Source organism: Enoplosus armatus, chromosome 24 (genome assembly GCF_043641665.1).
Source record: "Enoplosus armatus isolate fEnoArm2 chromosome 24, fEnoArm2.hap1, whole genome shotgun sequence".
NCBI lineage: Eukaryota > Metazoa > Chordata > Actinopteri > Centrarchiformes > Enoplosidae > Enoplosus > Enoplosus armatus.
In genome coordinates this window covers 7,820,614-8,090,225 of record NC_092203.1, presented here as the reverse complement: position 1 = coordinate 8,090,225, position 269,612 = coordinate 7,820,614, and the positions used below count along the sequence as shown (strand labels likewise).

Below are 269,612 nucleotides of genomic sequence, written 5' to 3'. Positions count from 1 at the left end.
GCTTGCTATTGGATCTGACGTATCTGCAAATCGGTCCCTTATTGTCGTGGTGGGAGTCAGATGAATTAGTTTTGAGATCAGTGTTATATCTCTGGCGAGTGATGGTCCTGGTTTTTGTGAACTGTGTTATTGGTTATTGGAAACTTGGAGCAAAGTGGTCAAACTTTTCAAAAGAGTCCAATAAAAGCTGGCCAGAGCTGTGCTGATTTGTGTTGTGTGAAAATAATTTGTTGAACTGAAGTTACACTGCTCAAAACATCTTTCTTTCATTATCCAATTACAGAGTCCTTTCTTATAGGATTTGTTCTTTGAAGATTTGAGATCAACCAAAAGCCCAAATTATACTTAACAATGTATTAAATCATTAGATCAACATAATGAGCTAATATCACGTTTAGCTGTGAGAAAGTGTTCATTTTGATCAAGTCGACTTCAGTTGATTGACCTGCAGTAGATAAGATAAAGATAGCTTCAAAATCCCATCACTGGCTATCACAGTCTTCATCTAAATGAACACAGGGTGTAAACAGACTCAACAGCGGTGCCAAATTAAATCACTGAATAAAAAAGATGCAGTTTGGATATTTTCTTTTGGGCCTGCCTCTGCCGGAGGAGGCAAACACTCCGCCTCTTAAAACGCTTGTGTACACTGTGTGCACATATTTCCTCCATGACTGTGTTGTGATGTCCGTGTAGTCAGCTTGGGGAAGGTGTGAACACAAAACTGCCAAAACACAAGGCTAATTAGCCACCATCTGTGGCAGGAGACCTCGGATAACCCTGTCAGAGCCTCACAGTGTAGGCACTGACATTTTTAGCAGATTAAATCAGAAATAATCACAGTGGTGAGAACATGTATTCCTCTGAATCTCTGACTAACGAATGAATGAATATTTGGGGGAAGATTTCACTTGAAAGATTTCTTTAGTTGGAAACCTGATCACATCAGTATTTCTCATGAAGTCACAATGTTACCCAAGTGTCAACCTACAGTTATCATGTTTGTACCTGCGCTGCTAACGCAATAATAATGCATCATGATTTCCATCTGTTGAAGTACTCACTGACAATAACAGCATGAATGAACGGGTGTGTGACATGTGTAAAACTGCCCAGAGATGACTTAACCGTGCTTTGTCCTCTCACTAATCCCATCCAGGCAGTGTCAGGCGTTTAAGTCGGAGCAGCTTGAATAAACTCCAATCATTTTTCATTTTGTGAGCGGGGATCAGTGCCAGAAGGTGATGTTATGATTAACAGGTGCTCAGATCTTATGCAAGGGACTTGGCTGCTTAACTTGGTTTTGGCAATAAAGGCGACGCATTGAAAAGAACCATTCAAGCACAAGCACGATAATGTACTGAGGGAGGATTAATGAATGTGTTTTTTTGGTTTAACAGTCTCTGTGACTTTTCATTTCGGGTATGCATACATTTATATGTGGATGTATAACGTGTGCGCACAGTAGCTTTTCTAGCGACACTTGTTTTTTTATACAGCCACGCTAGCCGCTCTGTGAGGCTGTACTTTGGCACAGCTGGCCAATGTTAAGCAGGTGTAATGTTCCCCATGTTATTTTAGCGTAATAGCATGCTAACATTTGATAACACAAAATGCAGCAGAGGCTCATAGGAATCTCATCAGTTTTGCAGGTTTATTTGGTCATAAACTTAAGTATTGGATACATTTGACTTAATGATGGTGCTAATTGAAAAGTCAGGGGATCACCAAAGTTGCTGGGAGTCATCCTCTGGCCACCATGAATGCCTGTACAAACTTTCATGGCAATCCATCCAATAGTTGTTGAAATATTTCAGTCTGGAGCAAAGTGGTGGACTGGCCAGCCATCATTGCCATCCCTGGAGCCACACTGCTAGCATGACTCAAATTAGCTATATTAATAAAAACAGCTTGCTTATTCATTCATAAGTTCTATTTTTTTTTTCTCCTTTCCGGAGGCCCTTCCATTACCTTGTGCTCTCATTAAGCAGCAAGGACAATGTCCGAAGCCAAAAGCAAAGCTGTTACTGGAAACAGTTGGCAGTTCGGGCTTGTCTAGCCCGGACCACCAAGGTTTCTCTGACTAGCTACCAGGTCAAAAGGCTTATTCATTCAAAGAGTTTTTACGCAATGAACTCACCAAGCCGGCCAGCCAGCCCGTCACTAACTCATAAACCCTCATAAATTCTGTCTATAATGGCCATCAAGTAATTTTATCACACATCTGAACACCTCAATAACCAATTAAGCTTATTATTTGGGGCTTTATGATTTTGGATCTTTCCTATGACTGTTGGGTCTCAAAATCTAAACCCGCACCACACCCCTGCCACACACACACACATTAAAAAAAAAAAAAAAAGCCTTTCCCAGATGTTACCCAAACTTTGTCAATATACCTTTTAAGTACACTCTCACTAGGAATTCAGGGTCTTTTACAACGAGCACTTGCTGTCTCTGAAAGCTTTTTAGTGATGACTTCACTTTTAATGTGAGCTGGAAGTGAAGCAGAGGGAGGGCCGTTAAAGTCAAGAAGGTGAAAGGTGAGGAAGCAGGTGTGCTACAAAAAAAAAAAATATATATATATACCTCTTTACTCTTTTCTCCCACACACACCGCAACCTGTGTAGACAGTTGACATGTGAGCAGAACATATGGATGCATGCACACACCCACCGCTGCACAGGCACGCACACACACACACACAAATTACAGAGTAAATTCCTGCATCCTGACATCATGCTGCTGTCAATATGATTGAGGGGAAGAGAAACGCAGATCAAAAGAGAGCAGAGAAAGGGAAGAGAGGGGAGGGAAAAGGTGGAGGATCTGCTGGTAGTATGCAAGCTTACTGTACACAAAGTGGACACTAAATCACCACGTTTCCAGAGGGGACTTTGGTGTTTGAATCCACATGTGTATTAAATGCATTCAGGTGGCTTGAGTAGAGTTTGTTATATATCTGAATGTCCTTTGCAGCAAATGTACCACACATGCTTGCACATTGCATTAGTTATTCATGAAATCAATCATTCATCCATTATTTTTTACACATTCCTGCTGAATAATGTCATTACATCTTCATTTTCACCCATGCACATCGTTATTATTCATAATTATATTTATGTGCTTGCATGTATGCGAGGCCACACACTGAAAGAGCTAAGAAAACCCTGTAAAAGTCAATGTCAGTGATCATTAAACTACAAACTTACAGAGCCGGGGGAGGTCAGAAAGCCCTGAGATCCAAAATCACCACTTTTCCTTTTGGCTCAGAGGAAGGTTCACATTTATTTGGCAGGGTGGAGTGAAAACATCTTGAAATAAGCTTGATAAGAATATAAAAGAGAGTTCATAAAAAACATTTTGTTTTTATGGCGCAGGAGTCCACTGTTTTGCATTTAGCTGCTACGTACTGTAGTAACTTCTGTGTAGCTTTGAGAAGCCATTAATACAACAGATAAGTCATAATACAACAGCTCATTGTCTTCATGACAGTCAGACAGTCAGTCAGACAGACAGACTGTGTGTGAATGGCTTAAGTAATACAATTAAGTGGTAATAAATATGTTTTTGACGAATACTTTGGAGGAGGGTATGGGGCTTCCTCAGATTAGTTTTTCCATTGTAAAATATAAATACAGTTCTAGTGTTTCTACTTGTATTGCTCCACTTAAAGTGTTATTAAACAGTGTTAAATGCATCAGTAATTCTAACAGCACCCAAAAAATGAGAGAGCAGCGTGCTGTGCCGGAGGGGTTTCCATCATCTAGCCAGAAAAAAAACGAGTGAGATGTTTACAAACAGTGCAGGGTTGCCGCAGCAACAGGTAACGATCAGCATTCAGGCCTCGAGGTTGGATGAGGTGCCATAAAACCGTCGGAGATGTTTCCTGCGAGCATTAGCGCTGCTGGACCGTAAAGCAACAAGAGAAGTGGTTTGGGAATTCCTCTGCACTGAAGTCGTCCACGGCTCGGTGCTCGGGCCGCAGCTCGGCTGTGGAGGACGTTCAGGCAGACAAACAGAGATGCTGCAGCTCAGATGTAGACACACTGTTATTTAAAGCTGTGGCATACATGACAGTGACTCCCTGCTACGGGACTTATAACTTGTCAGGGTTGAAAAAGAACGCCGCTGCACATTTCTCTCACCGAGGCCTCCTCTCTGCTAGATGATGCAATCCCTGGAAATCTTTGGACAGGCCAGAAACTGTAACAGTGTCAGCTTAGCACATTTCTCCCTGCCAGCATGTCTCAGAGACGGGGATCATATTCAGTAACAGTGTGGCTCCATTGTGCATTTCTCAATCTGATTATATGGACTTTGGTAGGGACGTCAAGAGATGTCTTCCAGCTGCAAATGAAGCAGTGATGATAAATCTCACTCACTGAATTTACATATCCATGCAAACAGTTGCCCTAAGGTACTGCACTGTGCCTGTCATGGGGAGTATCTGTTACTCAGCTCTCTCTAGCCATCAGTTCTAGTAGGACTAATGGAAATATACTGCTGCACAATGAACAGGAGAAGAGCATCTGTTTTTCACCAGGGGGCGCCATGTTGCCATTAAAGTTTGATCCTTCAAAACATTTTTAAGTCAGTAACGGTTTCTCTGTCCCAATCTCGATAAAAACCACGGAAATGTAGCCGTTACATGTGAAAAAGACGCTCACACTTTGCCTGAAACCGTTAATGTGTTAGGTACTTTATTTAATTAAAGACATGCTTGGACTTGAATTCTTCAAATTACATCTCCCTCATGAACAAATGTGAATACGCAAATATTTCTCATTTCAAAAGTTTCACTTCTGGTCACCAGATTTGGATTCTCTGTATTGTAATTCTACTACTGCTGCTTCTTTCTACTTTGTATAGACATCTATTGCATGTTTATCTGCGCTGGAAGTCAGTTGCCTCCTGTTTTTGTCCTTTTTAATGTTTTTTTTTTCCTATCTGAAATAAGGACTGACAGACAAAGCAAGCTATTTGAGGTAACCTCGGACTCTGAGACTGTTCTCTGACATTTTATAGACTAATCGAAGAAAAGATTGACAGATTAATTGATTATAGTTGCAGCCCAAATGTCTTATGTGGTACATATTGCAAACCTCTCCTAGATAAATCTGTGATTTTGAGCCAATGAAAGACACACTGACACTCTGTGAGCCAAAGCAAACTAAGGAATCTGTTCTCGTCCAGGTAACGCGACATGAAGCTGTTGACTGAGAGGACAGAGGAGGTGATTAGTCCTCTAGGAACATGGGAGGAAAGACAGATCATGGACGGGGACTTGTGCTTCCTCTGCCAGGTTTATGTTTGAAGGAGTTTTCGGTCTGGGAGGAGGGCCAAGTCTGATGTTAAACCATGAACCGTGGCCAAGCATACATGCACTTAGTCTTACTTGCTGTACTGAATGTGTAAAGGCACACACACACACACACACACACACACACACACACACACACATATACATATGCTGTCTGGTTGTTTGTCTGCTTTTGAGCAACAGTGTTGCCATGAGAATGTCTTTCTTATGATCTCATGGCTGGCTTGTGTTTTACAGTGTGTGTGTGTGTGTGTGTGTGTGTGTGTGTGTGTGTGTGTGTGTGTGTGTGTGTGTGTTCTTCACTGTATAGTAGTGATTTACTTCGTGCCAAGGTCTTCACATTTAACAAGGTCAAGCTGGTGAAAACAAACAGACAGCAGCACAGAAGTTCAGCGACCTCTCAACCAGAACTGAGACCAAATGACTTTTTAATAGGGCCACTAAAGCTGTTTTGATTCAAACATGACCATGACGCACATGAAGTGAACCTCGTTCTCTTACTGGAGCTCTTTACAACGTGACTCTACGTGTAGCCCTGCTGGACTCCCATGTCAGCCTCAGAACATGTTCTAAACACGCCCAATATATTTAATATCCTGTATCGACTTTCGTCCCTTGGCAGGTGCGCCATGCTCAGTGTCATCAGACTGTAACCTTGTCGGTTTCGGAGCAGGTGATTATAAGAAAGAGAGGCTTGAAGATTGATGGGCGGTAGTAATATCATACATATAACACCAGAAGAGAAGGGTCATGCAGTTCAGTGGCAGGCTGGCTGGTGTGTCTCAGGCGGTGGCATGACGTTGCAGCGTTGGGAAGGTTTCTTTAAAGCTGCACTCATCATTATTTTTATATTGAAAACGGACTACATGTAATGTGAAGAGGCGGACTAAAAGATAGTCACCTGTTTCCTGCAGCTCTATGGAGTTTTACAACCGTTTGGGTTGGGTTATCAGTGGATAGCACTGATAAACCCACTACACTCCACTACCTTGAATTATAGACAAACATAGTTATTAACAAGCTGAACATAGTGGAGCATTTAGCAGCTAAAGCTAACCCCAGCTGTTACCCCATGACTCTATACTCTCTCTACGTAAACCTCGGGGGGGGGGAGGTCAAAACGTAAATCTGTGTTACCTGTTATTTTTGCCTAAATCTGTGACATGGCAGACAGGGGACAAGAAGAGTAACATAAATACATTTTACTTCCTACACTGGTGACAAGAAAAGCTCTGCAGTTACCTGAACAGATAAAACGAAGCAACACATGAAACAAATTTGCATCCTGTTTACATCATCTCCGGTACTAATGCTGCCACAGCTGCTAAATATGTTCCCTGTGAAATTGAATTTGTTAGCGCATGCTGCTGTCTGGGTGTTCAGAGTGATAGAAAGTGATTTGATTTATGTTTGGACCATTTTAATTGTATTTAACATCTATCCTTCTGAATTTTCCCTCATTACGCAACATTTTAAAAACACACAGATCTCTTTCCACATTTCAAAATCTGATCGTCTGTTCCTGCTCCCGCTCGGCCCCCCTCTAAGGGGTCCTGTGTGCCCAGCATGACGGAGCAGCTCCAGACGGATCCGATGGTAGGAAGGTGTGAATAGCTGGAATGATCTGTCACCACACGGGCCACCAGGGAAGAAGACGAATCACCTACAAGCCCACAACATCCTGACAACGTGATCGTCTCTGCTTCATCCCAAACGTATACACACAGATAAACACGTGCACCGAAAAACAGCAAAATCACCGTCAGATCAAAGTAACGTTTGATTATAAGTGAGAGGCAGCAACAAGTGATGTCATCAAAACCCACATATGGAGACTTTCTCGTCACTTATTCAACTGTTTGTGCTGCTGTACGACTTCAGTCACTCTTATGGGAGTTGATTTAAATGTACAAAAACATTACCAATAGACCTACAACTATTCATAGGCTGTAAATGACACTTTCAGAACTATTACAAGCTTCTTAAATCACATATGTTGGATTTTGAGGCATTTTGGCTCACACTGTGCACCATATAGGTGCTTTTCTGCAGGAACATTGAGCAGATTAATCCGGTGTTGATACCAGGAGGTTTACTTAGTACAGTACAGTACACTCTGCTTGCAGCCTGTAGAGAACCATCAGGAAATAGATTGTTGTAGCCAAGACAGGTTTTATTTTATAGTATGTAATCATATTTTACCTTCACCAAAAGGCAATAAAGCCTTCAAGCATAGGCTCACTATTTTGTTAACCCTCGATGTAAACAAAAAGATTAAAAACATTTGACAGATATTTCAATTGTATTTCTTTTTACAAGATAGTTTTCTTTGCTCTGTTCAGCCAGCAGAGGGCAGCACTTTTTAATTTTTGGGAGTGGCCTTTTGGTAGCCTTTGGACTCTGCTGCAGTGTCTCCATTGCATATTTATTTAGTTATTTTTGACTGCTCATGTGTATATATTATATTTGGGGCTAGTTGTGATGCGTGACCATATTGTCGTCCTTTAGTTAAAACTGCCTGAATTGCAGGTGGGCCACCTACACCTGTGTCCTATTTTGTTCATTTTATTTTGTAATTGGGCATTTTATTTTGTTGTGCTTTTGTTTTTTTCATATTTTCTTATTTACCATAGCATATTTGGGAACATATTTTCTAAAATATGAGTATGTTTTGCAATTCCAATGTGCCATTGTGTAGTTTACTGTATGTTAAATGGATTAGTGTATATTATTGTTGCCTGAGATGACGCTCAGACAGATTAGCTACTAGATTGTTATGTTGTGTTTTTGCAAATGAGAGCGTGCAATGGACTTTAACTTAGTAGCATACTGCAGCTTTTACCAGACAACATCTACTGTACCTGAATAATCACCTGGCGTAGCGTTTGGTTTGGATAAAAACATGCATGTCCCTCACATGTCATGGACCCCAGTGTTTTAAAGTGACGTGGGTCAAGATTTTGTAAATGAGTCCCCTGACTGAGGACTGACAGCAGATTAGAGAGTCAAAGGGCTCATTAGCTGGTCAGCAGGCTTTTACTTTGTCTGCAAGTTCCCAAACGACATATAAAGGAAAAGAGAATCCAGCTGAAAGAACAGCGAGACAGATCGGGAAAGAAAAAAATGAAGACAAGGAGAAACAAATAAAAGAGACAGACAACAAACTCCTGAAAGAAAAGGAAAAAGTCAGCATCAGCATGCACTCATTCATTCACTGGTGCATTCCCGGTCTGTCCATCCATCTGTGTAGTGACAGAGGATTGACAGTAGAGGATTACAGGGTCACAGTGTCCATCAGCTGGTCCACATGCTGTCACTTTGCCATCAAACTCTGACTGAAGTGTGTAATTCTCTACATGAAATCAAGAGTATCATCTGATTACTGTCATAGTCTCCTTTATCTTGTAACCAAATTGTATAGAAACTTCTACAATTAAATTACAGTCGAATATACATCATTAAATGGAAGATAAATAATATTCATGTTTTTAATGTTTTACAGCTCTGTCAATCCACCACTTTGGTCCAGACTGAAATGTCTCAACAACTGTTAGATGGATTGTTATGAACTTCTTTACAGATATTCATGAAGCCAACTTACTTTGGTGAACGTGGCGCCACCAGCAGGCTGACATTTGAGGTTTTGACAGAAATATCTCAACAACTACTGAATAATCATTGTCAGTGGCTGCATGGAGAAGCAGAAATATTATGATGTTCCTCGTTATCTCCCCAACAAGTGACTGTCGCGTCCCCTCCCTTTTGCCTGTAATCCAATCTGTCCAGTGGCCGACAAACAGCGGGCTAAAATTAGGGGTCATCCAATCCTCTGCACAGTAGAAGGTGAGAGAGACGTTGCCTAGTGGTGTTGGACCACGTCCTGCCGAGGAACTGTACTGTAGTCTGCTGCGTTTATCCTTCAGCGGCCAAGATGTCAGTTATCAAGTGTTAAAGGTGCTTTCCACCTATCAGCACAGTCGGCTTGTAATTGAGATGCTGCATATTTGTCCTATATTCCTGTGGTGGAAATTCTGTATTTACTGCTTATATTGTTCCTATTTTTTATATTTTATACATTCGCTCTACAAGGTTGTGTCTCTCTTTCTCCTCTACGTGTGGAAGTCAGTTTGACCTTCATTGTGTAAGGCCTTAAATCAAGCAGTCCTCCCTTCTTCCTGTGTGAAGCTCCTATCTTTTCTCTCTTACAGAGATAAATGAGTCTGTCACTGGAAGAAGCAGGAGGGATAAGACAGCCAGGATTGTTTGATGAAAAAGGATCTAAGCAAAGAAGACTTTTTTTCTATCATTGATCTGTCTATAAAACTTGACTTGTACTGCATGAGCCCGGTATGCATGTGAGAAACTGTAGGCCTCTTAAAACTCCACAAAATGAAATGTTTAAATGAACTTAAGTGGGAAATTCAAAGCGGTCACTTTAACAGCCGTGTGTGAGCACAGCGTTCAGAGAAAGCCTGAGTCAGCAAGGATGGCTGAGTCTCGTCACCACCTCCAGCCACTAATACATTTCTGTCCTACATAACCTGCAGGGGAGACAGCCGAATCACCGACTGTGGCAATACAAAGGCACAGGAGTTTAAAGGAGAGTTGTGTGTGTCAGCATGAATTTGTACATGTGTGTATGTATTGTGGTAGTCTAAGTTGGATGCTTGCAAATCGTTCGTGTTAAGTGCTAAAAGGGATGAAAATCAGTTGTGTCCCACTTCCATACTGCGTATTCATTGAATACAGTATATACTATAATCTCTAGTATACAAGTAATACACATTTTATACTAACCAACTTTGAACTGTCACTGCCAATTTAACACTAAAATATCCCTTTAAACGACTTCATCCAGGGAACAACTCTCTGTGGATGCTGTAGCTTTCGTATTATAAAAAAAAATATTAAAAATTATAATTAAATGTAGGCTTAGCTTCACTTCCGTCCACCTTTTTGTCCCTGCAGGCTTGCCCCCGGTCCAGTTGCCCAGCAACTTCTTCAATTAGCCGTCCAATGAGTCACACCCTGAGCTATTTACAAGTCAAATGTCTTAGCTGTAATTAGAGCGTCGACTTTATGACAGCGATATTGAATGCAATAGTCTCCAGGATAATACAAAACAGCAAATCAATTATGTGGACTGCATCTGATTTACAAACAAACAGGTAGATGTGATTTATTTATAATGAGCAATTATTGGAGTTTGTGCATCTATAATGTCCTGAAGCATTTTGTTGGCATACTCTTACGGTGGATCGAGATCTCATTATCCGGCAGCAAATACGGCTTCAGCGTCATTTCTCCACGGGCAGTGTTGTGATTTCAATATTACCTGCGCTGGTCTGTGATTTCTCATCCTCCACCCCATTAATAATTACATCTCCAATTTCCTGCTTCATCAGCTGAGCGCACAGTGTGAAAACAGAAGAAGTAGAAAAGGATTTTGATACTGATACATCACTCATTAGCAACAGTCCAGAGACCAAGTCCCCTCAAGCTCATCATTGTCATGTTGCAGGTGTTTCTGTACATTTAACTGAAACAATGAGCTAAAATCAGGTAATAATTATCTGTGGGTTCATCACCACGAGGAACCCCTTTCACAAACCCCAAACTGACCAACGACAAGACTGCTATTAACAAAACATTGGTTTGGTGCATCGCATTATACCACATAGATAGAGTTTGTCCCAAGGTAACCCCAGCATGTGAAAATAGAGGATAATAATGCAGTTCACTGGCTCTTTCTCCAGCGTTGTTAATATTCAGTGGTTGCGCTGCTTCCAAGCAGCAAAACAACATTTCTCCATGAGCTGACTCGTGTTTTCTTTTTCAAAAAAAAACATCAGCGTGCTTAAATTGCACAAGCAGTGCTGCAATTCTGTTTTTTTGGCCGAGTATCGGTGCATTGTCTTCAGTGCAGAGTGTACATCAGGTGAACAAATTACATTTCCTTCTTTCCTTTCCTTCTTTTTTGTATCTAGATCATGTGGCATATTGTGTATAAAGGTCTCTGCAAACCCCAGAGAAAGATGAAAACAGCTGAAGAGAGGATGCAAGGCTGTTAGGAAATAAAAACACTTCACTTTCAGTATGAGCTGCCGGCAGCCGCAGTTCATCCTTCACACCAAACTCTGAAGCACGATTGTGGCTTTGGACCCCTGCACTGCTTATGAGTCATCTTGGCAAATGGGTGTAATGCACCCTCCTTCACCCTCACAGACACTATGTGTGTGTCAGGTCCTGGGCCTCATCCCATCCTGACACTGCAGCACTCCTGCCAAACACAATCCCACTCCCATGGCCATTTAAGACATTTCCCAAATCTGTCCAGTGTTGTCCAGGCCAAAGTGAGTAAATGAGGTGTCACAGGGTGCGACACCGACATTTCTCACCGTCCTTTCCTCCTCTATTTGCTCTCAACATGCCTCTCAACATGGGGGCAGGGGAAATGTTAGTGGGTCATCAGAAAATAGACCGATAATTGACCCTGCATTTAGCGAATGCAAAAGACACGCAAAGTCACAGAGCCATGCTAAGCCCTCTCATCTCAGCTGGGTCCATTCCCATAGCAACGGCAAACACAGAGAGGGGCAAACAATGGAGGCTTAAGCTCAAAGAGGCGTGTTCGCAGCAGGGCCTCCTCAGTGTGTTTTTATTTTTTTTTCTCCGGTGCATATTTAGCGTCAGGCTGCCACCTGTGTCGCTTTATCCAATCATGTTACATATGCCAAGAATTTCACAACCAAAGCCGAGTCCCTGGTGGGGATACAATGCAGAAATAGCAGCGGGATGTGAGCTGGTTCACATTGAGGTTGGCATGACAAAGAGCTCTGTAAAGATTTGGTTTACATAATGTATGGCTACAAAGCAAGCTAAGCTAAGCTAGAACCATGGAGAACAAGCTACTCTTTGTTTGGGTGCGACTTTAGCAAACTTGTAGTGTTCGATCAGTAGTTATTAGAAATTTCTTGCAGAGTTGGGAGTGAAGAATGATACCACTCTCACATCTCTCTGGCAGTCGGTTTGCTTAGCTTAGCATAAAGAGTGGAAACGGGGAAACAGCTAGCATAGTTCTTTCCAAGGGTAACAAATCCGCCTACCAGCACCTCTAAAGCTCACTAATTAACATGTTGTCACTCATTTGTTTAATCAGTAAAAAAGAAACGAGGTGTAAATACAGTTGGGCTTTTAGGGGAATCTGGAGTCTCCGCTGGTTGCCTGGCAACCTCATGGTGACGATTTCAGGAAGTTACTGCTCCCAGCCAAGAAATAGTCTGGCACAAAGCGCCCAATAAACAACAACGTGTTAATTAGTGAGCTTTAGAGGTGCTCGGAGGCGGATTTGGTTTCTTTAAGACAGAACTAGGCTAGCTGTTTCCCCCAGTTTCCAGTCTTTGTGCTAAGCTAATTTAAGCTAACTTTAATTGGTTGCTTAAATGCAACATTTGATTTACCTTCCGGACCTGCAAAGATGACAAAATTGTGACCTCTGACCCCAGACCAGTACACTATTACTTATTGACCCAACTGAATATTCTTATGTGATGGGTGGTGATTTTACAAATAAACAGGTAACTTACATAACTCAATAAACGATGAACTCTACAGTGATGCATATTAATCTGTGTGACCTGCAGACCAGCTAACAGCGGCTGTGGACTTCATTGTGCACATGGCCCTGACAGTTTCTGCCGCATCATGGAAAGCACTAGCCGTGTCAAACAGCTTGCAGAGGAATCTGAGTTCAGTGGGCCCTTGTTGTATATTTAACATAGAACATAGGCACTAAATAAAGTGAAGGTGATGACGCACTGGCAAATCCGATGACTAACATGAATAGCCTCAGGAAATGAAAAGACAGCCAGGGTTACAAAATCTGTTCTGGTGATTAACTCGTCGTAGTGTTTGTTGTGTTCTGGATCATTAAGTGGCAGTATCACCAATCTACAATGAGCGTGATCTCTGTGTTGTTGCACATAAAGTTTGATTGCAATACCAAGCCGTTACCACATGCATTATAATTTCCAAATTGCCAAAAACGTATGCACTATATTGCATGGAAATGTGGATGGATCAGACAGTAAAATAAGCTGTTTTTAAGAGGTATTCTTAATACAATACTTAAAAAGGAACAGGGTCTTTCAATGACACGTGTAATGGGTTACATCTTATAGGCACATATATGTCATCCATTTTTCCTGCATTTTACATATGGCTCATATCGTAGTCTAAAGATACGTGTCAGTTTCTTCCTATAGTTTATTTTATTGACAACTGCAGTCCAGTCGTCGTTTGTCCCTGAGAAGTTTTGGAGGCGCAAAATATTGTGTTCTGTTCTGTCAAGAGAACTTGTTTACTCTACCATCTCCTTTCTAGATGTGATGCAGTCTCATGAGAGGAGGCACAAACCCCTTTTATTTGTCCGGCTTCTGAGCGTCTCTTGCTGGCTCTCTTTCTTTTCTTGTCACAGCATGTGACGTGTTGCGCGGGGAGCGAGAATATTAAATGCAGACATATTGTCATTTCAGGACGTCTATGAATGTGTTTAAAATTTGATCTAAGAAGAACAGATTCTCTAAATTTACAAAAAAAATTGTCTTGAGCTGTCTGACTGAGCAGGTTATTGGATTTTAAAGTGTGTAAAGGACTCATGTAAACTTCAAAGCCAGTTCAAAGAAAAACACTGAGTTATGTGGATTTTACAGCTATTCTCCTTTTGGATTTCACCATGTTGCATTTTCACACATAAAATTTGAGCCTCCAGCTATCATCCCCTGCTGATAGTTTTTAATGTAGCGCAGGCAGCCATCCATCACTAATGCTCCGTGGTGTACTCATGCAGCTACAAGCATTACTCACTTTTACACTTCCACAGATATGGGCTGTGTCTGCTGCAGCAAATCACACTGTAACCGCTCGGTCCAGCACAGGCTTAAAGATACATAGGTGAATTATTTATGCACCTGGAGTCAAGCTGTTTCTGTAGTGATGCACCTTGGGAAAATGGCTCTCCTGAAGTGTCAGCAATAAAATGCAACATAAAGATAATGGAACTGCTATCTACTGTGTGTTTTATCCAATGATACATTACAGTATAACATCGTGGCTGAACCGTTTGAGCTGACGGTGAGTTTTTGGTTTGACAGCTGCTTTAAAGATTTAAGGACTTCTCACAAATATTCAGGAAATGGCATCCCTTTCTGCACTTCAAAATAAAGTAACTAAATGACTGAGTCACATGCTTCCTGATACAGACTTTTCCCTTTTTATACTCATCTGTCCCTGAGCCTCCTGTGCTTGTCTTCACTTGCTCTCATGGGAACAGGTTCTGCGAAAGCACCTTCCAGCTGATCTTTCAGTGCACGACCTGCCGCACGAACTGATCTCAGCTGACTTATTTTGACTTCGCTTGACAAGCAGAAGGCTGCTGGTCAAGCTGTGAGACATAGAGAGAGACTAATGTTGGACAACACTGGCGTTTCTCTCATGATATATATAGTGCTCTTTTCCCAGAGCTGCGAGCGGTTGGTATTCTGTGAGAGAAACAGGATCCCGAGGACTGAAACAAGTCACTGTTCATGCAGCCAAACGCCATGTGTCCCTCAATCCACGCTCTTCTTGTACTGGTCGACCCCACTGCAGCCACTCAACGCTTCAATGCTACAATACTTCTACCATTATACTAAACTTATACTAAATCTGCAAGAACCACAATTTTGTATGCTGTCCTTGAGATTTTTAAAAAAGCTATGTTTTAACTGTCAGACTAGACTAATGGACACTGGCAAGCAAAGGCTGGGGTGTGCTTGAAATATGTACCCCTTAAAGGTGCCCTGTGGAGATTTTTGTGCCATGGAGCAATGTTCTTACAAGTAGGTCCCTGTTTTGTTTTTATCGTGTACGCGCACAAGGACGCATGTGCAATTCACTTCCTGGTTTCATGGTATTCCTCTGATCAACAGTTTGTGACTGTCGCAGGCCAAGAAACGTAGCAATGTACCAACAAATACAGTGAATAAGAAGACTGCAGGGAACCAGACATAGATGTAAAGAATGCACAATTCAAAATATTTAAAAAATCAGCTTTCAAATGTTTTTTATGAGGAAAGAAATGCATTCAACAAGATTTTTTAGACCTCAAGGATACACACAATGCCTTTTGGTGAGAAACCCTGAATGTAAAGGTAACTTTTGTTTGTTTACCAGAACACGTCACTGCCTCTTTGTGTCAACTAATTATGCAAGTTAAGTGTATATCTTTTTAACTATGTATCATCATGTATGCACAGTATTTGTTATAATTTCACAAATGATTGATCAGTTCAAGTGCAGTCTCTGCTGCATACCCTTGAAAGTCTTCCTCCATCTTTTTCTGCCTCTTCTGTTTTACAAATTAATTACAAAGTCCAGCAGCTTCTAATCATAAAATAACATTAGCTTTAAATAATTTGATGACAGCTAAATGGAAATGAGACCATCCATTTTAAATGTAGAAAATATTTAAAATACGATGCAATATATTACTCTGGTCACCTCATCAACTCGGGGAAAGACGGCTCAGGAATTCTGATTACCCTGAACCGAGTTTCATTGCACCCTGATCCAAAAGTGTAACGTGACACTTTATTGATTCCTCTTGGCAGCTTCAGTGGTCCTGCTCAAGGACACTGAATGACAGTTACGACCCATGACCGTCTCCTCGTATTATGTGACTGTTATCTGTTTTGTGACGCATGTGTCTGGGTGCTCCGTCAGGATGTGATGGGAATAACATTAAATAAGAAGAAATAAACATTCAAGTGTGGGAAAGCTCTGCTAAGCTGCACTTGAAGCATCAAAAAACTTTCAGCAACTTTCCCCTCAAACTTCAGCCCTGTTGTGCTTGATTTACTAACTAGAAAAACTTCCAGGAGGATGAAAAAGCATTTAAGGCCAAACCGCAATCTTGTTTGATCTGTTTTTAAGGTCTAATCAAGCAGAGATTTGGTCTCATCGTAGCGTGGTGTGCACCACCAAGCTCTCCCCATTGATGAATCAAACACCTTCAGTAAAGCCTCAGAGCCAGGCCTCCTAATCCAACCTGCAGCTGGTGAAGCTCAAGGTGCCAGGAGGTTTGCCTTAATGCGTGTCTTGTTTAATGATCTCTGCCCCACTACCCTCAAACTGTCAATCACCCTGAAAGGAAAGGAGTTTGCAGCAACGTGCTCTGCTGCAGAAACGTCAAACTATTATCAAGATATATAAATAAATAGATATATAATAAATAAATAAAAATACAGGAATGTCTAACTAACTGTGACGCCTGTGTGAGTTGTCAACCAAAAAGTGATATCACATTCGTTTCATTTGAATGATATTTAGAGGCCCAATGAGATAAAACTGTCCAGTGTTTCACAAGAAAAGAGCAATAGCAAATTTTGTGTAGCAGAAATACTGTTTATCTTAATTATCTCCCATTTAAATCCCATTTATCATCCCACAGCCCCTCCCAAAGATGCGGCTGGTCCGTGAATTAATCCACAGCCAATGACACGGTTGCACTCCACCTCAGCTCTCGTGACCCTACAAACACCATTCTTCCTAAACTTGCTGATCAATCTGTTGGTCGACTGCCTTCTTGCCGGCTTACGGGCAGATTACCAGCACCAGAAGGCCATGGCTCTCCGTCCCGCTATTGTAGGTACTTAAACAGATTAACCTGTCACTTCTAGTCACATGCCAAACCAAGCCTTTTAAAGCTGCATCTGGAGCGTGCTGGGGTGTCCTTCTGTCAGCCCAAATATTTACTCACCAGAGGGAGGTTTGTGGCAGTCTCGGAGGAATGCTTCAACACCTGTTGATTCAGTTTATGTGTATTGTACTCAGAAAAAAGGGACAAATGGCCAAATATTTGCCTCGATGACAAAAGATGGCAAATTGCTTATTTTGTCCAACAAACAACCCAAAATCGAAATATTGGATTAATAGTAGAGAGAAAAGCTGCAAAAGTTCATCTAAACATGTGCCATCAGTCCTTCATGTAACTATAAATGCAACAATAAGCTTTCTTTATTCATAACCTGTGAGTAACCATAAATCTTAATGCATGGTGATGATCTCCGAGAGCTATGCTAATCCTTAACATCTCTCTTTTCCTCTGCTGACCACCACATACCAGCACATCATCCAACTACGGATGCCAGCGCAGGACATCCCTGTCTGAGCATGTAATAACAGCTTTGGCATTCTTCTTTAAGCCGAAGTGTTAAATAATAACGTCTGAGTTTTACAATTAAAAATGTTTTTTCGGTGTGACATTTTACTGACGTCTCTCCCCTCTCTCCCAATCCCTTTCGTATGTGTCCAAACTGAGACACGAAGGCAGGCCTGGTAACTTGAACCCCTCCATCCCTCACCCGTCCTCCCTGCACTTAGATACTGTATGACACTGCTGTGGGGTCTCATGGACACGCTGCCCTTTGGAAATTCCCTGGCTGCAACCAATACGACCCGTCGTGCAACACCAGCGTCCACTCAAGACAGTATCACCGCACAGGAGCGAGTGAATTATCACCACAGCTTTGATGTGGTGGGCAAATTGGCCGCGGGGTGCGTTACCACCACGAGGGCAATATCATGTTTTGCCCTCATCAGCAAATTCAGTTGAAAAGCATGCGCAATTTACTGTAAATCTGCAAACTGTAAAAAAAAAAAAATGTGACTTTGAGCTCAAATCAGCAAAAACACACAAAGCCACGTGCAAAAACAGACAAATAAACTTCATAGTTTAGATTTTTTTTGTCTCTTCGCCAAATAAATTCAACCCAATTAGAGCAAATTCAATCCAGTTAGATTAAATCAAGATGAGCAGGCATTCCCTGTGACCCCCAGAGCCTCTATATCTGTCTAATTAGCAGCAACCTTGCAGAAAAGCTGCCACAATGCGGATTACATCCCGTTCACTAAGTGTTCTGTAAATCCACTAAAGTTGGACATTTCGGTGCATCTGTACTTTAAGCTATTGTTCCCAGCAAACTGCAGAGAGGGGTTGTATCTTTGCAGAAATACAGAATAACAATAAAATCCAGAAAAGTTTTAATGAAGCGTATTGTTAATGAATAGCATGTGCAATATTTAAAACATTTGTAATGCCAGAATAAACAGCAGTGATTTTATTAAAGAAATGGATCGCACATATCACTTTGCATTTGCCAAGGATTTCTATATTCTTTGATTTCTACATTTACTCGACTGCTCACACACACACACACACACACACACAGATGCAACCTTTAGCATTTGCAAAATGAAGGAGATGAATATTGTATCTGTCACATTTTGAGCATGTACACACACATCCCCTGACACACACGCACAACACACAGCCTCTTACCTCTTGCAGCGAAGCTTTAGCCCACTGTGCTGTTGTGCCTCTGCAGTGCCACTGGCTGTGCCTTCAGCCTGCCAGCTCAGATGAAGCGTTATCCTCACTGTGAATGTTTGCCTTTCCCCGACGGTGAGCGTCCCTTTTCTCTCCTCTGTCGCGTCCTCAGCTGGCCTCTCGTACAATCCAGGTGGTCTGATAGGTGGGAGAGAAGAAGAGGAGGAAGAGGAGCGTCTCCTGACAGACTGAGGGAGCTGCTGTGTGTGTGTGTGTATGTGTGTGTGTGTGTGTGTGATGAGGCTGGGGACTGTGAAGACAGACTGTGTTTATGTGTGTGTGTGTGTTTATGTGTGAGAAAGAGAGAGCAGAGGGGGAGAGACACGACCTGCCATGCAGATATCAGCCCTGTTGCAGTTAAATTTAAACCACCCTCCCTTCTGACACCTTGAGCCACGGCTGCCCTCCCTCCCCAGAACGCACACACACACACTCGGACGCAAGCACACACGAGCTCTGACGGTACCATATGGCCCTTGACAGAAGACTGAGCCCTTGGGAGTCTGTGACTGTCCCTGAGGAGAGAAAGAGTGATGGGGGTGGGGGGTGCAGGGGCAATATTTAGACAGGAATTTAGATATTTTTTTCAGTCGTTTGTGGGAAAATAAAAGAAAAAATGGCACCTAAACTTCTGCGTTATGTGTTCCTTTTACCTGTCGAGCGCTTTAAAGGAGCTTTGAATATACTATATCTGAAAAAACGAATGTATCTGATGCATGTGGTTGTCTAAGTGATGCGTCATGAAGATGTTCTTTGTATTAAAAGAGTACTAAAAACGCTAAACTTTGATGCAGCAGAACCAGAGATATCATCTTTTTTTATTCCACGCGTTCTTCTTCATTGTGAAAACCTGGCGCCTACAATACCCACAATGCAACTCGACCGCTGACAGTTTGGTTGGAGATTTGTGTGTGTTATGCTAGCGGCAGCTAATGTAGCCTCGAGCAGGGCGACAGAGGTCCTGTAAGCTCACTTCTTTCTAACTCCACACCCCCAGATTTCTTTCATTTTCAAACTTGTAGTCTTCAGCCCCAACCGACGCTGCCTCACGTGACATCACTTGAGGCAATTTGTCAGACACATGAGGCTTTACACAACTCACACATGCAGTAGTTCTCCCTAACCTGACCTGTGAACAGTCTTTGATGTGTAAAATCGGTGGAGTTCCCCTTTAACAAAGCCCCTTCAAGTGATTTTTGTTTCACCTTGGAGTGGGGTGGGGTTGCACCAAAAATAGGGACCCGACACTTTAAGTGCCGACCGCTGCCCTGGTTTAAAAAGCTTGTTTGCTTTCTGATGCAGTCCGAGGCGGGGGGGGGGGGGGGGGGGGGGTCACAGACTGTTGAGTCACCAGCAGACGTCAGAGCTGTAATAGAATTATGTAGCATTGTTCAGCTTCAGATGGCGTGCAGAGCTAAAATAAACTGCTTTTAAATGAATTAGCTTTCTATTCAAAGTTTTGTCTGGATGAGACAAATATCAGAGCGAGGTAACCAAATAAGGATTGACCTGTGGATACGTGTGAATGTGCTTTTCTTTGAAATGTGTGTGTGTGTGTGTGTGTGTGTGTGTGTGACCTGAATTGCGTCAAGACTCGGCCAGAGTCCTCCAGCTGTCAGTGGTTCCTCTCCTTGACACGCTGCCATTAATCTCCCAGACTCCCAACTCTCTTTTCTTTCACCTTCATTTACCCAGGTGCACATGTGTGTCCAGCACGCAAAGAGTTTCAGTTTACTCTCATACATGACAAAGAAAATACTCAAATCTTCACATTTGAGGTGCTGGAACCAGCAAATGTTTGGAGAAACGCTAATGAAAATATTTGCAGATTAATTTTGATCCACTAATTGTTGTAGCTCTCCTACACACTGATGTGAGGTTGTCAGCTGTTTTTTTCTCTTTTCTAACTGTGCAGTGAGTGCAGCACAGCACAGCAGAGAAAAACACCGTGAGATACTTCTTAAAAAACAGTCAGCCTTCAGTGGAACATGGGAAGTGACTCAGCTGTTCTGACTGCAGCTTTAATGAAATGGGGCGCACACCTACGCAAAACATTTGCCTCAATGTTAAAACAACACATTGGATACGATTGTCATGAGCTCAAACAGGCGGCTGGCTCTTCTCGCTTGAAACCGCAGCTATGTAACTGGAAGACATTATATCAGCAAATGAAAGCCTGTAAAGAAAATGTAACAGCAACAAAGGGTGTATAAGAGCTCGCAAAGAAAATAATGTATAAGATAATATGCCACAGAGGGCCAGGAGTATGCAGGGGTTTATTCTGACACCTTCACTCTTGGCACTCAGTGGCACATAGCTGTCAATCCTTGTTATATATGCTGTCATTCTATAGTGATTATGCTGTACTTTGCTTTTTCCCACAATATTAAGAGCAGATTCCAGCAAAGATAAAAGCCATTCACACAGTATTTTCACTCTCAGTTGAGCTGCTAAGATGAAAAACTGCTGAAATCATGGAGGAGGACTTTTATGGAGTTAAGGAGTTCCTTTATCAGATGAGAAAATGGCTGCAGGAGGCAGAAAAAAGGAGAAGAAATGCTCTCTAAACCCTGAATAACAAGGATTTGTGTTTACATAAAGATTACATTGGGCATGGATGGTATTTATGGCGCTTCTTAACCTCAGTAGAACCATGATTTTTATTTCCCACTCAATGAATCAATGCAATACACAACAGTACCTCAACTAATTATTTCCCTGCAGACAAAACAGCAATTAAGGATATTCGAAGAGGACTTTATGAGTGTTGTCTTGATCATAGATATTTCTTTATATATTTCAAAGGAGAGTCCACTGATGGATAAGGTTTACAGCTTGGGGATAAATGTGCTGATACATTTCATCGGCAGCTGTGTCAAGCATCTTAAAAGCTATGTGCTGTGAAGTAAGCATTGACTTATGTATGTTATGAATCTGCATGCATGTGTGGTGAAATTTCATATCTCATGTAGTCAAAGATACAAGTAAGAGCGCTACCTGAAAGCACATAAACAAACCTGAGCTCCGAGAGGAACATTTGTGTGGGAGAAGGGAAATTGAATTTGTAGCTTTAAGTGCTAAAATCGATCTTTCGTGAGGTGCTAGCATGGCAGATGCTAATGAAAAATGACTGAGGGCACATTACTGTGAGCACAAAACACACATTATTGTCGAGTCCAGACATTTTACAGTGCAAGTCCGAGGCTGGTCTGAGGCATGTGGTAACTTTACACTGGTCACTAATCACAAACATCTCAAAATTAACCTCACTGACAGCTCTGAGAGCGCCACAACAGAAAGTGCAGGCCGAGAAGTTTCCAACTAGCCATCTCTCATCACTCGCAGATGGTTGTGAGTGGGTGTGTTTAGTATTTGGACATGTATATTGCACGTGCATGTGCACATGTGTGTGTATCATGTTTCTTTACTCTCATTCTGTTCATTCATTACCATATTCAGTCATCTAGTTTGTTTACTTTTTTGTGTGGTAAAATTTGAAGCCAAAAAATGGAGCCTGTGGTGTGGATTGTGTCTCTGTAATTAGCCTGTTTCCTATTTTTGATCTGGAAAATCACAGCAGCTGTTTTAATTTTCTTCTAAACTGCCCACCAAAATTGGTTTCTGTATAAGAGAGTACAGGAGATAGAGAAACTGTCCTCGCATCTTTGCTATTTTCTAGTCAATTACTGGATGGTTTTACCTCACCAAGGTTCTAAAGGTAAATTAAAGAAAAAGATTACTGTTTTGTTGAACTGATCACAACCAGCAGACATATGCGACCAGTGATGAGGGATCATTGGTAGCCATTGCTTTGTTTTAACGGGTTACAAGCCAAAAAGGTTGGGGACCATCTTTCTAAACACTCCTCATATTTCAGTAAGTATTTGATCTCACTCAATCAACTGTCAATGCCTGTTAATCCTGCAGTAAAAACAGTAAAAAGCGAATGTAATCTGGTTTTGTGCGTCAAATCATCAACATTATTATAAAGATAATGAAGTTTATTTTCATACCCACCACATGCCACACTTCGGACTTACTGAACTGCAGTAAATTACATAATGTCTTCTGTTTCTTTAGGGTAAAAGGCTAAAAACTCTCCATCTTCCTCACAGTAATGGCACCAACTCCATTTTCCATTAGTCTCTCAGTAAGTCAGAACTGTCTCTGTCCAATCCTCACGCTGTCTTACATCCATAGCCACCAGGGTGCTGTTTTATCAGTCCCTTTACGACCTGTCTGCTCAGCTTGTTCAATACACTACATGTCGGAGCAGCTGTAAATGGCCTTTTAGGGATTCTTCTCTCGGCACTGGAGAGCTTTTACAGAACACAATGGCTGTTGTGGATTTGTGGTGTGTCGGTGGATGTGTGCACGGGCTTTCAGAAAGAGTTTCTGATGGGTGGAGTGACGTCTGGGAGGCTTTTGATGTCAATGAAAGTGGGGTTGTGTTTATATATGTGCCTGTACTCCCGCACTACTGTGTTTTGGGGGGTTTATTTTAAAGGCACGAAAAGGTCCTTTGATTTAAGTAATTTTAATAAACCTGAGCGACATGTGTGAGCTAGTTACCATTACTACGCCTGTCGAGCTTTCTATTCTGGCACGGTACATAACCAGTTCTCAAATACATCATCAGTTTTCAACGACAGTGGCAGATTTACCACCCATAATTCTTGGTAATTTTTGAAACAATGGGTCCTCGATTTTCAACAGAAGTAGACAAAAGCAGACTTCAAAGCTTCTAACGTGAGCCAAAGTGCTTCTTTTTTATATAAAATGTTGACGTGTGTTCACGAAGTCAAGAACAAGAGTGATTATAAGATAAACACACATTTTACTTCATCTACAAGGACATTTCTGTTAAAACAAGCAACAGTAAACAGTGTACCACCTGCTTAACATTTCCTTCCAGTGAAAAAACATATACATGGTAGAAAGAGATACTTACAGCAGGGAGGAATTGTCGGTATGAAGAAGATGAGAAAAGTCATTTTGAATTTGATTTTTATTGAGGAATGATTTGTTAGCTGCAATGTAAAACCATGCAAATGTTTTCCACTCGGCTATGCCAAGTCACTGTCATAAAGCACCAATTTATCACACACACACACAGATACCCACACTCTCTGACCTCTTCCTCTTTCCTCTCTCCCTCGGCATTATGGGAGCGGGCAGTTTAAAAACAGAGGTATTTACGACTCAGCACTCTCCTCTAGAGTTCCTGGAGCTCCATAGACATGTGGGACGGGCAGTGTGACACCACCAGCTCAGTTTAAAGATAGACAGGGGTTTGGTTGGCTATCTGGCTATTTTGTATCAGGGTCCATCTGTCTGTCTGCACACCTGCCTGTCTGTCTGTCTTGTGCAGTTAAAGCAGGACTGCATATTTTCCAAGAGAAGTGGGAAACTTACTCAGCATATGTGAAACCGTGTAACTTAACTTTGACTGTAAGAAAGAAAATCAAACACCCAACAGCTTTTTATCTACAACTGGATGGTGATCACACTGCTGTTACTTCAAATCTGTGCACCATATCTGACAGTGTTAATATGACTCTTTCTGCAGTGGTGGAATAAGTATTTAGATCCTTTAATTAAGTAAAAGCGACAGTAAAACAATGTGAAAATACTCAGTTATCAAGTAAAAGTCCTGAATTCAGAATTACCATCAAAATATATATTCTGTTGTTTAAAATACTAATGTTTTATGAGAGGGTCATGTTTTGTAATGTAAATCTAATCTGCAGAGTAACTGTAAACTATAACTGTCAAATCTGTCAAATAGTGGTAGTGGTGTACAGTATAAAGTATATTTACTTCTAACATGTAGTAAAGTAGAAGTATGAAATAACACACAATTTTAATACTCAAGTAACTTGAGTAAATGTACTTTTCACTACTGTCCTCTTGTGTTTTATTCAATTTTTAATCTAATGATACTGTAATCAAATCACAGTTTGGTCACATTTAGCAGTACTAGCAGTCTAGTAGTAGCAATAGAAGTACTGATAGTGATGCAGTATTATACATATACATATTTTCAATTGTTTAAACCATAAAAAAGTGCAACATTTGAATAATTGTACTGCCTTTGTTGGCCTCAAGTTAAAACTTTCAACAACTTCAAAACTAAAATAATCTGTCGCCATCTACTGGTCAAAGGGAGTGATCATCCATCTTTGAGCCACAGGTGAAAACGATGCAGTCATGATTAAAACACAGCAACTCCACCTGCTCAAACAAAGGGGAGTGTGGAGGAAAGAAACAGCAGAACTCTACAGGATTTGTGTGCATGACCTGCAGCTTCTTCCTTCTTTGATCAGTTTTTAGGGGCAAAGTCAAGCAGACATGACAGACAGATATTTAGAAATTCTGAGAGACGGCAGTCATACAGGGAATTGCATCCCATCAGGTCGACAGCTCCCCAGGACCCCTCCTTTGACGGACGTGAAGAGACACCTGGATTTCTGTAATGAGGATTGTGAAGAACCACTTCAGAATATGCAGGTACATGCAGAGATTATTTTACTGCCCCCTCTTTATCAAACTGTGTCTCAGTGTAATCAAATCGGTTATCCTCTCACTTTATCAACAGGCAGGTACTAGAGATCAAGATGACATGGACCAAAACAGCACGTTTGATTTCAGCACTCCTGAGACAAAAACAGGTACGCAGTGATCTGTACAGTGCAGTATAGTCTGTGCGATGCTGCTTATAAAGCTCCTTTGCACATTAAAGCGGGAATGAAAGCTTATCTTTATGCTTTACGTCTTACTTGGTTGTACTACTGACTTTTTCCTGCACTAAATATTTTCCTTGTTGTCGCTTCAGAACACGTTTCCGAATCCGATGACCCCAACTCCATGCTGAAAGGGATGACGGGTTATCAACTGACGCCAAGTGACTTGGAGTTCATTAAGAAGATCAAAGAAGAGAAACTTTCAAAAAAACTACAGGTAATTTGGGCTTTCTCACTCACTGCTGCTGCTTGATGACAATCCTTTCCCTTTGTTGCACCTTTATCACATTGGGATGTTCTGCCTGCTCCCAGGGAGACCTTGAAGAGGTGCAGAGGTTGTTAAAGAGGGAAATGATGGCCGCAGAGCTGGCGTGTGCCTCCAGGGAGAAAGCACAGGCTGAACTCAAAAAGGTGGGTCTCTTTTTGAATTACAATAAATAAGGAAGGTGTCGGGAAGATGACAAAACACATGCAAAAAAGTGAAAACTTTATCTCCAAAATGTTGGTTTTCATCCAACAGCAACCACTTCATGACTCCTTTTAGCTCTATAGCAGATAGAAGGGCACATCTGACCTTTTTACCAACATAATAACTCCCTCTGAGTGTTCAAGCTTGTGTCTGGTACAGGCATTTTCACGAGCATTTTATATTGCCCCTGAAATGGCATTATTTTCCAAAAAATGTCTTCCCCCTTCAAGGTCAACGATGGTATAAATGTGAAGTTAGAGATGATGGATCCTTTGAGATCATTCCTCTGGCATTTACAGTCTGTTAGATAACAGTGGAAATTCACCAACTACGTAGGAGCTGATGACATCCAACAAAGGTTAAGAGGCAGATTGGATCCACAACTTCAAACCCAAGCCCAGTGAGCCTGCAGAATTTGTTCTTAATAACATAAAAAGATAACACAGACCAATATATTCACTAATCACAAAGTGTGCAGGTGCCTTGCACTTGAAATCCTGCTGAAACTGTTGTTTTTCTGTCAGTTCCCGTCGTGTGAGGAGCTCACTGAGTGGGTGAAGGTGGTCCTCAGAATGACATCGCCATCGACCGAGTTAACACACCTAGACACAAAGTCTCTCCTGGCCATGGTGACGAAAGAAAACCTCCGGAGAGTCATGGATGAGAAGAGGATTGAGCTCGCTCGGATGGAGACGACGGTGGCCAACAAGTAAGCTGTGCCCACATCTTGAGGCACTGAAGGCTGAAGTCAATGTCACTTTTTAAAGGATCATGTTTACTTATGTACTAGACTATTTATTTTGTTTATTTTGCGTGACGACCAACCATTTTCCAAAGCATAATATGTTGTTTTTTTTAAGGTCTTTGCTCTATTCAGTACACTGAGGAAAATGAACACAAGTAGACATCAAAGATTAAATATGTAGCTACTGCCAGCAGCCGGTTAGCTTAGCATGAGGAGTGGACAACAGGGGAACCAGCTCGCCTGTCTCTGTACAAAAGTTAAAAGAAAATCCGCCTGTCAGCGCTTCTAAAGCTCACTAATAAATCCATGTAAAAAACACATTGTGGTTTTATGGATGGTGTTACGTGCCTATTTTTGTGCTAAGCTAACTGGCTGCTGTCAGTCGCTGTATATTTCAGTGGTATCGATATTCTCATCGAACTCTCAGCGAATAAACATTTCACAATGTCAAATTATTCCTTAAATATACTGAAGATACTCCTGTGGAGCTCAGTTTTTCTTCTTGGTAATCTTAGTACATCTGAGTACAGAAATACCTTGAACAGATAAGTGTGTAGTCTTGCATTGCGGTGCTCAAACACAAGAAACTTGACAGCGAACAGCAACAGCTGCAGAACTTCATATTGTCCTTTTCACAACGCTGATTGCTTATTGATTCTTTTCTGGGTTCAATTTGTCCGTCAGTGTGTCTGAGAAAACGCGTGTCCCTCTGCACTGTACGTGTTGTGACATTTAATGTCCAAGGGAAAAAACAGGGTGAAATACTCACATGGATTCCTCAAAAACACAGGAGGAAGAAAGAGGCTGAAGAGAGAGGGCAGCTTGAGAAACAAATTGCCAGTGAACAGGTAAGAGAGGTTCCAACTTGTGTAACATTTTATTGTTGAAGTGATTTTTGACTCTTTTTAAACTGCTTTCAGATGAAGATACAGGGGCTGATGAGCCAGTTATCTGACCTGAAATCTGAATTTGTGCAACAAGAGGTGAGAGTCTGATTTGATCTTATGTTATACTCATTCATTTGGTGTTTGGCTGAGTGGACAAATGTTCCAGTAAACGAAGGCTTTTAAGGATTTACTGTCCTCTAAAGAAAAATACCATGCTTTCACAGGAAGCCTATAAAGCTCTTGAGAGGCAGATCAACTCCAGAGAATCTCCAGACGTCCAAGTGGAGGCAGGAGAAGCAGATACCTCAGAGGAACTACAAGCCACTAAAAGCCAAGTGAAACATGGAGGAAAGCAAAGAAAAATGGCTGTTAAATCTACCGAGAAGTTGCAAGACACAACAAACCAAAGTAAATCAACAAGGAGTAAACACAGAGACGGTAAAACAGACAATCAGACCAGCGTGAAAGATGACCGTGCAAATAAGAACACAGATGAAACTTTGAAGACAAAACAGAAGACTGGAGCTGCGGCAGAGAGGCCGACAAAGTCCGTTAAAGCAGTCAGAGGGCCACAGAGGAAAGTCGAGGAGAAAGAATCAAATCCACAAGAGTCTGAACCTGCTGTGAGAGGGAATAGAAAGCCTCCTGGGACCACACAGACCGCAGCTTCACGACCGAAGAATCAAAGTAAAGTGAAAACTGTGGAAGGTCGGTCCTCGCGCAGCAGACAGAAAGCTGCTGCAGATGATGCTGGAGAGGAGGCTCAAAATGCTGGTCTGAGGAGATCCAAGAGGATAGCCAGCAGGAGGTGACGTGTTGAGCAGGTTTTAGGTGCTACTAGACTGCCTTAGGGATGGAAGTAATGGTCGATCCACCACTTTGGGTCAGTGCTGAAATATTTCAACAGCTAGTCGATGGATCGGCATAAAATCTCACACAGACATTGATGAATCCTAGAGGACAAATCCTTACAACCTTGCAGATCTCCTTGCTTTTTATTTTGAGCCGTCGTCGGGTCGGGTTTATGACCAAAGACCTGCTGAACTAATGACATTCCCATCAATCTCAGCTGTACTTTGTGTTTAGCCACTAATTAGCATATGTTAGCATGCTAAAACACTAAACTAAATTATATCTACTAAATGTTAGCATGTTAGCATTGTCATTGTGAGCATTTTAGCATGCTAGGTAGTTGCATTAATTCCAACAATAGGATTTATTTTATTTTATCTTTTTAAATGTACGTTGTATATAATTTTAAGAAACTATGTTGGCAGTTTTATTTTTAATATGAAAATAAATTGGAACTTTCACAAGACTAGATTCACATCTGAGTGTTGATTGATGCGTGAAATTATTGCTGTGCTGTTTTTCAAAGAATTATGCTCAAATAATAAGGAAGGTCAAAGGCAGCAGCAGCATATTGGAGCTGACTCGGGGTTTAAAGTTTTCTCAAGGACACCTCTAAAGAGTGAGTGCAGGAGCCTGAAGCCCAAACCCTCATGACAAACTGAATGAAGTGTCATGTGTTTGATTTGTGGTTAAAAAGGAAGTCTTTCATGCAACCTTAACAAATTGACCTCTGGAGCGCGTCACAAGTGGCTCTCTTAGACATGTTTGTTTTCCGTAGATTAGTAATCATAGATTGTTAACTGTGAATACTCTGATTTCTGTGAGATTATTAAATGCTTCCGAAGCTAAACCCAATTTCTGTTGGAGCCAGCGGACATTTTATCTCACCTCATCTCTCTCCTTTGCTGTCACAGTTGGAAATGAGTCGCAAGCACTGCTGAATCACTGCAGTAATTCTTGGACGGCCGAGCAGCAATTTGGGAGAAACATTGTTAATCTTGCATTAACTCCCAATCAATCGCCCCACATTCGCTGTCCGTGAGTCTGGAGCGGGAAAAGATTGTGCTGACAGTTGGAATATTTCGAGGCACCTTCTTCAATTACAAATTAAGTTTGAACTGACGGTCAGATTTGTCCGACATCTGCCAGGACTTGCTGCAGTCTTGACAACTGGAGTAACATCTATCTTAGCAGCTGAAGGTCTGTTATGTTTTTCCACCTTGGGTCTTGATCCTTGACTTTTCCTGCAATCTGCGAGGCTCATTTTCAGTCTGACTCTAATCCCCAGAACCAGAAGAGGGATTTCCCTTTTTCCCCTCACAGCTATGCACACACTCACGCAGATATTTGTCTGATGGTCAATCACAAAGACCCGGCCAAGACCAAAGTAATACAAGCGCAGGGCGGGAATCATGGATCCATATCCTGCCATTAAGTTTAATAGTCTAATATCAATAAAGTGAACCTCTCCAGCAAACTTACCATGAGCAATGAGTTTATTCTAGTTTTGGCTGCAGAGAGTTCATCACCTTTTTTTTCCCTGTTATTTCTGCATTATTTCGGTTTTCTTCTCTGTGGCTCAGCGTTCCTCCGAGTTTCTCTGCTTGTGTTTGCCAAACCTGGAGCCCTGATCTGCTTTTCGGAATCGAGGCATGGGAACGTTACCTCAAATGCGTCAATTTCAGAAATCAGATCTTGTTTACGGAAGGAGTCCAAGCAGACAGCCAGGATCCTGGCCCAAGGAATTGTGGGTCATGGATTATATACAAATTGCTCATGTCTTTCGCCTTGTGGCAGAATAAACTTCCCTCTTTATTTGGGCGTTTATGTAATGACCTCTCAATTTACGAAATGGGCATAAACAGCAGCTATTGTATCAGTGGCCATATTATATTATTGTGTAATTATATTAAAGGCATCAAATAGAAAAATTAAGTATTCTTAATTAAGTGTGTAATAGCTTATAGTCTTGAAACTTTAGTGCCATAATGTACAAAAACTGACGATAATGGTACTTTTACATCATGCTACATGATGAATTGTAGCCATTATGCTTTAAGGCTTAGGTGCATGTAATGTAAGCCACCACTAGGGGGCAGTGCTATGGACCTGAACCCTCTACTGCACCTCATTGCCCTGAAGCAACAAAGTCTTTTTGGCCTTCTTAGGTAAATCAAAATTTAATGTTTTACATGTTGTATTATCTGTAAACATGTTTCAGATTTTGGGGTCGGAGCACCCTTTCAGAAAGCAGAGCTGCATGTGGCAATTTGTTATAGATGCTCATATAAATTTGACTTTTTCCAACACCTTGAACTGTACTCAAGTAGAAATTTGTTGTACTTGTACTTCACTTATTTTCTTTTCATGCTACTTTACACTTCAACTCATTTCAAAGTGAAATATTGTAAAAAGTACAAAAGTGATTAAATAATTAAGTAAATAATTAATTTTTCATGCAAAATGCCAAACATTTCATGGTCAAGAATAACTGCTTTTCCTTTTAATTAATTTATTAGACTGTTGGTTGGACAAAACGATCATTGTGAAGGTGTCACCTTGTATACAAAGATGTTGCTTTATATTTCCAAGGTTCATAAAATATATTTTTAAAAGAAAAACTAAATTGTTACATACAGAAACAGTATTTGCTCTACAGAAATCTTCTGGGTGGGCTGGGTTTATCAGAAGACACATATAGGGTGAAGTATAATTAATGTTATAGAGGGCTAACATCTGTTAAAACACTAGTGTCAAGGTTAGAGAGCGCCGTCCAGCAGAAGAATGTCTTGAGTGACAAAGTTATTTAGTTTCAGACTCTTTGCTTGCCATCCTGAACCATCTGTCTCCCCTGTAACGATTCTCTGTTTAGCTTGGACACCGAGGCACGACAGTCCCCTGTCCCCTGCCAAGGAAAACCCTGTAAAAGTATATTAGTGAGAGCGAGGGCTGAGACCAGAGGACGTGAGGCCTGCGACACATGTACGGGCAGCCGTGCCAAGTCTAGCAAAGCAGGAACACATTGGCGCTCACTGAATGCATCCAAATCTCAGAGTGGAGGCAAAGTGTGAATCCTGCTGCTCACTTCTTGGGCCAGTTGCACTAAAATCCTAAACCGAGAGAGAGCACTTCACGAGAGGACGCGTCTCTTTCATGTGGTTTGGAAACACCAAAGATAACCGCAGACACGAAAGTGCTTTAGAGTGAAGGGTCTAAGCCACATGGTCTCTAAATGATGTGATTGCCATTGAAGAACAAGAGTAGAGAGCTATGACTACATCTAAACGCTTGTTTAAATTCTGTGGTGTTGCAAAAAGATCCACAACTCACAGCAGATTATTAGATACATGATGAATCTGTTCAACATACAGAATCAGCAAAAGCAAAGCAGAAAGAGCAAAGCACTTGTTACTCAAGTCATTTGTTTTGCTCCGTTGCGTGGAATCCACCAGGAAAGGAGAAGACAGGAAGGAAGGGTGTCTTGCACGTGTTCGGAAAGCAAAATGAAAAATAAAATGCAATAGACTAAACATTTGGACAATGCCTGCATATGCACCGGCAATTTGTGGATGGTGAACATGTGAGCTTTGTTCAAGCATCCACCTCAAGGCAGCTTACTGTATTATTATCACATTAAAGGAACCCTTCACCCCCAAATCACCATCAGTTTGTAGGATCTATATCAGGAAGCAGACATGAACAAGGTGAAAAGATAGTCATTTTGGAAAATGTGCATATTTGCTTTCTTAAATGAACACATTGACACCACTCATGTCTGTACAGTAAATTTGATGCTACAGACAGTTAGCTTAGCATAAAGACTGGCAAAATAGCTAGCATGGCTCTGTCCAAAGGTAACGAAATCCACCTCTAAAGGTCACTAATCCCAAAATGCCAGAACTATTCATTTAGGAGTGAATGTGTCCTTCGAAAGACAAACTGTAAGATGATGGAGACCTTTCACTGACCCTCTGTGTGAATCCATCATATCAGCTTTATTGGTCACAGACGTCTGCACTTAAATGCCAACCTCTTTGGTGGTCTAAATGAGGCTCATACTGTTCCCCAACAGACATTAAGAAGTCCACAATAGGCCAGCACAGCTCATGTGAAAAATGCTATAAATACCAGTAGCCCTAAAAAGGAGGCAAACTGCCTCCACACACACCTGTAGTCAATTAGTCCCTCCGCCTGCTGAGTCTCATGTAACAGACTCAAGTTCACTTCAGTCAGCTGAGTGTGGATTCTCACTCGCAGGATATTTATGGACTATCAAACATAATTTCAGTGTTTCACCAATATCAGACAGGAACTCCATAACGGCCATGTTACTGCAGCAGGCGGACAAGCTTGTGGCTCTTTGGATTTAGCGTCCGTAAACTTCGACAAACCTCCATCGTGGGTTCTCAGGCAGCGACTTCTGTCTCAGTCAACACAGTCTGTGTGTAATCTCTCTGCATGCGACTAGATCGAGCCAATAAAAACTTGTTCTCCTGGCAAATGAAGAGAGAGAGTCCGTCAAAGCTGGACAAACAGGGTCCAGAGCCGAGCTGCCGAGGAGACACAGACCCACTGCGAAGACCTGCAGTAGTCGTCTGCCTTTCCTTTTCTGGTCTGGCTACGTTCTTGTTATGATTCTGTCTCTGTTTTGATTCTGTCTTTCTCTCATACTCTTTTCTTCAGTCTCGTCTCTGTTCCTGGTCTTTGAAACGAGGCTGCCCGAATCATCTCGACATCAATATGATGTACGGCAGGATGAGATTAATACGTCAACACTGTAGCACTGCATTGTGAGACCTGATGGAGTTGATAAAGTCTCCCGGAGATGGCTGACTTCAGCTGTTTCCATCTCTGGAAGTCATTTTGCTGGACAATAAAGAACAGTGAAATGTCAGTGTAACCTTTAGGGATATTCCTTTGTATTTAAGGGACATTAGGTGTCCAGTGGGGATTTAATGCTTCTTAAATATCAACATCTCATCCTAATACACCATGCTGCTTCCATAACCAGGTTTTTTTGTGCGTAAACCTAAACAAACCTTCAGAAAATAGTATTTTTGCCGATTGTGCCATCAGATCAGAAAACGCTTCTATGTGTTGTTCTAGAGGGCAGATATTAAGAACCATTTTGACATTTTATTGGGATGTGTCCGATATCCTGGTGCCAGCGTTTTTACTACAAGGAGGGAATGTCTTACTTGTTAAGGAATAAAATCAGGACAAAAAACAATATTTTAATGACGAACGTAGTTTCATAAGTTGTACCAAAAAATATAAAACAAACTAGAACTTACTGTTGTGAAGCATTAACACTAGAAGAAAGGTGTTAGATTCGACAATAAGTAATAACATGTAGAGGTAGCAGGAGCTTCCAAGAGCTCAGGGCCCCCAGAAAGTAGTTTATCAAGTAAAAATACAAGCAATATATGTATTTATACAAAATATTCAATGAGCCCCAAACTTCAATGCTTTCAGCCCTGCCAATACAGTCTGGGGTTGATTTCCCCTTCTTCTAGAAGTAGGCTGGGCAAAAGAAACTCACAGGGTCAACAGGAAAGATTACATCATGTTATGGGCTAAATTTCAACTTAAAAGCAATTTTAAGGTTGTAATAGAAACAAAAACAGACCAAAACTAATTTAGACACGTCTCCATGCTTGTTACTAATGGGCTTCTTAGCTGGAGGCCATCTTAGCACTAATCCACACTCTGGCATCAGTGTCTCTGTGCCTGTGTGGCAGAAGAAGAAGAATGCCAGGGTCAGTTTACTCTGCTCCTCAGAGGAATGCTGGGAATTGTTTGCACTGTCTGCTTCAACTTCTGCTGCTTCTGGCCAGCTCAGTTTTGCTGTTTCTGGATGCACAAACACACACATGCATAAACGTCTGTGTTTCATGTTGCACTCTTTCGTGGCTTTGGTGTTATGGCTGCAGCCTGTTGGTCTTAATGGTGTCTGAGAAGCTCTGGATGGAAGTAGAATTGGTGTGTGTCTGTGTATCACATCTGAGTGTGTGCTTTTTCGCTGGTTGGCGAGGCGTAAAAGTGAGCCTGTTTTGAAGATATTAATGTAAATATTTTGCCAAGTGCAGATATAAAACAGGGCTTTGTGGTTTCATCTGACGCTCAAGCAGGGAGGAATTCTTTTTTTGCCTCAGTCACATGAACAAGAAAGTATTTCTGTTCAACATCACACTCCCACACTTGACAAATATTCCTAAAAACACACGACAAGACGATCTAATAATACTTTCAACTGTTTCACAACAAGGGGCCGAAATACCTGTGGTTTGGTGCTCTTCATACTTCAAAGCCTGTAATGTGCGCTGCAAATTACTCATAAAGGAAGTGGCTGTGAATTCTAACCCACCCACTACAGCATGACCTACAGAATATGTGGGAGAAAAGGAATCCATCATTTATTTGAAAATGATCCCTTAATTAGTCTGGACAGCTCTGACAGTCATGTTTTGTGGAAAAAGAGTATTTTGGCTCATTGTCCAGTTTCTCAGTTTCTCAGTTACCTCCAGGGGTGTGAATGTCAGACGGCTGCCATACTTCTAATTACTTTACTGGAACTATAAGGCTAATGAGTTAGCCACTGGGTGTGCCTGGTACTGGACGTTTGGTGATGTATTAAGTACGTGCAGAACGTACTTGTGGCTTCTGTTGATTGTGGCTAGTTCTGTTTGTGGCAAATTGTGACCAAAGAGAAGGTACAGCATTTTAGATGCAGGTAACAACAGGTTTGTTTGAGCTAAGCGAGTTGATTAAAGTCAAACTACAGTTTGTTGTGTTGTATCGTGCTTCAGAAACAGGGCCAGAAACATACACTCTTACCCAGAATGTATGGTCAGTGAGGCAAAGCCTCTGTGAGACTAATATGCTTGTTAACATGTTATTAATGTGTCTTATTTTAAGCCATATTAAGTTTATTTGAGTGTGGGAATGCAGAGTTTAACACTTGTAAGGTGTTCAAAGCAAACATTTATTCCATCCCCTGGACATGACTCCTCGTTGCAGGCTAATTCCTGAATCCACACTACACTGCTCTGCTAATAGTCCCAGAGGAACCATTATTAAAGTCATGTTTGCGTTCTCTTTCATGCCGTCTGGATCTTTTTATAATTGCATTGCAAAAGAAATACTGGTATGACGGTGAAAGAATCACATCTTTGTGTTGAAACTTTAACACTTTCTGGTAGATTAGTATATTTTAAATATTAACCCAAGCCATTACATACAATAACTAACTTATAACTTTTAAATTCAAATAAATGTGAAGAACATTTACAATATTTAATAAATATTTCCACCAGGGTTCCCTGTCGACATTTAGCTTAAACACTAATATTGTTTCAACCACCAGAGCACCGTTAGCGTTGCTGAGCCTTCAATCTGCTGAGTGAGGAGGTTGCAGCTCACCTCCAGCCACTCAGTGGACAGACTCGGGGTTGGATTTGCAGTGTGGGCTGCTGGGTGGGTGTGGGGGAATCCTGAGTATTTATCAAGACACCTGTCTGGTCTTGGTCAAACAGCATTCCCGTGAGGAAATCCACATGGGCCCCCAACATGCCTGTCTGAAAAACCGTATGCAAAGACGACCCCAGACTGACACTGATGTATCCAGTATGACATTTGTGTCCTCACTACATAACCTAAAATCTAATGAACAAGCAACTTTAATTTCCTATTTTAAAAAACTGAACTATGTTCTCATAAATCACTAAAAATGTAACTTTTAAAATAACTTCTGAAACTGAAAAATGATTATTTCATTATTTGAATGTAAATGATGCCCCTTTCAAAGACGAAGGGGGAAAGATGCTGCTTATAGCTTAACTTTGAGCTCTAAGGGCAAACTCAAACCCAGCGGGCCCAGACTTTGGCCCGACTGCGGACCAGATGAACAGACAATGACTCAGCGACTTTTCAAGCTGTGAGCTAGCTCTTTTCTTTTTGGTTCCACCTAAAATGTATTAATTTACTTCTCACCATCAAACACTGGGGGTTTCCAGTCCACACATATCTGGCCCCTGTTCCAAGGGCAGCAGAGGAATGAAATGCAAACCAAAGCGTTTGGCTCAAACTTGCAGCCAAATAAATAAAACATTTGGGAGGGAGTCTCTCCCAGAGCTGCGGTATTCTCTCATATACATGCAGTAATCTTGACGGACAGAGATTACCTTCGTGTCCAAGGCCGATGAAGCGTGCTCAGAGTCAGATGACAACACGGTTGACATAATGTGGATGAAAGTGGGGAAAGCACTATAATTCTGTGCATATGCTGTGGAAAACATACCATTTTATGTTCAGTATAGATGTTATTAGAGACCATGAATGTCTCTTTTATTCCAAAAAGTTAGACAGGAAATCATTAAGTCCAAACTGATTTGAAGGCTCTGTCTAAATTAGATATTTACTCTTTAATCCGTTATAAATATATATATTGGAATTCTGGCCAAAAGTACACACGACTAAATGTCCTCATCTTTGATTATATTAATTTCATACAGGTACAGTAAATATTAATTAGCCTCCAGAATATTTAAAATATGCAGCAATAAGAACCATTAATGTCATAAGTAATGTCATCCTCTCATACATTTTTGACAAATGGATGAAATTATATAATTTCAAATGTTTACAAAATTATGTGTCTTAGTTTTCCTTAAATATGTATATAAGTGATACTGAGAGTGACATATTTTTCCAGTACTTTTAATCTAATTACCGCCTGGTCCAGTCACATTTATTTATAAAGGGTTTTTGGCAGGCAGGTGAGTGTGTGTGTGTGTGTGTAGGACATAAGAGCTTCAGGCAGCAGTTTGTAGGAGTTGGTGACTGACAGACTGCAGAGACGTAGAAAAAGTAAACATTTATGGATCATATTCACCATTTTCATAATGTAATTACTATAATTGTGTTGTAGGTAACCTGTTACACTCCTGCCCAGAAACGCAGACTTTACACAATAGCTCTATTGATGGAGACTTTTTGAGATACCTGAATGAACTGTGTGGGTGCTTTTTCTTTATAATGTCACCACAACACAGGAAGGTTGGAGTTGGGCCTGATAATATAGCACTACATATAGCTATAAACTTTGGGTTTTATTATTATTCTGTATGATCAAGTACGGAAATGTCTTTATACAAGGCTATCGATTTCCATTATAGGAAGTGTAGGATGCTTGATTTTTGGAGCTTGGCCCATACTAGGATCTAAAAATCAAGATATCTCATCCTCTGCAGAAAAAACACATCCAAAAACATTTTAACATTTCATTCACAAAAATCTATTTTGCTGGTCTACTTAGCATTTCTGCACCTGTTGTGTTTTTATTTGTATTTCCACTCTTACTATTTTTACGTGTATTTATGGAAGATATAAAATAGAAATATCTGTTTTCTTCCACTAGTAGCGTCAATAATCCAGAATGTAATGCAGCTATAGGACAATGTTGGGTGTTGAGGTCGCCCTCTCAGGCATTCTTTACCTGTCTTTGGGGTTGCATTATGGGAAATGTAGGAAATCAATAATGCCATTGTTAGAAAAGAATGTCGGGGGAAAGTGGACGTGCAAATAAAAGTTAATAACATTGCTTTTGGAAACATTTTATATCTCAAACTGATCATATCTAATAGTGTAACAGTATTAAGTATTTATTCAAATTACACTGCAATTCTCCCAGAACCAAAGTTAATTTACTTCAGCCAGCAAATTTGTGTAAAATCACTAATTATTCCTGGTCTGCTGAAAACATCCACAATGGGATCTATACACTGTGGCTCAGACAAAGTCAGAAAAGGGGGCTTTACAACACAGCGTGGAGGTGATTTGGCCCCGTTCAACCCTTTTGCTTTTTCTGTCTTCACTACAGACGTAATGACCACAGGAAATGTTGGTAAAGGCAGTTAGCGGCTAATGATTCCTTTCCTGTGATATCACGTGGAACTGGCGCGCTTTGGTTTGCTCTGTAATTGGCCTGACTTCACCGAAGCAAAACACGCGGTGACAACATGAATAAACAGTTCTGTTGCCTTTCCACCCCTGAGTGGCACGACCACTCTTATGGATTATGTTTTCACAAGCTGTCCCGCGTACCTGCTGCAGTGAATGGCTTACTCACTGTGAGTAATGATAGTTAATGATAATATTTTACCGTCTGAGCTATTAACATTTTTTAAAGCACAGGTTTAGTGTTTATGAGGGTTCTTTATTTTCTCAAAAAGCTTACCTTACACTACTGTAAATTAAAGTTCAAGACATCTATCACCAGACATCTTAGGTTTGGAGCTTGAAGCCGTTTCTCAGTCAGCCATGTTTTTGTAGTCACACTAATGGCTGTAGGGATGGCAACGTCCTGCCGGTCTCTTTGGTCCAGATTGAAATATCTTAAGCATTATCCAAGAGGATGAATTCTAGTGATCCCCTTAGTTTTTCCTCTAATGCCACCAGCAGTATGTTTTTACTTATCCAGTGAAATATCTCAACATCTACCAAATGCACTGGCAACACATTTGGTACAGATATTGATAGTCCCCAGATGATGTATCCTCATGACTTTGGTGATCCCCTGACTTTTCCGCTAGCGCCACCATGAGGTGGACCTTATTGGTTTTTAATGAAGTGTTGCCATGAAATTTGGCACATAATTTGTCCAGTACTGGTGCATGACCAAATACCTAACCCCAACCCAAAACTAATGCTAAAATGCTAAACTGAGGTGGTGAAAACAATAAACATTGTCCCTGCTAAACATCAGCATGTTAACATTATAACTGTGAGCATGTTAGCATATTTACATGAGCGTTTAGCTCAAAGCACAGCTCCTAAGTCCAGCCTCACAGAGCCGCTGGCATGGCTGTAGATTTTTCAGCCAATTAGGATGATTTCACTCCACTGCTATCTGTCACTCACTGGAGGCAGTTACAGTAAGACACAGTCATGAGAGCTCAAAGGAAAAGTGAGAAGGCTAAATGATTTTCTTTGCGAGAGTCTGTGCCAGAGCTTGTGCCTTTCACACAGCCCTGCTGGCTTTAATGGAGGGATGAAGACAATCTGTCGTCTCCAGAACCTTTTTGTATCCGGCTGCTCGGCGCTCGCTGTCCCGCTGCCAAGCTCTCAAACCGTCCACCAAAGATGGAGAGGAACATACGAGTTGCAGCCCCGACTCAAAGCAGACTCTGAGACGACCGGATTAACAGCCAGACAGAAAAATTCAGAGGTGGTCATGAGAGAGCAAACAGCTCGTCACCGCATTAAGTAACTGGTTCCAGCAGGAATCAGCGGGTTTGCTGGTTTCACTGCGAGGAAGTACTGCAGACAGTGTTGACTAATGTATAACCTTTAACTTTGTTCACCATATGTATGTAGTGACTGGGAACGTATACACAGTTCTGCCTCATCACATTAGGACCATTAGCCTTCTTGCCCCACAGCTGTAACTGGTCGTTTCATGTAATGACATCATGTAATTACAGTCAGGACCCGCATCTGTTGACGACTAAAGTCTTCTTGAGCCAAAATCTTAAAAGTGCGCTCCACTAATGACAAAAAACAGATCCAGAATGTGAGACTGTGCTTGTACACGTGCACACAGACTTTTTTACGTGTTAAAGCTAAAACCTAAAAAATGGTTTGTAGGAAAGTTTAAAGATGTCATATTTCCACTTTCAGGCTGCCAAAAGGAGGTGACAAAAGGAAATCCCACCATATGAGCTTGATGTATGAACATTTTAAGAAAATCTTGCTGGCAAGACAGAAAATCCAGTGAGAGCTCATAAATCTCTCCACAAGACTTTAAGGTTAATTGTAGTCCAGGGCCTGTATGATGGAGACTCGGGGGTACGTATAGATATGTTTTTGCTGTTGAGTTTCTCAGATCAGAAAAGAAAGATTACATTATTTGTCAAGAGTAAAAATGAGACCCTTGAAGTAACTAGGACGAGTCAACTCACGAAACTGCAGAATTTTCCTTTAGAGACACATTTGCCAAGTCAGTGGTCACATTTTACAGAACCCAACTGATGTGAAGATTGTAATGGCCGTGCTTGTGAAATAGGTCATTGGCTCCAGTCTGAATTCTCACACTTTTCCAGTCATCTATTATGAAATGCCTGCACCCAAAGTTTAGCCACAGTTATCAGCACAAAACCTAAGTTGACAAGCTTTAACATTTTTCACAGCTGATCCTTTTTTCCCTTCCTCGCTCCTAAATGCTCAGTTATTTCCTTCCTAAGTCCTTTCTCTACCAAATAACCAAGAGGTGCACTGGAGGAAGTGTCTGCATTTTTGTGACTCGTTAGGTGACTTTATGGGATGTTCGGGTCCTAGCGACTGCCAAAGTCGACAGCTGTGGGTCTGCTAAATAGAAAAAAGTCAGGCAAGCAGAACAGAAGCTAAGAGTGGTACTCAAATCTGTGGTGGCAGAGCTGGAGCCAGGGTACACTGTCATTCATTTTCTTCCCGTCTCCTCATCTGTCTTTCTTTGAGAAATATTTAATCTGGTGTTTGGGTCTTAGTCTGGACAGCTTTACTCCACAACATAGTCTGTGTCAAATACATGAATATATTGCAATGAAAACCTTGTAGATCGATTTTTAGGATCATTGGCGGTGCGCCTCTGTGGATGACAACATCGGTTGGTCAGTTCAGTCCAGACTGAAATATCTCGAGATCGATTGGATGGATTGCCGTTATTTTTTATACAGACATTTATGTCCTCCTCAGGATTGAATTGTAATAATAGAACCATCATCAGGTCAAAATGTTAATTTTGATTTAAAGATATATTTGGGTTTTTGACCAAATAATCCTTCAAAACTGACATTCCCATCAGCCTCAGCTGTAAATGCTAACATGCTAACAAACTAAACTAAGATGGTAAACATGTTAACATTATACCTGATAAACATCAGCATGTTAGCATTGTCACTGTGAGCATTAGCATGCTGATGTTAGCATTTAGCAGAAAGCAACCTTACACAGCTGCTAGCATGGCTGCACAGTGGCTGTAAGATACAACTACAGCTTTTTGCTCTGTGAGTTGACCTGTTGGGCTAATGATCACGCTGTTTTCAAGATAAAATCACATTTATATGTTCAAAAAGTAAAATCAGTAGAGGATTTGATTTCTGGTCTTAGATTTCATGTTATTATACCTTAGTTTTGCATTTTATAGTGAAGAATTTGGCATCACTTCATTTCAGTGTGGTTTTGGAAGCACAAAATATTTCAAAATCCATGCCCACCAACAAATGATATTTACGATGACTGGATTAATCACATCTCAGTCGGTCACATGGAAGCCATTTCATAGCTTCTGCAACATGAGCCAAAGGTTAGGCCTGTTTGACAGGACATGCTTTTAGTTTTGAGAGTGATGCCTGTGGATATTTTAAGACCAAACCTTCAGAAAATAATGTAAAGGTCCTATGGGACTCATATCTAGTGAAACATCACAAGGAGTCAGGACACACATGAAACACAAACTCATATTGTAACACTGCATCCACCTGTTAGCATTACTCATGACTACGAGCTGCCAGTCCCAAGATGAAAGACGGTTGATTGGGGAACAGGAAACAGGGAGTAATAAGAGTCATTACCAAGGTTTTCTGCGCTTTTCACGTTGCTGCGGCAACTTGGCCTTGAGATCTAAGTCGCAGGTTAATAACTACATGAACAGGAAATCTGCATGCAGACAGGTATGAGGTCAGTCTTTCCACGCGGCTGACTGCTTGTTGTTCTTTCTGGTGTGTGTTTGGCTGGGCGACTGCAAGATGTACAATGATAAATGAAGAATAGGTTCCTTTATTAGAATTTGATTTAAAAAGTGGTCAAGTTTGGAGGTGAGTAAAGGGAAATACTGTTTGCAGTATTTTCTTTCCACGATAACCGACCAGTAAGTGAAGTCCTGACTATTTGATTTGCAAATTACTTTAACGAGCACAAATAGGTGCAGTGAATTTCAGCACGAAGAATCAGTCGGGGGAGAAACCAAAATGTTTTCTTTATAAACAAGTCCTGCATGCAGAGATAACGTTGAAGAACTAAAATAGCAACACAAACAAAAACACACAGAATAATTCCTCAAATGTGAACCAGCTGTGTAGATGTTCTCCCCTCTGCTTGTTATGGCCACACAGTGAAGAATTTGGACAAAATCTTTCAACATTTTACACCCAAAGCTCTGAGTACTGGAGAGCTGAAATATCTCAGTGTAGTACAGTATAAGTGTTGGATGTAGTTTGGTACAGACATTCATAGTCTCCAGAGGATGAATCCTAATGACTTTGGTGGTCCTCTGAATATTCCTCTGGCGCTGACCAGGAGGTCATCAGGTCAAACTTTTAATTTGTCCGACACTTTGGTCGTTTACCAAATATCTGCAATATTTCCACATTTCCATCAGACTTAGCTGTGTTTGTGTCTTTGTGTTGGGCGGTGATTTGCAAATGTTGGCATGCTAACATGCTAAACTAAGACGGTTAACATGGTAAACATTATACTTGCATGCTGCTGCTTAAGTGCAGCTTCACAGAGCCGCTAACATGGCTGTAGACTCTTGGTTTTGATTATACTAGCAGAGGGATTTGTCTCATTCTTGCCTTTTAATGCTCAAAGAAAGGGAGAAAGAGCAAGAGAAAGGTAAAACTGAGTGTATGTGAGAAATAAAAAGTTCCATTCTCTCATCCATATTGGCTGAAAAGTCCTTTAAGATTACAATCGGAAGTTCTCTGTGTGCGCTGTGGTAGTCAGAGAAACCTCTCCTCTCAGCTAGATCTTGACCTCAGCCAAAACCAAAGTGAGACCCTGCCCTTAAATCTGTCTGCATGCAAAGAATGCACCGAGAGGTCCAAGTCAAACGAGAATCTTCCTCCTTGTGATATATAGTTGCGCAGCTGATTGGACTCCCTCTTCTGCCTCGCTTTGTTTCTGTCGATAATAACATCTAATGCTGCAAGCATGACGTTCCAGTAGTGGTTTCTCTCTCGCACAGATCCTGTTTTCTGTTTTCCTCCCTCCTCCTTTCACATACATGCACAGATCCAGTGCTTCTCCTCTCTCGGCTCGTGCAGCTCCACCCACCTGCAGATAAAAGCCAAACCCTCAGCAGGGCTGCTGTTCAGCGTCTGTCCCAAACTCCTCAAAGCTTTGTGATACTTCCACCCTGCAGAAGCAGCAGCACACACACAAAGGTAAGTGATGCACAGCAGGATTTGATTGATTTGGTTGGCATGGCCGCCATGTTTGCAGCAGTAACACTCAGTGAGCTCTCATTAGCTCTAAAGGCATGATCAAGCTTAAGGTTTGATTTTTAATGTGTTTTTCTTGCATGGCTGTCCGCTTGCAATGCCTTGACTGGACCATCTTCCTTTTTCTCTTGGAAAAAAAACTGAAAAATCATGTCCTGTTTGAATTCTTGGAGTAACACACAAGCAACTTTTGGGCCGGCACGTGATTCACAGAAGTAGGTTTGACAAAAAGCACATGAAGATAGAGAGGAAAAGCCACAAAAAAGATAAATTTTCTTGACTTCCAAAATGTTTCATAAGACATCCCACTTCACAGAGTTAACTGCTGCGAAAGCCTCTGCTGACAGAACTCTCCGCAGATAATGTCTGACAGTTTTCCAAATGCAAAGAAAATCCAAAAGAGACACCTGGGAAGAATAACTCAGGCTTAAGCTTGTTAAAATAAATGCATGGTGCAGCATCTTGACAGGATTTAGCACCAGTTAATGGAATGTCTTGACATATTAGAAATTTTTAGTCGCATGTCTTTCAACAGAGGAGGAAAAATGTAGGCACTTTTTCATCCAACGTTTGAGGAAGAAAAGGATTCCGTGTCGAGGTTATTGTAGTCTTAACTTTCCCACATAAATAAGAGAAAACAGGAATAAAGTCACTTTTAGAAAGAGGCTTTCTGGCAGCACATTGGCTCTGCAAAATGAGTCAGAGATGGAAAGTTTGGGCTTCAGGAAATCTTTTAGGTAACTTTTTTTTTCTACCTATCTTCGACCTAAACATGCAGGAGTGAATGTTTTAAATCTTTAGTGTTCTTCTTTTCTTCTAAGTCAGGCTTTAAAATGGCTTTGATAGTTAAAAATGACAAACGTCTGTCCATGCAAACTGCCTCTATCCTCTCAGCGTAACTCGATCACATCACATCAGAGTGTGCACCTGCCAGGAAACAGTTGGGAATCCCTGCTTCACACCTGACGTGGATTTATCGCAATGTTAAACATGTCCACGGTGAAGCTGTTGGACTGTTGTTTCTGTCTTCTTCTGGTGGAAATGTGTTATAATAGCTGTTGTGAATTGCATGCAGACGTAGCGTGCAACAGCATGAAACCAGCCATGTTTTGCTGCAAGCAGAAGTGGAAATGTGCTTCCAGCTAATGAGCTTCCCAGGCCTGTCTGATGAGCTGAGGTGATAAGTGTCTTAATGAAATCCTGGTTACCAGAAAGGTTGTTTTTTATGGAACTGAGAGAAACTTGGTTAGATTTTTTGCAGCTGTTTCTAACTTTCAGCTCTTGACTGCCATTTAAAGTGATCATGTTTTTCCTTTCTAAGAGAGAAAACTCTTAATTAGGGGAAAATGTGGTCATCTCACATAGTTGAGGTTGAACAATTAACTTCCCGAACGTTTTTGATTACCGTAACACTCATAGTGTAATCCTCTGTGCACTGAAAAGACTGTTGGCATCAGCAAAATGTTGTTATAGACTTTTGTCGTTCAGCAGCACCGTGGAAACGCACACAACACCGTTCTGCAGATGTGAGGAGGGTCAAATCAAGAAAATCTAGAGTTTCGAGATTTTGGATTATGCAGCAGTGCATTTTGGTGTGCGTCTGATTGTTTTGGAAGAGGTTATGGATCGTTTATCTGTAGTGATATCATGCCTGGACCGGCCAGACTACCCAAGGTGCATGCATGCATTTTTTTTTTTTGCAGTTTGTTTTTCTAGGACTGCATGTTTTTTCCATATTAGAAAGAGGAGGCGGATTCCCCACTTCAGCAGTTAGTTTAGGGTTTAAGATCTGAGTTTACTTGGATCTACAGGTTACACTGGTTACTTTGTTACACTGAAGATGATACTGGACATTTACATTTTATGAATCTCAGTTTGTACCCTGTGGGAAGCCGGTCCTCACAAATATGGTCATTGCAGAACAATTGTGTTGTTTCTTGAGTGCATGTGCGGTTTTTGTGCATGTGTCCAAGGGCCCTGAGGGTAGCTGGATCTTGAGTTTTGGCCACAGATGGGCTTCACCACTCCAAGAACTTGGGGTGGTGAAGCTGTCCAGTAAAAGAAGAATGTTTCATCAGAACCAGTCAGCTCGTCAGGAATTGACTGCATGTGCCATCTCTTTAATGAATCAGCATATTGATACTGTGAACCCTTCCCTTCAAGGCAAACAGCAGGGCATCACTGCTCTCTGTAATGTCAGTCAGTACAAGCTAAGCTAACTGTCTCCTGGCTGTAGCTTCATATTTAGCGTGCGAATATGAGAGTGGTATCAATCCTCTCATCTACCTCTCAGTAAAAAAAAGTGAATAAGTGTAGTGTGTTAGTTGATTTATTTGGATACGGTTGCATTTGTTCCTTTGTTTCAGATAAAGAACTTCCTTTTATCATGGAGGCAGCTGGAAGTTATAATAGAGGATGTAAATGTCTCTTCTAAAGATTGTTGTGGAGGTTGCAAAAGCAAACCTGACTTTGAATCCCCAGACTGTAGGAAAATTTGTGCAGGACTGAATCAGATGCTTCTGCCAGCAGGCTGGGACTTTTTTTTATATTTGTGACTCTGTTAATGTCTCTTGACAGTATTTTCTCTCTCGGTCTCGCTCTCAGACTCACTGCACAGTTCTCACCTACTGAACAGGAAGTGTTTATGTAGCTCAGAGGGAATGTGTCTCTTGATCCCGCAGCTGCAGCCTCTGTGATTCGAGGCCATATGTCCAAACGCTCTCCTGCTACCGTGCAGAGCGCTGCAGCCTCAGAAATGCCTCAAAATATGAAATATAAATCACTATATAGTATATATAGTATCGCAATTGTGGCAATTTTGACAAAAACATGTCTCTGCAAGCGATTAATCTCTCACATTAGCTGCCATAGTGATCCTATTTACTCTCTTTGTGTGCAGCAAGTGACAGCTTAGTTTAAAAACTCTGGAATTACAGCTTTAAACTTTGCAGATTTATTGCAAAGTATCTCTTATCTAAACTCCTAAGTGGACGGAGTCGTCGTTGTTATTATCCCTCGTAAATACTCCACTGCAAAAACATCTGGACAGTAGGGAAAGGGGGGATCATATTTTTCTCTGAGTGGCATATTTTACGGTGTGACTGTATAACGCATTAAGCTCCCCGGGACTGTCGTCATATCCCATTACTGTCACCGGGCAGACGATGTATGCATGTTGCAGCGAGCCCTAAATGATCCCGGGAAATTTTATGATCTCAATAAATTGATATGTAAAAAAAAAGTTTGCAAATGCAGACAACCTGAAAACCCAACTGTGAGTGATCACTTGTAGAAGTCTGTGCACTGCGTAGAGTTACTGGGGAAACCATCATCAGAGAGAAATTGTCAGCAGTAAACTGCAAGAAACTTTCTCTCAAAGCAACATATAATCACCACCTAGTCCTTTTTTAATATTTAGCAGCTCTCACCCTCCAAATTTCTCCAGTTACTCCACTGGGAGGTTTCATTTGCCAACTTGTACTATATTTTTTAAGTACTTTTAGTGTGTTGAAATTGCAAAAGCATTCCTCATAGGGTGTTGGAAATCACACGAGGTATTTGTGGTCAATTTGTGATGGAGAGCTTTTTTGTGCCTTCATCAGATTCATTGGCAGCGGTGGAAGAAGCATTGAGATCCTTTAGTCAAGTAGAATCAGTATCAACAGTAAAAGTACTCCCTCTGCAGAAAAATGTTGCAGATATATTATCATATCTGACATTATTAGATTGTTAATACTGCTGCATCAATGTTAGAGCAGCATTTTACTGTTGTAGCTGGTCAAGGTGGAGCTGATTTAACTGCTTTATTTATAGTTAGGGATGTTAGTCCAGTGGTTCCCAACTAAAGGGTCATGAGATGGATCTGAGGGGTCGTGAGATGATCAATGAGAGAGGAAAGAAGAAAAAACTAAGTCCTGCAACACAAATGTGTATTCATTTCTTAGGCTTTTCTCTGATCTTTGCTTTTATTGTGAAATATTGAATATTTTTACATTTTTGTGCCTAAAACAGTTATTTAAATGAAACCATGTGAGAAGTGTAGAGGGGAAAACACTATAACTGCTAACAACTCATAAACTGAGGAGACAGAAAACTGCGGCGGATGAAAACATCAGATCATAAACATAAATGTCATATTTCCATCACGTTTTCCACATGGTGTTCTATTGTTTGAGGTTTGACTGGTGCTCTTTTAATTACGTCATTTCATTGCGCCCTCTTCTCTTGCAATGCTTTAATGGAACCCCGGTGGAGAATTGGCGGCTACTGTTGATGATCCAACTCCTAATATTCACAGAACAGTTGTGGATGGAAACCACAGGGTTAATGTTTAACGATGCAGTATACTTTAGAAGTTTATATAAGTTTTTTTATGCAAAATCTTAATCTGATAAATGATGAATGTAGTGGAGTAAAAAGTACAAGATTTCCACTGAAACGTAGTATGAAATAGCATGAAATGGGAAAAGTACTTGAGTAAATGTACTTAGTTACTTTCCACCAGTGTTCATTGGAAAGAAGACGGGAGACAACATGTGGCCTCTTGCACACAAAATATATTTATGCAGCTGCAAACTGCAGAATTCCCCACTGGAGTCTGTGGTTTAAGCATAGCATAAGTGATCAGATCTGATTATTGGCCAAACGTTGTTATTGCCTATAAAAATAATCATTCACTAGTGGAGTGTCCCTTTGAGAGCCAGTGCAAATATGAGCGAGAGCAAGAAGAAATGTGGCAAAAACCACATGAAGTTCAGGCGAGAACTTGGATTAAGTTTGGAAAAGGACTCACAAGTGTTTCCTTCCTGCTGTGAAAGACGGTGGAACATGTCATGTAAAATAAGCTCTCTTCAGAGTAAATATTTTCAGATTCCTCCCATTTGAACAACTTCGGTAAAAGTACATAAAAACCCGAAGTGCTTCTTAGTTCTGCATTGCTATTAATGCTGTCCACTGACACCAGATACTCTGTTTTGACAGAACTCAAAGCTAATAGGAAAATAATTCTCCTCCCGCTGCCGATCTTCGCCTGTAATGAAAATTGTGGGCAGACATTCGGTGACTTGTGGTTCCCAGAGCTGTAAGAGAGGGAAAATCTGTCAATGAGATGGGTGAAGAGGTTGCACAGATTGTGAGCAGGAGGGAGGTATAGGTGCAATCATGTGTATGTATGTATGTGTGTGTCAAAGGTCAGAGGAGCTGTAAGCAAACACTGCGGATGCCAATTTGAAACTCATGCGGATGCTACTTCCTGTTGTGATCACTTGGTTATTTGGACTATCAGTTTGAAATGTGTTACCACCTTAAAATGAGGCTTTTCAATCCCCCTTAAGGTCAGCTGACCTCTCGTCTGCCGTGTCCAGCTTGAGGCCGTAGATGTCTCCGAAGGCGACTCCGGCCTTCGCTCTGCAAAGAGATCGAGTAGGTGTGAAGGAATGCTGAAAATAGGTTGGAGAGGAACTAGAGCAGACGTGCATTTTTTGCTTCATTTTCCAACTTACGATGAGAAAACTCAGCGATATTCTCTTCCCATCAAGATAAGCCTGGCTGCAGGGAAAAAACGAAAATGTTACTTGATGATTGAGGCGAGATAAATCACCTGCTCGGAGACAGACAGGGCAGCGAATGCAGAAAAGAAAAACAGCTTCAGGTCCAGAATGTGCTCAGAATATGAGTTGTGGTTTGTGAGAATAAAGCAGCGAGAGTCTGTTGTTGCTCTGCGGGTTGCACTGTCGATGGAAAATGGCAGGCATGATGCAAAAAAAACAATGTCCAGTATTAATTACACTCAAAACAAAAATGAATCAAAATAATCCACTGGAAGTACATTTAGTTCTCCACCCAGTCTGTGGAAAACACCAGTAAACAAGACAGACTGATACAAGTATTGATCTAATTAAAAAATGGAGTTTGGCGCCCTCTATTGAACCACCAGCCTCACTGCTTTCTTTCTCTGAAATTTGCTGTCAAATTGTTATTGTTTATAATAGTGGATCTCAAAGTGATTGCTTTACATATACTGTCGTACAGTTAACCATTTCATACTGTACAATTTGGATACAGCAGGGCTGCAACTAGTCTTTTGGTCTATGAAATATCAAAAAACTAGGGAAAATGGCCCTTCATCGTCCCCCAATGTGATGTCAAAAATGACTTTTTTTTTGTCTGACCAACAGCTCAAACCCCAAAGATATTTAATGCTCCCATAAAATACAAAGAAAAGCAGCAAATTCTCACATTTTTGGCATTTTTGCTCGAAAATTTGACTTTGAATTCAACTGACTAATCATTTTCCCAGTGTGAGTGCAGATGGTCGCCCAGGAGAATGTGTGTTTTTCTTATAAAGGTTAGATAATAACAGCAACAACTCACACACACACGCATGCAAATAGTCACACACACACACACACACACACACAGGTGCATTCCCCAGATGTTGTCTTGGCGCTTATGCTACTTCTGTCAGCTGATCGTTGCATTCCTGTGTGTGTGTGTGTTCACACTGCGCTGACTCTGTAGTTGCATGTATTTTGCATTATTTTGAAAGAACTGCTGTTAAAAATGTTAAGAAGGCTTTTTCAAAAGGTCAACATCCAAATATGAAGAAATACTGGATGGTCATTTATTTTTTTATCATTTTTTACTTCGATTGGTGCAGCAGTTGATAAAAAAAAGTAATATACAGCCAGTAGAAGAGAACAACATCTGTATTGTTCTTGGGTTTGCTGTAGCTCAGCTGAAATCGCAGGTCTGCCAATATTTGTAGGGCTGGTGGTTCATGGCTGTTCGGCCCAAATTGCAACGTGTATGGGAAGTCAATTTGAACAAAAGCGCATGCCAAATTAATTTAACGTAATATTTGCATAATACAAAGCAGATGCTGCATTAACGTTTTCTTTTATACCAAAAACAGAATTTTTGTACTGCACCAATTGTATTTAGACATTTTGAATGGGGAGATTTTTGTTGAATACTTGTTGAAAAATGGAAATGTGGCAAGAAAACATTTTTGACCCACTTATGCATCTAAGGGTTCATGTGGAATCATAAACAAAATACAATTTGTAAGCATATGACCCCAAATCATTCCAGCATGGTTCTAGGTGTCTTCATTTAGGTTTGATGACAGTTTGTCTTTAGCTGCCGGCTCTCATTTGGAAAGAAAGACCCTGTTTAAAACACAAGCCAGGCCCGACCACAAGCAATTAAGACTGGCACCCGTATCTGTAAGCAATGACATGCCTCCGCTCCTCAGCGCTTGTTTGTCGAGCGGTCGAGTCCCCCCATCTGGAATCGGTCAGGAGAGGAACACAGAGGAGAAATGGAAATGTGATTATTTTCAAAGCCAAGCTGGAGGTGATAAAAGGCTTGTGGCTCATCACCAAGCGGAGCCGGGTGTGGTTGTAAGTGTTGGCAAGGAGGTTCAGAAGAACCAGCATCCATTCTGGGGCAGGCAGTCTTTGTCATCAGGCGAGGGGGTGTGGAGGTGTCTGAAGAGTTTTCATCAAAGTTGAGTTCATGTGCGAGTTGAAGGACTAAAAGAAATATGCAAGAAAGTTGTTTGAAAATCATCCGAATACACATAAACAGTGGGATTTTGTTCCTTCAGTAACAACAGAAATGTACGTTTTTAGCTGCCAATAATGCAGCATGTAGTACTTTATGTGTACTTTTGTTTGGATCGTTCAGTGTAGATGTACTTCCCTAATAGGCTCAAGGATAGGAAGGCATTGGGTATGTACTAGTTCTACATGTTGTATGATTTTTCTATAATAAAGACATCAAAAAGAATCAGTCCCTTCATCTTGTCTCTCAGAAATCATGTGTTTGGAGTCTTAAAACCTTCTGCTCGAGCTAAATGAAAATAAATCTTTTTAGAGAAAGAGTTATGGCTCCCTGTCTGCAAGGGTCAAACCCGTGGCCAGAAACTTCTCATTTGATATACGAGACAACATAAGATGATGACAAGATAAAATAAGGTCTTTCATTTCGTGCGTTGATCTCAAAAAGGCCATACGTGCTTTTTTTTGTATCATGTCTCAGTCTGGTCGCCAAGAAAGACACCAGGAAGTGCCTGCAAGTTGCTAAGAAACGCCCCTAAAACACACACACACTTAGGTTTTTGTACAGATTAAACAAACAAGATATGAAGTGTTAATTAGTGAGCCTTAGAGGTGCTGGTAGGCCGATTTTGTTATCTTTGGACAGAGCCAGGCTTGCTGTTTCCATCTTCTCATCTAACTCGACTAGACCAGGACTAACTTGGCAATAAAGTGAAGTAGAGTGATTGTCTTACATGTTGCTGAACAGCACTCTCGCACACAGTAATTGTCTCTCTCGTTCATGTCGGTCAGAGAGAGGCAGTGGATGTGGTGTCAAACTGTAAGATGGAAGTACTTCTGAGAAAAAGAATGTTAATAATTTGCTCGTATAAAACTGTTTACTGTGAAAAGCGTGCAGCTTCTGATACGTTCACATGTGTTTGGGCTACATTCATAGACATAAGTCTGTGATTCGTGTGCAACTTTTGTCTGATGAATCACAGCGATCTGAAAGTTCAGGTCATCGTGATACACACTCTGGTCTTTCTCCAACACCATGGGAATGCATAAACCTCCGTCCCTTGATGATATCCAAGACTAAACTCTCCAGTGCAAACTCTGGTAAGAGTTATTTTGTCAGAAACATTGGCTGCACCGTATCGCATGGAATTTCAGCTCCACAGGGCTTTTACTTTAAATAGCTCAATCAATCTTGCCCATCACTGCATGTTTGCTGATCAATAAGCTATAATTGAAAGCGCATGGTTGTGCTGGGAAAAGTAGTTCCTGGAAATGACCTGTTAAATCTTCAAAAAGATTAGGAGGAAAGCATGCCTGTTGTTCTTTAGCTCAGCAATGTGATTTAACCACCTGATCCCAAAGCAACAAGAAACATACAGGGAACTCAAAGCTAAACATACAGACAGTGTAATGTCCTTATAATTCAATACTTTTCCCCATTTCAGTCTGTGGTCCAGACACGGTTTCTCCAATTGCTTTCCCATTACACTGTCTGGAAACCAAAAGATGACTGATGATATGGACCTTCTGTAATCAAAGCCTCTCTCTTCACTGTAATTGGTAGCTACAGTGGAGTAAATAGCACATTTGCTTTCACATGTGAGAAGCTCTCAGGCATAACGCTCCAAAGCACAAATACCATGAGATTGTTCCAGTTGTTTTAACCACTATTATTTAAAAACAAACACCACGTTTGTGTAAGCTGAGGTTCTTCACTGGCAGAAGGACCAATAACACAACATGTTTTTAAAGGACGAGTGTTGAGACAGTTTGTGGTCTTTGTGTGCTTATTATTGTATTATTATTGTGATTGCTTTGACTCAATTTTCACAAGATTCACTCAAAATTGTGAACTGAATTCATAAAGTTGATATAATCGGCTACATATCGACTTTATCAAAGAATCAGAACATCTGGAAATCTATCAAGCATTGCAGTGTCAACAGCATTTACACAATAGAGGCGGAGGAAATAGAAAAAGTAATAATGATTATAATAATAAGAATACAGGCTTAATACAGACAATATTACATAAGGCTTGTGAAAACAGTGAAAGACGGGGGATGAGATTTAGTTACTCCCTGGATTTTGCCTCTCAGGCTGCATACAAGAGTCAACAATCATATATTCTGTATATGGTCAAGTATTAATAGCAAGAAAACACATGAAAGTGCTATTTTTATTCAATATGGTAGATAACAGCAAAACATTTCCCGTGTGTCTGGTGAAGAAAAGTAGACCTGCTTCTAGCACAGACCCAGAGGTGAATAGTGTCCTTAACCCTGACCCATGTGTCTCTAAGACATCAGGTCAGCACAAATGAAACTCTGCCAAAAGCTGCATCCAGCTACCTAAATGAGCTCAGTTTCTCATGCAGCTCGTCCAGTAAATGGAGCAGGATGTGTTTTTGTCTGCTGCGTCTCTGTAACCAGTGAAGACTGACGTATCCTTGGAGGTTGGAGGGAACATGTGTTTCAAAGCAACTGGTCTGTCCTCTTTGTTTTGCTGACTTATTGTTTTATGGAGGTCGTCTCGTCTCCTCGCCAAGCATGTGTTCCTTTTTTTTTTGCTTGCAGAGAATAGGTTGCTTTGTGGGGAGTGCGAGGGGGTTTTGACTACAGTTGAACATCCCCATGTGTGAAATCATGTTCAATTTAGAAGATCAATGCTGGAGGATCAATCCCTTGCTGGTTTTATATCTGAAAAAGATGTTGAACAAATTATTTGCTCCAGCACTGAGGTTTGGGGAAACATACAAAAAAAACGATTTAGTCTGGCCGTAATCGCTGTATGTGGCATTGAAACACTAAAAATGACAGTTTTAATCAGCTGACAAGCTGTTTTCAATTGAAACTTTTGAATTGTAACTTTTCATCGTTCCATTTTCTCTGCAAATCATTCGTTACCAATTTAAAAGCATACATTTAGACGTTGTATTTGACAACTTTCTGTCCTTTTGCTAACATGTTAACAATGTTAACATACTAACTCGTTATTTTGCTGCTGTGGTTATGAAAGTGATGAACAGTAAAACAGATCAGAGGTCAGTGACAGCGCAGACTTTACTCGTAAGGGAATTCAGTCTGCAGGCTCTGTCCATGGTGCTGGATCTATACATTGTACATAGCGTCTTTTACTTTGAGTGTCCTCTATATTCAGTCAATTTTGGTCTCTCACTTACAAAGCCCAGTATGAAAGCAGAGGATGGTTCATATTGATATCTAGCCCCTTCGACGGGCTGCAAAGATACAGTTTTATGAGTTTTACATTTATTTTTAATACCCCCGTCCCTACATTCCTCAAGGAAAGAGGTGTGTCTCAGCATAACTGTATCAAGGCCAAAATATGTCTACCAGGTGGAGATGGCAGCTTAGTGTTACAAACCCCAGGCCTCTGCGAAAGGTCACCACCTGACATTCATCGAAGCTGACATTCATATATTCACAGGGCCCGGCAGGACTGCAGCTAACACCTGGCTGGATTACCGTGCATGGCCACCGTCCCACTCATGCCTTGGAAAACACCCAGAAAAGCAACCTGAAGTGAGGGGAAGCAGAGGAGAAACCAGACGAAGGAGGCGAAGGGGGTGACGACCTTGAGTTTGAGAAAAATCTGAAAGTAAGAGAATTTGTCGTGTTGTATGGTGTTACCTGTGGCAGTAAACTGATGAACTGCACACTGCAAGTCAAATATATTGCATGTCAAGCTCAGTTTTGTACACTTCTATTAATATCTACTATACGAACATTATTATATATAATGTTATGAGCAGCAACATACTGTACAGTACTGACTTCAGTGAAAAATTGGGATGTTTTATATTCTATAGTTAACATATTCAGCCTGACACTACTTAGCTTGCTTTTTTAGATAATTGCCCAGAAAAATGTAAGCAAGTCTTATTTCCTTTAATTCAGCTCTCCAAAGACTTTGATCTCTTTGGTACCGTTTCAGGACACACAAATACCACAGCAGAGGAAAACATACATTCACCCGTCAACGTTTATTTTCACATCGTGCTTTTGGCAGCACTTAGCCAATCTCTTTAGCACAGACATGTTTAAAGGATTAAGGATTATGTTCAAAAGTGACCACGTCCCCTGTGGAGCCTCTTAATTACGATATATGTTTTAGCAGCATGTGTTTTGTGTAATTCACCTCAAGGGCTCCGAGGCTTTTACGCAGCATGTTTGAATAGATGTGTAAACAAGGGGAAGGAAGGACGAGAGGGAGTCAGGCAGTGGAGGGTTTGTGTTTCTTTTTTGGTTTGACCACAGTGGGTTTCATAAGACTCGTGTGTGTGTTGGCTTTTGAAATAATTTCTTTCTGCAAAAGAAGAACAGCACAGCCTGCTGGTTGCGGACTAACATGAAGGTCAAGTGTGTACAGTATATATCCTAGTGGTGTGAGCAGCATATGACAAACTGCAGGACTTCTGGATAGTAAATGATTAACTAGAGCGACTTCAAGTGGTGAGAGAAGGAACGTCAGTAACCATTTAAAGGGGCACTCTACTTATTTTACACATTAAGGTCAGTCAACTACTGGCCATTTATTCTGTATATAACGTTTACTATCAGCAGGGCTGTAATAGCCGTAACGGCTAAACGGACCATTTTAAACCATTTTGAAGCAAATATCCCAGATAATTTAAGTAATGTCACACGAGAGGTTAAGCTGTTATGATCATAGACTTAAAATGATGAATGTTTAATGCACTTCTTCTTGCTGTCAACACAACTATGATCACAGCTAACGATGGTAGTGACAGCTACACACCCCAAAGTACTTGTTCCCCCCGAGAGTGTATTGTGATTACGTCCCAGACTGCATATATCTTAGTGTATTAATTTCTCACTGTTCATACTGTATATATCTTATTCAAGATCATATTCATATCTACCCTTCACTGTATTTATATATTACCTCTATATGTTTACATATGTTTTTTTTTTTTACTTATTTTCTTCTCCACTGTAGAAAATGGTGGCTGTACCCCTCCGTTCTCTCTATCTACTCATCGCACTGTTCCAGCTGTGTTTAATACACCTGGTCCATGGTGGGGTGTATTATGGACATAAACAGCCGCCTCAACAGCACCAGCCCTTGCCGCAGTACAATGATGGGTATCCTCAGCAACAATTTATGGGGAACGAGATGCTACTGCCTCAGCTGCCTTTGCAACTAGGCAAAGAGAGGCCACTGACTGAAGGCAAAGGTGAGGTCAACTAGTGAGTGGTCAGTTCTTGATGTTTGATTTAATAAAAACACAATCCTAATAGCCCAGTCGAAGAAAGAGACTTTTGATCGACTTTTTGACAAACGGGCTCCCAATAAACACTTTTGCCAAGAGATGACCGCCATTAATGAACTGTAGGAGCCACCATAATCATCTATTTTTTGAGTGGTAGCTTTAAAGCTCAAACTGTAAACTCAAATTATTAACCAGTATCACCATTATTGCAACATTTTCTTAAATATTAATTTGAACTCGTCAGTGGCGCCATCACAAAGTTTGATGTCACAGAGAAATGGATATCAGATCATATCAGGATCATTTGTGATGAATATATTTTCTTGATCAGTGTTGATTGATTGAGTGAATATTCACCCATCTGCCAAATGTTCCCTCTTGTTTACAGGACAAACATTTCCCAGGGGGGCTAAAGGTCCTCCCCCGCCTGGTCCTGGTGGAGAAGGTCTCAGAGAAGGACCCCAAGGGGTACAGGGCCCCCCAGGACCAACAGGACCGCCAGGACCACAAGGCCCCCCTGGGCAACCAGGCCAGGGATTGCCAGGGTTACCAGGAAAGCCAGGGCCTCCTGGTCCTCAAGGCTACCCAGGAATCGGAAAACCTGGAATGCCAGGAATGCCAGGAAAACCTGGAGGACCTGGATTACAAGGACCAAAAGGAGACCTTGGTCCTAGTGGTGGTGAAGGACCAACTGGACTTCAAGGGCCTCCAGGGCTCCCAGGTCCCCCTGGACTCCCTGGGATTTCAAAACCAGGAGGTCAGGGGCTGCCTGGGCAGACAGGTCATCTCGGGGAGCCTGGCCAAAAAGGTCTACCTGGGCTTCCTGGTCCTCCAGGACCCAAGGGAGAAAAAGGAAATGGTATGCCTGGTTTGCCAGGTTTGAAAGGACCTAGTGGACCACCAGGTCCACCTGGACATGTGGGCATCCCTGGGGTTGGTAAACCTGGGCTGAATGGTTTCCCTGGACAGCCAGGGGTACCAGGAAAGCCTGGTCCTTCAGGAGAGCCAGGACTGGCAGGGTCACCTGGTGAAAGAGGCCCACCAGGACCACCAGGCTTGCCAGGAATTGGGAAACCAGGAAAAGATGGTTTCAGAGGGCAACCAGGGCTCTCTGGAGGGAAAGGGGAACCAGGCCCTCATGGTTTACCAGGGGGTCCAGGCTTGCCAGGCTATGGTAAACCAGGGTTTCCAGGACCTAAGGGTCACAAGGGACATGCTGGTCTACCTGGACCTCCAGGCATAAAAGGTGATAAAGGTCACGGAGGTCTTCCAGGGGTCATCGGTCCCACTGGTCCGAGTGGTATGCCTGGCCCACCAGGTCCAATAGGGCATCCTGGTAGTCTGGGCTTCCCAGGGCAAAAGGGAGAGGATGGTGTTGGGGGACCAAAAGGATATCCAGGAATGAAGGGTGACTTAGGGCCTCCAGGTATTCCAGGACAGCCAGGTTTGTCAGGAGAGGGTGGACAACCAGGACCAAGAGGTTTTCAAGGGCCCACTGGCCCCAAAGGAGAACCTGGTATTAGGGGTTCACCTGGTGCCCCTGGTGCTGTAGGCTTACCTGGGCCAAGAGCAGAGGGGGGGCAACCTGGAGAGAAAGGCCACCAGGGACCACAGGGTATTCCAGGACTTACAGGACCAGGGGGACCAATTGGACCTCCTGGGCTGCCAGGGCAAAAAGGCGAAACAGGTCCGCCTGGTAAACCAGGCTATCCTGGTGAGGGAAAGCGAGGACTCCCTGGTCATATTGGCCCTCAAGGTAACCCTGGCCTAAGTGGCCCTGCTGGACTTCCAGGGCAACCAGGACAGCCTGGACCCCCGGGTCCTCCAGGATTACCTGCTGCATCTCCTGACCTCGGACAGATCCTCCCTGTGACCGGCCCATACAATGGCCAAAAACAAGGTTACAATAAGCCAAAGAATGGAGGCGACATTGGTGGAAATGTCCTGGAGATGCCTGCGTTCACAGCTAAACTCACAACTCCATTCCCTCCTGTTGGCTCTCCGGTCATCTTTGACAAACTCCTGCACAATGGCAATCAGGACTACAATCTCCAAACTGGTATTTTCACCTGTAGCGTACCAGGGGTCTATTACTTTGCTTACCACGTCCACTGCAAAGGAGGTAACGTGTGGGTGGCACTGATGAAGAACAATGAGCCAGTAATGTACACATATGATGAATACAAAAAGGGCTTGCTGGATCAGGCATCAGGGAGTGCTGTACTCCCATTACGACAAGGAGACACTGTGCATATACAGCTGCCATCTGACCAGGCTGCAGGACTTTATGCTGGTCAATATGTCCACTCCACATTTTCTGGATACTTATTGTATCCAATGTAAGACGTGTATAAACAAAGGCAATAGTAATGACATATTGATGGTAAATTTTACCGTATTTATGGTAAAACTACTGCAGAGGTCTCAACGGTACAATGTAGGTCAAGTTAAATGGTTTACAATGAGTGGGGGAAGAATAACCTTTTTTATATAATAGCAACATACTGCATCACATCTATATGTACATACATCAATGGAGTCTCAGACAGTTGATGATATGAAATAATGGGAAGAGTGTGTTCATTGTATAAATATTATAAGAAACTATCTGGTCATTGGCTATGATAGGTAAGAAGTTTCTTGTGAGGGTTCTGGAGAGCAGTACAAAAATAGTACCAAATATCTGTTTCATGTTTACATTGTGCATTTATTCTTATATACATCCACACACAATATATATCAGTGTTCATGACATGGCTGGAATAATTCCTGGAACAACGAGGCTTTATGTTGCAGAATTGTATTCACTTTTCACTCATTTTTTTGCTTTACAGTTATATACTGTATACTGGGCACATAAGAACATATTGGTTTCTTTTTACAATACATTTACTCACAGCTATCAGTACATGATATTGGGTTATGTATTTGGGGTCATCATACAGTTATTAAGTTATTGTTAATCTTTATGTTATTTCTAAAAATGCAGCTTTTTATTACAACAAAATCCTAATACACATTTTACATAATCAGGCAATAAACAAACAGACAAATTTCATACCACATCTCAGAACAAAAAAAAATACAATGCAGGTTTGCCCATAATTTGGCAGTTGAACCATCTTTTGATTCTTTGCTTTGGACCATTTGATGTCACGATTTGTCTTGTTTTGTTTGTAATAAATATGAATTCTTTGAAAGGTTTTTGTCAGTTTGTCAGTATTCTCTGTAATTTATTTGTTTGACTACTGATTACTTGGGATTGTGTTCATTTCTGCGTGTTGACGGTAAATGATGGAATTCATTCCAAAATGCAGAACAAAAAAAAAACACAAATATTCGAAAATATGTTCATGCTCATACCCATTCATACCACCATGTGTCATTTATTTTCCTTTTGTACTTTATTTTTTTCTTCAAACTGTGGATGTGCAATTTTGTGGGGGGGGGGTTTCTCTTTTTTCCTTTACTCTGGACAATGGTGCACAGCATTAAATGGGAAACTGTGCCAAAAGTATGTGAATTTTGTTGCTTTTGATTGGATAGATATTGGTTTAATAAAGAAATAAAAACATTCGTCTTGGCTTGATTTTCATTATCATCATTATCACATGAAATTACTTGAAAAGTGAATTATGTGTTCATCAATTACTTTATATACTGCTGGGCAGCTTAACATATAATAATACATAATTTATTAGCTGAATACATTTTGTATTAATTATCTAAATAAAAGTAACTAGTAACTAAAGGTGTCAAATAAATGTAGGGGAGTAAAAAGTGCAGTATTTGCCTCCAAAATATAGTGGATAGATGTATATAAAAAACCACATTGTACTGTGCGTGAGAGAGAGAGTGTCTGACCAATCAGAGTTTGCGATGTCATACTTCCGGTTTGTCCCTCACTCCTCCCTCGCATGGATCTAGCTAGCAGGTCTCCCTGTGTCAAGCAGCATATTTATGGTTTATGCTGTTTATGAACAAGAGCAAATAACAAGTAAGTGCTATTGTTAATCTCTCATATGTTTGTATGACGCTACGTGACAGTTTGCTCCCCATTCACGTCAAGCTACAGTAACCTAGCCAACCTGAGCAGTCTCATCTGTATGACTTACAGTAGCTAACAGTTGGCTAGCATTAGCTTGTTAGCTCTCAGCCGTGCACAAACCGTTAAAGTTAACTTGCCAACATGAATGATGGCACCTGAAGTGAAATAAAGGTCTTGTGGATGCATTTGGACTGACATGCTGTTTGAGTGGATTTGGCAAGTATGATTAAAACCCGGGAATCTGCTCAACGTTACCCATGTTAACTTAGCAACGCTAGCAAATGAGAAGTGAAAGGAGGAGGTTGATACACTGCATTTCACTAACAGTGAAAGTGGGGGAATTTAACCAAGTACATTTACTCAAGTATTTGTACTTTACTTGAGTCTTTTCATGTCGCTGTATACTTCTACTCAACTACATGTCAGAGGGAAATATTGTACTTTTTACTCACCTACATTTAATTGACATCTGAAGTTACTAGTTACAGATTAAGGTGTTTGCTGATAGAATATATGAAGATCTTGTAGTATATGTTGTATTGTTATACATTAAACTACCCAACTGTACATGCAAGCACAGGGTAATTAAAACAAATGATCAGAAGATGAATCCATAATTAAAATAATCATTAGTTGCACTCCTATATAAAATACTTACAAATTAGCTCCAACACAGCAGTAAACCCTGCTTTTAAATGAATCCATGAGTAATAATAATCTACGTTAATGTTAAATATTTATTGAGACGGTTGATTCATCTCTTTGGGCTTTTAGTTTGTGGTGGTGTTATAATAAATTATTAGAACAAAAAATACAAAACATACCTGCTATGCAATCTTCATTGGTCTGATTAAGCTGCTCTGTATGATTGAACCACCAGCATCAATAGTTTTGTCACTGTTTTATAATTTGAAATAATTATGTTAAACTTGTTATGCTTTGCTTTCAGATATCCACCATGGCTTCTCGAGCAGGTCCGAGAGCGACAGGCACAGATGGCAGTGACTTTCAGCACCGGGAGCGGGTTGCCTCACACTACCAGATGAGGTAGGTTCTTTTATCACTAAAGTAATTGAGTATTAGCCTGTCAGAGGAAAATCAAGTGGTGAGAACAGTTAGATCCATGGATCCCAACTCCCTCTTAAGAACTACCTCTGTTTAAAACAGAGCTGCAAATATTGTGATATTTAAATCATGTGTTCAGTTTAATTTCTATTGAGAGCAAAAATGCTGAAAACATTTTCATTTGGTTGGTCCCTTTGCCTGTTTGATCCAGAGAATGTTGTAGCGAGTCGAGAGTTCAAGTAATCTACTTGTTTTGTGTGTGACTGTACCCATCCGTCTCATTTGGTGCAGTGTTGCCTTGAAGTCTGAAGTCCGTAAACTCAACATTGTCCATCTGCTGATCTGGGTGCTGGTGGCAGCTCAGGTAATGGCACACCTATAGAACTTAAGAAACTGGCACAAATGTTTTAAAGAAAGTGTTTGTTGACAATGTGCTGAGCTCGTTGTGACTCTATGTTGTCTCTTCTTTCTCAGGTGACGGTGAGCCAGCTGAGCCTGGTGTCCCACAAGGTAGTAGCCTCTCCGTACCAGTGGGAGTACCCCTACCTCCTGAGCATAGTTCCCACAGTCTTCAGCTTCCTGGCATTGCCCCGCAACAACATCAGCTACCTTGTCATCTCCATGATCAGTGCCGGGCTCTTCTGTGTGGCCCCGCTGATCTACGGCTGCATGGAGATGTTCCCCGTGGCGCAACAGCTGTATCGGCACGGCAAGGCCTACCGCTTCATCTTCGGCTTCTCCGCCGTGTCGGTCATGTACTTGGTGATTGTCATCGCTGTGCAGGTGCACGGCTGGCAGATCTACTACAGCAAGAAGCTGCTGGACCAGTGGTTCACCAGCACGCAGGAGAAGAAGAAGAAATAAGTTCACCTAAAGCATGCTTAGCACCGAGATCTTCTGTGTTAGTTTGTGTGGACAAAGAGGATCTTAGAGCTGAGGTGTTTCTTTTGGAAACCAGCCACTGGCGGATTGAGCCAGCCAAGACCAAGAGAAGAGACTCCCAAAAGTATTTCGGTCCTTCGTCATCTTTTTCTATATTTATATTTGACAGTGATAATATCAGTGTTCAATTGTTCGAGGAAAATCAGTTCCTGGACAGCTTGTGACTGCTGCCATCACTTTTCATAATTCAACATAATTAACTGTAAATGTTTTCTGTTTTTCTGTCTGTACCTCGTTATTCAGGTACTGACAGTGTAAACAGACCAGGGGTAACTGGAAGAAGACTGTAATAACATGTAAGTGGATGTTTTGGAAACAAATCCAAAAATAAATTTGAATATAAGACTGGATTGTCGGTCTGTGATAAATCTGGCTACTCAGAACAGGTTTCACTTTCTAAACCTCTACATTCAGTCATTTTCCCTCCTCACCTCTCAGCAGATTAAGGCACTCTTTGGTAAAATGTTTTGGATCACTGTGTATATCACCCTGTTGTGTGTGTGTGTGTGTGTGGGTGGTAAAAACACTCCCTGTAGGCACATATGGGAAAGACTAGTGGAGAAGTAAAGGTCACAGCTGACAAAGCACATAGGGTCAAAGAAACAGTTTTGAAAGATGATTATGGATCTCGACTGTTTTCCCAGTGATATCTGGGTGGGAATAAACTTACACTGATAATTTGAGACATTAAGATCAGTTCAAACAAACTTTTACACATGTAGGAAACGTATATTGTGAAGAGACTTTATTTTATGAGTTAAAAGTCACCATTGATGCTCAGTTAACTTCTTAAAATTGTCAACAAATACATTTCAAAATACAATGTTGTTAAATGGTTTTGTGTCATCTACATTATTTTGATTTCATAGATGCCAAAAAGTACTTCAGAATCGGACATATTGCTTAACATTTCCATTCCCTTAAACTAAACAAAATTAACATGTAAAAATACACAGAAAATGTGAAATATCAAAATTTCTTAAAACAATTTCAATAAGACATTTCATGATATATATAGTTCAATGGTGTGCTCAGAATATGTCACACGTTTTCTACATGAACTATTAAACATTTGAGAAAATGCATGTACATTTTGTTTTTACAAATATAGACTTGATTTTAAAATTACCGACAATGTGTTATCCGTTAATGTACTTCCAATACAGTGATATGCAGCATAGCCTTCACACTTTCAAATAAACCAAATAATCATCACCCAAAACACATGCGTACAGATTTGCAGAGCATGTTCACTCACTGTATGGCAATCTTGAAGTATCAGCTTAATTCCTAAAACAATAATGGTTAATAAACAAAAAGAAATAAAACACTCACTTTCTCTTTGGCCATTACATGGTAATGAACAGTTCAGAATGTTTCACTGAAACAACCATAATCTGCCTTCTTTTGGCAAATAATACTTTGATAGACTGGACTGTCTGACTGACAGTGTTTTCGAGCTTCTTAAGCATGAACATATTTCCCTTTCAGGATCTGCCGCACCTGGAAAAAAAGTTATAATTGAGTCATGGAAAAATAATAATGTCATGTTTGTTGATAATGTGACGTATTTGTTTGCTTGATGGTCCAAACATTGTTGTATATTCCTGTTGTGCAACAAGAATCCCATTGCATAACAAACAAACGTAGTTCCTCATTACAATGTGTTCTCAAATGCCTCACATTTTAGCATGGCATAAGATAATGTCGTCATCAATTCACCCTACCTTTTCGCCGATGGGTCCTTCAGGCACCAGCTGAGACGGCAGTTCGTTTTCAAAGTTCCTGGTCCCGGGGTCCCCTCCTTTTCTCATCAGCAGCTTCACCGCCTCCACTTGAGTGGTATGGTTTTGCAAAGAGCTGACGACGTGCAGGGCAGTGTTTCCACTGAACGTCTGAAACATACAGACGCAGAATCACACGTTACAGTACACACAGTTTGTGTAATATATTCACTTCACTCAGATTTCATCCACTTACCTTAATGTTTACAACTGACAGTGAAGATGGCTGGTCAAGGAAAATGTTTAACAGCTCCACATTTGCCTCCTCAGAAGCCATGTGAAGACATGTCCGCCCACTTTTTAGATCCTGCAGTAATGAAAATTAAACACTGCATGAAAACAAGGTCAAGCCTCTGTAGCTGTTAATAATTTAAGGAGAAAGGAGGTGGGACTCGTAACATCTTGTGTAGGACAAACTGTCGCTGCTAATGTTTCTGTTACACGACCCTTAAGCAAGGACACAAAACAAAGGAAGCTGTTAAGTGTTCATTTGAACCAGTCAAATGCTCTCCAGTAGTTTTAATAGTTGCCTTTGTCCCACAGGAGGCGCCCATGAGCAGCAGAGTCTTCACACATTCACTATGCGCCTGTCTCCTCTGCAACAGCTCCATTGCAATATATGAAGAAGGATTTCCCAGACTCCTCAGCTCTTTAACAGCAGCGTTGTGAGACAAGACTGCTGCATGCAACGGAGTTAAACCTGCAGACAGAGAACAGGAGTTTTCATCATCACAAAGACATTTTACACAAGCATCAGAAATATGAAGTTTTCAGTTCAATAAAACATACTCACCATCATAATTGAACATTTCAATATCAATCAGTTGCCCGCTCCCTATTAGGGTCCTCCAGATGCTCTGTGGGAATAAGTGTGTGAAAAATAAATCAAGATGGTGTAGAAAACATAGAATATGTCATACATGGGTATGAAATATAACTTTTTATCTTAAGTGGATCAGTGCACAGAAATGTGAGCAAACTGTGGGTTAAGTCTGGGTTTATTTCTAATTTTCCTCATCACATGGTGAGTCAAAGGGCTGGCAAAGAAACATCTGATAAACTAGCATAACAGGCTTGGTGTTTCACATTAACAGCGCTAACATACAGTTACACATTAACGAGTCAGATAAGCTACACATCACTGAGCAGTCTGAAAAAGGTTTTCAGTTTGACCCACAGGCCACTCCTGTGGAAACTTGATGTCCTATCTACACCCATGTGATGTCTAAACCTTGTAAACTCTTGCTCAGTGTTTTCACGTGTCAGAGGACTCCAAAAAGCTTAAAAGCTTTAAAAATGAAAACTTCAGTGTCTTTGGCCCAGTGGCTCAAAGTGTTAGATGCCTCTCCAGGTGATCTAAAGACGTGTTCAATCCCAGATTAATTAACTTGGTCCAACACCCAACATGTAGTCTCAAAAGTGGCCACATGGTAGCTCATTTTAGACTCAGAAGTAATTTGGAGGATGTGGGTTTGATCCCTCGGTAAGCTTACAAAATGACTCCTACAGTGTTACTGCTGTAGTGAGTCAAGGTGAGGCTATAGGTCTGAGAATTTTAAAGTTGGATGTGCAAAGGAAAAAGTGAAAGTAAGGTGGTGTCAGATGAAATAGCACAGTGTGTTAGAAATCTGATTGCAATGTATGAGGAAGTGGGTTCAATTCCTGCTTTATTTTGTGAATTTTTAAGTTGAACGTCCAAAGGAAAAAGTGAAAAGACAGTAAGAAAGGAAGAGCCTTCATCAAATAAAGTGGCTCAGTGCATTAGAAATCTGATTGCACTGTATAAGGAAGTGGGCTCAATTCCTGCTATATTTTGTGAATTTTTAAGTTGAACGTCCAAAGGAAAAAGTGAAAAGACAGTAAGAAAGGAAGAGTTTTCATCAAATAAAGTGGCTCAGTGCATTAGAAATCTGATTGCAATGTATGAGGAAGTGGGTTCAATTCCTGTTTTAGTTTGTGAATTTTTAAGTAGGATGTCCAAAGGAAAAAGTGAAAAGAAAGAAAATTGTCTTCTCAGGACAAATAGTTCAGGGTGTTAGAAAACTAACATGAGGCTGACTATAAATGCAATTGCAAAAAATAAAGTTCACAGAATTCCTTTATACCCACAGCAATCAATGTATATTGTCACTGTTTATTTTACCAGCTGTTCATAATAATTTTAATTGTTTGTGTTGATCATAATTATTTTGAATTGTCTGGTTTTATTTGCCTCATTGCCTCCTGCAATGTTTTAATCCTGCAGAGGTCTTTTTCACTTTTTCAGGACATTTTGACTTGTCAAAGCAGGAAAAGCACAGGTGAAACCAATTTCGTTAACGATGGCTCAGTTTCATGAGGTGCTCCAGTAAGCAAAGCCAGTGAGCCAGCCTGCATAAAATGTTTTATGTGCAGTATACATAAAGTAAATTATTATTTTTATCTTTATTATTAAATTAGTTGGGTTTTCACTTGTGTTTACGCAGTAAATAGGAGTAATGCTAATGATGACTTATGTCTCTCTGGCTCAGTGGCTCAAGGTGTCAGATGCCTCTTCAGATGCTTTGAAGACATGAGTTCCATCCTTGAAGGACTTGAGCAACGCAGAAGACCAACAGCCAAAGTGTGATGTTAAAACCATTCAGACTAATATGCAAATGAGGCCACACATGGTGGTTCAGTGGTTTACAACGCCCAGGGTTAATTTTGGGGGTTGTGGGTTCGATCCCCAGGTGACTCAGTGATTTTTAATAAAGTCCAAAACTCAGAGAAAGGACTAAACCATTACAATATTATGCTGTTATTGTCATAGTGATAGAACACTTAGAAAAGTTTGAGGTTGTGCATCCAATCCTTGGATAAACATATAAATATTGAGATCTAACACCCGGAAAATAAAGTAAAGATAACAAAATGGTGAAATTGCTTTGTCTGTGCCAGTAGCTCAGGGTGTTAAGTAACGTCTCAGGTACCTTGAGGACCTAGGTTCGATCCCTGCTTAAAACTTTTTAAAAAAAAAAAATTTTTAAGTTGGATGTCCACAGGATAAAACGAAAAATGTAAGTGTCTGAGATCAAATAGCTCAGGTTGTTAAGAGACTGACCATAAACCTGAAGTTATAGGTTCAATCCTTATGAGGTTCAGTACATTTTAAAGCCCAGCGGCGAAAGTGAAGAAATAAAACTGCGCAGAGAACATGCACCAAAAGTCCTTGGTGGCGTTGTGGATTGGTTACCGACTTTAAGACACAAAGATACGTGGTGTATGGTTCGAATCCCCCCTGTGAAGTGTGATGTGTCATGTGTACTGTGTAACATATGTGATTGTGTATCAAATGTAATGTAAATGTATGCAATGTATAATGTATGTATGTATGTAATGAAAAATAAAAACTGAAAAACACTGGGTAATACAAATTGGGGTGGAAGATGTGTCACAAAGATAAAAGATGGGTAAATAGGGGGAGATGAGAGAGATGAGATGAGGGGGAGGGGGTAAGAGAAAACAAGTGAATTTTTTTTTTTTTTTTATTTAGCAGTAATACGCCACAGGGTCATCCCATCCCCTCCCCTCCCCGACAGTCGGCCATGTTACCTGGCAATGACATCAAGGATGGGAGCACATGCTACAAACATTTGGGTCAGTGCGATTGCATATCAATCAATTTGAATGTATTAAGAAATAAGATTGAATGTTTAGTTCTTTCATTAACTTGTAAATTATGTCAGTATGAACAAACCAGAAATTAGCTTAGTTAGCATCCCACATGTTCGGCTAAAGCTAACATGCTAAGCTTCTGGCTTGCTGAATGCTGTTTTTCAAACTTTTGACATGTTGAAATTGAAAGAAATTGATTTAGCGTTACTAGATTTGTTGACTGACGATTGTCAAATTTAAGAAGTGTAACATGCGCCTGCAGCCAGTTTCCCGACAACAAGAACATTTACACAACAAATCAAGTAATGCTACATCAGTTTCTTTCAATTCTTTACTTTCCATTCCGACAAGTCAATAAGTTTGAAAAACAGCAGAAGAGTTCATCAGCAAGCCTCTGAAGCTTAGGATGTTAGCTTTAGCCAAACAATACAACATGTGGGATGAAAGCATACTAATTCAGCTAATTTCTGGTTAGTTCAATATGCATACTGACATAATTTACAAGATAATGAATGAACTACACCTACACATTCAATCTTATTTCTTAATACATTAAAATTGATTGAAATGCAATCGCACTTACCCAAATGTTTGTAGCATGTGCTCCCATCCTCCATGTAACAGGTAACATGGCCGACTGTCAAACAGGATGTGACAGAGTCCAATTCTATTTATACCCGGGGAACCTGGACTGTACTAAGTGGGGTAGAATACAGAGGGGGGTGTTTGGTTGTTGTCAGACTTAGTACAACTGATAACCTTCATGTTTAATTGAAGTATTGCTTAAAATAATTAACTTAATTTTAAAGATTCTCAACTAAAAAGGGTAAAAATAAAAAAACGTGACTTATGTTGATGCATTAACACTTCATATTGTGAAGTCTTACCTGAAGACTGAGAAAGTGGCCTTTCTCAGCACACACATGCAAAGGAGAGCGCCCCCAGAGGTCTCGAGTGTTAATTTGTGCTCCATGTACCAGCAGGTCGTGGACAATCAAGTGCTGATTGGTGGCAGTTGCTATCTGAAGAGCTGTCTGTGTACAGAAAGTAGGAGCTTACAACATCTTACGAGTCGGTAAGTCATTAAATAATGTGTTTGCATCATAGACTGTATATAAAGACATGACAGCTCCCAAACAGCGAAGCCAAAACATCTCGATCGCCCCCTGGTGGCTGGCTGCAGTATCGGTCATAAACCCCGCCCCCTCCATGTTAGTGGATGGGACAAACTAAAAAGTCAAAGTACACATCAAATACATTTTTCCCAAAGATGGTTTCTGTCATTTTAGTTAGTTCTTATCACGCTGATGTTTGTTAAAGTGTTAATATGTCTGATAAGTTTGTTTTTAATTAGTTATTTTACGCTATAAACACGGGGTGAAACGTCATGATTGACAGCTGACACTGACGGTGGCGTGCTCGCGATTGGGTCGAGCGGGAACACGCGCCGCGGCTCAACTCGCCGATCACCACTGCGCAGACTCTAGCGCCAAATGACGTCACCAGAGCAAAAATGGCAGCGCCCATCCGGGGTATTTTAGCGTCACTTTTGTACAGTGGGAGGAGGCGGAGACGCGTCGTCCATCTTTACACACAGTCTATGGTTTGCACGATTAATTGAGATGAACACATAAAACCATTAAAGTGTTTTTTACCTGCCCGTTGTGTTCTGTCATGTCCAGAGAGCCGCATCCAGCCATTTTTGTAGCAAGCACGTAAGCGAGCGCCCGTCTGCTCTGCGCCACTGCTATGTGAAGAAATCTGGCGGTTGGAAAAAAAAATGGCCAATTACAGTATGTCCATGGGTCAATGTTAGTAGTTTACTTTAGTCCGGTTTCAGTTTGTTTACTACACTAACTATGTCAACAGTGTATCCGTTACTTTTAGCTATGTCAAATACATTACTTTTAGCCATTTCAACTTTTCAAGTGGTCTAATGAAAGAATGAAGAAAGTCATCAATACATACGTGTCACCATCCGCATCTTGCATGTTCAGCTGCTCAGGAGAAACTCCCCCAACTCGCTGTGCCTCTTGCTGTATTTGCCAGTGAAATAAAGTCATTTTGACTTGAGCAGTTGGATGATGAATTTGTTGTGGGGCGATGGAAGCACTTTCAGGATAAGTAGGGAGGAAGTTATTCGTAGTATTGGAGTTTACTGGTGCTGGAGGGCCCAACAGACGAGGACTCATGTCACTGACAAAACCTTCAGATTTTGCGGATTTAATTCTATGCTCCAAGTTGTTGTCGTCCTGCGAGCAGTTCCATCTCTAAAAGAAAATCATTTTCATCAACACACATTTGCATACTAAGAACCGACTTTGCTGTCTGATAAATCAGTGGAGGAATGCTCAACTTCTTCCTCATACTGGAGGAACTCAAAGTTTGTCTATCCTCATAAACAAAACAAAACAGGTGAACACATTTTGAAGAAATAAAGCTTTAACTCCCACAAACAGATAAAATATGAATGAGGGAGTTGATTGCAACATTCTCTGAGAAATCCAAAACCCTACAATAAAACGTATATTGAACTTATCTTAAACTTGTCTTATCATGTTCATGTGCTTGTACAAATACCTGTTCTACCTGTGACTCACCCGTCGTCTCATTATTAGCAGTTCTTTCACAGTCTTCTTGTGCACTGCTTGGACGTACTCTGGTGGCCTGGGATCAGTTATAGGAAAGCCTGAGAAGAAAAAAAGCACAAGACATCACACATGACATTGGAGGTATTTTTCTGAATTTCGTTGGCAAGTATTTGTACACATAAGTACCAGTATGTGACCAGAATTTGACTCCGGTTGTTGTTTATCATGCTGTGACGTGTGTGTCGGCTACCCCTCTGTTCTCCAATGTCAATAGTGTGAAAAATTAAATACAAGTTAGTAGGCGGACTTCCTCGTTCCACTTGAAAACAATACAAGTGGGATCAAATGTTCAGGAACAAGAAGATTCGAGAAGGTGTGTGTGGTGAATGTGCATATCCAATTACCATCATTAGAGAAACTGACCTTTATCATTCTGGCTGAAGTTGGTCCCCACTGACAGAATATGGTTTCCTCTGGTTTCATTCCCTCTTGGATCCAACATGTTCAAGGAGTCATTTATTGACACTCAACTCCACTTGAAGTTTTTCTTCTCCCACACCTGGACTGTAAAGTGTCTGTCAACACAGTGACAAGGTGTAACAATAAAAGAAAAATGTACGACACACTCACTACTTGTCACCGCAAGACCAGAAATGAGGAACAGTTGCTATGCAAATTTTCCCACACCTGGCTCAACTTCCTGGTTGTCAGGTTACCGAGGTGAGTCTGATGTTTCAAAATAAAGGAATGAAATATTCTGTCAATGCTGGAGCTAATCCTAGAGGGTAAGTCTGGCTAAATTTAGTTACATCACTTTTTATTTGCAGATCTCCATTCAATTTTAAGCGTAATCAAAGACTAAATAGTAAATGATCTAACTTATTTAAGGAAAAACAAGTAATCCTTATCTGCAAAGAGTTTGGGCATTTTAAAAACAATATGAAATGATTAAAAATTACAATGTAACCCGTCAGTTTGAAGTCCACTCCTCAAGTAGAAGAACAAGGTACTGAGGGTCAGTTGATCTGCAGTTGAGTTACTGATTCACTCATGAAGGCTGTATTGTTCAGTAGTTTTGGTAATTTGCATAACTTGAAATGTGAAAATATAGTTTTCTGTTATTAAACAAATATTTGCTGTGACTTAACCATATAGCAGAATTTGTACTAAAGCATTTTTGAGTGACATTTTGTTTGAAATACACATTAAGGTTGAAAAAGCAAAAAAATGAAATCATAATTTTTAGTTTTACACACCTGTTAGAGACGTAGGTTACTGGTAAAACCCACTACTGGAACATCTGCAGGAGGATGAAGCCAATGTCTCAGAACTGAAAGACACAACGTACACTAACTGTAAGTGAAAGCATTGAATGACTTCAGCATTTGTTGCTGGCACAAACCACTCCCTTGGTAACAGCTCCTACCCCCCCCCCCCCCCCCCCACACACACACACATACACAAACACACACACACAATAGGCAGGTTGTGCTTGGCTTTGGTCCAAATACAGTGTGTGACACTGGTCATGATGGCAAAGGAAATAAATTCTTAATTTTTAAAAACACTGACTTATTGATTTGCAAAGTTCTGTTTATGGTTGAAAATTAAATGTTTTCAGCCCTCAGACAGCAAAACAAGTGAACAAGAAATAATTAGCTAGCTAGTTAGCTTTGTCACATTTTGTCAGGTGATGTGCGGTGATCTATGAGCTAGCTTTATATGTGATTACGTGGGTATAAATTAGACTTTTTGCTCAATTTTTAAGTCTTTACAGATAATCAGTTTGCACCATATAAAACAATAAAATCCAGAACTAAATGAGTTTATTTTTTATCACATTTATTCTCCCATAAAACCTGTTTCCATACATAAGAGGTGACACATTACAACTGAGCAGTGCCTGCAGTATCTTCACAAATCAGGCCCAAACGTGACATTTAGTGTTAAAATGTCCCTTTAATGCATTGAGGACTTGAACAGGATTGGACACTGTGAATGAGTTGAAGGGAATGACATGCAGGGTGAGCAGGAAAAGGGTGGAGACATATTTCCATTGTTCAACAGGAAACAATTTATCATTCATTTCACAGTTAAAGGTCTTACATGAGAACTGGAAGCACACTTTGCTTTCATGCTTGTGATCTGTTTCTCTAATTTGACTCGTTTTAATATGAAGCATAGCTCAGTTAAAGCCTCGCTGCTCACAATGACTTTTCCCTTAAATTGTTTTTATCCCAAAAGAGCACTTTTAAGTGCAGTAATTTTATACCTTCAGTTGAACAAATAACTGCATGACCACCCAGAGCAAACACTAAACCATTTCTTAAACAAAATACTCGCTCTCGAATGGAAGCACTGGCTTTCGTTTTGTTTCGAATCCAAACAGATGACAAACGTTGGGCAATAGAACAAATACTGACATTTGTTTACTGGCTTCTACTTCCTCAAAGTTCATTCTTCAAAGCTTGACTACAACGCAAAGGGAACTCCTTTAAGAATTCATGTTTCTATGGTTTTATGTTTCATGGCTCCCTTTGAATGAAGTGTTCATTTAATTGTTGTTTAATTTAATCAGAGAAATGACCAAACTAACATTTTAGCGCTATAAAGCTTCTCCATTGAGAGTTATCTTTAACAAAAGATTCAGACAGATGTTTTTCATGGAAGTTGATTTAACTTTTTTGAAGAATTTCAGGCAGATGAAAGAGTAACTAAGCAGATAGAATTACAGACATCTGTAGTTTCTCCTAATAAATAATGAAAAATGATCATATCAACCTACGAACAATATTATGAGTTGCCATTTTCATAACCGTAGAAATATATAATTTTGTCCCTTTAGGAGAATTGTTATTTTAGTGTCAAATTCACAGAAATATACAAATATATGTGCAGGTTTATTCTTATGTCACACAGAAATTGCCAATTCATCACTGCCATTCATCGCCCATTACATAACATATATTTTTACAAAATGTACAAGAGCATCACTTCATTACCTCTTCAGTTCATTAACTCTCATCTTCACTTCACTACAAACCAACTCAAACCTGCTCTGTCTTCATCCCAAATGTTAGAAAAAATATATATTAGACTCTGTTAGTACACAGCTCCCACAAAACAAAACAAAAATATAAAGTGCTCTTGAAATACCTCTGTAGCTCATAGTGGAGGGTCTCCAACAACAAAACATCACAGGATGACTGTTCAAGGGTAACAGTGAAGTGACCAACAACAAGTAATGCCAATTAGACAGTGAACTTCATTTAACACAGCTGTGGTACATTTACAACAATCTGAACTACCATTGGTAGAGTTTCTACACAGAAACTCAAATTCATACCGTTTTAACAGTAAAAAAAAAAGAAATACTGCATGCACTCTCCTGCTAAAATGTCTAATGTACCAATGTGTTCTTTTTTGCTGCACAGAAAAAAAAGCATACAAGTAAAATAATAAAGAAAAAGCCCCATTAGTCAGTTCACACTTTCATTTTCAAGATTCAGCAGGAGCGTCTTTCTCCTGCAGTGCAACCAGCAGCAGAGGTGGTGGTCCAGCATTTGTTTCCACTTTCATCTTTGCTTTAATGCCCTCAGGAGTCAGAGCCTAGTCCTAGCCTAATGTCCACAGAGAAATAACAAAGAAGGTTGATGTTACATTACACCATCACTGGCATGAATCGTATACGGTTTGTAAGAATATTAAGCTCCATGCTGACGTAGACACTGACCTGCAAGGTATTTTGCACCAATTAACATCAACATGCTGCCCATGATGTAGAAGCCCAGAGGGGCGCTGCTGAAGATACTCGGTTCACCTGTTGGTCATCCGAACACATAAGTGCAACACAGAGAGGAGAGACAGAAGAAGAGCAGTTGAAACAACAAACTGTGAAAAAGTCAGAATTCAAAGAAAATAAATTCTACACTGCATGTCTAATTTATTTTATTCATTTCTTCTTTTTTTTAAATTATATTTTAATTCAAAATCCCTAAACAGGAGAAAGCTTTTGTGTCAATACTGAAAGAATTTTAGTTTAGAAAGTTTTGGAAAATGTACATGAAAATCACTTTAGGAAAGGGAGTTTTAATGGCCAGTGTGAACAGGAGGAACAATTACAGCTACCAACAATGCTGCCAATGCGCACATGGGACACCAGCACTGTTTTAAGATAAACTTCTGAACCTATCCTTCAATATTTGGGCCCACAGTGGAGGTGAGCATTTAAGTTTTTATGGTTTCATGGTTCTATTTTGGAGGCATTGTGGTCTCAAATGTGAGTGTGCTCACCGTTTCCATTACAAACAGGCTCTGTCGTCTCCCAGTTCATGGATTTCTGCACCGCCTTCTTCCATCGAGCGTACCGAAACTCGCTCTCTGCAAAGCACAGAAACACCTTTACTTTCTCAGCAGCAGATACTGGAGACACAGAACATGCAGAGACATCAGCAGCAGCGGCGGCTCACCGTACCTTCAGGGTTGATCTGAGGCTCGAACTTCTCGGAGGTGACTTCACTCAGGTCCTCTGGGTTCAGACTCCACACGCTGACGCCCTCTGCTGCTCCTGCTGCCATCGCTGCACCGAGAGCTGTGGTCTCAGGCATGGACGGCTTCACTGAGAATAAAAATCAATACAGTCTTTACTGGTAATAACAACAACAGCATGAGCAAAGCTTACATTTTTCAGCATCTGACATTAATTTTCTGGTGCATTATCATTTATTCCACATGATACCAGCAGAGGGCAGTAATGCTTCCAGAAAACAGGCTATAAAATGACTGCGATGCTGTTGACATGCTCGATGTTTTATGACATTATTTATTAGAAATTGCACTTCTACTGTGCTGTAAACACATTTTGTCATATGCTTCTAAAACATCCAGTATCTTTGGGCTGGTAGCACTACGCAAATGCAGGGCTGGCATGTAAAATCATGTGAGTGTTTTTTTCTAAACAATGGCATCACTTTGCACTGGGCATCAGGGTGATCTGGTGGTCAAAGAACCAGTTTGGTCACTGCCAGAGTTTGTTTGTTTATTATGGATGTCAACAGTTTCCCTGAGGCACGAATCGGATCCCTTTTGATTGACTGAATATAAAAATTTGATAAGAAATGAATCTTACCAACAGGGATACAGAGAATGTCTGCCTGCAGCTGCATCAGCAGCCTGTTGGACGTCATTCCTCCGTCCACCTGGAGCTGAGTTAACGGGATGCCGCTGTCCTGATTCATAGCGTCAAGTATCTGCATCCAAACAAATATTATTACACAAATCAAATAACAGCAATTAAACTGGTCTTGGACGGGAATATTAACTCCACTTTAATATGAAATTAGTTTTTCTGCTAATACTGAGCATTATATAAAGCGGCAGGGACAGTTTTTGTGCCACACCCCAGTACTTTTCTCTGATGACCAATAAGAGAACGGGCTTACCTCACGTGTCTGGAAACAGACGGCTTCCAGAGCAGCAAATGCGAGGTGACTCTTGTTCGTATACTGAGTTAACCCACAAATGATCCTGTGACACACAGAGAGATTGAGATTGAGCAGGCTGTGTGAATAATTGTAGATGTTTTTTACTACACTACAGAGAAGTTCTTGGTCTTACCCTCTTGCACTAGGCTCCCAATAAGGTGCGTAAAGACCCGAAAATGCCGGGACAAAATAACAGCCGTAAGACGTGCCGACTGACGCAGCCAACTTCTCTGCACAGGGAAAGAAACAGAAAAGGAAGTGGAATGAAGGGAAAAGGGTGTAAATTACAATACATTACAGACAAGCAATACATACACCCATACAACTTTTACTATCCCTTTACAGATAATCTAGAGGTAGCACATACCAAGCTCTTCAGATGATCCGATGATCCCCAGATTGTCCTGCAGCCAACGAACCACAGCTCCTGCAATGGCCACAGAGCCCTGACGAGAAGTACCAGAAAAAACAAATCACCGTCACCTGCTGTGAGGTAGACGAAAGGATATTGGTGCAGCTAAAGATATAAGAGGAAGAAAATCGTTTACATGATGCCAATATGTGAACATTTGTGATGATACAGTATATTATGAAAGGAGTGAGGTGTGGTCATGTTGAGAAAGGGAGTATTAGTGTCACAATGGCCAGAGTATTTAAGATACTGCACCTCTAGTGCATAACAGGCAGGTTGGTCCCGACCGAGTTTGTACGCCACAGTGGTCAGAAGGCCGTGGTCAGACATCACAGGCTGAAAAACAACAGAAACAAGAAAAATGCCATTGTATATAATGTGTGCAGGGATGTCACCAGAGAGTCTGAAACACAAATCTTCAGTAATGTACCTTGGCTCCAGTGCTTCGCAGGAGAAAGCAGCCAGTTCCATACCTGAAACACACCAGAATCTAACTTTTAGTTGAATTTCTAACAAAGGAGAACACATACATTTGAAGGGAAGTACATACGTGTTTTTAGCTTGTCCGTCCTGAAAACACATCTGTCCCACGAGTGCCGCTGACTGATCCCCGAGACACTGTTTTTAAAGAACACACACAAGTCTATCAGGTGGCACCACTTCAAAATACTCAAAGCATATGAAGTTCATGGAGACAATGTTGGAAAGTAAAAATAGAGATGAACCTACCCCTGAAATGGGGATACCTGAAAGAGCTCCAGATTTCTGTCAAAAGAACAGACGAACTTGTTTAATAAGAGAGCTTTGTATTTTACTGTTGAAGTCACATTAAAAGAGCATTCTGTGTGTTTTATTTCTTCTGCAATTTGTCAAGTAGGGAGATTAAAACTATTCCACTTTATAGGATGGACTCTTACAAAGTAAAATGTGCATGTATTGTCTATGGACTGGTGTTTTTGTCAGAAATAAGTTGAAAATAACAAGAAAGGATTTGAAATTATAAATACAGATTTGTACGTTTGTTGCTAAAATATCAAATCAAGCAATAAATCAACAGAAATACAATCAGTCATCAATGGAAAAACATTTTCTATCACTATGAGCAACAACCTTGCTCTGACAACAACACTGAAATCAAAAGGATTACGCATTATTTAACTAAATGAAGCCAAATAACAAAAAAAAGATACCGATTTGAATTCTACCACAACAGTTAGCAGTGAAAACACAGTGAGGGAAGAGGAGGGCAAGTGTGAACCTGTATACATTCAAATGTCTTCACTCCTCCGCGAGGCTGTCGTTTTGGTTAGATGTTTAAAGACAGAAGTTAGAGTCGGTTAAATGAGCCAAAGAGTGAAGAGATTTAGGACACACGATAGGACTCTGCAGGAAGACGGTCCGTCAGGAGAGCATTAATGAGAACCAGCCGAGTCACATGCCACAACAGAAGCAATGAGGGACAGGGACCATCCAGTACATTTCCAATAGAGCGTACATGTATACCCTCATGTTTGTGTGTGTCTGCTGGTACATTTTCTCTTTTGTACGACAGTGCCTGTGATAAAGCTACACAAAACAAATATACAAACATATTTTAACTGTCTCTCTGCTGTTAAACCTGCAATTAGCCACATGGGGGCAGCAAAGCAAGCTGAGATCACAACACTGACTTATAATAACCTTTTAATTTGATCTGGTTCATCATGTTAGCATACAGTTCCTCTCTAAACATTCAGCAGATACGGAGTTACACGGCAAATGTAAGATGACTCTCTGCTTTGGTCTGCACCAACTCCTGAGGGAAATAAATATTGATAATATCTGCTGTCAATAGCCTAATTGAAATAGTCAATAATCAAGACAAAGACAACAGAAAGATCTGCTGCGTAAGTCTGTGGACAAATATTACATAAGAAACTAGAAATCTCATATTATTCTATACCAAAAGCAGGTAACAGGTAATAATTATTCTATTGTTCCATTGTTTTACCAACTACAGCTACGTGAGTTAATTTTGGACACTTTATTTTTACCTAATTTCACATTATGTGGCACAAATTGACAGCTGGCTGAAAATAGGCCAGAATCTGACCTGTTTACTACATCAGCAGCTCAGCGACTGAAATATGATCCTTCATATGAATCTTGGAAATGCACTGTGTGATGGCGTATTCGCTTTGGCCACGGAGAAGCAGGAACGGGTTAACTTTGCATGACGAGGAAAAATAGTGATGGCGAGTATTACTTACCAGGCTAGAACATATTTTCTACCAGTGAGAGAAGAGAGACAATGGCACACAAAAAAAAATGCCTAAAGGAATTTCTCAGTCAATCTTCATGCACTTAGAACAGTCTGAAAGCACACTAACTGAAAAAACAAACAGAAAACACACCTCTATTATCTTAGTAGTGGCCTGTTGCACGAGACAATCCACTCTTTCAACACAACACTAGAGTCACACTCGACACAGCAATGAAATCATCAGGATAACATGTTCATATAAACACATACAGTGGAATTGAAGGTGGACTAGACTTGATACTGACAGATGTGTGCATGCTTACCATGAGACCATATATTTCGGAAGAACTCCTCACTCTGGGCAAGATCTCCATGGGAATACCAAAATATCTGATGGGAATTAGAGGAAAGAGTAACAGCCTGTGAATAAGAAAAAGTTTTCTCCCACTTTTCTGCGGTATATTAAAAAACCTGTATAAATGACTGTGGCATGAATTTCAAAGTAAAAAAAACATAATTTCTTTCAGTGATAGTTATGAAAGGCGTCATACTTGCATAGTTCTGGGTCCCAGTCCATCGTGTGAATGTTAAACAGCATGGTTCTGCTGGCGTTAGTCACATCTGTGCAGTGGACTCCGCCTGACTTGCCCCCTGTCAAACACTGTTGGACACAAACAAAAGTCAAGTTTTTCAACATGTGAGTCGGCTCCACAATTGTCACTTTCCCTACATAAAACATTTCAATCCAACTGTCGAGGAAGGAAGTCTCTACTGACCCAGATGAGCCAGGAGTCCACGGTGCCGAACATGGCGCGGTGAGACACGACGGCTTCATGGACCTCGTCCACGTTGTCCATCAGCCAGCGAAGTTTCACTGCGCTGAAGTAAGTGCTGATCGGGAGCCCGGTTTTATGCTGCAGGATGACAACGACATACACGGCTCTATCAGTGCTGATACTAGCAATGTCATCAAAAAATGACATATATATCTGTATGTTCACATACATATAAATAGGAATTAAAAAGGAGCTCACCTTCAAGTGGTTCTTATTCCTTCCTGGAGTTTTGTTAATAAGACGTTCAACTGTTGATTGAGTCCGCAGGTCCAGCCACACTGAGCAAAAACACCAAAATCAATCAAAAATCTGCTGTTTGATTGTCAGTGAGGCAGTTTGGGGTTGCTTACACTCGTAAAGAGAGTCAGATCTGTGCCAGGATACATTGAAATTATGTATAAATAAAAACTGTAAACTCTACCGATTGCATTGTAGAGGGGCTCCCCCGTCTCTTTGTCCCAAACAAGCGTGGTCTCTCTCTGGTTGGTCACCCCAATAGCTGGACAAATTCAAGCAACACATTTCCAAAGATTTTAGATAGTAAACACCACTTGGAAATACAAGAAAATTATGTTCAAGTGCTGCTTCAAGAGAGCAGATGTGCGAACCTTTAATGTTTGAGATGTCTATGTTGAGCTGGGTGAGTTTTTCACACGTCCGCTCCATGCACTCGTACACCGACTGCAGGATTTCTTTGGGGTCCTCCTCCACCCATCTGAAAATAAGGACAAAAAATCATAACTGATAAGACCTACACATTTCTAATCTATATATTCTATCACATTGTATTGTTTCTATCTAATAGGATCTATCTAATAATTGTTGTGAATAATTTTCACTTACCCTTCTTTGGGGAAGCTCTGTTTGATTTCCACCTGATGGTGGCTGAGGAGCTCTGCTGTTTTTGAATTAAACACCTTCAAAGACAAGAAATAGCACAAGATTAAGAATGTAGCTTCAGAAATCAACACGTCACTTTATTCCTCATTCCTCAGGGAGCGCTGACTGAGTGCAGTAACTCTGACGCTGCTCAAGGCCTCCTTTCTGGATGGACGCTGGAAGGGATTTCTGACTCCCCTTTGTTGTTTAGATTTTCCCAGCAGTTAAGGGATCCAAACTGGCATCCTCTGAATCCCAACCCTGCTTCTCTAGACTTCTGCCTTTCAATTACAGATTGACCGGTGGTTAGTTTATTTTTATGCCATATTATGAATCTTCAATAATTACAGACGCTGAGGGGAGAAATTAACAATATTGCAACTGGAGAAGAGACTGAACAGTTTCTACTGCAATGCAGCAGTGTTTTCACTCTGCAGTTTTGTCAGACAACAACAGTGTTGTAACGTGTGCATAGCCAGTATCACCTTTTCACGGTGCAATTATCACAGCTAAAAATGCCTCTGCACAGCATGTGGCTTTTAACAAACATAAATGAGAAGTCACAGTTAGTGCTAAAATATTAGGATTACAAAATCAAAGCAATGTTCACTGAGAAACCAGATTAAAATATTTCTTTCTATATAATTTCACCCACATTTTAATCTATAGTTTAGAGACTATAGAGCAAAGAATCTGTGTCTGATTTGGGTCTCTGACAGATGACAGATTGAACTCTTGGCTCTGGATTATCAGCCACACCCAGGAAATAAATCAAAACATCTGGTCTCTCTACTCCACCTCGCCTTCAAATACCACTGGAGCAAATGTGTTGATTTTAGGTGATATAGCAGCATATAGTTTTATGACGCTTGTGTTTTGCTATGCATGTCAAGGAGTGACAACTAAATTCAATTGGCGGAATACAGATGCTATAACACTGTCATATAGCAGTATCGGTCCGGCGACATTAAACCATTGTGTCTCTAATGTAAAGCTACAACCAGAGGGCGACTCCATCATATTTCCCAAGGAGCTTACAGCACTGAAGGCTGCATCATTTGGAGCTATTCATTCATAGCTTTTACAGAACAACGCAGCTCATTTGGAAACATTACACGACACCCAACGCTGGTTACAAATCGTAGTTGCGGTTGCAGGGTGACACGCTCAATAATAAAAACACAAGTTGGAAAGTACACCCAAGGACACCGCCAGCTTTAACACGTTTATGACCCAGACATTAACTATAACACAGCTAGCTCGGACTGAGGGGAGCTCCTCCTGTCATGCTCGGGATTGTCTTACCAAAAACCGGGTGGAGCTCGTGCCCTGGTCGATGGCAGCAACCAGCGGCCCCAGCATTATCCGGTGTGAGGACGCGGCCATGGTGCTGTTCATGGGCAGCCCGGGGCTTTGGCACGGAACTGGATAGGAAACCGATTACCAACACCGGCAAAGCGGATCAAGATCAACTAAAGACGGGCGGTGTTTCAGTCGCGGATTTCCAACGTAACATTGGCACTCAGTGATGACGCAACCAGTTGAGTCCTTGCAGCAACTCGTACTACAATTTTCTCACAAGCCTTTCCAGTAATATACTAAGACTTCAGAGCTGTAGCGGTACCTATCTTTGGGAGTTTAGAAATTCACCATCTTGTATTTTCTGTTTTCTTTTATTCGTTACATTCAGATAAATATGTTTAATATAAAATTTTCATGAAACACATTGCTAACACATTGGACTTTAACATTGTTAGTGTATCTTTCTCTTTATCTTTGCCTCATACATGTATATAGTTGTATATGTTAGTCATACGTTGAAAGTTGTCGTTGTTGATAAGATTTAAATCAGATCTGTGTAAATGAAGGACAAAATAGTAGTTCCCATACCGGGAGTCGAACCCGGGCCGCCTGGGTGAAAACCAGGAATCCTAACCGCTAGACCATATGGGAAGACGACATGTGAATGTCCTATAAATATACATTTTGTGTGTATACCTGCTACAATGTTCATCAAGTGTGGGTCATGCTGGTTTAAAACAAATTATTTTGGGGAAATCAACATAGTTTGCATGTAGCAGACAATACACTTTTTTTGCCATTGAGACTGGTCTGAATCAGAAGGGCATTACTGGATTACCAACTGAGCAGGAGGCCCCAGACCCTCAGGGGCCCAAACACCCTTGGCTCATCATGGGACAATTTGCTTGTGGTAATTTGGTTGATGTAGGTATATACACCAGTTACGCACAATATAACACGGTAAGGGTAGGTCCTGCATTTCACCTCATCTAATTTGATTGTTTTGTACAAGGGCCCCGTGTCATAATATAGTTTTAATACCTAAATGACATTTGGAGATTTTAATTAAAATTTTGTTAGATCCCAGGTGACAGCAGGCCATTTTTCTGCCACCTGTCATTTCTCTAGTACTCCACTAGAGGGCAATAAAATATCACAACAAACCGGTGGCGCTTTTGCCTGACGCACCAAGAAACCAGGCCCAATTCTTAGCGACCCTGCAGCTCTACATCAGATTGAAAATCTTTAATTTTTATTTTTATATCTCCTCTAATTTTTGACTGCCTTTTTTAAACACCTTTTAGGAGGGTTCGTCACCACGGCGTCGGGTGATGACGTCATTACAAGTGGACAGTGTTGTCATTCTTGAAATGTGGGAAGCGGTTGTCTTTTCATTTGGTTCCTTTTAAATTCTTCATCGTATTTCAACCACCAATATTTAAAATGTAAGTAATGAAATACACTCGGAGACTTGTTATGTAAGTTACGATATGCAGCCCATCCAGTTAAATAATCAACCTGGGGCAGGAATTCAGTCTGTTAGCCGCGTTAGCTGTCCAGGCTAAAGCTAATCTAATTCATTTATATTTAGTTAGCTAATGATAGTTTTGTGCATTTTCAGGGCTGACTACTGGAAGTCACAACCACGGAAATTCTGTCAGTACTGCAAGTGCTGGATTGCAGACAACAAGCCTGTGAGTAGGCCAAAAGACACAGTTCATGTTGCTGAGGACAGTATCCACACATGTTATGCTAATGTTTCTCCTCATGCTTGTTTTGCTCTGCAGAGCGTTGAGTTCCACGAAAGAGGGAAGAATCACAAAGAAAATGTGGCCGCAAAAATCACTGAGGTATTAACCTTTATATGTTTCTTTTTCTGTGTTTAAGCAAGGATAGAATCACTCCATCTATCAGGGGTGAAATGCTGCCAGCTTCTAAGTCAGTACATGATATGATCTCCAGAAATAAATGAAGCTAAAGAAAAAGTGTTTAACGAAAGTGTGAAAGTTGAATTGGTTAGTTTTTGTAATGGTGGGGCAATTATTATAGTGTAATTTTATTCCCCATGAGTCAAAAGTTCATTGTGCATGCATGCATGCATAATCTGAGCGAACCCTGCCTTACATGGCTATAAAACATGGATTGTACATAATCTATATTCATCAATGAGGGTTCTCAGTGACACACACAGGCATGAACACTAACAACCAAGAAAAACTTGCCCGTCTTGGCACCGTTCTCGGGACTGGCAGGAGAGATAAGGTCCAGACATAACACTCTGACTCGAAAGCTCTCTTCTTATTGGCTGATAGCCGCTGCCACTCATCTCATCCTATCTTTCTATCTGCAGATTAAAAAGAAGAGCATGGACAAGGCGAAGCAGGAGGAACGTATGTCTAAAGAGTTTGCGGCGATGGAGGAGGCTGCGCTGAAGGCATATCAGGAAGATCTGAAGAGGATGGAAAGGGAGTCAGCAGGTAATTATTTGACTTTTTACTGAAATCATGTGTAACATTTGGACTACTCAGGAGGGGCTTTTGCTCTTTGCTAACATTTTAAACTAAGTGTTTTTGTGTTAGGATCAAGTTCACCAGCTCAAACAACACAGCCACAACCCCAGGCAAAGCCTCAGCCACAACCCCAGGCAAGACCTCAGCCACAACCACAGGCAAGACCTCAGCCGAAAAAACAGAAAAAGAAAGAGAAAGCAGGCAACAAGTCCAGAAACCAACCACAAGCGCCGGTTTGGGTTAAAGGACAGACAGATGATGGACACACGTACTATTACAACACAATAACTGGAGGTGGGGATAACTTGAAAACACAACTCTTTGACATGACAGTTGAAACGTCCTGTACAAACTGACTCTTGCCTACGTGGTTCATGTTGTCTTTGTATTTTATCGACAGAATCTCGATGGGAAAATCCAGAGGGCTTCAAGGGAGAAAGTTCGGCCTCTGCACAGCCTGCACAGACGGAGGTTAATATTTTTTTAGTTTCACAGTTGTTTTTATTTTGAACTAGGTATTATGCGCTGTTGTTTGCTGATAAAATGCATTTATACGTTCGTATGGTGTTTCTCTTTAGAGCTCTTCAGGCTGTCCGTGGATGGAAGCCGTCAGTCCTGATGGTTATACATATTACTACAACTCAGAAACTGGAGGTATCATTTTTATGCATCTAAAATTAATTTGAATTGTAACAAACTGAAATGATTATTCCTGGATTCCATTTCTTAGTCTTTATGGACTATACTGTCTGATAATGATAATGCCCTATCTTCCTCACCTCTCAGAGTCCAACTGGGAGAAGCCAGCAGACTTTCCCTCCAATGAGGCATCTGGATCTCCAACAGAGTCCAGCAGAGAGGGAGAGAGTCAGGAGGAGCCTTCAACCCCTCAGCCGGAGCCGCTATCAGGAGGAGAAGAGAGCTCCAGTGGGACCCCGGCATCTCAGGAGGCTGAAGGCCCTGAACAGGCCAGCCAGCAGCCCAAAGTCCTGAAGATCAGCTTCAGGGTGAGAGGAGTCGTCGCAGTGAATGAGAATTAGTAAAGAAGAACTGTAACTTCTGCTTGTCAAGATTCTGTAAAAGAAAATTCAAGACCTTACAGTTTTTCTCCCCATTTTTTTTGTTTTCAGAAAAGGAAAGCAGAAGCCGAGCCCTCAGAAAACGAGGGAGAAGATAAAGTAAGTGATGATGCTCCTAAAGAGGATGCTGAAGAGACGAAAAAAGAGGAAGAGGTCCCGAGCACGACAGCTGAACCTGTGGAGAAGAAACAGGAAGCGGCAACACAAGTGAGGACACAAGCCAAAAGGCCGAAAGCTACCAATCCATATGGGGTCTGGGAACAGATCCTGGAAGAGGAGGATCCATAGTAAGTGCTGTTTGATTGATATGCAGCCTACAGACCATGATAAAGACTAGATACATGTGCCAGTGTCTAACTGTTCCTTTTTCTTTCCTCTCCAGCGCCAGTGTGGACTTGCAGTTGCCCCAGTTGGAGGGAAGCACGGCCAGCACTCCAGCCGACGTGCCGCCGGAGCCAAAACCGAAGTTCAAGGAACGTGTCATCACCTCCCTCGGAGAGGAAGGCGGATCTGCTTCCTTCAGGAAAAACAAGACTCAGAACGGCAAATCTAGGAGCCTCCGACAGAGAGACAACGACGACTGATACAAACACATAAAAACTTCAAGCCAGAATGCAGCAGAATAAAACTCTTGACATTTTGATGCACCATTTTGATTTTTGAAGCGTATTAAATGTAGTAGGAGTGTATTCTCTTTTTCCTAAGATACACAAATATCATTTCTTTTTGTATTAACATTTTTAGGACAAATTGGCTTGAGAAACTTGAAGACAAAGTAAAAAATCTCTAATGCTACTATTTCTTTTCTCCGAGGTCTGTCAAAGGTGTGCAACACTTCTATAGTCTTATCTCATGTAAACAATATTGTCAGCATGCTAGTGTGATCATTTCATGAATATGAAGACAGGCAGAGCAATTCAAATAACTTTTTGTATTTTCCATATTTGTATTTTTTTACCAGTGTAAGATGTGAAAATCTAGTAAGACATCTTTGTGGAAACGTCATCGGAATATTTGTCACCAAAATGTCATACTTTCATAAAGCAGTATAGATTGATTAAAGATGAGAAAATGTGATCTCAATATTTTATGACTGTCCGGGTACTGAAAACAACTTAATTACGAGAGAGAAAATACTGGAGTCTGGTCAGCTGGCACACATACGAAGGGTGTGACATGCTGTTGGTGAGAGTGTGTGTATAAAGCTGATAGGTGGTTTCACCGCACCCTGGTTGGCAAAGAACCATGACGGACTGTTACCGACAATAAACAGTACGGATGTCTGTTTACATTCAATGTAAAAAGTTTTTACCCGTTGAGCAGATACTCTAGTTTATCGTAATACTGCGACTCATCTTAAAGGTAGTCCTAAAGGATTTAAAATTCTAAGTATTAATCATTTATAAATAAATATTTATTTATAAAGCTGTAGTGTTATTTAGGGAATAACCATGACACAAAATGCGTAATTCAATATTTTATTATAAAAAATAAAAACCTCAAATGAATTATGAGTAAGCTGCAGTTGGACTCTTGCACAAGCATACATTACAATATTAATATTAAAATAATATACGTTTCAGCCCTGGTATATAGTCGCAGTACTGTAAGACATGTTGGAGAAATGCATCCCCCAGATTACATACTGTATGTTCAGTACACTTGACAGTTAGTTGAGGTGGATGTCAGACTGCAGATGGTCCAGACTCTGGTGGTTTCAGACCTCTGCTGCTGCTCTCCACCACCTCCAGAAGAGCCTCCCTCTCTGCGTGTTCAAGTACGTCAGAGATCAGATCATGGAGTGCCTCCCCTCCTCTCATGAACTCCTGAACACGGACCAGAACACACTGACTTCAACTCATGAGAAACAAAAACCAGACTAAAAAGGCAATAAAATAAAGATCTAACTGTTTGGCAAATACAAAGAGAAGTTTGCTGGTTGAAAAGTACAAGAATGACAAACAGAAAAAGTACAACTTTAACAGTTTCTTTTGATTTATGCAGAATTTGGAGACACACCAACACTCCCTTAATATCTAACCTTAATGTCTCTCGTAACATATCCAGTCCTGTGGTCTGTGACACGATCCTGGCTGAAGTTGTAGGTACGAATCCTCTCTGACTGAGAGCGTGTGCCCACCTGTAGACATAATGAAGACATAGTTAAAAAGGACACATCTGTGAATGTTACATACATTTTCCTGGTAAAAAATGAGTGAAATCCTGTGCGAGGAGTTCACTCGCCTGCTGCTTTCGTGCTGTATGCCTCTGCTCGGTCTCTTTACCCATCATGCTCTGGTAGAGCCTGGCCCTCAGCACTCGCATGGCAGTGTCTCTGTTTTGCAGCTGAGAGCGAGTCTGCTGACACTCAGCTGTTACACCTGTTGGGAAGGTACGCAACAAGATGTTTATAAGACGTGACAGCAGTACTGTCTCTGGTCTGGAGTAGCATGAGAACTGTTTCTGGCATGTGTTACCGGTGGGGAGATGAACGATGCGCACTGCACTGTCTGTAGTGTTGACACTTTGGCCTCCAGCACCTCGAGACCTGAATGTGTCGATGCGAAGATCCTTTGGATCGATGTGGACGTCAAACTGTGAACACAAAACACGTAGGACATAAACAGAGAGGCCTACTTTTAAATCACGCTGATAAACAGGCTGATGAGTGTACCTCCACTGGCTGAGGCAGGATGATGACAGTCATGGTTCCTGTGTGGATACGCTGCATCCTGGAGGAGAGGCCCACCTCAGGGATCCTTTGCACCCGGTGTGTTCCTCCTTCATGCTTCACATGTCTGTACACATTCTCCCCTGCTATTCTTACTGCTGCATGGTGCAAACCACCTGAGGCAGACACAGTAAATGAATGTAGTTGTTCCCAAACCTCAGACATTTTGACTTGATAATGTTATTACATCTGTGTTTGAGAAGTCAAAATATCCCCTGGTCGTGTGCATACCCCTCTGCAATGAACCACTGAATTAATGAAGCTCTATCTGAAGTTAATATGTTGATCCGGCATGATGGAATGACACAGAAACACAGACAAAAATATGACTTACCATACTCAGCAGGTGTGTAGTTGAAAACCTCAAAGTCCCAGTTCTTGTAAGAGGCGAAACCCTGATACATGTCAAACATTTCTCTGGTGAACTGCTGACAGATGTCACCTGAAAACACATAAACAGATATTAAGAAAACATACATGTTTATGCAGGCACGTGTTAAGAATTATTTACCAGCATCTACCTGTAAAAATAATGGTGGACTGTGACTGTCAAGGCTGTCAGCACTATTACTAATTCCAACAGCTAGCCGGTCTGTTTCTAATCATTCAACTACATTTTACTGCTGGGTACATTTTGGGTGGAAGAAACAGAACATTAATTCATGTACGAAAATAAAAAATACCTCCTGTGGTTCGTCCTGATACAACCTCCAGCAGAACATTACTGGAGTCGAGAGGGTCAGTGGGCACAAGAGCTTTGATCAGCTGGAGAGAAAGAATATATTATAATAGTCATTAACAAGGCACTCTATTACTGCCCATATGTGATCATGCGTTTGTGTTCTTACATCTTTTCTTAGGGCCAAAATCTTGCGGGAGATTTGCGCTTCCTCCTCTTTCAACAGCTGGGTCAGTTGCTCATCTTCATCTTTGGCACCAGCTGAACCTGCAGAACGTGGTGTTTACATATTTTGATGGTATCCACAATTTAAGAGTGATTTTAATACATATTGTTACAGAAAAGTCAGCTCATTTACAGATAGATAAAAAAATTGTTGATTAAGACTTAAGTGTTACTGACAGAAATACAGTAAAAAACAAAAAGAAAACTCACTATGCAGAAGTGAAAGGACTTCCTCGAGGTCTTTCAGGGCTTCTTCAATACTCTCAAACACATTTGCCAGAGGCAGCAGCTCTGTGTGTTTCTCTATAAGCACTTTTCTGTCTGTCTCGCTGAGGTATGCGTGCTGTAACTTCTTGCTGAGCTCTCTGTACTCCTCCACGAGCTGCCGAAGATACCTCTGAACAGACTCAGTGTTGTACAAGTCCCCCACATCACCATGACAGAAGCGTCTGGGTGCTGCTGTGCCCCAGTGTTTCACCTCTGCGATGTTAGCACATTTCAGACTGGTGCGTCCTGTTAACGTCCTCCATCCTCCTCCTCTTCTACCTCCTCTGCTGGTGCAACCTACGCGGCTACGCAGAGAGCACAGCCGAAACCAGCGACCGAGGAGCATTTGACTACATTTAAAGAGCAACGAGTGAAGTGAAACAACATTCACACGTGTTGTTTACAACAACTGTCAAGGACCATTGCTGCTGTTGCTAGCCGTAAAGGACCGGATGTAGTTTGGGGAACGACGTCGAGAAGTATCACGGAGTGAACTCTGGGAAATGTAGTTTCATAGTATAGGCCGTTTAACAAGCGTTATTATTTTAATTAAACCGCATTTCACAGGTTCAGCTGCTTAAACACTAATTTTATTTATTTATTTTTTGCCAATAAGCATGTTAAACTAGTTAATATCATTTTCGTTACCACATTCAATGACTCTAAAGTTCGACATTTTGACATCAGGTAGCCAGCTAGCTAGCTAGCTAACTAGCATTACGTTAGCCAAAACTGCAATAAGCCAACGTTTAAAGCTAAGTTAGCCAACTGATGCCAAAATGTCAAACTTCAGAGATAGTGAAAATGGTAAGATATTAATTATCCAAAGAGCTTATTGACAAGAAAATAAATAAAATTGTGTTTGAGTGTTTAAGCAACTTAACTGACATCTTGACTAACAATTTTATTGTTACAATTATTAGTTAATGTTAGCTCATTTGGCCTGTTTTGATTAACTTTTTTGTGATAGTTTCTATAACACAGTCAGCCATAGGTTAGATAACTACAAAGCCATGACATTTTGTTATGTATTCAGGGGTGTCTAATGCATGTCAGCCTGCCAAAATCAAAAAAATGAGGAAATACTGCTAGCAAGACCGAACTTCTTGAACTTCTTCGTGGAAATGTGACTGATAACTAACAGTCAGGTGGTTAAACGGAAACTTTAATACACTTTCATGAACTGTCCCCCAGGAACACAGGAGAATCCTGGGTTTTCATTAACCAAGGCAGTGGAGGATGTCAGTCAACACAGCTTCGCTCAGACTGAGGGTCTGAAAGAGAAACACAAGACACTGAGCTCCCTGCAGGTTCACCTTTACTCCAAGTTTAATTCACCACAGACTTACACTGCTGACTTACACATTACAGTACTGTCTCCATTATGCACTCACAACACTTTCCAGCATTTTAAAGAAGTGTTAAATCGTTTTAAACACATGCATTTCCCACTAAATTTGTAGTTTATGCACATAAAAATAGTTTAGTTTAAGGAATATGTTATGCTCATAGCTAAAACAAATGGACTAATCATTAATATCTGCAATGTAGTGACAGGAAGTATGAGGGGTTTATTGTAAGTGTGTGAATCTGGCGTGCTCAGTTATTTCATTACTGCTTTATCAAAGGAAGTGTTCAAAGGAACGTGTTATTCCTCCTCTTCCAGGCAACTCTGTCAGATGTTGAGAATAAAGGTGAGATGGCAGAACAGGAGCTGAGATCTAAAGTGAGGGAAGTCCTAATGCTGGAGGGCGAGATGGAGCACCTGGAGTGGCAGACAAAAGTCCTGCGTGAACGCTGTGCAGCCATCAGAAAGGAAAACGCAGAACTCCAGATTGGTATAAGTGAGGAGGAGGAGAACGCTCGCATGGCTCTGGCAGGGTTAAACACGTACCGAAACAAGATGGAGGGTCACAGAGCAGCTGTTTTGCATGCGGCGAGCCAGACGGAGGCCCATAAAGAGCTGGAGGAGAAGAGAGCGCTGGTCAGGATGCTGACACAGAAGAAAGAGGAGCTGAAGAAAGATTTGGAGAATCCAAATGGAAACACGGTGCACATGGCAAAGGTGGAGAAAATTAACTGGATGATTCTGAATTATGTTAAACTTTACAAATCAAATTATTTGTTTACCTCAAAATAACAAATCTGATATCCTTTCCTGTCCTGTGATAACATTTCATTCAAGCATTTCATTTTTCTGCAGAGAGAGATTGATGCTCTGAAGGGGGAGATCTCTGTGATGAGGAAGACTGTAGCTGAGAAGAGAGAGCAATTAAGAAAAGAGTTTTTGACTCATACTCAGAAAAAGAAAGACATTGAGGTATGGCAAATAGAAGTATTTATTTAGTCATATCAAAAGAGCGTACAGCAACTGGTTCCTCATACTAATGAAGAAATCCCTTTTCGCCAATATTTGCAGTTTACATAAATGCAACACCAGATGGCAGACTGTTGCACATCTGATAGCCCATAGATTATAATCTGAGTTCCTGTTTTATCCCCAATGAAAACTCATTTTATTTATGTGTTTCCAGATCCAGAACAGGCGCTATGAAGCCATCGTCAAGCGCCTCCACTGCCAGCTGAGCAGGGCCCAGGCTGTCCACAGGTGCAAATAAATGCAAATACAGCAACAGTGATGATACCGTCTGTATTTATACAATTAAGAAGTGTCTGTGTACACCTATATTGGCAAACTGCTCCAAGTGCAATAACGTTCCACATATTAAACGCTACTAAAATGTGTCTGCTTTACTCAGGCAAATGTCCGAAGATATCTACCACATGGAGAGACAACTAGCAGAGCTCAAGATGCAGTTTGAGTCATCGCAGGACTCAGTGGTCAGGGGGCTTTAGAGTTGTTGCTATTACTACAACTGAACAACAGAGGGCAGCAGTGTCAAATAAATGTCTAACTTCATCTGTTACACTTCATCACAAAACCCTCACCTACATTGTTACACAGTAGTTTGATAAAAGATATTAACACAACAGTTCCTCCTAAATGTTTTGTCAGAGAGAAAACAGTAAAAGTATTAAAATGTGAGTCTGTTGTCACATTTTTTGATTTCCTGTAATAACAGGACAGCATGCAAGAGTGTTTCACCAAATCAGGGGCAACATCAGGAGGGGATTTTAGGTCGGGTGGTGACAGTGAGTCGGTTTGTCCAGTCAGTGTCCGCAACAGTGACCCGTGCTGAACAAAAGCCAAGTGTCTGCTCTAACTGTCGATGTGATGGTGTTGTTTTGGTACATGCTGTTCCAGCTTCCGCTTCACCGGGTGGCTTGATGGTCTGCGAGGTGACAGTCCCACTGCCGGTTAACAAGGGCGTGACTGTGCTACTTCAACCATAACTCCAAACTAATTAAACAATGAAACTGCCTCTACACAAAATGATTCCACATCAGAATGTGTTGCGTCAGAGAAAAACTTTGACTTGTGATATCAAGTACGTTTCTACATTTTGTCATATTTGATTTGTTTTCTTGTAGACTGTATGTCATGTAAGCCCGTGAAAAGCACATCCAAGCCCTGGGAAAGCTACGGAAATATACAGAAATGTTGTAGAAATGTGGATTTTGATGAACTGAAGATCAAACTATAGCAAATTCAATTTCTTTCTTCAGTTTTACAAAGCTTTAAAAGACAAAGCAGAACCTCTCATACTACCATCTTGTTCACAATTTGTATTTTATTCTACATGAACGTGACAAAGTTTCAACCACACATGGTCTTCCTCACATGTTTGTGGTAAAAATATACTATATATATATGTAGCCTTACAGCCTTAAAGTTCTGTTAGGGAGCCTGGTCGCGTGTGGGGGGTAAAGGACAATGTGTGATGAATTACCCAAAAGTTAGGAGTGTTTTCGTTACCCGCTCAACCACAAATTGTAGTTTAGTGGGCCATTTCCTTAAAGGTGCGCTGGGGGAGTCTATCCAGCCCGTCTTGGTGCCTGCTCCACCGCAGTAGTGCTCTGCCTGACTGACCTTATTAGCATGTTCTCAGCATGACAGCCCTCTGCTCCCCTCCACTCAAACTGTCAAAACACCCTCTCACAATATTACACAGTTTCAAGAGTTTCATACATCTGAATCAGAATTGAGTTTATAGGTTTTCACATACAAGGATTTTGCTATATTGGTGCCTAAATAATCATAGTAGAGAAAAATGAAATATATATAAAATAAAAGTAAATGAAAAGCAAAGATCTGTACAATATATCTTGATCTTGAAAATTGGCAAATGTGCTGCAAACTGCCCAAAACGTCCTCACAGAAAGGACATTACAGTATATATAGACACATACTGCAACGTCACTGGCAGAGTGCATTTATATTTCCCCTTTTCACACTCACATCGTACACGACAAGCACGTGCCCGTACACTCACACCCACGCTGCCACTCCTAACAGCGTGACCTTTTAAAATACACGAGACATGGCTACTTCTTTTTTAGCCGTGATTCGCTGTCGTCCGTTAATTTTTGTCACATTAAAATACACTTTATTCTTATAATGTAGACAAACGTGATGCTCCAGTGTGTCGTGGAGCTGGAGCTGTTCAAATTGTTTCAACCACCAGTAATGCAGGTTATGCATTGTCAAGCGCACTGTGTTGCACTTGCATAACAAGGGGTTTCCACTCTGAGGAGCAGTTTCTTGTTGTGAGTTCCTTTGTGAGAAACCCTTTAAATAAATTCCCATCATACCCTCCCAGTCCAAACTAATAAGCCGAGCTAATTAGGGAATGAATTTAACACCAGCCTTCTACCACATGCTGGTTTTATTTATTTGGCTGTGACACGTTTGTCTACTCCGCGCTGGCATCAACCGTCACTTATAACTAATAACATAGAGAACAACAAAATAAACTGAGGGACATATGACAGTTTAGTGTCAACTTTATGCAGGTATATCACACTTGAAGGCCATTTTTACAGCTCTAAGAAGAACTTCAGCATTTTCATCCTGTAAAGAGATGATCTGTGTTCCTTCACCCATGACATAATAACAATCTACTGTTAAACATGTTAGTTTATTCATGTAAAACTGCCCTGCCTCCGTCCAAGAAATATCTTTCACCTTGTGTTCACCTTGTGTTGGCCTTTTGATAAATGAGTGTGCCAATAAAACATGCTTGGCAAGCTTTCGCATCGGCTGAAAGCCCTCAGCAGAACGGCTGAGCTCATTTATTTCTCTGTGCAACATTGTCATCTTGAGTAGAGGCAGTGCACTGTTCATTAACTGTAACGACGTGATAACCAGAAATGTGTGATGTTAAATAAAACATATAAAGGTGTAAACTATTGTGTAAGTGTGGCATCCATCCTCCAGTCAGTCCTGAATGCTGTGTCCTTTTGCATTTCGTCAAATCAAAACATCCACTAGATATTTGATGTTTGTTTCACTATCAAGGATCACAACAATGTGACTTTAAGGAACACGACTTGCTACAGAAGCCAATCAGAACTTGACAACCTGTAATTTCATATTCCGGTCTGTGCTGCATTTTGTTTTACACAGTCGCAGCTCTGCGTACCTCCCATTAAGGTTGTGCTCCATCTCATGCATGATTAAGTGCATCTGACTGGCACCTTTATGGCTGCTCACGCCTCCTCTGGCTTGCTGCCCATGTATGTAGCGTGGAGGCAAACGCAGCTGACCTGGAGTGTATGAGAAATCGTTATGTGTGCCTGCCTCGAGTGTCGGGTAGTGTGTAATAAATTCCTGAACGCTTACTACTGTAGGTTGAGGTGTTTTTACTGCAGTGTTTGGGAGAGCAGCCAATATAGCGGTATAGGTGGAAAAACAAAACTAGCTGATGATGCACCGTGGGAGTGTGTTTATTTTGCTGGTTGTGTGGGTGTGTTATCTAAACCCAAATCCAATTTTAGTGATTTTATCTCCCCTGCTAGATACTGGGACGTTATCTCTGGTTTCTCGGACAACCATTTTGAAAACAAGTCAGTCTGAACATGAGCCCCCTTTTAGGAAAATATTAGTGTTGTCACTCTTCGGCTTAGACGGATCATATTCCTTCCAGATGCGTATCTGCTACTGCAGCTACACTGCCTGCCATTTACAATAAGCTCGCTGTGACTGTTTGTCACAGCATATTATATCTGGGGACTGTTCCAAGAAGCAGGTGATTTAAACCGAGTTATCCAGAAAACCTTTCCGAGAAGAACACTGGTCTTTTCACATGAGCCCAGGATCCAGATTTGAGATGCTTCAAGGTTGTAAGTCATGCAGATGACTCCTCAAATCTGCTTCTAGAAACAGGATAGAGTCCTCGTCCCATCGGAATATCCCACTATTTTGCAAGAATTACTGCAATATAGGTCCTTTTTTCATAATTATCTGATGTTTCCATATTCAGTGTCATGTGTCATATCACTATTGCTCTGGTATTGAGACAACATGTTGATTAGTGAGCTTTGGAGGCGCAGGTAGGTAGATGTTTTAATCTTCGTGCAGAGCCAGACTGGCTGTTTAAAGTGTTTATGCTAAGCTAAGCTAACTGGCTGCTGGTTGTACATGAAGCTCCATATTTAGGGCACAGACATGAGAGTGAGTGACATCAATCTTCTCATGTAACAAGAAGCAAGAAAGCAAACAAGCTTATTTCCCAAAATGTGAAACTATTTGATAGAAGTCTGGTACAGGCTGCGCCAGATTGTAATTTAAATAAAAAGACAAATAGCAGTTGCAAAGTGCTCACACAATGATACAGTTTAAAGATTCAATTTGCTATTATAAAAGAAAGCAGGATATCTTTTAATTTTCGGTTTCTCTAATAATCGTTTCAGCTCTGCTTCCAGCCCTCATCAAACCAGACACCTTGCGAATATCTGGTGGTCATTGTCGACTGACTCCCACCCAGCAGCTGGTGAGTGGGAGTGAGCAGGCACTTCACCTCAACCGGCTGCATGTGTGTGTTGACACAATGGGCTGAGTTGTTGCGTGCATAAACACACTGAGTATAGTTTTCCTCTGTGACATCAGCAGTTTAATCACACCCGAGAAAAAGGTGGGATGAGCTTTCCGAGATCAAGAACACTTGAAGTACGACGACGACGACCGGCTCCTGTCGTAGCAGTCAGGAGAGAATACAGGATTTGTTTGATTTTGATCTCAGAGAGATGAACTCAGTTTCAGAGGTTGAACAAGTATCAATTCCCAGAGAAACAACGCTACCCGTAATTGTTTTGCTGTGGCTTTAAGAAGCCTAGCGCTTCATAGACCCCCCCAGGGCACAGCTCAGTCAACTTCAGTATGGATTTAAGCTCCAGACACCTGAAGGAGTTTATTTACCTTCTTTTGTTTGTACAAGTAATTGCTGTCTCTGTAAAGTTATCCAGACAACTCAGAGAGAAGGTCCTGTCTCACAAAGCAGTAATCCTGATTTATGAGCCAGGACCCTGGTCTGTGTTGGTGCAGGGAAAATAAGTGTGTAGTCTGTGTGTGGATAACCAAATTAAAAAGAAGTGAGGAGAGGATATCCCTCAGAAGATTGGGTTGAACACACAGGGGAAAGCACTGTGACTCTGCTGGCCTCTAATTGCTCCCGTTGGTCGTTGTTAGACTAAACAGCAAATCACCAGCTCGCCAGTTTACCAACAGAACCTGCTGACTTTTACACCAACTTTAAACATCCTGCCTTATTTTCCTGCTGCTTTAATCTGCTCAGATATACAATAATAACTGTCAGCGTGTGATTCATTGATGACTAAAATCTTCTCCTTTATTCTTTTTCTTCTTTTACCGTTAAACAAGTCCACTGGGTGGGTCACGAGGGCGTCTATTGAGGGATTCTAGTTTCTAGAGAGAGCTGTGCCCTTTTTCCTGGCATCAAGCTGTACACAGAAACCAGGTAAAGGTGTTCAGAGCTATTTCAGGGTGTGGCTGAGCATTACTCAAAATGTTCCGCAGCTGAGTTTGACTTTGCCTCAAGAATGTGGGATGAGAGAAGTTAAGAGCATGACATGACTAAAAGGTCTCACTTAACTCCAGGAAATAGCCCGGGCCAAAAATAGATAATATGAATATGAAACATTTAAACCGCACACACACACCTGTAAGGGAATCCCACCCAGCAACATACCTGAGCAACGCAAACAAACACACTTTGATGTCCTGGTATTCTTGGCAGATGACAGCACATCAAAAAAAGAAATGCATGTTAAGACACATTCAGTAACTCTTTGTCTTAAAAGCAGCTTACATCGTATCATACATGTGGGCGGCATGAATGCGTTACAGAAGCATGACCACTTGCCTCCACATAGTGACAGCAATTGTGACATAAAGTGAATTATTTAGACTCAAATGAATCATGAATCCACAACAACATACAGTATATTGTTTATGAGATATCTGGTCCCCCTGCCAAATGTACATCTGGAGGCGTGCAGAGTCAGTGCTTCACACCCACCCACCCAGCACTGAGTCATTTTTGTAGATGCTGCTCAGTATTTTGCCATCTGAAATCCTCCAGCACTAATTGTGGTGATGGAGGAAGGATTCAGAACTTTTACTTAACTTTGTTATAAGTCTTAAAATCATGTAAGTAATATCTTCAAACTGCCCTATAAAAGTAAAAGTACTCACCATGGAAGCAAAATGGACTCTTGTCAGTTACATTGTTATTTATTATACTATTAGATCATTATTACTGATGCATGTAAGCAGCCTTTTAATGATGTAGCTGGCTGCGACTATTTGGATGATTAACGGTTAAAATAATTTTTTAAGCAAAAGTAGCACATTTTCACTGGTACGTATGTGTGATAAGCAAGTAAACACAGACTCTCTGCATTAAATATGTATTACACATGTCCTCGCCATAGTGAAGTGAACATCTTTGTCTCTGCTAAAGGGAGCAGTTTGGATATGTGTATGATTATTACGCAGCTAATCTTCCTTGTTTGTAATCTGACGAGTACATGATTATCCAGATTGTAAAAAACAGCCTGATATAAATGTCTGCCTTGAAAGTCAGACAGCCCTTATCATTTTACAGCAGCACACCGTTGGCACGCTACTTATAAATAGCGTGGTAAATAAACAGAGCAGTCTGGGACGCGACATGCTTTACATGCCACAAGCAGGCAGGACTGTAAGAGCTCCGGCCTCCCTTGAAACTGCGGCACAAGAGATGAGGAGGCCGATTTAGTTCATCCGCAGCTAGAAAGTAGGGCAGGTAGGGGGAGCAGCAGGGAGTCCCAGTTCGTCCATTACGTCATAAGAACAAGTGCGTGCTGGCAGGAGGAGGGGGGCTTGCCTCAGCTGGTTTCCTCTCTGGATCATAATTGCAGACAGAACAGTGGGGCAGTGAATTATGAATGAAATTCAGAAGGAAGCGACGGTGTGAAGGAGCTGAAACTCTCTGTGTGTCTGTCTCACATATAGATAATGAAAGCTCGTTTGTCCTGTACACACTGTTCCCTATTTATTCCCCCTCTCACAGACACACAGAAACCACAGCTGCAGTTTTATCACTCGGCAGGGATTTTTTTCACAGGGCATTGAACATCGCCCATGAAAAACATGAACCGCATCCTCCACTTTACCCACCCTGTGCTGCTCCTCAAATGTTCCTATATGACAGAGAACAAAAAAAACTCATGTATCCTGGATTTCTTATACAGTTTGTTCATTCTTAGATTCATCCAGCCACTGTGTGTGGACAGACGTTATAAAACAACCCAAAGAACCCTAAATGTGTTCTGGCGGTTTTGGTGTCATCTTACAGCAGCATTAAAAATAGGGGATGGATTCCCATTTTTACAACCTGCAAGCGATTATGTCATCTGGCAACTCAAGACAGGTGTAGGATTGTAGATTGTAGAGACGGCCATGTGAGGATTAGAAATACTGTGAACTGACAATATCGTACTATATTCAGTAAAGTTTAAGCTTTAATTATCTTGAACGACTGACTTTGGTCGACGTGAGGCATCCATGTTTGACATGAAGCTGGTAATTACGATAACTCAGGCATAACATGAACGTAGCATTAGCTTCTATCTAAACACATACCAGACAACATTTTCAATTTCAAGTCTCTCAGCTGAGGAAAAGTTGCTTCTGTTAGAAGGAAGAATGAAGAAGAATGAGGCGCTTTATTCTTCAGAGTATAATGTGAAAACAGCAGTACATATTGATAAAAGTGTTGTTTTTAGTCTCACTGTTGACATTCCCATCAGCCTCAGCTGTACACTATGGAAAACATATTAAACAATATTCCTGCTAAATAACAGCATGTTAGCATTGTCTGTGTTAGCATGCTGGTGTTAGCATTTAGCTCAATGCACCGCTGTGCCTAAGTACAGCCTCACAGAGCTGCTAGCACGGCTGTCGACATTAGCACTAAGTTTTGTTCTTCGGTATTTAGATATGAAAATCACCTGTGCATGATGTTAAAAGGCTTTATCTCCCACAAAGCCCCCTTTGAAACACTAGAAATGAAGGTTAAATATGGGACATTTACAGCATCCCTCCTGCTCCAGGCTGCAAAAACACTGACAAAGAAGAGGCCGCTCTTTATGGCCGTACTTCTGCTCTGGCGCTTTGAAAAGTGTTCCAGACAGAGATAAACACATCATGCAAACAAACCCAGCAACCTTTTTCACCTGCTGCTTGTGAAGAGGCTGCTTGTTTACCACTTAGCACAGCACACCAGGTGTGTGTGGGTGTTTAGATGCCAATATTTGCCTTTTTCCCTGCTGGTGTGTTTTTTAAAGAGAGCGTCAGTGGTCTGGGTGGCTGCAGGCCTCTAGAAAGCATTTGATTTACATGAACGTGTAGTAGAAAATCCATTATTTGGCTGAAGTTTGTCATTCTTTCGTGATGCTGAGAATGTTTCATAGCAGCATGTGAATTACATCAGGCTTTGCTTCATGTCAGTCACCTGCAGAGAGACTCCCTCAGGTAATAATCCTTCAAAACATGTCACATTACAAGCTTTACTGTCACCTCATTGTCTCATTATTCAGCGCATTTTTTGTAAGCAGCTAATGTCATGTTAGCTTTGACACTTTGTGTTGTAAAAATGACAAATTACACACAGCTACAAAACAGCCCAACAATGAACGGGTAAAACCTGAAGAGGCAGTGGTTTCACACCCTGTGCCCACGCTCTGCTGTATCGTGACTGCAGCTGAAACACTGACCCCGTCCTCTGCTCTGTCTCTCAAAGCTTCTACTATAGTTCCTGTGCACGGGTGTGTGTGTTTCTTTGTGTACATTTTTCAGTCTGAGCTGGTGTGAGTTGTACTAAGCTTCATTTCCCACATTTCTAAAGTTACAAATACAGCATTGGATGAAGGAGAGAAATGAGATCTTGTTTGAGAACATTTCGAGGAGGAGATGTGAAGCTCAGGGTGTTTCAGAGGTTGTACTGTGTTTTTTAGAGGCATTAAATCGATAGTGACAAATGACAAATGACAGTTCAAGAATGTGCTAATGATGGGAAACTATTCGAGCACTGATATAAGTCAGGGCAGACATATTAGTTCATGGTGGTAAAGTTCTGGAGGTATAATTAAGTATAATTAAATGGTAATAAAGTGTTCCATTTGTTTTTATGAAATGATTACATGCGGCAGAGCATTTGCTATCACTATCACCATTTTGCCAAGAAAGACAAGAAACGTTATGTAACACTTCATTTTACGGGTTCGTGAATCATTTCCTGGGAAGTTTCATTGAAACTAATTATACTAATTATATGGAAAGAATTGATTTCAGATACAGAAGAAACACTGTCTATTTTCCTTGAATTAGTACCAAGTAAGTTAAGTTTTATGTATTTCTTAGTATTTCACACTGTTTTATGGAGGAAACAAAACATGGGATTAACTATATGAGGACGCCCAGAGGGTGAAAACATTATGTTCTCTTATACAAATTTCCCTCCTAGACTGGAGAACGTCCGTAATGAAGAACAGAAGAGATTCATATGTATGTCCCTACTTAACACACCCCAAACTACAGTATATTCATGCCATATCCTGTCTGCTGCAGGCTTCATGAGCTCTGCACCTGTTCTGCCAGAGGAGTCTGATGAGGACACTGTGAACTGTCTGACCACGCTGATGGAAATATTAAAAACAATGCAAAGAATGGAAATGTCTGTCTTTAAGTGAGTGTGTGCACCAGAAATTGGGCGGACCCATTCTGATGCATGCATATGTGTGCGAGTATGTACAGACTGTGCTGGAACACCCTGTACTGTATCAAACCTAAAACCCCTCAGCTAAAGAGAGGGGGGGGGGGGGGGGGGTCACTACAGCGGGGATGACCTAAATATCGACTCTTTGTATGAATGTATGTGGTGTAATTCTGACTGTTTCACAAAAGAGGCCATGAATGTCTCCCTCCGTTTTGTTTTATTCTTCTTGATGTAAAGCATCGTTCGTCACCGGGACGAGCTCTACCACTTCCTCTAAAAAGGGTCTTGATGCAGTTGTTTCAGTCCGCATCGGAGTACAATTTCTTCCTAAAGGGGAAAACTTGACATGATTTTAGAGCGTTGTTTAATAGATGTCAGGGACCGAGCCAGTAGACTAGGGAGACACAGGTGGTTATACTTCTGACAATAATTCTAATAAAAGCCATCAACATAACAAAACCAAAGTCAAATCAAGCACTAACCAAAGAAAACTGAGCTGCATAAACAGACCTTAGAAAGTCAGCTGAGGGGGGAACATATATAGAGGCTGAGCAGGCCATTTTGACACAAAGGGGGAGAGACTGAGACATTACCATTAAACAAACTACAATAATCACAAAAAAAGCCAGTAAAGCATCACCTAATATTAACTAAAGAGAAATAATGAAGCCAATATATCAACTATCACAAATGTCAGAGATACAGTAAGAAAAATCAAACTAGAAAACTCTGCCTCTCCCCATGGTATAGGAGGAACATGGTGCGGTCCAATTTGCATTCAACACTATTTAAGCAGGTCTCAGGCAGCAGGGCTGTCTTTAGATGGCCAGCCAGACAACTGAAGGAGCAAGCCCCAGGACCTGGTAACTAAAGAAAACGGTATTCACTTTATGAACAATTAAATAACTTCAGTTAAGAAAACTAGCAGCAAAATTGACGACAAATGCTAAGTGTGCACTCCAAATACACAACAGTGCTGTCAGGAATTACTAATAAAATGTTATATGAAACCATATCTTTGTATATGTGCATTTTCATTGTTGTGCTAAAGAAGAAACTTAAACTGAAGAAACAGAGTACCACCATGTTGTTCAGTGTGTTCCTGCTGGAGCGGCCATCACAACAGTGCTGCAGGAATAAGTCCTAAAACCTGGAAACTAACATTTTTACACTTCCGGTTCCCTCCTCTCGAAGCCAATGGGTTTTTTGAATAGGTTTTTGGTAAGATGCTTAAAATAAAGTCTTTTATCACAAGCTTAAGAGATTTTTACATTTTATTCTACACTGTTTTGAGTGATTTCTTTCTGAATTCACTGTCACAACAAACTTGAGTTTGATTTTGTATTTAGTTCTTTCTTTCAGTGAAGCAGAGCGCCGTATTGTGGGAGGCTCGGCACTCACGGTGAGGTCCCTGCACTTTATGCATGTGAGTAAAAGCATCTCACGTACATTTCACCCAAGGTGAATTAGTGGTAGCACCCTTGGGCACTCCTCAGTGTGGTCTGCCTCTCTACAAGTGGCTTCAGCCCACTTTCCCCAGTTTGTTGGACTGACTGTTTTAGAGTACTTAGTTTTAGATTTTGTATTGAGGCCTTTTAGCTACACTTATAATAAAAGTACTCATTGTATCCCCCTTATTGGTGTCACTAACTTTTCTTCTTTTTTCCCCAGCAGCTCCAGTCCCAGCCAGTTTGACTATTTCAATAAAACATTTGGTTTATTTTGACAAACACGCCTCTGCCTGCTCAGTAATGAACCTGTGTGCCTTATTAACTTTCCAATAAGCGGCTAAATGAGACTACAGAGGTTGTCGCGGACATTGAACGTCTTCATGCCGAAAGTCATCTACTCACTAGTCCACCTTTACAGCCTCGTGTTTATACTATCAGTCTGTATATCTATTTTCTCTTAAAGGTTAAGCTTAGCAGTGGTGACGAAGTAATGCGACCATGGTGTAGTTCGTTTATAGCCTAACATTAGCTTTATACTTCTGATTCATTTATCTGTCAAATCATGAGTGGTCCTCTGTGAAGATTATCTTGCTGAACAAAACGTAAGTAAACTTGTTTGCCACAGAGCTTATTTTCCTAAATAAATGGAAAAATCCCATTGCTTTTTGTCACGGGAACCAGGGTAACGCTAACTTCCAGGTTGGCCTACAAAAATAAATCATCCTGACACAAATTAGGATGTTGTAAGTACTTGTCAGATTGTCATAGTAGCTGTACTTAAGTATGCTCACAAAGTAATCATTCCGATAGCAAGTGTTGTAGTTGATTTGTCTGAATATGGAGCATGAAGATGTTTCATTTTATCAGAAAGATGCTAAATGAGTATTGTGACATTATGACTTTATATATAATGTTAATCCACACACCTGGAAAATGCTCCATCACTGATCTCAGTCAGTTTGGTGTTAATCAGCTGATGGTAGATTAGCTTCAGCTGGTGGTAGTTGTATCAAGTCTTTTGATTTCAAATGAATGGGTCCAAGTTATATACAACATGCCAACTGCAGAAGTACATTAACTACATTCAGTCACATGCAATCATGTTGCACGTAGAGAATCTGACATGTAATGATGGCGTCTCATGTAATTTCTCTCTCCACTCTGCTGTGTTTGTGCTCCCCTCTTTTTCTCGCCTCTGCCTGCATTTTCCTTCTGCTGATGTTGCTCCACGTGTCACTGCACTGAAAACGTGCCACAGATTTAAGGAGGGAAGAATTTAAAGGAACATTTAAAGGGGGTTTGTCATTAATACATGAAACAATGCCATATTTCCATGTTTTATATAATGTGTAACTGACTTTCTATGTCAAAAATTCAACCTCATGAGTCTGAGTGTGAGCATTGGTTTGACAATGAAGGAAAAAGTGGAGGTAGATCTTAATGGAGAAAAATAAAGATAATGCCATTTGTTCAGAGTAATAAGTAACGAATTGACAGCTTGAGAAAAACATGAGAGCTGACTGCCATTAAAAAAAGAAGAAATAACAGTATTCCCGCTGCCCTTTTAAAAAAAATAATGGAAGTGGAAATGAGAGTGAGGTGAGAAGTGAAGGACGGCATGAAGGAGGAAAGAGACGGCTGCTGATTTCTCTTCCTGTCTCAGAAATAGGAAGCAAACAGGAAACACTGCAGTGATAGAAGCTGACCTCAGACTGTGTGTGTTTATATTCGCGTGTGTGTGTGGTTGAACTCTATGTACCAGACGCAGGCTGAATGAGGGTTCGAGGACATGGAGGATGCACAGAAATAGCAGTGAAAACGAATCTATCTGGTTTAACTTGCTGTTTGTGGTCGAGCTGCAGGAGAGCAAAATACAAAATGACTCCCAGAGTAGCTCTGCTGTAAGAAAACAAGACACTGAAAGCATTCGAGGGTCCAGCTAAAATGGATGAACAATGACCTCAGAACAAATACGCTTTTGGGAAAGTTCGGGGTTTGTTTAACTCTGCTGTGTCTAATGATCTGCACTCTGAGCACACCCGCTCTCCGTCCCTGCAAACAGAAAGCAGGATTTGTGAGTTTCTGTTAAGGGCTTTGCACGTTCTTGCAGATGTGTCAGCGCAGACGGGCAGATGTTAACCAGATGATGCCTTCAACTGCTTGTTTACACAAAGCTTCCAGTATCTGGGCTGATCTAGGGTCAGGGCTAGCACGGCTTCTACCAGATCTGCGGCTCCTGCTTTGCTGTGAGGCCTCAGGCTTTGTCTACCATTTGGTGCACACCTGCTCAAACACACCCGCTGCGGTGAATTAACATGAAAGGAAAAAGTCTAGCACACACAATATCAGTAATGTAAAAACACAACAGTGGATCATCAGTGCCGACGAGGAGCTGAGCTATTTTTGAGACTGCTGTGGCTTTAGGTCCCAAAAGGTCGAGACTTCTCCTACCTCCGGTCTGAACTCTCTGAGTGGATGTGGTCCATGAGGAGGCAGAGGAAGGATGCATTTAATGCTCACGCTGGCATTGTGACAGCTGCGCGTACCCTCTGATTGTTGGCTGATCAGCACATTGTCTGCGCAGAACAGACCAGTCTCCACTTGACTCTATGAAACAGTTGATGTCAGGATGGAAATCAATTACTATTGATGCCGCAGTGTGAAGCAATTAAAGCTCTGCGTTCCAGCACAGCACATATACAGTTTACAAACATGACAGTGGCAGATTGAAAGGTTTCAAACAGTGGGTCCTTGACTTGACATAGTGCTGACAGGAATGGGATGTGGTCAAACTAGTGTTGAAATATTGGAGTCTCTTTTAAGTCTCTTTGTGGTGTGATCTCTGTCCATCCTGTAGAACCGTGGATTCTTTTATACACTCGTTTTGACACAAACTAAAAGAAAACAGACATGTTGTTCTCCATATTTTACTGTATGGCCCATAAACTTAAAGTCCTTCAAGCGTCCTTCTAATAAACAGGAACAGTCTGCGCCATAAACAACCTGATTAAGAGGGAAAGCTGTTGTTGGGCCTGTTGTTGTCTCTCCTGCTGTGTCAGTTCAACAATGGTGTAATGACTGTCTGGCTGCACGGAAAGGACACACACACACACACACACACACACACACACACACACACACACACACACACACACACACAGACAAAAATTCACTGCATGTCAGCCAAAACAAAGGATTAAAGTGAAGTGCGCTTAAGGAGAATCCAAGTTACTGCTGCCTGTGTAGTTTAGCTTCCTCCTGATCGCTTTGTAACGCACGCCACAACTAATCTTGTTTTTAAAACTAGTTTTAGTGTGAAACTGCTTGAAAATGAATTACATCCAGGCTAAAAAGGATTAGAAATTAGAAATAGGACACATGCTCATTCATTACAAATCGTCCAGCAGATACCAAACAAACACCGGGAACTGCTTCTTCACACTGACACCACTAAAAAAATAATGACACAGGTGTATAGAAAACCAGTCAAACCAGATTGACATAATAAAGAAACACCTCAGACTGAGCTGAGTGAAGAAAAAATCATTACATACAGTTCAACTGTGCACTTAAATGATGCTGCTGTGAGTCTAAAATCACATTTTTAAAAAGGAAATGAAGTGAGAGATTTTCAGGAGGAAAACTTTTCCTGTTCTGACAACTCATAGGGAGCGAGAGAAGGTGCTGAGGGGAGGAAAAGTGGAGGATGAGAGAGGCTCGTAATCCCCCATAATCCCCCTCTCTCCCCAGTGGGGCGCCAGCTACGTGCCTCTCTCTCTCTTTCTCTCTCCGTGCTTCTGTATGTGGTCTGTTTTTGAAATTTCAGAGGGCTCTCGCTCGGCGGCGGGGGCACGTGCCTCCGAGAAATGTGACTTTGGACGGAGGACAAACGAGGACAGGAAGAACGGACCTGCTGCAGGGCTTCTCACAAAATCCCCCAAATCTCCATGAATAATCGCAGACTGTGTGGGTGTGTGTTTGGCAAAGTGTGGTGAAATTTAAAGAGCTTGTTTCAACATGCTGCATTAGTAATATCAACATCTTCACAGTGGTATTTTTATGGACATTTTCCTCCCTCGATTTGATAAATAATACATGTTACAGACACAAACAGAGAGGAGAGGGTCAACATGAGTCACATATTTTCCTACACTATCTACAATATGCGCTTGTCATAAGAGGACACAGAGGATAAAATGGGAGTGTTGACACTCACTGTATGCTGGTGTGTTTATGTTGAGTTCTTTGTCTTTTAAAGCATCAAGGTCATTGTTTGTGCAGACACTGTGAGTAACAAAAAATAGAGCAAAAATCTCTTTCTAGACTCAATATCAGAATCAGAATCAGAATCAGAAATACTTTATTGATCCCCGGGGGGAAATTGTACAGTACCGGTGCTCCCATTCAAGAGTAGAAAGTAGCATAATTTAGAACTAAAAGTTTGTACAAAATATAAAAATAAGAAATACAAAATACAAAATATACACATTTACAGTATTTAAGTGAAATGAGGTGAAATGAAAAATGAAATGAAAATACAAAATATACACATTTACAGTATTAAGTGAAATGAGGTGAAATGAAAAATGAAATGAAAATACAAAATATACACATTTACAGTATTTAAGTGAAATGAGGTAAAAATATATACAATAACAATGTATATGTATGTATGTGTTGCACTAAAGTGTGTGACTATATATGTATTGCACTTAAACATTTTGAATAAATAGTGAGGTGGTGTATGAACAGGTGAGGTAGATACAGATACGGATTCCAGTCTCTTCCTGAGTGTCTGACATTCAGAGAGAGGAGTTAAACAGTCTGATGGCCACAGGCAGGAATGATTTCCTGTGTCGCTCAGTTGTGCATTTGGGAGCAATGAGTCTCCCACTGAAGGTGCTCTTGTGTCCGACCAGTACGTCATGGAGAGGATGTGAAACATTGTCCAAGATGCCCCGCAGCTTAGACAGCATCCTCCTCTCTGACACCACCGTCAGAGAGTCCAGCTGCACCCCCACAACGTCACTGGCCTTGCGGATCAGTTTGTTTAGTCTGTTGGAGTCCGCCACCCTCAGCCTGCTGCCCCAGCATGCAACAGCATAGAGGATAGCACTGGCCACCACAGACTCATAAAACATCCTCAGCATAGTCCGGCAGATGTTGAAGGACCTCAGCCGCCTCAGAAAGTAGAGACGGCTCTGGCCCTTCTTATAGAGGGCATTAGTGTTCTTTACCCAGTCCAGTTTATTGTCTATGTGAACTCCCAGGTACTTGTAATCCTCTACAATGTCCACACTGACCCCCTGGATGGAAACAGGGGTCATCGGCGCCTTGGTCCTCCTCAGATCCACAGTCAGTTCCTTTGTCTTTGTCACGTTGAGCTGTAGATGGTTCTGCTCGCACCATGTGACAAAGTTGTCCACAGCAGCCCTGTACTCCTCTTCATCACCCTTACTGATACATCCAACTATTGCTGAGTCGTCAGAAAACTTCTGAAGATGGCAGGTCTCAGTGCAGTAGCTGAAGTCCGTGGTGTAGATGGTGAAGAGGAAGGGAGAGAGGACAGTCCCCTGCGGGGCCCCGGTGTTGCTGACCACTCTGTCTGACACACAGTGTTGTAAGCGCACATACTGTGGTCTGCCAGTCAGGTAGTTGACAATCCAGGACACAAGGGGGGCATCCACCTGCATCTCCGTCAGCTTCTCACCCAGTAGAGCCGGACGGATGGTGTTGAACGCACTGGAGAAGTCAAAGAACATGACTCTCACAGTGCTCGCCGGCTTGTCCAGGTGGGCGTAGACGCGGTTGAGCAGGTAGATGATGGCATCCTCCACTCCAAGTCGGGGCTGATAGGCGAACTGAAGGGGGTCCAAGTGTGTCTTGACCAAGGGCCGGAGCTGCTCTAGGACGAGTCTCTCCAGGGTCTTCATGATGTGGGAGGTCAGTGCCACGGGTCTGTAGTCCTTGGAGCCACTGGGTCGCGGCGTCTTTGGAACAGGAACGATAACCAATAACAGATACCAATAACAGACAGGAGGAAATCCACTGCTGATGAGGCGATACAGGAAGAAGAGACCATTTCTACACCAACAGTAGTCTCAATAGACCAGAATGCAATGCAGCGACAGGGGACGCTGCACCTTCAGCAACTGGAACAACTTCTTCTCTGACTTCTCAGGTCTCAGCCTCTTAAAGAGCAACTTGCATTTTCATTACTTACTAAGTTAAGTAAAATCACTTTAGGAGGACTGTCACAGCACACTTAGTAGGGGTTAGTGAGAGTGAGTGAGGGTCTGTTTCTTAGTTAGTCTTACTTTTATGTTCCTGGCTTCATGGTGAAGTTAAGGATGGGATTTTGAAGCCAGGACCATATGAAGACTGATAGCTGGTGCTATGAAACTGTAAAGACACCATGAAACCTCCCGTTGTACTGAATGCAGCAAGTTCATGTCAACTTTCTGGGTATTTTTAAAAGAAAATGTAGGAAATCTCGAGTGGCTTGAACATCAACTCTGTGCAGATGAAGGAGCTCTCGTGTTCAGCGTGACCCTTCCCTCGTCTCTCAGGCTCTTAAGTGTGTTCACGCCGGCCCTAACGCAGACAACATACAGCCTCTTCATCCAATTACCTGTGGCCAGCGTAGCAGAGCAGCTAAATGTGAGGGAATGTCCTCGCACACGTTTCGAGGGTTTCTCCTATTGGCTTCACATGGTCCATCAAATGACTCTGAGTCTGTGTTCTGTGGCAGCAGCTGACTTGAGTTGAAAGCTGATTGAGTGCACATGCGTGAGTCTGTGTGTGTGTGTGTGTGTGTGTGTGTGTGTACATGTGTGTGTGTACATGTGACAGAAAACAAGACTCCACAGGCGGACTATTTGTGCGAATGCTGAATCGATTGATTAAATGTGTGTGTGTGTGGTTTCAAAGGGTTCAATAAAACAATGTGTCGGAGAATTTAGACAAAACACTGTCTCCACGTCGGCACAACCTCATGTATAGCTTTGGTATTGAGAGACTTTCCACTGGAATCTGACACAATCAATCGATCATTTTGGCCTCAAAAAACAGAAATTAAGTGCATGTATGAGGCTGAATGAATAAAATGAAACAAAATAGCAGTTAAGTCTGATTGTCAGGTTAATGAAACATACAATAAGGTGCGTGATCACGTGATTTTAGGATAGAAACACTCAAAGTGTGCATTTCCTGCTTCCTCAAATACTGTTCCATGTGTCCTACGCTTTCGCACCAGAAAGCAAAATTCATTTTTAACCAGTTCTTATCACGGCTGCCATTTCAAAACTTTAAAATCAATGTGTCTGAATTCTGAACAAGGTGCAAGGTGATGTCACCTGCTGCGTGTGGGATGTTTAAAGCTGGATTTTTCCTCTTAACTCTGGTGTCAGCCTTTAGTATATTTGGAGTTTTGCAGCGATGAGAGTCCTGTTAACAGGTTTTCTTTCTGCGTGTGTACAAACATGAAGTGTACTTCTGATGCCCGGACACTGGACAGGCTAATCCTCATGAAGCGTCTCGGGCGGGCACTGGAGGGAGGGAGGGGGTCTCCCTGACAGTCTGGACGCTCAGGGTTTAACCAGCAGGCCACCTGCTTTCTCAGCAATAAGGAATACATCAACAGCACAGAGGGAGGCTCAGTTAAGGGGGTGTAAAGAGGATCTTTTGGGGTCGGTTTTGGGGCAGAATGGTCTTTGTGTGTCTGGAAAGAGTCAAGGCCAGAAAAAGAGGTTGTAAGAATATCAGATGATGTGCGTATTTGTCAATAAAACTGTTGGATAAAACAGCAAGTTCATTAAAAAAGGGCTGTTTACCATAATAAAGGGTGTGCTGGTTGGACACAATACGTGCAGGTACCGTAAAAACAACCCATGTGTGCCACCAGGCCCTGTTGATGGATCACAGCACATAATGTAAATAATTGCCCTCTGTATTTGTGCCTCCAAACATCAGCAGCGGCACAACTAGACGAGGTTAATCCGCGTGTGATCCCTCGGCCTCAGAGGACATCCTGTACCGCGGCGGCGTGCTTCAAGAAAACACCTTTTGTCAATGAAATGGGATTTGCGAAAGTGCCATCTGGACACGGAAGCAGGAGCGTCTGATCCACCGAGCCAGCCAGTAAGGCGCTCCGAGGACAGGGTCTGGGATCAGACTGACCTGAGGAGGGAAAGGGAGGGGGGAGGACAGCGCAGAGCAGGTCGAGGAGCTCTAAGTAGATATACATTAAATCAAAGAGCACAATTAATTAGATTTTGTCCCAGGACGCCACAGACTGAAGCTCTTTATCCTTCTCAGGTTATATTTTTATAGCACGGGTGTAAAAACAGGGCGCTGCTGCAGATTTGAAAAGAATAATTTGATTGTTTTTATTAAAACAACTGGGAAACACTTAAAAGTTATGACGGCCAGACTGAAGAGGAAACTGAGCTGTTGACTCTGCAGCCAAACAGGAGGAAAAGTGCCGCCTAGAAAAAGTTAAGCTAAAAATATCTTGGAGACACGCTGAGCTGCTGCACCTCCAGGGTAAAGTTTGGCCTTGAAATAAAAACCTACTACTTTCTTGGTGTAAAATTGCATTACTGCTGACTGAATCTGTTTGGTTCATTTTAGATTTGCAGAGCTGCAAGTGGAGAAATGAATCAAAACAGTCAATGTCATTTTTAGGCTAAAGCTCCAGATTTGAAATATTAGGTAAATACTGGCAACTGAGTGTATAATATTAAGTTATGGCGTGTGTTATACAGGACAGCTAAACATGCTTCTACAGATTCATTTCTTTTTTTTTCTTGTTTTAGCTTTGCTGATATTAATAATATAAATAATATTATAATATTATATTAAATACAATCAATAATCTATGGGTTTGCGTGAATGTAGGATCTACTGTAGCATTTGTACATGTTGGGAGGAGATTATAGAAACGACAGTAATCCTATCAGAAGTTGTGCATTAGTGATACAGAGACATCACAGCAGAACTATAAATCTATAGGAGATTAAAACGCAGACTTACTGTGTGTATTTATGCGTGTATGCAGGTTGGTATTAGGATGTATGTTATATGAAACACAAACAAAGGCGGTTTTAAAGCCAATCTACACACAAAAAAGTCATAATTTACGCGTTTTAAGACGCTGAAAGAACATTTTTCTGTCCTCCACAATCCTCACATGACGTCGTCCTATATTAAAGCGCGCTCCCGTGTGCGCGTCCTCGCTTCCAGCGTGCAGGTCCACGTGAGTGAGAGGTGGGCGGGGCAACCAGAGGACGGCTTCGGGGGGGCTCGGTCCTATATAACCAATGAGAGGACCACATATAGATAAACATTTACATCGCGGTCCACCTCTGCGCATGTGTAATGAGGTCTCGTGACGAAGCACCTATTGATGCTTTTCACTGGGATGTCTGAAGGAGGAAGTGAAGGTTATTTATTAGCTTGAAAATGAGGAGAGAAACCAGCCATATTTATTTAGATATTGAGGAACTGGTTGGTTAACTTGTTAATCTACAATTTTGCCTCAATTTAATGACTTAAATCTGGTGTTTTAGGGTTACTAGAGGGAGAAAAAGCCTACATTTATGACTGAAATTCAACTTTTACCTTCAAATTCCTTAAAATATTGACCCATTGTCTTTTAGGAAACCTGTCTAGATCAAGCGAATCAAATATGTTAAACCCCAAACCTCAACATGGCTAAAAAAGAAAACCGAACAGTCCAGGTTTTGTATTTTTGTTTTCATTTTTTATTTGAGGTGCAACTGTCTAGTGCAATTGTAACGTCACATTTGTGATGGGCTGAGGAACATGCACAAAACATCGACATACTTGTGCTCGGCATTTTCCTTTTTTTTTTGCCAAGTGTCTCATTGTGTTCAGCGCTCCAGTTGCACTACGAGCAACTCAAACACTTGGCTGTACAAAAGACAAAAAAAAACAAAACAACCACCATCGCCATTCATTAAAAAACAACTCCACACATCCCCAAATGGTAAAACAGTCCAGATAATCTGAGCGAGTGAGAGGAGAGTTCACATACAGTACAAAGCCGTGTGTCACTGCAGGAGAGACAGCATCTTAGTGTCGAGGTAAATAGTCCTCTTCTGTTCCCACCCTGAGTATTGACATCACAGGTAGATCAAAACCTGGCAAAACCATAGATATATATGTATATATACACACATATTGAATAAAACTAAAAAAAGTTTTTTATATATATGTATCTATGGTTAGAAACCAGGCACTTGGCAGAGTTAATTGGAAATGTTTAATCTGTACAAAGTTCACTACCTAGAAACAGTCATGTCCTACTTATTTGCCTCTCCGTTAATTATTTTTACAGATCACTAGGACATAATTACATCAACAAGAGCAAAACAGACAGAAACAAATCCTAAACCTTTCCAAAGCCTTCCCTAAAGAAAAAATTCCCTGCTTAAATGTTTAATGCTCCATCCAAGGGGGGGGGGGGGGGGCGTTCAGGGTGGGGACGGCGACGAGAACCTCGAAGAGAACACCGAGTTCTCAAAGTGAACAATGAGGCGCGCAGCTAATATATATTTCATAATTCTTTATAACACGCCCCTCCACCTCAACCCAGAATATCAAGACTCTTGTCGTCTTCAGATGCTGTGAGCAAGAGAAAAAAAAGAAAGGAAGCTGGACTCCCATTCCAGATGGGTCGTACGAATCTTTATAGTCCGTCCATTTTCAATATCGTCCGAAAAAAGTGCTAAAAAACAAAACAAGATGATGTCGAGTAGAAAACTTAAAGCGTGTGCAGGTGGACTGTGCTGGGTTGAGGTGGGGGTTGGGCAAAACAATGGCACACTTTCCACAGGTCACACTGCGAGGGGGTTCGACGGCACTGACGAGAGCGTGCGGCGTGCTCTCCTGATTGGCCGAGCCCTACGTTAGCTCCTCCCTCCCAAACAATGGCGGCGGCGGCTGTAAGGGTCGGCTGTCTGTTCCTGTCAGCTCTGTCCTTCCCCTCGTGATCACCATGACGACGATGACGACCACCACGACAACGATTGTCTGAAGCAGGTAATAAAAGTTGGAGACAAAGCGGGGACACACACACACACACACACACTCACACTCAGGTGCAACTCCAAAGTCTTTCAGTTAAATTAAATGTGCAACAAAAGAAAGTTGTTTTTCGTCCTCCAGTTAAGTGGAAGTGTGCGCTCCTCGAGACGGTTGGTGGCATAGAGTCAGTTCACAGTATGGCAAGACTCCTTCCTCCTCCTCCTCCTCGTCCTCCTCCTCCTCTTCTTCTTCCTTCCATCCCCCCTATCTCTCATCCTCAGGGGGGTCCTCCAGTGAGCAGCTTCTGTGTTACGCAGATGTGCCAGAGCTCTGTGTGGAGGGGAGGACTTGTGTGGTTCCAGCCGGGACCGGGACCAGAGGCTGGGCGGTGCCGGTCGGGGAGCCGCCGGTCTGGACTTGCGCCTGGAACTGAGCCATCTGCTCGGGGCTGGCCAGGTTCTTGAGCAGGTTGTTCTCTTGCTCCAGCTGAGTGTTGCGCTCGATCAGCTCTTTGATCTGCTCCTTCAGCACCTCCACCTCCTCGCGCACGGCGTACATCAGGTGGCTCTTCACCAGGTCCTGAGGACGGAGGGAGAGGAGAGAGTGATGGGGAAGAGAGGAAGAGCGAGAGATTAGTTAAATATATAATTCATCCTTCCATGTTTCCTCTGTGAGGCAGACATCTTGTTCAAACCACACTTCTGTTTCACACCAAACATACAATAATGCCATGTACTTCCTGTATTTTTAAAGTTAAATCACCCTTGAGCTGAAACTATTACTCACTAAAGCGGTTAGTCTGCAACTATTTTGATAATTGATTGATCATTTCTCATTTTTCACGCAAACATTTGGGCATTTGCTACTTTTCTGTGTTTTCTTCTCCAGGTTTTGAACTGTTCGTCAGACAAAACAAGCAATTTAAAAATAACCAATTTCTGAGCCATTTTGTAGACAAAATGAGAATTAATTAATAGAGAAATAATCACCAGATTAAATCTTATACTACAAATAGTGGCAGCCCTAATTCACACGTACTTCTTGACCTTTCTATAAAATGTATTTTGGCTCATCCATATTTTTATTTACTCTCTATATAAATCTAGTACCACAACAGACTTCCTACTAGCACAAAAAACTACTCTTGCAGTAGAAATAACCGACAAGCTGTTGGGGGAGGAAACGTGTGACACAGCAGAGTGTCAAGGCTAAATTTGCATCGTATATCACTTCAGTCTTGCACAGCACATGCCAGCTGTCACAATGACTGACAGGAGGCAAACACACCACGAATTCCTCAGAAAAAGGTGGACTTTTTAAAAAAGCCTTGTGGGAGACAGCCTTATAATGCATTCCCATGATGATGCTGTGAGCAGTGTGCTGTGCCAGCCTGCTGGAGGAGGATTTGCGTTTAATAATCTGAGCATCCCCTCCACTGTGGACCCGCCCCTCCTCCTCCTCTCTGCCCCGGTACACAGCGAGGGAACAAAATGTTCCTGCACCGGGGTGGGAGGAGCCAATAACCGACCGAGTTATTTATACCGAGCCGCGGGGAGGCTGCTGCTTGCCTAGCAACACAGGACAGGGAGGGGGAGAGGGCGAGGGACTATGTATATGCATGAGAGAGAGAGAGAGAGGGAGAGAGAGAGAAGGGATAGCGTGTGAACCCTAGCCTGGCCCACATCAAGTTGCCAACAAGCCGGAGGTCATCTGAAAGAATCGTGACAGAGTCGGAAACTCCTGTTGACTCCAATTCATACACCAGCAGGTGCATATATGCGGCAAATGATCTTTTCTACGCATGTGCCGCTTAATTTCAAATAAAACTGACATCCATCATGCTTTTCATTCATTCGTGTATCACTGAAGAGCAGCTTTGTGTCTACTCTCAGTAACCTGACATTTCCTCTTAATACCAACACAACATTATCCTGAAAATATTATTTAACAGGAAATCAAAACATGACAAAATAAAAGCAGATGATACAGATGTGGGAGTCCACGTCGGTGCTTTGGTTACATAACACTGGAGGCAGCACATACGTGTAAAGCATGAGAGGGGCCTGTTTAAAAACACTGACTGCATTTTACACGATTAAAACACACGCTTACCATTGCTTGTTCAATCTTGTTGTCAATGGCCACCACACTTGCACCAGAGGAGCTGCAAGACAGAAAGACAAATATGGATTTGTTAAATGATGAAAGATTAGCTGAATACTGCAGCGTGTGTGTGATGAAAATGGGTCTGCATTAAGGGTGGGTTTTTTTAAATGGCAGAGATAAATAAATGAAACAAAGCCTGAGGTATCCGCTGTCATGAGGAAAAAACATCAAGCTAGAATTCACAATAATGAGTGTCTGCAACAAAGCAAATGGAGGTCGAGATAGCAGGCTTTGACTTTGATGGCGGAGGATCAATGAGGCAACATTTCGGGCATTTTCATCCACAGAGAGCCTGCTGACATTACCTATTGTCAACCCTGACTGATGCACTCTCCTTCCCGAGCACAGAGGACAGAAACGATATCGAGAAATTCCTCAGTTGACAAACGCCAAGATCCATCGCCACTGTGTAACATTGGGAATTCATGCTATCCCGTCCATTAAAATCCCTAAAGGCGATTCTTCGGCTGTACAAACTGGACATCCAGCGGTATAAAAGTAGAAAAATAGCGCATTATTGAGGGCAGGACGTCGGCTCTGCTCTCCGGGCGACCGCACAGCTCGCAGCCGGAACAGAGCACACAAAGACTGAAGCGGCGGGCTGCAGCTCCGCAAACCGCGGCTCCCTCTCTGGATAATGCATGCAGAAAAACAGCGCCAGCAGCCGCGTGATTGGCGGAGAAGTGAGCTCATTAGCATAATGCATGCGCGAAAATGGCGCTGCGGCGTCCCGGATTGGAGGAGAGGTCGGTCGTGGTAATAAAGTATGCAACATCTCTCTACCTGCTGCACCGTCCTCTATAAAAACCCCGCATCCAACCGAAACACCAAAGAAGAGCCTGCTTCGACTTTAAATCGACCAAGACAGCAATCTAACAGCGGACATTTTGCTTTTAACTGTCACGTCTGGTCTCAAACTGTGATTTAATGTGCTGTGTTGCCGGGTTTTACGCTTAAACGTGGACTGCAGGTGATGGGGGAACTTTGCTTGCTGTTTTGTGAAACAATGTCTCCACCTATCGGCCATAACTCGTGCATTAAAAAGGGTCACATCCACTAAACAAGATGACACACACAGGCTTCGTGTAATTTGAGTAAACATAATCAATTGCCCACGAGCTGACCCCTGTGGTAAAAGCTGACCTCAGCACTGTCCAGCTGTCACTTGTGGTGGTAAATAAACATGTACACTGAAAGTCTGGGGGCTGCTGACAATAGAAGAAAAGGCTCATATGGCAGAAACGGTGGGAGATAAGCTCCTTTGTCCTCTTTAGATCAGTTTGACTGAGTGAAATGGGAACACACTGTTCTGCACAGTAAATCAGGACCACCCCTCTGTTCTGTATGAGTGACAAGGCTGTAACTCAAATTATTTAAAGAATTTGGTCTCAAGTTTTCAGACATTTCTGTGATGTGTGACTCCTCAGTGTAGCTGAGACAATGATTCAATCGAGAAGAAATGAACAGCCAACAATTATGTTGATATTTACATACTTGCTTAAGTAATTTATCAAACAAAAGTGTCAAACATTTGCTGGTTTCAGCCACTCAAATGTGAGGATATACTGCTTCTCTCAGTTTATATCACTGTATATGGAGTATCTTTGGGACTTTCGGTCACACAAAACAAGACATTTGAAGGCATTTTACTATTTTCTGACAGTTTGTAGCCTGAACGATCAATCAATTAATCAAAAAACTGAAAGATGAATTGATAATGAAATAAATTAGTTAGTTGCAGCCCTATTCCTCAGCTCCTCTACTTGGCTAGGTGAGCAATCTGTACAAGACAGCAATTTTAAGCATCTGCTAAAATCATTTTCTATCCTCAGAAAAAAGTTGGAGCAACATTATTTGTGTCATTCTCCAGATTCTGAGACAACCCAGGTTAAAATGTCAGTATCATAAGCAACAACTACTTCACAATCAATCAAAAAGTGTAAATGTGTCAAGTAGAGCTGAAACAATTGATTAGTTGATTGGTAGAATTTTTTGCAGCAAAAATGGGAAAAAAAATTAATTGGTTCCAGCGTCTCAAACGTGGATATTTGGTGGATTTCTTATTCTTCTATGATACTAAACTGAATATCTTATTACTCAGTTAAGGTACACTAATGTGATTCCATGGTGTGTAGGTGTGGACTGATGTCATCACCATGGAAACATACAGTTTAGATAAACAGCACACAAAGAAATGGAAGTACATTTAGTGGAAACAACTGCGGCCGAAAATAAAGAGTGAAACTGTATCGCCTACGATCGGGGTGTGGTTTTCTTTTCATACTCCTGACACACACAGACATGTTTTAATTTAATCAGTATGAGCTAACTGACCTCTAACACCTCATTCACACCTTTCATTGACTTTGACCGGGCAAGGGGACACACGTAAGAGCTTCAACAATAGTGTCAAGCTTTAAGCAGCAGTGGCGAGATCTTTGACTGCACGTCAGGAGCTCCTTTCAGACGCCTGACCTGCTTTAAGCATCGGTCTCTGGTGGGACCATTGTGTGTGTGTGTGTGTGTCAACACAGGAGGTTGGAGATCAACACCCTCAACATGCTCATATCTTTGTATTTTACTTCCTCCAGCTCTGTTATTAACTGTACAGCCAAGGGAACTTTGTCGGGTGCTCCTGAGTGATTTTAGAGAACTGGAAAATAACGGTTGTAGTGACTTCTCCTTTTCTTTCTTCCAAAGGAGCAGCATTACATATACGCACTATTGTAAAGACCCTATTCACACAAAATAAATGTTGGAGACACTCTAGAGAAATTAAGGGTACAAATTGTGTGTTGTGTGGGAAACAAAAGCACACTTTAACTATCGGGAAAAAATGTGTTTTTGTATGTTGTGGGTCTCATGTTGGACAGGCTGCATACATGTTGGTTTATTTGGGAGACTGAAGTCTATTAGTGGCCTGATAACTGAGCAAAGGGAAGCAAATATGGGCTGACTGGATCAATTGAGGAAGTGGAACGCGATGCTTATCTCTGGCAGTTGAGATTGGAAGGAAAAACTAAACTGAAAGCAGGTAAGATAAAATGACTACTCTTGGTCTGGATCTGGCCAGGACCACGTTACGGTGAGTGAACATGAGCCAACCACGCTTTCATACTCACACACAGTCAAGCGCAACTACATGCGTGTGCAGAAGCAAGAACACCGTGTCCTCAAACACATTTATAGCCCTTCAGGGCGGCGGCGTGGGAGTTTGAACATGCTGAGGTGATGCACCTTTGTAAGTTAGATTTGAAACCTGCAGGTGTTAAGTTTCCTGGATAAATGCTTTGATAACTGCAGGCCCTACTTGTATTGTTCCCCCTCAACAGACAACATTTAAGCAACTGAACGTCACCACCACAACAATGATCAGACAGATACATCAACACAAAGCCCCTTTGCGTCCGCCCTTGTTTAATCCCCAGGCTGCTGCAATGGACCTGACCCCTGCTACGCCACCGCGGACCCCCTGACAACGTGACAACACTACAGTCATCGTTACCTCTTCAGATGCTTCTCCAGCTCCCAGAAGAGCAGCTTTAGAGCCATGGCGTCCCTGCCCTGCGCTCCTCCTGCCCCGGCCAGCCCCTTCTCTCTCATTGATGCTCTCAGGCTAAAACACACACTCCGACCAAGCAGAGGGCTCCCCCACACCCGCCCCACCAAAAACACCCCAAAACAAACACCACCACCACCGCACCCTCCTCCGTCCTCCTGACCTGCGCCCTTTGGCCCAGACTCCCTGCTCCCTTAAGCTGTGGGAGCTTCACATAGGGGAGCCTGACCAACAATGGAGACCAGGTTGGAGCCGTGTAGGACGGGGAGTGTGGGTGCATACAACGGGAGCACGCGTTAGTGTATTAAGTCCTCCCGATTGCCCCATTACTAAGCCTGAATCACATTCACTCAGACGATTGGGTGCACGGTGAGGGGAGATAGGAGGGTGGACTGTGATGTCACTGCATAAGGAGTCATGTCACCTCCCCTTCTGTTGTTATATAAACTGTCAGCAGAGATTAGGGTGATCTGTCCAATAGGATGAGCTACTTTTGACCACACACCCCGTTAGCAAGCTCACAGCCGCCTATAAGCCACTCCCTTCGGTCTGCAACCTCTCGCTCCTTCACCCCTTTCCCGTTTGTTTCCTGCAACATCCACTCCGTGATGATGATGGACACAGGAGTGGTACCCCACGCTAAACCTCCCTGTATCAGTTTATAGTGATGAGTGGATGCATTTGCCCTTAAAATCGGTGCTTATAATAAGAAACATCCACCTCCTGCATCCCTCACACTTCCCTCACAAGACTGCGCCCCTCCTTAAGTTATCTCAAGGAGACTGTGTATGTTGTACCAGGCATGCCTTCAGCCATCTTGTCACTCCTCATCAGTGGGTGCACACTGGACACACACACTCTCACAGTATGGGTCTCCACTGGAGCATGGCTCACGTGTACCTCCTTGCTAGCTCCCACACAGACGTGCACACAGTTCACATTACAGTCTGAACAAAGACGATCAAAACAAGATGGCTAGCTAGACGGTAGATCCAGCGAAGGGCTGACGCAGAGCACAAAAAACTCAAAGCATCAACACTGTACTCAGCAGTAAAGACAACAGCATCAGTAGAGGAACTGTAGAGAACAAAGGGAGGAGGCAACCCCGGTTGAAATATAGCGTGCAGTTGTGGGAAGCACAAAATGGCGGCGAGGGACGCGCAGCGTGGGTTTGTTGGTGGGATTCAGCTCAATGCATGCAGTGAAATTATTAACCTCATTAGGTGGGGGTCACATCTTCTTTTCTTCCCTCCACTGTAGGTGTCACTAATCCCAGAAACAAGAGGGCCAGAAACAAGAACATTGACAGCGCAGAAGTTAGACGTAACGGGAGATAAAAACTAATTAAATGTCATTTTGTCCAGAAGTGCCATTATTGATTTGTAGCAATTAAGTTAATTTGTCATTTGAAAACAAAGCTCTTCATATATCTGTACATTGTGTACTTGCAGGCTTGGGGTCAGTGTGCGCATGTCCACTTGAAACAAAAGGCTCGAAACTCGTTCAGTGATGTGGGCACAGTTTACTTTCAACCAATCACTGATGGCAACAGACCCAGCTAAGCCAATGGCTAGAGACCTTGACGTCATGACATCACAGATGGGACGCTTACATTCATTATGTATCCACGTCCGTCCAAAGCTTGTGTATGTGGCATGTGCAAAGGGCTGACCCATATATTACCTAACCACGATGTTAAAGCTGAATGTATATTCATACTAGAGACTTGGAAACTGGAGAATGACAAATATGCTACAAGAGAGCTAAAGTTTAAGTCACTTTAATGCCAAATTAAAATCCTCCTAATTGGCCAGGCTACTGTGTTGATGTTCCACCAAGCTATTAGACTATATTAGTTAGGTAATGAGCTCTCGACCTTGCCAAACTGTGGATAAAACAATTAACAGGCAAAGCTCATTTTAACTCTCCATTAAGCCTTTAACAACACACCGGTCCACATGATGGACAGCATCTCCACCCACCACAAAATGCTTTCTACTCACGACAACAACAGCCGTATGATCAACTTTATTTCTTCCATGACTTCACCTTCCACCTTCTTAAAAACAGTCGAGATTTGGGGCAGATCTGATTAGAAAATAAAAGGGTGGTGGGGGACATCTTTGCCACACCCTGTGGAGCTTACATAAGGGTGGATATGTAGCCACAGTGTGGCAGGAGCTGATGTGGAGCAATAAAAAAAGAACAGATGGTGCTTGCATTGCCCACAAAGTTAAAAATATAAAGTTTCATTGTAAAACAAGGAGTGAACTATATTTGAAAAAAGTGACACCTATCTTTAAATCCAAAGCCCGGTAGCTTTAGGCTCTTAGCTTGAGAAGTGTGTTGAAGAAATGCTAAATTCGGTACAGTCTGAACTTTTCTGAGAGTATAAAACTATATTTTTATAATATAGAAATGTTTTTTTTTAAATCCACACAACCATCAAGAAGAGGTGAGAGTAAAGTAAAGAGGCACAACAAGCAGAGGAGAAGATATCTTTAAGCTCCAGTGGCTAGATGTTCTAGAAAAGTGTAAAATCAATAGTGCTAACAGCCACCTAAATACCCTCTAGTGTATTTTCTGTACATACACTAGAAGGCATCTCCCCTTTTACCACCACATTCTGTCTCACAAAAGCATCCAGCTGAGTGTAAGTAACGCTTCTGCCTCACTTTATTGTGCGGTTCAAGTGAAAGCAGAGCTGGGCTCAATTGGGGAGCCCATCACTCAGGCTGCAGTGTGTGGTCCTGAAAAGGATCCAAAACTGCCAACTGTAAGTTATAAGAAAATATGCATGGGTTTGATAACAGAGGACATCACAAAGCAATTAGGGGAAGTCAGTTACAACATGAAAGTAACCTCCACAAAAACCACAACACAACTGGAAACTATCAGCTCATTTCAAGACAAAATAGTGCATCAAACTCTATTAGATTATGTCAAACAATATAATATTGAGCTTTCTTTTAATATCTGTGTTTCTATCTCTCTACTTGCATCCCTAATTTTTCACTGGCTTGTGTGCTGCTCTGTGATTCGCCCGCCCTCTTCCGCATCACTTGTCCTGAAGCAGTTGGGAGACATGAGCTTGCGCATGTCTGCGCGGGTCTGTGCATCCCGTTTGTGTGTTCTTGTATCAGCCGGTGTGTGTGTGTGTGTGTGTGTGTGTGTGACGCTATGTTTGCAAACTGGCGGAATCCGGTTTGGGAGGCTTTGAGCACTGGCATTTACACGGAGGAGAACCAAGGCCGCCAGCAAGATCAACCCCACTGCACACACACAAAAACAGACACTTCACTCAAGCAGAGGAAGTGTGTTTTTATCATCCAGATTTACATAAAAACAGGACAAGAAAGGAAAGAATTTATGAACATGAAAAGGAAAGTGACGATCAAATTTGGACCTTCAGCATGCAATCATTTTTCTGTTTTCAAGGTATAATTCCTGAGTGGGCTACCAAGGTAGCAATCAGAAACAACCTTCTACTTGTTGGCAAACCTTGGATAATCTGCCTTGATTATTGCCCAAACACAGACAAAACAAAGAGCAGGAACGCCCCAAAACTCAAACAGCTCTCATGGCATGACAGAGCTTCAGGGCAGCAGCTCTCTGGAGCGTAAGTGAATCGGTCTCTGCCGTGCACGCAATGCCTTACATAACCAGCCTCTATGACATATGGGCCACGAAGGAGACAGAAGAGAAACTGGGAAGGAAGGAGAAAGAGCTCCGACATCCATACTGGTTGAGTGACACTGCAGACATGCCTCATTCTTCTGATGGACGAGGTATTCACCTTCAATACACTCACATTCCCCATCTACTATGAAGGGTAAAAATAACAGAGGGAGTCTTTGCTTTCCACATTTAGCCAGGAATGTGTGATATATAAAAAAAGATGATGTAAATAGCAATTGCCAATTAATTGTTATTGGACCAACCAATTGATCAATTGACTCACAAAGTTAAGAAATTGAGAAGACAGTGTGCTTAGGTTAGTGAATGGGCACAAATTCTGGAGATTAAAGGATTACACATAATCTGGCTAAAATCAATACAGGTATCTCATCTCCTCCTGCTTCAATTTCTGTCTCGATACCGCACAAACTGGCAAAAAGGCTCTTTACACGTATAATTGTAGCTGTAAAAGATTTGAATGCACACACAAATCATTTCTGGCTCTGTGTGACACGTTTCACACATGAAATTGGGATTCAACAGCCCTCTTCTCTCACTTTAATCCATGCGTTAAAACAAACATACAATTAAATATTACACAACCTGACGACACACTGACAACATTAAGACGTCACAGGAAGTTGTGTTATCGAGCCCCAGTCACATGGACCTGCACAGTGTTTCAGTCAATGTAAACAGAGTTAATGTAGTAACAGTGAGGATCTTCTCAGCAGCGGTTGAGAAACTCTGCTTGAGGCTCTCTGCAGTGTGCAGGCTTCATGCGGTGATGCGAATGTGCTTTAACAGTAGGAAGGGGTCGAGGCTCTGACACTAAAACTGGCTTCACACAGAATTATTATTATTTCTCTTTACCGTGAAGTCTGCTCTTTACCAGGAAGTGTCACTTTCAGGGGGAATAAATAAATAAATGTTTCGTTGACAGGTAGTAGAGGTCATGTTACTGTTGGTGAGTTTTCCCTCAAAAGTCATCCAAGAATGGACGAAAGGAACTGCAAAGGAGAGGCCTTCTATGAGAGTTCAATATTAAAAAATAAATATTCCAGACAGCACGATACAATTATGATAATAGAGACTGTTTTTCCAGGTTCAACAAGTATCTGACACAAAAAGACGTGTGGAGACAACATGCTCCGCCAGATAACTTTCTATTTTGATTTTTTCCATTTTAAGTATTGTCACCACTGGCGTTTGCCTGTCTCAAACTACAGCAGCAGGGTTCAACTATGTTTATTTAAAAAACAAAAAACCCCTACAGACATTAGATAACTTGAAAACAGCAGAAATTTCCACACAAGGGTTACAGTTGCCCTTCTACTTCTATATTCTCCTTTTGCAGTAAAGCTCAGGTGGATATTTTTAGGTGTTTTGGCATCCAAGGTTCAATTATATGATCTGAAATGTCACACTTCTGTCCTGTTATAAGAAAGTGTACTGGCTTTTCCTCAGAGAGAACAGCCAGAGGGTAAGATTAGGCAAAAGGGAAATGACAGAGAGAAATAAAATAAAAGTGCAGGTGTCACAAGAGTAATCGTTGCACGAGTTAAAACCAGAAACGTTGCCTCTCCTCCCCTTTGCTCATGTTTTTTTCCTCAGTGTAAAAGCCTGAAGGGAAAAAGCAGTTCTTCACCATAAAAAACAATTCTCCTGTAAACACCTACTAGTCACACACATGTACACACCATCCTGATGTGTGAAGTCATAAACACACTCCTGCTGAGAAAAGCTGACAGGCATGCACGAACACATTACATCCTCTCTGGCCTGTGACTTTCTTCAAGAATCTGCAGCTCTGAATGAGGGCACAAGGCGAGCAAACGTGACACCCGTCTATTTGGCTCTGAGCCCCCCCACCATGCTGCCTAAAACTGAACCTGTCAGAGCCGGCTGATGTTCTGATCTGGCTGCATTTAGATCTTCACACACATGCACTTTCAGAAGTGACAGCAAAGCCTGAAAACATTGCCCTTCCAATGTTATCTCAACTAGGACTCAAACATTATGGTGTCTGAACAAAAATATGCACAAGTGACACATGCATAAATAATGCAATCAGACTACTAACATGCAAAACAAAGACTCTAAAACAACTTGAGGGCTGCTAAAAAAAACAATATTTCCGTGACAATTAATCTCCTCATTTCTCAATTAATAGATGAATAGTTTGTTCTACAAAATGTATGAAATTACAAAAAATGTCTGTCACAAGTCCAAGACGACATTTTCAAATTGCTTTTGTCTTAGTAAACATATTCAGTTTCATCAAATGTATCCACATGATAGAGGTGCACATTGTGTCTCTTCAGAATGAGACACTGATAAATTCCCTTGTATAAATAAACAAAAACACCATGTGGTCTGATAAATCAATGTCACAACTGCCCACAAACGATTTTACCAACTGACTTCTGATTGCACAAAGTTCAACTTTAAAATCTTTTGCAATAGCATAAATAAAAGGGCCTCCAGAATAAACTTTTTGCCTAACAGTCTGACTCATTTATCAGTCATTGAGAGAGGCTGATATAAACTTGTCCATGGGAAGCGTGAATCAACGCATCTCTAAAAATAAGTACACCTACTGTGTTACAAACCCTGCCAACGGATATATTATATCAATAACTATACCACTGGGGCCTTCTGCAGCCAGAAACTACACTTATTATACATCACACACCCATTTCTGACAGTAAGCACAGAGGGTCAGCGTGTTTTTACAGACAGAAGATCTAAAACCACTCATTTGTTTGTGATTCATACATTGCGTGCAGGAAGGACATTTCCACTTAGCTGCAAGGCACATTTTAGGTCAGTGATTCTCAAAGCAGGATAAGGTTATATAAACAACTGTTGACTAAGCTGCAAGGATTTATGAGCCAAGACCGCCACCTGGTGGGGTAACAGCAGTACAACAGCGTGAGAGAGAAGAAAGACAGTAAAGCTAATGTCTCTACTGAGGCATGATTTAATACCACATCTCATTAACAGACAAGTGCTGTCAGATAAAAAAAAGGCTGGGATATCAAAGTTTAACTTGAAATACTTTATAAGAACTTTTTAAAAACAAAATAATGGGAAATTTAAGACTCATTTACTTTTCTATACATTCAACTCCACGTTTAACTCCTTGAAGTCTTGGTTTCCCCCTTAGATTTCCTCTTAATTTCTCTAAATCTCCAGAATTTTAAATAAAGTTTTGTCGGTTTGTTTTGTCAAAACAGCATGAGTTTGTAAAGACTGAAGCAGAAGAGGATGCAACGCAATTTAGGTTAACATTTGTGAAAGACCTTGATACCTTGATTACAAGGTCTGAACTTTTAATATTCAAGTAAAAAATATTTAATGGGAAATTCTTTACATATTAGTATCTTCCAGACAAAAATGCAATATAGTCCATTGAGGATTGAGTTTAACATTTTTTAGCTGATGTGTCTCGATCTATTCTCGTCCGTTTCGTTTATTAGTCATTGAAGCATGTAAAAATTGTGCAGTGGTACACCTAACATTCTTATCTTGGGTGTGTTCACGAGGAATGGTTCATAAATATGTTTGCTGTTAGGTATGACTCACTACTTAGGTTTGTAAAAGTAATCGAATACACTATTCTAACTCTGTTTATGGTAGAAGCATTTAAAGCTAATACAAAGTAAAAAGTATTTATTTTCAGGGACCCTCTAGGGCTGTTCCTGGAAACCCTGGCACTTAAAGAAGCTAGTATTATCTTGAAATCATACATCTTACATACATTTCACAGTAGCTCCAAGTATTTGTCCATATTTGGTCATAGCCAATCGGGTACTCCCTTTACCTTCTACAACCTTGCTCAGTTTTGCATGGTGAGTCAATTAAAACCAGGCGTGTCAATATTAACAAAACATAAATCATGAGTCAAAGCCAGTATAACTGCAGTGCTTGAGAGGCAGCTTATCATCACTAAAACATATGAAAGGTCAACAGAGACTCAAGTGCCTCATAAAAACAGGACAGCTCCCAGTCACATACTGACATCAAACACATATTCAGAACTTAACGGCTAAAATTCATGGCATACAGAAACACAAACAAGCTTGAGAAAAATATCATTCGAAGTGCCAAAAACCAAACTGACACGCTGTTGAAGCTCTAATCTGTGACTGATCATCTACTGATGATAGAGACTGTTGCTGGGAAGTCATACGATGATTGTTTAAGCTTTTAAAAACAGATCCAAGTGTTGGAAGTACAGTTTTGAACCAGCTCCCCAGAAAATTACCCAGCTCATTGCCACTATATCAATGAAGTCATTCAACAACAACAAGGCTCTTCGAATACCCTAATGTGCTTTGCAAGGCACAACAAAAGGACTCTCTTACGTCTACCTTTGGCACACCTGTTGACTGTTACAGAGGCAGTCTTGATTGATGGTTATCACTTTGTTTTCAGGCTGTAAACTCGTGACTGCTTGGTTATGTTTAAACTGTTGTTACCTCAACAGCTGCTGAACACATGTTTACTTCATTAAAATAGTCGTAAAACACTGAAAAAACCCTTCACATTTAAAATTGAAACAGGCTGCTAATACAAAACATGCAGGGAAATAGAGTTCGCAAGTTTTATGGCCAAATGTTCTCTAACTTTTATGTCTCCAAAGGATGAGGTCATACAGATAAATTGCACTATAAAAAGCACTAAATTGAACTATGACACTTCATGTATCTTTGACATTTAGTTGGCTGTGAAATGCATATTACCACTGCACAAATGAGCACATGATTCACATGTATTTATGTTTTCCTGGGCAAACCAAATAAGTTTAGATACTACTGTACAGTCTCACCTGTGTTGCTTTGTGATATTATTACACTCTATTTTTGCATTAAAACAACCTGCAGAGTCCCAATTTTGTTCAAGTGGTAAAACAGCTCTTCAGCTAATATAATTCAGTTTAAAAGGGGACTACTTTATACAGAGTACTGCTGTTTGTAAGGCTACAAACAGTGGTGTGCAATGCTATATTCATTTTCTGCTACCTGTATGCAAAGTCATATTTCTCTGCAAGTTGTGTGGAGGTGTGTGGATAAGACACTGACGACAGGTGTATAGTATACTGGAAGTGTGTGCGTTTTCCTTCTACAGTGAACTGATGCTGGCAGCTGTCCAAAAGTCAAATTATGCCGGCACCGACCTGCAGGCTGAAATTCCAAACGGGAGGCACGAGGACCTGATGAAAGCCCTGATTAATATCACTGTCCTTAAAGTACTCTCACTGACAGATATACAAACAGACAGCAGGTGAACAGAAACAAGCAGAACCCTGCAAAACAGACACACCCTGACAGCCATGTTTCACCACATGACAGCAGTCATGCACACAGCTGTGCTAGATCAGGTGTTTTCAAAGTCATGATAACTGCAGCGTAAGGCTTTTAAAGAGACAAACTGGACTCTGACAACAAATACTGAAACACTACTGAGAATGAATACAGCGGATTTGTGCTCTATGCAAAACAATTATCCTGCTGTTGTTCAAGTAACTTACAAACAGAAAAAAAGAGAGATATTTTGTGACTGTTGGTCAGACAAAACAAACAAATTGACAACATCACCTTGCTCACTTTCATTTGTTAACACGGGTGTAAATGCATGACAGTTAGGGGACAAAACCTGTAACTTCACCATGGCACTATTCTCACTATCCTCCAAGCTACTACTATTAGCTTGGAGGAAACACTTCATGCATGCAGGGAAAGGAGAGGGATATCTTAAGGGTGGAAAGAGAAGAATAGACTAGTGTCTAGAAGAAAAGGGTAGAGGAGGACAGTTTGGACAACTGACAGCTTTGGATGCACTGAGGACTACAAGAGGAAGGAAAGAAAGAGAGGTGACAAAGGGAGATAAACAGAGAATAGGAGACAGGAAGAAAGCAGAGACAGTAAAAGAGAAACAGAGCCAGATCGCAGCATGACATGACCATAACTATAAACAAAAGAGACACACACACACACACACACACACACACACACACACACACACACACACACACACACAAAGGCTGTCTGCAGCACAGTGGCCGATTCACGACAAGAAAACAGGCCGACAAACGGACGGATAGATGGAAACACACTTAGAGAGAAGGCATGCAGAGACCATGCAGAACACACACATACAGTCATGATGGGTTGCCACAAATTGCTGACAAAAGCCTCCACACAGAATACAGTCGTGCTCTGTCTGCAGCTGAATATGACTAACATTACGTCAACATTAAACCAGCAGTTATTGCACCCTCCGTGTCTCCGTTCCTCTGAGTTCAATCTGAGCAGCTGAAAATACATATAGGGTTTGCTCCAGCTCACCAGTGACCTGCTGGAAGTATGTTTACTGGTTCTCTCAGCAACTGTTGTTTTAATCATGGAACTACTCAGAAGTCTTAGCATGTATTTGTACAACATTTGGGAAATAACTTTTTAGACAGCTTGCATTTGTTGCCAACAGCTAAATAAAAGCGACAATATTCAAGAATATATGTTTTGTGTTTCAGTTATGGGTGCTTGGGTGAGGCGGACATTACTCACTCCATACCCTGCAGGCATTATTGTTGTACTCACAACATGAATCTCCTGCTAAACCAGAACACAGGACAGTACAGCGGTAACACTAGACTGCTGCCACAACAGTGCTCTATTTCTCTGTAGCGAGAGTTTGTCAGATTTATGCAACACAACTCCTGAGCGGGCCCTCTACAGCACAGACTCTGAAAGACTAACACTTACACGGCATCTTCAAATGGGGCATGGGAGGTTTTCTTTCCAGGGCATCGACTCTATTTAGATCAACCTTGCGTTATAGAAACTACCTGCAGCCGCAATAACAACTTTTGAGCAGCAAAAAAACAGGAACATGGGATTGAGTAATTGTACACATAAATAAACCATTGCACACTTCCCTCGGGGTGGTACAAATCAACAGATTCAGTGTCTAATAAAAGACTAAACCTAAGGGGAGATTCGGGGGAAAGGGAGACGCAAATACTGACTGAGAAAGGAAGGATAGCGTGAGGGACTACAGGGAACAGGGAAAATGTAGCCTTACTGACACAAAGTGTCCTGAGTTAATGGAGGTGGATGTGTGATAGTAGGGGGTCGACCAAGGCAGAGCATCTGCTGAGTCACCAGCTCCCTCAGTGACTCAGCAGCTCCACTGCTTCTATTCCAGCCACTGATATTTTTACAATAGCAATGTCCAGAGAGCTGTTTTTCACCCATTGCCTTCTGAAGGCTGACAGAGTGACCTCAGGGGATGGTGGAGCAAGCAAATGTGACATTGGACTTCTAGATCTGAATGAAACTCCTGCTCTGCAGTTACAGCAAAACCAGTCGCAGGATGCTGTTCTCTGAAGCACAGAAACAATTACGGTGGTGAAAATGATGTATCAACAACTTTAAAATCAAGTTTCAATATTACTGCAAAGTAAAGTCGTTTTCATGAAATGTTACAATGAAAAATAATTAACTGTGCTGCAACCTGAACTAGAATATACCAAAAATAATAACTTTCACTTCTCCTTTACTTAAAAACCTTCATTTGCAAAACAGTTTACATTAGAATAAATATCTGTGGCAGCACTCTCCATCCTCACCTGTCATCCTCTCCGTCAGCATGCTGAGTCCTGAGGCCTGCAGCAGCAGCGGCCATGAAGGCGCTGGCCTCAGCCGACATCCCCATGTGGGCTAGTGTTCCAGCAGCACCGCTGGCCTCCGCAGCCCCCACTCCACCTGCTGCCGCCCCCAGCCTGGGCAGACCCAGTAGGCCTTGGTGCTGGAGCAGAAGCTTCTGGGCATCCTCAAGATGGGAGGTTCTTATTGAGCTCCCTCCTCCAGGGACCTGGGTGAAGGTCGCGCCCGGGGTGAGGAGGGGTTGGAGGACAGCAGTCAGAGGCATATAGGGGGTCCCATGGGTGTGTGCAACTGGGGCTGTAGCAGTGGAGGGGGGCTGGACTTGTGGCTGAGGATGAGGATGAGGTTGAGCTGGGAGGGTCTGTGGCTGTCCTGCAAAAGTTGCCTGGGCAGGTGGGGCTACCTGACCTTGATGGGGCAGCTGCTGAGTAATGCTGACTGATTGCTGTGCCGTTACCCCTGGAACTGGTGTTACGGAGATTCCTGTTGTGACATGCGGCACCGGAGGCTGGACCTGGGTCTGGAAGGGAGCAGTGGGCTGGATAAAGTCTGGCTGTCGGACACTTCCCGGGGCCATGACCCCTGCATGGAGCTGAGGTGCAGGGTAACCTCCCTGGGGTTGAGCCTGGTGAGGATCCACAGCGTAGGGCAACTGCTGGGGTACAGGCTGACTTACACTGGCCTGTGGTGTTGCTGTAGGGAGAGTGAGAGGAGCCACTGGTTTCTGCATGTGAGCCCCACCAACAACCTCCTGGGGTGAAATATAGGTCAGAGGAGTGGTTTGGACCAGTCCCTGTGGTGGGCTCTGAATGGTTTGTGGACTAGTGAAGTCCTGGTTCTGCGGCTGATAGGGCTGCAGCGTGTGAGGTGGCTGTACAGCAGGTATGCCCTGACAAATCCCAGCATTACCTGCCTCAGTCTCTGCAGTCACCTCTGCACATTTTGGTGCCTCAGTTGTTGTTGGATGAGGAATCTCCTTTTCATAGTACTCTGTACATGTCCATCTTCCTTTGCGGAATGGCTCAGAGTTAGTGTCTAGTTTGACCACCCTAAAACGAGAGCCAGTAGCTGTCTGAGTTTGGGTGTGCTGGGTTTGAGTGTTGGGGGTAGTAGCAGGCGGGCCTGGTCCTCCTCCAACAGAAGCTACTTGCCCAGTCACACTAGCGTTGTCAAAACCTGCAGGCCCAGAGGGAGGAACTGCAGCTGCATTGACAGCAGACGCATTAGAAATGTTCACACTGCCTTGTAGATGTGGATCACTGGCAGTCCCACCAACAATAGGGGCTAATGGTTGGGTTGTTCCACCTGCAGGTTTAGTGTTATCCAACACCGGTGGCCTCTGGGACTGGCTAGGCCCGGCTTTGGAAACCATAGCTGGGCTGGAACTAGCCAAGGGAGCAATGGGAAGAGCTGGCAATGAAGGTTCCCCTCCTCCCAAGCTGTCATGATGGTGGGACTGGCTGTGTTGCTGAGAGTAATAATGATGATGCATGGTCCCATTTACCATAGAGGTGTGCTGCTGAGACCCCTGAGGGATGGAATGAGGGTGTAGAGGCTCGTTGGGTGACACAAGTCCAGGTGTATCGACTCCATGGAGACTGTTCAATGTCTCATCAGAAGAACTTCTCTCCGGCACACCTGTATCCGTGGCCCTGGACACGGAAACATCCAGCATATCAGAAGAGGAGAGGTCTTCTGTGTGTGACTCATCCATATCATCATAGCTCTCAGTGTCATCTGCTAAACTGTTGTTGCCGCTCACATTGATCTGAGCTGAGGTGACACTTGTTATCTGGAAGCCACTCTTCTTTTTCACCTGAGCGCCAGCCACTTGGGACTGGGACTGGTGGTGGAGTCCGGGAGAAGAGGATCCAGCTTGGGTTGGATTGTCGTCAACCGTGTTGCCCCCACTGCCACCGGCTGCGGAGGAGGCAGACGCACCGCTGCTGCCTCTCCTGAAGTGGTAAGCCGTTTTCCTGCTCCCGGTTCCAGGCGGGTCTCCAGAAAAGTCCTGGTGGTGCATCTTTACCGTCAAAGACTTACTAAAGGCCAAGAATTGGCTGACAGCGCAACCTACTAGCTAACACAGATGCTAGCTAACGTTAGCTGGGTCAGCTGCAGTACCGCGATACTAACGAGCCATAAGTGATAAGTCAGATGATTTATGTCCTTTAAAAATCCAGTTCAACGCTCCGGGCCGTAGTTAGGCTAAAAAGAGAGCTTGTAAGCGGTGTCCTTCTACTTAACACAAGTATTAATCCAACTTCAGAAAAATAAAACACTGTATTCAGTGAAGCAAATAAAATAAACAAAGAATGCGAAATTCAGCTAGCCGTTGGTTAGCTTAGAGCTGTGTTGGGTCGGCAGTAGCGATTAGCCACGCTCTTCTAGAACTTGTACATTTTCACTACTAATTACGATTATTTTGCGGATATTCATGTCACAATTAAGCCCACAGAAATAAGTCTAGTCCCGAATGGTTACGGTGCACTCAGGTGGTCTTCAAAGTGAATGTGGAAGCTTCTTAGCTGGCCGGTGTGTGTCGCAGGAAATCAGTCGTCGCATCCACGTCGAGTCTCCTTTTTCCCCGAAACAAAAATGAGCTTGGCGAGGAATAAACTCCGTAGGTCGTCAACAGACAAAGGTGTCTAAATAATATCCTTCTTTGTGTTGGTAAAAAGTGCTCGCTAAGTCCATTTCGGTGTGACTTACAGAGTCCGTGTTTGCTGTATCATTGCCGGTGAGCAGCAGCAGCAGCTAACGGGCTGTCAGTCTCTGATGAGGGAGGAGGAATGCAAACACTGAAACTGCGCATGCTCGTCTCTGCCCACTTCCTCAGACTGGTGCAATGTTCAGGCTCAACTGTTAAATCGGAATGTACAAAATCCAGGTATCCAAGTACGTCAGTTCAACTTTTTACTTATAAACATCCGATTTATTCAGATATTAATCGTTATTCTTAACTGATCACATTGTTATGACAATTCTAATGTTAGTAAATGAGCGTGTTACACATTATTTATCACTTTAATAAAATGTCCACGGTCTGAATGTCTGTTTTACAATATTTATGAAGAATTTTAAGGCAGCATTAGACTCTGGGTTGTGTTTATTTATTTTCTTGGACCCCACTGTTTGGTAAGTGCTACTATAAGCAAGCTGTATAAACTAAACAGTATTGATTGTCTTTCAAGCTGCCCTAAGCATAGGTATTTTCCTTGTTTATTTGCTAATTTTTGGTTAATATATAACAAATTAAATGATTATGTAATATTTGCACCTATATACATGAATTCTAAACTTAAGTAAGACTGATTGTCCTCAGGGCAAATACAGTATACTGCATTTTAGAAAGGTTTCTGCCTATATTTTCTGTATTCAAATAACTTTTTGATGGATAGTACATGACAACCTGTCCTGCAAAACAAGTTCTGACACAAAGATAAAGTTGAACCACCTCCTCATACATTGAACCAGCTTGTTCTGCCTTTTGGGTAGAATTCAGCCAAAGGCTAGAGAGGCTCTATACAAATCCCCCCTATACAGATTTTATACATCAACAACCACACACATTTTGATCCACCTATCTGTTTCTGGCAACAGATTCTCATTGTAAACATATAACAGCAGGTATGATTGATGTGCTGCTGGAGTGACAGGGAAGAAAAGTCAAAGAGTTGAAACATGCCTGTCAGAGCACTTCCAACATGTCAGCATTACGGCTATTCATGAATACATCACATACACCTGTAGGGGAGGGCGAGCTATGGGAAAGTTCCACTCTGAGTTGTGATTCCAAAGGTTGCGTAATGTTGAAACTGCAAGTAAACAGAGAGACGTAAGCTTACTTTCTGTAAACATTTAACCAAGACTGTTCCTAACAGCCTCAGCTTCTCCTGATAAGGAGTTTAAATGTATAAAATGCTCATAATCACATAACATTTTACTCTTGATCAATGGTGACTTAATTCTACATGGAGAAAATAACCTACATAATATTACAGCAAGAATATAACAATCAACACAAAATGCATTTATATTACAATAAGAAAACAATTTCTATATATGAAGAAATGTCACCATAAATCCAGGCTCCTGAAGATTTTATAGATTTTCTGCATTTATTCTGTTTTTTGAAGATCATTTCATCATTGTTTATATAAACAGGGTGTGGACAAAACACCCAGAACACCTGACAGTATAATCTAATGTAATGCAACAAATGATCCCTTAAAGAAGATGATATACAGAAGTGTCAGACTTGTGTCAGGTGTTGACTTAAGTTCGATTGAATTTGTGAGGTTTGTGGTGGGTTGGTTGTATTAGATTATTTGATGAGGTGTTCCTTTTATTTTGTCCACAAACTAACAAACAAAATAACACACAACATTTAAGAGTTTGAGATTCATTATGAAGACCAATCACAGTGGATATGAGTATTAACAGTGGTACAAGAGCAATCACTGCAGGTCCCTGCAACACCACAAGGTACAGTGATCTCATTATAACCTCAGTAGCGACTCTGTCCCAGAATAAACCTTCGTCTTCATAACCATTTTTGCAACAGAGGAGGGAAATGTTCGTTTTGCATGTCAGTTTCAGGGTGTTCCTCAAATTTGGTTCTTGAGTGCTGAAGTTCAACATGCTGAAATTGTATACTGTAGATTTAAAAAATATATACATTCTGCAGTTTGCATGTAATACAAGACAAAATGAAATGAAATAAACACAACCCCTCAGGTCCGGGGTTATTTCCTGTCTGTCTCTAGCAGTGATGCCTGGTGCAGCCTGTCAGGTTCGTCGAAGTGGGTTTTGAAGGTTGTAGTGCAAACACTGTATGCTGACATTTTCCTCATGGCAAATGTCTGGAGCCAGAAATTGTCTGGAACCTGACAATTGTATAAATACAGAATTAAAAATAATGCAAACCTAGCCTTTATACCTGCAATAACTGATTATTTTGTATAAGTTATAAACACAACATTGACATATAATCACCTTTTAAGTTATTCAGATATGGTGAACTGAAACAAGTTGCTTATTTACACATCCAGCAGTTATGGACCAACGTTAACCTTCATTTGGAGTCACGTTTCCGACCACCTGATGAATGTTAGTCCAATATTTATTCTCCTTTCAGCTTCTTTTTAATTTCTTTCAACTCTTGATGGAAATATCTGGCTCTTCTAACTGTGCCTGTCTGCTGTTTGGTGCTGAGCAGGTGGTGCACAGTAGGTTTTTAGAGCTTTTTTGTTGCCTTGCTGCCAGCTGCAGTCAAAAATGGCGCTATGAGAGCAGTGAGAATGAACCAGAACAGTAAAGTTGTGGGCAGGGGAATTAAACAATGAGCTGAAACTTGCTACAAAGCTCAGTAAAGCTGAGGGGAGATTCTCTGTAGGTTCATATATATATATTATGAATATAATATTGATTATAGCCCCTTAAAGTAATAGAGAATATAGAGAAGAGATATTTTTCAGGAAATAATAACATTCAAAATAATCTTTCTTAGGTGTAGTGTTGCATTGTTTTTCAGATTCACTTGGGCTTTCTGTCCTCTGTGGCCACTGAAAACCTCTCTGGCCACAGTTATGAAGGGCAGAGTCAGGGTGAGTTTCCATATCCAATGGCTACTCATTTGTACACCTGCCCTGGTTTTGTGTATGTGGATGTCTGTAACACAGGAGAAATTTCTATGAATGTTTGCCCTTCACAGAAAACAGTGCAGACATTCTCCCCCGGGATGAAATGTATTACTGTAGACACATCTGATCGTCTGGTTCATGTCTTAATTGTGACATTATTTATTTATATATTACATTATCACATTTACAAGTGAACATCAGCAGAAGCCTTATTATGGAAACAGAGATATGACATTTAAGACCCACATTCATGATGTGATTTGACAAAGAGGAGAAACACTGACAGACTCCACCTAAAATCCATTTAGGATATCAAAGTCTCACCGCCTATAGGCATAAAAGATCGCTCTGAAGAGTGCGTTTCCTTTTTTTTTTAACCAAAACTGGCAGCTGTGTTCAGTTTGGTTTTATGTTTCTTACTATGGATTACATTGGTCACCACATTTCATACTGAAATTAAGTCTCAAAATGTCCATTAAAACCTCTCAAACTACTCATGCATTTGTATGATCAGTAAGTTGCAAACACTGATAGTTTTGTATGGCAGATCATTTCAGGCAAAACTGTACATCTATTACATGCCCAGTGTGGCACGTTGCCTGCTGCACCAACTATATAAATAAAATAGATCGTCCTTCATGTTTCTATGCTTTTGCCCTTTGTTTGTTTCAGCGTTTCTCTGTATATGTGGCACCTTTAGCTTGTAAAAGCAGGTCAACTTTGAGAGCTCCAGAGAAAAGCAACTTGTCCTGGTACAAGTAGACCTTGTACATTTTAAGTCTTTGGAGCCAAAATAAAATCATGAAAAGCCATTATAGAGCCCCCTGAAACTAGCAAGTAAATCTGACTGTGTGTTCTGAGGCTTCCAGGATGGGAAAATCCTGCCAGTACTTTGTTTACTTGACTGTACAGGATTCAACAAAATACATGCCCCGTGTGAGGCTCGAACTCACGACCTTCAGATTATGAGACTGACGCGCTGCCTACTGCGCCAACGAGGCCCACAACCCAGTAGAAATAGTGGCCTTGACTTGAAATGGTGAGTGAAAACTGTTGTGTTCAAGCTTCATCAACACCAGCATCTTCTGACTTGTGTCTCCTGGTAGACTGTGCATTATTGCTAGCAAAACTGTGCATCGATTCATGATCAATTTTCTGTGTGGAAAAAAAGTAGGCCTACACAAGTTTTCAACATGTGTTTCATTTAGGGATATGCTGAACAAGCTATTTTGGCCCCTTTACCTGCCGATACTGAGTCCAATCTGATACTTAACATATATGCTATTTAACTCCTTAAACTGCCATAACACCATTGGCTAGAAGGAAGACATATCACTGTGTTGGAGAAGAATGCTGCATTGGCCGGGAATCGAACCCGGGCCTCCCGCGTGGCAGGCGAGAATTCTACCACTGAACCACCAATGCTCACAAAGACTATTTTTTCTGCCTTAAAAAACAAAACAAAAAACGTTGTAGTTTCTTCCACAAATCCAGAAATTTGCTTTCAAAACACCTTTAACAGTGTCCTTCCGCTTATCAGAAATCTCAACTTCATAATGATCTACTATCTTTGACAGCTGCTCTTTTGTACACCTGTCCAAAATCCTTAACACATCCTTACACCAAGCAACCCAGAGAATAGCCCTCAATTAACTCAAATAACAATCAAGTGCCAACAAGGTGCATACAGGGTCCAACATGCCCACAAAAAAACAGCACAAATCCCCTCTACCTAATCCCAATCTAACTAACATAACTCACCCCTAGTAGTGCAGTGACAGTGGCTGGTACTTACGCAGTGAATACTGACAGAACAAAAAGGGTGACCAATTATTGGCAACCTACACGAGCCTATGCCCGTGTTCCCGAGCAGTTCCTCCAACTACATTTACCGCAACACTACCAGGAGAAAACCCCGCCCCCCCGAAGAACCCAAAGGGGAACTGCCGCTTTACCGACCAGGGAATTGTGCTCCCACACAAATACTTGAGCACCACATTAACTCATTCACCACCTTCTACGAGGCCATTCATAAGCCAATTCAATGACCTACCGCTTGCGTAACGGACTGGACGACAATTTAACTGACTAAATGTTACTCCTAAAATTGACGTGGCACGATCAGCTAGTGAGAAGACATCACTGTCTCAAGGATTAAATAGGTATTGGCCACACTGAAAAAATAACTGCAGCCTTCTAAATATGACCCACCTTATTTTCATGATCTGGATGGAAACTGATGTGATGAGGAAGCTCGAGGGAAGACATATCACTGTGTTGGAGAAAAAGGATGTATAGTTTTCCTTCTGGTGTGGAGGGAGTTGCCAGTTTCTCACCAAGTCTGGCAGAGAACTAACAGAAACTATCAGGTAAAGACATCCATTAGTCTTTGGGCCCCAAGGATGCGAACACCCTGCCAACACAGTTGTGTACATGTCTGCAGATAATTTCAGGCAAAGCAGTAAGAAAAACATGCCCCGTGTGAGGCTCGAACTCACGACCTTCAGATTATGAGACTGACGCGCTGCCTACTGCGCCAACGAGGCTGATAATGCAGGCAAACTTGTTTAAATAAAATTTTTTTTAGCTGTGACTTTAAGGTGTTACATCATGTCCATCATGCACCAGGGACTGGACAAAATCCTTGTACTGACTCCATAAAAAGGATTAAAGTACAATATTCCTGAAAAGGAACCACCAATGCTCACATTACCACATTGAATACCACTGCGTCAACTATGGAAATTCCTCGAACCTGTCAATCTGGGGGGCACACGTTGGCTTCCACATCTTCTTCAACTGGAAGACAAACCAACACATCTTACAAAACACATGTGAGACTCAAACTCACAACCTTCAGATTAAGAGGCAAAAAATCCTGAATTAATTTTTATATAATGCACTTGAAAATGAGTTGTTGACCATTACACAATAACAGTTGGTACAATAATAAGAAAGGATGTTGCATTGGCCGGGAATCGAACCCGGGCCTCCCGCGTGGCAGGCGAGAATTCTACCACTGAACCACCAATGCTCACATGACCTTTTTGCTGACCCCCCAATTTTTTTTTTTTTTACGTACACTGAGTTTCTGCCTTTCATGGGGCATACAGGTTCAGCCTTTCCTCTCCCCTGCAGGATGTCTGGGCTCACGATTGTGGTCTTTGGAGTAGAGATGCCTTGCTCCGGCACACTTTTCTCCTGTTTTCTTTGTCTGCGTTTGCAGCGCAGCCAGCACAAGCTTGCTGTCGGTGGCCTCCAGCTCCACTGTGTCAAACAAAAGTTTTGTGGTGGATCCAGCAGGGGACAGAGCAGGAACAGCTGAAAAAGAACACATTAAAAATATGAAAACATCTACAACTCAACGTTACACTAAATCCATTTTCTAGTTGATTTCTTGCCTGGCTGAAACTTTTGTGGCGAAAACAGCCTCTTGACAGACTTTCTATGGTCTAGAGCAGGGGTCGGCAACCTTTAACACCGAAAGAGCCATTTGAACCCGGTTTCCACGGAAAAGAAAACACTGGGAGCCGCAAATACTTTTTGACATCTAAAATGAAAAAAACCCCCGCATTTATTAAAAAGAAAGAAAAAAATATTTTAAAAAAACAACAACTTCCCTTTCACGCTTCGGGGTTCACCCCAGCCATACACTTATTAGTGCTTTGACTACTCTTTTGAAGATGGGCTATCTTATCTAAAATGGAGATAACACTGTATATATTGCTTTTTCTTACCTTTACACTTTGTATAAACAACTATAGTGTGTTGCTTATGAAATCCACGAAGTGCTACAGAGAAAATTAAATTTTATCTATGTAATGAACACATTTTGAATTCTTGAAAAAATAATAACAATGTCTGAATGTCTCTTTCAAATAAATTAAAAAGCTGAACTTAAATCATCCATGTAGCAAACAAAAACAAAAGAATGCCGTGAGCCGTCATCCTTATATCGCCTTTGGGCTTTCAGAGCCTTGACCTGAATTTAAAAAATAAATTGGGAAAAAAAGCACTGTGTCACTAAACAATGAAAAATAAATATTTGCAAAATATCTGCATAAATATTTATTTTACCTGGTTAATGGGACTTCTGCTCCTGAACCTCTGCGCACAGCGTCTGCAAATCGGGGCTGTACGAAGTCACTTTCATCTTTACGCAGGACTGTAAGCTGTCATCTGTGAGGCGTGAGCGGTGTTTGTTTTTAATGTAGTTCATGGTGGAGAATAGCTGCTCACATACATATGTGGATCCGAAGATCGACAGGACTCCAAAGGCATATTTCTTTATGTTCATGTAGGTGTCGGGGATGGCATTCCATGTTTCAAACACAAGTTTGTCCGGTCTTGGAAGGATCTCAAAATCACTCCATTTGTGATTCTGAGCAAGAGTGGCCTTCTGACGGGCAACATCTTCAAGGTCCTCTGTCAAGCGTTTGAATTTGGACACCCACATGTCTTTGTCAGCTATGTCAGCCAGCTCCAGCTCCAGATCAGGTTGACTTACACCTGCAAATGCAGTCACATTTAGCAGGGATGGATCGATGGTCAGGGGAGTGACGGGGAAGGACAATGTGATTTTTTCCTCTCTGAACTCACGGAATCGTTTCCCAAACGATGCTTGCATTGTGGTGATTGCAGACTGTAAATACTCTGAATTGATCACCTTGTGAGCTTGTTTGAACTCCCTTAAAGAGGGGAAGTGAGACAGTGTGCCTCTCTGTAAATCTCTGGCTAAAACTGTCAGTTTGCGCTCAAACGCTAACACCTCCTCCAGCATGTGTAGCGCTGTGCCTCCTCTCCCCTGAAGAGTTGTGTTCAGCGTGTTCAGGTTCGCTGTCATGTCCACCATGAAGTGCAGCTTTTCCAGCCACTCTGGTTGTTCCAGCTCAGGAAAGGTGAGCCCTTTGCTGCTCATGAAAGTTTTCACCTCTCCCAGACATGCAGCAAAACGTTTCAGCACCTCTCCTCTGGACAGCCACCGGACTCTGTTGTGCAGCAGGAGATCAGAGTATGTGCTCTCCACCTCATCCAGTAACGAACGGAACTGGCGGTGATTTAAACCTTTTGCCATTATTTTATTGACAATCTGAATAACAACATTCATGACCTCTGTGCATTCTGGAGGAAAAGTTTTCGCGCACAATGCCTCTTGGTGCAGGATGCAGTGAAAAGTCAGCAGCTTTCTATCCAGTGACTTCTGCAGCAAGGCCACAAAGCCCCTGTGCGCTCCAGTCATACTCGGTGCCCCATCGGTAGCCACTGACACTAGGTGGGTTGTTTTTATTTCTTTGGCTCGTAAACAATCAAGCACAGCCTCACAGATGTCCTCCCCCCGTGTCTGGCATTTTAGTGGTATCAGCTCAACCATTTCTTCCTGTGGTCCAGCAGAGTTCACATATCGGCAGAACAGCGCTATTTGTTCAATGTCACTTTTGTCTTTGGACTCATCACAGGCGATTGAGTACGCTGCAGCTGAATTGATGTCTTTAATTTGCTGTTTTGTGATATTTTCTGCCATTTTTATGGTTCTGTCTTTGACAGTCTTCGCAGAGAGAGGCATCTCTCTGATTTTCTGCACAATTTCATGCTTGTTTTTAAAGTCCGCGAATAGGTGTTCTGAAATCTTAAGGAATGATTTTTTCATATAATCTCCATCTGTGAACGGTTTCCCATGCCTGACTATTTCCTGAGCGGCCACAAAACTTGCATATGCAGTTGAATTTGCAGACTTCACCCACTTCTTGAATTGAATATTCGTCAGATCAGCCTTCCGCATCAGTTCCGAAACAGCTTTTTTTCTCTCTTCTCCCTCTGGATATTTTTCAGCAAAGGCTCTGTGTGTATTGTTGAAATGTCTTGCGACATTTGACCGTTTATTGTTAGCCAGTTTTTCTCCACAAATTAGGCATACTGGTAGGCCACTCTCGTCAGAGGTAAATGCAAATGAATCAGCCCAGGCATCATTGAATGTTCTATTTTCTTCAGATATTTTTCTTTTCTTACATTTCTCCGTACTTGGCCCTGCTGGGGTTGAAAGTCGCGACAAATGGACGGCGTTTTGGCGGGTATACCAGCTTCCGCGAGTATGACGTTTATTTTGAGGGACGAAAAACAATAAAATATATTTATTTTATTAATATTTTAATATTTCAAGATCACAATAATCTTCCAATTTAGAACTAAAATAATAAAAGAGAACTAACACAAATAAAATACACTTCAATTAAATACTTAGTTTTTTTTTAGTAATTTATTTTCCCAAGCCACTCGGACCCGCAGTATAAGGATGAAAGAGCCGCATGCGGCTCCGGAGCCGTGGGTTGCCGACCCCTGGTCTAGAGAGAAGACATATCACTGTGTTGGATGAAAATACCCTGCCAACACAGTTGTGCCAGAATAACAAAAAATATGCCCTGTATGAGTCCCAAAAAAGAATGTTGGGGGTTTGATTACACGATGGGGCGCGCACATTACTTTTCCCCTCCCCAATCATATCAATTCATTTTCCTTCTGGTGTGGAGGGAGTTGCCAGTTTCTCAACAAGTCCAGCAGAGAACTAACAGCAACTATCAGGTAAAGACATCCATTAGTCTTTGGGCCCCAAGGATGCAGACACCCTGCCAACACAGTTGTGTACCTGTCTGCAGATAATTCCAGGCAAAGCAGTATGAACAACATGCCCTGTGTGAGGCTCGAACTCACGACCTTCAGATTATGAGACTGACGCGCTGCGAACTGCGCCAACGAGGCTGAAAATGCAGGTAAACTTGTTAAAAAAAAGATTTTTTTTTAGCTGTAACCTTAAGGTGTTATATCATGTCCATCATGCACCAGAGACTGAACAAATTCCACTGTCTCCAAATACACATCAGCACCATTACAGTCTAGTGTTGGAGGGAATGTATTACTTCCCTGAGCATTTCCATTTCTTAGTCGCTTAGGGGGGTATCTGTTTCCTTACAGCAAATTACAAAATTGCAAAAAAAATGAGTGATGTTCATCAGGCTCTTTGTGTTCTCGTTTACGTTCGCAAAACAAACTTAGTTGTGATTTGAGAGTTTATTGTGTCACCTTTATGTCAATGTCGATGTACTTATGATGAATTACATGCTAAAGTAACCATAGGCTATTAACAGTTCATGTGGGTTGATTTACATGCAAGCATAATGTTTTTGTTTACAGGGTGTGCAGAAACTGGTATTGGATCATTAATTTGCCTGTTACTTCTCATTCCTTTCTCACATTCCAAAACACATCATTAGCATTTGCGTGGCCAATTTTGTTTGCACGTAATGTATTGTTGTGTCAGCAAATATGAGAAACCTGCGCCTAACTGAGCTTGTTATTTCGTATTTCGTAACTTGTATAATTTTCCTTCTGGTGTGGAGGGAGTTGCCAGTTTCTCACCAAGTCTAGCAGAGAACTAACAGAAACTATCAGGTAAAGACAACCATTAGTCTTTGGGCCCCAAGGATGCGAACACCCTGCCAACACAGTTGTGAACCTGTCTGCAGATAATTTCAGGCAAAGCAGTAAGAAAAACATGCCCCGTGTGAGGCTCGAACTCACGACCTTCAGATTATGAGACTGACGCGCTGCCTACTGCGCCAACGAGGCTGAAAATGCAGATAAACTTGGTAAAAAAAAAAATTTTTTCAACTGTAACTTTAAGGCGTTACATCATGTCCATCATGCACCAGAGACTGGACAAAATCCTTCTACTAACTCAATAAAAAGGATTAAAGTACAATATTCCTGAAAAGGAACCACCAATGCTCACATTACCACATTGAATACCACTGCGTCAACTATGGAAATTCCTCGAGCCTGTCAATCTGGGGGGCACAAGTTGGCTTCCACATCTTCTTCAACTGGAAGACAAACCAACACATCTTACAAAACACATGTGAGACTCAAAATCACAACCTTCAGATTAAGAGGCATAAAATCCTGAATTTATTTTTATATAATGCACTTGAAAATGAGTCGTTGACCATTATACAAAAACATCTGGTACAATAATAAAAAAGGATGTTGCATTGGCCGGGAATCGAACCCGGGCCTCCCGCGTGGCAGGCGAGAATTCTACCACTGAACCACCAATGCTCACATGAACTTCTTTTTTACCTCCCAATTTCTTTTTTTTTTTTTTAACATACACTGAGTTTCTGCCTTACATGGGGCATACAGGTTCAGCCTTTCCTCTCACCTGCAGGATGTCTGGGCTCACGATGGTGGTCTTTGGAATAGAGATGCCTTGCTCCGGCACACTTTTCTCCTGTTTTCTTTGGCTGCGTTTGCAGTGCAGCCAGCACAAGCTTGCTGTCGGTGGCCTCCAGCTCCACTGTGTCCAACAAAAGTTTTGTGGTGGATCCAGCAGGGGACAGAGCAGGAACAGCTGAAAAAGAACACATTAAAAATATGAAAACGTCTACAACTCAATGTTACACAAAATCCATTTTCTAGTTGCATTCTTGCCTGGCTGAAACTTTTGTGGCGAAAACAGCCTCTTGACAGACTTTCTATGGTCTAGAGAGAAGACATATCACTGTGTTGGGTGAAAATACCCTGCCAACACAGTTGTGCCAGACTAACAAAACATGTGCCCTGTGTGATTCCGAAAAAAGGATGTTGGGGGTTTGATTACCCGATGGGGCGCGCACATTACTTTTCCCCTCCCCAATCATATCAATTCATTTTCCTTCTGGTGTGGAGGGAGTTGCCAGTTTCACACCAAGTCTAGCAGAGAACTAACAGAAACTATCAGGTAAAGACATCCATTAGTCTTTGGGCTCCAAGGATGCGAACACCCTGCCAACACAGTTGTGAACCTGTCTGCAGATAATTTCAGGCAAAGCAGTAAGAAAAACATGCCCCGTGTGAGGCTCGAACTCACGACCTTCAGATTATGAGACTGACGCGCTGCCTACTGCGCCAACGAGGCTGAAAAGGCAGGCAAACTTGTTATAAAACATTTTTTTTTTAGCTGTGACTTTAAGGTGTTACATCATGTCCATCATGCACCAGGGACTGGACAAAATCCTTGTACTGACTCCATAAAAAGGATTAAAGTACAATATTCCTGAAAAGGAACCACCAATGCTCACATTACCACATTGAATACCACTGCGTCAACTATGGAAATTCCTCAAACCTGTCAATCTGGGGGGCACACGTTGGCTTCCACATCTTCTTCAACTGGAAGACAAACCAACACATCTTACAAAACACATGTGAGACTCAAACTCACAACCTTCAGATTAAGAGGCAAAAAATCCTGAATTAATTTTTATATAATGCACTTGAAAATGAGTTGTTGACCATTACACAATAACAGTTGGTACAATAATAAGAAAGGATGTTGCATTGGCCGGGAATCGAACCCGGGCCTCCCGCGTGGCAGGCGAGAATTCTACCACTGAACCACCAATGCTCACATGACCTCTTTTCTTACCTCCCAATTTTTTTTTTCTTTTACATACACTGAGTTTCTGCCTTGCATGGGGCATACAGGATCTGTCTTTCCTCTCACCTGCAGGATGTCTGGGCTCACGATGGTGGTCTTTGGAGTAGTAATGCCTTGCTCCGGCACACTTTTCTCCTGTTTTCTTTGGCTGCGTTTGCAGTGCAACCAGCACAAGCTTGCTGTCAGTGGCCTCCAGCTCCACTGTGTCCAACAAAAATTCTGTGGTGGATCCAGCAGGGGACAGAGCAGGAACAGCTGAAAAAGAGCACATTAAAAATATGAAAACATCTACAACTCAACGTTACACAAAATCCATTTTCAAGTTGCATTCTTGCCTGGCTGAAACTTTTGTGGCGAAAACAGCCTCTTGACAGACTTTCTATGGTCTAGAGAGAAGACATATCACTGTGTTGGATGAAAATACCCTGCCAACACAGTTGTGTACCTGTCTGCAGATAATTCCAGGCAAAGCAGGAAGAAAAACATGCCCCGTGTGAGGCTCGAACTCACGACCTTCAGATTATGAGACTGACGCGCTGCCTACTGCGCCAACGAGGCTGAAAATGCAGGTAAACTTGGTAAAAAAAAAATCTTTTCAACTGTAACCTTAAGGCGTTACATCATTTCCATCCTGCACCAGGGACTGGACAAAATCCTTCTAGTAACTCAATAAAAAGGATTTAAGTACAATATTACTAAAAAGGAACCACCAATACTCACATTATCACATTGAATACCACTGCGTCAACTATGGAAATTCCTCAAACCTGTCAATCTGGGAGGCACACGTTGGCTTCCACATCGTCTTCAACTGGAAGACAAACCAACACATCTTACAAAACACATGTGAGACTCAAAATCACAACCTTCAGATTAAGAGGCATAAAATCCTGAATTTATTTTTATATAATGCACTTGAAAATGACAAGTTGACCATTATACAAAAATGAAAAAAAGGATGTTGCATTGGCCGGAAATCGAACCCGGGCCTCCCGCGTGGCAGGCGAGAATTCTACCACTGAACCACCAATGCTCACATGACCTTTTTGCTGACCCCCAATTTTTTTTTTTTTTTACGTACACTGAGTTTCTGCCTTACATGGGGCATACAAGGTCTGTCTTTCCTCTCACCTGCAGGATGTCTGGGCTCACGATGGTGGTCTTTGGAATAGAGATGCCTTGCTCCGGCACACTTTTCTCCTGTTTTCTTTGGCTGCGTTTGCAGTGCAGCCAGCACAAGCTTGCTGTCGGTGGCCTCCAGCTCCACTGTGTCAAACAAAAATTCTGTGGTGGATCCAGCAGGGGACAGAGCAGGAACAGCTGAAAAAGAACACATTAAAAATATGAAAACATCGACAACTCAATGTTACACTAAATCCATTTTCTAGTTGATTTCTTGCCTGGCTGAAACTTTTGTGGCGAAAACAGCCTCTTCACAGACTTTCTATGGTCTAGACCAGGGGTCGGCAACCCGCGGCTCTTCAGCCTCCTTGTAGCGGCTCCCTCTGGCCTTGACAAAAAAACATGAAAATGAATAACGTTTTTTTCTTAATTTAATTTTTATTTATTTTATTTCTGTTTATGTTGTACAGTTATTTGGGAGTTCGAGGTGATACTTTAACATTGAATTAAAAAAAAGTTTTAATAATTTGTCAACTAAAATATGCGTCACACTCACGTCTACAGCCCTCGCCTTTACCTGCAGGCGGCTTCTTCAGTGTCCGCCCCTCGCCCTCGGTAAGCTAACCATGAGTAAATCCAAAAAAAGAAAAGTCGCAGAAGAAAATAGAGAGTTTAATTCTGCGTGGACAGATTCATTTGCCTTCACCACCAACGATGCTGGTTTACCCGTGTGTTTGATATGTGGCGAGAAATTAGCAAACAACAAAAAATGTAGCGTTGAAAGACATTTTCAGAACAAGCACTCAGCATTTGCTGAGAAGTACCAAACTGAAGATGAGCGAAAGAGAGCGATTTTGGAACTGCTACGGAAAGTTGAGCAGAGCAAACATACTTTGAAGAAGTGGATCAACTCTCCAAACTCAACTACAGCTGCTAGTTTTGTGGCAGCTCAGGAGATTGTAAGGAGGGGAAAGCCGTTCACAGACGGAGAATACATGAAAGAATCGTTCATAAAAATATCAGAGCATCTACTCTCAGACTTCAAAAATAAACAGAAAAAGTACGCATTTGGAGTCCTGTCCATCTTTGGCTCAACATACTTATGCGAGCAGGTTTTCTCGAGCATGAACTTCATAAAGTCCAAATATCGCTCCCGCCTCACCGATGACAGCCTGCAGTCCTGTGTGAAGGTCACAGTCACATCTTACAGCCCTGACATAGAGAAGATCTGCAGCGATCTTCAGAAACAGAAGTCACATTAAACAGGTGAGAACACTAGCATTTAATAGGCTTTTATTTTTCAAAGAAACATTCATTTTAGAGCCGGAGCTGATGTGGTTTTGTTTGTGTGTTCAGGTGCGTCGGTTGATTGCTGTACGTGACAGAAGAGGATGACAGCACACTGAAATCGACTTTAGTCACAAACATTCCTAATTGTATGTTTACTTTTTTTAAGCTGTGGCTATACGTTTTATTTATATTAAAGTGGGCTAGTTTCTATTTTATTAATTTTACACAAATATGGGAAGGACTCAAATAAGCCTGCATACAGTGCATCCGGAAAGTATTCACAGCGCTTCACTTTTTCCACATTTTGTTATGTTGCAGCCTTATACCAAAATGGATTAAATTCATTTTTTTCCTCAAAATTCTACACACAACACCCCATAATGACAACGTGAAAAAAGTTTTTTTGAGATTTTTGCAAATTTATTAAAAATAAAAAACCTGAGAAATCACATGTACATAAGTATTCACAGCCTTTGCTCAATACTTTGTTGATGCACCTTTGGCGGCAATTACAGCCTCAAGTCTTTTTGAATATGATGCCACAAGCTTGGCACACCTATCTTTGGGCAGTTTCACCCATTCCTCTTTGCAGCACCTCTCAAGCTCCATCAGGTTGGATGGGAAGCGTCGGTGCACAGCCATTTTCAGATCTCTCCAGAGATGTTCAATCGGATTCAAGTCTGGGCTCTGGCTGGGCCACTCAAGGACATTCACAGAGTTGTCCTGAAGCCACTCCTTTGATATCTTGGCTGTGTGCTTAGGGTCGTTGTCCTGCTGAAAGATAAACCGTCGCCCCAGTCTGAGGTCAAGAGCGCTCTGGAGCAGGTTTTCATCCAGGATGTCTCTGTACTTTGCTGCATTCATCTTTCCCTCTATCCTGACTAGTCTCCCAGTTCCTGCCGCTGAAAAACATCCCCACAGCATGATGCTGCCACCACCATGCTTCACTGTAGGGATGGTATTGGCCTGGTGATGAGCGGTGCCTGGTTTCCTCCAAACGTGACGCCTGGCATTCACACCAAAGAGTTCAATCTTTGTCTCATCAGACCAGAGAATTTTGTTTCTCATGGTCTGAGAGTCCTTCAGGTGCCTTTTGGCAAACTCCAGGCGGGCTGCTATGTGCCTTTTACTAAGGAGTGGCTTCCGTCTGGCCACTCTACCATACAGGCCTGATTGGTGGATTGCTGCAGAGATGGTTGTCCTTCTGGAAGGTTCTCCTCTCTCCACAGAGGAACTCTGGAGCTCTGACAGAGTGACCATCGGGTTCTTGGTCACCTCCCTGACTAAGGCCCTTCTCCCCCGATTACTCAGTTTAGATGGCCGGCCAGCTCTAGGAAGAGTCCTGGTGGTTCCGAACTTCTTCCACTTACGGATGATGGAGGCCACTGTGCTCATTGGGACCTTCAAAGCAGCAGAAATTTTTCTGTAACCTTCCCCAGATTTGTGCCTCGAGACAATCCTGTCTCGGAGGTCTACAGACAATTCCTTTGACTTCATGCTTGGTTTGTGCTCTGACATGCACTGTCAACTGTGGGACCCTATATAGACAGGTGTGTGCCTTTCCAAATCATGTCCAATCAACTGAATTTACCACAGGTGGACTCCAATTAAGCTGCAGAAACATCTCAAGGATGATCAGTGGAAACAGGATGCACCTGAGCTCAATTTTGAGCTTCATGGCAAAGGCTGTGAATACTTATGTACATGTGATTTCTTAGTTTTTTATTTTTAATAAATTTGCAAAAATTTCAAAAAAACTTTTTTCACATTGTCATTATGGGGTGTTGTGTGTAGAATTTTGAGGAAAAAAATTAATTTAATCCATTTTGGAATAAGGGTGTAACATAACAAAATGTGGAAAAAGTGAAGCGCCGTGAATACTTTCCGGATGCACTGTAGTTCAGTGTTTAATTCATGTCAAAGTTGGCCTCCACATGCACACTACATTTCTGTATGGGTTTTCCTTTGTTATAACAGTTAAAAATAGAAAAAGAATAAAACTTATAAAACTTTATAAGCTGTGTTATGTTTTGCGGCTCCAGACTATTTTCTTTGGTGGAAGAGAGGGCAAAATGGCTCTTTTGATCGTAAAGGTTGCAGACCCCTGGTCTAGACAGAAGACATATCACTGTGTTGGGTGAAAATACCCTGCCAACACAGTTGTGCCAGACTAACAAAACATGTGCCCTGTGTGATTCCCAAAAAAGGATGTTGGGGGTTTGATTACCCGATGGGGGGCGCACATTACTTTTCCCCTCCCCAATCATATCAATTCATTTTCCTGCTGGTGTGGAGGGAGTTACCAGTTTGTCACCAAGTCTGGCAGAGAACTAACAGAAACTATCGGCTAAAGATAACCATTAGTCTTTGGGCTCCAAGGATGCGAACACCCTGCCAACACAGTTGTGAACCTGTCTGCAGATAATTCCAGACAAAGCAGGAAGAAAAACATGCCCCGTGTGAGGCTCGAACTCACGACCTTCAGATTATGAGACTGACGCGCTGCCTACTGCGCCAACGAGGCTGAAAATGCAGGTAAACTTGGTAAAAAAGAAATTTTTTTCAACTGTAACTTTAAGGCGTTACATCATGTCCATCATGCACCAGGGACTGGACAAAATCCTTCTACTAACTCTATAAAAAGGATTTAAGGACAATATTCCTAAAAATGAACCACCAATACTCACATTACCACATTGAATACCACTGCGTCAACTATGGAAATTCCTCGAACCTGTCAATCTGGGGGGCACACGTTGGCTTCCACATCTTCTTCAACTGGAAGACAAACCAACACATCTTACAAAACGCATGTGAGACTTAAACTCGCAACCTTCAGATTAAGAGACATAAAATCCTGAATTTATTTTTATATAATGCACTTGAAAATGACAAGTTGACCATTATACAATAATGAAAAAAGGATATTGCATTGGCCGGGAATCGAACCCGGGCCTCCCGCGTGGCAGGCGAGAATTCTACCACTGAACCACCAATGCTCACGTGACCTCTTTTCCTACCCCTCAAATTTTTTTTTTCTTTTTAATACATACAATGACTTTCTGCCTTACATGGGCCATACAGGGTCTGTCTTTCCTCTAACCTGCAGGATGTCTGGGCTCACGATGGTGGTCTTTGGAGTAGAGATGCCTTGCTCCGGCACACTTTTCTCCTGTTTTCTTTGGCTGCGTTTGCAGTGCAGCCAGCACAAGCTTGCTGTCGGTGGCCTCCACCTCCACTGTGTCCAACAAAAATTCTGTGGTGGATCCAGCAGGGGACAGAGCAGGCACAGCTGAAAAAGAACACACTAAAAATATGAAAACATCTACAACTCAATGTTACACTAAATCCATTTTCTAGTTCCATTCTTGCCTGGCTGAAACTTTTGTGACGAAGACAGCCTCTTGACAGACTTTCTATGGTCTAGAGCACATGTGTCAAACTCAAGGCCCGCGGGCCACATCCGGCCCGTGAATGAATTATCTTTGGCCCGCATGACAAAATATATTTACCATTAGAGCTGGCCCGCCGGTATATCGTACGCACCACCATAATACTACAAATCCCATAATGCACTGCCCGTGTGTCGACACATCAATCACGGGCCGTGAAAGCGCTCCCACTCGTTCATCAGCAGTCTTATGGTATTACACACCACCTGTGTCAACTTTCAACTATCCCTCTCCCCAAAAAATGGCTAAACGAAAGGTGGACTTTGAAAACAGGGGTTTTCAAGACAGGTGGGAGGCACAGTATATGTTCGCGGATGTAAAGGGCAAAGCTGTGTGTCTTCTGTGCGGAGACAGTGTGGCTGTCATGAAAGAATACAACATAAGAAGACACTATGAAACGAAGCACCACGACAGGTACAAGCATCTGGACACGACTCAAAGGCTACAGAAGGTAGAGGAGTTAAAAAGAAGTCTGGTGTCACAGCAGGCTGTTTACTAAAGCCAAATCACAAAGCAAGGCTGCTGTTAAGGCCAGTTTTATTGTGGCAGCAGCGATTGCAAAATCAGGCCGGCCCTTTACCGAGGGGGAATTTGTCAAAAACTGTATGATTAAAGTTTGCGACGCCGTGTGCCCAGAAAAAAGGCAAGCATTTTTAAATGTGAGCCTGAGCCGAAACACCGTTGCTGACCGTGTGCGTCACCTTGCTGCCAATCTCCAACAACAGCTAGTGGGAAAGGGAAAAGATTTCATCGCTTACTCCCTTGCTGTGGATGAGAGCACCGACACTTCTGATACTGCCCAGTTGTCAATTTTCGTCCGTGGAGTGGAATCAAGCCTGTGCGTAACAGAAGAGCTTTTGGGATTACACTCAATGCATGGCACAACTACGGGGAAAGATCTCTTTGAAGAGGTGTCCAGGTGTGTAGATAAAATGGGGCTGCCGTGGGATAAACTTGTGGGACTGACAACAGATGGAGCGCCTGCGATGTGCGGTCAGAAGAGTGGATTGGTGGGGAGGATCCGAGAAAAGATGCAGGAGGAAAACGTCACAAGTGAGCTGACAGCTTATCACTGCATCATACACCAGGAATCGTTGTGTGGCAAAGCCTTGAAAATGGAACATGTAATGAGCATCATAACACGAGCGGTTAACTTTATCAGAGCCAGAGGTTTAAATCACCGCCAGTTCAAGTCTTTTCTGGCGGAGTTAAATTCAGAATATGGTGACTTGCCCTATCACACAGAGGTGCGATGGCTAAGCCAGGGAAAGGTGCTGGAAAGATTTTTCGAGTTGCGTGAGGAGATCTGTGAGTTCATGGAAAGCAAAGGGAAAGACACAACAGAGCTCCGAAATAAAAAGTTTCTGTGTGAAGTGGCGTTTCTGTGTGACATCACGAGCCACCTGAATGTGCTAAACCTGCAGCTTCAGGGGCGGGGCCGTGTCATCACTGACATGTACGCTACTGTGAGGGCTTTTAAAAACAAGCTGCGCCTGTGGGAGACGCAGATTCTGCAGGAAAACTTGAGCTATTTTCCGCACTGCCAAACAATGAAAGAGCAGGTCGCTGTCGCCGCTTTCCCAACTACACAGTTTACTGAAAAACTCGGCATACTTGGTGCTGACTTCACACGGCGATTTGCCGATTTTGAAGTCCAAAAGAGCAGGTTTGAACTGCTCAGTAATCCATTTGCAGCTGAAGTGGAAAGCGCACCATCAAACCTCCAAATGGAGCTGATTGACCTCCAATGTAGTGACACACTGAAGGCAAAATATGAGTCTGTGGGCGCTGCAGAGTTTCTACGTTTCATCCCCGACACAATGCCCCAGCTGCGCTCCCAGGCTGCTCAAACGCTCTCTATGTTTGGCAGCACATACTTGTGTGAACAACTGTTCTCCCTGATGAAGATAAACAAAACTTCACACAGGACTCGTCTTACTGATGAACACCTTCACTCAATCCTGAGGATTTCCTCAGCTCAGAGCCTGACCCCAGACATCGATGAACTTGTATCCAAGATGAGACACCAAGCATCTGGCTCAGACGAGTGAGCATCACAGAGCAGCAAACGGTGCTTTGACGCAATTTCAGTTTTTAATGCAGTTTCATTTTTGCATTTTTTTCTTTTGCTACTACAGGACATTTGATTTTTCTTTGAAGTAAATTACTTCTGGCTGTTGTTTTCCTGTAGAAAATGTTTGCACTTGAAATTACTCTGGAAAAACTGCAGATAAAGCCATAAGAAATTAATGAAACTGATTTTATTTATTTATAATTTATTATTTTTATTTCATAATTAATGTTGTTTTATAGGCAATAATCTATAGGCCTTGTTAGTTCCAGGTTCAATATGTGCAATAAGGTTGTTTCAATAAGTTTACAATAAATGTTGAACCCGTCCGGCCCTTGACTTGTAGCAATTTTTTAATTTCGGCCCACTGTGTATTTGAGTTTGACACCCCTGGTCTAGAGAGAAGACATATCACTGTGTTGGGTGAAAATACCCTGCCAACACAGTTGTGCCAGACTAACAAAACATGTGCCCTGTGTGATTCCCAAAAAAGGATGTTAGGGGTTTGATTACCCGATGGGGCGCGCACATTACTTTTCCCCACCCCAATCATATCAATTCATTTTCCTGCTGGTGTGGAGGGAGTTACCAGTTTGTCACCAAGTCTGGCAGAGAACTAACAGAAACTATCGGCTAAAGATAACCATTAGTCTTTGGGCCCCAAGGATGCGAACACCCTGCCAACACAGTTGTGAACCTGTCTGCAGATAATTCCAGGCAAAGCAGTAAGAAAAACATGCCCCGTGTGAGGCTCGAACTCACGACCTTCAGATTATGAGACTGACGCGCTGCCTACTGCGCCAACGAGGCTGAAAATGCAAGTGAACTTGTTAAAGAAATAATTATTTCAACTGTAACCTTGAGGCGTTACATCATGTCCATCATGCACCAGGGACTGGACAAAATCCTTCTACTAACTCAATAAAAAGGATTAAAGTACAATATTCCTGAAAAGGAACCACCAATACTCAAATTACCACATTGAATACCACTGCGTCAACTATGGAAATTCCTCGAGCCTGTCAATCTGGGGGGCACACGTTGGCTTCCACATCTTCTTCAACTGGAAGACAAACCAACACGTCTTACAAAACACATGTGAGACTCAAAATCACAACCTTCAGATTAAGAGGCATAAAATCCTGAATTTATTTTTATATAATGCACTTGAAAATGAGTTGTTGACCATTACACAATAACAGTTGGTACAATAATAAGAAAGGATGTTGCATTGGCCGGGAATCGAAACCGGGCCTCCCGCGTGGCAGGCAAGAATTCTACCACTGAACCACCAATTCTCATATGACCTCTTTTCCAACCCCTCAAATTTTTTTATTCTTTTTAATACATACAATGAGTTTCTGCCTTACATGGGGCATACAAGGTCTGTCTTTCCTCTAACCTGTAGGATGTCTGGGCTCACGATGGTGGTCTTTGGAGTAGTAATGCCTTGCTCCGGCACACTTTTCTAATGTTTTCTTTGGCTGCGTTTGCAGTGCAGCCAGCACAACCTTGCTGTCGGTGGCCTCCAGCTCCACTGTGTCCAACAAAAGTTCTGTGGTGGATCCATCAGGGGACAGAGCAGGAACAGCTGAAAAAGAACACATTAAAAATATGAAAACATCTACAACTCAACGTTACACTAAATCCATTTTCTAGTTGCATTCTTGCCTGGCTGAAACTTTTGTGACGAAAACAGCCTCTTGACAGACTTTCTATGGTCTAGAGAGAAGACATATCACTGTGTTGGATGAAAATACCCTGCCAACACAGTTGTGTACCTGTCTGCAGATAATTCCAGGCAAAGCAGGAAGAAAACCATGCCCCGTGTGAGGCTTGAACTCACGACCTTCAGATTATGAGACTGACGCGCTGCCTACTGCGCCAACGAGGCTCGAAATGGAGGAAAACTTGTTAAGAAAAAAAGTTTTTTCAGCTGTAACCTTAAGGTGTTATATCATGTCCATCATGCACCAGAGACTGGACAAATTCCACTGTCTCCAAATACACATCAGCACCATTACAGTCTAGAGTGTTGGAGGGAATGTATTACTTCCCTGAGCATTTCCATTTCTTGGTAGCTTAGGGGGATATCTGTTTCCTTACAGCAAATTACAAAATTGCAACATCACTGAGTGATGTTCATCAGGCTCTGTGTGTTCTTGTTTACGTTCGCAAAACAAACTTAGTTGTGATTTGAGAGTTTATTGTGTCAGCTTTATGTCAATGTCGATGTACTTATGATGAATTACATGCTAAAGTAACCATAGGCTATTAACAGTTCATGTGGGTTGATTTACATATAAGCATAATGTTTTTGTTTATAGGGTGTGCAGAAACTGGTATTGGATCATTAATTTGCCTGTTACTTCTCATTCCTTTCTCACATTCCAAAACACATCATTAGCATTTGCGTGGCCAATTTTGTTCGCACGTAATGTATTGTTGTGTCAGCAAATATGATGACAAAAAATGTGCCCTGTGTGATTGCCAAAAAAGGATGTTGGGGGTTTGATTACCCGATGGGGGGCGCACATTACTTTTCCCTTCCCCAATCATATCAATTTATTTTCCTTCTGGTGTGGAGGGAGTTGCCAGTTTGTCACCAACTCTGGCAGAGAACTAACAGCAACTATCAGGTAAAGACATCCATTAGTCTTTGGGCCCCAAGGATGCGAACACCCTGCCAACACAGTTGTGTACATGTCTGCAGATAATTCCACGCAAAGCAGGAAGAAAAACATGCCCTGTGTGAGGCTCGAACTCACGACCTTCAGATTATGAGACTGACGCGCTGCCTACTGCGCCAACGAGGCTGAAAAGGCAGGCAACCTTGTAAAAAAAAATTTTTTTCAGCTGTAACCTTAAGGTGTTATATCATGTCCATCATGCACCAGAGACTGGACAAAATCCTTGTACTAACTCAATAAAAGGATTAAAGTACAATATTCCTGAAAAGAAACCACCGATGCTCACATTACCACATTGAATACCACTGCGTCAACTGTGTAAATTCCTGAAACCTGTCAATCGGGGGGGAGGGGGGGGGGTGCAAACTCTAGCTTCAGAATCAGAATCAGAAACTGTTTATTGCCAAGTAACATACATTACAAGGAATTTGCTGTGGTCTGAAGGTGCTATTGTTTTGATAACAAATAAGTAGAATATAAAAGCTAAAATAAGAATAAGAATAAAAATAAAAATAAAAAATAAGATAAGATAAATAACAACAGTGCAGTGACCAGAATAAAGTAAAAAAATAAAGCAGCGCTTCAGGCAGGATGGGGAGATGGAGTCTGGTCCAGTAGCTTTCCGGGGGTTTTGTCTCTTGAAGAGCCTGTTCACATCTCTTTCAAGGACAGACAGAGGTGTCGATGCTGGAGGAGTGGGGGGCGCTGTGGGGGGCAGCTGTGGTGGTAGGAGGTGTGAGAGTTCAGCCCCAGGTGTGATGAGGGGGTTGGGGCTGTTGGGCTGGAGCTGGTGGGTGATGGTGTGGGGGATGGTGTCAGGACTGTCCCATTGTCTTTCAAAGCGACAGTAGAAGTCGTTGAGGCTGTTGGCGAGGCGTCGGTCGTTAGCAGAGTTGGGGGCTCTTGGCTTGTAGTTGGTGATCTGCCTGAGCCCCCTCCACACAGAAGCGAAGCTGCAGAGCACCTGAAGGCGTGTTTGGACTGTACTGACTGGGATGTTTTCAGGACTGCTACCAACAGTCTGGATGAGTACACAGAGGCTGTGACTTCATATATCAGCTTCTGTGAGGACTGCTGCGTACCAACTCGGACCAGGGTGAGTTACAACAACGACAAACCCTGGTTCACAGCAAGACTGCGACAGCTGAGGCTGGAAAAGGAAGAGGCGTTTAAGAGTGGCAACAGAGCAGAGTTTAAGGAAGCCAAGTACAAGTTTAGCAAGGCGGTGAGGGAAGCTAAACGACTGTACTCAGAGAGACTACAAGACCAGTTCTCCTCCAACGACTCTGCTTCTGTGTGGAGGGGGCTCAGGCAGATCACCAACTACAAGCCAAGAGCCCCCAACTCTGCTAACGACCGACGCCTCGCCAACAGCCTCAACGACTTCTACTGTCGCTTTGAAAGACAATGGGACAGTCCTGACACCATCCCCCACACCATCACCCACCAGCTCCAGCCCAACAGCCCCAACCCCCTCATCACACCTGGGGCTGAACTCTCACACCTCCTACCACCACAGCTGCCCCCCACAGCGCCCCCCACTCCTCCAGCATCGACACCTCTGTTTGTCCTTGAAAGAGATGTGAACAGACTCTTCAAGAGACAAAACCCGCGTAAAGCTGCTGGACCAGACTCCATCTCCCCATCCTGCCTGAAGCGCTGCGCCGATCAGCTGTCTCCGGTGTTCACGGACATCTTCAACACCTCACTGGAGACATGCCACGTGCCAGCCTGCTTCAAGGCCTCCACCATCATCCCCGTCCCCAAAAAACCAGGGCCCACAGGATTAAATGACTACAGACCCGTCGCCCTGACCTCTGTGGTCATGAAATCATTTGAACGCCTGGTCCTGTCCCACCTCAAATCCATCACAGACTCTCTGCTGGACCCCCTGCAGTTCGCCTACAGAGCCAACAGGTCTGTAGACGACACCGTCAACCTGGCTCTACACTTCATCCTCCAGCACCTGGACTCCGCAGGATCCTATGCCAGGATCCTGTTTGTGGACTTCAGCTCTGCCTTCAACACGATCGTCCCGGCTCTTCTTCAGGACAAGCTCTCCCAGCTGAACGTGCCTGACCCCACCTGCAGGTGGATCACAGATTTCCTGTCCGACAGGAAGCAGCACGTGAAGCTCGAGAAACACGTCTCAGACTCGCGGACGATCAGCACCGGCTCCCCTCAAGGCTGTGTTCTTTCTCCTCTACTCTAATCCCTGTACACCAACAGCTGCACCTCCAGTCACCAGTCCGTCAAGCTCCTGAAGTTCGCGGACGACACCACCCTCATCGGACTCATCTCTGGTGAGGATGAGTCGGCCTACAGGTGGGAGATTGACCATCTGGTGACCTGGTGCAACAACAACAACCTGGAGCTTAACGCTTCAAAGACAGTGGAGATGGTTGTTGACTTTAGGAAGAGCGCAGCCCCACCCGACCCCATCACCCTGTGTGACTCTCCAGTGGACACTGTGGAGTCCTTCCGTTTCCTGGGCTCCATCATCAGCCAGCACCTCCGATGGGAGCTGAACATCAGCTCCCTCATCAAGAAAGCCCAACAGAGGATGTACTTCCTGAGGCAGCTGAGGAAGTTTAACCTACCACAAACAATGCTGGTTCACTTCTACACTGCCATCATATTCAATGTGGTAATGTGAACATTGGTGGTTCCTTTTTAGTAATATTGTACTTTAATCCTTTTTATTGAGTTAGTAGAAGGATTTTGTCCAGTCCTTGGTGCATGATGGACATGATACAGTTGAAATTTATTTATTTTTTTACCAAGTTTACCTGCATTTTCAGCCTTGTTGGCGCAGTAGGCAGCGTGTCAGTCTCATAATGTGAAGGTCGTGAGTTCAAGCCTCACACGGGGCATGTTTTTCTTACTGCTTTGCCTGGAATTATCTGCAGACAGGTTCACAACTGTGTTGGCAGGGTGTTCGCATCCTTGGGGCCCAAAGACTAATGGATGTCTTTACCTGATAGTTTCTGTTAGTTCTCTGCCAGACTTGGTGACAAACTGGCAACTCCCTCCACACCAGAAGGAAAATGAATTGATATGATTGGGGAGGGGAAAAGTAATGTGCGCGCCCCATTGGGTAATCAAACCCCTAACATCCTTTTTTGGGAATCACACAGGGCACATGTTTTGTTAGTCTGGCACAACTGTATTGGCAGGGTATTTTCACCCAAAACAGTGATATGTCTTCTCTCTAGACCATAGAAAGTCTGTGAAGAGGCTGTTTTCGCCACAAAAGTTTCAGCCAGGCAAGAAATCAACTAGAAAATGGATTTTGCGTAACGTTGAGTTGTAGATGTTTTCATATTTTTAGTGTGTTCTTTTTCAGCTGTTCCTGCTCTGTCCCCTGCTGGATCCACCACAGAATTTTTGTTTGACACAGTGGAGCTGGAGGCCACCGACAGCAAGCTTGTGCTGGCTGCACTGCAAACGCAGCCAAAGAAAACAGGAGAAAAGTGTGCCGGAGCAAGGCATCTCTATTCCAAAGACCACCATCGTGAGCCCAGACATCCTACAGGTGAGAGGAAAGACAGATCCTGTATGCCCCATGCAAGGCAGAAACTCAGTGTATGTAAAAGAAAAAAAAAAATTGGGGGGTAAGAAAAGAGTTCATGTGAGCATTGGTGGTTCAGTGGTAGAATTCTCGCCTGCCACGCGGGAGGCCCGGGTTCGATTCCCGGCTAATGCAACATCCTTTTTTATTATTGTACCAACTGTTATTGTGTAATGGTCAACGACTCATTTTCAAGTGCATTATATAAAAATAAATTCAGGATTTTTTGCCTCTTAATCTGAAGGTTGTGATTTTGAGTCTCACATGTGTTTTGTAAGATGTGTTGGTTTGTCTTCCAGTTGAAGAAGATGTGGAAGCCAACGTGTGCCCCCCAGATTGACAGGCTCGAGGAATTTCCATAGTTGACGCAGTGGTATTCAATGTGGTAATGTGAGCATTGGTGGTTCCTTTTCAGGAATATTGTACATTAATCCTTTTTATGGAGTCAGTACAAGGATTTTGTCCAGTCCCTGGTGCATGATGGACATGATGTAACACCTTAAAGTCACAGCTAAAAAAAATTTTTTATATAACAAGTTTGCCTGCCTTTTCAGCCTCGTTGGCGCAGTAGGCAGCGCGTCAGTCTCATAATCTGAAGGTCGTGAGTTCGAGCCTCACACGGGGCATGTTTTTCTTACTGCTTTGCCTGAAATTATCTGCAGACAGGTTCACAACTGTGTTGGCAGGGTGTTCGCATCCTTGGGGCCCAAAGACTAATGGTTGTCTTTACCTGATAGTTTCTGTTAGTTCTCTGCTAGACTTGGTGAGAAACTGGCAACTCCCTCCACACCAGAAGGAAAATTATACAAGTTACGAAATACGAAATAACAAGCTCAGTTAGGCGCAGGTTTCTCATATTTGCTGACACAACAATACATTACGTGCAAACAAAATTGGCCACGCAAATGCTAATGATGTGTTTTGGAATGTGAGAAAGGAATGAGAAGTAACAGGCAAATTAATGATCCAATACCAGTTTCTGCACACCCTGTAAACAAAAACATTATGCTTGCATGTAAATCAACCCACATGAACTGTTAATAGCCTATGGTTACTTTAGCATGTAATTCATCATAAGTACATCGACATTGACATAAAGGTGACACAATAAACTCTCAAATCACAACTAAGTTTGTTTTGCGAACGTAAACAAGAACACACAGAGCCTGATGAACATCACTCAGTGATGTTGCAATTTTGTAATTTGCTGTAAGGAAACAGATATCCCCTTAAGCTACCAAGAAATGGAAATGCTCAGGGAAGTAATACATTCCCTCAACACTCTAGACTGTAATGGTGCTGATGTGTATTTGGAGACAGTGGAATTTGTCCAGTCTCTGGTGCATGATGGACATGATGTAACGCCTTAAAGTCACAGCTAAAAAAAATTTTTTTTTAACAAGTTTGACTGCATTTTCAGCCTCGTTGGCGCAGTAGGCAGCGCGTCAGTCTCATAATCTGAAGGTCGTGAGTTCGAGCCTCACACGGGGCATGTTTTTCTTACTGCTTTGTCTGGAATTATCTGCAGACAGGTACACAACTGTGTTGGCAGGGTGTTCGCATCCTTGGGGCCCAAAGACTAATGGATGTCTTTACCTGATAGTTTCTGTTAGTTCTCTGCTGGACTTGGTGAGAAACTGGCAACTCCCTCCACACCAGAAGGAAAATGAATTGATATGATTGGGGAGGGGAAAAGTAATGTGCGCGCCCCATCGGGTAATCATTTTTGGGAATCACACAGGGCACATGTTTTGTTAGTCTGGCACAACTGTGTTGGCAGGGTATTTTCACCCAACACAGTGATATGTCTTCTCTCTAGACCATAGAAAGTCTGTCAAGAGGCTGTTTTTGCCACAAAAGTTTCAGCCAGGCAAGAATGCAACTAGAAAATGGATTTTGTGTAACATTGAGTTGTAGATGTTTTCATATTTCTAATGTGCTCTTTTTCAGCTGTTCCTGCTCTGTCCCCTGCTGGATCCACCACAAAACTTTTGTTGGACACAGTGGAGCTGGAGGCCACCGACAGCGAGCTTGTGCTGGCTGCACTGCAAACGCAGCCAAAGAAAACAGGAGAAAAGTGTGCCGGAGCAAGGCATTACTACTCCAAAGACCACCATCGTGAGCCCAGACATCCTACAGGTGAGAGGAAAGACAGATCCTGTATGCCCCATGTAAGGCAGAAACTCAGTGTATGTATTAAAAAAAATTTGGGGTTAGGAAATGAGTTCATGTGAGCATTGGTGGTTCAGTGGTAGAATTCTCGCCTGCCACGCGGGAGGCCTGGGTTCGATTCCCAGCCAATGGAAGGGTTAGGGTTAGGCCATTAAGTGTGAAATGTGTCGTTCTAAGAGGTCTCCCAGCCTGGGGAACAATGGCCAATCAATTCTGATTCTGATATGACTGGCCAACGCCTGCATTTCAAAAGTCTCTTCAACTTTTTTGCTAGGCAACCTCTGTTTTTTTCACGTTCCCCATCAAAGTGATTAGACAAGTATTGAATTGTGTTTTTTTTTTTCAAAATCATACTGTATTAACAGCTAAATAGGTTTGTATGCTCCATTCACAAAACACATAACATTCTTCTTCAGTGAATTTGCATCTGTTTGGCATAAGGGGTGTGGGAATGACACAACAATGCATTAAGTGCGAACAAAATGGGCCACTCAAATGCTCATGATGTGTTTTGGAATGTGAGAAAGGAATGAGAAATAACAGGCAAATTAAGGATCCAATACCAGTTTCTGCACACCCTGTAAACAAAAACATTATGCTTACATGTAAATCAACCCACATGAACTGTTAATAGCCTATGGTTACTTTAGCATGTAATTCATCATAAGTACATCGACATTGACAAAAAGCTGACACAATAAACTCTCTAACCACAACTAACTTTGTTTTGCTAACGTAAACAAGAACACTTAAGACAGAACCAAGTTAAAATATCATTACATGTTCGTCCGTGCAGTGTTTTCTTCCTTAGTCTTCTCCAGAGCCTGATGACGCAGACTGCAGCGTATCATCCGCTCTGCAGAGAGGGTGATTGGCTGCAACCTCCCATCTCTTCAGGACCTGTACTCCTCCAGGACCTTGAGGAGAGCAGGGAAGATCGCTGCTGACCCCTCCCACCCCGAACACAAACACTAGTTATACGTTATATTAACGTACATCACCCGTCCCCCCTGCGTTACATTAACGCACCCACCCCCTACTGGACACTTTACCTGGACACTTTACTTTATTCTGGTCACTGCACTGTTGTTATTTATCTTATCTTATCTTATTTTTATTCTTATTCTTATTTTACCTTTTATATTCGACTTATTTGTTATCAAAACAATAGCACCTTCAGAACACAGCAAATTCCTTGTAATGTATGTTACTTGGCAATAAAGAGTTTCTGATTCTTCTGATCTGATTCTGAATTGAGGTGGAATGCTGACGACCCACTGTTGCTGCCACAAAAAAACGCAGAGGTTGCCTAGTAAAAAAGTGGAAAAGACTTTTGAAATGCAGGCGTTGGCCAGTCATATCAGAATCAGAATCAGAATCAGAATTGATTGGCCATTGTTCCCCAGGCTGGGAGACCTGTCCCTTAATGGCCCATTAAGTGTTAAGAAAAAGGTTCACTCAAATGCTAATGATGTGTTTGCACACTAGTTTGCACATTAGTAACAAACATTTTGGGAATATTGTACTGATCCACAGATTTTTGTTTTCCTCAACTGGAAGACAAACCAACACATCTTACAAGACTCAAACTCACGACCTTCAGATTAATAGACATAAAATCCTGAATTTATTTTTATATAATGCACTTGAAAATGAGTCGTTGACCATTACACAATAACAGGTGGTACAATCACAAAAAGGGATATTGCATTGGCCGGGAATCGAACCCGGGCCTCCCGCGTGGCAGGCGAGAATTCTACCACTGAACCACCAATGCTTATATGAAACAAATTTTTACCACTTCGTCAAGGAAGTGCATTAACATATGGAACTATGGTTGTTCTTAATGAGCACATACATCTGCTTTTGCCATTGGGGAGTTTAATCAATGACTGCACTCATGTCACATTGAAAAAGGGGCGTGTCCAAAAGACAAATATCTCCTCGTTAGTATAGTGGTGAGTATCCCCGCCTGTCACGCGGGAGACCGGGGTTCGATTCCCCGACGGGGAGTGCACATTCCTTTTTTTCCCTCCCCTACCGAATCACATCACCTGACCAATGTGTGTCTACTTGTTCATGGATGACAAAAAATAAACAAACAAATAAATATTACAAAACACATGTACCACACCTTGTACTCAGACAGCCTTCAGATTATGGAACATAAAATCCTAAATTTCAGTTGTCAGTCACACAAAATACGGTTGGGACAAAAGTGTGTTGCATTGGCCGGGAATCGAACCCGGGCCTCCCGCGTGGCAGGCGAGAATTCTACCACTGAACCACCAATGCTCACATAAAACTGTTTCCAGCTTGCATCTTTAAGTAGGTTCACATGGTCCATAATCATAATCACAATAAACACAAACACCCACACACAAATGGCAAAAAAAAGAAAGTCATTTGTATAAATGGCTGCCATTCCTCCAAGACCAGTGCTCCTCCAGGAAAGATGCTGGCCGCTACCACTCCTGACAAATGTATCACTCCCTTCAAGTAAGAGGCTGCATATCAGAGAGATTTATTAAAATAAAAAAATTGAAAAGGTTATGCGCCCAACGTGGGGCTCGAACCCACGACCCTGAGATTAAGAGTCTCATGCTCTACCGACTGAGCTAGCCGGGCTTAATGCTATGGAAAAAAACATGTATTTTTATCATGTCTCATTACCTTTTGCTGAGTGTCCTTGTAGTTTCTTGCTCCAGCATATTGATTTATTAATAATAAATGCGTATTTGCATTAGCATTAACTGGTGATACAAGAATAAGCTATGATTCAAGCTAGCGTGTTCCATACATGAGCTGTAATGCAGTAAAGCTACTTGCAAAACGATTTTAATGCAGTACTACTGCCACTACTCACTATAGCATTAGCTGGTGCTACAAGAACAAGCTATGAGTCAAGCAAGCTGTGCCATACATGAGCTGTAATGCAGTAAAGATACTTGAAAAACTATTCTAATGTACAATATTTGACAGGACAAGCAGAGTCATTTTAATCAGGCTCTAATATTTCTGCAATTCAGCATATACATACAGTTGGAGCAAAAGATGTGCCCCGTGTGAGGCTCGAACTCACGACCTTCAGATTATGAGACTGACGCGCTGCCTACTGCGCCAACGAGGCCTGATTCACTATGAAACCGGAAGTCTTTAAATAGCCCCTACAACCATGAGTACAATTGGCTTTTTCCCTGCAACCTATGCTACAACACTGCTAACGGTTACAAAAGTAAAATATAATCTATTCCTCTCATTGTCCACCAGAGGGAGGCAGAGCGCTTCTCGCTCTCACTGCATAAACTGTTGACTCCTGACCTAACGTTACCCTACCGTCCACTGTCCTACCTTCTATTACACTGTACACAAACGTGATATCATTTCTGTAAACGTTTGGACTAAATATACATAACATTCACATTCATATATTTCTATGGAGTTCATGAGAATCACTCTCGAGTTTAACTTACAAATGCGCTCTCTTGAAAATGTAAGCGACCTGCAAAACCATCCTTTTTTTCACATGTGGCTGTGAAAACAGTTGCATCTCCGCCCAGGAGACTAAATAAAAAACACAAACCAGGAAAAACAAAATCGACTGATGTTAATAAGTAAGTAAGTAATAAGTAGCTGACCTGTCCGTAAGCAGTCTGCACTTCATTTCAGTAGCAACATTTTAGCTTTTAAGCTAGCTGCTTGTAAGATACACTGTCAGTGACATTCAACGTATTAGCTAACACACTCAATATAGCTACACTAATAACACACAGACATTTGGATGTAAATAGTTACATCTCCGTTCAAATCCAAGAGAAAATCGGGCTAATGTTAATAAATAAGTAATGAGCAGTTTACGCTTCAGTAGCAACATTTTAGCTTTTTTTTTTAGCTAGCTGCTCGTGCGCCGCAATTGACGTTCAACGTTATCTTAAATTAACTTAGCGAAGACACACAGATTAGCTGTCTTACACACAACTTTACATGGAAAAAAAAACAAAGTCACAACAGCTATATGGTTAATAAACGTTGTGGTACTGGGTTGACAGTAACTCACCTACTGGCCGAAGAAACTTCGCTGATTTGAACGCATTTTCCTCCAACCGTCCTCGGCAAAGCCAGTCAAGATGTCAGGAGCTGCTAAATTTCGTCTGTGGGGTCTGGTTCTTTCACCAAAACATGTCGAAAATATTCTTGGAGCAACCTCGAAGCATACACCTTTCAGGCAATATAACAATAAGCGTTAATAGCTACAATGAAGCCACGTAATCCCTCCATCACCGACCGCGAAGTCACCTCCAGACACCGAGGCGCCTTCAATTAAGCAGCAGCCAATGGAGGAAGGCCAGTCACGAGCTGACATCACGTGGTGCAACCTGTGTCCACATAATATCACTTTGCAGGATCAAGTTTTGTGTGCAAAACATTTCCTCATAAAATATGCCGCAAAATAACATTAAGAGTTGTATTCTGACTTCCACATAATTTAGCTATTTTCTTGAGAAATACCGGATCGTTTGACCTCTTTTGGGCCCTAAAAGTTGTACAAATGACTTTTTAGTGGAACTGCTGACACAGGCAGTGTGTGATGAAGGGTCACAAGTCGACATTGCTTCATTTTGAGGGGTCAGTAGACAGGAACAGCTGGTGTAGGGTCCCTCTGCAACATTACAGTGCCTCTACTGTGTGTGTTCTGAACAAAATTCAAACATGCGCCAACTGAGAGCCATATTTAATAATTTAATTTCACCATGCATAAACCATATAGAAAATACTTTACAGCAATGACAATAATAATAATAAAAAAAAGATTCATTTCATGATGCCAAAAAAAAGCGTCACAGATCACTGAAGGCTCACAAGTTATCAGGTTAGTCTGATGGTAGTTAGTACATCGTTAGATCAACAGGCAGGAATAAACATGAAGTCAACAAAACAGTTAAAATAAAGAACACGTGAAAAACCAAAACATAATCATAATGTTAGAAAAATGCTTTGCACCCAACCCAGTATGGGTGCGCTTGATTTTCACAACCCTAACTCTGTATTTGCTCTGTGAAACGGGTCTTGATGTGTGGTGGGTCGTCACTGCTGTGCAAAATGAAGCGCACTAAGAATAAGTAATCTGTGACCCCCGACAGAAATGGGGGTAAAAGTGAATGAAGAGGGGGTTAAAGTGTGTGTTAGCTGAGGTGGGGGTACATGCAGAACTGTTCTACACCTCCACCCCCTTTATAAATGGCACTAGTTAAAAAAGAAAAATCATGGCAAATACACTCCTTCATATTACAGTATTACATTACGTTGTGTTTCCATAATTAACACTGCTTTCATCACATCAGAGCATGGTCAAAACATTACAGCAAACCTTTCAATATGCACTGTTTAGTCATCTTCACGTATCTGAAAGAAACTTCAATACAATAATTTGTATTTCTGTAAAATCTCATTACACCAGGTTGTCGCTGTCTGCAGACGGCAGAGGTAAAAGAGGGAAAACAGTTAAAAAAGTAAAAATAATGACTCCAACTGGTCTTCTTTACATGTTTAAGCAATATTATTTCTCACAGTTTCACAGTTAGATGACAGCAGACTGAACATGTCGGTGGAGTCACAATATGGCCTCATTGTCAACGAGCACACTGAGCGAGGGAAGCACCAATGCCACTTTAATTGCAAACACTGATACAGAGTAATTAACAAGAGTTTTTCTTTTTTTTTTTTCCTTTGCTTTAATTGTTTGGGAAGAGACAGGATATTAAGATTTCAAATAATCTGGTGTTCAAAAGCCGCTCTTGCCATTGGAGCATGCGTCTGTGTGTCTGAATTATCCCACAGGGCCAATAAAGTTGACTGGCCTTGAAATTGTTAGTGTTGAACTGCATCCTGGCAAGTGATCAAGAATTTCAAATTAGTATTTTGAGCACAAAATCTGCCTGTTAACACTGCTTAATTACAATACTGCTTTTTACAAATGACAAACCAAAGCAAAAACAACATAAAGCACTGTTTCGGAGCCCAGAGGGAGATGTATGTGTGCTCGCTGCAGAGATTTTCCCAAACCTTCCTTTTAAATGGGCCGCATGATGCTGAATTTGTGTGATTTTTTCAAGAGGTTTCCACCTTCAGAGGCAAAGCAGGCCGGTGGAGAAGTGAGACAATGCAGATTTGTTTAAAGACAGTGAGAAAAAAAAAAACATTTTAATTTACAGCTCCATCAGTTCCATTGTTGGATGTAATTATACAACAAGAAAACATTTCGTAAACAAAATCTTAGAATATGATGACATGAAAAAGGGTAAGTGGGCATTGTTTCTTCTATGTTAGCGACTAAAAAGCGACGTCGTTGTTAGTGTAAGATTACTGTATAATTACATTTCAGTCGATGGAGCTGTAAAAGTAAAGAGTTATAAAAGAGGAATGAAAACACAATAGGTCCAAGTCACTTAAGTTCCATTCAGAGGAATTAGTGTTAGCATTACGGGTGAGTGATTCACGTTTTCCATTCATTCGTCATTCATCCAGCTGTCTACTGTACTGAAGTCAGTGCTTCTTTTTCTTCTCTCGAGGAGGGTTAAAGGGATACCTTGACACTACGGGAAACAAAATAATCTCTTACCGCCAGAATCAGAGGAAAACATTGTTCATTACATCGATTACAAAACAGCATTATTGCATTTTTCACTGAAACCACTGGTGACCACTAGGTGACACTTTCTCATAAGCTTGTGGCTGTCAGTATCACTTGGTTTCTGTGGTAAATGTTCCAAACGCTAACCAAAGGTTTTTAAAAGGAAGCTGATTTTTTTTTTACCCCTCAACAGTGAGATCTAAAATAAGTCTGGTGAAGAAAACTAAAAACAGTCAAGAGATCCATTTAAGAAGGAGAAGATATCAACATGAAGATGGGTCACACAGAGTTTCCCCTACATAGACAAAGTAGTGCTGTTGTAATGCTACTATTCATTTCTCCTTATGATAGCCAACATACTTCTCTTGATCAAGGGAGATAATAATAGTTGATTTCTATCAAGTAAGGCTGGAAGATACTGTCCTTCCAAGTATTCAGTGTTCCAGTAATTCATTTTTTTTCTTCTGTAGAAGCTTCAAGTCTGTTGATTGAGTTTGACTTTTTTAATTTTGCTCACGGCTTACATTTAAAATGTAGGGAAACACTGCATCTTTCCATCTAGTTCTTTTTTTTATTCATTACTTCCTTGCAAATAGTTTTTTCCTTCATTGTTCCTTCCATGCACTCCTCACAAAAACAAAAACAGGTAGTGTACTTTTTGTCCTCTCTTGCAGGACATCGGGTATCTTGCATGTTTCTTCTTCATTTTCTTGGAAAAAGTCAACTTCCAACTTTTCACAGGAGGACAAATCCCAATCTGTCCGTCTGTCCTCTCCTCACTGGAAGAATCACTTCCCTCCGCTCTCTCAGAACAACACGTCTTCGTTGGTAATGAGCGTTTCCACCACGAGTCTCTGGTATCGAATGTCGTTGAGCGCCGTCATGGCGTCCAGCTCGGGGGCCCTCATCAGTGTCGGTCCGAAGACGATGCCCAGGTTCTCGCTGGACATGAGGTTGTCCTTCTCATTCTGGGTCACTCTAGATGGAGAGGGGACGGAAAGTAAGTGTAAGTCCTTCTGACCACAAATAAATCTCTTAAACAACGTAGCTCCCACAACTAAAGACATGTGATTAAGTGAAACCGTTGTGTCAGACCTCTTGAGGTGAGCCATGAGGTATCGCAGCGTCTCGCAGTGAGCAGGCGGCAGCAGCTTCAAGGCCTCGTGGACAGACTCCAGACGTTTTTCTGGGTCTGCAATCTCTGCCATACACAAACAAAAATGACAGATTAAAGAAGGTGTTTCAGGAGCTCTAAACATAATCTGTTCACTTAGGTATTGGATCAAAAATCTCATAATAAAATTAAAAGACAAAACACATTTCACCCACATCCTTTTCCTCATTCACAGCATATGCAGGACACATTGTCCTTGCTGCCAAGTGCCTTCAAAGCTCAGCTTGGCTCCCAAACTGTTCCTCCATTCATGCTTGCATCTTATGTAATAAGGTACAGAAAGCGTGAAGACCTACTTGCGGCTTCTATGAAGCGTGGGTGGGCATCATAGGTGATGAGGGGGATAGGCAGCTCTCTGAAGTAGAGTTTGAGGGCTCCGGTGATGATGTTGATGTCCTCGTAAGCATTTGAGGAGATATCGGCCTTCTCTCCATCTGCGGAGCAAATCAGTCCATACGACAAATCAATCACACGATCAAACCTGTTACTTTTAGTGAGAGATTTAAATTATATTAGAAAAAACACTCACCTCTGTCGAAGGCCAGCTTGACATCTTCAATCAACTCACTGAAGCCTGATATTCTGTACAAACCCTCCGACTGAAGACCTGAGACAGGACAAGGAGAGTTGAAGTGAACTTAAAAGATTTCTCTTACAGCTGACACAGCTTTATTTAGTGGCTACAATTTTGAATAATCAATTAAAAACATATTTTAATCAAAAATTCACCAGTTTCTGCTTCTCGATTGAGAATAATTTCTGATTTTATTTGTCTTCTATGATAATAAATTGTTGGTTTGATAAAATAAGACATTTAAAGACTTTGGGCTCTGGGAAAATGTGACAAGCTTTTTTATTTACTTTTCTATGACATGTTTACACTAAAAGATGAATCAGTTAATTGAGAAAGCAATCGCCATGACAGTACCACTAATTACTCAAATGGGCTGATTACTCTGTAGATGAATGCTGATGTACAACAATGTGTTTGTGACTATAGTTTATTTCCTGTTGTGCCAATGGGACAGCTTAAGCAAATGAAACTGAAGGAGATAGATAGAGACAAGAGAAGGAGGAAGTGAAGGTTGATTAGAGGAAATAGACAGAGTGGGGGAGGACGGGTGAACTGCTCTCCTGCTCCAGTCAAGTTCAATCACGTCAAGTCAGGTGTCTTTATTGATTTCACGTATTACTTTCACTCAGGTCTCAAATCATAGTCAATAAAGTCCTGTCTTTGGCAGCTGCCCTATGAGCGCTCACGTCCCACGGGGGAAACATTGTAGCACCCCCCCCCCCCCACATGTGGGAGTAATTCTGCTTGTGTACATCTTTTCACCCTGAGAAGATGACACACACAAACATCTTGCATACACATGCCCGCCTCGTGGGTGTTCTCGCTTTCCCTCTCAGCAAACAATACTTACAAGCTTTTTTTGTCAACATTATATAATCACAGACTCACTCACACACACACACACATATACACACTGTTGCTTTCTCTCACCTCTAGCCTCCAGTTCCTGTATGCACATGTCGACCACCATGGGTCTCTTGGTGTTGTGGGCTTTGACCAGCGTGGTCAGGTCGCAGCTGTACACCTTCTTGACGTGCCGCAGGTCCGGCTGGCAGTCGTTCGGCACAACTTTGGAGCACTGCTTATGGACGTTCAACCCGCAGTCTGACAGAGAAAGACACATGATGTACATCACTTATGTGTCCACTCTTGACCTGAAAACGGCTCTCTAGCATCTTGTGGGGGTGTATTTACATAAATGTCTGCCTGTAGTCCTTTATCCTGCTTTCCGCTCTTCACAGCCAACAGCATTATCAGTATGATGTCATTTTGTGCATAAAGGTCTGATACTTGAAGCTTAATAACTAGATTGGATGGTAAAAGTTGTATTTAAGCGTAGGCGTTGCAGAGGAACAGTTCATCACCCACGCTGACAGTCTGTTCTTTGGCACCAAATTGAATCTTTTAACATTTAAAATCCATGATACACTGAAGATGAGTCAACAGCAAAAGTGACTAACTTTAAGCCTGCTGTCCCAGTTTCGAGTCACGCTCAGCGGAGGAGGCAAAAGGGAGCAGAAATAAAATCTTTTTTTGGGATATTTGTACACAATCAGTCAAGGATTACTGAAAACACTGAGCTTGAGAAAAGTGCATCATACACACAGGATGTGTTTGTTTGTGTGTGTGTGTTACCTGCACACTTGACTCCCTGAGCGATGAGACCCCACATGAAGTTGGCACAGTACTCACACCAGTGGGGGCCTCTGAATGTATGGACCTGGTTAAAGAGAAAAAAATAATTCACAACAGATATTAAAATGAAAACAGACAAATTAATGAACAGAAAAATATATAAATAAGAACAAGGTGAGAAAAACATTCATGCTACCCAGAATGGGTCAAGTAATACCTGAATACCAGCAATAATCTTTATTAGAGTGACAGGAGCTGACAAAAGAATGATGGAGACACAATAGGAGTGCTGAAAGGGCATTTCTAGAAGAATTACAGTTTTTATCTGCTCGTGTTTCATAAATTGGCTCTATATAATGAAATGCTAATAACCTCCATCATATCACAGTGCTCTTTGTGTGTGTGTGTGTGTGCGTCCACATCTCCCTTGAGCTCAGTGCACTGTGGCTCTGACCTTTGTGCTCCTCATTAATGGCTACTTGTAATATGGAAATCTGGGAATGTAAAGTACTAAACAGAAAGCTGAAATGTAAATGCAGAAATGTGTGTGTGTGTGTATCCAAACACTCCGTGCTCTCTGAGGTGAATTTGAATAAGACCCCAAGAGCTGAATCAGCGATTCCGGCATCATTTTAACACACACACACACACACACACACACACACACACACACACACACACACACACACACACACACACACACACACACACACACACACACACACACACACACACACACACACACACACACACACACACACACACACACACACACACAAAACAGGGCTGGATGGAGAAGCAAAGGAGGGGCTCACCTTGAAGTTGTGGACCTTCTCGTATTTAGGCGCCAAGTCGCTCTCCCTCAGGGTGGCCCGCCGCACCAGCGATGTGAGCTGCGAAAGGGCAAAAGATCTGATTGGTTGCCAGAAGGTGGAAGCAGGGGAGGTGGGTTTGGAGGGGGCCGGTGCCCGGTTGAGACGGGTTCCCGAGCCCGTGCTGTGGTCCGAGGTGCTGCTGGAGACCGGCAGGGATGGAATTGAACCAGCGCTGACATTTAAACCGAGAGCTGCTGTGAACAAAGAGCCCTTCTGACCGGCTTCCTTCTCGACTCGCCTGCGTGATTGCTTTTTACCTCTTTTCACGACGTACGACTCTCGGCTCGGCATTGTGGGACCTGTAGTTCTAGTGTGAATTAACTCACACTGGAGGTTTTAAATCAAACACTGGCTCTGTGAACAAAATCTGAATCCCATTAATAAATGCAGTGAGCCAATCAGACTGCCAAGGAATATGAAACCAAAAAGAAAACAAGGAAATACTCTGAGAAAGATTGTGCTAAAAAAAAAGCCCAGAATACTTAACAAAAAACAACAACAACTAGACTCTCAAATCATTTCAAAGCTCCGACTGACAACAACATCCCAAACCGAGGAGCCAACACAGGACCAATCCTGCTGTCTTAGCACCACAAAGATCAGCCAATCAGATCAGCCCTGCATACTGATGGGGCTGCATGGTGCAATTCCAGTTCATAACAAAAAAAACAAAACAAAAGCCAACCAGCCAATAAAAACCTGTCTTGGGATACAGAAAATGTGAAAAAAAGTTCACTAAATATGATTCAATAAATCTTCACTTCTTGAAATGCGAGCCCAGAATCCTTCAAAGCGGACTGATGCGGCAGAATGTGCATTCCTGTCTCCCAGTCTCGTGTAGGTGAGCGCTTCAGCCCACATGGCTCAGCGTGTGTGTGTGTGTGTTAATCCGCTTTCCCCTCTACACACTCGCCAGGCGGAACCAGCGGAGGAGGAGGAGGGAGGTGATAGAGGCGGAGAGCGAGAGAAAGATGACGGAGAGGGAGGGGGGCTACGGTGCAGTAATGGTTGAATTTAACAGGTCACACTGAGAGGAGAATGAGCCAATCAGAATGCCGCGATTCTTGTTGTTCGTCACCAAATCTGCCACCTCAATTGTCCCGGGAGAGAAAGAGAAAGAGAGGGAGCGAAAGAATGAGCAGAGATACAAGCCATTATTTCATTCATTCGTTCACTTTTTGTTCCTCTTTGTTCCGCCTCCCTCTTCTTTTGTCATTTTACCTGCAGCATTGATCCGTTTTTCCTCCCATGTTTCCCAATTTCTCTCATACTTGTCCACTATAAACAATAGCAACTGCTGTAGTCTGGTTTATGTGAGTCTTTTGCTTGAAATTTGAACAGAACAGAATAAACACAACCCCGCGTCCTTATGTGGCTCTTAAATCAAAAGCCCTGGTCATGCATTATCTTAGCTCATTCAAGTAACATTATATAAGAACAGTTTAAGGCTACGTTTTCTCTTGAGAAGTGCACTTTCTGCTTAAGTGCTGCCTCTGGTGGGTTGATGTTTGGATTCGCCTTCTTTGACATTTTTGAGCAAACTGTCAACAAACAAGCAGTGGGACTGCATTTTTATATTTTATATTAAGATACTACAAATCGTGATGAAAGTGGTGACCAACAGATTTTCTTTACCAGCAACCACATATTCAAATTACTAATCTTCATCTCATATGCACAACACAGTGAATATGTATGACTGGTCATGGATATTTCATGACCGGGGTTGGCGGGGTGGAGGGTATTGGGTGGCTAACAAAAGAGCACCTCGATAATAGACACAGACCTATGAAGATGTATCTGCGGTATAACTCCTCATTCTTTATAAGTATATGTGTTATTTTTTCTGTATTTTCAGTCAGATCAAAGGTGTTAAAATCTGGTTACTGCCTTCTCCTCTCACCACAACAATTCCTGTCACCGTCCAGTGAACTCACTTCCAAAACAAGGCCTTAAAAATTAAAATTTAAAAAGTCATCACCAGAACCACGTCTTTATTGCTATCACGGGGGCCATAAAACTGCATTTAAGCCACAATGAAAAAGGTAATACACTGGATGAACGTATGAAATATGGATTTCTCGAGTGTTTGTCTTCCCTACAGAGAGCCACCTCTGGTCTCAATGTCACAGTCGCACTGCTTTGTCTGCAAATCCATCCAATTATGAAAGCACACACGTATACAGGACCACCGCCATTACACACACACACACACACACACACAGACGCACAGAGTGATTTATGAGGTGCAGCATAGGTGGTCATGCACTGCAGGTCATACAAGGCCTCAGGAGGCTCAGTACTGGTGTAGCAGATAAACGCATTGCACACACTACACCTACTTTGTTATGAGCCTGTTGGTGAGGTGTGTGTGTGTGTGTGTGTGTTTTAACTGGTCTGTATTACACTTGTTTGTATACACGAGTCTAATGGTTTTACAGCAGCTGTCTGAATGGATCTTCATCTCTGCCTCACTGTCATGCGTCCACCTGCATGAAACACACGGCTGCAGAGCTGAAACTTACATTAAATGCTTGCCAGTGATTAGCATCTGAGCTAGCTCCTGCTTCATACAGAAACCTCACATTTCCAGATTTTGTCACGTCTGTTTTAAAAGCTCCACCGATAAAAAAAAGTTTGTCTGTCCTCTGGGTTAAAAACTAAACACAGGAAACAAACGAATTATCTCACAGCTGAATGGAAACTAACGAGCCAACAACAAACTGAATACTTAGTAGACAGATTTTGGGAGATAGCAGGTTTCTGCAGGCAAACTGCTGTTATGTAATTTTACTGCAGAGCCCTTGGCTGGAGGCCATCTCTCCTCTGCATCCATCCACCTCCTCCTCCTTCTTCTTCTCCTTCTTTCACCATGTTCCTCAACTCTCATCCCTCCATCTTAGTACTGTACACACAGCAACTTTCCTTACCTTCACCCATACTGTAACTCTCTGCAGGGTTTCACTTTCACAAGCCCTCATTTTTTATGCATCTATGATTGTTTGATACTTTATACAACATTGTGAAAATATTATGACGGTATATATTATTTATTTATAGATTTACGTAACCTTTATCCTGGCATGTAAGGTCTAATGACAGAGCTGAAACAGACATTTATGACATTTCCTACGTCAGGATTTAGGCGCATTCATTTAAAGATGCAAATCCAGGCCAAACGTCTTCATCTCTCATGCTTTCTCTGGATCAATCCATCCTAAAAACCAGGGCTCATCTCAGTATTCCTACACTTTTGGCACTGTCAATTTCTGTGCTTATCACTGATCTCAGTTTTGAGATATGACGCCCAGTCATAGACACTTGATGAATGATTCAATGAGTCTGAGAATGGTTCATTTTAAAGGCTAATTTCAGACTGTTGCTTCCTAAAGGGGATATTCTATCTGGAGCCAAAATATTTTGTGCCAACACTACTCCATTTCTCATTCAAACCAACTCCCAAAACCCCCCTTCACTTCAGTTTGCCAAAACATTCGTTAATTGGAGGATGAGATTGGCCAGAGTTCCAACATAGCTTCTATTTCAAAAATCCATATTTCTTGCAGAGAGTGATGAGTTTTGAAGATATTGATTGATATTCACTGTGATTGCTGCTTAATGTTTATTAATATGCAGCCTCTAAATGCTACGCTATGTCACTCTTTAGCTGAAGATGCTTCCTCTGAATGACAATCAACATGCTCGTGTGTTTGTCCTCACCCTCTCCTCAGCATTATGGTCGTCTTTGGCCGGAGCGGGTCCATCTGGGGCCTCCGGGCTGAGCGGCAGGTGTTTTTTCAGGGTGGGCTCCTGGTTCAGGGTGGTGTAGCCCACGTGTTCATAGATTGGGTTTATGGTCATCTTAGCGATATACTCCGCTGCCTGACAGAAAAAAAAAAAAGTACTGTAAATATTTAGCTGCAGGTTTATAATTATATCAGGGAAGAGTGAGGGACAGATGAACACACACCTTTGTCTCAATGTAGAGTGTGATGAGGCCGTCTGTGACCAGGTCGTGGATGGACTCGAACCTCTTCTCTCCGACAAAGTGCTTCCCGTCATGGTAGAGACGGAAGTTTCTTGTCTGGTTCCCAAACCTAGAAGGAACGGAGGAGGGAGCTTTAGCTTTAGTACTGTCGAGCAGCGAAAAGTTTACGTCAAAACTTTGGGAGTTTTGTTCAGTAAGAGGCCAAGTAGGCAATAATCAGTCATTCTGGCTTCTTCTATTATTTATACATAATCTTCAAACTGTGGCTGGTTTTCAACCACAGACAGAGGAGACACACTTATCTGCAATAGGCACAATTCACCAGCATCTGGGTTGGACCATTAATGCCCTAAAATCTTAGTTACACTTATTGTTCAAGCAAAAACACAACAAAAAAGAGGCTTCATCATAAACAAACATACTGACATTCCCTCTCTTTATACACAGAAATAAAGCAGCCTTTTACTAAGATAATACAGAGTCAAAAAATGGCACAAACTCTAAGCGACAGAGATGTGACAGACAGACCCTGAACTGGGCCAGCAAATTATCTGCTCCTCAGTGGATCACAATGAAACCACCGCGAGATACAACAGCACCGTTTGATCATTAACCCAAAATCCAACCTTTCCTTTTCTGCCGACCCAGAGCGGAACACCAGTTTATGAAGGGGTATTTATGGAAGGTAATTATAACCACAGGGACGGGAGAGGCAGTGGAAGAGAGGGAAGCGTGCGCAGGTGGAAGAACGACATGACTATGAATAGAGCAAACTGACCCAAAACCAAATTCAAATTATGCCATGCACCCATTTAAAAGTGTGACACCTACTCTGAGAAAATATCAAATGACTACTGACACTTTCAACTTCTACAACATCGATCCTCCACACAACTGAATTCAGACAATTTTGATTTCCAGATGAACATTTTGTAGCCTGATTAGGGACAGCTTCCACAAACTACCACTCCCTCACACGTTCATCTCTCCTCTTGAAGAAAGGCTGAGCGGAGGACGGCATGTGGAGCCATGTGAGTTTAGAGATGAGCGCCTCTGAGCAGCTTACAGCTCAACTGCTGCCTTTAAACCCTCACACCTCACAGCACCTGGAGTGTGAACACACGATCAGACATGCTCAACATTCACACAGCTTCTCTTTTTCTTGCCTTGTCACACAAATACGTGCAGGCGTAGACAAGGAGGACAAACACCAGTTCCTACAGGGTGTCTCAGGGGATTCACACAGAAAACATACTGTTCAGGCACTTCTCCAAGTGAGGGAAAATATCTTATGTTATCTTTTTTGGAAATATCTGAAGTTATCTTTTTTGGCTTACTTGCTAAATAAAAACAAACAAACCATAACATTACATAGCTCATTCCTCCATGGACCCAGAAATATTCAAATATTTAATCAACAAAAAGAATAGGTTAGGTGTCTTAATAAACGTCTGGTTAGGTTGACAGGAAAAAACTCTGCTGCATTGTCACCTAACAAGTTCCTTGGCACACATTACTGTAATTTGTCAGCTATGTAAAAATGTTGTATTCAGGATTGAATACTTCTAATCCAGACTTTCTGTTTTTCTAGTTGTAGTGGTTCATTTTCTAATAAACGCACAGGAATCCCTGTTCGAGCACTTAAGCTATCCACTGGCAAGACTGAGCTCACATTTGTTCTCGATTGTCTGCGTCTCCCTAAATTAGCTTAGCGCACAGACACAAACATACCTTAGAGCCAGCGTGTACGTGCCTGGCTGTCTCTGACTCTCTCTGATGAGGTAGCTGCCTTCGGCCTGACTCAGTAACTGGTCGGCCTCTTCTCTGGAGATCATCCCATGGTACCTGGACATAAAAACAGCAAAATAATAGGTCAGGATTTCTTATATCACAACACCTTTTCACCACAACGTTTTGAATTTTGAATTGGCAAGGTTAATGCTTGGTGTTACATGGCTGTAATGTCCAAGAAATACTTCCTCCACAAATCATGTTTTTATGTATGTGGGAAACTTTAATTAAATGGTGAAATAAATCATGGCAGGAGCTGTAAAAGGTAGGTGGAGGTGGATTTCAAACCATCCTCACTGTTGGAGATGAAACGAGGGAATGTGCCACATATAAATGACAGATAAGTGAAGGCCAACTTACTCTCTTCCATAGTATTTAGGTCGGTTGATCACCTGCAGGTAAAAGAAAAACATGCAGTCTGTAAAACACTAAAAAGGCACAGGTTGTTAGATGACATATGGCACTCACAAAAATAAATATAGTGTGTCAATAAAGTGTGTAAAAAGCCACTGGCTCCAAAACTGTGTGTTCTTGCTGAATATTTTCCCAGACTTTGGAACATTTTTCGGGACTTGAATGTAAAGCTCGGTGCGTAACCGGTGTGTGCACGAGTTCATGAGTGTGTGGGCGCAGAGAATATTGCACGAGTCAGATAAAAAGCTGAGCATTCTGTTGTTCTCAACAAAACTGCTGTCGAGCCAATAAATCAACAAAGACCCAACAAACGGCGCTGAATATTAACTTGGATGCTCTGTCGTTTGTGTGTGTATGAAAGACAGGAAGAGAGGAGAGTATATAGATATGGAGGTACAGGGGCAGTACTTTTATACTACACATTTCAGCATGTAAGACACATTTTGCCTTGTATGTGCAGAATGCAAAAGTCAGAGTCAAAGTTGGGCCAATCGTGATGGTGGATGTACACAGAGGAGGTATGTTAGCTTATTCTCTTATCAGCCATGCATGTGCACCTCTGGACACCTACCAAAACTGCTCTGAGGCCTGTCAGCAAGCCATGCATGGAGCGGACAGGCTAATACCCATTACTAATGCTCAATAGACATCCTTGACTGCACATTACAGAGTGCTGAGCTCTGAGCTCTGGGAGGGAATACGCTGTTTGGAAGAGAAACACATCTCCTTTGCATAAACAGTGAATGAAATGATGAAATAAATTGGGACAGAGTGAAATGTTTACCTGGCAGAGGCTGGAATCACACATGTGGAACAATTATGTAAAAAGTTTTTGCAAATTCACTGCCTTTAAGTTTCTGAACATCCTATATTACGCTAGCAGATAATATAAAAAGCATGAACCACTCCAAAACACTGAACAGTGATTGGGAGGCAGCAGAGAAAAGGCAAACTATTATTACTCAGGATTATGGACAAACTGAAACTAGAATGAACTCAGATTCACAAACCTATTGCACTCGTTGACAAAGAGAGGCTTTGCATGAAGCTTAGTCCCAAATCTCAAACGTTATTTACACCTTGAGGCCGGATCAATGGGTTCAATGAAACGTGTGCTGAGGAAATAATTTATGAGGCAAATTCCATATAAATTCCAACATTTGCAATTTCAACAAAGTAAAAAAAGCCAGAGCCAGAAGTGAGGTCTTCAACTTGCTCATTTTGTCCGGTCAACCATCCAAACTCCAAATATATTCATAAAACAAAGAAAAGCTCACATTTAATAAGCTGGAGGATGTGGATGTTTGGCATTTTTGCTTGATGAGCAACTGATTATCTCAATTGTTGTCCATTAATTTTCGATGAAGACTCATTAGTCGATAAATCAACTGATTGTTTCAGCTACTGCTAATTATTCCTTTCTTATATTTGTAAATGAGTGCATTGCTTTACTCACTATTAATAATAATGTCACCCGAGGAAGGACAGTTACGTCACCCCGACATGCCACAAATTAAAAAGTACCAGCCATCGATAAGTAAGTGCTTATTGGTGCATCATTAAATCACATATGGCTGAAGTCCCAGCAGACGAAATGGGGCTGGCGGTAGCGGGGGGCTCCTCCACTCCGTCTGTCTGCGGATTTTATAACTGGGTCAGCACCGACTACCTGACCAGGCCAGGGCATCAAAGCCAACAGCTGTTCATTTAGCATCACACACACACACACACACACACACACACACACACACACACACACACACACACACACACACACACACACACACACACACACACACACACACACACCCTAACATCCACCCACTCACCCACCAGGCCCTACTACAGACTACTTTTACAGATTAACACACATAAAAACACCAGGCCCAATCCCTTATCTTTAATCCCCTTTGGATTCCCCCAAACTTTGCTGTCCCCCCACACACACACACACGCAAACACACACATCTGGTGGCTGCCTCCCCTGTGGGCAGACGTGTTGGTGCATGGCATTGGGTGGACATCAGCAACGTGTAGTACCACCTGGCTGCCCTCGGCTAGGACAGAGCCTCCACTTATCCGTATAAAGTGAACATAAAGATGCTTAAATTCATGTTATTTTGATCAGAAATAAAAGCCCAACACTTAATTGGATGCTTGTTTAAGGTCACCAAATTTTGTACAGCTCTTTGTCTTTCTCTCTTCATTCCTGTTAAAGTTGTCCCTCTGCTAATACCTACTGATGCCAATATAACAGGAAGTGATTGGTCCTAAAAATAAAAGTACAGTAAAACGCTGATATACTGTTGGCGTTCCTTTCACAACACTAAAGGTACTTTTACCAGCATGAAATAAATCACGCAGTGTTTTACATTTTTAAAGCATGGATGCCGCCTTAACAGATGCCTTCCCTGAAGACAATGGACTGGTGAACTACAGCAAAAAAAATCAGCCCTGCTACAAGCTGAGTCAGCGAGTACAGTACACACACACACACACACACACACACACACACACACACACACACACACACACACACACACACACACACACACACACACACACACACACACACACACAAGACACACTTGGAAATGTTCAGCTTGCTCGAGGCTTGATGCATACCATTATTGTTTCAGTTGGTAATGATCACATTTACCTGCTGTTGAAATCAAGAGCAGAAGATACAAGGTACCCAACTACCTGCTGACCTCCTTAGGGCCATCTCTGATGACATACTGCACCTGTGCTCAAATCTCCTGTTTCACATTCAAGTGTTAAGCCAAATAGCACAATGGATTGCTGCTACTGCATGCAAAGTGGCAGCACATCCATGATGGACATTTTTAGGCTTCATCATCTGTGATCTCGGGCACCTCCTTTAAATCTACAGAACCTTTACTCTGCAAATTGAGTTTCCAAGAAAAGCGATATTTCTGAACAGTAGTACCATATTCCACTGTATTCCATAACGGATATTAAAACCTAACCTACATAATCATGACTAGGTGCAGTGTCTACTTGGAAAATTAGGCTTTTTAATTCATATATATGAAATATAACAATATTGATTTTTCTGCTTGCTCAATGATGCAGAATAGGCCGTTGCTTGTTGAAGAGAGTGACGTTTGTCTTTGCAGACCAACTGAGACTGAGACAGGATAGTTGTTCTAAATCTTGGGCAATGTCTCATGTCTGTACAGTTGATTTATTTATGCTACTTAGCAGCAATATCAGTGGCTGGCTGGCTGACTATTAGGATGTGTGCTCTCACCTCACAGGTGCATGTGAGTCTGCGTGGGTGAGGTGCCTCCTGCTGGAGCTGGTACACTGTGGCAAAACATACAAGGCACCATCAGCAAAAGGCATGTTGTCACCATTAAGAAACGCTTGAGACAAAGAATGAGAGTATATGTTACTTATATTACCACATAATACTTTAATTAAGTTAAATGTTCCACCAATACTTACAATAAGACTTCCACACAGGTGGCCTGTATTCATCATGGTCTGGGGATAGAAAAAGTACAGTCAGCTGCAATGTTACTGAAACTTAATTTGCTTTGCTACAGCGCCCCCAGGTGGACAAAACATGATAATGACCAGTGCTGATTCATCTGCCTGTTCTACATCTCAATTTTGATATGAACCACCAAGAGGATGAGATCAGAATTCTCTCATTTCATTTCATTTCGACTTTTGTGTGCACGGGGAGCTTAATGTATCATCAAAAACATTTCACTTATCATGGATGAACAGTTGTAGCTGGACAGAGAAAACACTGAAACTTCTAAACAAAGTGTTGTAGTTTTATTAATGCCATTGCCAAATAAACATGATAAATAAACAGTTAAAAAATGTTCTCACACTGACAGCATGACACATGAAGTTAAGGCTTTCAGCTACTTTTTTTTCTTCAGTTTGTGTGCAATCACCTTGGGACATCAGACTGATAGATGATGTTGTTTTCCAGAACAAAAACCTCACTGAGTATAAATGGTGACTAAGTGGCTTACTAAATAAATAAATCTACTCTGTTAAGTGTAAACCGCTGTGAAAGATTAATTTAAATTGCTTTGCAGAAACGGAATGAAATGTGAATGAGCTCTCAGTGTGATGTTTATCTTTCTTACACTTAACTTTTGCTGTCACCCCCTCCGGCCCACCCGAGTAAAATGACTTGTAGATGATATCAACACTATAGCAGTGTTTCCTTGTTGCTTGCTCAACTGTTGCAGACCATAAACACCACTGACATTAATATTAGATTAAGTGTGACTTCATGCAACATCAGACGAGACGAAGAACTGAAATATTTTCAGCCCCAAGCACTTAATTGGAGTTTGGCTGAACTCTGCAGTAGCTACTCAACATTTCTACAGAAAACCCCACACTGTGATTACTGTGTAATCCTTTCAGGTTCAAATTCTGTGCTGTGCACATTTATTCAGTGACTCATAATGTGAATCAACTGTGCAAATTCCCAGCAGTGGTGCAAAACTCCATTTGGAATCAGCCAAAGAGAAAAACTTTGTTTCAGAACTAAATTTGCTCCACTTGCACATTAAAAAAATCAGTAGGAAATAAACTCATTTGGATGATGGAAATGAATATGCATCTTAAGACCCTGCTGTCCTTTGGCCAGCATCTTGCAAGTTCAGGCATAATGCTGTCTTCCATCTTCTGTGCATGGGTAAAACTAACAGCCTGTTTCCTGTGTCAGTGTACTCTGTGTTCACTGAACAAGCCTTATCTATTCAACACTCGTCGTCCCGGTATCCTGTCTTCAAAATAACTCCAAATCCTCCCCGGGCGAGCGTCTCAACCTCTTTCTCAAGGCAACGCACCTTCACAGACAGACACACTCACAAGAAAGCAGACACAACATATCGACTGCTGACAACTCACAGTGTCTACAACAGGGGTGGAAAGAAATTAAATTCTGTGCTTTTACTGAAGAACTGCAAAGACAATTGTGATGCATTGGTGCTGTAGTTGAGTATTTCTATTTCTGTGAGACTTGTTGCCACACTACATTTCAAAAGAGAAATATTGTACTTTTTTTCTGACAACTGCAATTTCTAGTCACTTTGCAAATTAATGTTTAACATAAAAGCTTACCAAAATATAATGCCACACTTTTATACCATTCAACAGGAAATAAAGACAAATGTTAGACCTAGCACCACCTAGACTACATACAACTTTAAATACTCACTTACTAGAATACTTAAAACATGCTGTTTTACTTTAAATAGCCTTGTTTGGTCACTTCTGGTCAACAATAACCAACTATATTATATAAATGGTGAAAAAAAGTATTCAGATCCTTTACCTAAGAATCGAAACGTGGAAATACAACAATATAAAACGATTAAAAGTAAATATCCTGCATTCAAAATGTTGTCTAAGTAAACGTACATTATCAGCAATCTGTATCAAAAGTATTCATTATGTAGCATAGGGAGCCCTTTCAGTGTTTATAGTGATATTGTATTAATTATTATAGCTAATGCATTCAAGGTTTAATGTTGTAGCAGATCAAGGTAAAGCCTTAACCTGCAAATAACCAGTAACTAATAAATGTAGTGGAGTAAGAAGTTCAATATTTTGTATAAAGTCGCACTTAATGGAAATACTCAAGTATACAAGTGCTTCAAAATGGTACATAAGTATAGTACTTGAATAAATAGACTTAAATAGCTCCCTGGCTATTTGATCCACAAGATTTTCTTCTCCCAAATTTACCAAAATACATTAGAGAAAGCAGTAGTAAATAGTGAAATTATGGCTGACCACATTGGTCAGTAGACCAGCCACAACCAAGCAAAACACAAAAACAAACATACCATAAACACACTCAGATAAAACAAAGGCCGAGATGCTGCTTACCAAAGACATTTAGGGCCATCTTGATTCTGTGATATGATGATGATGATGATGAACAATTAACCAGCAGATCCAAATTTCCAGCAAAACGGACCCACTCAGTTTAAATCCTGAAAGAGAGCAGGCAGAAGAGAATGAGGGACGAGCATTCAGCCACGGACTGTGGTGAGCTACCCTGGCTAAAGTGAAAACAGCTGAGTAACGACAAACAATAAATGACCAAGCTCAAATTATAAGAGAGCTAGCGTTAGCGGATTCGGTCAGCGTTACTTTAGTTGGCGGGCTGAAGCGAGCACAAACCGGACAAGACTAATGTTTTTTACATTACACTGAAAAGAAAACATTTGCTTTGTAACACAAATTTAAGTGCGCCGACTACGGCGGCACAACAGTGTGAAATTATACACTGGTTTATTAATCTAACGGTTAGCTAATAATACTCACATTCACATCCATTCTACATTGTGGTCGCCATCTTGCTGCGTCACGTGAGCAGTCTCGCCCTCTCTCCGGGGTAACTATGGCAACGGACTTTGCTGATGCTACTACTTGACAAGAAAGACGATTCATCATTGCCGATTTAAAGTTTGCTTTTTTTGTACAATACAGTTAATTTAAGTTGTGTTACATTGTGTCCTAGCTCTTGTAACAGGCAACGTGTGTGAACGTTTGGTATTTAAAAGTGAACTCGCTAGCGAAGTTACCTAAGCGGGCATGTTTACCCGGGTCACTTTTTCGCCTTCTCTTGGTAACAAGCTGGCTGCACCAAAAATAATAAAACAGCATTATTTATTAATAAAACTGAATGTTTTTTTCTGTGAGCTCATGGCCGGTTAGCTCAGTTGGTTAGAGCGTGGTGCTAATAACGCCAAGGTCGCGGGTTCGATCCCCGTACGGGCCAATTCCGTTTTGTACAATCACCATAGACTCCTAAATAAAGCACAATCTGACCTGCTTCAAGTGAAACCTGAAAGTAGTCTACTGTTTTTCTTACGGTATATAACATCAGTTTCAAGACGAGATAAAATATTAAAAACGAAAAACAGGCGAGAGCATTCAATGCAAATGCTGTACTTTTTAAATTAGCAGAACATGTACATATTATATATGCAGAATGGCTAATTCTACCAGCAATGGTGGAAGAAGTAGTCAGATACTTTAGTAAAAGTAGCAACACTGCAATGTAAACCTACTCCATTTCAAATAAAGGTTCTGCTTTCAAATTGTCTTTATTACTAGCTATTTTTAACAAAAAAAATATAGCTTCCCTCTTGTTTTAAACATGTGTAATTGTGGTGCCATTCAGATAGTTCTTGACAACAGTGTCCAAACTTTGGTTGAGGGGAAAAAAAGAATATTGTTGTGTAAAAACAACGACTTTTATTCTAATCCACAGAAATCTTAAGAATATTTACAGCACATGTTCTACTGGGTATCATGTACGAACTCCCAAAACAAACCCTCTCATAGTTTATTACTAACACAATATTTATCACACATTAACCATATTTTATACCAGATTAACTGTCCATAGAGGTAAAAGACACATCTTGTATGACAGTACTTCTGAGAGGCTATATTTATTTGAGCATTTTGAATTAATAATGGTCGTGTCACTGATGTATATTCCACTGTCAAATGCATGAAAAGGGAAGTTCTTAATTCCTAGTTCCTAATCTTATTGATGCAAACCATTTGCATCCACATCGCCATTTCCCCAAACCACCATGAGGTGGCGCTGTTTAACCGCCCTGGCCGCCCTCTCCCTCTGCTTGACACTGTAGTGCCGGGGTGCCCGTGCTGGAGGCGGTGTGTCGCTCTTTATTGTTCCACTGTAGAGCTCAATGCACGGTTTCCCACATTTGTTTCAATGGCTACCACACGGAAACCACGTCCCACCTGAGAGGGAGCGGTTCGGCTGCGAAGAGAGGACTTATTCCCCTAAAACTTAGCCGCAGCGCAGCACTGTGTGGGATTTACCGTCTGCGCTGGAAATAAAAGCTCTTACGGACGGACAATCTGTGGATCCTGAAGAAAGAGGGGGGGTAAGGAAATCATGCTATCCGGATTATGAAGCGAGGTTACACGTAGCCCCTCTGGTATTCCCGGTGGAGTGCTCACTTGTGTTTCGATTCAGCCAGTTTCATTGCAGTATACGTTTCCAGTTTAAAGACTAGACGCTTTAGAGTGCGTGATGTTTGATGAGCCCGATGTCTTAAGTATAAGCTCGCTTCGATTGCAAGCAGCCTGTTCATTTTCCTAATCGGCTGAGCTTTAGGAGGTCCAGCACAGAGCTTCTTTTACTGTAAGCTTAATGAAAGACAAGGATAGCCTTCTCCAATAAGTGCTGCAAACATTTACATGTAGGACTATTGCAACGTTTGTTTTTACAAAGTTAATATTGTGTCTTTAACTGGAATGTACTTTGGGTGATGTTTTATATTGTGGATTTTTTTTCCTCCAGCTTCTCTCCTCAGTTATTCCCTGCTGCCTTTCCATTCACCAAACCTTACAATAGGCTTAGCTCGTCATTGTCAATGCACATTAATATTGAGCACACACACACACACACATTGTCCCTTGAGTGTGATCAGGTTGCCTTAGCCTACTGACATCTTTACTCTGGCCTAAAGGATTACTCTGCTAACCTACATCCTGGAGTTTGCACTCTGCCAACTGGACTCTTGATGTGCGTGCTTTATATAGAGGTGTGTCTGGGTGCTTGGTATTGTCACAAGCAAGTCTACCCACCCCCTTGAGACTGTATGTATGGCACCTATGAGGTGACAAACAAATCCCTTTCCTTTATTGATCTTAGGGGGACATGTGCTCTTTTCGCACCCCCTCTCTCAGGGTGAGGTCAGAGCACAGGGTCACTTGGGAAGCAGCATTGTCTCGCTCATAGGCACTTCATTTTGCTAATGGTTGCATGGGTGTTGTAATTAAAGCAAGGTCTTCTTAATCACTATGCTGCCCTGTTGCCAATTCACTTTTGCAATCAATATCACGCCCACAGCACCAGGAGAATTGGTGTTACACTCCTTCTGTCTCACACACACACACATAACCTCACAATAGAAACTCTCCTGGGGGCAGTAGAGCAGCTTAATGGCTCGGCGGGTGGGGAGTGTCACCTTGATAAAACACGGTATCAAGCTCGGCCGGTGTGGGCATGCTGTGTCGTGGCCTTGATCTTGCCCTCACCTGTGCTTGTCAGGTTGTAGTTAACAGCTCTGGGTGTCATTTTTAGTCCGATAGTATACAATAAGTCGCTGTGAATTCAATGCGAACACAATCAGGTAATGGATGTACTCCCTTTACGGTCCTTAGCATCACTGGTTCTGGCTTCTCTAATGTGACTTTTTGCTGGTTTCTTTTGTCTTTTAAATTAGTTTACTAGGAGTAAAATGAATGTGTTTGGGGTTTGGACTGTTGGTCAGACAGAACAAGATATTTAAAGACATCACCTTGGGCTTTATAATTTTTTGTTTATTTTTTTACCATTTTCTGCCATTTTATAGGCTAAAAGAATGATAATAATCAGATTAACCGAAACACTGCTGCAGATTTAGCTTTGCAGTGTAGCAGTAAAACCCCCTATGTCGCATACAGTGTGTCCATCACATCCTGTTTTTAGTTAGTTTCCGTTTGTGACCACTGATCCTCTTTTTATAGCTCCGTAAGTTTCTGGGTTTTTTTTGGCATGATTTAGTTTCTTTATCTCATGTTGCTTTGATCATCCCCTTTTTCAAAGTGTTGATTGTGAGACCTCCATGTGAATATTCTAACCCAGATTATGTAATGGTTCATCTTCACGTTAACATATGTGTTGTCTTGATTTATTCATTCTTAATACAAATAGGATTAAAACCAGATTTGTGACCTCCTTAATGCCTGTAAATTATAAAGCTTTCTCTGTGGATGCACACACTCATCATCTGATAGCCAGAGCCTGGCCTCCCTCTCTCCAACCCTTGGGAAACTTTCACCAACACCAGTTCAAAGGCTGGTTGAGAGGCCTCGGTCCCTCCGAGTTAAAGCCCCGCTGCTGGAAGCTCCCACAGTGGCTTCCTTTGTGCCCGTGCGACCAGCTCGCTCTGTATTCCTCTCTTGCTCAACTAACTCCATGTATAATCCCCAGCTCCTACTGAGGAGATGATGAAACTTCTGCTTCCAAATTTCCACCCTCCAGTTGTGAAATTGATCCAAAGTAGAGGACCACTAGTGTGTTTATTCTCAAGGTTTTAAATCAATCCTCTCACCATGTATTATTTTCTTTATGAGGGAAAACTCATAGAATGAACTGTGGAAGTAAAAAGCCTGAAATTGAATCTGTGGATGAGTTTGTGTTGAGAGAATGAAGACGTGCAGGCAGCAAAGCAACCCTGCTGTCTGCAGAATATGACCTACTGATGTTTGTCAGGGTAATTGGCACCTGCTTGTTACTGAATGATTAGGTAGAGCTTTGAAACCGGCTCTGAGTTGACACTTGTTTTGCTTTGAAGGGTGACACATGGAGAGACAAGTAGGCGATCCTAACTGAGTGTAGGGTTTCCTTATTCAAGCCCTTCTTGGAGGAGGAGCTTTTTGTCAAGATTGCATTGAAAATATTTAGTCTTTTTTTTGAAAGAACGTCTCAGACAGATACCAAACTAGCTGACACTGAGCTACAAATGAACAGCCGAGCAGAGCGTTCATGTCAGTGCAGTGGGGAAATAGCACACAAGAACAAGCGAATGTTCCCACAGGTGTAATGAGTAACTTGAATGTCAGGTCCCTTTTATTGTCAGCTCACTTCCTTGGCCAGGCTCCAATTTCCAGTCGCAGCTTTTGTCACTGAGGTGAAGAGAGGTACCTGTTAATGTGTGCAGGTGGATTAGTTAAACTCACCATGGAAATAAAAGGCTAGATTAGGTGTGAAAGCACAGAGGGGGAAGTTGTCTGTAGAGTTTCTTTGCAGATGCACATTATTATTATTCATTTTGTTTCCATGAGGAGTACACGGTTTATTTTTGTGGTTATTAATGCAGGAAGAAGAACGCTTTCCTTTTCACAAGTCCACTTTCCCACTGAGGTCAGAGGTCAGCTACAGAGCAGCTCCCCTGGAGCTTCTAGGCATTCATTGGCTGTGTGCCATTTCCGGGGCCTCTTCCTTTGGTCTATCTGGCCATCGGAGGACTGAAGACTCTGCTGGTTGTTTTCTCAATCAATCAGTTGGTTTATAAAGTCAATAAAAACTGACGTCACTATTTCTTAATGCCCAAATGACGTCTGGAAGTAGCTGTTTTTGTCTGACCGACAATCCAAAATCACAAATATTTAATTTAATAATATAAAGCAGAGAAACCCTCACATTGGAGAAGCTGGAATGAGTGAGTGGTTAAATTACTTCATCAATTCATCAATTATAATGACAGTTACAGGTCAATTTTCTCAATTTGATGAATTGTTTCTGCTCTACTCTGTAGGCTGAACCTGCACCCTCTCCTCTGGTGCACTGAGGCTTCACCATAGTGTCATTTTACTTCCCGTCTTTTAGCTTCACAGAGAAAAGTGAATGGCTCGCAGTGAATTTTAGGATAGTCTACAAAAGACCGCAAATTATACAGCAGTTTTATTCTCCAGATTTGGGCTGAAGAAAGCTGTATTTCTCGGCACATATGGAGGAGACTTCGGAATCAGCCCCATCAACCCGATGACATGCTGTATTTGTAGATTGGACATCCACCCACTCGTATACACGGTGGAGTCATGGAGTCTTTGATTCCTTAGCTTTGTTTTTCTAAAATAATTTTGACCAAGATACAGACTGAGTGGCCGACAAATGCAACAATACTGATATATCTGCAATAAGCTAATATCGGCCTGGCTGAATGGAGTGTGTGTGTTCTTAAATGAGGATGTATGCTGCTTTGGAGAAGACAGAGGATTCTAGCCTGTGACTACAAAGAAAGACCTGTTAATCAGCAAGATGTCCAGTAGGTCCCTAATGGCATATTGATTTATTGACAGTTAATGGGGTAATGACTCTGGGCCAAATGTTGGACAAAACAGCGATTTCACCCCAGAGAAAACAAAGAAAAAGGGATCTGAGAGGTGTCTTTGTTTCATTCTCATGGTCCTGTACTCTGCCCATGCCCTCACACACACATGAAAACCACTGTGTGTTTGTGTGTGTGTGACCCTCATCCCTGCATTGCCCCCTTGACTGTCTTGTAAAACATTCCTCAGCAGTGATGTCACCAACCGTCTGAGAGCGTATTTATTGTCTGAGGTTGAGGTTTATCAAGTGTGGGGTGGAGGTGGGGGCGCTGAAAAGTTTGTGTATGCGTCTGTGAGAAGAGAGAGAGAGGGGAGGGGGTGAGTGTCTTTGTGTGTTCTCAGACCGTATCTCATCTGCCCTACTTGTGAAGCTTTGATTCAAGTCTGAACTGGTCTTTAAACAGAGCTCTGTGTTTGGTTTGTAGGAAACGCAGTAAATCCCACCTGCATGTGCTGCAGCTGGAATACGTGTGTGTCTAGCAAAGGTGTGAGACATGTCTGCCTGCGTCTTTGTCCATCGGTCAAACTCTCTAAGTTTAGCTGTCACACTGTATGAGGCTGTTCTAGTCTGTGGTTTATACACTCGTTTCATCATCCTGACCAATATAAAATCACCACTGAAAAATGCCTAAATGTCTGGTCTGGTTTTGACTTTGTGCAAGGCCAGTTTAACCTCGACTGAATAAAACGCCAGATCTTTCGCACATTTCTTGGACTAATTAAGCACAAACTTTCCCTCCAAGCAAAGTTTTCTTCATCGACGCAACAGAACCTCTTACTCACTTTTTACATATGAGACAAATGTTGTATTTTTTATTTTGTCTCCACATTTAAGAAAGTTTCTCCTAGAAATGTTCTCTGGACCATCTAATTTGGCCTATTTTTTCTCAAAATGCAAATATTTGTTTTCATCTATCAAACACCCACAAAAGGCATTTGGCAATTCCTATAAAAAGAATACAGGAATACCAACGCACAGGATGTGATGTAACTGTGCTATTTAGGATGAGGGCCTATGTAGAAGATTGGATGTTGGAGGAAATGCCTGATCCTACTGGCTTAAAACTGCATACTATGTGTTTAAGATTAAAATAGCAAAAATCACAGACTGAACAGATTGTTGGCTCGAAGCACATAAAAGGACACAAACTGCAACCCCACATTTTGAAATCTAAAACTATTCTTTCCTTTCTCCTTCCAGACGTGAACAGAGGTGCCTGCAGCTCGGGAGCCCCTTACTGTAGCGTCTGTCACCATGGTCGAACCAGCCGACAGGCCGTCTGCAGCCGGACAGAGGCTGGGTGCCCCTGAAAGTTTTGGGGTGTCCACCCTGGAGCCAGGCCTGCGTCCTCCTGCCCAGCCTCCAGGGCGACAAGTCTCCCTAAGGGTTCAGATGCTCGATGACACACAGGAAGTCTTCCAGATATCGGTGAGTAATATTTGTGTGTGATTATGAAGACCATTATCTGTCTATTTATCAACCGCCTGCTGCACACCAGCATCAGTGAGTGATGCAAATCTTCAAATACAACTCAAGAGATGTGGTTTATCAGTGGGGATATTCAGATATTCTTTCCTCAGTCCCAAATGCAAGAGGATGGCTCAATATGTTCAATTAACCTTGAGTCTTATCTCATATCTCCACTTCCTGGATATACACAGGAAGAGGGATTGAAGCCAGTTTCCTGTCTGAGCACACCACACCTACAGATCCCTGCTGCCTCATAGACAAAGACACACACTGCTGCTTTATCTCTCGCTGCGTCCCAGTCTCTGCTCGTTTAATGCCGACAGGTCTCCCACCAAGGCTGCTGATGCTAAAAATGTATGCTCTTATGGCACGATTATAATGTCGCCCACGTTAGCATCTTTCTATTTCATTTACTCAGTCACAAACATACATAACTGTGCACTGATTATAGATTCTAGCCTGTATTCACCCAGATCAGGCATCTTAAGTATTCGCATGTGTTTTGAATCTCTGAGAAGTTGTGCGTGAGCTCGAGTGAGAGTGTATGCTTGCATATAAGTGAGTCTGAGGCATGTGTTTGTGTACGGCAGCTTCCTAATGCTGTTTAGAGAAAGGGGTCCTCTGAGAGGCTGCACAGGCAGCAGCTTTAATGACATCGGTGCTGCGGTGCTTTGGTATGTCATCTCCTGGTGGGAGTAGTCCTGAATTTCTGAATTAATGTCTACCGCAAGCTGACAGAGAGTTTGATTTCATGCCCTCCTCTGCAATTTGCATGCCTTTAGAAAACCCAGCCACTGTGTTATCAGCTTAGAATTTGGGGAGTTTTTGTGATGATAATTAAGAAAGATTCCTGCGAGTTACTGTCTCAGCTGGCTTGTAGAACATCCAGAGCTGCCAGTTCGGGGAGCCGTAATTGGCTCTTGTGCAAATGCCAAGAATGTATGTGGTTGTTAGTGTGTCGGTGCCTGAGGATGTGTCTGTGGTTGAGTGGACAGTTTGACAGAGGGCTGGGATCTGGTCTCTGCATGAGGGATGTCATCTGCATGTGTGTTTTTGTTTGTTTCTTTACCATTTTTCCAAAATCCTTAATTGATGTCTTCTCAAATTGATGTAAGAACAGCGAGCTTGTGGTTCTCCACAAAGCAGCAGCAGTCCTCCTCATGACAGGGATCTTTTTCTATCCTCAGTCTTTCACACAGACACACACAAATTGAATGTCCTATCTCTGTGGAACATCTTCCAACGTCACTGCTCAGACCACAGAGCAGAACGCATCAGCTGACAGCAGCAGCATGGCCACAAAACACTAATACTGCACTCACACACACTCTCACACACTATTGTCTAGGCTGATGTTGTTTGGTTGCTGTCACAAGAGCGAAATGCGAGCCAGCCAAGGACCGGACTGGGAATAATGATGAAGGTGGAGGTGGAAGAGAGCGTAAGGGGATAGAAGGAAAAGAGAGGTGAGCAGGAGTTGAGGAAAGCTGCTCAAATGAAAAATGAAGAGACAGGAAGAACGAGGAAAGTGAACCAACCGAATTAATGACTTATAATGTTTTCCGTGCTTATCACAGACTCAGTGAAATAAGGGAGGCATTGTCTTTTGAGCTTGACTCACCTAATCTGTCTTTTTCCTGTTACAATGCCCTCCAGTGTATTTGTGCAGTAGGTGTAGTCTAACGCGTGAATCAACAGATAAGCCTGCAGCTCACACTAACGTTGGCACTCGATTGGGCATTTTCTCCCCACAGGGAGGGAAAGTGGAAGGCTAGCTCATTAACTGAGCATGTTATCTTAAAACCTCAGCCAGGGGGGCTGCACAATAGGAGCAATACATTTTAAAGATCCAAAACATTGGACTCTTTATCATTAACAGCCACATTTATTTTACACTTAAAGTGACACCGTTGGCTTACTGTGGTCGGGTTGTATTGACTTATATTGACTTTAGCTTGCACTTTTCTTGCATCATAAGAAGGCTTTTTTTTTGTTATTCAGTGATGTGATGTGTTGTGTGTCATGCGATACAGATATATCACGTAAATCTTTGGTAACGTTAGCTACCTGGTTTTAATAATTCTTTATTAAATATATTAAGCATATGCATTAATGAAAAACATTCAAAACACTGAGCTGTATCCTCGGGCTCAGCACCATGAACGGACTCTATTAGCCAGATTCCCATGAGGGGTGATGTGGAAAATCCAAAAGGAGATCTTACAGAGTTTTAACTGGATTCTTCTGTTTTTAGAGGCACAAAGCGTGAATACCATTTAAATCTAATGCAGCTTTTCCCTCTCTTGGAATATGAAAAATAGGCTATTGAGCTAAAACATTTGTTTATTGATAATTAATATATTTTTTATTATTTATTGTAATTTGTTTTCTGAGCAGAACTTGAGAAAAAAAACAGTACATTGTCAGGGTATACGTTACATTAATAAAACATTGACACACACTGCATTAGTGACCACTATGGCTACACATCAACACACACCAACACACACCCGCACGCTTGGAGGCTTCATTATTAATGAAGAATTGAAGCAGCTTGGTAGAAGAGTGTGTGAGTGCTGAACATCGTCGCTCACTCCCACCTGGTAAATAATTGAAGGTCGAGAGGATGTGCAGTGTGTCTCTATCTGTGTGTGTGTGTGTGTATTTGCATGCATGGTGAATAATGGGGGATGTATGTTACTCATTTGCTTTGAGATGGTCTCACCTGTTCTCATGAAATTCACTATCAGTGAAACCATTCACCGAAGCCTATTTGTGGATTTGAATGTGAATGCACTTGCTCTCACTGTGTACTGGCTATGCACAAGCCTCCACAGATGAACACATCATTTCCACTTTTGACTCCTTTTCATATTTGATTTAATTACATTTTTAATCGGTTTAAGCTGTCAGAGAGAAACTTTGTTGCATGATTTGCCTTTGCTGCTCCAGATTCTGTCAGTTTATCGTGAGGTCACAGCATCAGTGAGGGGATTTTTCCAAAGGGAAACCATTTTGGTTTGTGTGGTGGAGATGAATAAAACTCAGAGAGAAGGAACAAGTGACTGCGCTTTACTGGAACTCGCACCTGTTTCTAAATGGAAGCAGGGGCGAGCATGTGCAGCAATCAAACACTGGTTTAATTGATTTCTAAACTCATGTTGAGTGGATTATAATTACACCGTGTCGACACAGGAGTCGCAGTCTTAGCAGAGCGTCAGCAGAGCAGCAGCTTCAATCCTCTGACTGTAAACAGCAAGGAGAAAACTAGTGTTTTGATCCTTGTGTTGTTCTTAACCTGGTGGTTTTTACATTTAGCCACGATTTGCACACTTCTTACTCTCTAATGGAGCTCCATGACGGCACCTGCAGCTGTAGTTCACTACAGATTTATCAGACATGTGCCACATCTTCATATTCCAGCTTTGCGCTGCACTACATTATGATGACAAAGATGAAGTCCTGCTGATCCCCTGGAGAGCAGTTGAGCTCAGATAAGTGTGTCCCCCATGGACCTGCCCTCACTAAGAAATCGTATTGGTTCAGATGATGCATATATAATACATAGTGTTTAAGACCTGCATATATGGAGCCATATGGGCCTTTACAGAGTTTTCACTCTTGTTTCTAATTTAGTCCGTCTCAAAGATGACGTAATCATGAGGGAATATGGGGTCATGTTTTATCTTTTATCTATCAATGAGCGTTGTCTGATTGGTTACTTCATTTCTGCAGCCTTATCGAGCACGCTGTCTTGACCTTAATCCCTGCAACACCATCCAAGATGTCCACATCAGGGCTGACCTTCTCAGTGGACGTCAGAAGCTTTAGAAACAGACCATCTGATAGCAGGAGAGACTGGACGGGGTTGTGTGTTTGCATGTGTGTGGGAGGTGTGCATGTGCAATAAGATCACTATGGGGTTTTTGTTGCATGATTGGATTGTGGCCTTATGATCTGCATGGCTCCTGACCTTGTGTGTTTTTTGTCTAAAAGAGGGCTGGGGAAACAAACAGGACTACTGGGGGGAGGGTTATGAGGATTAGAATGATAGAACCGCTTTATAGACAACATCATTTGATGGACTAGCAGTCCCCCAAGGCTTATGATAAATGAGCTACAAGTCCCCTGCCACATTATGCACAAACACACACACTCACTCCTCCCTAGCGCTGATGTGTAGCAGTTGACATTTCAAATGGATGGGCCTTTGTGCTGTCGGCTACCTTGGGAGCGAATGATACATGTGGAAGGAGCAGATATGAAAGGAATGACAAAGGAAGATAGCGAGTCAGTCACACCTCTAAGAAGTTTCTTTAAAGACAAAAGGAGCATTAAAGTTGCAGAAAGATACAATGGCAGTCTAAACATGAGATTTCTTTTTATCTCTTCTTAAATTACCATTTAATGTTTGTTTCTCTTGATCTGAATGCACATATTTATTGCTTTAAGTCTTTGCATCATGTTGTCCAAATGTTGGAAACACATTTGTGGGTTAACTATGTCTCATCCCTCCTCCACAACAGAGGTATGACTGCCTCATTGTTGTGCTTCCCTCCGCTGAGACCTCGGCTATTTGGCCTCAACAAGAGCAGAGTAAATTAGTTTTATAGAAAATAGTGAATTAGTACGCACAGAGCCAGACAGTTACAATTTCGTCCAGTTATTTTTAAACTTTGGGTTCAGCAACACACTTCTTTTCTTTTTACAAGAGTCAGCTAGAACTAACCCCTACAGCAGTATTTTACCGTGAATCACGATAAAACTCAGCTCAGATTCACTTATTTCCACTGTTTTTGTCTCTTCGATCGAACTTTTACACTGGAGAGAGAGAAGTACAAACAAGCGATAAGAGATGAGAAAGTGTGTACTTTGAAGCTTGGAGCCAAACTATGATGGTATGTCTTCTGAAGTTGGCAGGAGTCCTGGCAGCGGTTTGGATGTGTGGGCCGAGCCGAGGTGCTGTTTAAAGACAGCAAAATGTAGTTATTTCAGGGTGAGGCTTAAACACTGGCTTTGGGATCTCTGCAAGTTTATGACCCATCGTCTCAGCATGGCGGAGGCAGGCTTTCTCTTCTCCTCTCTTCTCTTCTCTTCTCTTCTCTTCTCTCTTGCTCTCTAGCTATTCATCCATCCCACCTCCAAACCCTCACTTCTGATCTCCCAAATAATCTCTTTCTGCTTTCTTGGAGCGCTTACAGAACTAACAGTAGCTTTGGCAGGCCTCATTCATCATCGTCTGCAGAGACCTGCTTTGTGTGTGTGTGTGTGTGTGTGTGTGTGTTAAACCCCCCCCGGTCCCTGCTCAATCCGGTAACGTAACATACTAAACCTATATTGATGCTGTTTTCATGGGCTCACAAGGGCCACATTAAAGCACGTTACATGGATATGTGAGTTTATAGGCCAATGTGCATGGACATGTATACAGTGAGTGCTGTGTGCCTGCTACAACCTGCCCTGCAGTTCTATTGACTCTTAAGACAAGTTAATCACCTATTAAAATAAATATTTGATTAGATTTGCAGATGTAATATCCTCCCCCACATGACTCTCTCATAGATGGGAATGAGGAATAAACATGACTGAATAATGTATTGTTTTTATTTTATTTATTTATTTTCAAAGTTCAGCCATCTTACGTTCCCTTCGTTCTGCTACCGTGGACACACAAACTGTCAAACTGTTCATTTAATAGAGTTTAAGCTGAGAGGCTCATTGTTCAAAGAGTATAATTCTCATCACTTTGATTTTTTTACACTGTGAGAGAGTTTGGACTCAGCTGAACGTGTTAGTGGCATCAAAAATGTGGGAAGTGGAGTGAGTTTAAAAACTTCCCTTTTTCTGTTTTGCTCCGGAAATGTCTGGTCTCAGTTAGCATTGAAGTCAACTGGGGGAACTGGATGGCACTCCTGTCACTTTGAAGGTCATAGCGCAAAATGTGTACGTCCGTTTGCTGAGATGATTACATTGCATGTAAGAGGACACATTTTCCTACGTTTTGATGACAAAATGATGTATGAAGAGTTAAAACTGTGGGAGTAAAAGGAAGTTGAAGAGACTCTGCGCGTGATGACACTCGCTCTGAACATTCCATCCATTCAATGAAATGGGGGGAAAATTCTGCTGTTGCCCAGCAACCTCACCAACTAAGGGGGGCAGGGCTTAGCAAAGAGCCAAGAGTAAATGAGTATGCTATATTTTGTATTCTGTATAAAACAAAATAAAATATCGGAAATGTTCTGGGACCATATGTGGTGTCCCAACCCGAAGTTTGAGAAACGTGGATGCAGCATGCTTGCATACAGAGTCTCACACAGAAACTCTATTACGTAATGGTTGGCATTCACTGTCTCATTCCTGTGGTCAAAGACCTCAGAGAGGGACTTCTGACTGTGGACTGACTTTCCTCTATTTTTCCTTCTGTAGCTGACCCCAAAGTTTGACCTGCCTGATGAAGACAATTTCCCCATGGGGATGAATGAAGTATCATACTGCTGAAAGAGTTGATAATGTTGCACTTTTAGTCATTCTGTAGGGTTGGTTAGCTATGCAGCACACATGAGTAAGACTTGAACAAGTAGGTGCAGTACTACTGTTGCATTGTTTCAGTAGAGACATGCAATTTGTTACTTTGCTATTAATGTGGGTGTGTGCACGTGGAGCCACGTGGAAGCACTTAGACGTGCTGAGTTCAAAGACGGGGCCACAGATGGAGCTGCCTCCGAGCTAGGAAGGAGGGAATGAGTGAGCGAGACAGAGATTATTACTTTGTGAGTGGAAGACTATTGCTGATGGAGAGACAATTACTGAGAGATTGTTTCTGAAAGGGAGCCGGATGGGGGTAGGAAAGAAATGAAGAGGGGCCCCGCTGAGGGACGAAAAAGAGACATGGTGTTACACTCACTGTGATGGAGAAAGAGGGGGATTGCAGCACTGGGAGAGAGAGAAAGATGCATACAGACACACATCCGTCTCCCACAGAAGCCTTTTGCAGTTCGCTGGTAGCCAATGAAAGAGCAAACACTGTCCGCTCTGCTTGGCTGCAGATGGGATCCTTTTTTTTTTTGTAATTGCAGTGAATGAGGTCCCAAGTGAGGAGGCTAGTCAAGCCAACAGGGGAAGAGCTGGGCCCCATTTAGGGTAATCACTGTACCTCTGTTTCACCGTGCTACACAAAACCACTGTACTAATTTAGTATTTTTTTTGGATTACAAGTGAAGGTTTGGAGCAGCCTGCTGTAGCTTGTCTTGTCATTCCATTCTTACAAGTGGGATATTAATTATTTCCTGTATTTGATAGGAGTTGCGGTACTTTGATGCGTAACATGCTATAATAACATCTCAGCATCCTCGTCATCACAGCCACTATTCCAGTTTGGCACGGTAATACCTCAATGTTGTTGTTTCAAACACAATGGGGAATTAACATCAGCCGCTAGCCAAATGCTGGTAGCTTTAACATGTCTGGCAGACACCCTGGAAGGAGCTCCTGATGTATTTGAAAAATGAGTCTGGCTGAGGTTGTCTGTTATAAAAAAAGTAGCAACACTTATTTTGCATTTTATATGTGTATTTTGTGATACATGGTGGTGTTGGACGCAGGAGTTAGCTTCAGGCAGCACTCCTGTTTTTCCTAATCAGATCATTCCCGCTGCATTATGAGGCTTGATGTTTGAAGTTCTGTCCCTCCCACCTGAAAACTAGAACCTAATTTGATGTAGCGAGGCAGTGAGGGGGAGTCCCTTGCACAAAATGTCACTCAAATTAGCCATTAACTGTTCTTTCTCTGGTGTGTGCTGGACAGGTTTATATGTACAGAGCTATTAGGTTTTGTGGCTCCTCTTTCCAGCAGTCTCTGCTGCTGTAAATCTGCACCCGATGATGGAGGAGAATCGTTTGCTTGTGTCAGGGTTTTCCCTTGGCATAGGTGATAAAGTCACCGGTAAGGTAACTTGCGGTAGAGGAATAATGGCTTGACTTCTCCCCAGTAACACACCACCTATTTGACAATAAGATAAAAGTAAAAGCTGGAATTAAGTGATTCATCAACACGAGTTGTCCATGGCTCCTTATTAAACATTTCCAAGGCCGTAGACCTGCCTCACTCATTCTCTGACCCTGTAACTTCACTCCCAGGTCTTTGGATGTTGTCGAGTGTGTGTGTGTGGGAGCATGCTGTACTGGGTTCTCTTTCAATAGGTGAAGTGTTTCTTCGTCTCTCTGCTCTCTCCCTCCTCGTCTATGTTTTGGATGTTTTCCACAAGCGTCAGTGGAATTCAATGGCGTCTCCCCTGCTGTGTCCCCGAGTCTCCAGCCGTGTGTTTCTCTGAGAAACTAGCAGAGGAATGTGGCCTGAAATGAGATGTTTGGGAGAAAATGTTGTTTTGGTTTTCACCTCTCTCCACTTCTCTCTTACTTTTATTATCACTCTCTTTCCTTCTTTCTCCCAGACTTCATGCCCCTCTCTCTTCCGAGCCATTTCGTCATGCTTAAGTCTCATTGTTCTTGCAGTTTTCAAAGACAAACCCATCTAAATTCACTGCAAACTTTTGAGGGGACTGTTCCTTTACAGCCGGAATTGGGAATCTGCAGTGTTGCGTCCCCTGATGAATCACTGTCACCACTCTGCTGGCTTTGGCTGTGATTGATGTTATTTGATTGAGTGTTTTTTATTACTCTCAAATGGATTTCAACTATCTGTGCTATTTGGGAACATTTGAAGTTGACTGCTGAGATTGTTAAGAGATTCATTTGCATTTGAAAATTGGTTTATGGCAATATGTGTGTGTTGATTGACATGCTTTAATGTGATATTCAGTTTTAATTACATTGAAGATTTTGGACTGGGGCATAATTAAAGTAAAAAAAAACTATTCCTTACTTGTAAATCATCTGTGTATCCTCATGACACACACATATGTGCTTACCGCAGGCCTAGTTTAATCATTCTATTGTGTTTCCACACCCTTTTTGTGCTTGTAAATCATCTGTTTCAGCAACACGTGCACAAACAAAAACACATGCCAAGCTTAAGCATCTTTTACTTGCTCTTAATAGCTGGTTCTTTGCTGTGAGGTTAAATGGGGTGAAGAACCTAAAGCTCTTAAGACGACTGTAGCAAAAGTACGTATTAATGGATTTTGTCATTCCTATTTTTATTTTTTATTCTTTGTCTCACTTCTATTTGGGGGCTAATCATGCTATACGTTTTTGCCACTGCTGCTGCTCCAAATGCTGACCGTGTTGGCGACTGAGCCAAATCAGTGGGCCAAACTATAAAAACTAACTTGTTGTTTTTCCTCATAGCACCGATAGACCTGTCCCTTTCACCTTACGCAGTGTCTTTGCCTCATTCTTTATCCAATATCCAGTGTTATCATTGTATACACAATCTCACAATGTCTGCCAATGGCTTCCATGGCTAATAATAATAGATCTTTGGCATATTAGCAACTGTACTCAAAGCTAAAGTGTGGATAGGGATGGTGTTCCCACTGCAGCTACCCGTGCTTAAAGTATACTCATGGTGCTGTCAGACACTTGAGATAAAAGCTGGTACCATATGGTCGATCGTTTCCGTTTTATCATCCTGTTTCTCGATGGAGCTCCAGAGGCTTTTAGGAAACAAAGCAGCCCTGTTGTGAGATTTACGGACCTCATTATTGCACGAGGCGTAGTACAAACATACCCACCACCATCCAACACGAGACACCAATTGCTTTTTAATGGTACAGCTTTGTGCATGTGTTCCTCTCTGCTGCTAGATTTAATCGTCTGCCTCAAGTGTGCCGTGAGCCTTAACGTCCACACACACACACACACACACACACACACACACACTTACACTGCACCCTGAGACACACCGTTGTCTTCCTAGCTGCCTGTAGGCATTTTCATCATCCCCCATCAGGGTGTTGCCAGTTTGATTTCCCACAGTGCCTTGCTGTCACTGCTGACAATGCTAGGAGGTATTTTGCCAGCATGCTGTTTATTCAACAGTCCAGTTAGGCATATGTATGTGTGTCCATCTGCCTGCGTGTGTGTGCATGGACCCTGAGTCCTCTCCCTTCTGGCAGTGTGGAGGAACTGGCTCTGACGTCTTGCCAGTAGGTTAAGCCGTTTAACCTAATCTGAACGAGAGAATGTGATTGGTGGACAGTCGAGGAGGGAGGAAGCCTCTCCCAGCTGTCCTGCTGTTCAGTGGTTACTCTTTTTCCTTGAGGGGAAGTTGTACAGTTGTGGCCGCATTCTGGAGCATCATATCAGGGTGAAATTGAATGCAGTACTGGTACTTCAAAAAGTAAATGGTGAAGTGGAGGAAATGATATCCATATCCATTTGAAGTCGGGTGTTTATCATTCAAGATGGTACATTAGCGAGCACCAACAAGCTGTAGAGCACATTTTCTTTCCTCTGACACAAGCAGAGCAGTTGCTGGGTTAACCACTGTACAGTGCACAGCGGGGAGGAAGAACAATAGCGTGATCTGTCTTCTCATTTGAGGAGCAATGCACTTGCTTCAGGCGGACAAAGCCGTACCATCAATTCTAAAGCTGAAGAACTAGCACGCTGACAATTACTTTAACATGACACTACTAAACCAGATTTTATGGACTGCTGTGCTTGGTCCTTTCAGAAAATAGCCTGTGTGTTTAGGCTATTAAACATTGCAGAGACTCATTACTTTGAGCCTTGGGGAACAACCCCTCAATCTATCTCATTTCTGCTTTTCCCAGTAAATGCTCTGGGAATAGGACAAAATAATAGCATGCAAACTAAGGAATAGTAGATAGAAAAATGAGAGAGAGACTATTTTGAAAAGACAGCTTTGGATTTTCTTCGTAAGAGATTTCTGTGGTTGTGTCGTACTGCACGTTGCTGGAACTCAAGCTTCTCAGTTGACCTGCAGTTTAGCAGCAGGACACAGTTTACTCTCTGGTGTGAAACCTTCGAGATAAGGTTGACCATGAAAATAAAAAAACACACAGATGTACAGCTCGGATTACTGCTCAGTACGTCCACTCACAGCCAGACAGGAGTTTAGTTAAGGTTCAGGTAACTCCCTGGTGCTCTCTCAGCAGCATGTATCGCTTTCATTTCTAGTCTTTATCTCTCACTTCTCTCTTATTGTCACATAGCCTTGAAGGTAACACAGTTTGTTTTTTTAGTAAGACAGTTGATGGATGTCCAGACATCTCAGACAATTTTTGGGCCATTGCTGTTAAATTGTGAGACAAAAAAACACCCAGTAATGGTACAATTTTAAAGTAATATCTCAAAGTAATAACAACACATCTGCCTGACAGAGCTGCACTGAAACGATCCCTGCTGGAATTCATAGCAGGGGACTGAAGGAAGAAACTGAACAGCTCCGAGATGTTTTTTTTTCCTGTCTATCCCCCCATGGAGAGTTCTTATCATCGATCTCACCCATCTGGTTTCTATCCCTTTTGACATTAGTCATGAGTGCAGGACTACAGGCCTTTCAAACATCCTCTTACTTCGTGCCAAGTTGCCTCAAGTCATATTCTATTGTTTCAATGAATGTCTGGAAACGTTATTTTGAAAATCACAATTTTGCAAAGGCAGTGAGATATCTTGATTTTAATTTCCGGAAAGTTTGGTAAGTCTTGATACTTACTAAATTCCCTTTTTTTTGCGGCCAAATGTAATTTATCATAACCCAAGGTATGAATACTCCAAATGCCACACTTTTTTTTTTGGGGGGGGGGGGGGGGGGGGGGGTTCATAGGTCATTTGCATCAATGAAGCTGTGGGGCTCTCTGTAAACTCTCAGCACACCACGACAGATGGTGGGAATATTTTACTTGGCCATGAGTTGCAGGGCAAGACAGGATCCAAACAAAGGGAGAGTGAATGGAAATATTGTAAGATAAACAAAATAATTAATAGGTAAAATATGTCTATGTGGCCTGTTTTTTATGGCAAATGGAAAACCGACATGGATTTTGAGAGAATGGGAGAGTGAGATACAGATTGTACTCTTAAGAGACTGCTAGTGTGACTGTGACTAACTTGCTTGGGAGAAAGATACTATAATAGATGCATTTTCATTAGCTGTGCATCGTTAACATAAAGGGAGCTTTGGCCACAGAGAAACATTAACAAAAGGAGAGAATAAAGACTGAAGAGAGAGTGTGAAGTGAAATATGTGGAGGTTTTCTTAGCTATAGGCCCCAAGGGGCAAAAGGGGACAGGATAGTAAAAAAGAGAGAGCAGTTGCTTTGATATACCACATCCCGGTTTAGCCAGGCACCAACATTGTAGCATGAGAGAGGTCTTGGATTGAAAGGAAGTAGGAGAGGAAGTGTATTTGCTGAACCTTCTGTGTGTTTTTGCTGGCTGATGACTTTGCTGGGTAGCAGTGAGGGTGGGTTTGGCAGAAAGACAGTCTGATGAGTAAACAGGCTTGCTGACAGCTTACTGGCAAGTGTCCCCGATAGGCAAAGAGCCACGGGGTTGACTGGAGTCTGGACACCAGACAAGGGAGCGAGTGAGTCCAGCGAAAGAAATCCAAAGAAAAAGAAAGCATGAGAGGTAGAAACATCTCATTGTGTTTTTAAGTTCAAACTGAGACATTTTCAGCACCTTCATCTTTGGAGCGGTTTGGTTCATTTACCATCGATTTGGGCTTTGGTTCTTTTTGCTGACACAGTCAAGTCCAGCCTTGTTTATAGTCAGTAACACAAACCAGAAACGCTCACTCCATGGGATCTACCACAATCCACCAGCCAGCTGACTGTAATGTTGTGACACACAACCCCCTAACATACATTTTGTTTCAGGGGCAGCACTGTAATTAAATTCATTTCATGAAAGGTAAACAGAAAGAGGAAGCAGTTGCCGCAGCTGCAGACGGTCTCGCTGTTTCATTGGGAACCTTTTTATTTTTTAGCGACTTTTACTTGCTGAAAAAATACTTGAACAATGTGTTGTGTTTTCCTCATTAGTTTTGTCACAAGCAAGACCATCCGACTTTAACTGTTAAATTGTTGCAAGGACACACTGAAAAGATTCATTGCAAACAGAAGTGCTGGTTTTTATTCCCTTTTCCCATGTCTGGAGCTATTTTGATGACTTCTTAAGGCTCGACTTGGTTTAAGGTCGAAGTTTTTTGGCTCGGATGAATGGATGATGGTTGCCTAATGGACAGTTGGTTGTTGAGGCTCACTGCTAGACCTACTAGCCTTATAATTATCTTAAAAGACAAGAGTCATGCTGGTGCAAGGCCCAAAAGGACAGCTGTGTGAAACCGGACCCTGCCTTTTTAAAGACGTGACCTTGGCCTTTTGCAGGTTGCTTTTACATCCAGTGTTGCAGCAGGAAACTCTGACTTCAGCTGTTTTTTTTCATACTCTTTAATTGTGTATCTGCATGCGAGCACACATGCCAATGACGGTTTCACTGTAAGCATATGCAACAGAGAAAGTACTCAATGTGTCTGGAATTGCAAAGCATCATTCCACATCTAGATGAGACAAAAATCATGCTCCAAGATTTGATAAAAAATGTGTCTCTGTGTATAAGTGAGTGAGTACCAGTGTGTGCTTTTGGCTGACTGAGAAAAGGCTCATTGATGGTAGTTGCTGAATGAAGTGATTGTGATTTGAACTGAAAGGACCTCAGCCTGGTCTCCACAGTGCCTAGCCTGCTCTGTTCGGCTGAAAAATGTCAACACACATACACACCAGTTATTTTTAGGCCTTAAAACTCTCACACCATGAATTATTAGAGGAGATTTGCCTGAGGTGCTCTGTCATTAACATCCTCACTTTCCCTATTTGTTACCCAGTTAAGTACAAAACCTATATATATCACGTTTGACCTCGGCAGGGTGACCATTTCCTGTTGCCAAGATGAGAGCAGGTCATGAGAACAGGCTGGACTGCTCCACTTTAATTTAGTAAGCAGCATTAACTCCACTCTTCACTGTGTGTGTTAACTCTGGTGTTGCTTGGCTGGGTCACATATTGTCAGGAATTCAAATTTGGATTGTAAAAAGTCGATCACACAGTGTGCCATAAAGGAAAATCTTTGGAAGTGCAGCATTTGTTTTATGAATAAAGATGGCTTCACTCTATTAACCTAAGGTGAAGCTAAAGCCTCTCAAAGTCTGGAGAGCACATGAGAGCAGCTTTATCTCCCTATTAAACCTTTAAATGGTCAGCCTTAGTAATTATTAGACCTAAATGTGACATTTTAATACCAAAAATGGCCAGCAGATGATGATTTTTATTGATAAATTAGCAATCACTGCTCCAGAGTTTTCCCTTTTTCCATTTCTCTCAAGAAAGTGTTAGAGGTGTCCTGAAGTAGTAAAAGATAGAGGTGGAAGTTCTGGCTTTTCCTATGGAAGAGATTCATGACATCCCTTCCATAACCAGAGAATCCCTGACCTATAATCTTGACCATTAAGACATGGCCATTGCGTGTTACAAAGTGGACGAGGGGGATTAGGAACTGAGCGGTCAGATTGGAAACTCACAGGTATTATCTCAGACGGCAGGAAACTATACCTGTAAGTAAAAGGTATTCCTGATCCAACAAAGTTTACACCATATTGTGGGTCTTCTGTGACGGTTCACAGTGGTAGTTAATCAGTGCTTGGTCCTAGAACTGGAGGAGAGAGTCCTGGGTGTTTTTTGTTTGACATTACCCCACTTCTCTCTCTTCGCTGAAACTATCTAGTGAAAGTGGAACACTGCAAATTTGAAATAAATCCCCAAACACTTGATGAGTTTAAATGTGGTTTATGTGTATCGAAAGTTTTGAAAGTTTCATCCTCTGTCCTCTCTTTGCACACAGCTCTGAAGTTTGAAGCCTACTTCTTTCAGCACACCAGACTCTGTGAAGTTGGCCAGCTTCTGGATGTTGCTTTTAGAGGTTTGCTTCAGTGCCCAAAAAGAGCTGAATCTGAGCACGTCTCTTGGGTTTAAGTCTGTTTGGGATCCCTCTTTCCTCGCTTTCCAGCACTTCTGCTCACACCTTCTCATTACAGCTTCTTTTCACACAGCTCAGGTTAAATGTAGGTTTTGCGTTTTCCTGCCAGCTTGTTGTTATGACAGAAACATTGAATTACAACCAGACTCATGGAATAAAGTTGGGGGGTTGAGCATCAGGTTTGCTTCAGACTCAATGCTGGCGGGTCCATGACAGGCAGCACGTATAGAATCGGGTGTCTGAGTGAAGGTGTTTAATCTTTGTACGGTGACACATCATGTGTCCGTGACGCTGGTGTTATTGTAACTGGTGTCGATATTTGAACATTTCACCACCGTTCCCTCAATGACATTCCCCTCTGCATTCCAGTGTCTTGCATTACTTGACTGTGATATGGGATATCTCCCCAAAGCATGCACACAGGCTTACTGTAGTTATTGGAGAAGGGTTTGCTGATATTAAAGGAAATTGCTTTTGACCAAAACATACTTGGAAACCTGCCTCTCGTCTAATTAAGTTCATCTCGTACAGCATGTCCTGCTGCACCCTGTTTTCCAAACCTTCAAGATCTTCACTCCCTTCTGAACCTCCTATCACACTAGTGTCCTCCTGTCCTGTCCAGGATTGTGATTTGTACACAAAAGTAGAAAGAAGACAGGAACATGGCCGATGCTGCCTTTGTAGGTCTGTCTTTTCTCTGTTTTTCTCATCAGGTGTTTTAATTCTTCTTCTCTGTCATCTGCATCAGCCGTGCAGCTCGCGAGTGAAAGAAACTCCAGAGTTTTGTTTGTCTTCTTCTGTCCTAATTTTCTTCTTTTCCTCAGTCAAAGTCTAAATCTCTTAACACAATGCTCCACTATCTTCTTCTTCTTTCTGTCTCAGCATGTGCTGTGTGTGTTTTGGGTCACATGATTAAGCTCCTGTGTCTCCTCCAAGCCCAACGTTGTTTTGCAGAAAATTGGACCGTGTGTTGCTGAAGTTGGACATAAATTTAAAGCGAGCGTAGCCAACCCAAAGTACTGTTGAATCAAAAAACTATGCAAATGAGGGACAAAGTAGTTTGTTTTTACACAAATAAATGCAGACAAAAAAGCCGGTCATGCTGAGTTACGTCTTAAGAATTTGCTTTGAGTCGAATCAATAGAGTGAATGAAACTAATATAATATATTTGTGGCTGCAACTTGAGGAAGGAAAGAAAGAGAAGGGTGGAATAGTAGCCAGATGTCTTTCATTTTCCATCTTGGTTTTCTTCTCCTCTGTCTTTTTCTTTGTCTCCCTTCATGTCTTTTAAGCCGCGTTGCACTCGGATTTTCTTCCAACCTGTTCTTGCACTTCCTCTTCCTCTCCCCTCTTAACCTCCTTTAAACCAAGATTACCACGACCCAGAACTGGATCCTGTACAAACTCCAGAGATCCTGGAGCTTTGCACATGACAGCGGCATCTGTCAGTCAAGCTCCCGGTGACTGTTATAACAAACAAACAGGACGTCAGTCAGTCAGTCTGTATCCTCACCATCCACCTGCAGGATACCTGACATGTGCGGTCAGCTAGCATTGTTCTTTCTTGAGGTCTGGGTAGCGTGAGTGTGTGTGAGTACAGTATGTGGGTGTGTCCCTGCAGACAGACCGACCACACAGAAACAGATGGACACACACACACACACACACACACGGTAGCCAGATGGTGACAGACTTGGCTCACACCACGGCCTTCACTGCTCTGATTCCTCTCCTCCTCATTTCTCTTCTCACCACTCTCTGCTTTCTTTACTCTCTCTCTCTCCCATGCTTGTGCTTTTTAAAAGTACTTAAAAGCGTCCAGTCGGTGCTGCTATGTGTGTAGTTCTATCCTCCATCCTATTTGTATCCCGCGCTAACAGGAACTACGGCACTTTCTCCTAAGTTGTATAATGAGTAATAGTGTCTCTACTATAATAACATCTGCATGTAATATTGAAGATACACAGCAGTCCACGATGGAAATAAGTTATATCACCGTTTCGTATTTGTATCCTGTGTCAGGCTTCAGTTTTATGCATAACACATTGTTTGTGTTAAATGCAATTTATAGTTCCTTTATAGTTTTATTTCATTTGCTATTTATTTCATTTCTGTATATCCAGGACACAATAAAACCAAACTATTATCCCAACATCTAGCCATCCATTCATTCCTTTCCTAGTCTGTATGTAGTGTAAGTTTGATCTGCACGTGACGAAGGGATCTCAGATCTGTCGATGAAGTCATAATCTATGTTTTTGCCTGTGTGTGCCTGTCAAAGGAAGGAATGCTCTCCGTCATATAACTACATATTAACTTGACTAGAGCCTCATCACTGAATGTATAATGGTACGCTCTAAGTCTTCAGGCTGACAGGGTGGTACCATTTAGCTTGAACTGCCTCGGGAGAACAATTATTCTGGGCTAATTTTGGGTTTGGTTCCATGTCTGTGTCTATTCTGGAAATCCCAAATTCAAAGAGGTGGTAATGGTCCTGCTGCTCAGTCCAGACAAAACGATGCTATACATGCTAACAAAACAATGCTTACTCTGCATTGCCAGCTCCAGGTAGAGCTACATCATTAGGCAGACACACACACACACACACACACACACACACACACACACACACACACACACACACACACACACACACACACACACACACACACACACGCACTCTTTTACTGGGGCATTGAGGTTGTTTCTGAACACTCCCAGCTGAGCCTCGGCCTCCAGCTATTCATTAGACCCAAACCTGACGCCCGGACCACATCAAGGTCAAAGGTCAGAGGCTCGTTAAGTGAGGAGAGCCTCGTTAGAGAAAATGGCCTCCATGAATCAGGGTTTTTTAGGGTACTTGTACCATGATTTACCCGCTTCTACCAGCTTCTTTTTGAAATTAGTTATATTTGAAAATAATGTGCACTTCTAAGGAAACGTAGATGACACATGTAGAAATTTATTGGGTTAAATCACTTATACAGAATAACCTTTAAGAAAAAGACCCACATTCCTGTTCTCCTCTATTCTATTATCAGCACTCCCCTGATGAGCTGCTGTGTGACATTGTGGCCTGTGCATTACTTTCCTCCTCTCACCTCTCCTGTCACCCTGTTTCCTCTTTATTTTAATCTCATTTGTTTTTTCCACCTCTGTTCTTCTCTTCCAGCAACGTTCCCCCGGCAAAGTGCTGTTTGACCTGATTTGTGTCCATCTCAACCTGGCAGAGGGAGACTACTTTGGACTGGAGTACCAGGACCAGCGCAAGATGACAGTGAGAGACACAAACACACACACTTACACAGTTGCACACAGGGGTGTTTATTACCTTATATTCTGTTATGTTGCTTGTTATTTCTGCAGATTGACGTAGCAAGGCTGCTCTCTCAGTTTTAATCACACGGGTCCACATTCTGCACGCATGGAGACTCTTGAAACTTCCTGTTTTGCTTGTCTTCCTTTCATCCACATCTATGTGGATTTAAGCATCCACCTGGACTCAGTTGTTCCCCCTATTTCATGAAAGAGCAGCTGGTTGTAATAATTTGCACACTTGCTGTATGCTACAGGGTTGTGTCTGTATTGTCTGCTAACGTCTGCTGGTAGAATCTGCATTAGTGCGTGGAAAAAGCTCGTAATAAAGGGAAACATAGCTGGAGGACAACAGAAGACAGATGAACTATCCCATGTATCTATCAGTATGCACATACAAATACTTCAGTGTACTCCAACACAGACACGCACTGTGCATTTCAGTGCCTCGGGCATGAGAACAGTTGTTTTGAAGTGGATCAATAGAACCAATGATGCAATGGTGAAGAAATACTGACACGATTGTCAGCCCACACACACACAGGAAGTTACAGACCCCAGAAATGTGTCTACAGGCAAACAACTCAGCAAATGTAGACAGCAATAAATTAACTGTATTTAAATTGAACTTTTATTTCAAGGAAAGTTCTATATTCCATTTGTTACATTACATAGTTTGAAGGATTTGATGTGTTTATATTATACAGAGATTTTTGCACCAAACAAAATAAACCAAACAAATAATTTTAGTATCAAAAATCATTGGTATTTAGATGACAAATTAACTAAGGTTACATACTCAAAGCTAAAATGCTAATTGTGTGGCAATCGCGCTGATATGCCAGTATTCTACAATTAATATTTATTTAGCTATCGAACTATTAAACCAATACTTTACCGAAGGACCACAGTCACAGTCTTTGACGTACAATAATAAGCCTACAGTCAAGCTGTGCTCTGTCCTCCGTAGGTGTGGCTGGATCTGCTGAAGCCGACGCTGAAACAGATCAGACGTAAGTAGCTCACAGATGCCGTCTCTTGTGTGTTGCTGTTGTGGTATTAAATGTGTAGCCTTCCCTTTGATAGTCCACCTGAATGATAAAGAGCATGATTCTGCCATTTAAAATAAGTCTTGTGAGACACTGAGGTGTAAAAAGATGAAGAAGAAGGTGGTGAAATGATTCCTGTCTCTTCCTTCTTAACCATACCCCCCCCCCTCCCTCCATCAGGGCCTAAAAACACCATCCTTCGTTTTGTGGTGAAGTTCTTCCCTCCTGACCACACACAACTCTTGGAGGAGCTGACTCGGTAAGTCTTCTCGACACAGAAACCACACCTATCCGAGGACGGCCTTCTTAGATTAAAAGACATCTTGTTTTCTGTCTGGCCAGAATGTTTCCAGTCCTTCAGGAGGATTTTCGCAGCTAAACATAAAGCAGAGGCCTTGTTAAAATATGTTTGCATCTTGTTTGTATTGTTTTGTGTTCCTTTGTCAGCCACTTAACATTTATAACACATTTCTATCCACATGCCACAACATCAAACAAGGTTTTTTTTTCCCTTTCTGGACCCAAACAAGAACTTTTAGTCTGTCATCTGGGGACCAGGCTCATGAAAACATTTGTTGTTCCAAACCAGCTGAAAGGAGATGAGTGCTCTGACCACTTTTGGGTCTTGAGCCATAGTTTTGAAGCTGTTTTACTGTAAAGAGACTTATGTGTGTTCGTCTAGAAGACATGGTTTGATGTTAAAGTAATCTCACATCATCCGGCTGTATCTGGAGAAGCATCTTTTTTGCCCTGTTAGCATTCAAAGATGAAATCATACCGGACTAATGTTCATCTTCCTACCTATGACCTCAGTCCTTTTAAACTCCTTGTTTGGAAAGTGTCAACTATCAGCCACCATCTTGTCTGGGTTTTTGTTTTGTTTAGTCTGACAGTCATCAGAGCCGACTGCACTGTTTGTGCTCGTCTCAGCTCATTCCACAAGTTTCAGCTACAGCACAGCACCGTTTTGCATCACATAACCAAAACATTTGACCTTCCACATTTTCCCATGATGCTGTGGTTCCCTCTAAGTGCCCAGCTGGATTTACTTGAGACCAGAGCCAAGCAGGAAGCGAGCATAGTGCCTCTCATCTGTGAATGAATCTCCGGAGATTGAATAAAGACTTCAAGTAATCCTTAAGATTGTCATACAATCAAACCCCATTTTTAATACTATTTATATATAACCATTCAGTGTATTTACATTACCTCTCTATATAGTAGTATAGTTTTGGTAAGTGGCGGGGTCTGCCACTCCTGTGCTGAATTTAAATTGCCAGGGACTCTTTTAGACTTTTTAAGACATTTTTCACATAGAATGCAAATGAATCAAACCGGCCAAAGTATGAAAGTATGTTAGAAAACCAGTGGTGATGATATGGCCTAGAATTATTGATTATTGTATCACTTTATTTTTTGAGCACTTCCCAGCAGCGTATAACAATAATTCCTAATGAAAATGACAATTGAAAGCATTCAGCTGGCAAAACACAATTGGAAATTATTGTGAAGATGTCACAGGAAATGCAATGGTTACTGACGTTAGTGCTAACTGACCACCAAAACACCAAAACAACAGTTATTTTAGTGGATCGTTTTTAATTTAAGGATTATAACTTTAATTTCACAAGAGAACATCGTCACCAGTTCGGAACGCCTTACATATTTTCCACTGACGTTGTTCGGCCTCTCAGCTCGCCAGTTTATTCCACTGATCTCATATCGTCTTGGAGAGTGCCAGCTGACTGTAGCATTTAACAGGAAGTGGGCACACAGCCTTTTTTCCTTTGTTTGGCTCTCACAGCATTTCACTGTTGTCAATGTTTCCTTTGATGGGTAACGTGGGCGCAGACAGACCAAATATGTAGACAGACAGATGCAAGACGTATTTCTTAGAAGATCTATCAAAATGATATTCGCCTTTTGTTAAAAATGGGACACTCGCCAATTAGTGCTGCTCCAATATACTGAAGGTGAGGTTTAATATGTTTACATTACGTACGATAGCACTCTGAACTGTGAACTTTACAAAGTTGCATTCTCCATAACAGAGTTTGAATGGGCTTGATGTATTTAAATTGGTGCAGCGTTCTTAAATAGTGAAATTACTCCAGGCTGAAATAAAAAAAATATTGAAACTCACCAAAGCCTCATTAACTTTATTAGAGAGCTAATCGTGCAGTTATAAAAAGGCTGATTTGCTTATCGCATAAAAAGCTGCTGTGGACCAGTAATCACACACTTATACACACATGGATGCACTCTGAATGTACCTCTTGCAGCCAGTCCACTATTTGTCCTTATACAGTGAGTAGAGAGCTGGTGAATCAGCCAAACCCATGTTTAAAAACACTGAATTTTGTCCTCTTTACTGACTGGTTGTGTTTGTTCTGTCATTGGCTTCATTATTACCCTGAAATATGTAACAAATCCTCCAAAAATACATTCGTCAGTACAAAATAATAGCAAACAGAGCTGATGGTAGGTTTTGTATTATATATATATATCTACAGTCTTCTTTATAGTGCTGTCTCTGCTGTTTCCTGATTGAAATGCAGCGTCATGACCACGTGCATGCTGAGTGCATGTGTGTGTGAGTCAGATCATGTTACAAGAAGCCGACTGTATAATGATTAACAGAAAAGAGCGTTTTCTCAATGAGAGATTGTTTTTAAGTCATTAGATGCAATGTATCAGCAGCACTGTGTGTTTGAATGTGCATAAATGGCAGCAGTTTGATGGTAATGGAATTGCTTTTAACAGTTGAGGTTATTAAGTGTGCATTAACCTCATAACCTCCTTGCTTTCTGCCTTTTCTTCCTCCTCCACTCTCTTCTATTTCTGTCTGTGTTGCATCTTTTATTCTCTCTTTCTCCAGGTATCTGTTTGCCCTGCAGATTAAACGCGACCTGGCCTGCGGCCGTCTCATCTGTAACGACACCAGCGCTGCTCTCATGGTCTCCCACATCATCCAGTGTGAGTGCAACACACATGCTGTGAATGCTAGCATGATGGCTGGCATTAATTACCATGTCTGAATAAAGCCAAACATTTATGTGAAGGAAGTTGTATGTCTGAATAACTCATCACTTTAGCAGCTTGTTGAAGCCAGCAATTTTACATTTTCCATAAGTGTGACAGATATTCCCTTTGGGGGTATTTCAGCAGCACTTACTGTATTATGGCGTGTGTGTCACTAGTTCAAATTTAAACCAGCTTCAATTCAATACAAAGCTGTCTTTCTCAATATTTAACACTTATCTGAAGAGGATGTCGTAAGTTGGGATCTTCTGTTGGGATTCAGCTCACTCCAGCAGGGCAGATGCTTGCCAGCATGAGGCCATGATCCCAGCTCATGCTGCTGAAGGACGATATGTTTCCCTCCCGTCACTCTTTCTTTATTCCCTTGTCTTGTCAGTCTCATCAAGCACCAGTATTCCCTTATATTTAGAACCAGTAACATTATATTTATTTCACCGCCCGCCACCTGTTCGTCAAACCATCCGTGTTCACCACAGCGACCGTTGTTATTCAGCACCATATGTGTGAGGATTTATGGATTCAATTCAGTCTTGCAGACAGCGGCGGGCCACGGCACAGCATGCTAAAGAATATGACTTGGTTGCCGTGGTAACCGCCAGTGCTGCGCCCGTATGTGCACCTGCGCGTGGCTACACTACGAGGGTTTATTGTTTGCTGGTATTGGACAGATGGAGACACATGCATCAGCACACTTCATTTGATCTACAGTAGAACAGATTTGGATGCTGTATGAACAAGATTAACTATAACAGAGACAGGAACAATAAATCATAGTTAAGCAATGTATATTCTCTTTTTTTTGCTTACAGTACTGCTGTATCGTTCTGCATTTCCTCTTTTAAACTCCCTTGTCTCCTTTTCCTCAACACTCTGCATCTTTATTTAATCTGCTCTCAACCGCCTGTCGCCCACTTTCCCCCCATTTCTCTCTTCATTTTCTCTCCAAATAAATAATGAATTCTCACCCTTCTGCCACCTCTCTCCTCCTTCTCTCCCTCCACCAGCCGAGATAGGAGATTTCGATGAGACCCAGAGCTGGCAGCATCTTCTCCACAATAAGTACCTGCCTGACCAGGACGCCATCAGAGACAAGATCACTGACTGCCACCGCAAGCATGTGTAAGTTATCACATGCGTGTCCAAACACCCACATACTGCATGTACAAGCTCACATGGACTCATTCAGTTTTTAGCAGATTAAAGGAGGGCAGGATATTTTCACTCTACATGGTGGTAAAGTCAGCAAATGGATCTCCATATGAAATATTCAATGTATACTATAAATAGTAATTAGGCCTGCTTTAAGTGAAAAATGCCTATCACAATTTCGACGAGCCTAAGGTGACGTCTTCAAAGTGCTTGTTCGTCTGAGCAACAGTCCAAAATCCAAAGTTGTTCATTTTTACAATGTAAAACTGAGAAAAGCAACAAATACCCACTTTTAAGAAGCAAATATTTGGCATTTTTTGGTTAAAAAAATTACTATCATCATCAAATTGCTCAGTAAAGTGTTTATTGTGTTGTATTATTTTAAGTTTTATCGTTACTGTGAGAATTAGTGTGCCCTCTAGTATAAAACTCTGCACAGTCAAGCTTAAACAATAAGCAAAGGTTACATTGGCAGCTCTCTTTCCCTGGAAGTAGCTGGTCAAAATGAATCCGTGCTTGAAAAACAATACTGAGCCGAGCTTTAGTCTGACTGTGGATCAGTTTCTAGGTCGCAGGTGTCGGGAGAAATTGTTTTTCACTTAAACACACACACACATATACTTCCACAGCAAGTCTCTCTCACACACACACACACACACAAATATTTATCTGCTTATTCAAATGTGTGCTCACAAACACACCCATTACACAATTACACCCAACCCATAAGTCTCTCAGTGGCAGAGATGTTTATCTCTTTAACCACAACACACACACACACACACACACATAATCTCTCCCCCGCTGAGGTGGCTGTCTGCAAACATACCACTTGGTACTCCCTCTGTGCCCCGGGGACCACACATTCACACAGCGCGTCTCATTTACATTATAGCTGTGCTTTCCCCGCCACTGTTTGCAAATACATGACAAATGCATTTCCTTGTTTTCTGGAGATGTAAATTCCCCTAAAACCCTCACTTAACCACAGATAAGAGCTGAAAACCAAACCGCATTCTTGTTGATTACCTGTCATGGTCACCCTGTGCACCGCAAACCCGTTCTCTCTCTGTGGGCTGCCTCCCCCTCCTCCCCCGATCCTTCACCCACCGACGCAGGAAGGAAGTGGCTAATTCAGCAGCTCATACAGGAAACAGGAAGCTATTTTCAGATTTGTGAGGAAACAAACTTCTTTTGTGGCAGATTTCTTTCCGCCCGCAGAGGGTTTTGCCATCTGATGCCGTGATGTATTTGAAGACTGTTTGTTGTTTCTGCATTCACAATAAATTTGGAATGGAAACCTGGAATGGGTCACGTCTAACATCTGGTGCATAAAGTACACACGGTGACACATGAGCACTTTGTAAGGGATGTTTACTTTCTAACTGAATGTTGACATATCATTCAGGTAAGTGCTCTAAAAAAAATTCCTTATGGTTGTTGCCATGGTAACAGTCCCTGGAGACACATTATGTACAAGCTAACAGAACAGAAAAAGGAGAAATTCAGTCTATATTTTTTTATATTCTTGCTTCAGCTTGAGAACGAGTGAGAGGACCTGGTATGTTGATTAATGGATAATCGATTGATCGCTCTTCTCCACAGCGGGCAGACTCCTGCAGAGTCGGACTACCAGCTGCTGGAAATCGCTCGGCGGTTGGAGATGTACGGCGTTCGTCTGCACCCAGCCAAGGACAGAGAGGGTACTAAGCTCAGTCTGGCTGTGGCGCACACTGGGGTGCTGGTATTCCAGGTAAAACCATAAATATCAGATTCAACGACCTACTTATAAATCTAAAAGTGTCCTGCTGACATGTGAGTTGTTCCAGAGTCAAGTACTCGGCTGCATATCTAGGTCAGAGGTATGGGCTGTAAATTCCTTAAGTGTTTTCTGGAAAGCGGTGATACATACATACGATCTTTTTTGTGGTGCTTTTCCTTGACTACTGCAGTTTGTGTACAATTATTAACCTTATCTTTATCTGCTGGTGAAGATATTTCACTATATATATATTTATTTATTTTTAATGATATTTCAGATATCTCAATTTATCCCTTCCCTTGTAAGATAAAGATTTTTTCATGAAAATTATGTCTTCTCTTTTATTTAGGGTTACACAAGAATTAACGCCTTCAACTGGTCCAAGGTTCGCAAGCTCAGCTTCAAGCGCAAAAGGTTTCTAATTAAGCTGAGAGCTGACCCCACTGTAAGTCATATAACACTTCCTTTCTTTTTCTCAGTCTTCTCTCTTCCTCTCTCCACCCGTCTAATCATCCATCCTGCATCTCTTCCTCCCGCCATCCGTACTTATATCTGCCTCTGCGTCCTCCAGCAGAATGCCCACCACGACACGCTGGAGTTTGCCATGGCCAGCAGGGATTGCTGCAAGGTCTTCTGGAAGATCTGTGTAGAGTACCACGCCTTCTTCAGGCTCTTCGAAGAGCCCAAGCCCAAACCCAAGCCCATCCTCTTCACCAGAGGATCCTCATTCCGGTTCAGGTAAGGAGAGGACACACAGGGAAGGATAGAAAACGCTTGCATTTGTCTGTAATTTGTTTTTCACCGCCTGCTTTTCTCTCTTTGTGTACCTGCAGCGGTCGAACCCAGAAGCAGATCATCGATTATGTGAAAGACTCGGAGCTCAAGAAAGTTCCATTTGAAAGGTGAAGTTCCCTCCGAACCTCCCCAGCACCATCACTCTGTAACAGATAGAAAGGACACAAACCAGCAATCAGATATCTGTTTTCCTGATTAGTTGCACATGATTTGACCTCTTCTGTCCCCTCCTGTCTTTCCAGGAAGCACAGTAAGATTTTGTCCCACAGCAGCATGTCTCCTCAGTCGCCTTCCTTCAGATCGCAAGTGCCAAAAGAGGTGATACACACTTTTTTTTTTTTTTGCATTAGTTTCTATCTCTTTTATTTTCCATGTGATTTGTTGTACCCTTACAGACTATCTGTGTCTCTGGTTAAATCCGGAGCTGCTCTCTGGCCAAAAGTATAAAGCTGTTTTTGTCCTGAGCAGCTCCGGGGAGTGAGTGTGTCTGAATGTGTGCCTTGTCTCTGCTCGCTGGTTTCCTTATCTGTTCCCATAAATAGCAATTTATCCAAAGTCAGTGATTGAGTTAAATGAGCCCAGTTAAATAAGAGTTTGAAGAGCTTCTCCCCTGAGCTGTCTCCTCCTGTCGACCTCGACCCATCACTCCTCTTTTGCTCCATCTTCTGTGTTTTTCTTCCCTTTCCTCATTCGCAGAGTGCCATGTCTGTCCAGTTAGCAGACCAGCCTGACTCGGCCAGACCAGGCCGTCCAGCTGAGTCTAATGGTTCAAAGGAGCCACCAGCGGCCACGTCCTCCACCAATGGCTACCACGATATACCGGCAGCGCCCGGCTCAGACCCGACTCGGTCCCGACAGAACCACCACGGCACCGGATCAGCGCCGGACCCGCAGTTCCTCAACCCAGGTCCATCCTGCAGGGCAAACAAAGGCAGCAGCTCCTCTATCCCTTACATAGACTGCAGCGACATAGACAGTGAATGTGATGTGACAAAGAACAGCAGGGCCACCAGGGGCCACAGCAATGCAAATGACAGCAATGCGGATGAGCCTTGTGTGTATAATAATAAGCATGGGGGTAGCAGTCGCAATGGGGGGCAAGCTGGGAGTCTGTTTGGGGTTGTAAATGGGTTCTACCACACCAATCACCAGGGGCTGATGCAGCAGCATCAGCAGCAGGTTATAATGGGGCAGCAGCAGCAGCAGCAGCAGCAAGGTATGCTGGGTAACCGGAGCACTGTAGATCAGTCTCCAGTGTCTAACAAGTTTAATGTCAGTCACGAGCTGACAGATGATGAAATTTTACACAATGGTGGTTCATTTCATGGACACCTCCCGCTCCACAGCACCCTGTTGGACGAAATCCTTCAGGGTCGAGACAAGCGAGGTGCAGCGACAGGGCGACCGTTAGGAACCGGGACTCGTAGTCAGTGTTCCAGCCCGGTGATCAGCAGCTTCCACCACCGCACAAACTCTCTCAGCCACGCTGAGATGACAAACGGCCACGGCCAGCCGCGCTCTGCCTCACGCTGGGATGACGGCGGGCATTATTTCACTAAACGTCCTGGAGTAGTCCCAGTGGAAACTCCCACTGTCCCGCCACCATCCCACCCACCAAACCACTACGGTAGCTACTCCCCGATCACCTCAAACCGCACACCGCCACTTTTTGCCAAACCATATAACAACAACAACATGAGGAACCGCTCTGATACTGATCCATTCATTCTCAGCCAGCTTACATCCACCCCCATCCACCACCACGACCCTCATCGCTCCGGGTTGCACGCCCAAGCCCCATGTTCAGCCCCGATGGAGCGAAGGATGATAATAACTAACGGGAATCATGCGGGGAACCTCTTGGTTCCAGGTCAGGCACGGTCCAACACAGTGCAGCGGTTGTTTGGTCGTCAGGGAAAGCCCGGTAACAACCCGACCCGTAACAACAACCTAAACCAGCCGGTCCAAATGATCGACGGATCTACCAGCAGTGGCACCGACACCAGCGACACAGAGTCAGACACCGGCAGCAGCGCGTACAGCCAGCCGTTAATGTACGGCAATCCTGCTGCCGTCAGTTCCATGAATTCGGTCAACTCGAACGGTGTGAACTCGTCGCCCTTGCCTCGTAGCAAGTTCTCCTTCGGGAGTCTCCAGCTGGAGGAGGGGGAGGATGGTGAGGGAGAGGAGGAGGAAGGGTGCTACCGCTTTAACGAGGAAGATATAGGGGGTCGGGTCTTCAGCTGTTGAAGGGTAAAGATATGCAAGCAGTTCAGCATAATCTCAATTTAGTGTATTAGAGCTAAACTGTCAAACTTAATCACCCAGTTACATTAATGAAGACCGAAAAAGGCTCCATTAATAGTCGAATATTGAAATAGAAGTACACAACTGTGCGATACTGTAGATCTAGTCCACCTGTTGACACTAGGTAAGCTGTGATGTACACCTTATATAGCACACATTTTGTGCAAAGGTTCTAACATATTTTTGACACATTTTGTGGGGTTTTAACTGTGAATAGAAACACCAGCCCTACCTTTAGATTAATGATAACACGTCCATTGTTTCCAAAAATCCCCCTTTTTTTGTATTGAATTTTGTATGCAAACCTTTAGTCTAACTCCACGTGTAGTAAATACTTATTTGTCAAAGCCTGGAGGCAATTCTGCCAGCTCTCTGTAAAACCTTTAAGAATCAGCCTGAGTAATGTCTCAAGAAAAATCTTCCTTACAATGTGCCATAACTGTATATTCAGTGTAGTTGTATGTGCAGATGAAAAATACAGATTATGTTGGGAAGTCTTCTTAGAAATCTAAAGGAAAACCTTCACGTGTAGAATTGTAGTTTTTTGTGGGGAAGATTGTTTCTACAATTCCTCCTCGTTTTTCTTCACAAATCATTTGATAGCATCGATATTATTCGTAATCATATGATTTCTCCTATTCCGTTTCGGAGAAATAGGAGGATTCACCTTATTGTAGCTCACGTTTCTAAACGATATTTTCTTGTTGTTGAGATATTAAGGCGTTGAAGCAAGAGATGAATTGATTTTTAGGTGGCTTTGATTCTGAAAGCTGGAAGCTGTTGAGTTGATCAGCTGCCTTTCTTGGTCATTAACAGAACTCGACTGTTTGTTGTAATAATGTTAGTGTCCTAATGTAGCATTTTCTCTAAATCAAACTTTTATAATGACTGTTGTCTCGTGCAATAGAAGGGCTTTAAGATGATAGCTGGAGTTCAATGGGAAGTCTTTGGAGGTTTTTAAGGGGAAAGCTGTTTTATGTCAGATGTTATATACAGTATGTGGTTGTTCGGACTGTGTTAAACCACTAGGATAACACGAGAGGTATTCCCCTTTAATTGTACAGTATACTCGAATGTTCTTGTTAGAGATTGTACTTGGAGTAATACACTTGACTTGGTAGAGAAAGGTGTTAAAATGTGTGAGCTATGGGGATCTGGCGGAGGAGGAAGGCTGTAGCTAACGGCCGGTCTCGCCTTTCTCATTCGGTTTTGGCCGAGCTGACGTCCTTTTCTTTTGGAGCACTTTTTTACGCTTTCATTCGACTTCTGTCTGTCTGTCGTGGGCAACTTGCACTGTAATTTGGATGTTTGTGGTAGAGACTTCTTGTAGTAGTTCTCTTTTGTATTTACCGTTAGTGGAGGAATAGATTTGCATCAATTAAAATGTTAGGGAGAGTATGATCATGACCCTAACCTTTTTATATCTGTATTTTTGATAATAACTGCAGCTCCATGTGTGTCTGCATTTCTGCTGAAGATGCATTATACGCGCTTATTCTACTTCTTGGTTGGTCATGGGCTTTTTTCAGTCTTTATTTCTTTCTGTCGTTCTTTTTTTCTTTCTTTCACACAATAAGCAATAATCAAACACGCCAACCATCGTCCTTAAACCTGTGACCATCCATAGCTGTCTGCTTTGCTCGGCTTGGCCCCTGGCATGTTCTACGACCACACACAAAAGAAGGTAGCTCTTTGTTATCTTTCACTTCCTTTGGATGCTGTTCTTTCTTCTTATTGAAGGTGTGCCGGCACTCCATCCCCATCACGGTCATTTGCACATGCTTCTTTTGTTTTCACTGCAACACTGAATTAGGATAAAGCCTGTTGATTGTTTTGTAAAATTCAACACATTATTTTGCTGTGTTTTGCTAAGTCTTAATTTGACCAATACTTTGGTTTAAGCTAAGCTAAAGACATTCCCATCAGCCTCAGCTGTACTTTGTGTTTATTGCTAATTAGCACATGTTAGCATATTAACACGCTAATCTATGATTGTGAACATGTGAAACATTACACCTGCTAAACATCAGCAATGTTAGCGTTGTCATGGTGTGCATGTTAGCATGCTGACATTAGCATTTAGCTTGAAGAACCGCTGTCACTTTGTTTTTTTGGAAATAGAGACAGCTAGCAATACAAATTATATTTTGAATTAGCATACAAACTTTTCTGAATTTGGATCAGCTTTGTAACTAAAGATGCTTATTAATTATTGACTCACAGTCCATAAAAACACAAGAATTAGTCCTCATTTCAGGACATGCTATATCAGAGATACCTTCTTAGCCACTTTTCCATGAATATGCTATGACTCAGGGAGCCTTAGTGCTCCCCAAAACAGTGAGGTTTCAATCTACGAAGTGAGTTAACGTATGGGATCTTATCATGTGTTCTCAGCTTCTAAAGCCGAACAAGCTTTTCTTTCCTCAGAGCTACTGCTGCGTCCTGAAACAAATGTTCACGCTTTGTATATGCACTGTTTTTAAGCATGTCTTCTGTTAGTGGGAAACACAATGCTGTTTTCTCACCGTTTCCTTTTCTTTACTCTGAACGCATGTTAACCAGGCAAGCAAAGTCCCTGCTTTTCTGTCATTCTGCTCTGTTTTGGCTCACTTTGTCACTTCTTGTTTCTGTCATTGGGCTCAAAATGGTTTCAGATGTTTGAGAGGCATTAGGTGCAGTAAATGTGTAACGTTCCCTTTTTTCAGACACAAACTCCTCTTCACTTCTCGTGGGATATTACAGTTTTCATGCCTTTTTTTTGTTACTACACCATCATGTTTAAGTAACTGCACCCTGTCTTTTTCAAATATTTAGAAACCATTTGTGTTTTTTTTTTGCCCCAGGTTTCCTCACTGTGCACAAGGACACAACAGGGCTGACTTGACTCCAGTACTCTTTTAACGCAGAGTGAGAGGGCGAAGGTAGACAGATAAAAGTAAAGTTAAGCTAAATGCAAATGTAGGTGCAAATATAAAAGAAAAAAGTCTTTGAGAGACGCAGCATTTTATTTTGTAAGGTGTGAATGTCTGAGTATTGTCAGAAGATGGACACACATACATGAATACTGGAGTTGAGTCCACCTTGTCTTCCCTTTCACTGCCTGTCACCAAATAGCAGTCGCAGCAAGTCACTCCCATTGAGGCTTTTTGTAAAGTTAATGTACTGTACATACAGTAACAGGCTGATAGATTGTGATTTTTGTATTCATATTGTAATTTGTATGTTAATGGGGTTAATCAGAGCCAAATTTGCTAGATTATCTTAAAAGATGAAAAGTAAAATGATTGTAGTTTCTTCTTCTCAAATAGTTCAACATTTTGGGCTATGAATTCGGTTTCATGTAAACAACTCTCAGCAAGAAACCAAACAAGCATATCTCCCAAAATGTCAAACCATTTTCTATCATTTAGATTATTAAAATGGTATACGGTGGCGTTGTAGCATCACATCTATGCTTCTCTTCCTGTTTACATAATACACTTTTTACTGACTGACTTCTTTTGAAGGAATAAACCGTCTTTCTGGCCATTCTTCTAATTTTTGTGATTTGAAGATTGGTGGCAGCTTTAGTTTGCATGTCCTGTATTTCATGGTGCATGTCTCTGTTGAGTGACAGGCTTTGCAGCATCTCTAAAACATAAAATCACAATAAATACTGAGCATGCAAAGGTCAAAGTGCTGCCAAGTCAAAAGAAAGGCATTGAAATGATCATTTTTCCCTGGACGCACTCTGATTAATGGCCTAAAGACTCACTGACTCACTGGTTTTCTTTGTCACTCTTGTAACACTTTGTATTCTTGCATTTCACAAAACACCTACTGGATTTTTTTTTTCTTAAAAGTTTTTTTCTTTACCCTTCATCTCTCCTTTTAACACTGTAACTGATTTTGTGCACTAGTGTCAATAAAAAAACGACCTTGTATGTTCGAAGAAAAGGGACTCCAGAATTTTCTGTAGAGGGAACCGATGTCCAACTACCCCTGCCCCACCTACCTACCCTGCTTGAATTGTGACCCCCCCCACCCGTGTCTTGTGTTGTGGTAGCTAGACTGTAGAGTAGAGGTTGTTCGTTTTGTTCGACACTGTTTGTTCAGCATGTGCGCACATGATTGGATCCGTTTCTGTCTGTGTTTCCGTGTTTTCTAGCTTCTGTTAGCTCGTTGTTTCACCTGTGTTTTGTGTCGTTGTAGTTTTTCTTCTGTATGGTGGCAAGTTCTTTTATAGCACCCATCACAGATCTGCACTCAGTGGTTGCCATGGTTTTACCCATGATCCAGTTTGGTGTATAACAGTGGACTCTTTGGAAACTTTGCACCTGGGCAAGTATACAGTCACAATTTAGTACCATGTAGTAAACCTCTGTAGTGACTCTAGCTGTAGTGAAAAGTAGGTTTTACCTTTTATTCTTCTGTCCCCAAAAAGTTAGACCAGACCAGACTCCTATTAGAAAACAGATGATTTTAGGCATCATCACAACCAGCAAGACTATCACCTATGTATAGAAGATCATATCTATAGTGCATTGTAAGGGGAATGGAAAGAGTAATATAGTATTCATAGATTGTCAACTAGAGCTGAAACGATTAGTTGATTAATCGATTAGTCGATCAACAGAAAATGAATCCTCGGACATGCATCATTTGTCTTTTTACTTACTCTTATAATGCACAGATATGGTCTTTATTAAGTCTTGCAAATAAACTGGTAATCCATAGCTCCTTACTAATATATTCTTAACATTTATTGCTATTTTTTTCCTTCTTTTCATCTTCTTTTTAACCATATGTTAGATGAGGATCCAAATAGAGAAATAGTGTAGACGTAGCCTCCTTGAGAGATTAGGGATCGTAGCATTTTTGTCATGTGGCGACCTGCCTGAACGTGACAGCTGCTCATTTTGGGTCCTGACCCATGATTTATAATTGATTACGTAGCGCTGTGTAACCCTGAAATTCATCGCCATACAGGTTGGGTACTTTTGGAGGAAGTATTTGGGGAATATGTTCATATGCTGAGCCTCTAAATGCAGGGTGAATCAAGAAGCCTTTCCCTCCACTGAGAGGAAAGAAAGAAAATGTGACTATAAGAATTAAATGATAAGGGAGATGGCTGTGAATTTCTTTAAAGTAGCTGAATGGCTTTGAATCTATTTTAACTCCATCCCTTATCCTCTCCTGCTATCTTCTCCCTTATCTCACTCTTTGTTCTATTCCTGTCCCCGTCTCCCTCCCACTCTCCATTTTCTTATTTTCCTCTCCTCCCCCAGAAAGTCCCGGTTCAGAGGACTCTCCAGGGGGAAGTCCCTGTGTGGTTGTTAACGGCAACGGCTCGGTAAATGGGCAGGGGATGGGCAGCATCCTGGGTCCAGGTCAGAGTCCTGAAGCACGGCAGCTATCACCTCTCACCAGCCCGCTGCTCACCGACGCCGGATGTGTCCGCAATGACGATGAAGAGGAGGCGAGGAGGAAGGTGAGCGTACAGACAGGGAGATGGTGGATGGATGAGAAAGAAAAGGAACTGATCAGTGGATAGGTGAATGGGTGGACAGATGGATCGATCTTATCTTTCTGTTTGTGTCCAGAAGTTTCCTACAGACAAGGCCTACTTCATCGCCAAGGAACTGTTGACCACAGAGCGGACCTACCTCAAAGACCTGCAGGTCATCACAGAGGTAAGGAGGACATTTTTACACATTTCTATCGTTTCTTTCGATGATGTAGTTTTGAAAACAGCCACAGAAGCTACAAAATCACTCTTTTGATGGTGATTAAGTGTTTGTTCGCTCTGCCATGTCGATTCTAACTGCAGGGCCATTCTCAACTGGCTGAGAGAGAGAGATGTTTGAAAAGCCATCTGTGTTAAGACCAAGAGCTACTCTGGCCAAGTGTAAACACATTCCCTAAAGCACACAGCCCTGCAGAGCACACAGAGGGACCCTGAACCACAGTTGGTCTCTTTAAAGCCTCTGTACTGGAATAGTGAGTCAAAGCTGGTTATTTCAAAGCCTGAATTTTGGGACCGTGAGCTAAAGTTGGTCTTTTTAAAAGCTCACGTGTTGGGACAGTCAGAGTTGGTTTGTGAATCAGCACTTGCACTGGTGATTTTATAGCCTAAATATTGGGAAAGTGAGCTCAGCTTGGTCTTTTGAATGCCAAAAATTGGGACAAGGAGCTTAAGTTGAACTCTCTGTTCCTGTATTTTTTACTTTTTTTATTCCCATCCCGAAAATGGGCTTTTATGTGCATTTAGTTTGGCCCACGAGTGAAGACTGAGGTTCAACATCTGAAGCTTTGTGCAGGAGAGATGACAGATGAAAATACAGCTTCCATGTGAGCACATTATACGTTTTTTAAATGACGTTCACTCTTTTGTTTTTCACAAGAAAGCAATGCATATGTTATAATTCACCTCCTTTTTGAGCCAGCGACCTTAAGACTACACAGACTATTCGCTCCCAGGTGGAAACACTAAAATCAACACAGAGGAAAAAAAATCCACTCTTCAACTTTAATCCTGGGATGAAGGTGCAGCCTAATGTGGGTCAGACTTTGTCTCTGCAGTTTTATGTGATTCAACTTTACTGTCTGTCTGTTTTTACTGCCTGTTACTAACAAATGAGGGGAAAATCAGCAGCAGGGGGGTAATGAGGAGAGAGACCACCAATGGGGTAAACACAGGTTCAAGCCCCTGCAGAAGCTGAAGACCCCATCACCTTAATCGTATGAATCTGACTGTGACCTCTGACCTCGCTGCGGAGGGAAAAATATCATATTTCCCCTCTCGTGTCTTTTTCTGCCTCTCAGCTGTTTTTCTTCTCAACAGTAGTTTCCACCCTCTTTCATGTGGGAGGAAGGCGTGCGCTGGCACTTTTTACCTCTTAAATATTTTCTTTGGCTGGCACCACTCAGCCCTGAGATCCCATAACCCCGCCCCTCCCTCCCTCTTCTCGCTGTCACCCTTCCTCTCTCCCGCCGAGTCCTTCTGTGAAACAGCTGGACGGCCTCCTGTCTGCACTAGCTGTCATAATCGTGTGTGATTCACTCTGAAAGGGGTCAGGGGTTGTTGTGTACTATCTCGCTTGGGGCCAGGAGGATCACTGTGCGTGCGTGTGTGTGTGTGTGTGTGTGTGTTAGCTGATCCTCAGTGCAAACAAATGCCATTGTGCTTTCAAGTCAAATCATTCATTCTGACCACGACCTCCTATTCGGGGGGATCATACCAGTAATGTGTGTGTTTCCGTGTGTGTGGTTGCTCATATAAGTCACTTGTAATCACTGTCACTGTCTGTTTTGGAGATGTGGATGTGTGATAGTGATTTCAAAGTACTTTTATATGGTGCATTAGTTTGTTTTAAAGCATGTTTTTATAGGACAGGTCTCATCTTACCTTGACTCGGGCTGCAACTATCGATTATTTTCATTATAGATTATTCTGACAAATGTTCTCAGTTAATTCATTAATCATTTGGTCTATAAACATCAGGAAATAGTGGTAAAAACACCAAAAATACCAACAGTCCAAAACCCCAAAATATACAAGTTGTAATTATATAAGACAAAGAAAAGCAGCAAATCTAAAGAAAGAAATTATCAAAACAGCTGCAGATTCATTTTCTGCCTCTCGACTAATCGATGAATTGTTTTGGCTTTAACCTTAAATGAATTCTTTGCTTCACTGTGTCGTCACTTGCATATTACTTCCCTTAATGTGGCTCTTTGTGACTGCTGATTGCTCATTCTGAGGACGCACAGAGATAAGACAGAAGACGGAGATAAAGCTTGACGTGATTTAGAATTTTTGATGTCAGACGGTGCGTGAAGAAGTGTGAATGTTTTCTTTGTCTACTGTAGTCCTTCGAGAGTATTGCGGGGAAAGATGAGGCCTTCCCGGACTCCGTTAAGAACCTGATCTCCACCAGCTACGATCCGGTCCACAAGTTTCACCAGGGATTCCTCAAAGAGGTGGAGCAGCGGCTGGCACAGTGGTCAGTATCCGTCTGTTCCCATTCAGAAAAGTTTGGCAATTTAAATAGGATTACTTGATTTAAACAAAACACATCCACCACAAAAATGAGAAGAATTTTAAGACCAGATTAGTGTTTGGCAATTTGCTATTGTGCTTTGGCAAGACAAAAACAAAGACATTCACTCCACTGTAGTGTTTCTGTATCAGTATCTGTATCATGTTTCACAACAACATACAACCAGCTTTGGGGGAAAGTCAAGGAAGCAAAAAACATCAGTGAAGAAGGAGAAATAAGGTGATTTGAATTCTGTGGATTCACTCATTTCCTTTAACTTGTGACAAATGAGATCATTAATGAAGAAAGTTTGCAACAGCACAATACTTTTTATCACTAAGTTGCGTACCAGCATCACAATATGTCATTTTAATTAAAACCTAAACCATGAATACATAATAACATGAAAAGACTAATGTGACTTTGCATGGGAGCTGAAGTGCACATGCAAAGTCCTCATTTCCTCCTGTGGGAATCTTGTCTGTGTTATTTCTGTAATGACAGACAGGAGGACACACACACACACACACACACACACACACACACACACACACACACACACACACACACACACACACAAACCATGCTTTTGGAGAGGGCCCAGGGACTTGCTGGTAAGATGAATGGGATTGTGGGAATTGATGAAGATTTTCCAGTCGTGTGAGAAACTTCTTCAGCTCTGGCCTGACATCTACTGGTGGATAAATGTTACTGCAAGATCTTCATTTCTTCTCTCTCTCAGGGAGGGCCGCTCCAACGCCCACATTAAAGGAGACTATCAACGCATTGGTGACATTCTCCTGAAGAACATTCAGGGTCTGAGGGTAACTAGATCTCCCTCTATAACCCCACGCTGTCAGTATATGATTTACAGTACAGATGTAGAAATTATAGACGCCCTCTTTGTGAAACAAGAAGGGTAGAAGGGTTGTTTTTAATTAAATACATATAGATTGTTTGTCTCTCTGCCTCTTATCTGTTTTTAATTTGTTTTCTCTCTTTTGCATCTGCAGCAGTTGACGGTTCATCTTCAGAAACATTCAGAGTGCCTGGTCGAACTGGAACGGGTCTGCAGGTAGGTGACGCAGAACAAAACCATAAGTAAACTGTAAGCAAAGGTCCAATTATCAGCAGGCATGAAGTAAGAAAGTTAATGCACTCTCTTATCAGAATATTCAACCAGCCAAACTATGAATGAAATAACAGAAGAAACTATAAAAATAATGGAAATATGAGGTAGAAAAGATGACAGAGAAAAACATTATACTTTGTGGGAGCATTGTGAAAAGCACCACTTCCCTCCCCCTCACTGTTCCTCAGGTCCAGTCGGAAGGCCGAGGCTCTGTGTCGAGACTTTGAGCAGCAGAGAGTTTGCTACCTGCCCTTCAACATCTTCCTCCTCCGGCCTCTCCACCGCCTGCTGCACTACAAACTCATCCTGGAGAGGCTCTGCAAGCACTTCCCGCCCACCCACGATGACTTCAGGGACTGTAGAGGTACACGAGTGCCTTTTTGTGTGCAGCATCTCCACCTTTTCCTCCAACATATGTATTTTTGTACATGCGAAACTAAATGTGTGTGTTTTTTTATATAACCATCTCTTCACCTTCCCTTCAGCGGCTTTGGCTGACATCTCAGAGATGGTGCTGCAGCTGCAAGGCTCCATGATGAAGATGGAGAACTTCCAGAAGCTTCTTGAGCTGAAGAAAGATCTTACCGGCATCGACAACCTCGCCATCCCCGGGAGGGTCAGACTCTGTTATTACTTAAATAGTTAGTTTCCGTGCTTGAGGCCTAGATTAGACCTGCAAAATCTCCTCCATTCTGCTCATTTATGGATCTTGGCTTTCTCTCTGTTGCTCTCATATTTTTTTTTGTTGTTAATGTTTAACTTACAGGAATTCATCAGGCTCGGTTGCCTCAGCAAGCTCTCAGGGAAGGGCCTTCAGCAGAGGATGTTCTTCCTGGTATGACATTTCAGCAACTTTTCAAAGTGAATCTAATGTTGGCGATAAAAGCAAAGAAATCTAGCCTCCACTTCTCACTTTTCTTTCTTCTCTTCGTCCTCTGTAGTTCAGTGATTCCTTGGTGTACACCAGTCGAGGAATGACCCCGTCTAACCAGTTTAAAGTTCATGGCCAGCTGCCCCTGTATGGCATGACGGTACGTGGCCATATTCCATTAGCAACACATGTACTGCAAGGTTGAATGGTGCAGAACTGAAACCTGCAAAGTTTTCCTTCTTTACAAGAAGTTTTAGGGTGAAATCGTGTTTTATTTAGATGTTAGGGCTTATTTTTACATCGTATGTTGTTGTTATAAGTGATTGTGGGTTTGGTTTACATGCATGTACTGTAAAGGATTAGGAGTGTATTTAAGTTGGATGATGATGTTTTTTCAGATCCGAGAAAGTGAGGAGGAGTGGGGAGTCCCTCATTCGTTCACCTTGTTTGGACAACGCCAGTCTGTGGTGGTGGCAGCCAGGTATACATAAACACACACACATATTTTGTGACATAATAATAATAATAATAATAATACGGTTTTACAAGAGTAAAGAAAGCGTAATATTAAAAACATCTAGTGTGAATGAAGGAGATAAAATGAGTGGAAACATTAAAAGGACAAAGAAGGGAAGCTTTGTGTTTCTAATAGCACTTTTAAAGATTCATACAGGTCAACCTCATAAAAAATGGATTCTTCTCCACAGGACCTCTGCCACGCTTTGGTTGGCCTCTAATTGAATCGGACCATGTGACCTACTTTTCTTTCATTTACTGATTAAAGCGTTTTATCTGTGGCTGTGAAATAGAGATTGTATTGTGCACTCATTGTGTCTCTGTCCTCTTCTCCGCCTGCGTCCAGCTGTGCATCAGAGATGGAGCGGTGGGTGGAGGACATCAGGATGGCCATTGACCTGGCGGAGCAGAGCAGCAGCCCAAACACTGACCTGCTGTCCACCAGCCTGTCTGACAACAGTGAGTCCGCCCTCTGCTGTCTGTACAGTAAATGACCAAACAAACAGCTACTTTGGGGTCCATTATGACAAAGTATTAAAGGTCTCTGAGCCATGAATTGGTGTTCAACGCCCTTTTTTCATTTTATTGGTGTAGATATAACTTAGTATTTTGTGACATGTGTTAGGCCTTCGATTCGTCAGGTAACTATTGTTTGCCGATACATCGATCTTTAAAAGTTGAAATAAATGCATTGGCGCTTGCCTGCGAGCCAGCAGCCCGGTGTAATAGATGTTTGTTTTCCCTCAGTTTTTTATTGATGTAGAGGATTTCAACCATCACTCCCTAATGACTGCTCCTCTAACCTGCTAACTACTTCCTGCCCAAACATCGCTTAGTCATCAAAGTATCGCAGGACCGTCTGAGACCCTGTGGGAACCAGAAAGTTCAGTTGTAAAAAGTCCCACACGGGACACACTTCAGCTGGGACCTGTTAGCTGTACTGACTGATATTTACTTTCATCCATAAGGTCTTTCTTTAAGGGACATGGATCACCTCTTTACCTATAGTCCACATAACTGTGCACATCCCACAGGCTGAGGATATGTTTCAATCCCTCCCTCATGAATGATCCACTGAATTGTTCCAGGTGGTCTTTCATCATATTTTTAACGTCACCTGATATATGTAGGTCCAGGCCCCAGCTGTCGCCCCCTTTTTCTCCTCCTCTTCCCCCTCATTCTTTATCTTAAACGCCTGTCACGACGTTCAATGAAGCCTCCGCCTGGTGACCTTTTGGTGTGACGTCTCCATTGTCCCTCAGCTAAATCACCTGCTGTGAACATTTATAACTCAAACAGTTAAAGAATATTAACTTACAGGTAACAACAAAAGGCTCATTTTTCTCTTTCTTTCGTGCAGACTGTACTGAAATTGCTTTGATCACTGTTCTGATCGGCGGCCATGTTTCCTGTTTGTGCACACATTTTCAGACTGAACCTTAACGTTTTATTTATCTGTCATGATTTGATTCACGTCTGCTTTTATGTATTTTCCCGTCATCACACTAAAATAGCAAAGAATGAGCATGTGGCAAGGCTAGCTCGGTTAGCTGTGCTCAAGAATAGCCAGTGAATCTATTAAAGCCAGATTGTTGTTACAACATTACATCCAAGTCTCATAAAAAGGTCTGTAACATAAAAATGCCAAAGCAGGAGGCTCAAACCAAGCATAGAGTGCTGCTCTGGATCCAGTCAAGTTGTCCAACTGGTGGCAATTGTGACCTCCAGCTGCATCCAGTTAAAATACAGAACATTAGCCAGTAATACAAAACAAAACAATCTCCAGGATGTCGCAGAGCTTCTCGGGGGTTTAGTCCTGATGTGACCCATAGAAGTGATGACTGAAACAGTTAGTCAGCTGATAGCAGAGTTTAAATATATTCCTTAAAGCTCTTTGTTGTTATAAGATGAACCGACAAAAGGCAGTAAAAGGTTAGCAGACAAAAAAGCTTTCTAGCCAACAGAAGGAAATAGATTCAAATAAAGAGCACGGGCCTTTCTGCTAACCAGCATGTCTGAACCTCCCGTCATTCCCCAGAGCTGTCGGAGGACGGAGGAGCTGAGCTGGAGTCGGAGGAGGAGCTCTGCGGCTCGCGCTCGTCTCTGGAGCGTCAGGGTCACCGTGGTAACACCACCGTGCACGTCTGCTGGCATCGCAACACCAGCGTGTCCATGGTGGACTTTAGTGTTGCCGTGGAGGTACCAGACTGTGTTTGTGTGTCTCTAATCGTCCTCTCTCTCTTCTCCAACACATCACATGTCTGTTTTTCCTCTCAAGCCTTGAAGCTGTGGAGTCCAGTCTTCCATGTGTTGTCTGTCCTGGTCCTCTTCTGCACAGGCAGAGGACCATTGATTCAATGTCCTTTGTTTTTTCTCATGTCTGTGTTTCTGTCCTTTTCTCCTCCATCTTTACCTCCTTCCATTTGTCTGTTTGTTCATCGCTGCCTCTGTCCGTCCACGCTAACATTGCTAGAGGCCAGTAGTCCGGCCAGTGAGTTGACGAGGCCCCTCAGCAGACTTCAGGGGCCGTGTCTCTCTCTGTGGTTTGCTGGTACAGAACACACAGCCTGTCCTTTAGTGACACCTACTGGAGCAGAGAGGTACTGCAACAGCAAACATTTATCAATCCATGTCGGAAACTCTCCAGAACTACATGATGAACCTTCTGATAAATAGAAAGAACCACATTTTTCTGGACACACTAGTTACAAGACTACAGGATATTTAATATTCCTGAATGTTTGGACAGAGTGTCACTGTACCGACCTCCAGCCAAACAAGTTAAATGTGAATTATGTATCCCAGAATCTACAATTATGTTACATGGATATCAGACTTCACGAGTACAGTGACGGAGTGAGAGCTAACAGATTTTTCTCTCCTGTCTTGTATCCTCATTTCTAACACTATAATAGCATCAGCGGCTTTGTTTCCGCTTGTCATGTCTTCTGTTGACTTCGTTCTCTTTCCTCCTCTTTTTTTGTGTTTCCAGAACCAGCTGTCGGGTAACCTGCTGAGGAAGTTTAAGAACAGTAACGGCTGGCAGAAGCTCTGGGTGGTCTTCACCAACTTCAGCCTCTTCTTCTACAAGTCACACCAGGTTCGATATAGACAGTAAAAATGCAAAAATTGGCTAATAAATGAGTAATAAATGGCACTAGTAGTGGTCTGATGAGGGACAGTGGGGGGATGGCTCTGGGAATTAAAAGATGATTACTGAGGATCTCCTTCTGGCTCGTCTGCTCACAGGATGACTACCCCCTGGCCAGCCTTCCTCTGCTGGGCTACTCTGTCACCGTCCCGTCCGAGTCGGAGAACATCCACAAAGACTACGTCTTCAAACTCCACTTTAAATCCCACGTCTACTACTTCAGATCAGAGAGCGAGTACACCTTTGAGAGGTATTTAGGGTGATGAGTGAAAATGTAAAAATGTTTTAATTAATGATGATTTATATCACCAGCGACGTTTGATTTAATTGTTCTTGCTCCAGGTGGATGGAGGTGATCCGCAGCGCCACCTGCTCTGCCAGCCGCTCCCTGCCGAGCACAAGGAAAGACCTTTACTGATGAACCTGCCTCCCTCTGCTCCTCCTCCTCCTCCTCCTCCTCCACCACACTCGCCTGGGTGAAGATCTGGACTTCAGGCTGCACAAACACCAGAAAAGACTCATGTTGCACACAGCAGGCGCTCGAATCCACACTAATTACAACCTCTGAATCGTTCACGCACACACATCACAGAGGTCCTCCCACTTCACCTCCTCTTATCACACACTCTCTGCACCACTAGTGTTTAAATAGAGACAAACTGTCTGCGATGGCAGTCGTCCACGATGTAATTCATAATGTCATTTTACTTTTTTCGACACCAAACTGGTAACACAAAGTCTTCAATGTCCTTTACCGACTTTGAGTGTGTTCACATGCACACACAGATTTCATATTCAACAACAACGTATCCTGTGTACAATAAGGAGGATTTTATCTTTATGATAAACCTGAATGAAATACATGGGATTTACCAGAAGTATTTGGGACACTGAAGCATGACTTTGTGCACCATGTTGTATTTGGATTGTATGTTTCCTTGCTGAATATTCCTGTAGAACGAAAGAAATGTGTATAAATTGCTTGAATAAGACCTGAACCACGTGGAAACCTGTGTGCATGTGAACACACTCCTTTTTTTGTTCGTCTGACAATCTATATATAATTAGATGATTTTAAATGTGATGCCAGTTTCGTAAACATCCCATCTTTTCCTTTTTGTAAGGCAACTTTTTGTACAGTACTTTGATACACTGTGAAATGTTCTGTTTGTTTTCATGTTGTCCTGTAAGTTTTGCTTTGTTTAAAATGACAAATGACTTCCAAACTGCTTCCAACGCCAACAGAGATTTCACTGGTCCGTTTGCCAAATACCTTCTCTTCTGTATTCCTCTAGTTTTTTGGATTTTAATCTTCTAAATAAAGATGAGAAAAGATTGTGTTCATATGAAAAAAAAAATGAGACCACACCGAAACTGATGTCTTTTTGTTTTAATCTAGTTTTCATAGAGACAGAACCCCAGAGGGGATTAGGACAACACAGCATGGAGGAAGATCATGAGAAATAATTCAGGAAAAAAAAGAAAAGGACCAACACAGTTTTAATTGTTTTGGTGTTAGAAGGTGTCTTCGTTTACTCATTTTAAATTTGAAAAGTGGAGACAAATGATATCGAGTTCTTTTAGCCGATTTATCCTGCAATCAATCCCACCTAACAACATACACAAACGTGTTTAGACCTTTCAAAATGAGTTCAAGTTGCGTCCGAAAGGTTTTTGACTGTACTGATAAACGAGACGAATTCCACAAAGTACCAGTGGACAAGTGCATAACACACATCTCCAACAGCACCTTGAGAGCTTAAGATTGTAGTTCCAACAAGTGTTTTTCTTGTTATTGTGATAATGTGTAAACAGGTCGTGCTGTCAGAAATCCCTGAGAATGCAGCCTGACAACGCAGCTTTATTTCTGAAAGGAAACTTGACCAAGCCTTTAATTTGCTTCACAGCTACGTCACAGTTACACAAACACTGCTGCAAGTCATCCACTAGAATGCATTAAGAGGGTAGTTTATAAAGAGACCGTACATACTGTAAGAACTGGGCCAGAAATCAAGCCTCCTGGTCTGATTTTCATTCTTTTCCAGTTGTAATAATGAAGTACTCAATCATCATTAGTGTCAATATTTTAGCTGCAATGAGCAGACTGCTCTGCTATCTTTCTCTCAACGTCTCCTTATATTGTTATATACACTGACTTCAGGAGGTAAATATAAATTATTCTGAAACTTTAGGTATGTCTTGGTTCTGATTATTTACTTTTATTTTTTTATTTCTATACATTTAAAAATACAAATTCCCAAGATTATAGCCATACTTATAGACAGGAGTGTATTTTCTTGAGATGTCACTGATGGATATCCACCTGCTCCGCTGACTTTATATGGAAGCTGATTATTACAGAGGTAGAAGACTTCGTGGACCATATCTGCTGTCTACTCAGGACCTGCTCCTCTTATTCTAGCGAGCTACATCAGTCTTGTGCTTCTCTGGCCGTGTACTCGAGCCCGTGATCTCCATGTGAGTCGTAGCTCTCATAGTTGTGCAGCGAGGGCCAGTCTGGCTCGTACGCCGTCGTGCTGTACACAAACGCCTCCGTGATGCTTCCTGGCACCGGCCTCTCCTCTCCCTCCGTCTGCCCCACCCACTCCTTCACCTCCAGTTTGACCAGAGTCCGCTGGTACATGGTGGGAACCCCTTCAAAGGCATCCAGGAATTGCAGCATCTGGTCGTCCACTTTGTAGATCTCTCCTTGGACTCGGTGACCCTGGCCGGGGATGTTGAGGAGGAAAGGGATGTTGTACTTGTTGGCGATCACCAGCGGGTATTTCTGGGTGGTGCGGGCTGAGGCGAGGAACTCCGCCTTCCCATTGGCGCTGTCAAACATGCGGTAGTAGTTGGGCTGCCCCTTCTTCAGGGTGCCATAGACGAAGACACGAGCCATGCGGATGCAGGAGGGCATACACACCTGTGAAACAAAGCAAGGAGGAAGTGACATCTTAACATTTTCTACACTCATTTATAGGAACGCAGCAACAGATACAGGCACACAAAATAAAAGAAAAACACAGAAAATTAATCAGCAACTTTTGTGGTAATCAGTTAATCATTTTGCTCATTTTTTTAAAACGTGAAGACTTGCTGCATTTCTTTATTCTATATGACCGTAAACTGAATCTTTAGGTTCAGGACCGTTGGTCAAATAAGTCAATACATTTGAATACATCTACTTGAGCTATGGGAAATTATAATGGGCATTTAATATTTAATATTTATGACATTTTATAGCCAAATAGCATCGTTTCACTACTGGAATATAAAATACCCTAAACAGCAGTAGAAAATAAAGAAAGAAAGTTGTTTTTCTTGTCTGTAAGTGGTGACGTCTACATATAAGTGTAAAATGCACATATAGATCTGGTATAGAACTGGTCACGCATTAAGTTATATTATTCCACAGTTGTCTGAAAAGTGAAGCTTCACTTGGAAGAAGATCCCATCTGTCAGTATGTGAACAAACTCTCTGAGCGTTTAAGATGCAGGAGTGTCTCTGCGACCTTACGGCCTGCTCTGACTGAAGCTCTTTGGACTCTGTTATCGCAGACTACATCCAGCTCAATAATTAATTCGCTGTCGGAGATAATCTCTGACAGACACTGTTGTCTTAAGATCATTGACGCTGGGAGAGGTCATTCAACAACGCAGCCTGTGGAGGATAAGAGACAAGGTTTGCACAGTGAACACATACGTATACAGAAACATCGACTACCAAAAGTACTCATTATGCAGGCCCATTTAATAATAATATTATTATTGGATTATAATTATTGATGCATTCATGAGTTCATCACTTTAATGTTGCACAAATGTGGATCTTATTTTAATTACTTTTCATACTGCTGAAGTATCTGTAAAACATCACATACATGTGTAAGTAGTGTAAATATAAAGTAGCATATCATGGAAATACTCAAGTAAAGTACAATTACCACAGTACAGTACTTGAGTTACTTCCCACCACTGCTGCAGTCATTAACGCTGTGGCCCATACAACCCGGAGAAAACGCGGAACAAGTGAACAAGTGAACACGTGAACAAGTGAACACGTCACCTTCTGCGTACGACTCGTGCACTTGACCTTAAAATTGCACTTAAGGAGTCCAGTCTCACCGGAAATGTGATGAAGATGCTGGAAAATGTCGGTGGGTTTGAGGAAGCGCTTCTTCCGTCACCTTCAGTCCCTGACCGTCATAAAACATGTACGTGTGCATCCTGCAGGGGCCGTGAACTGCACATGCGCAGTAACAACTCAGATAAACCGGTGGAAAGCAGAAGATGGCGCTGAAGTGACGAGGGAAAGAAACACTGGTGCATTTCAGAGAGTACTGTACTCAGTTTTGAGGTACTCGAGTATTTCCATTATATGCTCTTGTATACTTCTACTCCCCTACTTTGGATAATTATAAACATAATAATGTAATGTGCCATTATGCAGAATGAGTACTTATACTTAAGTATATTTTGATGCTAATACTCATGCTGTGGTGTTTGTATTATATGCAGTTTATTATACATACTATGTTGTTATTCTTTCCCATTATTATTATCAATAGTAATGATAATAATAATAGCGCAGAAATAGCAATCAACTCTGAGCAACGATGATATTGAAATAAACAAACTGTCCAAGAGAGGGCACTAAAGACAAGCAGTTAAATGAGGAGGACGTTGAAAGTGAACACACTGAATGTTAAAGTTGAAATACTGACTGAAACAGTAATAAACAAAATAAAAACCACTCATTTAAAAACAAGCGAGAATTAAAACACAGTACACATATAAATAAAGAGCTGTAAGTATTCACCGGGCCATGAAGAAAACAACCAAATAATATTAATAATTTAAAAAAGTAATAATCACCTATATATTCCCAAATTCCCAATAGATGATTTGTATAATGACTTCTAGAGATACTCCCACTGCTAATTAGTTAGACGTGGTCTTTGTGGAGAGGGCCGCAAACTAAAGGGAAGAAAACAAACCATAATCAATAATTAATCATCTATAATAAAAGGGAGATTTGCACCGCTGGCTGCATTAAAACCCACTTAACATAAGAGAAATATAACAAGGCTGTGCAACAATAATATTGTCATACCAGAGGACAACATTAAAAAGAATTACACTGAAGGCTTTAAACTTCACTCACGAGTTCTGCACCTCTTTAATATTCGGGCAAATTGGAGCCAAAAGGACAACAGCCTCATTACTGTCCACACAGCCAATTTCAGTTACCACACTGGATCCCAGTAAACAAATAAAGATTATTACTGTGGCATCATGAGCGCAGCTGATACATCTCATAAAGATTAAGCTGAAGTCGTCTCAAGAGGAGATAATGTTTCCTCTGACAGACGCTGTTAAAGACACATGTTCTTCATCCTGCCTCACTCCTCTGACTGCAGACTCACCTGTGAGCGCTTGTTGAGGTGAACTGGGACAATAACTCAGCCCAGGAATTAAAGTGCATCCATCTTTACCTAAACAGACACTTGACATTAAGTCTAATGGAAAAAAGGAGCCTTCAGAGCTACAAATATCTAATATATACTTTCACTTTGGTGGAAAGAAGGAGAATCACTCATTTATGGTGAAGCAATAGGAGAAGATTTGTCTTTAAAAACAGCTTCAGTGGTTGACTGTGCCGTGCTTTAATGATATGAAAGAAACAACTAGAAGTACAGCAAGTAATACCTCAAAGCCAGTGAAGGAAGGTTGTTAAAAAATGAAGTTTAAAGGATATTGTAGGGAGTGAAATACTTCAGTAAATTCTCTTTTTGTCATCTTTGTCTGGAAAACAGACAATTGTGGGGTTTTGTGCTTCTCTCTCTGTAAGATTATGTTGATGCCTTTGCAAACAGATTTATTCCTTTTTATGTTGGTAGACAGTCTGTTCACCAACGGACTCTCTTTCTCTTAATAGAGCTGTAAAGGAGATGTCAAATACAAGAAGCACCTCTGTACCCTCCTCTTTCACTCTCATCGAGTTTCATTGAGGTAAATTGTTTTATGTGAGCTTGCATGGTAGATATTAGCTTAGTTTTACATGTTTTTAAATATATGTTTTAGGATTTTTTAAATGTTTTATGTATCAAAGGTGTTTGTTTTACTGGACTGCAAGAAAACAATAGTGTTAAAGTTACTTCCCCAGATTATATTTACTCTTTAAAAAATAGATATATCAGCACTAGACAGGGATACAGCAAAATGTGCATCAAACATATAAACTCGTGAATAAAATGGTAAGTGTGTTGTTGATAATAAGAGGGTTACAACAGAAAGGGACAGAGGAGACAGTATGCACTGCAAAATGTCATATATGTAGGCCTACTGTAAGGATTTATTGTACACGTTATAAGTACAATTAATTAATCAATTAATTCTAGAAAATAAAAAACAGTAAATCATTATTACAATTGTCGGCCGCGTAATTGTCCACAGGGGGCGCTCTCTCAGCCTCTCTTGGGTCCATCTGGAACGAGCGACGCTGATTTGTTGAACACGGAAGATGACGCAAGCACGTCCGCAGCCTAGCAGCAGAAAAGACGGCGTAAACAAAGCAGACAGCTACAAATCAGCTAACGCTAAGTAACAGTTAGCTCATATTTCGTGAGTAAAATACTGACTGTAGCTGCATTCGCTTATACATGAAAACCTGTTTTAGTTGATGTGATAAACGGTCACGCGTACGTTAACGGACTCACTCGTGCGCTGAGACTGAAACTAAACGAGCTAATAAGATACCGTTATCGCTAGCTACATTAGCTTTAGCCAACCTTAGGTAACGGGACACGGATTTTGTAGTTCTGTAAATCGATGTTATCTAGAATAACGTGTATCGATAACACATGGTGACAGACACTGGATTCATCTGCGCTGGTCACACCGATCACTTTAAAAAGCTGCTAACGTTGATGCTATCATGAGTTAGCTCGCTATGTAGCTAATATAGGTGAAGAGTTGATCAGCTGTTTAAACAGGGCTGGATAGTGGTGTGACGCTTCTGGCTAGATGACCACTTGATTGCAGTCATCTGGACTCGGACTGCGATGTTTAGCCTGATGGCGAATTGCTGCAACTGGCTGAAACGCTGGCGAGAGCCTGCAAGGTAAGTTAGGTGATATTATGATGCCAAAGTCTGTCCTCCTCCTGCCCTCGTCACTCAGCTCAAATCAGTTTGTTTCAGTGGTTTGAGCCCAGTTTGTAGTCACTGTTTAACGACTGATTTGATGTTTTCAGTCTCCCTTTTCCATTGGGACTAAGCAGTTTATTATGATCCACTTTTCAACAGAATAAAATAGCTACAAACTCTAACCCACAGGTTCGGTGGATTATGACCTAGAAAAGTAATAAAGTGGACATGATGAATTTCCATTCTGCTTGTATTTTAACTTTCTTATATTATCACAGCCAAATAAGTAAAATAAAGAAAGCACTTTGTTGCACCTGATGTACCCTGCAAACATGTTGTCTTGTAATGATGAAGACCCCTTTGTTTTGTATGAAATGCTGCCTGTGTTTAATTAGAATCTGAAGTGAATGATTCGCTAGATGGTAGATAATGGGGGCTTATTACAGATATTAGAGCTGAAATGATTAGTTGATTAATCATTAAGTTGATTGACAGAAAGACAATTGGTAACTCATTTGATGATCTAAAAGAATCAATCCAGCTTCTTCGCTATGAGGAGTTGCTGCTTTTTTGTGTTTTAATTGTTAATCAAATGTCTTTAATCGTTTGAATACGCCTCTTTGGGTTTTAGTAAAATTGTGATGGACTTTATTTCTATTATATATCTATTATATATATATTTATGTGTGTGTGTGTATATATATATATATATATATGGCTTATGGCTGAAGTACTTTGAATTGCCTTGTTGACAGGACTATAAAAATACATTTGCCTTTCTTATCGGACATTTTATAGGCTAGAGCAAAAAATTAAATCATATAAATCATAAACATATTTGGTAAATAATGAAAATAATACCTTTTTATGAACATGCCTTGAGCCTGCAGTTATTATTCTCAGTGTTTTTTAGCAGAGTGGCCCTATGCGACTGCATAAAGAGCATCTAAAACAGTGCTTAAGCCACGTGGTACCTGTGAGGCATCTGATCCTGTGGACTTAGTCAGAAATCCCCACCTAATCCTGCAGCCAGGTCTGTTCAGTGGGTCTCCTCCTTTTGGCCTGTGGCTGTGAGGGGTTTGTAGCAGCACGGACAAAGGGTTATGGGTTAGTGTCGAGCGGGCGGACAGTGTCTCACCTTTTTTGGAGGTTTACATCAAGCCGCTTCCCTGATGAAGGCCAATTGGCTCCAGAGGACGGTTAGATGGATAGTGCGGTTGATGTCTTTTCGGCGCAAGTGTCAAAGTTAAGTATGCGTCCAGGAGACAAAGACGGGTTGTGTTTATGTCTACGATTTAGCTTTATGTCCATATCTTCTTAGGTTCGTACAGGTTCGTCCTTTTCGGTGTGAGTTTACTCAAAGGATTCAGTTCCTTCCTTTGTTTTATATTTAATGTTTTTCCTTCTAGACAGCATTTAATGCCAGGAGCCAAAATGTAAGCCTAAAGATTTGCAAGATTGCTGTTGTGATTACAGCATGAGCATCTACTGAAAATGTCCTGCTATGTCTTTATCTTTGAAAGGTCCATTCAAAAAGTGGTTATAGATTCTCCGATATTATTGTGAGAGCAATTATGTGTTAAACTAAAAAGGCTGGTTGGAGCTAAATGTAGTCAGACTGCGATTATGCTTCCTGTTGAGGCAAAAGTGTTGCAAATTCTGATGCAAATGTTGCATTGCTTTCAGAAAAGTTTGTTACACTTCTTTATTAACATTCCCACTAAGATGGTACCTTTGCATTAGTAAGATTTCTGGACTATTGAGCAACTTTGTGGGGAAAATCCTCCCAGTTTACTGTCCAGGTGTGAGCATGCATGCATACTGCAGGGAGTGTCATCATCTGCTTTTAGGGAAATTTCACATTAACTCATGCCAATATGCATTTTTGTAAGTCTCGGGATAAATGCACTGAAATAAGTATACAGTGAAATGTTTCTAGGGGAACAGAACACAGAAAAGTAAATTTGCCTATTACAACACTGGCCAAATATTACAAGAATAATCAGTACTAATATTGCCTTGAGCAAATCTACTGTATCTTTGTCCTGTTTTATTTGTGTGAGCTGACCACGTGACTATTGCTGACTCACTCCACTGTGCACATCTCTGATTGTGTTGGGCATTCAGATTATTAATTGGCTTATCTGTGCCCCCAAATGCGTCATAAGAGCTAATGCCAGCTAATGTAGCTTGGAGACTGCACATTTGGATTCAGGGCACAACAGACGGCATCATGTGGTTCTTCTCCTGGACCCCGACTTATTATAGTGACGTCTATGTTCATGTGTATTCATCTTTTCCCTTTCTTACCCAACAGGAAGGTGACTCTGGTTATGGTGGGACTGGATAATGCAGGGAAGACAGCCACAGTACGAGGAATCCAAGGAGGTTAGGACTGTTATAAATGTTAATAAAGTATATTTAGTGTTTTGCACATTTTTCTGGTTTTAAAAAAGTCTTCGTAAATAATAGAAAAGTTGACTTTGTTAACTGTGTTCTTTGACTTGTTTACTCTGAATAAACTGCCTCATTTCCTCTTCTGTTTAGTATGTATTATGTATATTTTACATCAAACTGCTTGCCGCTAATGCCTCGCTGCTTTTATATTTCATCACTGCTGATACATTTTTAAAATTTTGAAGCAAAGTAAGTTGTGCTGCAGAAGTTGTGTTAAAAGGTTTCAATGAGCTTACAGCATGTGTTGCCTCTAACATGATTTCTGTTTGCTAATTTGTTTCAGACAATCCCCTGGATGTGGCTCCTACAGTGGGTTTCTCCAAGGTTGACCTGAAGCAGGGCAAGTTCGAGGTGACTATCTTTGATCTGGGTGGCGGGAAGAGAATCCGGGGCATCTGGAAGAACTACTACTCAGAGTCGCACGGTGTGGTGTTTGTGGTGGACTCCAGCGATGTCCAGAGGATCCAGGAGACACGGGACACCATGGCCGAGGTCCTCCAGCACCCGCGCATCGCAGGGAAACCTGTGCTAGTGTGAGTGCTCCATCATCATCCCAGGGAATTACACTGGACAAAGGCAAAAGAATTGTAAAGTTGTATATTCAAAATGTGGGTAAAAACATACTTGTGAAAGCACAGAGGGTGAGGTGTAAAAGATGAGGAGATGATGGAGAAATTGCCCGGCCTTGGTCCAATTTGTTGCAGAATACGTGCACCGCAGATTGATTCCTGAAGGCATCTGCTCAATCAGTAATCAGGACACAAAGCACAGTTCATGCAGGAGAGTTTAAAGTATTTTTCCAGGTTTGCAGAGAGTGTTCTCATCAACAATCCACAATCAGGGCTGAGTCACATTTCCATAAGATTTCCATAAGTTGCAAAGTCTTTCTGTATTTATTTAGCTTTTTTTTCACATCAGCAATCTCTTTATTCCTCTCTGCTTTCAGGCTCGCCAACAAACAAGACCAGGAGGGAGCGCTGGCTGAAGCAGACATCATTGAGAACCTGTCGTTAGAGAAGCTCGTTAACGAGAACAAGTGTCTCTGTCAGATCGTAAGTGTTTGTGCACCTGTTGTAGAACGGCAGTTGAATGACATTAAGGACATGTGGTTTAACTGTGGTTTCACCCATATATAGACATAGACATGTTTTTGTTTTTTTTAAACTTTTCATTCTCACTCTTAAGCACAGGGCAGCTTAAGATAGCATGAAGTGTGGTGGCTGCTTTATTCCAAAGTATCTTGCAAAACCACTTGTGAAAACAAAGTTTGTCTTTAAACACTGAGAGGTGCTAGTGAGGTCTTATGTCTCCAATGTGTTTTCCTCCCCCAGGAGCCATGCTCTGCAGTTCTAGGCTATGGCAAAAAGGTCGACAAGTCCATCAAGAAGGGCCTGAAGTGGCTCCTCAACAACATTGCCAAAGACTACGAGGCCATTACTGAGCGCGTGCAGAAGGACACGGCCGAGCAGCGCGCTCTGGAGGACCAGGACAAGAAGGAGAGGGCGGAAAGAGTCCGGCGGATACGAGAAGAGAGGTGACAGTAAAAAATATCAACAATCAACATCTGTGGAATCAAATTTAAGAAATTAGTTTCAACAATCAAACTTGAACTGCAAATCCTTGTAGCCACTGTCCAGAGTGGCATGGTAAATGAAATAAGAGATTAATGGAAATGTCAAAATACCAAGAAGTGTGCAATCTCCCTTTCTGCGCAAAGTAACAAAAAAAGACCACTGAATGGTAGAAATGCACACTGTACTTAAATCTGACCTCAGATCAGTTTTTCTAAATGTAACATTATACTGAAAACATCTTGTTGTCTCCGCAGAGAGCGACAGGAGCGGGAAGAGGCAGAACGAGAGGGCCGGCAGATCCAGGAAGAGGAGCCGGATGATGAAAACATGCCCAGCCCCTTCCAACCAATCAGCAACGCCATCTCTGAGGTGTGTGACCGCGTTTGAGATTGTTCAGAAGCTGAAGTTATTGTTTATTTCAAAGGGCTCAGGAAAGATTGGCTTTCATGTTCCTTTCAGAACGAGGATAAAGAAAGGGAGAGGAAGAGGTTGCAGGAGGCCAGGACCAACAGCCCAAAGACGGATGTTGATCAAGAGGAAGAGGAGTATGAGGAAGACAACGACGAAGAGCCAGACGACACAAGACAAACGTCGGAAAATGCCAGTTCAAGTGAGTGATAGATCTTTGAAACCATCTCAAACATGTCCAGTTTATTTTATCGCTGTACACAGTTTCATGGCGGGAATAGCTGTGAATGTGTGCCTGGTTGATGAGATAACGCCGCATGATTTCAATCACTTGGCAAACAGTTTTATAAAATGTTCTCTCTGCCAGGATATTTATTTAGAAGTCATGTAGAAATGACAGATGAAACTGATTATCTGTGTAGATGTGAGGGCAGCAGGCACCTTTTTTGAAGAGTCTTTCCTCGCAGCTCTTTTGGACCATATGGGGGGGGGGTCTGAGCGTGTAGATAAATAGAAACCAAGATATTAAATCTGTTTTCACTTTGAAAGCAAACGATTAAAGAAACGTTAGAGACGGCAACAAATATTTGTTTGAGATATTTCAGAATTTGAAAGAGATAAGTCAAATGAAGCAACTGTCTGATATGTATCCTCCTCTTCTTCACTCAGCTCGGAGAACTGAATATCTGAAAAGATAATTAAGCTTTAAGGAGATAATTACATGACTTTGCTCACTGACGGCAGGCTTATTTAAGAAAATGTTTTTCTGTCACATGCCTTTTTTAAATGTCTCTGTTCTTTCAGCTACAACAGGCGATCCAGACAAAAAGAAGACGAGGAAGCTGCACCTGAAGAGGAAGCACAGGGTGGACCCGCTGAGGACCGAGGACGGGCCAGCAGAGAGCCCCACCCCTCCACCTCCTCCAGGTCAGTCTGCGCATCATCATGAGCTGCTTGTGTAGCGTCGTAGTTTAAAATATCAGTCCAATTGAACTGTTTACTGGTCGTATCAGAGCTGTGGAAAAACACTTGCCCTGTGTCACAGTCGCTCTTGGCTCAGCTCGGCACGAGTATCCTCCATATCAAAAACATCAATAGAGCGCTTTGACAACGGGTGATGAAGTTGTAGGACAGGGATTAAGTGCTGGATCATGACTTCTGATACTTCTGTGATGAAGCGAAGCGATCGCTGTCTTGCTATAGACTGTTAGATGCATTGTCATTGTTGTTAATCCGTCTGAGCAACCTCTGATCTATAAAGGAGTCCGATAAACCAGATTCTACTCCTGGTACAAAGATGGAGCCTGAGCATCACTTCTGACTTTCTTCCTTTTTTTGTAGGATTTTCCACATTTGTCCTGATCCGTGTTCCTTTATTTTCTTTTAGTGGGATGGGCTACACCCAAAGTTTCTAGGCTGCCAAAACTAGAGCCACTCGGGGACTCGAGACATTCTGGTAAAGATACCTGTGAAGTCCGGTCACTCTTCATCCCTCACTGTTTAATTTCATGCATTGCTTCCTTTTTCTTATAAAACCATTCACTTTCTCACTAACCCGGTCTTTGTGTGGATTAACCTTTTGACTATCTGTCATGGCACTGAGCCAGTGTTTCCTCTGTGCATAAAAAATAAAAATACTTCTTGTAAATAGCAGCACTACATTAGTTTTTCAGAGGAGAAAGTCTGGTGGGTTTGTTTGTTTCGCAGCAGCAGTGGTAAATAACTCAGTGTGGTGTTGCAGAGGAAACACTGAACTCTGTCTGCCTTAAGATGTGTGTTGACTTTTAATTAGCATCCCAGACCCACATCACTATCTCTCTCTTCCTGCATCTCACCAGGCATATGCTTGAATGTGTGTGGGTCCTTCATGGTGGCAGACATCTTAATCAACTCAAAGGCATGTCTGTGTATTCATCCACATTTTCTCTCCCCAGTCTTCATATCCCATCTACCTCTGCATCAACTGCCACGGCTAAAGCCTTTTCTCTTTTTGCTTGTGTTCTTCTCAATAGAGTTCGAATTGACAGTGTTTTTATTTCAGGACTCGATGGATGTAGTTTACTAACGTAGTCTAACCGTTTTTTTCCCCCACCCCCTCCACAGAATTTTACAAGAAGCCTCTCCCACCTCTTGCGAACAGGCCTCGGCCTAACGGCGATGCTCATGACATCATTTTTTAACCTCCTTTTACTGATTGAGGTCCTCCAGTCACGGCTCTCCCCCCTTTTTTTGCTTTGTGTCTCAAGCGAGCGGTGTGTAGACAACCAAACACAGAGACACTGCAGACGGACGCCTCCCGACGTGGGAGCCGCTGAGCGCTGAAGTGCGACACGAAACACAGGAGCAGCATGGGAAATGAAGTCCTGCTCAGAAGCTGTTGTTTGGTTTCACAAACTGACACGATTCAGTGTGAAACATCAAACCTTGCGTGAAACGATTTCACGTCAGGTTCTGTCTTCACTCGTTAAAAGCACGTTTGGTGCTGAACTCAACGCAACCGTAGACTGAAACTTTATTTTTTATTGTTAATATCAGTGTTAGACAGTATGGACCCCATGTGTCCGACTGAAATGCTTTTAATTGACAAAGAATGTAAATATGTCCGCTATAACCTTATCTATGTTCATGTCTGTTACTGAATAATGGATTTGTATACACGTCGCCATTAAAAACCATCATATTTTATTCGTTTATTTCTGCACCTTTGGTTCTGTAGTGTAAACAAAGGTGTATGTGATATTGCAGATGTACCTTGATTTAGATCTTAAGTGGCTTTTTCACAGCTGAGTGCTTTGAATTTGATCTTTTTAAAGTCGGAAACGTTTCCCTTTTTTACGACACTAAGGAGTGGAGGTCAAGGAAATTGTCCTCGCAGGTGAAACTGGTGTAATTTGCTACACTACGCTGTACTGTACATGGAAGAGTGTTACACTACATCATGATTGTTAATTGGTCAGTTTTAGTAACGAATGTCTTGACATTTCACTTCAAGTTTTAATGTCCATGAAAAGAAAAAGACTTATTTGTTGAATCTGTAAAATGGAACATTTTGTGTCTCTTGCCAGCAGCATCATAAAGAATCTTGTCTTTTTATTTATTGTTAAAAATGTAAACATATGGAAATATATTTGTCTTTATTTGTCTACAGGGCTACAGATTTTTTACGCATTCTGCTGTTTACACTGTGTACTGTGTGTTTAAAGTGATATTTCTCTGGAGGCAGGAATCAGCCTCCGACTTGCTGCCTCTCAGGTGGCCCCCGAGGTGCGAGCCAGCGCTGTTGTTGTTCCAGCTTTTCTGACTCCCATCTTCTGCACCCATTTTCACTTTTGAAAACAGCTGAAAATAGCTAAAATTACATCTCAAAAAAAGCATAAACACAAATCTAAAAAAACAAAAAAGAAACAACTTGGATAACTCCATTGCCCCAGTTAAGTTTGTGTGCGTTGGAAGAGTTTGCAGTGGGACGATGAGGGAGGAGAACGTATCACTACACAGACACCTGGAACGGCCAATACTGGGTCACAACACATGAGAATATGTGTAGCAAAAGTACGCAGAAATATCACTTTAAAACTGCAAAATATTATATTTCAAATCTATAGTACAACACTCACTCTCTTGTTAATGAGCTAGATGTTTGAAAAACATATTTTTTCTACCCAGTTTGAATTTTATAACAGCACAATTAAAGATGTTTTAAATATATTCCTGATTGATTGGACTCAAGTTTGTGTTTGTGAGCAGCTGCCGCTCGATCAGGAACATCGCCTTTGTCGCCCCTGTGTGTTTTATTTTTGGCTCAACATGAACTTCAGTTGGTTCATCACTCAGCACCTGCTTCGCCTACACCTGTGTCTGTCTGTCACTGCTGATGTTAATTCAGTATTTCTGGCTCTTACACGGTTACTGTAAAGACTAAAATCAAATGAAAGAGATCAAAACAATATCGAAAAGTTGGATAAACTTGTTTGTTTGTGTGTGTTTGATAAGTCAGTGACTTTGGTGTGTGGTTTTGCAGTCAAATCATATTTTTGCTAAAAAATCATCAACATCACAGTCACGTTGTCTGGCCCATGGTTTCGAATAAAACACACACACATCTCTTTTGTTTCTGATCACACAGTGCAGTAGTAATCTCTCACTTATACAAATTAAACTGCTCGAGGGCAAAAACATTTTTCACTGTGGAATCAGGCTGTAGAATAAAAACAACCAAAGCTTCATGCTAAAATGAGCTGAGGACAAAATGTGACACCTCTGAAATGATGCATAACAAAATGTAAAACTATATCAGTTCTTTAAGGCGATTGAAATCCCTTGTTGACGAAGTAATTACACGTTTACACAGTGCTGATGAGAGTGGGCTGGCCTCGTCTTCTCTGTTCTTTATTCTGAGACAGCAGGGGGAGAAAGATCTCCCAGGATTTTATTAGGAGTAAAAAGAGCAAAATGCAACTTTTCCTTAAATGTATAAAGTACGTGACAATTTGGAAATGAGCTTCAGCAATCTGCTTCCCCCTAAAAATAGTTTGCAGTTCCGTATCCTCATTTAGACGTTGTCAAACATCTGTTAGCAGCTTCTACAGGCCATGTCACTGGCAACCAGAACATTGCAATAATGCGCTGTCTCATTACTGTTCTCCCTGTTGTCGACACACAGACAGGCTTCATTTAAGTGAGTGATGTCATGAAATCAGTGCAGCGATGCTGTGTCCTGCAGGGCGGGGACGGCAGATGCACTGGTGCCCTTAAGCAGATGCTTTCAACCATCAATCCCCTCCTCATTATGCTTACACTCTCAGAGATCAATCTGTTCACGTCCGGCCTTTTTCCAGGAGCAGGTTTGTGATGAAGTGTTGTAATTTACTTCCTTTCCCCCCCCCAAAAAAATCATCTTGTCTACATTTGTTTTAGTTACTGATTTTCTAAGATAACCCAGAATGCCTTTCAGCAAACCCCCGAGAGTCTGCAGACAGCAGGTTTTAAGTAAGGAGAAAGGAAGTTTTTATGTCAAGGAAAAGTGAGTGTCGCCATTATGTGGCCTATACAATTGTTAAAATTACAAAAACACCCCAACTTGCGAGAGCTGGGGGATTATGAAAAGAGGCTGCATTGCATTTTAGTCTGTTGAGGATTTTGTCAGTGGAGAAATTGGTATCTCCTCCTCTTCTACGGTGGATGTCTTCTATATTGTTGTGCAAATGTAGGTGCAGAGTTTGATCGTATAAAGAAATGTTCTGCTATCAAACTCCATTGTAGCTGCCGTCGGAAATGTGTCAATTTGACATCAAGTTTATTCTTTGGGCCTTAAGGAAACCGTGTTGTTCTCTTTTAAAGCTCACTTTGCACAGACTCTGCGGCATATTTAGATGGGTGACATATTGAAGGAAAATAACTTAAAAAAGGCAGATGCTTGAAAAGGGCTCCCTGAATGGTTTGTATGGTGAGTATGAAAAGGACGTGAACCATATAGATGTATAGAGCAGACAGAAGTAGCAATACAACATTACAACATACAGAAACAGAATAAATGAAATGCAGATCTATATTGTATAATATTATATATCTTCAGTTCATGTGGTCATCTGTGACCCTGACTGTACATTTAAAGTACACACAACAAGAGCTGGTTGTCGTAAAGCTGCCTGAACGGTAAGTTGTTGAGTTTACTGTTGCCCCAGTTTGGTGCCTGTCATGTTTCACCATTACAGTCCAGTCACAGAGCTCTGCGCAGATCACACTCCCCAAAAAATAAATACCCAGAAGATGTTTTTAAAAAAAACTTACTGCTGTTCTGAATTTGTTTCCAGAATCTTCAAACACTCCCTTCAACCACCTAAAGTAGATGAAAAAATATGGTGTGTGTTGCAATACTAAAAAGGTTTTTAACCCCTTTATTATAAGTTATACTGATATGTATTGATGTTTCTATCTAAATAACAGATGAATACATTGCTTGTGTTTTACACATATGTCATTTCTGGCTACCTGGATCAGGAACAACAGTCGCAACATGGGAAATGTGTTAAAAATATTTTCTTTTCATGCAACACACAATATTTTTTATGTCCAGATGGTTTGAAAAGTCAGATTAGAAGAGTTAGAAGGAGTCTGGGAATACCAGATCTTCAAAACGACCTTCTGGATTGTTCAAAGATTGCTGGGTGTTTACTTTTTTAGTTTAGCTCTGCGACTCCAGGTTTTCTGTATTGTGTTGTACACGCTGTAAACTGGTTGTGGAAAAAGATGTTTCACCTTTGAGGGTAAAGTAAATACGTATATTATTCTACTAAATCTCCTCTTAGTGTGTACTGCAGTTTAATCATTATAGCACATCACAGAGAATAGGAATAAGAGTGCGAGTGGTATGTGTTTGAAATGAGAGGTCAGGTGAATTGAATCACTTTACAGATGAAACAACAGGAACCGAGGGATCTCCTCTCAAACAAAATGTGTATGGCATCATTGTTTTTATTCTTCTGTTTATCCCAAATAAAACTGCTGCTGCTGGAAATATAAAAAGCATCACTTCCTGTGCGCCTGCCAGAGCATTTTTCCCAGGAATGACCTACAGCAGCAGGCACTGAGCGTTTAAAACAGCAAACATTAAAGCTTTCACGAGCAGGGAATAGGTTGAATCACTACTGTGTTAAATCACTTGGCAACAGCGAGCAGAAAAAGGGCTATGAGCTGAGATGAAATCTTTTTGGTCAGTTGTGCTGCTGCCAGTAGGGCCACCATTCATCTGAAAATGTTGCACATAGCATGTTGGATTTGGCCACAAATAACCCTCTGGTGCTCCCCTCTCTGTGTTAATAACACCAGGTAATGCTGCTGCTGCTAGTGGTGAGGGAATCGTTCGCTGCTCATTGACTGATATGCTGCATGTACTGTACGCTGGAGGAGGCATTTACTCCGGTACTGAGTCTGGAAATCAGCAACGCAATCATATCCAAACAATTCTTTTGATTTAAAGGCAATTACCACATTATTAGCTGGATATTTTTAAGAGAAATCACATGAATTAATCCGCAGCTGAAAGTAGTCCCAGAGGAATGTACTTTTTACTCCTGTTTGAGTAACATTTAAACTCGCAAAATGTCAAAACTAAGACAAAATGATGCATCTGTAGAAAAAGGATTTGTAGCAGGACCAGAACAGAACTTAAGCTGTGAACCCTGAACACACTGAGGGGAATTATGTCTATCTGTCAGGCCAGACAATAAACGTAGAAGGGGAGAATACACAACATTATAGCAACTTAAAATGATGCCTTAACTTCAGCCTCAGGTAGTTCAGATAGAATAAAACTTTGCTTTCTTTAAGAAACAAAGGTCATGTCGAAAAATATAAATAAGTCTAGAAATCATCTATAAGTCAAAGCCTATTCTCTTTGTTTTGCTAGAGGAAGCAAATCACATCATCAAGACACAGGTGACTGAACCAGAAGGAAAATTAGAAAATCAGGTTACAGCCACTTATCCCTTATGGGTCTTCTCTTATCTTATAATGTAGCCAACTTCACTGGAGCATTTTCCGAACATTTTCTTGAGAGCGTGGTCTGTTTTTCACCTCTGTATCCTTTCAAGTAGAGCTGGAGGGGAGTGAGGCCGCCTAAGAAAAATCTATGTCTTTGATAAATTCGTAATAGGCTACCACTACTGTTTTCTTTGCAGTATTGGGGAACACATAGGCACTAATGATCTGTGGGTGCTAAAAATGACCTGAGTAGAACAGAACAGAAGTCATGCAGGTCAACTAACAGAGGGTCCTTAATGGTTCCTTATCCTGAAAGTATCAGATATTTCACATGAACTGTACTGTAGCTCGTCTTAAATGTTTTATTCAGTAATGAATCTACGTATATCTTTATATCACCACTTCATATATATCTCAATAATACATCAGTGTAGTCATTCAGTGTATCAGAACACAGTGCACAGACTCTCTTCCTCTGCAATGAGATCGATTTTTGACCAGCAAGATGTCTTATACCTCCAACTCTCGTCCTCACTCTCAAGTTTTTAGTCCTCCAGGCAAGTTGGCAGCAGATGAAAATCACACGGATGTTTTCTTGTCCCACAACACCTACATACAACCTCCGCGGCTCCAGCAGCAGACACTATCATGCATTGGTTGTATTCTTTCCCTCTCTTTTACTCCTTCTATCTTGCACTCCACTCTGCACCTCCAGCTTCAGACCACACATAAGTACAATTTTTAAGTGCTCAAACTTTATTTGAGAATTTTCATTTGGTGCTGTATTTCATGGGGAAACATTGTCATTTTGTACTACATTACATTACTTTTCAAATTAAGATTTTACATAAAATATATCAGCAGAGCTCCCGCAAAGCTGGCTTCTCTATGCTCCCTATCACACCTTGAATGAGCAGGAGTAAATCTCCTATATATGAAGCAGCTTATAATAAATAACCAGAAAGGCATCCAGTGCCTCTCTCAAGGACAAATGTGGGTTGATGGACGCTGACTGCATGCAAAGATCAAGCCTGTGGCCATGAAATCCACTCAATATGTGGACGTTCTGATCCTTTTAATAATGCTTAAAATGTACAGTTTTTGGAGAAATGTGCATTAAACACAGCCTAGAAATCCCCTCAAACATTTTAATATTGATGAGACACCAGAGTTGAATATCTATATGCCAAAACGACACCTGCAAACGTCAACATTTAGTCGAACCTGGACCCATATATCTCACTGGCATCTATTCAAAAATATTCCAGAAGCTGTTCTGATACTAGTTCCATATTTCCATCTTATCATTTATCATACAGCACACTGTATCTCTTAAAATGCAACAAACAATGCTCGCTGCAGGCAGCTGGTCACTGCAGGAAGCTCCTGCTCTTCCTGTGCCATTAAAAAAAGACAGTGAAGAAGACAAATAATCCACATCTGAAGGAGAGAGCAGTATTAGGACACATTATGATGATAAGTCAGCGCTTTTACAACTCCTGTGCCTTTGATCTTGAGTCTAAGCATAGTGGGTTACCAGCTCTGTTCTCCTTTGTGTGTGTGTTTGTGTGTGTGTTATCTACAATAATCAGTAGAAGATCTCTATTACGTTAAGTGTAACAAGTTTTTTTTTTTTAAATGCCCGCGGTGCGCTGTGTGTCAACAGAGCTCAACCTGTCGTGAAACCCTGAAGGTTAGATACAGAGCAAATAATGAACAAGTGCATCTGTCTTTACAATGGGATAGAACAGGTAATAGGTAATTTAGTGTGCTTGTGCGCTGGAGGGGGTTACACAGCAGTAGGTTGAGCCTATAGGGAGGATACAAAGAATCACTGCTGCTGCTGCTGTGTTGCCTGAACTTTATCCCGTGCAGACATTTCTCATTGCCTGCAGAGGGCAATGCAGCTCTAGTAATCCCTGCTCGGCATTAATGGCACACAGAGATGGGAATACTTGGACGCTATTGACAACAGTCTTGCCATTCATCTGGGCTGAATGGCGTCTTTTAGGATGTTTCCAGGGCCGACTAAGTGTCTGACCTAAGCCTGTTGTTAATAAAGGAACAAAATGTAGCTCAGGAGAAGCTAAATCTACTGTGTTCAGCCAGGAGCTGCAGGCTGGTTTTAACCAAAGAGCACCGAGCTTTCATCCTTTAATGGAAGCCATGTAATGGCTCATTATGAAACTAAACAGGTTAGAAAGGGAAAGTGATTTTGACTGAGTTCACATCTACAGCTGCTAAATGTACACGTTGGCTGTGTGTATGTCGTTACATACAGAGAGGCTGCAGGAGCCGAGCATAAGGGTGAAATGTTACCGAAGGATTTGTGTTGAGGTGAGAAAAACAGCAAGAAAAAAAGCAAAAATCAGAGATTAAAAGGTCTGAAAACATTGTCGAAGGATTTTATTTTCTTCATGCAAAGAAGGGAAATAAAGTCCACTTAATTTATCAAAGACAAAAACCCACGTGTCAAAGTGCTGATTCTTAGACCAGTTTTATAGTTGACAAAGCTGCTAACTGCAATTCAACGTGACCCACATTTATGTAGTGTTGCACTGGTGATTTAGAACGTCCTTTTTATGTGGCGTCTCTGTTTTACTGTGTATCCCCTGCAGAGACATTATCATCTGCTTTACTGTTTGATTGCATGTTGGTCTTCTCTGCTTTATATCATTGTAAATTAAATATCTTCGGGGTCTGTTTCGGACAGAATAAAGCTGTTTAAAGATGTCACCTTGGGCGTTTGACATTTCATAGACTGAACAATTAATTGTTAATCAAAATAATAATTTGTTGCAGCCCTAAGGCAGTCCTGGCTTCAGCTTCTGTCTCAAAATCCCAGTTATAGCATACAGAAGCTTAACAACACACAACACGACAACTTTTTTTTATCTACTAACAGTGATTTTGATGGAGAACTGGCACCAGCTGGAGTGCCCCATATAAACGACTAGAAAGCTTATAAGTGGTGGCTCATGAGATTCAGGCTTGATTCCACAAAAGCAATTTGCACCTATTGGTGAAGATGAATACAGTCCACATTAATGAAGAAACTGCCCTGCAAAGCACTTGCTCCCAAGCCCTCGCTATCTAGTGCCCTTATCCGCAAACGCACTCTGCTCGCAATCGTCGACCTATTTCGATGTCACATTATAATATCATTTCTGATCCAATAGCCTCATTGCATGCAGTAAGTACTCATCAAAAACAATGGACTAATGCGCCTCATGCACTCTCCTGTTAGTCAATTCATTTCACACAACATCTTCTCAGTGTTTGATATTAGCACACCTGATAAGGGCACAATGCAAGGTTTGATTGAAGTCAGTAAAATAAAAAAGATGGAGGTTAGAAAATGGCACAAGGAGATGCAGGGAGGCAGCAAAAAGAGGGAGATTACGGGGGGAAGAGGCAGTGAGAGATGGGCGAGAGAATAAGAAAAGCAGATAAGGGATAATGAGGTGTTCGCAGGAGGAGTGATAGAGAAAAGAAAGGAAAAAGCGCAAATAATGGGGGAGTGGAATTTGGAGAAGAGACAGAGGAGATAAAGGTGAAAAAGGAGCAGGGGAAGGTTGCGGTGTACATGGTCCAGGCTCAGTCAGACGGGGGCTAAAAGTGTGAGTAGGGATAGAGCGTAACGGGATTGTGGGAAAGCTCGACAGAGATGAAGCCACCGGCCTTTGAGTGACAGGACTGTGTGAGGGCGGCTCGAGGGAACATCAGGGCCGGCTATGAGGCAACACGGGAGCAAGAAAGGTTGGAATAGGTTTGTATGTTTTTAGCAGTTGTAGAAGGCCTGAATAAAAGTTTTGTTTTGGGTCAGTGATATTGTTTTGATAGTGCTATAATTCATCTACAAATGTAGCTTTTCTTATTGTGCTCTGCCAAAGACGCATGTATTTTCTTTGGTTGGGTCAGAGAGTGCAGACTAACATCAGCCTAAATCTGACGGACACATGATTGACAGGTGCTCTTCTGTGCAGGAGTCCTCCACACCTGGGTGAACATGGCACACACTCGACCGGCATTGAGTTTTGCTTCAGGGCCCATATCTATTAAACTACTAAAAGTAAAAATCCCTCACTTTTACTCCGACTCGCAGACTTAATAAAAGCTATTTAGCACATTTCTTCTGACTTGAGAGCTCCAGAGGTCTCTTTAAGTTGGTTAAGAGCAGCTTTTAGGGGTCTTAAATGGCTGCAGTACAGAGACAGAGACATGCCGAGGAATGAATGCACAAAATATAAGGTAAGGTTATAGGTAATCTGCTATTTATTTATCATCATATATGATATATGTTGCCCTTTATTTCATGTGTTAATTGGTATTGGAGATTTTTACACGAATAAAAACTTATTTTCTAAATTTCAAATCCTGATAGGCTTTTATAGTCTAAATCTATGACCAGTGGGGCAGATGTGAGGTAAATCCTTGAGTCTTATTGGCTGTTTCCGCTCTGAGCATACATGTAATTAATCATGTGGTCATTTCAGAGCTGCTCTTAAAGGTTACTCCACCACTTTGCTGTGAGTAGGTCTAAGTTGCTTAATAAATGTGTCTTTTTCAAATACCTTTTTCACGCCTGAATCGATTACGGCTTTCACACTCAAAAAACATTTTCAAACTACCCACTGAAATCAGAACATGCCAGGCAAATGCCAAAGCATGCTTCTTTACGAGGTTTGAGAGCCCTTTTGCATGTATGAGGTATTTTCTAAATGTTTTTTAAAGGCATTTTGTGATAATTGCAACAGGAATACAGGACCATCTCTACACATTACACTATACATTATTTGTATCGCATCTCCTGCTGTGTCTAGTTTTTGATTTGAGATTTGAACCTTTATCTAGCTGGAAATGAAACAGTGAGTGAAGTCGGTGATCCCCATGAGATAAACCACCGACAACATAAAAAACAATAGAGCCCCATTTCTCATTGTCTCACATAGTCCAATGCTAATATTGTAATGTAACTCATAAATATCGGACACAGCTCTAAGTAAAAGGGGAGTGTGCAGGTTTACTCTTCTCTGCATCTCTGCATTTAATATCGAGGCTCAACAGGTCATCAATGGCACACAGGTTTAATTTAAGCACAGCTGTGGGTGCATCAATATGCACTGGAATCACCCTGAGAGGCAATAAAGCATTGGTTTATAGGCAACAGAGCAGCTGATTAGATAGGATGGTGCGGTCTGAGGTAGCTCACAGGTCGCGGTTCTAGGACATCTAATTGAGGTGAATAAACTCAGTCGCAGGGTGGTAAAATTGTGCATGTGACAGAACACAAAAGAGGTTTTTTTAGGAATTCATATATTTTTTATCAAGTGTCTCTTGCTGTCAGAAAAAATAATAAAAATCACAAATATGGATCTTTGTCTGACCAAAATTCAACAACAATATAGTCAATGGCATCCTTTTTTTTAGCTTCTCTCGCTGTTTTTCTTTGGTTGGTGTGTATTTTCATCTCTGCCCATTTAATGTGTGAGCATGCACACAACTGAGATTAATCTAAAGTGTAATTTTGACACACACCTACACACAAACAGACGATTGTGTTCCCACTGAAAGACTGATCTGTGCTGAGTTTGGGCCATAATTACTTGCTAGCAGACAGTGGAATATAGGAAAGCCAAAAGAAATCATTAGGGAGCTGTCAGGTACCTAAAACACTCTGATGTCAGTCCTCCGTTGGCTCAGCGAGGCATTGTTGTTGTTTTTAAGTATTTCTGGTTTGCTGAAGAGCACATGGGAGAGAGCGACAGCAAAGATGAGAGAGAGGGAGGATGTGAAAAACAACTAACACAATGCTAGATTTGGACCCTTGATGATGCAAGAATGAGCATACAGCTAGAGTACATGGAGTTGTCACAAGCTGGTGTAAATGAAGTATTTGAAGACGTGACATGAGCCTCAGCCTACATTATTTGGCTTTTAGGTAAGATATCTCTCGTCCTGGCTGTATGACTTTGGCTCCCTATTCCTTTTACACTTCAGTTTACTTTAATTGAGTCCTTTGATTATTTTTAAAGCCCTTCATGGTTTGTTATATCTCTCTGTTATATATTTCTGATCTTTTCTGATCCATATTCTGCAGCAGGACTCTTCAGATCAGACGTAGGACAAATGAGGATCGTGCTTTTACTGTTTTAGCTCCAATACTATCAAATAAACTATCAGGACAGTTTAGTTAGTGCCACAAATAATTCTTAAAATGTATTTTATAGTAATATATTTGTATCTGCACCTGTGATGCACTTTGTAACTGTGGTTTAGAAAAGTACTTTACTCGTGGCTTGCAGTTTTCATTTTGGCCACTTGGGGGCAGTAGAACAAACCGTAAACGCAACACAGACGTTATCACAGAATAAAGGTGACATCTCTAACGTGTTAGTCGCCATTTTACACACCAAACATACACGGAGCGACATTAAACTTCATTTGGCGTCGTATTTATGGCCACCTGGAGAATGTAAGTCCAACATTTACTCTCCTTTTAGCTCATTTTAATATCTTTATTAAAGGAGAAATATCTCGCTCTTTAGCTGCTAAATGCTATGCAAACTGTTCGCTAGCTAGCTAGTTGCTAATTGTGTCTGTCTGCTCCTGTTCAGCTAGCTTACAGCGGTTTTTATCAGAGCTTTTTTTCCAGGGTAAGGGTTGATAAGAGAGGGGAGACTTAACCACAACTGTAAAGTTGACCGTAAAACCAAAAAACTAAAAAGCTAAAAAATGCGAACATACTCCATAGAGACTGGGGGGAACTGCAGTGGGAGTTGTCACTACCCCTTTCATATTACACAGTCATTTCATCAATAGTTAATATAAAAATATTGATTATAGCCGTTTTAAATTACACTGACCTGCCCCTAGAAAACCAAACATATATTTTCAACACAGTTACACATCCTCAGCATGGCTAGATACTCTGCTTGGGCAGTAAATTTCAGCTGAAATAGGAAATCATTATTTTGCATGATGAATGCATGTGGGCGGTGGACGAGTGTCTGATTCTGAGAGCAGTGAATTGCTGTCAAATCAAAGCAACAAGGCAAATCAAAACTAAGCGAAACCAAGAGAAGTGTAGTGTCTGACGTTGATAGGCAGAGGAAAACGACTGTCTAGAAAGGTATTGAAGGTACTGAGGAGTGATTGCTCCCTGAGGGATGAATCACACACAGAGGGGAGAGTGATTCTGCCCAAAGGGAAGATGTTTTATAGAGTTTGTCTGTACACTTGAGTGACCCTACCTGTGTGGCTTTTTCCTACCACTCAGCAGCATAATACAGTTCAGGTGGTGCAGCATTAATAATATTGTTTCATGTATGACCTTACATGTTTTAATCCTCAACTGCAAAGGTTATCTATGCCACAAGTGTAGCAATTACGGCGCCTAAATATAGGGTATTGTAAAGGGAAGGACATCTAACAAGATGCATCAAAGACACGCTTTTCATCTTGGGCTCCCCAAGTTCACAGACACACTGAGTCACTTCAAGGTCTCGAAAATTGGATTCATTTACAGCAGCCGAAATAAGGTTGTAAAAAAAAAAAAGAGGAAGAAATGGTGGAGTAGCAGAAGGAACAAATTGTTGCATCTTGGTAGCTAAAGACAAAATGGAGTGCAGCTCTGTGTAATCCTCTCATCTTTGTCAGGGTACACTCAAAAGACTGCTATGACCTACACGGAGAGGGTCACATGACAGATGGAAACAGATGTTAAGATGAAGATAACATCTTAATAATAGCTTGCAGAGCCATTAGTGAACGGCAGTAAACATGCTAGCATGCTAGTTTGGCTACCCTCGCCTAACTTCAGGCCGTTCCCCAAAGTGCAATATGTAATCCAGATTTTATTTGTTGCCATAATTGGATGGATAATTCCTGCAGAGGAACGAGAAAGAGTAAGGAACAGGAAAACACAGCAAATTAAACATGCACATAACTTCATGTAAATTAACAAGCTTCATTGAAATCAATGACAGCCTGTAAGTAAAGCCTGTGAAATCAAAAAGATCCTCAATGTTTCAGCAGTGGAGAGTCTCTGCCTTAATCTTGAATCATTACTTATGTGCTTAAAGCTAGACCTGCCTTGCAATCGAAGGGCTGTACTCGTCTCAATCAATACCTACCTGTGTTCCTCATTGTGATGTTTTGGGACCCGTTCCGGTGGACAACCCACAGAGCCATTTTGGCTGCACAATCCAATTGTAAGGCCGATATTGCAGGGCCAGATGTGAAATGAGCAAATCAAAAGTAATTTGTGAGTGGACAGTGTGGGCGGACTGAAACCTGTGGAAAGGAAAACAGTTCTCGGAGAATTAAGCTAAGTGTGATCGGCCACTTGTGTTGTTAGAAAAGAGTGGGTGAGGAGAGCGGTCACACGGTTGAAATCATCACCTGGGAAGAAGAACTACAGGTCTGCGGTAAGGCTGGGTGTTTTGTTGTTGTGTGTTGTTGCCCTCAGGAAGTGTGGGAACCTGGAGCTGCGTGGGTGGAAACCTCAACCCATGAAACACCCTGCAGATCCAGTCCATTGTTCCATACAGTTTACATGACAAGTTAACCATTTGGTTAGTTTTCTTTTTCATAAACTCAGTGCATGAGTAGGTTCTGTAGAAACAAGGACATTTTAGCAGTTTATGGATATAATTTTTCAATAATCAGAACCCCTGTAAAGGTCTGATGCGCTTGATGGCTACATACATGATATTGTGCAAAAGAACTGAGGCTAAAACTGACATTATATGTCCCAGTTAAGGAGTGGGTGTCCTCACCATTTGATGTTCCATGTAGAAGACATGGAAATTAAGAAACACCATTGTTCTTGTGTTGAAATTTAGAGCCAGTTAGTCCAAGTGTTATACGTATGATAAGGATAAATGTCAGACTGTTATTTTATTCAAACATAACCCTGTTTGGCTGCTTAGCTTACATACACGGACAAGCAAGGCAAAGGTTAGGTTCATGCTTCACTGTTTGTATTTTCAACCAGTATGTTTGAAAGAGAAGGCTTTTAGGCTGAAGACTAATATAATGGCATCTCTGCTAACATTAGCATCAAGGACGCTGTCACAAAATACTACACAGTGGATGTGCTAGTCATGAATGTTATTTTTTCTGCTTTATTTGACAGTGACTGTCAAGAGAGACAGAAGGGATGTCATACAACAAAGGGCCTGGCCAGACTCGAACCCAGCCTGCTGCTGTAAGGACTCAGCCTACATGGTACGCGCTCTACAAGGTGAGCTATTAGTATTAAAAAACTCTTTATATACAGAGTGTTGCTCTTACTACAGCTCATCGCTTCAACATGCTTAGAAATCCAAAGCTTGACTGTCTTTGCTAAGCTATGATTGGACTATCATGATTTGGGGTAGGGGTTAATGGTCAACTATTAGTTTTAGTTAATGTTATGATTGGATAACTGACCTGGACATATTTCTGGTGGACATGAAACATTCAGTGACAAAGGCTTTTAATAGCACAGTCAGTCTTTGTATCAAAGTGCAACATGACTATGCAGATTACATCCTAATGTTGATGAGCACTGCAAACACAAGCATTGTGAAGAGGAGTGTGAGAGGACCTTTTGCTCCTTTGCGTCACTTCATTTCATGCGTGATGTAGATTTTCCGCTTTTTCAGAGCAGGGAGTGAATTGCTGACAATAGAAAACTCCTCTGCAATCTGTTTTTTTATGCGAGCCAATCTGTGCGCTTGGGTGGTTGTTTGTTTCTGTGTGCGCTTGGTGTCATCGGGTGAATCGAGGTGTGTGTGTGTGTGTGTGTGTGTGTGTGTGGGCATACATATTGTAGATGTGTGGAAAATATCACCTTAAATCAGACCCAGACAGAATCAGAGAGCTGCACATCAAACCTATCATCAGCGACTGGACCTCGGGGACGACATTTGCTGTTATTTTGTTTGCGCAGAGACAGAGAAGTCTTTTTATCTGGCATTGTCATTTTAGAAGGTCATCTTTCTCCACAAAGACTAGACTCATTAAATTCATTGCACAGACACAAACTGTTACAGGCCTCATACAGATGTGTGCAACAGGCCCCAAGTCCAATTGTCTGGCTGAAATTAGTAATCAAGATCTTAAGACAAAGTCAGTTTATTCAGACTAAAATAAAGGGAAAACAATTACTCATTCAGGTCTTTGGTGGTCAGGTGCCTCACTCTGAATGTTTGAAGTGTGCGTTCGTTATATTTATAAAGCCGTCCTCCAGTCTTCCTCCCCTGAGTTGCCCAGTTTTATTGTCGAAGAGGTTCAGGGGCGATGGGATTTTCAATGTCTCCCATGCATCATGTTTTATGAAAGCACTTTACTCTAATTGTAAGAAATTGGACAGGTTTAAAAGTTTGCTTTGCTTTTGTTGCCGCTTGAACACTAACACAGAATTTAATCTTTGGATATAATAAATTAAGATGGAAACTAATGGAAATCATTAGTGCAGTCCATGCGGTAGAACAAACAGCCATTATACTATATGCCCACGCCAGGCATAACAAAGATAAACAGAGGTAGAAGACTTTTCATTTTCTGGCTTTGAAGGAATAGTTAGCTTATTCGCTTTCTTGCTGAGAGTGAGATGAGAAGATGGACAGGCTAGCTGTTTCCCCCTGTTTCCAGTCATTATGCTAAGACTTGAGAGTGGGATCGATCTTCTCATCTAAGTCTCGGCAAAAAGGTAAAAATGTCTAACTATTCCTTTAATCTGGACAGGTAAAGTCTGTGTACAAGGCATGTTTCTTGCTTGGAAATATCTATAAAATGTCACCTTTCATCTCATTTTCTGACTAGAATTCACAGATTCTTTTTTTGACCACTAAAAAACTCGCCTCTTCTGCTGCTCCAACTCATCAAAGAAAGCAAACAAGCTCTTCTTTTTACTGCTTCCCTGTAAATGTACGTATTGATCAGAAACTCCTACTTACTACTTACAAAGCATCACAGGGCCTTGTGCATCAGTATGCTGTTGTCCTGATTTATTTACTACCTCTCAGCCCACCCATACTTTCCACTCACAGGATGCCTTGTCATTCCCCTCATTTGAAATTAAACAGCTAGGAGCAGAGCCTTGGCTCTTTTGCTATCTCTCTTTAATGTCCCTGCAGTCCATCATCTGCTCACTTCTGGCCGCTTGGCTTTGAAGTTCATAAACTGTGAAGCAAAGGATGGCTGATCTGATGGTCATTGCAGCTGAGGCAGAAAGGACCCGGTCAATAAACCCAGAGAGTGAGATGCCTTTTGCAGAATCGCAGCCAGACATTAAAGCGGGGTCCATAAAATCATGCATCCGAGCACATTTTTACCTTTCGCTTTCTTTCTGTCACTCTGGCTCTGAGTGTGTTTGGGTGTGGTGTGAGGGCTCTTCAGGGCTCTTCAAGGATAGCTGAACACTTGTGAAAATAAGCTCCCACTGCTCCGAATATGAGCAATTATTGGGTTTTTGATTTCTTTTTGAAAGCTGGAAGGTTGTTTTCCTCTGTGACTTTATCGAGATGTCTACTGATGAGCATTTTGAACACATTTGTTTTGATTCTCAGATTGTCTGTTTTATCACAGTGGCATTGCTGACATTAAAGCTAAGGTAAAGGGCAGGTACATGGTAAGTTTTTTTTAAAATTCAAAAGATATAACTCTTCATGCATTTTTCACATTTTAGTCCAAAAATGGAATGAGGGTTTTTATTTTGACATTACCCCCCTACTGAGACTACCCCATCGCTGTCACATGTAACATAACTACTGCATGAATACATCATGAGACCTCAGGAAATCAGTATTCAGGACTGTGCCACAAGCTGTTATAGGGCCACTGTTCAGACATAATGAATGTGTTAGAGACCAGACTTCATGTAAAGTGAATGTGGGAAAAAATGAAGTTCACTTGACCTCAATATACTCCCTTCAGCTCCTGAAAATTGCTTTAGCTTTGGTCCTTCCACTTGATATCTTTTTGCCAATCACAAAGAGCCACAAAGATCCAGCGGGTGTCCTCTGTGTCTGTGCAACGTCAGCGCTGCTGTCGTAGCTAAGATTGTGCTTAAGAGCATGATGCCCATGTGCCAAGTCAGCAGCTGTCACCTAAAAGTGAGGAAGGCCAGAGTATGAAAAGAAATCTGTTCTTTCTTGACACTTCTCAAGTTGCAAGAATGGCAAAACACTGTGGAGTGGCAGAGTGGCCCAGTGGGTAAACAGAGTCTTGTCTCCTAGAAAAACAGAGAACCAGACTCAAGTCTCTGTTCTGGAAAGTGTCCACCCCACCGAATCGTTCTTGAACAAGACACTGAATCCCGAACAGCTGCAAGAATGTTAACAAGCTACATCACACTACAGTTAAATACAGATGGCTGCTAGACGGTGCTTTAAACTCCACAACTTATCAACTTATACAAAGTCAGCCACTTTTTCTGATTAAGAAGTTTAGGTCTGAAAAGTTTATTTCACTCATTCTTAAAGTTGTTTACAGTTGTCAGTACTCGTAACCAGTCACACCTTTTCTTGCTATTGCAATTGCAATTTTGAGGATTATCTTTTCTATTAAAGACATGTTGGATCTTAAAAAGGTTTGCAGTTGGTTAAATATGTGATATTTGTTTCATTGGCAGGTGAATCAGCCTGTCAACCTATCAGCCTTCAGGTTGCTGCTCTACTTCAACTTACTTCACCCAGGCTGAGGATTTTCTGGCTCCAGTAACTGACAAAGATGGAGGTAAGCAGTACACCTTCTGTACTGAGACTTCAAAATATGAGACATCTATGGATGATATCACACACACTTCATCTATGTGTTTCTACAGTCTTCTTTCCAGCCTTTGCAGAGAGCTAAAACAAGTTGAAATTTCCCCCTATTTTGATTTGTTTCTTCTTCTGTTTGCTGTGGTCTTTGTAATGTAACCATTTCTTAGACTCTTACTAAAACCTTTTTCTACTATTCTGCAGAGTGCGAACAAGTAAATATGTTTCAGTCCTGAAAGAAATGCTACCATTATGCATAATAAGAAAAGGAAGAAAACTTATGTATAAGCGGGTATTTCAGCAATTTGTCACAGGTACTTTTGTTTTAAATCATAATATCGTAAGTTCAAACGTCACGATATTGACATATTATCACCTCATGAAGTTGATATGGCCCACATGTTAGCAAGCAGTTGCACGTAGCTCTGTTTTGCTCCATCAGTTATCTCCTATAAGGGAAATATCAAGCTCTATAACTGCTAAATGCTCCACTATATATGTTCAGCTAGTTGCTAACTTTGTCCTTCTGCTATTTGGTACTAGACAGGTAGTGTACAGCGTTTTTATTTGGTAAAAACATCAGCCTGTGTCTGGAAACAACACAGGTGAGACCAGTGAGAGTTAACCGATAATGTTGAGGGGAGAGACGCTAAAAACCACCGTAGAGCGACCTCTTTCATTGTACAGTCATTCAATCCATTGTGAATATAAAAATATGAATTACAGCATCTTTTAAGGGAAACTTGCCATTACAAATCAAAAAATAAAGCAGTCAGAACCGTGTATGTAATTTTCCAACAGTGTGCTTTGTAGGCAGCAGAAATGAAAAAAACAACCTTGAACTGACTCCACTGTGCTGTTCGGTTTCAAAAGAACAGCTAAATTGAATTCTAAAATACAAGTTAATAGGTATTCAGCTAAATGAGGTTTGTCAAAACTGTATTTAAATAAAGTACATGGGGAAAATAGAACTTAATCATTCTCTGCCCTGTGTGGACACATATTCACCTGGTGCATTAAGGAATCAATCTTGTAATGAGTCAAAGCAGCAATAAAATAGATTTTATGGTGAAGAGCTGCAGTCAATATGAGGCTCAATGATAAGAGCTTATTGAAATGTCACTTATTTGATCCATATAACAGCCACTATGTTTCCCTTCTGAATACATTAATAGAATAAGCTAAAATGTAACATGGAGACCATTTGACCATAAGGAACGGAAAACCCTCAAGTGCCACAAGGCTACGTTTGCCAGCAGGTACGCTTCCAGCAGTCTATGATCATTGACAATTTCGTAAAACACCAAGGTTCCTGGAAGAGGCCCAACGCTCTGTTGTTTACAAGACAAGTGCTTTTTTTTACCTGCCAAGCCAGAGCATCTGCTCCGGCTCCTTTGTCAAGAGCTGACTGAAGCAGCGACGAGCTTTGAAGGACAACCGTTTCAATTCCTCCTGCATAGGTTGACCAAGTTCTTTGGTTTTACACGCCAGTTTATTTATAGACTGCCTTTTAACCAATATAATCAAAAGAGCAGCATCTTATGTAATTTTGTGATATTTTGTGTCATTTTATTCATGATATTACATCATTCATCGTTGTTCCCGCCATGCTTATAATCACCATCGTCATCAGCCATATTCTCCTCTTCCCCCTACTCCTCCTTCTTATCATGTTACTTAATCACAGAGTGACATCATCATGCATTGACAGTGTATTTCCTCTATAATTGGCCGCAGTGGGCCGGATGCTCATGCTGCATGCATGATAACCCAGAGGACTTATGACAGCATTTCAAACAAGCTGTTCATGGTGGTGGGAGGATGTAACACCTGATGAGCAGCTCATCCTTCTCATGTAACATATAACGGGGAGGAGGGGAAGGAAGGTAAATGATGTAACTTCAGATTTCCATTAAACATACAGTATAATAACACACACGACATTATGGCAGTGACCAGCTATTGCCTTCAGGGGGAGCACCTCATTCTCTGCTGCTCGCTCAGTAGACACAAGACACAAGAAAAGCAGAGATGGAGATGGAGGGGGTGGAGACTGTATTGACATATCAAATAAAACACTGCTTGATTTATTTTACAACAAAGGAAGTGATAGCCTTCACTGCTGTGCAGATGGAGAGCTTTAGACAGCCATTAGAGGTCTGCAGAGGCATGAAACGGAAACCCAGCTTGTTCTCTTTAACCTCTTAAACCCCACTCGAATGGGTCAGCCATTACAAACTCATCCTGTTCAACCAAACATTGTTTAAACCCACACAACTTTGTTTAAAATCCTTGTCGAGATCCTAAAGATACCAAATATGTCAAGCAAAATTTGGGGAAAATATGTAGAAAATGCACAAAAGCAGTTTCTTTTTAGCTGGGAAAAGTGAAAATCATATCTCTCCATTCCAGACAGTTGTGGACATAATTTCAAAGCACTTGCTCTCAATATTCTTCACAGGTAGGTATCTCTATTGTCCACCATTTTTCTCTACATGCTCTCCAAAACTACAAAAATATGAATGATATTCAAACAATACTTTGGATTTGAGTTTCACAGTCCCGCCATCATTTAAGAGACTCTGATAAGTCTTTAACGTGCTGAATAAAGTGTGATAAAATACATCTGGAACGTCTATGTATATATTCTCCAAAAATGAGAAGCTGTAGTTTTATCTGTAGTTTTATATATACACACAATATATTGGAATACTGGTGTAGTGCAGCCCTAAAAATCATCTTGAATGTGAAGACTG

The 269,612-nt window shown here is 41.8% G+C and overlaps 12 protein-coding genes, 29 non-coding genes and 1 pseudogene across 48 annotated transcripts; 14 read left to right on the top strand and 28 right to left on the bottom strand.

Moving 5' to 3' along the window:
* Positions 1 to 56,253: 56,253 nt before the first annotated feature.
* LOC139306758 (collagen alpha-1(VIII) chain-like) lies at positions 56,254 to 58,878 on the top strand. Its single transcript, XM_070930709.1, has 2 exons — positions 56,254 to 56,488; positions 56,913 to 58,878. Exons 1-2 carry the CDS (start codon positions 56,254 to 56,256, stop codon positions 58,865 to 58,867), a joined length of 2,190 nt encoding a protein of 729 aa, XP_070786810.1. The 3' UTR covers positions 58,868 to 58,878.
* A 1,561-nt stretch (positions 58,879 to 60,439) lies between these two features.
* On the top strand, positions 60,440 to 62,645 carry jagn1b (jagunal homolog 1b). The gene is made up of 4 exons (XM_070930557.1): positions 60,440 to 60,521; positions 61,522 to 61,619; positions 61,929 to 62,001; positions 62,112 to 62,645. The coding sequence occupies exons 2-4, from the start codon at positions 61,531 to 61,533 to the stop codon at positions 62,499 to 62,501; spliced, it is 552 nt and encodes a 183-aa protein (XP_070786658.1). The 5' UTR covers positions 60,440 to 60,521; positions 61,522 to 61,530; the 3' UTR covers positions 62,502 to 62,645.
* A 664-nt stretch (positions 62,646 to 63,309) lies between these two features.
* nfkbiz (nuclear factor of kappa light polypeptide gene enhancer in B-cells inhibitor, zeta) lies at positions 63,310 to 71,897 on the bottom strand. Of its 2 annotated transcripts, XM_070930555.1 has the most exons (11): positions 71,847 to 71,897; positions 71,014 to 71,165; positions 70,600 to 70,688; positions 69,968 to 70,269; positions 69,655 to 69,760; positions 68,887 to 69,033; positions 65,157 to 65,220; positions 64,894 to 65,063; positions 64,560 to 64,670; positions 64,307 to 64,474; positions 63,310 to 64,082 (listed from the first exon to the last, which is right to left on the bottom strand). In XM_070930555.1, the coding sequence occupies exons 2-11, from the start codon at positions 71,090 to 71,092 to the stop codon at positions 64,044 to 64,046; spliced, it is 1,275 nt and encodes a 424-aa protein (XP_070786656.1). In that variant the 5' UTR covers positions 71,093 to 71,165; positions 71,847 to 71,897; the 3' UTR covers positions 63,310 to 64,043. The 2 variants fall into 2 exon arrangements, with proteins under 2 accessions (XP_070786656.1, XP_070786657.1); XM_070930556.1 differs by lacking the exon at positions 71,847 to 71,897 and having other exon boundaries at positions 71,014 to 71,189.
* Positions 71,898 to 73,149: 1,252 nt separating this feature from the next.
* Positions 73,150 to 81,840, bottom strand: LOC139306530 (glycerol kinase). Its single transcript, XM_070930417.1, has 21 exons — positions 81,748 to 81,840; positions 80,407 to 80,480; positions 80,172 to 80,278; positions 79,985 to 80,062; positions 79,762 to 79,841; positions 79,504 to 79,641; positions 79,279 to 79,388; positions 79,051 to 79,117; positions 78,735 to 78,752; positions 77,215 to 77,250; positions 77,036 to 77,103; positions 76,916 to 76,958; positions 76,741 to 76,821; positions 76,441 to 76,519; positions 76,207 to 76,303; positions 76,032 to 76,116; positions 75,719 to 75,839; positions 75,065 to 75,208; positions 74,884 to 74,970; positions 74,324 to 74,410; positions 73,150 to 74,210 (listed from the first exon to the last, which is right to left on the bottom strand). The coding sequence occupies exons 1-21, from the start codon at positions 81,838 to 81,840 to the stop codon at positions 74,206 to 74,208; spliced, it is 1,698 nt and encodes a 565-aa protein (XP_070786518.1). The 3' UTR covers positions 73,150 to 74,205.
* A 483-nt stretch (positions 81,841 to 82,323) lies between these two features.
* trnae-uuc (transfer RNA glutamic acid (anticodon UUC)) lies at positions 82,324 to 82,395 on the bottom strand. The gene has a single exon. It is a non-coding gene; the product is annotated as a tRNA-Glu (tRNA).
* A 708-nt stretch (positions 82,396 to 83,103) lies between these two features.
* wbp4 (WW domain binding protein 4) lies at positions 83,104 to 86,624 on the top strand. The gene is made up of 10 exons (XM_070930705.1): positions 83,104 to 83,189; positions 83,366 to 83,438; positions 83,532 to 83,594; positions 84,095 to 84,221; positions 84,324 to 84,548; positions 84,655 to 84,725; positions 84,833 to 84,908; positions 85,041 to 85,261; positions 85,385 to 85,620; positions 85,716 to 86,624. Coding segments are annotated over exons 1-10 (1,296 nt in total). The 5' UTR covers positions 83,104 to 83,187; the 3' UTR covers positions 85,918 to 86,624.
* Positions 86,625 to 86,797: 173 nt separating this feature from the next.
* On the bottom strand, positions 86,798 to 89,595 carry mtrf1 (mitochondrial translational release factor 1). 2 transcript variants are annotated; one of them, XM_070930703.1, is made up of 9 exons: positions 89,179 to 89,595; positions 88,913 to 89,010; positions 88,748 to 88,829; positions 88,399 to 88,506; positions 88,008 to 88,180; positions 87,811 to 87,928; positions 87,578 to 87,714; positions 87,375 to 87,473; positions 86,798 to 87,159 (listed from the first exon to the last, which is right to left on the bottom strand). In XM_070930703.1, the coding sequence occupies exons 1-9, from the start codon at positions 89,579 to 89,581 to the stop codon at positions 87,019 to 87,021; spliced, it is 1,359 nt and encodes a 452-aa protein (XP_070786804.1). In that variant the 5' UTR covers positions 89,582 to 89,595; the 3' UTR covers positions 86,798 to 87,018. The 2 variants fall into 2 exon arrangements, with proteins under 2 accessions (XP_070786804.1, XP_070786805.1); XM_070930704.1 differs by having other exon boundaries at positions 88,913 to 89,004.
* A 419-nt stretch (positions 89,596 to 90,014) lies between these two features.
* On the top strand, positions 90,015 to 98,783 carry LOC139306941 (coiled-coil domain-containing protein 122). The gene is made up of 7 exons (XM_070930909.1): positions 90,015 to 90,042; positions 90,430 to 90,545; positions 90,902 to 91,300; positions 91,439 to 91,555; positions 91,770 to 91,843; positions 91,995 to 92,076; positions 98,709 to 98,783. Exons 1-7 carry the CDS (start codon positions 90,015 to 90,017, stop codon positions 98,781 to 98,783), a joined length of 891 nt encoding a protein of 296 aa, XP_070787010.1.
* A 13,823-nt stretch (positions 98,784 to 112,606) lies between these two features.
* On the bottom strand, positions 112,607 to 133,013 carry LOC139306638 (TSC22 domain family protein 1-like). Of its 2 annotated transcripts, none has more exons than XM_070930542.1 (3): positions 130,954 to 133,013; positions 116,027 to 116,078; positions 112,607 to 114,493 (listed from the first exon to the last, which is right to left on the bottom strand). In XM_070930542.1, exons 1-3 carry the CDS (start codon positions 133,011 to 133,013, stop codon positions 114,224 to 114,226), a joined length of 2,382 nt encoding a protein of 793 aa, XP_070786643.1. In that variant the 3' UTR covers positions 112,607 to 114,223. The 2 variants fall into 2 exon arrangements, with proteins under 2 accessions (XP_070786643.1, XP_070786644.1); XM_070930543.1 differs by lacking the exon at positions 130,954 to 133,013 and adding an exon at positions 116,386 to 116,562.
* A 4,550-nt stretch (positions 133,014 to 137,563) lies between these two features.
* trnam-cau (transfer RNA methionine (anticodon CAU)) lies at positions 137,564 to 137,636 on the bottom strand. Its single transcript has one exon. It is a non-coding gene; the product is annotated as a tRNA-Met (tRNA).
* Positions 137,637 to 137,989: 353 nt separating this feature from the next.
* On the bottom strand, positions 137,990 to 138,060 carry trnag-gcc (transfer RNA glycine (anticodon GCC)). The gene has a single exon. It is a non-coding gene; the product is annotated as a tRNA-Gly (tRNA).
* A 1,048-nt stretch (positions 138,061 to 139,108) lies between these two features.
* trnam-cau (transfer RNA methionine (anticodon CAU)) lies at positions 139,109 to 139,181 on the bottom strand. Its single transcript has one exon. It is a non-coding gene; the product is annotated as a tRNA-Met (tRNA).
* A 417-nt stretch (positions 139,182 to 139,598) lies between these two features.
* On the bottom strand, positions 139,599 to 139,669 carry trnag-gcc (transfer RNA glycine (anticodon GCC)). Its single transcript has one exon. It is a non-coding gene; the product is annotated as a tRNA-Gly (tRNA).
* A 3,646-nt stretch (positions 139,670 to 143,315) lies between these two features.
* On the bottom strand, positions 143,316 to 143,388 carry trnam-cau (transfer RNA methionine (anticodon CAU)). The gene has a single exon. It is a non-coding gene; the product is annotated as a tRNA-Met (tRNA).
* A 794-nt stretch (positions 143,389 to 144,182) lies between these two features.
* On the bottom strand, positions 144,183 to 144,255 carry trnam-cau (transfer RNA methionine (anticodon CAU)). Its single transcript has one exon. It is a non-coding gene; the product is annotated as a tRNA-Met (tRNA).
* Positions 144,256 to 144,673: 418 nt separating this feature from the next.
* On the bottom strand, positions 144,674 to 144,744 carry trnag-gcc (transfer RNA glycine (anticodon GCC)). Its single transcript has one exon. It is a non-coding gene; the product is annotated as a tRNA-Gly (tRNA).
* Positions 144,745 to 145,509: 765 nt separating this feature from the next.
* On the bottom strand, positions 145,510 to 145,582 carry trnam-cau (transfer RNA methionine (anticodon CAU)). Its single transcript has one exon. It is a non-coding gene; the product is annotated as a tRNA-Met (tRNA).
* A 418-nt stretch (positions 145,583 to 146,000) lies between these two features.
* On the bottom strand, positions 146,001 to 146,071 carry trnag-gcc (transfer RNA glycine (anticodon GCC)). Its single transcript has one exon. It is a non-coding gene; the product is annotated as a tRNA-Gly (tRNA).
* A 518-nt stretch (positions 146,072 to 146,589) lies between these two features.
* On the bottom strand, positions 146,590 to 146,662 carry trnam-cau (transfer RNA methionine (anticodon CAU)). Its single transcript has one exon. It is a non-coding gene; the product is annotated as a tRNA-Met (tRNA).
* Positions 146,663 to 147,066: 404 nt separating this feature from the next.
* trnag-gcc (transfer RNA glycine (anticodon GCC)) lies at positions 147,067 to 147,137 on the bottom strand. The gene has a single exon. It is a non-coding gene; the product is annotated as a tRNA-Gly (tRNA).
* Positions 147,138 to 150,967: 3,830 nt separating this feature from the next.
* trnam-cau (transfer RNA methionine (anticodon CAU)) lies at positions 150,968 to 151,040 on the bottom strand. The gene has a single exon. It is a non-coding gene; the product is annotated as a tRNA-Met (tRNA).
* Positions 151,041 to 151,444: 404 nt separating this feature from the next.
* On the bottom strand, positions 151,445 to 151,515 carry trnag-gcc (transfer RNA glycine (anticodon GCC)). The gene has a single exon. It is a non-coding gene; the product is annotated as a tRNA-Gly (tRNA).
* A 694-nt stretch (positions 151,516 to 152,209) lies between these two features.
* LOC139306428 (general transcription factor II-I repeat domain-containing protein 2-like) lies at positions 152,210 to 154,019 on the top strand (annotated as a pseudogene).
* Positions 154,020 to 154,776: 757 nt separating this feature from the next.
* On the bottom strand, positions 154,777 to 154,849 carry trnam-cau (transfer RNA methionine (anticodon CAU)). Its single transcript has one exon. It is a non-coding gene; the product is annotated as a tRNA-Met (tRNA).
* Positions 154,850 to 155,266: 417 nt separating this feature from the next.
* Positions 155,267 to 155,337, bottom strand: trnag-gcc (transfer RNA glycine (anticodon GCC)). The gene has a single exon. It is a non-coding gene; the product is annotated as a tRNA-Gly (tRNA).
* A 523-nt stretch (positions 155,338 to 155,860) lies between these two features.
* On the bottom strand, positions 155,861 to 155,933 carry trnam-cau (transfer RNA methionine (anticodon CAU)). The gene has a single exon. It is a non-coding gene; the product is annotated as a tRNA-Met (tRNA).
* Positions 155,934 to 156,782: 849 nt separating this feature from the next.
* trnam-cau (transfer RNA methionine (anticodon CAU)) lies at positions 156,783 to 156,855 on the bottom strand. Its single transcript has one exon. It is a non-coding gene; the product is annotated as a tRNA-Met (tRNA).
* Positions 156,856 to 159,529: 2,674 nt separating this feature from the next.
* trnam-cau (transfer RNA methionine (anticodon CAU)) lies at positions 159,530 to 159,602 on the top strand. The gene has a single exon. It is a non-coding gene; the product is annotated as a tRNA-Met (tRNA).
* Positions 159,603 to 160,364: 762 nt separating this feature from the next.
* trnag-gcc (transfer RNA glycine (anticodon GCC)) lies at positions 160,365 to 160,435 on the top strand. Its single transcript has one exon. It is a non-coding gene; the product is annotated as a tRNA-Gly (tRNA).
* A 418-nt stretch (positions 160,436 to 160,853) lies between these two features.
* trnam-cau (transfer RNA methionine (anticodon CAU)) lies at positions 160,854 to 160,926 on the top strand. Its single transcript has one exon. It is a non-coding gene; the product is annotated as a tRNA-Met (tRNA).
* Positions 160,927 to 161,719: 793 nt separating this feature from the next.
* trnam-cau (transfer RNA methionine (anticodon CAU)) lies at positions 161,720 to 161,792 on the top strand. Its single transcript has one exon. It is a non-coding gene; the product is annotated as a tRNA-Met (tRNA).
* Positions 161,793 to 162,534: 742 nt separating this feature from the next.
* trnag-gcc (transfer RNA glycine (anticodon GCC)) lies at positions 162,535 to 162,605 on the top strand. The gene has a single exon. It is a non-coding gene; the product is annotated as a tRNA-Gly (tRNA).
* Positions 162,606 to 164,178: 1,573 nt separating this feature from the next.
* On the bottom strand, positions 164,179 to 164,249 carry trnag-gcc (transfer RNA glycine (anticodon GCC)). Its single transcript has one exon. It is a non-coding gene; the product is annotated as a tRNA-Gly (tRNA).
* A 164-nt stretch (positions 164,250 to 164,413) lies between these two features.
* Positions 164,414 to 164,485, top strand: trnad-guc (transfer RNA aspartic acid (anticodon GUC)). The gene has a single exon. It is a non-coding gene; the product is annotated as a tRNA-Asp (tRNA).
* A 211-nt stretch (positions 164,486 to 164,696) lies between these two features.
* trnag-gcc (transfer RNA glycine (anticodon GCC)) lies at positions 164,697 to 164,767 on the bottom strand. The gene has a single exon. It is a non-coding gene; the product is annotated as a tRNA-Gly (tRNA).
* A 260-nt stretch (positions 164,768 to 165,027) lies between these two features.
* trnak-cuu (transfer RNA lysine (anticodon CUU)) lies at positions 165,028 to 165,100 on the bottom strand. The gene has a single exon. It is a non-coding gene; the product is annotated as a tRNA-Lys (tRNA).
* Positions 165,101 to 165,529: 429 nt separating this feature from the next.
* Positions 165,530 to 165,602, bottom strand: trnam-cau (transfer RNA methionine (anticodon CAU)). The gene has a single exon. It is a non-coding gene; the product is annotated as a tRNA-Met (tRNA).
* A 4,280-nt stretch (positions 165,603 to 169,882) lies between these two features.
* Positions 169,883 to 185,526, bottom strand: LOC139306602 (N-chimaerin). Of its 4 annotated transcripts, XM_070930500.1 has the most exons (14): positions 185,447 to 185,526; positions 183,026 to 183,064; positions 182,829 to 182,884; positions 179,501 to 179,532; positions 179,081 to 179,194; positions 177,332 to 177,458; positions 177,082 to 177,243; positions 173,302 to 173,379; positions 172,487 to 172,571; positions 171,782 to 171,955; positions 170,807 to 170,884; positions 170,574 to 170,711; positions 170,199 to 170,304; positions 169,883 to 170,081 (listed from the first exon to the last, which is right to left on the bottom strand). In XM_070930500.1, exons 1-14 carry the CDS (start codon positions 185,463 to 185,465, stop codon positions 169,910 to 169,912), a joined length of 1,380 nt encoding a protein of 459 aa, XP_070786601.1. In that variant the 5' UTR covers positions 185,466 to 185,526; the 3' UTR covers positions 169,883 to 169,909. The 4 variants fall into 4 exon arrangements, with proteins under 4 accessions (XP_070786601.1, XP_070786602.1, XP_070786604.1 ...); XM_070930501.1 differs by lacking the exon at positions 173,302 to 173,379; XM_070930503.1 differs by lacking the exons at positions 177,082 to 177,243; positions 177,332 to 177,458; positions 179,081 to 179,194; ... (2 more) ...; positions 183,026 to 183,064; positions 185,447 to 185,526 and adding an exon at positions 173,533 to 173,652 and having other exon boundaries at positions 173,302 to 173,436.
* A 744-nt stretch (positions 185,527 to 186,270) lies between these two features.
* Positions 186,271 to 186,344, top strand: trnai-aau (transfer RNA isoleucine (anticodon AAU)). Its single transcript has one exon. It is a non-coding gene; the product is annotated as a tRNA-Ile (tRNA).
* A 1,005-nt stretch (positions 186,345 to 187,349) lies between these two features.
* On the top strand, positions 187,350 to 236,407 carry LOC139306463 (FERM, ARHGEF and pleckstrin domain-containing protein 1-like). The gene is made up of 28 exons (XM_070930319.1): positions 187,350 to 187,488; positions 192,687 to 192,914; positions 211,093 to 211,197; positions 212,206 to 212,248; positions 212,465 to 212,543; positions 215,163 to 215,260; positions 216,331 to 216,445; positions 218,081 to 218,228; positions 218,587 to 218,682; positions 218,809 to 218,975; positions 219,071 to 219,139; positions 219,275 to 219,350; positions 219,729 to 219,939; positions 226,610 to 226,812; positions 226,925 to 227,014; positions 229,194 to 229,327; positions 230,106 to 230,187; positions 230,377 to 230,438; positions 230,684 to 230,859; positions 230,981 to 231,111; positions 231,262 to 231,330; positions 231,437 to 231,526; positions 231,765 to 231,847; positions 232,229 to 232,341; positions 233,921 to 234,081; positions 234,875 to 234,982; positions 235,132 to 235,283; positions 235,376 to 236,407. Exons 2-28 carry the CDS (start codon positions 192,741 to 192,743, stop codon positions 235,449 to 235,451), a joined length of 3,111 nt encoding a protein of 1,036 aa, XP_070786420.1. The 5' UTR covers positions 187,350 to 187,488; positions 192,687 to 192,740; the 3' UTR covers positions 235,452 to 236,407.
* A 31-nt stretch (positions 236,408 to 236,438) lies between these two features.
* LOC139306839 (gamma-glutamylaminecyclotransferase B-like) lies at positions 236,439 to 239,231 on the bottom strand. Its single transcript, XM_070930796.1, has 2 exons — positions 239,162 to 239,231; positions 236,439 to 237,959 (listed from the first exon to the last, which is right to left on the bottom strand). The coding sequence occupies exon 2, from the start codon at positions 237,951 to 237,953 to the stop codon at positions 237,465 to 237,467; it is 489 nt and encodes a 162-aa protein (XP_070786897.1). The 5' UTR covers positions 237,954 to 237,959; positions 239,162 to 239,231; the 3' UTR covers positions 236,439 to 237,464.
* Positions 239,232 to 242,035: 2,804 nt separating this feature from the next.
* On the top strand, positions 242,036 to 250,330 carry arl13b (ADP-ribosylation factor-like 13b). 2 transcript variants are annotated; one of them, XM_070930695.1, is made up of 10 exons: positions 242,036 to 242,159; positions 244,501 to 244,571; positions 244,924 to 245,173; positions 245,587 to 245,692; positions 245,972 to 246,174; positions 246,469 to 246,583; positions 246,674 to 246,820; positions 247,399 to 247,549; positions 248,010 to 248,078; positions 248,726 to 250,330. In XM_070930695.1, exons 1-10 carry the CDS (start codon positions 242,101 to 242,103, stop codon positions 248,800 to 248,802), a joined length of 1,248 nt encoding a protein of 415 aa, XP_070786796.1. In that variant the 5' UTR covers positions 242,036 to 242,100; the 3' UTR covers positions 248,803 to 250,330. The 2 variants fall into 2 exon arrangements, with proteins under 2 accessions (XP_070786796.1, XP_070786797.1); XM_070930696.1 differs by having other exon boundaries at positions 246,674 to 246,824; positions 247,427 to 247,549.
* The last annotated feature ends 19,282 nt before the right edge of the window (positions 250,331 to 269,612 follow it).

Bases quoted from the DNA above. Each gene is read 5' to 3' on its own strand.
- nfkbiz (XM_070930555.1), bottom strand. From the start codon at position 71,092: ATGTTGGATCCAAGAGGGAATGAAACCAGAGGAAACCATATTCTGTCA. The intron at 70,270-70,599 runs GTGAGTCACAGG...ATTTTCTTTTAG, and splicing joins TGCTAATAATGAGACGACGG to AGATGGAACTGCTCGCAGGA. The intron at 69,034-69,654 runs GTAAAAAACACT...TTCTGTACACAG, and splicing joins TGACAGAACACAACGGGCAG to ACAGCTCTTCAGATAGCAAC.
- LOC139306530 (XM_070930417.1), bottom strand. From the start codon at position 81,840: ATGAACAGCACCATGGCCGCGTCCTCACACCGGATAATGCTGGGGCCG. The intron at 79,389-79,503 runs GTCAGTAGAGAC...TGTGTCCAACAG, and splicing joins TGGACTCCTGGCTCATCTGG to TGTTTGACAGGGGGCAAGTC. The intron at 74,971-75,064 runs GTACGGTGAGCC...TGTGCTTTGCAG, and splicing joins GCCTCAGATCAACCCTGAAG to AGAGCGAGTTTCGGTACGCT.
- LOC139306638 (XM_070930542.1), bottom strand. From the start codon at position 133,013: ATGCACCACCAGGACTTTTCTGGAGACCCGCCTGGAACCGGGAGCAGG. The intron at 116,079-130,953 runs GTGAGGATGGAG...TCTGTCTTGCAG, and splicing joins GCTGACGGAGAGGATGACAG to CTCCTCTGGTGCAAGTGTGG. The intron at 114,494-116,026 runs GTAAGCGTGTGT...CTCCGTCCTCAG, and splicing joins ACAAGATTGAACAAGCAATG to GACCTGGTGAAGAGCCACCT.
- jagn1b (XM_070930557.1), top strand. From the start codon at position 61,531: ATGGCTTCTCGAGCAGGTCCGAGAGCGACAGGCACAGATGGCAGTGAC. The intron at 61,620-61,928 runs GTAGGTTCTTTT...CATTTGGTGCAG, and splicing joins GCCTCACACTACCAGATGAG to TGTTGCCTTGAAGTCTGAAG. The intron at 62,002-62,111 runs GTAATGGCACAC...CTTCTTTCTCAG, and splicing joins GGGTGCTGGTGGCAGCTCAG to GTGACGGTGAGCCAGCTGAG.
- arl13b (XM_070930695.1), top strand. From the start codon at position 242,101: ATGTTTAGCCTGATGGCGAATTGCTGCAACTGGCTGAAACGCTGGCGA. The intron at 246,821-247,398 runs TCAAGTGAGTGA...TTCTGTCACATG, and splicing joins AAACGTCGGAAAATGCCAGT to CCTTTTTTAAATGTCTCTGT. The intron at 248,079-248,725 runs GTAAAGATACCT...CCCCCTCCACAG, and splicing joins CGGGGACTCGAGACATTCTG to AATTTTACAAGAAGCCTCTC.
- LOC139306758 (XM_070930709.1), top strand. From the start codon at position 56,254: ATGGTGGCTGTACCCCTCCGTTCTCTCTATCTACTCATCGCACTGTTC. The intron at 56,489-56,912 runs GTGAGGTCAACT...TCTTGTTTACAG, and splicing joins GCCACTGACTGAAGGCAAAG to GACAAACATTTCCCAGGGGG.
- wbp4 (XM_070930705.1), top strand. The intron at 83,595-84,094 runs GTATTAACCTTT...TTCTATCTGCAG, and splicing joins TGGCCGCAAAAATCACTGAG to ATTAAAAAGAAGAGCATGGA. The intron at 84,726-84,832 runs GTTAATATTTTT...GTTTCTCTTTAG, and splicing joins CACAGCCTGCACAGACGGAG to AGCTCTTCAGGCTGTCCGTG.
- LOC139306463 (XM_070930319.1), top strand. From the start codon at position 192,741: ATGGTCGAACCAGCCGACAGGCCGTCTGCAGCCGGACAGAGGCTGGGT. The intron at 216,446-218,080 runs GTAAGTTATCAC...TCTTCTCCACAG, and splicing joins GACTGCCACCGCAAGCATGT to CGGGCAGACTCCTGCAGAGT. The intron at 232,342-233,920 runs GTGAGTCCGCCC...GTCATTCCCCAG, and splicing joins CACCAGCCTGTCTGACAACA to AGCTGTCGGAGGACGGAGGA.
- LOC139306839 (XM_070930796.1), bottom strand. From the start codon at position 237,953: ATGCCCTCCTGCATCCGCATGGCTCGTGTCTTCGTCTATGGCACCCTG.
- LOC139306941 (XM_070930909.1), top strand. From the start codon at position 90,015: ATGTCAAACTTCAGAGATAGTGAAAATG. The intron at 91,556-91,769 runs GTATGGCAAATA...ATGTGTTTCCAG, and splicing joins AGAAAAAGAAAGACATTGAG to ATCCAGAACAGGCGCTATGA. The intron at 92,077-98,708 runs GTCAGGGGGCTT...CCCCTCTCACAG, and splicing joins AGTCATCGCAGGACTCAGTG to ACACACAGAAACCACAGCTG.
- mtrf1 (XM_070930703.1), bottom strand. From the start codon at position 89,581: ATGCTCCTCGGTCGCTGGTTTCGGCTGTGCTCTCTGCGTAGCCGCGTA. The intron at 88,830-88,912 runs GTAAGAACACAA...CTTTCTCTCCAG, and splicing joins TTTTGGCCCTAAGAAAAGAT to CTGATCAAAGCTCTTGTGCC. The intron at 87,474-87,577 runs GCGAGTGAACTC...TTATGTCTACAG, and splicing joins ATACAGCACGAAAGCAGCAG to GTGGGCACACGCTCTCAGTC.
- LOC139306602 (XM_070930500.1), bottom strand. The intron at 182,885-183,025 runs GTAAGTATTGGT...GTTTTGCCACAG, and splicing joins ACCTGTGTGGAAGTCTTATT to TGTACCAGCTCCAGCAGGAG. The intron at 170,885-171,781 runs GTGAGAGAAAGC...GTCCTGTCTCAG, and splicing joins ACAGGAACTGGAGGCTAGAG to GTCTTCAGTCGGAGGGTTTG.